The 288,358-nt window shown below is 38.5% G+C and overlaps 2 protein-coding genes and 1 long non-coding RNA gene across 3 annotated transcripts; 1 reads left to right on the top strand and 2 right to left on the bottom strand.

The window, feature by feature from the left end:
• Nucleotides 1-19,141: 19,141 nt before the first annotated feature.
• Nucleotides 19,142-21,897, bottom strand: LOC121904524. Its single transcript, XR_006098248.1, has 3 exons — nt 21,731-21,897; nt 21,363-21,505; nt 19,142-19,385 (listed from the first exon to the last, which is right to left on the bottom strand). It is a non-coding gene; the product is annotated as an uncharacterized LOC121904524 (long non-coding RNA).
• A 41,298-nt stretch (nt 21,898-63,195) lies between these two features.
• On the top strand, nt 63,196-215,656 carry adamts3 (ADAM metallopeptidase with thrombospondin type 1 motif, 3). Its single transcript, XM_042422035.1, has 22 exons — nt 63,196-63,605; nt 64,035-64,059; nt 73,346-73,785; nt 95,600-95,756; nt 129,599-129,792; nt 141,705-141,788; nt 145,795-145,951; nt 150,844-150,949; nt 160,740-160,883; nt 163,707-163,839; nt 169,240-169,353; nt 170,847-170,992; nt 172,938-173,113; nt 174,421-174,554; nt 175,608-175,731; nt 181,984-182,064; nt 186,828-186,991; nt 190,103-190,259; nt 192,331-192,463; nt 205,719-205,926; nt 209,232-209,349; nt 211,615-215,656. The coding sequence occupies exons 1-22, from the start codon at nt 63,546-63,548 to the stop codon at nt 212,097-212,099; spliced, it is 3,540 nt and encodes a 1,179-aa protein (XP_042277969.1). The 5' UTR covers nt 63,196-63,545; the 3' UTR covers nt 212,100-215,656.
• Nucleotides 215,657-245,511: 29,855 nt separating this feature from the next.
• Nucleotides 245,512-260,341, bottom strand: npffr2a (neuropeptide FF receptor 2a). The gene is made up of 3 exons (XM_042421848.1): nt 259,910-260,341; nt 251,480-251,579; nt 245,512-246,409 (listed from the first exon to the last, which is right to left on the bottom strand). The coding sequence occupies exons 1-3, from the start codon at nt 260,235-260,237 to the stop codon at nt 245,557-245,559; spliced, it is 1,281 nt and encodes a 426-aa protein (XP_042277782.1). The 5' UTR covers nt 260,238-260,341; the 3' UTR covers nt 245,512-245,556.
• Nucleotides 260,342-288,358: the final 28,017 nt, after the last annotated feature.

The raw sequence follows: 288,358 nt of genomic DNA, 5'->3' as shown, positions 1-288,358 counted from the left end.
AACCAGCAAAAGTTTAAATATACAGCGGCTATTTATCGACAGTAATGAGAAATATAGCAAAATCAACTGAGCTGAGAGCAGCAAAAATGCTATCAGTAAACACAGTCGGCAACCGGAAACAACACAATACGCTTACCGTAGCCCGTCAGCACATCCCTTCATAATATACTAACAATGTAAATGATGTGGGACAATATCCACAGTCCCCAAATTGAACAAAAATTACAAAAGCTTTTGTCAGAAAAGGATTTGGATTGGAGAACACACAATGACTGTGAACCCTTTTGTGCTAACAAGTACTACATACCTATGGTACTGCAGTTGAAAATATGTCTTTTCATTTTTGCCTAGCCTGCTCAGATTTGAAGTTAAAAAACAATTTGCCTGAACAGATTCACTGATAGCAGCAGACATCCTACTGCACTGATGAGGATTCTGAACCCAAAGTGACTCGTCCAGCTGCGTCTTTTACACTTGTGGACACGTTCTCCGGGAAGTCACAGAGAAAGCTCACTTTTCAGCTGGGCTTCATCTCTGTTGACTTTCACAGAAAGAGAGAGGAAGGTTTAACTGGACAAACAGGTGTGATGGAGTAGGATTCATGAGGTGGAATGCAAACAGCTTTTGACACTTTTAAAAAGCTAATTGTTTCATTCACTATGTTAGGGTTTTTGTAGAGAGTTTGCTTTTAAAAGTACAGCAAAAGTGATTATAGCAGTGCAAATGGTCTATGCGCTGTAGTATAACTTTTAGAAGTTAGTCAAATGCTCCCAAATACAAATCTGATGCTCATTTCAAAATTCTGGCATGAGGAAGTAGAAAAACCAAATAGGTGTTTAAACATGGGTGCAGGAGTGGTGTTACAAAAAAGCAACATAGACTGCAATGACAGCAGAAGACAGAGCGGGTAAGGTGATTTAAATATCCTTCAGGTAAGATGATCATTGGATGATAGGAAAGCTCACGGACAGATCCAGGAGTGATCATTGGAATAACTGACAGGTGGAACTCTACAGTGATGGATGAAGAAAAAAGTGAATTGTTTCCTGGCTGACGCTCAAAACTTCATTACTTTGTGATCCATGAGTGAAACTAGAAAAAAGAACCAGCACTGTGTTTCTCATCCTTGTGAGTCAGAGCCAGGTAAGATTCTCCTGGTGTTGGTGAATACATAATAAGTCTACCAAAGACCAGATTACTGGAGTAGATGTTTCTCTACTCCACAGTTGAAATCTGTGTGTAATACAACTTGGAACAGCTGGGATACATGTAGCACATGTAAACGGATTTACAAGAGTGAATTGTCTACTATCTATTTTTTAAAAAATAACCATGACATATTGGGTGTGCTTGTGAATAAGAGAAAGTGATCTGATTGGTCAGTGGTCGCAGTGTCAACAGGTTGTGATCAGATCCTCCGAAGTTGACCTGCTCCGGAGCAGGTTAGCTGTTCAGCATCAGTTACCATGGTGATGAACCCCGGTAAGAAGTCAACCAGCGTCGTAGGACTGAAAACCCAGAGTTAAACCTGAAGTTACCTCGTTAACCCCAAATCCTGCTTCGTAGTACAGGAATCTGGTCAAAAGCTGTTCAACTTGTTTGATAACAGGATAAACAAATTAATTTATTTTTCATGTGAATTAAAAAACATAACCCACCTCCCGTTTTTTCCTGTTTTTCCCGTTCCCCTAACCAGTTTTCCTCTTCAAGTCGACAATTAGAATAGAAATTAAACCAAAACCAGAAACTAACTTGTTTTTCTGTATAAAAAAAATATTTCAGAAGCTAAACGTTGCTGGATAGTTTCTTCTTTCCTGTCAAGTTGATAACGACAGTTTTTAGTTTTGCTGCGCTGCTCGACATGATGAGCTCAGGATTTATCAGGACTGCTTCATTCCAAACAGTACGAACCTGGACTGTGTGTGTAACAGCTGACCTATTGGATGTGTAGAAGAAAACAGAGCTTCATTAACATCAGTTCCTGATCGACCCTGTCGGCTTGTCGTAGATTTAAATAATCAATGAAGTTATGCTGCTGTGTCTCGTGCGTAACACACAGCGTCTCTCAATGGAGAGACGCAGCTGCGGGGTGATCACTGCATAAAACTCTCTCTGTCTCTCGCCGGTTGATGATGAACGAATTTGGTCTTTGCGAACGGAATGATGTCAGTCTTTATTTGCATCCATATGCAAATCTCACTTCATTGCTCCATATGCAAATAAACACAGAGACCTAAAGTTAGCACCTTTTCCCTGCTGTAGTTTTGTTTTCTCCTCTCACAGGTATTTCTGCCTCCGGAGCTGTAGAATCTGGATCTGTGGTTGCGGGCCACCTGCTGCCTCCGTGGTCCCGCTCGACACCCACTGCTACTACTATTATTATTATTAGTCGTATTTTTATTATTAGTAAAGTTTTTATTGTTATCATTGTTGTTTCTGTGTTGCTCCGTGTCTCTCCCCCCTTTCTCCCCCTCCTTCTTTCTCTCTCAGCTCAACCGCTGAAGGCAGCTGGACGCCCACTTAGAGCCCGGTTCTGCTCGAGGTTTCCTCCCGTTAAAGGGGAGTTTTTCCTTGCTGCTGTTGCCAAGTGCTGCTCATTGGGGAATGTTGGGTCTCTGTATATTAAAGAGTACAGTCTAGACCTGCTCTATGTGAAAAGTGCCCTGAGATAACTTCTGTTGTGATTTGGTGCTATATAAATAAAACTGACTTGACTTGACTCTGTTACACTTCAGAATGAAATGTTTGAACTTTTTACTGCACAACATTTATTTGACAGATATAGTTACTGTGATAAATTACTTTGCGGATGAAGAATAAAAAATGTACAATAAATGGATGAAATATTTTGTACTGTTTTAGTGTTTTGAAATACCATAAAGTAGTTAATATTAGCAATGTCACTTAATGAGTACTTTTACTTGTGCTTAACTGCATTTAGCTGCTAGTACTTCTACGCTTTCAGCACAATTTTGAATGCAGGATTTGAAAAAAGTATTTTTGGAAGGAGACAAAGAAAAGACTCCAAAAAGACACTAACAAAGTGAATGTACAAATGATAATTTATTAAAAGCATTTTGTCAATTTGCATTCCACTCCATGAACACAGTTCGTCTCGCATGTCGTCTGTGCTCTAAAATAAATATGACACCTCTCCATTGAACAGTGACAAAAGTTAACTGTTGCTCTCTGTTTCTGTAAAAGTCAAAGTTGACAGTGAGTAGCCCACACATAATTGCACGGAGAATGCGTCCACAGATGTAAAAGACTCCACCACACCGCTGGACAAGTGACATCGGGTTCAAAATCCTTATCACTTGAGAGGGCATACTTATGTCGGTTAATTTCTGCGTATCTCAGCTGACAATGTGTACACAGTTATGATAGGTCGCCTAATGTAGTAGTTTCAGCTGAGAATATACAGGTATAATAGATCGCTTATTGTAGTAGTTTCTGTTGAGAATATACGTACAGGTATAATAGATCGCTTATTGCAGTAGTTTCAGCTGAGAATATATGTACAGGTATAATAGATCGCTTATTGTAGTAGTTTCTGTTGAGAATATACGTACAGGTGTAATAGATCGCTTATTGTAGTAGTTTCTGTTGAGAATATAGTACAGGTGTAATAGATCGCTTGTTGTAGTAGTTTCAGTTGAGAATATCCGTATAGGTATAGTAACATATATCACCTGTTGAAGTAGATACAGTTGAAAGAATACGTATTTAGGTATAGTCAATCAGCTGTTGAAGTAAATAAAGTTAAGAAAAATACATTTAGGCATAGTAGATGCCGTGTTGTAGTAATTTACCGCCTTGACTGTGCAGGTGGAGGAACTAATCTACGCATTTATAGGTACTTTAGTATTCGCCCTCTGTCACACGTATAGTTAATGGAAATCACTGATTGGATTGTTGTTGGTGTCATTTAACACATGTTTGAACCTGATTGGATGTTGCTCTGCCAATTGTTCCTCCCATTCAGACACAACAGCATTAGTGAGGTCCCTGATGTTGGGTGATGAGGTCTGGCTGGTGTTGGATGGGGCTGAGGTCAGGGCTCTGTGCAGGCCAGTTTCCACAGCAAACTAGGAAAAGCATTTCTGTATAGAGCTACTTTGTGCACGGGAGCATTGTTGTGTTGGAAGAACATTATTATCTATTGTCTGTCTGAGCATAAGCTTTACTTTCTCTAGAAAGCACAAACTGGGATGAAGTTAAGGATAGTGTTTGACCTGTGTGATATATGGATTATATATTCCTCCCTGCGTCTTAATAAATAATTTAATTCTTCTTGTTTTGAACTTTTCTTTTGTTATAGTGTATCTCCTTTTAAGAGTATTCTCCAAAATATTACATTGTTGTTGAAATCTTTTGAAGCTGGCTTTGTGGGAACTGAACCATATGGCGTTATTTCATATGAATCCCTGGATGGAGGCCCAAACCACTGCCATATCTGAGACACTATTTTTGTTTAAATTTATAAATTCAGTAAGTTTTGTTCTTAATTGTGTTAGAAATTTGTTTTTTAGAAGGGTGGAGTTAAATATCCCTCTAGTAGCCTTATTTTTGATATGACTGGGTTGTGATCAGATAGATGTCTGGGCAAAATTTTTGTTGAGCGTACCGAAGGCAACAAACCAGAGGATATAAGAATGTAATCTATTCGACAGAGAGTTTTATGTCTTATGGAGAGGAAGGTATAGCCTTCAGCAGATGGATTATGCACCCTCCACACATCAATTAAGTTTAAGTCTGTTATGAAGAGATTAAGTGCTTTGGACGCACGTTAGATAAGATTTATCAAGGTTATTATTTACAAAAGCATTCATGTCCGAACCAACATATAGTTGGTAGGAAAAATTTGGCCTCAAATATAGTTGGGACATATAGGCTAATGAATATAACTTTTTTGCCCTGAATGGATGTACAGCAAAAAGCCAGACATCCTTCATCGTCAATTGATACACTTATGCTACGTCTCAATATCATAAGTCCTTTTCTACCATCAGCTGATGCCACAACAGGTTTATAAAAATGGTTTTGAACCCTGGAAATGTCATTAGGTTTAAGATATATTTCCTGCAACGGCGCAATATCTATCTTCTTTCTGCATAAGAAATCTAAAATCTTTGAGCACTTGTAGGGAGAGTTAAGTGCCCTAAGATTGAATGATACGAAAGTGAAACTTTCCAATTTATCTGTGTTGCTAATATTCCCCTGGATCTGTTTAATGATTGATCAACCCCTTACCTTGTAGCAACTAACTGCCCCCCCTCTAACATCAAAAAATTAGAAATGCAAAGCGGTTTCCATAGACAGTCATATCAAAGAAACAAAAACACCTAGTGTTTAAGGATATGCTTGTGCAACTAGGAAAGTGATTGTGATAATGATGTGGGGGATTTTGATGTGTATGTGCAGGGGGTTCAAAGATTTTTATTCGAAAATAAAAATCATTTTGACAGAACCAGGCCTCGGTCTGCTCCTCTTCTTACTCACTACCTCTGCAGTTTTGGAGAGGTAGCCTTTCACATGGAGCCGATATTGCTAGCATGTGAAGGTACCTTTTAGCCAGTTTAAGAAGGTTTGGGTACACTGCTGTGCTTGTTGCCCAGTAGTTTAATGGGTCTTCTCCTCTGGAGAGGTAGAGCTCTGCCAACTACTGTTGGACTTCACCTACAGCATTAGCTGTGGCATTTTGAACTCTTTGGGTGGCACTTGGATTGGACAACAACAGAAAGAATAGAAATTATGATCTTTCTTCCAAGAATTCTTATTGTAGGCAAATGCAACCAACCAACTCTGGTGTCCAGAAGGTCCCACAGGCTGTGAGTCAGGGGCCAAGCTAATCTGAGTGTTGATCTTGTTGAAGACCCTTCTAAATTTTTTAGTGTGATTGTCTGATTGTTCTTTTAATGACTGGAGGATGTTGCCATCCTCTGCCATATGATTCTCTATGCGGTCAAGAGCTTTTTCAAGCAAGTCCTTTAGCATGTGGGTTACTGTTCCTTGCAGGGAACATCTCTCTTTGTTTGATAAAGTTAAAAGACTCATTTTAAAAAAGACAAGAGAAAACGAGAGGGAGGGGGCAAGCGAGCTGAGAGCACAAGTGAGCGACAGAGAGACAGTGCTGAGGAAGGGACGGCGCTGGAGAGGTTTCTCTGAGAGAGAGAAAGCCTGTAAATGACAGGAATACGTTATTTTCTGATTGTTTCATGGCAGTTACATTCTAAAGCACAAATGAACAACCATCAAACACTGAACAAATGATCTACTGTGAAGACAGCGGCACGTTTAATATTAATAAACTTTGAATGAACAAGTGAACAGCGAGTTGCGCTGGTGAAAAAACAGTCCTGTGTAGAACAATAAGGGGCTGCGTTGGTGCGGGCGTGTTGTTTAAAGTGTCAGTGAGACAATGAAATATGATCCAGCAGTCCGGTTGGAGTAACAGATTATTGCATTTAAAGGCTGATCAGAAAAACACTTCACAGCGGTAATATTCACAACTCTGGAAAGTTATCACACTGCAACCATAAAACAGAAACATTTGGCCCCCGCACTTCCGTAATGAATCAGGCGCCCCTGCTATGAACTGAAGGATGTCTCTTTAATGAAGATTCAGGCGTGTAGGCACAACAAAATGGAACAAAACAAAATCAGACGGAACAGAGGATCCAACAACACTAAACTAAGAATCAGGACATAAATGCAAACTAAACTGATAAGAGGATGAGGTGTAGGTGGAACAGGAGAACAGGAAAGGAACTGATAGGCTGGGGAGGACACAGGGAGCAGGGCAGGGCTAAAAAGACTGATGCAGGGCGGGTGTGGACGGAAAAACAGGCTGGGGACACAGGAGGAAAAACACACGGCAAACCAAAAACCCAGCACACACATGAATATAACTTAAATACACAAGTCACACTGAGCAGAAACAGCAAACACATCCCAACTTTACACTGCCCTCCTTAGGCTGTCTTTAAAAAACTCTAACATACACTGCTGTTGACATAAACATTAAACAATGTCATGTGGATTGACTTGCATATAAAGGCTGCATGTAACAAGACAATTTGTCATACTGTCATCCCAGCGTTACTTAGTTCCCACGAGGGTCAATGAGTAGCAAAACAGTATCTTAGCAGTAATCCCTTAATACAATCTACAACCTCTCTCATCTGTCCTTCTCTCACTCAGTCCAGTTCAACAAACAGGGAAAAAGTCTGAGAGCATCTAGTAGCATCTTTTTACTAATACTATTTTAATACTGTTATTCTGAAATATTACAGAAAAAGCCCACAACAACATAACGACATAACATAGCCTATTGAATAGAGCATGTCCCAAACTTGATAAAGACTACAAATTCTTTATTGAACAGTACCTGTTGGATTATGAAGTTAAGTGTTTTTGTCTTTTCTAGCCCTTATGTTAGCGAAGGTGCCGGGATAACGGCTGTTGATATTATCAATCTGTTAATTTTCTGTTTTGCAAATACAAAGTGTTGGCCTTATTTTTGATTAGGTCACTGTACTACAGACCGCAAACTCTTGTTACAGACACTTTTCCATGTTACTGCTGTTAGCTCCAGAGTCTGGATTGTAAGATAAAACCAGTAATGTATTAACTGCTAATGTTGCTCCTTTTCTCCCAAACATTGTATTGAAACACAGTCCCGAATGTCGTTGATGATGAGGTGATAGCGAGGGGGCGATGTCACAGGTCAATGAAGAAAAATGAAGAGGCTTTGTTACCTGCAGGTTTCTTGATGAATAATTCTCTAACTTTATGTTTAGAGAGTTAAGTTTTCTTTTTGTTGTGTTTTACTGCGGTTGCAGAGACTTTGCAGTATCCCACTGTTTCTCAGTCTGATGTCATGTCATTGTACACAACTTTAAAAACAAAAGTGAGCTGTTTGAGAGCAATAAAGACTGAGAAAGATTCTGTGTGATAAGTAAAAATAAAAATAATGTTCAAAGCTTATACACTTAATTCTGAGCTGTAATTCTTAATCATTACTTTTTGTAGATGTAATTTAATGTGCAGCAACAACACTCTTTTGTTTTGTCTCTATGAACAGGTTACACTTGATTCTGAAAAGGTTCCTGTGGTGCTGAAGTGCCACAGTCATGTTCCTGCTCTGCTAGAAAAGCACTATGCAATCACATAGTAGCACTTCTGTGCCTCACTGCTCACTACAGTACGGTGGGCTTCAAGATGGTGGGCTGTCATGCACCAGCTCACTGCAGACCTGGCACTGGACTAAGACACAGATCAGATATTAATATTTGTTACACTTGATGCTGTTGGACTAGCAGTTCGTATTGACTTTTGTCAATTAATTGTTTATCATTATTATATTACAGAGAATTGCACCAGAGGCTACAGATGACATGGTGGTGTGTAAACCAGTGGCAAGGACAAAAAATAATGTCAGAACTGGTGTGAAGTGCAAACTGTACAGATCATATGCTGGTAAGTCTGAATGACCCCCAACCTGTACAATTTGAATGCATTTCTAATAGAAAAACATAACAGTGAATAAAATTTGTTAGTTTTTATGTAGGGTTTCAGTAGATATTATTATCTTTGGCAATTTATAATGAATTCTTAGTATCAGGGTTTGGGGCAGCTTAAACACTTTTAAAGGGAGAGTTATTTCATGCATTATTTGCATTACAAATATGTACAGGACGGTGATAAATGTGGGTGTCTGCTATATTGTGAAAGGTTGGGTGACATTATAATGAAATCAAAATTAAGTCAGGGCCTTTTCTGGATCCTCATGTAATGGCCAGCAAGGAGAAACTGGAAGATATCCCTTCACAACCGAGGATATGCAAATTGCTGCGCAGGCTTGAGGATGTTAATTTGGTGGACTCTAAATTTGGAGTTGTGCCATTTGGATCTGTGGTCTCTTGCCAGTGCCCTCCTGAAGTAGAGAAATTATTAAACACCCTGGTGTCCCCTGAGTTTCCTCAGTTGCCTGTTGACAGTTACAACTTTAAATTTCCAATATATTTCAAGCCCAGCTAAAGCAACAATGCCACTTGGAGAGCCTAAAGGTGTTACGGGAGATCTCTGCTGCTATTGAAGCAGAAACCCGACAGCAGTCAGAATCCCAGCTGTGGACCCAGATACGCAAACCCCGGACTTACAGCCAGCAGATTATGTGAAATATGCCCTGGAGTCTTCCTCCAGCGCCTTGGCAGCCTGCATTCTGACAGGAACACCTCAGACAGGCACTATGAAAGAATAGGAAAGGAGGGTTGGATCTGAAATCTGAGATACTGAGGTAATCTTCAGATTTTTGTGATGTCTCTGTGACACAGTGTGGGATCATTATCCACCTTAATACATCTCACCTTGGAGCCAGCCCTGATGATAAAGTCTTCAACCCAATAGAGACACACAGTCATTTGGGCTGGCTGAGTTGCGATGTTGAAAGTGTTAATAACCTGATCACACTTAAAGGCCAAATCTGCCTTAAGAAGAGCCACAAGTACTGTTATCAGGTTCAAGGCCAACTGGCCTTAAATTGACTTCAGTGGTTTGAATTTATTACAGATACCAACACTGACTTCACATTTGAGAGAATCTTTAGGGATGAGGAGATTATCCAGTCAATGCAACAGGAAGTTGATAATTTCTATCATAATATCTACAAGGATGTCTTCTTAAGTTATGAACATTGAGGCAGAATTTTATAACATGTAAATAGTTTTAGGTAAATATGGAAGGAACAGTGAACAAGTGACAACATATAAACAATTTGTGTTGTAAATATTTTTTTCTTTCAGTGCACAATGGACTGAAATTGTAAACTGCGATGAAAATTGTATATTAAAAAAAATTATTGCTCTGTTAGTAAGGTTTGAAGACTTATAGCAGAAAAGATGAAAAGCAAAGATGGCACCAACCATAAGCTGCAACTCTGAGCTTTAAACCATGATGTCACACTTCACTACGTCCATCTTTATATACAGTCTATGGTCTGTACCCACATCTGTCTCTTCATTCCTTTGAGAGGAGGGGGGTTCACTCACTGTGGGTTTGTTTTCATGCACAAGAATCCCTCCAAACTGTGGAGAACTGGAGATGCTTCACTTTTCAAGCAGGTATAATCGATATTATTATATTAACAATGAATTAAAGGCTTTGTGTATCTGAAAATCTGTGATGAGTCTTTTGTGATGAGGAATCCACACTCACCTCATCTCAATGGCATCATTTCTGGAAGCAGAAAGCAGCTGTTTTCAGTCTAAAAACTCACTGTAGTTCAACTGCTCAACACCAAACAACAGACAGACAAAGTTAACAACTAGCTGGTGAAAACAGTGGAGCATCTAGCAGTTAAAGAGTCAGATATTTCCCTCAGGAGTTACGATGAGCAAAACACAGCCTGGTCGCCAGAATAAAACATTGGCAGTTTACATTTCTGCAAACCACAGAAACGTTGAATATCTACGTTACAACACATGAAATATGTAGCATATCATCAACATTTCTACAAAACGTACCATATCAACATTTCCAAAATACATATCATCTCAACATTTCTAAAGTGATGTAGTTAACATGCGATCTATATGAGCTGATCTTTCCTATTAGGAGGAGGAGGACCGGTGGATGGTGGGGATGTGCAGAGATCCCAGTATTTGTATTTGTATCTGTATTTGTTGAGGCAGCAAAATTGTTTGTATTTGTCTTCGACTTAAAGTGGAAAGAGGCTTAAAAATCCTGTTTTTGTATTTATTATGCTTTTAATTTTAGAAAATTAAAGTTTTACAATAAGTGTTCATGAATAAACTACCTTACGAAGGAGGTCCCCACACTGGGTCTCGAACTGAGGTCTCCCAGATCATGGATGACTGCACTGACTACTGAGCTAAAACTTTACTCATCACCTCATTGCAGGCAGACCTCTACCTATTTATACACCCATAACACAGAGACAGCACAGCATGTAACATGTAGTAGAACTTCAAAGGTGATTATTGCTTTGCATTTTTCATTTATTGCCTATTTTTTTACAACCTAACTTTGTGGAAAGGAGAAGGGGAACAACAGGTTATGGAGAGTCCCTTGGGACTTACCCCTGATAGATGTAACAGTGGAGCAGAGGAGATAGACTGAGACAACGATATAATTGACCTGTGAACTGGTATTTGACATGATTTTTTTTTCTTCTCTAAAACAAATAATTTTTAAAATATTTGTATGAAACAAATATTCGTATAAAACCCACTATTTGTGCTTTGCTGAATAATGTATTTGTATTCGGGCACACCCCTAGTGGATGGTTAGTAAGTTTGTTGGCAGCAAGTTGGCAGTCAGCAGAGAGTACGGTTCAAGACCACCTCGAAACCAATGTCCACTTCCCGTTTCAACCGACAAAAGCGGATGGGTGTTTTTAGTGAGATGTCAGGACGTTTTTCTGGCAAGAAAACCGGGTGTTTTTAGTGAAACATTAGCTGTTTTTATTTTATTTTTTATTTTTATTTTAACCCAAACCATGATCTTTCCCTAACCCTAACCAAGTGGTCTTTGTGCCTAAACCTAACCAGACCTTAACCACAGCGTTGTCACACCATAAAGCATCATTATTCAACAGGTAGAAATGTTGATATTATACGTATTTCATGTGTTGAGACGTATATATTCAACGTTTCTGTGATTTGCAGAAACTACCAGTGTATGGAGAAGTTTGGTGAAGACTCCATACGACCTGCATCAGAATTTGCGTCAAGCGAATCCTAGACTGATGATTTGACGGTTATCTGGACTGGACCTGAGTTTAATGACAACTTTTACACTTGTCCAAACAAACCAAACTCTCCAGAAAAACTCCTCAATCAGCCCAAGTGTGAAAACAGGCAGGCAATCACGCAGAGATGAAAGCTATTTAAACACATTCTCAGAAAAAACATTTTCGCAGGGAGGGATTTGTGAGGATGAAAGGGCAATCTTACTTGTCTATGTCGGAGGGTGTATTTCCCAAACAGGGGGAGGTACTCGAGCACGTTCGGCCACGGGGAAAAGTGGGATCTACAGAAAACTCTCATCAGGAAGATGAGAGGCTTTAAGCTTCTCATCCACATCAGCCCTGTAGAAAAAGACACCAACACAAGAGCAGCTGCTGAGACGCCACTGAAGTCTAGCAAAGCTCCACAAGATTAAACTGAAATGGCATAGATGGTAGCAGCAGGAGTGATTCAGTGATTGAAAGTGATTGAAAGTGACGTACATCAGGCAGCATGTGACAACCTTCAGGTGTCCAACAATGTGAAAGCTGCTCAAATCCATGTGATGGTTGGAGAATTACATTTGGAAGGATAGGATCTGAACATTGACATTTGGCCGGAGGAAATGTAATGATGTTTCAACAGGGGAAATTAGCAGATTGTTGATGAGTGTTTGTATGTATTCCAAAGTGTTTCATATAAAACATGAAATTACTGTTTCAGTATCAATATTATAATTCTTTTTACAGATATTTGTCTTGGTGACTGACACCGATAACATTCCTCTGTGACAGCGAGAGGTAACTGAGGTGATGATCGAACTACAGCATACCCGACAGAAGATCCTGAGTCACATATGTGGGTGAATAAACATGTCGATGACCAACCAGGTAATGTAATGCGACCCGTATTTCAAGATTGTCCTCTCAAGAAGAACATACACACACACACACACACACACACACACACACACACACTAGGTTGTAATGTCAGTTGTGCAAAAACAACATATTGTTACGACAGGTGCCATCTAGTGGCTGCAGTAATTATGACCTGGAGCAGTATCGCGTATATATATGTCAAAAAATGTCTTTATTCAGAGGAGGAGGGGTGGACATAGCGGTATGAACCCAACAGTGGACCACAGGAGACGCTATTCATTTCCCATTTCCAACTGTGAGTCAGAACAGTTTCTTTAAACACCATAACTACGATCGTCCCTTAACCCTAACCCTAACCCTGGCCTAACTTTAAGGACATAGTAACTTTAACCCAAAACACGTTTCTCTAACCTTAACAAAATGATCATTTTAAGCCAGACTATGATCTTTCCTTAAACCTAATCAAGTGGTTTTTGCGCACTAAATATAACCAGACTGAACCATAGTTTTGTCTCATCATAAAACATCATTATTTTTTAACAGTGATTTGTAACAGTTTTAGAAAGCACAGACAAATGATGTTGATTTACTGGTGTTAGGGCCGCTAGATTAGAAAACGCTCCTATGTGTTGTTCTAGAGTCACATGTTCAAATGACCGAATAGGTCATTTAATTTGGAGGACTTTTATCCATACTTTTCTATCAATCAATCAATCTTTATTTGTATAGCACATTTAATACAAGTTAATGCCATTCAAAGTGCCTTGAATTGACCGATCACATGACAGTTCAAATATAAACAGTAAAAACAACAGAACAAAAAACTAATAAACCAATAAAAGTGGGTTTTTTTAATAAAAGAACTAGATGAAACAGATAAAACATGTGACAAATAGAATAGATAAAAAGGAATAAAAAATTTAACAACATGAATAAAATAAATGATTCAATAAAATAATGTCCATAAAATATTAATCAAAAGCCAGGCTAAAGAGGTTTTGAGTTTAATGTTATCAGTGCTTTCAGCTGCTCGGAGTATAGAAGCTAAAAGCTGCCTCACCAAAAGTAGAAGAACTACATGGAAACATCTTTGGTTCAAACAGGTAATTGGTGTCAACAGTCTACAGCAGTGCTACCTGCAGTTTGATGCTGTAACTCTCATTAAACACCTGAAAAAATGGTTGGATGGATGAAAATGGACAGATAACTTTATGACTGAATTATCTGAAATAAAACTATTAGATGGATTTGGTGCAGACATTCACTTTCCCCTCAGGATGAATTTTAAAAGGGGACAAATTATGCACATTTCCAGGTCTATATTTATATTCTGGGGCTCTACTTGAATATTGTTGCATAATTTACAGTTAAAAAAACTGCTTAATCATCTTAAACTAGCTCTTTACACAGCCCCTCAGTTCAACCTCTTTCTGAAACAGTCTGTTTTAGATCCTAAGCGGCATTATGCACCTATTTTACCTTAAAATAACAGCTTCAGTATCATTTTGATGGTACACTGACTTGTAAAAGGGAGAATGGCGCTTCTTTCATTCTCTGCATGAATGCCTGTTCATGCACTATGTAACTTGGGTTGAGCAGATACGATCACCCATGAGAAATATTAGTTACCTGGATGTAACTCTAGTTCCTGCCTCTGCTGCTTTATATTAAAAACTTTCCACTGACAAACTAAGGGAGAGCTTTTATTGTGAAGAACTTACAGGAAATTATATGTGTTTGTAACAGAGTTAGTATCATTAGCGGCGCTATTCTTCAATAAAACCAAACAAGATTTGGAGATATTTGGAGCTATTTGTTCAACAGATCAGTTATAAAAAACTGCAGGGAGGAAGAGTACAAGCAGAAACAGCCACAGTGGGGCTCTTAGTGCGGTGCCCCGATCTTATTTCCATGATCGTCAACATCTGAACCCTCAGCATCTGTGTGCTTAAATGTAGTTGCTAACAGCTAATGTTATACTGACTGACTTATGTTACAATCCACATCATCTTCACATTCAGAGGAAAATACAGTCCGGTAGCTGCTAGTATGTATCTTAGCTCTGTTGATAACAATATAGTTACATATTGATTATTGTTACACAAAATAACAAGTGATTGACTTGTGGCAGCAGAGGCCGCTGTTGCTGCTGCTCAGCAGATGCTACATAGTCTTGCTTTAAGGCCCCTCCTGACGAGCCCATTTTGTTCTGATTGGTTAGCTTCCAATAGCTGCGTCATGGCCGACTTCCGGCCACTCAAGAGGCTACCTAAACGAACTAAGAAACAAACTGTAGCTAACATGTTCAAACTGGAATCTGATCCAAAATATGAGAGTAGACATCACAAACACAAGGAAAAACCTTAGCAACAACCTTAGCAACCAAGGCTACTGAACAGACAGCTGTTTAATGAGCATGTGCGACAATCTGACGTCAGCTTGGTCCGCAAGGTAGAAAAACTGTTGCAAATCAAAGCATTCAGAGCAGGCTCAATAAAAAAAAAGGGCTTTTGACTCACAGGGAGCATTTCTTCATACATTAACCTCAAGTTTTGGAACTTTGACCATGTTAAACGTAGATTTCCAACATCATAACAGTATATAAATAACAGAAAATATGTCCCCTTTAATCATTTTGATGCTTCCCTGACTTTTCATCTTCAATCAATAGTTGCTGAGATATTTAACTCTGAGAAGAAAGTTGAAACGACTTTGCAATCCCACTGCGTCCCGTCTGGCTGAAAACAAGCTTTCGTTATCATAACCATGATTGGCTGCGACAAACACACTACGTTTTTTAAAAAAATCGCACCATTATTACACCCGAAACAACCACCGTAGATTGCTGCTGGCAGCATATCATTGCTGATGTACAGCTCTCGGCTGTGTGTGATTATTTCTTTTTGATTTTGATGGTCATAATCAAGATGCAGTGTGATGCTTCTCCAGCTAGATAATATATAGTATCGCAAGCAATTTTCTCCAACGGGTGATTATGTGAGGTTATCTTGCACCTGGTTGATGGATGATTGTGATGATGATTTTCATCTTTTTCTTGCAACAGTATGTTGTGGAAACTTTCAAACGTCACAGGGATGTAAAGTAAAATGCAATCATAGGGGGAAATTAAACACACTGAATGCATTTGCTCAAGATTGTGTTTTGCATTATGCTGCAGGCTTTGATATCATTACATGCTGCTGTACCAGTCTTCAAATGACTTGCTAATGTTTGAATAAGCTGCACACTTGGTTGATTGGAGTGGTTAACAAAAACAAACCCTGAAACTGCAGAGAACGGTTAATATAGCTAGTAAAATTATAGGGAAGTCAAATTCAACCATGTGAAAAACATGAATGTAAAATAAAGCTTTCCAGATTGTATGTGATCCTTCTCAATCTTTTGCACTTTAACCTTTTATAATCAAAAATGTACACAGCAAGTTGTTCCTGCTAATTGTAATTGTATGTGGTATGTATGTCTGCAAGCCACTGTTCTTTCTAATATACCCGTATTCCTGCAAATCATGTCTGTCCTCAGTTAATTGTGTTGTTTTTAAGGCTGCATTGTTAAGTCAAAGAAAAAAAATCCACATTGCGGGCAACAAAGATCCTTTTTGATCCATGAAATCAGTATACTGCCCTTATTTATCTGGTATCAGCCAGATATGACTGATCCACATTAAAAAATACTGTTTTGTTTGTCAACGTCATGATAAAAGTCACTTTTTTTGCTATAATTTTCATTCATTCAGTCACAGCCTGGCGTGGCAGCTTGCCGCCATCACTGTGTGAGTGTGCATGAATGAGCAGCAGACACATTGTCAAGCACTTTGGATAAAAGCGTTACATAAATGCAGCAATTTACCATTTACCAAATATAAAATCCACTTCCATTCTGAAAATTGACCAATGTTTTATATCATTCATCAAGCGAAAACAACAAACATTTGGTTTACCAGTTTCTCGAATAGTGTTTGTGAACTGTTTTTTTTCTGTTTTATGTATTTTTTTTAGACTTTTGGTTAGTTAAAACAAGCAATTTGAAGACATTGGTTTTGACCTGGGAACTTGTGATGGGAATTTTTAGATTTTACAGACTAAAAGAATCAATTAAACAATAATGAAAAAACTCATTAGTTGAAGGGAAGTCAAAAATTTCCCATTAACCAAGGGTTCACTGTCCTCAAATAATACCTAAATATGCACTAAGCAGCAAAGTTACTCTTTTTTTCTCTCTTCAAAAGTTTTGGTTAAAAGTAATTTGTCTCATGCACCCTTTAAAGTGATAATGTTGCCATGGAAACGTGTTTTAACTTCTAGTGCTTAGGTTTGACCTGAGGATAAATTCATTTAAAGTGAGCACACACACACACACACACACACACACACACACACACAAATTTAAAGGACTGATGAAGAGTAATTTGCCTCTTGTCCTTGATACGAGAGCAAGAGATAAAGGAAGTCTATAGCTCGTTATTAATCATTCATAATGATAGCTCCAGCAATAGCTATAGGATCAAATCAGGGTCAATATGAATTTGAGCTTAGAAAGTGGTGTTCAAAAATTATTAAAAGTTTGTAGTTGTAAATCAACCTTTGTAAAAATCTGCATGAGAAATTCAAGTTTGTTGAATGTGTAGAAAATATTTGTAATAGTAAAAATATAAAAATGTGTGAATGAAAACAAAGTATATCGGTGGTGACGTTACACAAAGATACTGTGAAAAGTGCTTTAGTTTACACCTGCCTACAGGTGAAAAACTGCATGTGAAACTAAGCGCTCAAAGTTCCCACGCTGTGTGTGACACTGAAGTTATGAGTACAAATCTTGACCCTGTTTATGCAGCTGAATCTGATTGGTCAAACGTAGAGTAAAGCTGTCCAATCAGAGGGAAAATGTATCTGTTGTGTTCATCTCCCCTGCATTTTGAAGATTTCCCGTGACCCTGGTGGGTTTAATTGTACTTGATGATGCTAAACCTGTAATGTGTTGTATATCAGTTATTTAGCTGTTATTGTACAGCAACACAGTTGTCCAAATGCATATTTTCAAGTTCAGGAAGCTGCTTTATGTAGCCAGAACTGAACATTAATGTAGCTTCGGGATGTTAGCAGATGTCCTCCAAAAGGTTGATTTACAGCTACAATCTTTGGAATTATTTGTGAAAATCACTTTACAAGCTCAAATTCGTATTGACCTCAATTTGATCCCATAGAAGCGATGTCAGTCCACCATTTTGGTCCAGATGAAAATATCTCTGCAAATACTGGATAGACTGCCATAAAACTTGCACCTGCAGCGGTTCCAAATTTTCACTTATCCTGTGAAATATCTCAACATCTACAAGACAGACTGACATTCATTGTTCCCAGATAACGCCTAAGTTAACATTGAGCTCAAAGTAAAGCCTTTGAGAGCTGGTAGCATAGCTGTAGACTCTTGTTTTAAGGGTTTTTTTTGGCAGAGACATTTTAAATAATGGACAGATGACAGGAAACAAGGAGAAAAAGAAACAACGGTCCCCTATCCAGACCTGAATCAGGGCTGCCTGAGTTCATACGCCTCCATATTTTCACACTGACCTTTCGCAACCATGTGGGTAGTTTTGGTTTTTATTTGCTCAGGTTTGGAGGTTTCTGCCTCTGAAATTCCTTGTCTCCACCTCTGTACAACGGATGTGAATGGAATTTCATGTGTGATGTTTAATGCATTAAAAAAAAACAAAAAAAAACCTAGTGCTCAGTGAGTCGATTAATTGATAAATTGACCAGTTTCTACCAAAAAAAAAGTCTCCATGAAAACTGTTGTCATGTGAGATGAGATGTTGTTGTTGAATCTAAAGTTTTTAATACTGTGAGCACCACTAACCAGATTTCATTTCATTCCTGTAATTTGCCTCAACTAACCCTTTAAGGATATCTCTGCTGATGTGTACAGCATATATCTGCTAAGATGTTGCAACTTCATGCTCAGTCTCACACTTTCTAAAGATGGATATATGCTCAGTCAGAAAAAAAAAATGTTTTCATCTGTATATGTGGATATTATCTGGTCGTTATAGTGCGAGGGGAACAATAAAGCAGTAGCAGTCATTGGTACAATTAAGAGATTGGTCACATCTCGTTGCAGGTGGAGTGCTAAGTCGCCTTGGAGATGGATTATCAAATGAGTTCAGTTTTGTGATAACAGGTGGTCATATGAGTCTCTGTTCAAAGACACGGCCATGTCATAACAACAAAACCATTTCCATGACAACTGAGCCACTTTATCTGCTGATAGAGCCATGAGATTAGGCTAAAAGCTTCGGAAGAATAAGTCACAGAAAATAAAAACTGGTACTTACAGGCTGCAGACGGGCGTCTGCATCTCATTTCTTATGGGGCACATATGAGCTTTTTGATTGATGCATAGGGTTTTAAATGCTGGGACATCAGCCTGTGTTGAAATAATAGTAACAACAGAGGTCATTTTCTGCTTTATACATTTATGTCTTTGTGTGTGGATTCACAGAGTGATCATAGTAACACCAGTGTAACACCAGTGACACCGTCGTTCCTCCCTCAGAGTGTCTGGTGTCTGGTGGCTGAGGTATCACCTTTACGAGAGCAGTGGGTTCAAAGGGAGAACTGGTGGGAAAGGCTGCGGGAAAAGAGATGAGGAGCAGCAGAAGGCCTGGCGTGTTGACAGTGTTCAAGTCATCTCTTCATTCCATCATTTGACCCTGATGTGCTCAGGAGGAATTCAATGTCTGAAAAAGAAGTGGGATTAGAAACACCGACTAAAGCAGGTGGCTGGATTGTAAAAAGAGACGATCACAGCCCGTAGCCTGTTGGCTCAGCGCTTCAACCCTCTGATAACATTTTCTACACAGCTGCACCATCTGGGCTTTGATATAATAAACGCGACTTTTTTTTTTTTTTTCCTCATTACAGTTTGTTAACAGTGCTGCCACAAATGTCCCAGAAATATGAACAAATAATCCTCAACTCAAAGTTTCACGCTGCCGAGACAAAATGAACACATTTCGTGATTTTTTAGTGTTTCGTGTACTGAAATGTAATCAATAGATTGTTTTTCAGCACTTTCTACCAATACTTGTGGGAAATATACTTTGTTAAAAGTTATATTTATTGATTTATTTGACCATGCATATTCACTTACATTAAATGAGGCAGAATTAGCCAGAGGGTTATTCTTCATCGTTCATTTCTGGACAGATGTTACATGTCGAAGTGTTCTTGAGGAAGATGTTGAATCCGACATGTTCCCCATGGTTAGGGCAGTGGTGATGCACGACACAGAGTGGCTCGGCTATTGTGTGTGTGTGTTTGTGTATGAATGAGTGGATGAGTGTGCTATGTACAGTAAATGCAGTCTATATACAATTTGACCATTTATTCACCCTAAAGTGGTACAATTTAATTTAATTTAATAACTATTGAAACCAAATACAAGCATGTAGAGCAACTAAAAAAAAATAAGAGATTAAAGCTGCAATAATCAATAATATTTTTTATGTAAATAAAGTGAAACATGAAAGGGGTCATTTGTAGTGGTGAACGCGCAGAGAATTAATCACCCAACTCTGTGGCTCAGCGCTTCAGCTTATTATTTTGTTTTACAACCCACAGTTTTTTGGTTCAGTCTCACTGATCTCATCAACCTGTTTCTCGCCGCAGCACACAGCAAAAAAACCAACACACACACACACACACACACACACACACACAAAAACTACATTTACATCCACCCTCTCCAAAACTAAAATGAGAAGAGAATGACTCCTGTTTAAAGGGGCGATAAGTAATTTAGGACTTTGTCAGGAACCACTGAAGCTTAGAAGCAGGTGAGATCAAATGGTAAACCAGAAGTTTAAGTATCATTATGACAGAAAAGGTAAAGAGGTCATTTGTTCAGTAAAGTATGTACCGCTGTGTGATATGTTTTTTTTGCCTTTGATGTAAAATCTATGCAAAATGTTTCAGTATGAGCCAGAAAGAGTTTTGAGAAAAATAAATCACAGTCCAAGTTATTGCTGAAATGATTAATCAGTCAGACTTGAGGAAATAAACTGACATGTTTTCCCTTCCAAAAGCAAATTAGCAAACTGTTTTACTGCAGCATTTTTGTTGAAAGCCACATTGCTCTCTCAAAGAACATCTTTATTTCTCTCTTACAAAACAATTTGCTGCAGGCCGAATGACAGACAACATCATTTTCTAATAGAAATGCATTTAAAATCTTAATAACGGTTGAAAGGAAAATGATGAATTCACATTTTCTTCCTTTGTGTGTCATGAAAATGGAGATTAATGCAGGATTTGTGGTCCTAGTGACATTCCCAATCCAAACAAATAAATTAGAAGATCGTTTGTCTTTTTAGGTGAAGCTGCAGAGTGATAAATGGTCTGAATTAGACCAGACACGGCATCTGCCTGCTGCAAACTTGAGTTTTAGTCATACAGACATTTTTCTGAGTCAAAGCTGCCCGGGCGGTCAGACTTCAGTAGACAGAGGCAGAAATCAATTACCTGTGAGGGCAGAAGTTCATTTATAGACACTAAAATGAGAAGTTAAAGTTGAAAAAAGTTGTCAGAATATGAAAAAAAGCACCTCTCTTTTTCACTAGGATTCAGTCTAACTTCTCTTAAGGTGCACCAACAAATATTAAATCAAAAGCTTAATGTTTGTGATTACATATTACTGCAAACAAATGACAACTCACCTTTTCCGTACTCTACATCCAGACACCTCAGATCCTCCGGTCAGCTACTTCTCTCTGTTCCCGGTCTCCAGCTTTTTCCATCGCTGCTCCCAGACTGTGGAACAGTTCGCCCCTCAGCGTCAGATCTTCCCCATCTATCACCACTTTTAAATCCCAAAAATAAAGAGCCACATTTATAGAACCTATTTTTTTTATGTAGCATATTAAAATTGTTAATTTTGTCTTTTACAATTTACTTATATTTGCTTTAATTCTTCAACTGCATTTTTACATTTTTCTGTAAAGCACTCTGGTCAACTCCTGTTGTTTTTTAATGTGCTCTATAAATAAATTTGACTTGTCTTTGCAGCACAATTTGTTAAACCCACACAGGTGTTTTTAGTTGATTACATCTCTGCATGATGTGAAAGTTGGGTGAAGCTATGCTGGGAGTTACATGAGGTCATCTACAGTATGTTCATGTACCAGTAAGAATGATAAAAAGGTGTAATTTCTCCAAACCTATCAGGTGTTACAAAACTAACAGGACAGTGAAGAAAATGTCAAACAAACACTGCTGGTACGTGCCCACACGATCCTGAGAGGAGATGTAATTAGTCAAATAAGTGAAAACACCTGCATGAGGTTGTAAAGTTAAAAAAAAGTCAGTAGAAATAAAGTCATCATTTGCTCTCTTCTGTGTATTGAATGTATTCAGGTTTACATCCCTCAGTTCAGCTGTGCTCAGACGGATATTAGCACTGCATGAAAAAACACAATCCCCTTGTTCATTTTAAAGAGCCTCAACATAGAGGGCTCTGGCCAAAAAAACAACACAAGATCAGAGCATAAAACAGGTCACAAAGAACCGCATTTGCCGATCAAATACTATACTCGTGGGCAGAATAATGTGAATGTGTTTAACCTTTAAAGATGGAGGATAAAATAACTGCTGCTAGGATTGTTTTCTAGAGTTGGTGTCCTTTAAGCCTTCAAACTCATGGATACACAACTCAAACAAGCCTCCCTTGATTATATGTCATCATCTCACTGATACTTGAAGTAATTCACCTGCACCAATGCAGCTCCTTACTTTTTTATTCAGTGCAGTTTTTGTCTGAATGTTGAGTTACTCTAAACTTTCCTGCCACAATATATTGTTGGACTCACACTCCCTCTCCACTGGGATACTTTCCAACTATGACTGTGGTTGTATTCTTGCTGAAACGTGTATGTGATGTGCATCAGGTGTAGGTGTTTGTATGTAAATAGATGTGTGTGGACATGGAGACTTCTGGCTCCTGCAGGTGATTGACTTCCTTTGAGATTATAGCTAGATATGAAGCCAAGATGGGGTTACCGCTGTGCAGGAACAACTAATCCCCTTCCTCTCCCAAACGGCCACGTTTATATCCTCGCTTTGATGTAGCTTAACCTTTGCCATACTGATGGGTCTGTTCTCCTCTGCTGGAGTTAATAGGGGTGAGCTGCCTGTTTTTTTTAACCTTTTTTTTCTCTCCTGTTTATGTTAATCAGGGAGGTAAGGTATTACAATTTGGTTTCATTGGTTTCATTGGTTTTGCTGGGTTATATTTGCTTGTTTTTTTCCAGGCATCACATATACGTATCTAAAATGTAAATAAATCCAACCGTCCTTTCATTCAGCAATCTTTTTCTGTGGCTGTTAGGGACTTAGGGAAGATGAGGCTTTCTCATGTTGTGTCTTGGCCAGTCGTAGATGGAGAAAAACAGCATGGCTGCAGTGATCCACATGACATAAATGTCGTCATTTTTTCCATTACCATGCAGCCTAAAATTTATGACCAGGCGGACTGTGTGCACAAACTGAACACATGAATGCAGACACATCAGTTTCTGACTACAAGAAAGTATTATTTAAGAATGACAGAAGGAAAGAAATGAGTAAAAATGACAGAGGACAGAATTAAAAAAAGGATGAAAACATGAAAGGAATAGAGAAAATTAACATAAAATGTAGGACAGAAGCAAAGAAAATGAAATAATATTGGCTCCATATAATGGGCTTATTTAATATTTATTGTACAATCAAGTAAATACATTAACACAACACATGTAGTATAAAAGTACAGTACTCTCCACCTCTCCTCTCTGTTAGACAGCTTACCAACAGAAATAAAAATACTTTAAATATGACTGAATCACTTACTCATTCCCAGACAGGAAGCTGAGGAAAATGCCCTGTCATGCCTTCTTGAACCACTTCACACGTGCATTTTAAGAATAAGGAATCACTCAGCAGCCACATCCAGGACGTTTAGTGTTCACTGGAGCACGAAGAAGCAAAGAGTGACATAAATCATCTGCACCAAGTGTTCAAAATAAAATCACTGCTTCAACTTGTTAGTACTTATATAAATCAATGAACCCAGAGCCAGAGTGAAGGGTGTGTGTGGGTAAAGTTTACTTTATTTTCTGTTTTGTATAATTATTGATAAAAAAAGGTTTTTGAGATGTGACGAAAAACTATTTTTCAAAGCCGTTTATATTTGGACAGCAAAGTGTTTGTCAGACAAGTGCAGGATCTACGAGATGAAAGAACCGTCTTCATCCATTTTGCATGCCTTAATCAATATTTATTTGAATCGCAAAAAGGAATAAGTGGCAATTCTGTGCTTGATAACTGAGTCTGAGGAGTTTCTGTGAAGAAAAGCGTAAAAAAAATCCCTAAAATATCTCAATTTGAGTGTGAAAATTGAAAGGAGGCAACAAAGCGTTTGACAAGGTGTGTACCATGGTCACGATTCGTCATTTCACAAAATACAAATCTATTCAATGAGTCACCAGACGTGTATCTCTAAAAGTTGAAGCACAGCTTTTACTGTGCATCTCAATGTTTCAACACTGAACTTCAAAAAAGGACGAGTTACTTCAGGTAAAACCTGTCACATTTTTAAAAAACCGGGATGGTGCTGAAGTATCTCCATTCATGTTTCATCTAAATTTAAGTCTTTCACAGTCCTCTAACAGACACATACTTTATCACACTGACAGGACAATTTAGTGGGAAAAAAAAGGTAATCAGAGAAAGTGCTAAATGGACTCTGAATGGCTCAGAGGAGATGAACTGACTCCAAACAGGAGACAGAGGTTGATTTTGCAGCCCTCCCACACATACCCTCCTGACCAAATATTCACCAAGCATGTAGGCAAACCATCTATCTGCATTCCTGCAATCCTCTGGGGTCTGCAGAAATAAGAGTTTCATGGAGATCACATGAGGACTGTGAAAGAAGACTTATTGAAAGCAAGAAAAAAAAAATCACACTCAAGTCATACAACTAACCCTCAAATGGGTTTATTTTGAAAGACACACCAGCTATAAATAAATACATTCATCCCAATGCTCAAAACACTCTGCATGCAACTGTGAATTACTGTTTTTAAAAGAGGAAAAATTGTTATGTTTTTTAGCAGTGGGCTCAACTTGAAGATGACAGCTAGGCTGGAGGATATTCAGGGTAAAAAGTAAAGCTCTACACAAAATAGCTTTTCAGCCTCTTTTACATGTCATTCAGCAGTTTAACTCTCAGCTGTCTGAAAACAAGAGCGCCGCGCCCGAAGGCATTGTGTCAGTTTAAACGAGCCATGGGAACACCAGCTAGAAATAATTCCTCAACAATAGAATTAAGCTGTCAGACTGTCGAACGCTGACGGCATAAAGTGCAATGTTTTGTGACAGCCCAGTACTTATATTTCGCTTTAACGCTGGTGTTTTATAGTTGTGTTTTCTCCCTTATTTAGTTTCCTGAAAAGTTGTTTTTGTTAGTGTCTTCTTAATGATATTTGACTTAACTTGAAGTTGCTGTGTGTCAGCTACTTTTCCTCCTAAAGTGAAAACAGAAAAACTGTCCCGCATGCACATTCTTCGCCTGTACTTTTAAATCCAGCTGTCTCCCCGTGACAGTAGTGTTAAGTGTACTCTTGTCTCACCCCACTGACATTTTTATTACCTTTTGTTAGACAAAATTAACTTCTGGTAAATGCCTTGTGTGCGTTTTCCTCATTTGCTGTGACCACAACATGGTCAGGATGTGTTTATGTATCATGGCTCATCAGCTTCTTCTGTTTTATGCTCGTATGCGTAATTATTGTGTCTGGATTTGGTGGCAGATCAACATTTTTTAACAACCGGTCCATGCACTGACAACGCATCAGTTCAGCAGCCTTTATCCCATCATGTCTGCCGTGCATTAAAGTTGAGTATCCCCTCCGTCTATCAGACTCTGAAGCAGGTTTTGTCTCCTAAACACCATAATAACAACATTTCGGAGCAGAATGGATGTAAGAAACACCCTCCCATAGCGATTTTTCTGCAGTGACAAATTAGTCATTTTTCTCAGTTAGCGGTGAGTTTTTTCCTCTTTGTAATATTTGATATTAGAGTTGCCTGATAAAGTCTTTCTTTCTCTATCTGTCCCTCCTGAAGCTGTCAGAACCACCGACAGCTTCATTTTTTACTGATGTACCACCTTCAAAACACTGATCTAACCTGAAATAAGCAAACTTTTGCACTTTAGTTAAATGCTTTAGTTAAATGCCCTCCTCACAACCTGTCACCTTCAAGCCTCTCTCCAATCTGACTCAATCTCATGTTCCAAATATATAAGCGGCTTTGTTGTGCTTCCATCATGGAGGAAGGGGGCAGTCAGCCTGGGGGGACATATTCAGTGGGAGCCAGTTCATGACCTCTGACCTTATAGTGTACAAGAACAATACGATAAACCATTCCCACTTTAAATATATACAGCAGAAAAAAGAACATAAATAATTTCCATAATGACATACTGTCTATTTATATCTTAAACTGAAGTCATTGAAGCCCATTAGTTTAGTCAGTGCATGATGCTGAAAAGATATCAAAAAAATTAACATGCAACAGTGTAAATGACCTGCAACTCCAAAACCCAATCAATACAATATAAAGGTCCTTCATAGAACTCAAAACATCTCTGCTGTTTGGGATCCTAAGGTGATAATAAATACCTTCACTGTCCTCATGCAATAGATGATTATTTTCACACCTTCTGGCTCTGTTCACCTGTTCACTCCCTCTGGTTGGAGGTTCCTTGAGATCCTTGGCCTCTGCACCCCGCTGGGTGACCTCTCTGCACTTCATATCACACAATACTCTGAAGCATTGATTTTAACAGCAGTAAAAGTGGCTAAGAAAATCATATTTCCTCAACTGGAAAGATAGAACTAAAATATCCACCATGTTAGAAGAACAGGAGCTGATTCCTCAACGAACCCAATCACCAGCTTTGAGCTCAACATACGTATAAAACTTGCCAATCGTCTCTTCATAATACAGTGTGCGTGTAATTGTATACACTATGAACCAGTTGCTTTCTTCTGTGTGCAAAAGTCCTTCAGTTTCATGATTAGGTCCTTTAAACTTTACACCAACAAAGCTTCTGCTTATCAGCTTATTACCAACAGGTGGACCAAGTGGATACCTGTAATCAGAGGCAACCTGATACTTTCACTGTTGTTCACCACAGATATGTTCATTCATTATGTAGTTACTTAGTTTTTGTGGTATATGGTGGTTGGAAGTTGTTTTGGAATTTCCCCTATGACCCATATTGATATCTGATTCTGTGTATAAGTCTGTAACTGTATTTATGGTTTTGTTTTGGGGATCTAAAGGTTCCCTGTGGAGTTCTCTTCTTTATTTTAAATGCTCCACTGTTTACATCCATATTAACTAACTTGCAGTCTTCTTCTCTGCTTCTCAACACATTACAGCCACCTGTAGGTCTGAGGATGCCTCTGATTACAGGCAGCCACACCTGGTGGTAATAAGTTGACTGACACTTGTTGTTGGGGTAAAGTTACAAAAAAGTACCCAATCATGAAACTGTCTATTGCACACTGATGAAGCCCAAAAATCTGTGCTCAAGTTTGATAGAGTGAAAAAACTGAATAAAAAAGGAACAATCTTACTGATTTGCTGCAAACTGTCTTTTTTGTGCTTTGAACTTTGACTTTGTTTGCACACACCCAGTCCCCCTTCATTACTTCTACTATTGCTGTGTTACAAATGTGACTGAATTTCTTCTTGTGTCGTTTTCACATTAAAAAAAAAAGCATTTTAAGTTTATGCATTTATAAATTTGCTCCTATCCTTTCAATAACTTTTGATAAAAACACTCAAAAGACAGAAACAGGCCTACAATTAGCCTCAATAAACTTGTTTTCCTTTTTTTGAAAAGAACCTTTCATTCTTATTGTGATTAAATCTATAATTATAGCATCCATATCTCCATCCTCTCCCCACTCTTTCTTTGTCAACCTAACCGGTCGAGGCAGATGGCCGCCCACTGAGAGCCTGGTTCTGTTTGAGGTTTCTTCCTGTTGAAGGGGAGTTTTCCTCGCCGCTGTCGCCAAGTGCTGCTCGTGGGGGAATGTTAGGTCTCTGTAAATTAAAGAGTACAGTCTAGACCTGCTCTATGTGAAGAGTGCCCTGAGGTAACTTTTGTTGTGATTTGACGTTAAATAAAAAACTGAATAAACTGATGAAACCACAGTCATGTCATTCCTCCACGTTTTGATATCAGATATTTAAGTTTAGATATTTAAATAATATCTTATAATTAAATCATAGTTCATTTTTAAAAATTGTATTTATTCATTTTACAGGCTGGAAAGTAAATCCAAGCTTAATTGCAAATCATTCCAGGATTGTATGAGAAATCCCCAGAGACACTCAGATCCAGAGGGCGCTCAGTCTAATTTGAATGCATGAGTCATACTGTTGATTTTATTATGCATACTGTATTCATGCACTAATTTATCCAGAGTGTGCATGAGGAGAAAATGATCTTGAACTTTTTCGTTCAGTGCCCTGCTCTGTAAATTGGTTCCAACAACAGGGTGAATTGAATTCACTAGACTCAAATGTTCATATAGAATTGTTTTATAATATTTTATCTCTGGCAAGGGCAAGCGTCATAGCAGAAATCTCACACTTAAATTGCTATCAGCATAATAGAAAGAAATAATAACCCCTCCCAGCAATTTGGTGAAACGGGGTTTTCAAGTTATTCAGTTCTCCTGCAAAAAAGGAGATTTTCTCCTTAGAGATGAACTCTTATTGTCTCACTGAACTGATGTAAATGCAAATTATACAATGGACTGCATAACCCTTTGCTTTCAAGGGTGCACGGATTATAATACTCAACACTATGAATATTTATTTCCCCTTCTAAGTATGAGAAGAGAATGTTTCTTTCTCCATATTTTCAAAGCCTGGCTACAAATGAGTACTTCAAAAGAAAAGAAAATCTACACTTGAGGATTTTCTTGTTACAACTTTGTAACTCATGGTCACAAATTGGCAAACAATGACTACAGTGAAAGAATTAATCAAGTAGTAAAGTTAAAAAAAAAAAAAATTACAAAGGATTAATTCTAGAGAATTAATGATCATTTTGTTTACACAAATTATAATTGAGGAAACAAATTTGTGCACACATTTAATTTAAAAAAATAAAAGACAATATGTAACAGGCTCCCTCTGTTTCCTTGTTTCCACTAAAGAACCTCGCTTCTCAAAGAATGGAGGATATAAAAATGTTGCTCTTATGTCAGAGCTCATCTTTTCTCTCAGAAATCCCTTTTATCTCTCCATATATATATTCTCTCATATTCATTCATATTTCCTGGCTGATCCCATAACAAGCATTTGTTGGACGGCTATGTGCAGGAGGAGGCAGAGTTCAACGTCAATCTAAACAAGCAGGAAACCTTCTCAATATCATATCATGCCAAAGGGAAGATTCATAAAACATGCAGGAGCAGCTGCTATATGAAAATCAGACAACCATTTGCATTTTGACATTACATTTACAAAGGGTTTTCAAAGGCGTTGCGCCATTTAATCAACCTCTATTTATTGCATGATTCTGTAATTCTGACAAAAACAGATATCGTATAATTATGTCTTTGCAGGTCTAGCACCATGCAATATGTAATGACCATTTAAAGGACTGTTCCAAGATGTTGGGAAACATGTCTGAAAGCATCCAGATTTTATTGGTATTCCTCTGAGGTTCTTCAGTTATGTTGCTATTGGCTTCTCTGAAATGTGTATTCAAGACAAGTACTCTCATTTTTTATATTAAAGTGGATTGGGAGATTTTTTTTTTCTCAGAGGGGGAGAAAATTTTACAGTTCTCAATTTCTTTAACTGATTTTTTTGGCCACAGAAGTTGTGAACACATCATCGTCACCTCTTAAAAAGGACTTTTGTGTAATATTTAGTGGCATCTAGCAGAACAGACTTGGCAGAAATTGAACATAATATTCATGTCTGTTTTAATTGGTGTATAATCACCTGAAAATAAGAATGGTTGTGTTTTCATTACATTAGAATGAAAACACAACCATTGAGCCCGCAATGTTGCACCGCCATGTTTCTACAGTAGCCCAGAATGGACAAACCAAACACTGGCTCTAGAGAGGGTCTTTTGCGTTTTTTGAGTGTTTCGTGGCCACCGAAGGTTCTCCTACACACTTGAAAGGGGAGGGATATTCGAATGATTGCAATCTGTAACCTCACCGCTAGATGCCACTAAATCTTACACACTGGTCATTTGAGCCGATATGGTGAACAGTTATTATTTCGACATCCAGCAGTTATGGAGCAACATTATCATTCATTTGGAGTCGTGTTTCTGTCCACCTGGTGAATGTAAGTCTAATATTCACTCACTTTTAGCTCTGTTTTTGGTCTCTACCAACTCCTGAGGGAAATATCTGGCTCTTTAGCTGCTAAATGTTCCACTATGTTCACAAGCTAGTTGCTAACTGTCTGTTTGCCGTTTGGTGCTGAGCAGGTAGTGTACAGTGGGTTTTTAAGAGCTTTTTCTCTGAAAACAGCTGCCTGCTGTGGCCAAAAACCACACTGTGAGAACAGTGAGTGTGAACCAAAACAGTAAAGTTGCAGCCAGACAGCTAAACAATGAGCTGAAACTCACCATAAAGCTCCATAAAGCCAAGGGGAGCTGCAGAGTTGCTAATAATTCTCTGTAGGTTCATCACTACAAGTGACGCCTCTGACATCAAACACTCTGCAGAGAGAGAGAGAGAGAGAGATATCGAGATGACAGGCAACAAAGGTTTCTGCCACTGAACTGAGAAAATTATGATTCTTTGGTTTGTGTCTTATACACTTATGTACCAGATGCAACTTTTCTAAGCACTATAAATCTTTATCATCTTATAACCCCTCTCTATGAGATGTGTTTAAAATGAAGTAACTTTATAAACATAGCACAAAAAGTAAGGAAATTTGTGTTTGTCAGATTATTTCTTTGTTGTAACAATGCTTCTTGGCAATAAATCTTACCTATACTGCTGGGAAGCCTGTTTATTTCCCTTTTTAAATGGTGCCACATTTGTAAGGCACATGCATTTGTGGGATGAGCAGCAGAGCTGAGTATGTGGCTTGCACCAATGAAAAATTGCCAAATCTTCTCTGCCAATGCCAAACAGCTTATTTTGCTGTTGCTATTGACTCTTGTTTTGAGCTTCTTGCACCCCCAGGTGCTGCCAGGAGGCCTGCCATGACTGCCCTTCACCGTTAGGCTCGTTTGCACTGGTGTCAGCAACATGTGCACTGGAACCTGAACATGTGGAGGAACGTTATGTTCAGCAATGAGTCCAGATTCTGCCTACGGCAGTTGGATCATAGGGTCAAAGTGTGGAGAAGACGTGGAGAACGCTATACTGTTTTTCCCTCACTGGAAAAATGAGGCTTGTCATCATTAGAGGCAATCTCAATGCAGAGAGATATCGAGATGAGATTCTGCAACCAGTGGCAGAGTGGGGTTTATCAGAGACTACCTCCAGAGTGGAGAGGATGGAACGGCCTGCCAGCAGTCCTTACCTCAACCCCATTGAACACTTGTGGGATCAACTTGGGCGTGCTGTTCGTGCCAGAGTGACCAACACAACCACGTTGGCTGACTTGCGACAAATGCTGGTTGAAGAATGGGATGCCATCCCACAGCAGTGTGTGACTAAGCTGGTGACCAGCATGAGGAGGAGGTGCCAGGCTGTTGTGGCTGTGTATGGTTCTTCCACACGCTACTGAGGCTCCTGTTTGTTAAATGAATAAATTGTTAAATTGCCAATATGTCTTGTTTCTTCAAACTTCAATCATTCAATCCACCAAACACCAAACAAGAGTCAATGGCAGAATAAGCTGTTTGGCATTGGCAGAGAAGATTTGGCAGATTTTTCATGGGCACAACCCACTTACTCAGCTCTGCTCATCCCACAAATGCATGTTTCTTACAAATGTGGCACCATTTAAAAAGGGAAATAAACAGGCTTTCCAACAGTATAAGATTTATTGCCAAGAAGCATTGTTACAACAAAGAAATAATCTACCAAACACAAATTTCCTTTACTTTTGTGTGTGTGTGTATATATCTGCTTACTTTTGTTTTATATTGAGCTTTGACTATTTTTTAAACTGATACATAAGATATGCTATTATTATTATTATTATTATTATTATTATTATTATTATTATTAAATGTCTATGGCTCTTTTTATCAGTTGTCTTAATGAGAGTAATTCATGAAGTATGAGTTTCTTCTCCACAATCTGTAAATGCCTCTGGAAAAGAGAGCTAGCCAAACACTTGAAAAACTTGAGATGAAAGACCTGTGAAAGCCTGTTCCCATATATCTGCATGCAGCATGAATAGTAATTGTTCTAACCTGGACTTCTTCATACAGACAATATTTGATATTCTGGGGGTACTCCTACAGTTCAAATGTATTCATGAATCTATATTCTCTTCAGACAGGCACTGTGTATATATTTGTGTTTAATTGTCTCAGACTAAAAGTCAATTTTATTCATGCTATAGGGTTTGTTGAAATAAAGGGATGTGAAGTGTCTGCTGTTTTCACATGGGCACACTGCAGATAAAATTTCATTCACATTCACATCTAGTCTTCCATTAAAATGAGATCTAAAACAGACACTCCGCCGTTGCCTTGAAGACAGAGCTGCTGTTCATAGTTTCATTTTAGTGACTTGTTTTGATCAGACAGAATGATCAGAATAATGACATCTCCACAGCATCTGCAGAGCCAGGCCAGCTATAAGAAAAGAAAAGGTTTGCTAGGACTCATCACTCACCAATCAAAGGTAAGAATTGACAGGCTTGTGCATAATATTCATCCGAGATATGTAGGGAAAACTGGCAAGATGCTAGAAAAGTCTTCAAAGCCATATTGTTGTTTCAAAATCATTTGCTGAACACTCATAATCCAGATTTTGGCAGAAAAACACGGTTGACTTGTTAATTTGTAAACACAACATGCCACCCAGGTGAATGTTGTATTGTGATAAATAAATGTGCTCAGAGTTTGGAGCAGTGACTGGGGACAGTAACACAACAAGACGGTAGACAAGAAAGTAGTTATTAAAGCTGCGATGATCAATTAATCGATTAGACAGAAAAATGAATTGGCAACTATTTTGAAAATCGAAATCATTTTAGTCATTGTTGAAGGAAAAATGCCAAAAATTTGCAGGATGCAGCTTCTAAAGCTGAATTTGCTTTATCATGAAGTTTGAAATCCGTCCCAGTGGTTTGCAGTATTTGTAAATATCTCATCACATGCAGGACAGCACTCTAATTAAATAATTCATTCATGCACAGATGTTTCTGGCAGACACTTCACAGCGTGCACGCTGGCAGGCAACAGTGCTATAACCAAGCAGAAGAAGGCTGTATAACATAATGAAGCACAGCAATGTAGGAAATCGGAGGCATCTCAATTATCCAAAGAAGGAGACGATGATGAGAAATCTTTATTCATGCCAGACTGCATTAAGTGCCAAGATAACAAATACAACAACAATCCCTGAAGTAACTTTTTTTAATTAAGTGCCTCGTCTGTAGGGAATAATATCTGTTATCCAGTCCATTGTAAGGATACATGTGGTCTACGTTGCATCCTTTAAGAGCACATATGTGATTCAAAAGTATAAATAAGTAAAAAACAAAACTGAATTAAAATTAAAAACAAAACAGAAAATTTCACAGTTTCATTCTCTCTGCACTGCTGTCACCATTGTTGTGACTATATTTAAACTCCTTCTGTTTTTGTACTGTGCTGCAGTTGACTCAGCACCAGACATCCTTTTGCAGCCAGAATAAAAATTTAGCAAACATCATCCAAAATCTGGTTAATTTTCCATTTCTACGACTACACAACCACACCACACCATGGCATCTGCCTCAACATTCAGTCTGAGCAGGAGAGATAATCATTGTGTGATCAAAATGGGTTGTCAGTGGGGAGCCGCTCCAAGCATGAATTAGTCTGATATGACAAGATGAGTCGTTTCGTAGCAGCAAGAAGAATGCTCTCGATGTTGAACTATAATTTAGAAATGAAATAAAAGCATGTAAATCAAAAAAAAGGTATTATTTTCTTATGTGCAGTTTCTCAAACATATTGTTCATTGTTGCATTATAAAGCTCAGCCAATGAGATGCATCCAAAGACGCTCTGTCTTGTAGACATTTTAAACTAAACCCCATATCTATGCATAATTTACTTTTGAGCATTAAGTATCATTGATTGAGTGAATTTTATAGAAGTTCCTAAATGACAGTGACAACTTTACATGCACAAAATATTCCCCTTTTTGTCCTTATTCCAAAAAGACAATATTCCGACTCAGCGGTTTACATGGCTAAAGAAAATGAATATTCCACTAATATTTAATATTCCTGTTTACATGCAGAGGGTTTTCAGGGTCTCCCTCTGCTCCAGTGGGAACAGGAATCACAAGATCTCTGCAGGCAGTGAAGTAAACCATCAAGGTGAAAAACATTAGTGAGCTACTACCTGATATTTATAAGTAATATTGATATGACTGATATTATATAAAAGTTTATAGTTACAGGCACATCCAGTACCTAGGTTGTCCTATGATGTTTACTACACTGCTGAGTTTTTTTGGTGCATCACACCAAGTCGTCACTGTCAGCCCATAGCTGCATGTGAGGATAATAACCAATCCCCTCCGTCCCCATGGTGGAGAAGGCGCGCTCAGTTTTTCCAGCCTGTCCTGAACAGTTCTCCACTCTCCACTCATTCCTCTCCGCTGTCTGCCTTCATGCTCCAGTATGTCATTTTGCCTGTGGATGGTACACATGCACAGGCCGTGTGTTGCAAACTGCAGTAAAAACCCCAATCGAGATGCATGTTCAGAATGTGCTGTATACATGTCCAAAGAATGCTTCTAAAACCCAAATAACATCGGTATATCCCACATGCCTTTATCGGAAAATGCTACATTCAGAGTAAGGCCTAATTCAGAATATCCAAACAGAATATGCTGTTTACATGACCCGTATCAAATTCAAAATATTGTCATAGTTGGAATAATAGTGGAATATTAGTGCACATGTAAATGTAGTTAGTGATGCTAGTCAAAGGCACACCTCAAAAAAATCTCCATCTTATCAATATTTGTTTACAATTTCTTTGAAGGAAAAGAATAGGAAGAAGGAATACACTTATTCACCTTTTTCGCAGAGTTAGATTTATATCATATATCATCTCACTCATGTCTGTACGTAAACTACGAAGCTGGAACCGGGAGAATTAGCCTAGCATAAAAACTGGAAGCAGGGGAAACAGCTAGCCTGCATCTCTCCAAAATTTAAAAATCAGCACCTTTAAAAGTTCACTAATTACCAAATTGTGTTGATTGTTAGTCCGTACACAAATGAAAATGTAAAAACTACAATAGCCTGTTTTGGTTTTGTGTTGCAGAGGGACTTCCTAGATTCTCATCACCGTGAGGTTGTTTGGACAGAGTCAGACCTGTTTCCCCTCACTTTCAGCTTTTAAGCTAAGCTAAGCTAATTGCCTCTTGCCTCCAGATCCATACTTAACACACAAGCTACGTTCTGTTCCACAGAGTACATAAATCCCTGCTCCCTGCTCCCTGTTGAGTGAATGTTGGTTAAGGGAACTTCCCTTGACAAAATTCTTCCATTCGGACAAAGTCACCAATGCAGACATTACTTCCTCTGTTCGTTATGGTGATGTTAACCAAACCGACTGCTACTGTGGAAATGTTACACTGCTGAAATAAAACATTGAATATATAGAAACAAAAAAATAATACCATTATAAAACATATGCTATTGAAATGTATGTAACTTGTGAATAAATGTGATTTGATTCATTTACAAGATGAACAGTGTCATTCCTAAAGAGATCAATATTATGCAGATTATTTACAGATTGTTATGTAACGTTATATGTCAATTATTTACAGATTATCATTATGTAATATTAATATTGTGTCATCCTTGTACTGTGAAAAGTGGAGCAGCACAGGTAGACACAAACGCAGGACAAAGCAGCCAGTAACAACTGAAGAATATCTCGAATCTAGATTCAAGACATGCAGGCACAGCAAAAAACCGAACTGAACTGAACATAACCACACAGAACAAATGATCCAGACTGAACTGAAAACCTTGACTTACATACAGACAGAACTAATGAGGACAAAGAACAGGCAAGAAGCTGATTGGCTGGGGTAAACACTGGCAGCAGGGCAGGGCTAACGAGGCTGATGCAGGGCAGGTGTGGAGGGAAAAGTAATGGGAACACAGGAGGAAAAACACAGCAAACAGAAAACCAAAAACCCCGAAAACACAATAAAGACAGTTCTCTGATTTCTCGCTGTACATGGTTACATTAACAAAAGGTAATACTCTCATACACAAAGCATTTTATTATGTACAACTGAAAGTAGCCTGAATAAACTCTTATAACATTTCCTTTATGTAAACACGTAGTCCTATTAACACACCAGTGAGAAAGGCAAAACAGTCTCTTAATAGTTTGTGTGTGGGGATCAGACACTTAAAGGGACTGTGTGAGGGAAAACATGATTGTCAGCACAGGACAGGTTTCTGAACCAGGATTCTCTTAAACTCAAGTCTCTTATTTGATCTTTCCTCACTCCTCACTCCTCTCTTGAACCAGCAGTTGTTCCGATCCGCCTCAAAGCTTGAAGGCCGTCTCAAAGCTCTTATTACTGCTCTGAGGAGCGAAGAAGGATCTCAGAGGAGCCATGAGTGAGGATACTTTCAGTTTTCAACACCATGATGTGTAAATACGCCGCCCCTACATCTGGCACATTTGAACAAGATGGTGGAGAAACAGTACAAGTGTAATTGGCCGTTTCAGTCATTCTTTGCAATGAATCGTTGTAATTCAGATGTGCCTACATTAAGCACTCCAAAGAGCAAAGATATTTAACGCAAGAAGATGGGGATCCTAAAGATTGCGATGTGTCAATTAAGTTTATTTCATCCACAACCCATTTTTTATGTCATAAATCTCACTAACACCCTCCTAACTCCCTCCTCTGCTATTTATTCGACCTCGTGTTAGAAACTGTAACGTCACAACAGTAACAAAATCACAAGCATTCACGTGGCTGCCACATTTTATGTTTAGCTTCTCATTTTAAGAACCAAACTGTCACTGATATAAACCACACACATTTGCTTATCATGAATTGTTTTGCATGCTATATGAGTGAAATAATGTGTTTCATGGCTTGTAGGTTGCCCTGTACTGACAGGTCTGAAATATGTCTCATATATTGCATACAAAGACACTGCCAAATTAATTAAATACAGGTCAGAAAATGACCACCTCTTCACAGGGAAGAGGCTTACAGCCAAGAATGCCTGGGCATGAGTTCACTGTTTTATTTCTGTTTTCCCAAAGCTATTTTTGCTCACCAGCACAAACACCTGCACTGTGTGATAATCGCTATCACCATTGTCCACATACCTGCTAAATAAAGTGTTTGCTGTAATTATTATGTATGTTGCTTATTGTAAGTGATCACACTTAGGCTTGTCTTCTCACTTTGCATGTGAGAGTCAAATGCCATATGTGAAAATAAACCTTGCCAATAACATTGACTTTGAATAATAAAGTTGCACAGGTAAATATGTTCTGCCATTGTCACTTTACTCTAATAATGAGAGATATCCTTTTACCAATCTTAAAACATAAATATCTTGTGTCTGAGATCATCACAGGGATGCAAAAAGTTGACATGGTTTGTACTCCACAGAGAAATCATAAGGATGATGGGCATGGAGGGAAAGTTAACCTCTACTCAAGTGTCAAAGAAATGGAACAACTTAAAGAGAAATATAAGGTGAGATTTTGTGCCTAGTATGAGCTCCGTTCACTTCCAAAGAAAGCATTTGTGACTGTTGTTTTACATAATGCATCACTGTCTAGTGGTTTCAGTGTGTCACTGATAAATCCCTTGTTTGATACCTTCCAGGAGCTCAAAAATCCCCCAACAGGGACAGGGACAGACGGGGGAGGGAGGGACATGGCAGCCACTTGGCCATGGTTTTCCCTGATGCATGAGGCCATTGGGAGGCAGCCTCTATTGAGCCCCCAGTCCTGATGGTCTAATGTGTAGGGGGAAACCATGAGCCTGTAGCTGACGTGGCCTCCAGCGGTAGTGGCTCATCATTTCCTGGAGCTGGAGTCTGCATAGCTTGGCACAAGTAGCGGCACTACCACACAGGCAGATGATGAGCCATCCACCTCTGCCCGACCCCCACCCACCAAGAAACAACATGCCTCCAAGGGGCTTTTATGGCCTTTTTAAAGGAGGAGGCAGAAAAGGAGGAACAATGCTTCCATGTTGGGCAAGCCAACACTAAAAGATTTTTGGATCTGTTCAAAGAATTAGTCTGAAAGCAATAGGTTTATCATTTGTTTATAGTTATTTTAAGTTATAGCCTCTGACGGTAAACCAATTAAGTTTTTAAGTTGTAGAAAACATGTATTTTATGTTATATCCATACATCTGTTAGTACAACAAAGATGTTTTAAAGTTGTGGATCTGACAATGGTTTTAGCCACATAATTAACAATGACCTGTTTTCACAAATCCTTTTCCTGAAGACAACTTATGAATATACATAAGTGAAACAAAAAAGGGCTTCAAGGCACACAGCTTATCATAAAGGGTGGCAGTCCATGTCCCAGGCCTTCATGTCCCCAAGATCTACAAATAATCGTGGTCCTGCAACTCCACAGGGTGCACACATGGAGCAGAGAGCAGCCCTGCCAGTCGGTCTTGCTGGCCATGCCTGCTTCGTTCCCCTCTCACTGGATGTGGTGGAACCACACCAATGTCCCCGATATCCTTGACGGGCTCAAGGACGTCTCCTGCTGTGAGGCAGATGTTGTGCAGCACTGCACAGGCGGTAATGACTGATGGGACAAAGGTGTGGTCGACCTCAAGAGCCCTGAAGAACAGCAAACTTCAATGCATCGTCAACATGCCAAAGGCCCACTCTATGATGGCCTTAGCATGATGGTGGTTGAAGCAGCTCTGCACCCTCCCTTGCAGTGGTTCTCTATATGGGGTGATGATGGTCACAGGTCTTTCAATGCAGGGGTAGCCACCATCACCCATGATGGAGTACCCTGCAGAGAGTGGTAAACCACAAATTAATATATTTAATTATTCATGGATATTGATGTGTTAGGAAGTTACTGACTTCAGGATACCCCAAAAAGGCGTTGATGAAGAGGCCCTTCCCATCACATAGTGCCTGCCTATATGGATGGGAAGAGCCTTCTGTTGAGGTAATCCTGGCTATCGGGTTCTGGGGGGGTCTTGATGCGGATATGGCAGCCATCGATGGCACCCACACACCTGGAGAACACTGGGCTGTTGGCCAGCTGTGCAAATGCTTGACCAATCTCATCCAGTTCTCCAGCAGTGGGCAGTCTGATGACCTCTTGGCGACAGTCTACAGTCTAGACTGTAAGCTTGGGAACATGAAAGGCCTGGGACAACACACTGTATGATAAGCCGTGTGCCAACCAGTAGACGGAGATCAATACACGTCATGTGACCAGCCTTGTGTGTACTTTGATGGCAGAATCCTCAGTAAGGCTTCCATGAACTGTTGCCCCAGCCTGTAGTCAGCCACAAGGTCTCTCTGACCATCAAGGCCATTGCTGCTGTGTCCTTGCTGTGTCAATAGACACAGGGGATTGAGGTGTGCATATGTTGGTGAAGTGTCACTCTACAAAATAAAGAAAACTGTGTTACTTCTCACACTTATTTTCTTCATGGACAACATATTCTGAGGCTATGATATATGCCTTCTTTCGTCTACCTGGCTGAGATATATTCTACCTTTTATGTCAAGGCTTGTGTATGCACTGTAGCTATGTTTGGCAAAATGCCATGATGTCTGATTAGACAACCTACAGATATGTATTTAAATACTATTAAAGCATTATGTTTGTGTGATGATTACCTCTAGTAAGTGCAGGATTACATGCTGCAGTTGTGTTGGAGCATGTCCCATGTGGAAAGCACACAAACTGTTGTGTCAATAGACAAGTTTTCTACTCCTGATCCAGAATACAAGTGTGGTCAAGCATTATCTGACACTTACACTCAAGGCGCAATGATTGATGGGTAATCTTGCTTGTCAGCGTCCAGTGAACTGATGATCCATTGTTCAGTTCTTCCCTACACAGTTCACAGTTCCCTTTGAAGTGAGAATTTTTTGCTCCCTACGGTTTGGAATCTTACTTAACATGGCTGAATACCCTGTGCAGTCCACTTTGTAGGGAACTACTTGGCGATTGAAACGCACCTAAAGTCATGAGTATAATATCAATCTTCTAATTTAACTGAAAGCAAACAGTGAAGACTACGAGAGTACAGTCATGCTAGTGGGTCTGAAAGGTTGTACGTTGCCAAAGCAGTTCTTTGAGCAAAATGCTACCATCAGCATGCTAACAAGCTCACCATGACAATGCAATGCTAACATGCTGATGTCCAGCAGGTATAATGTTTTCCCTGTCTGCCATATTAGTTTAGCTAGTTAGCATGCTCATATTTGCTAACTAGCACAAAATGCAAAGTACAGCTGAAGCTGATGGGAATGTTGTGTAGTTATTTGGCCATAAACCAAAGTATTGGACAAAGTGAAATTTTGACCCAATGATGGCCGTATAGGAAAAGTCAGAGGATCGTGAAAGTCATTAAGATTCATCGTCTGGGATGCATGGATGTCTGTACAAAATTTGGTCGCAATCAATCCAGTAGGTGTTATTACTTATTAGATATTTTACTAGATAAATGAAAACTTTGACCTGCAGATAATGCTAGAGGAAGGTTCAGGGAATCACCAAAGTCATTAGGATTCATCTTCTGGCTACCATGAATCTTCAAACAAAAGTAAATACCACAGCTTGTTTCTCTAGAAGCTTTGTTATCTTCTGTAAATGTTTACCACTGCAGCAAAAAAGCAAGTATTCCTAAATGAGCTGATCCACCACGCAGAAAATTGGCCAGAAATCATTAAAGAGATGCATTAGATGGAAAGACTGAATTTTCTGCTTGGAATGAGAAATGTTTTATTCATTGGAAGATAGTGAAAAATGAATAATAAATTAGTTGTAATAATGAAAATGGCAGTTGGTTCACCTCTCTCACCTTCCTTTTGCCCTCTTTTTTGTGTATGTTTTACATTCATGGATAATCATATATGCAAATTATTTAGAGCTGCATAAAGACTTGTGGTCTATAATTTACAGTGTTTGTGATGGTGATATCTTTGTGCCTGGAAACAGTGCTGTTTTGATGCTTTGATATTAAAAAATATTTTTTTAATAACATTTATGTATCAAACAATAATATTTATTTGGATTGAAACAGATCAAAATATTTTTTTGCACAGGCATTTGTCAAGAAAATAAGACTGAGAACTGAACTACAGACAGAAATTGCTTAAGTAAGAGATTAGGGAATGATGAGGTGATAGGGGAAAGTCAATGTTTCCGTATTTTTCGCAACAATGCTGTTTTACTACTTTTTAATCTCCTGTTTCCCACAGCAGTACAAGCAGTGTTCGTGTGATACTCACAGTCTGGTCTCTGTATTTCTTCTGTCTGGTAGTCAGACACACTCCCAGCCAATCCACACTGCAGTGGAGTAAAAGTGAAAAGTTCAAATATTGGACTTTCCTGTGGAGCTGGTTTGGTGACGGCTGCCCTGTGCCAACATCAGCACAAAGGGATGAGGGCAGCGAGCAGCTCTGCCCAGTCTGTGGTGAGCGGTGTCTGAAATGTAGGAGCAACATCAGCATGAAGCTGTGATACTGTGTGTAGGCTCACAAATGTAAATTCATAATTCTCTGTCAGTGTTACTGTTATTATTGTAAGTGAGAGGATGTTTTTTGGCATCGCGGTTGTGATTCTGGCTCCACATGGGATTTGTTTCTTCATCTTCTTCTTCAAACAAACACATTCACACACATACATTTCCCCTCTTGCCAATACAAACCCTGAACAACTTGAGAAATTGGAGAACGTGAGAATTTAACCCCAGAGACCTGCTGATGCAGTCACCACTAATCACTTATGTTTTCACTTTTACACAAACTTGTTGGTTCCAATTAACAACTTACCTACCGGACATATAGCTTTTCATCACAGCAGATGGTTTTCGAACCACAGATGTGTTCAGCATAGAGCGAATTCACAGGCACTGTGTGACTTCTATAGGAAGTTAGTGATTTTCATCCCCTGGAGATCAGCAGCTCACCTGGGTCTGATAGGGACCACCATGTATCAGCTCCTTAAATTAGTAATGTTCTTGACTTCATGTGATTTTCTCTTCTTTCTACTGCTGCTGTTGCTGACACGATGTCTGGAGGCATAGATAAGCTCCTCCAAGGCATTCGTCACCCACGGTTATCTGCAGGGTTCACCAAATAGAAGCAGATTTTTAAATACCCTTTTAATACCCCATACAATGCAATTTAATACATTTTCCACTATCATACTGGTCAAAGAGTGAGGGAAAGCCATAGGGACAAAAGGCCTACAAAAATTCATTAAGTACATTTATATCACATTTTTGTCGGTGCATCCACCAGTAAACAGCTGGAAACAAAACAAAAAGTTATATTGCCTTCACGAGAGAAAAATGGAGAGAGGTCTTCAGGAATTTGTTTCAATTGGGCAAGTTGTAATTATTCTTTCATGTCAGCTAGTACTGGCCATGCTTCATGCTATCTGGAAACGGTGGAAGACGCCGAGAGCGGAAACAGCCGATCAGTCATGTGAATAAAACGTTCGCTATGTCATTATTTATTCGACAAATGCATTTCCATTACTCATTTTGCACATAAACTGTTTTTCAACATTTCCAAAATCAACCTCAAGCAAGCGTAAAAACTATTTTGCAAAATTGAGGAAGTTTTTTTTTTTTTAATTTTAGCGTTTCCATTAAGCTTTTTTACTTCAGAATGCACATAAAAATAGGTTCATGGAAATATTGGTATTGGCTTCATCCACTGATATGCTGCTCGGCTTTGGAAGTAACACTGTGCTAGCATTAGCATTAGCACCTGTTAGAGCACATAAATACACAGTTTTATCTATTTCTCATACTTTTGCTCTTGTGTTTTGGTTTTGGAAAGGCTTTTTTAAAAAAAACACCATCCGCCACACTCTTTACATGCAGAGTATCTCTCTTACTGTATGTTCAGACGGAACATGTAGGCAATTAAAGTCTATAGAAAGACATGATTAGACACACACTCACCCTGGGTGGTGTAGCGTTGCCAGATGTACAATAATTGTCGTATTTGTACTTTAATTTTGCCCTCTGTACGATGTACAATCAGTAATGCCAAAAGTCCATTAATGTACGATAATTTGATCATTTTTTGACACTTAGTATTAGTAATTGGAATCAGTCTAGGCTATCTCATTTTAATTAATTTCCCAACACGATCAGGATAGTAAAATATGTATCCTACGTCTGCGTTTTGCATCTATTCTCATGTCTTTCCAGCCAGTCATGCTTGTTGTGATGATGAATGTGACTGTTGTTGCTGTCATTCTCCTGCGAGAGTTTGCACAAAAGACACTTGCTGCTGCATCCATGCAGAAAAAAATGAGTGCTGAAAAGTTTTCAAAGTTCGCTCAACAGACTGATGGAGTTATGGACACATAAAGTAAAACTATTTGGAGATTGCACAACAGTAGGCTATGTGGAACTTGAGCTGATAATTTTATTTATTTAATTTCCATGTAAGTTAGATGCTGAACTTGCTACATCTTGTGTTGTCATAGTTTACTATTATAGCCTTTAGTTTATTGAACAGCTATGCTTTTGTTTTCAATGTTGGGACATTTTTATCTGAGTGAGTCCTGAAAGACTGCCTCCACCCATGCATTATGTAACTATGTCAGATAGTTGTTTGTTTGTTTTTTAAACAATGTGGCTAGATTTTTAAGTGGTGTCAAAAAGTAGTTTGTCTCAGTAAATACATGTTTTCTGAAATTACACATTTACGCCTATTTGTTCTCTTAGTTATGACTCATGTATGATAGTTTTCCTCAAAATACGTTAATTTTAAGTCTATGGTTTGATACTTTAACATTTTGCATCTGGCAACGCTGGGGTGGTGTGAATTGAAGTGACGACGAGTCGACACAAATTGAAAGTGTTTCAACTTGGGTGAAAAATTCACACGTAGCTTTATCAATCTACTTCATAAACGTACAAAGATGAGACGAAAAAGGAGAGATACTGGAGGGAAATAACAGAAAGAACTGGAGTCTCTGGTGAGTCCTGAGTTCAGTCAAAGGTTGAACTGAACACACACACACTCCAATAGACACAGTCGTCAATCTGTTGCTAGCTACATTACTGCTAATGGACAGTTTGTATTTTGGCTGATTGGGTCAAATATGCAAGAATAAGACAAGGTGAAAATTAGCTTCACTTCTCTCTGAACACACCTTTATAGTGCCCCACATACACAGCTTCAACATGTGGATAAATCCAAAGCCTGACAGACTTGCTGTGTCCACAGCTATGATTGGACAATCACTTCAGGTGAGAGGTTAAGTGAACAGTTCGGACAGGTTCAAAATCACTGACAATGGGGATTTATTTACTTTCTTCAAATCTCATTGTCACCATCTGTGTTACAGCCCACTTTAGAGTGAAAACTAACAATTATTTTCATTATTTAATGTCATTATGTCAGAAAATGGTGAAATATGCCCATGTCAATTTCTAGTTTCAGAGCCCACAGTGAAGACTTCAAACTTTATTGTCTGACAAACAGTCCAAAACCTAAATATATTTAATTTACAATGATATAAAACAGAGAAAAACAAAAAATCTTCACATTTTAAAAGCTCCACAATTAAAGTTGAACTTAAATGAACCATCGGTTATCAAAATTGTCGTTGGTCATCAACCAAAGAAAATTAACCAATTTTCTGTTGATTGGGGGTCCTACTATGAACGAGGCTGCCTGAGGTTTCTTCCATTTGTCCTCTGCAGTGCAAACAGGGGAACTATTGCTCAGCTTCAGTCTGTTCAGCCATCTGTCTGTTTGTCTCCAAATCTCAATTAATCCAACTACTGGTGTCCAGGGTCTTGAACACCAGTAACTGGATTTAATGAGATTTAATGGATTGATGTGTTTCATTGTTCATTTGCAGCATTTCCAAAAAGGACACAGATGGAGACCTGCTTTGCATTTTTTTTTTTGTTTTGTTTTACTTGTTCCTAATTGTGTTTCATTGACTAGTGTCCCATTTCCAGCAGTGGTCCAGGATCAGGTGTGGTGGTCTGTTGTGTGGGCACATTTTCATGCAAATAAGTAATTAATGTAGAGTGAATATTCGGAATAAGATTGCATGCACGATTGACAATCGCATGACACGTCATAACTTGAGTTTGCATGAGTTATGAACCAAGCTGATCTGAATAGGTGTACATCATGCCTGTTTTAGGTACAGTCATTAAATTATATGCATCTACTTATCTGGACAACAATGGGGCATTGAGGAGATGATGTGTTTGGTGAAAATAAGGTATGTATGACTGGAATATTTTGTGTGAATATTATATTCACAACATTATTAGGCATGCCAGGATCCCAGTTCCTCCAAGGTCTTCATCACCATCGGTCTATTACCCAGTCAGAGAAGCTTGTGGCCAACCTGAGCCACATGCATCACCTTACGCTCCATGCATTCTGCATAATTATACCAGGGGGAGGTGGGTAATGAAATATTTGCTCTGTTCTTTGGTAAGTCATCATAACTCAGTGGCATTTGAGCCAAATTAAAAAGGGTGATTAATAATAGACAAGGATCTACCGTGCGAAAATCATTTGACCTTTGTCTGCAGCAGGATTACTGAATTATATGCATATAAATTAATATCACTATGAACAATAGTATTATTAAATTAATAATTTAATGCATTTAACCCCTTAAAGATCCCCCAGACATGTTTTAAGACATAGAAACACTGCTTTGAATAATAATTTGTGTCTGAGATGTTTTTCCCACAACAAACAGGTCAATTTCTGAATTAAAATCTTACAAACACTTCTTCCTTCTCCCTCACTGAAAAATCCAGAATCTATGAATATGCAAATATTGTTCATTTCAAAAGTTTTACTGCTGGATGAAGATGTCTCCTACTTCACTGCAAAGTCAATTCTCAGTGTATGTGCAGTGGACCTAACTGGCTCCAAACTAGTTGTGATGTCACAAATCCTGCTCGTAGGTATAGACCTTAAATTCAAATTTAAGGTGAGCACAGAAATCCTTTCCACTTTTGCCTTTCCATCTTTTTTTGAATGTGAAAACAGCCTGGTAGTGTCAAACTCCCAAGTGAATTTTGACTGGAGGGGATTTAAAAGGGGACATATCATGCTTTTTGTGACTTTCTGTTTTTTATATGCTGTTGTAATGTTGGATGTCTATGTTAAACATGGTCAAAGTTCCAAACTTGAGGTGAACGTAGGTATGTAAAATGCTCCCTGTAAGACAAAAGCCAGGGCTTCAGCCTGCTCTTACCGATTAGTTTGCAACTGAACTGAGGGGATGCATAAAGGGCCAAGTATAAGTTAAATAATGAGATTTTTGAACTGTAAATCATGCAAAGATATTCCAGTAGAGCCCCAGAATGTAAATAAAGACCTGGAAATAAGCATGATACATCCTCTTTAACATTCACTCTCGATTTGTTCCCCTTTAAGTAGCTTTGAAGTAGTTAATATCATCTTATTGCACACTGTCTGACAGTATCATATGTATTCTGGTTAACTCTTAATTAAGTAATGTTAACACTGAGTGAAGTAGTCGAATCAGTCTCCATGACTACATGATTTTTATGACTGCACTATTTCTCCAAATATATATAGTTATTTTTCACTGCTGTAGTATAATGCAGTCCACTAATGCAACACAAAAACTGCGGACAAAGAATTTGCCAGAGTTGAATCAGCACCTCGCTGACACACTCAGTAGAAACTAAGTATTAAAAGAGAGCTGTTGTACTGGATTTAATTAGATTGTCAAAGTGTTACTTTAAGTGTGTTTAACTGTCAGTAGAAATACACTTGACTAAGCACATTAAAAACCTAAAACTAAAATTAAACCTGCCTACTAAACCAGTACTGACTGGAACTGAAAACTCTATACAGGCAGTGGTGCCTTAATTACACGGGCTAACCAGGGCTTAAGCCCCAGGCCTCGAGCCTCGGGCCTCCAGGGGCCCCACAAGACAAGAGTTAAAAAAAATAGATAAACGGTGTAGGAGAGTAAGCTACCTGTGATGAGGAGTGAATCTTCTCGCTTCAATACTCTTTGTAAAAACATGATTTACGTCATTACGTTGTGTTTCCACGTGGCGGCACAGTGCAGCTAAATAGCTAGCTGCGTTTGCTTGTCAAAGTAAAGACATCAAAAAGGACAAAAATGACACATGAGGACTTTGAGGCAAAAGTGATTCTGTTTTGGGAGTTTGTGGGCACTGAGATGAACACATCGGCAGTGGTAACTGGTGACTTTCAGTTGAGTGTGTCGTGGTTGCTTGTAGTGACGGCAGCTGTTGAAAACACAAAGAGAACATGTAAGTGTCCTCGCAAATTCCTTATTAATTGTACTTTAATTACAAGTTAATTGTAATAAATTAAACGGTGTCACCAGCAAGAAGCATTCACCTTTCTTAAAGTTAGTTCGAGTGTGTTTCATAAAGAATTTGATATTACTGTCAGTCGAAAATGTGGCCCGACCACTAACCTGCTTTGATTATGGATGTATTATAAGATCTTATTATACATCCCTAGTCTATGTTTAATACACAATTTGTCAAACTGCGTTATTGTGTTATCAACGTCTCTTTTATATGTTGCATTAAGGCAATGTCACTTATTTTTTTCTGAAATTAATCTCTTTAAATGTTTGCTTGTTTGAGAGGAAACGCTGCATCTCGTTGCAGTATCCGATGGTCACAGGTTAAACAGACGAGACTGGTCAAATCTTTTGGCTACTGGGAGTGCAACCACCACACAGTTTGTACATAATATATTACTGCACTGTGTGAGTCCACAGTGACAGAGCAGCTTAGCTTTAATGTGAATATGGGTCACTTTTCCCACCGAAAATAATGGTATAAAATCTGCTGCACTTCATCTGCTGTTTTGTTTCCCACATTAAAAATAACGAGAGGTGAAGGCTTCTTACTCAGCACATAATTTCAGTTACGTTAATCATTAACTAAGAAAAACACAGATTAGTATGTATTAAAAACTCATTAAAGAAAAATTAAGGTATTCACGAAAACACTACATGTTTTCTTGGTGTTTTCAACAGCTGCTGTCGGTACAAGCAGCCACGACGCACTCAGCCAAAAGTTGCCAGTTAACAGGGTCACTAATAGATCCGAAAAAACATTGGCCTACTTGGCTGATAACCCAGCTTTGTCTTGACTTATTGTTGACGTATTGTCTTATTTTAGTGAGTTTCATATTCTGTTTACTGATTAGGAGGGCACTCCATTTATTATTTGTCGCTATCCATTGAAGCAGCATGCTGAATTAATGTTGCCTCGGCATATTGTGAAGTGAGGCGTGCACTTGGAATGGGAGAGGGGCTCCAAAACATCCGTAGCCCCAGGGCCTATAGTAATATTAAGGCGCCCCTGTGTACAGGTCAAAACATCTTTTAAATTATATACAAACTATAATAACCCAGGTTGTTGGCAGTCTCTCCTGCCCTTTTCCTCACACTGTTGGCCTGCATTTCCTGCCGTGTGTATGATTATGTGGTATGTTTATGTATTAAAGCTGTGGCCTTTACTCGTTTTAGCCTTTCATGACAGGAGCCTTGTTTTGCATTGCACTGTCTTCCAGTTAAGGAATGAATAATGTCCCTGTTTCTTGGACATTATTAATGTATGTATAAACATTGGTCTAAATACACTGCCCTGGGCTGGTTATATGTAAAAATGTTCCTTGCTTTTGGTAAATATGCTGTTTGAGGTGGAAGGTGGGAAGGCCTGCTCGAGGTGGTTGTTTCTGAAAGGTTAACTGTGTGGGAAGTCTGATGAGGGATAAATAAGGATGTCTAAGGCCACACAATGGATAATATAACAGAGCCTCAGATACTATATGCAGACACAGAGTGAATGAACAAAGACATGAAACAGTGAAGTGAATTATTAAGCAGATCCATCCTGACTCATGATGTTCTCAACATCACAGTGACGTCATTTATTTTTCACACGTCTGTTTGTTTGTTTGAGTAGCTAATATGAATTCTCTCTCTCTCCAACTCATGAACAGTATACTCTGTACAGTCTCTTTCACAGGTTTTCTTTTCTTTTCCCTCCCTCCTGTTTTTGGTTCTGTTTGTTTGTCTGTTTGTTAGTTGGCACACTACCTTAAAAACCTTTCAACAGATATCAATGAAATTTGGTGGAAAGTTAAGTCAAGGGCCACAGGAACAAGTGATTCATTTTGTTGTGTATAATAAGATTTTGAATTTTGAATCTACTTTTAGATCCATCTCTTCATCATAATACACACAGACATCTCCAGTGCTGGAGAAGCTACTTTGAAGCAGTGAAGATACAAACAACTCTTTATAAGAGGTGGTTGCTGTAGCTACAGCAACACTAAAGTAGCAAACTACACTAAAAGCTGCACAGAAAAAGTAAAGTACGGGTTGAAGCAATATCTCATTTTAAGTTTAATAGTTTAACAAAGGCTGTCATTATTTAGTGGTGTAATTTACTGTACAAACGGAAACAGTAATTATTGAGCATTAGTGAGTATGTAAAAACATCCATACACATGGGATTATTTTTATATTGCATTTGTAAAAATTATATTTTGGAGCATATTATGCCTTTAATAGATAGCCGACAGTAGATGACAGGAAACATGGTGCCCCAATATTGTATTTACTTAATGTTTTTTGATGCACTTGTATATTCTCAAAGTCCTGTCTGTAGAAATAGCGAGGCTGTTTGTGATGTGAGCAATGCAATGATTTCTGCAGTTTTCAAGAACTATTTTAAGAGACCAAGAAAAAACAAGGAGTCCTGCAACAGATGGTTTGGCTCCCACACAGCCCTGAAGAGACAGAATCAACTGAGACAGCTTAAATCCATAGATGAACTCCGAGATTGCAAGATTCTTGGAGCAACCTTGGAGAAAACTTGGAAATTTGATAATAATAATAAACAATAGTCATGTCTACAGCTTCTAATGCTTTGGCACTTCCCCATTTTGAATCAGACACACCAACAAATTACATCTTCCATTCAAGCGTTCATAAATGACAACCTGATTCTTCCCATGAATGTAGCACAGTCCACGTGTGCAGCAGGAACAGTCAGAAGGAACACCATTATAGTGGTACAGGATGAAAATAAACATTTTCACCCCCATCAGACTGTGTACACCTTCAAAGACTTTCTGCTATAACAAAGACTGGGTTTAAATGCCTTGTCGACATCATCTGTAAACGTGTTACTAGGAGAGAAAATGCACAACAAGGCAGTTTAAGGAGATGACTAATGCTTGGGTGGTAGTCTTTTTCATCTTCTGTACAAGGTGACGTGTAAAACGATCAGACACAGCAACATGACCCAGTTCCAACTCCGTATGGGGTCCACTAATTCACCTCCTTCACAATTTCAGCACAGTTTATGGCTGTTTCCACAGGGCTTCTGCTGTTCAAGTGAGACTCATGAAAACAGAGGAAGACAGGGGGTGAGAGTGCACCGCTCCACTCTCATTATTCACCATTGTTTCAGTGGTTTGTGTGACACAGTAGAGGAAGTGAGAGATGACTGTGCTTTGAGAAAGAAAACACCGATTGACAGCGGGAGGTATGTCTTTCGATGCGTGTGTCCAAAAACCAAAAAATCATCAGAAAAACGAATCTGACAAGAATTTACACACTGATAAAAAAAAAAAAAAAAAAGGACAAAGCCTTGAATGAATTCACAGACTGCTAAAATGTGCTAGAATTACTTTTTAAATGTAGTCAAAAAGATGAAAAAACATAAATAGTTGACAAATTCTGAGGTGAAAACAGATTAATGCAGTGAATGATGTACTTTATTGCCATTTTGCAGTTAATAAACAGATGTGAGGGAGGTTTTGTTGGGTTACTGTTCCCTATATATTCTATATATTTTCTCTCAAGCAGCAACAGTTTGATAAAACATGTTTTTCCACAGTGCTCAACCACATTTCATAGTATGCTATGTTTTTTCTTGTTCTTTCGCTTCTCTAAAACTATTGTATTTGCATTAAAGCTGCATTAATTGAATTTGGATACCAGGGAGCAGAATAACTCTACAACAAGCTTACAGATAAACTGCTCTGACATATTATTGTTTTATAAAGTTGCTGTGACAAATTTGCTAGCAAACAATTGTGTATTTACACATACAGCAGACATTAGCAGTTGTCTGTGTCCGCCTGATGAATGTAAGTCTGGTATTCTTTCTCCTTTTATGTTCTGGTTCCCACCCAACTCCAGAGTAAAACATCTGTCTCTTTAACTGCTAAATGTTGCTCTTTCTTCACCAGCTAGTTGATAACTTTGTCTGTCTGGTGCTGGGCAGATAGTGGGTTTATCGGATTTTTTTGGCTGCAAATAGCTGCCTGCTGCTGCTAGAAATAGGCTTGATGAGAGCTACGATACAAAATGCAGTAAATGTGCCCTAGCGCTCAAAAATATGAGCTAAAAAAGACCACAAAGCTATGCAGAAGCACAAATGGGTGATCTGTTTATGTGTTTGTGTTTACAATCAGCCCTTTCCACATTAACAAGGTTATCTGAAATATATTTTGATGATTAAGGATCTACTAGCTGTTGTCATTTTATTTATTTTTCTGACTCTCATGTGATCCCAGAATAGTACCAGTATAAAATTAAAGCTGCATTTGTTAACTGGAGGGCAAGTGTTAAGAAAAAGTAAAGATGTTGAAGCCAAAACAGGATTCAAATGCACCCACAATAGAATAGACCCACACGGTGACCATTTTCCTCTGATGTCACATTCAGGGTGGGAATCATACAGCTCCTGACTGCTGCTAATGCAACGCCACTAACACACTGTTAGCTTAGACTGTTAGCATCCGCTACTGCCAATGTTACTGAGAAAAATACATAAAACAGCTTGCAAGCTTATTAAATCTGTACTGTCTGGACCGTCTGGACTGCTGCTAATACAACGCCACTAACACACTGTTAGCTCAGACTGTTAGCATCCGCTACCGCCAGTGTTACTGAGAAAAATACATAAAACAGCTTGCAAGCTTATTAAATCTGTATCTACAGTGCTGTGTAAAAGTTAATCAGGGATCCTTTCTAAGACATGGAACAAAACTAGCTGATGCGTCATAGCAGACAGACTGGAAATAAACCTGTTAACGTTAGCTAGCCTGATTCACTCAACACTCAACTGTTCATATAAACTCTGATTTTAATGCCGCTGCTTTGGTTGTTAAAAAGTCACAGTCAGTCGGTCTTTCAGTCAAACTGTCATCATATTTTATGCGAGCAGCTTGCTTTCAGAAAAGGACAACAATATTAAATCTCAACATTTCTGAACACTGACACAGATGGTTAAAATTCAAATAAAGACATAAAAACAAGTATAAAATCCTGTGATTAAATGTTGAGTATTGTGGTGGTTATAGTTAAAAATGAAAGAAAAAACAATACAGCTTCTGTGCTCCCGAGTCCTGTCTGAGAGAAAAAGTGTGGTACAGGCATGAAACATACTTCCAATTGAAATACAGTTTGTCATGCTGAGAGTCACGAAAAAAATTGAAAATTTGTGTGCATGTACACGAATCTATAGCTTAAACTTTATGACTATTTCACAAACTGCTGTGAGACTGAGTTGGAAGTTTGCGTGAGATGACGTTGCCAAATTTGTCAGTTTTTCTGTGTTTCTTAGAGATTAAATTAATATTCAAAATCCTTTTGAAGGATTCTAATTTTCATGGTTCGGTCGGAAAGATTGAAAAGTTCAACCAATCCAAAGAGGCAATGTTAGTTAGCTAAATCTGATGAAATCTGCAGGCTGGACAGTTGTCAGTTTAGCTGACAAAATCAAAGGTCACAGACTAAAAATGAGAAGCCAGCTACTTCAATCGAGGATTCATTGTGTCACGAAATTACCACTAATTTCAAGTGTGCCACCGTTATTGTTAACTGTATACTCGGGGCTAGTTTAGAAAGCGTAACAGGTGTAGCAACAGTAGCTAAAGTTTTTACCAGCCCCTCATCTGGCCTCACACCAATTCTTGACGTCATAGTCTGTTTTTGGAGGTACTCTGATGTCACTAGTCTGGTATCAATTTGATAGGAATTTACTCCAAGAAAGCACAGAAACACCTTCCCAACTCCACTGCTGCCTCACTCACTGAACCCAACAAACATTTTTTTCATTTTTTCAGCAAACTATATTATTTTGTGGGTTTATAGGTGATGTTTTTAAAAAAGTAGTGTAAGTGTCTGTACTTTTTTCTGAGCTAAATGCAGTAATATATGAGGATCTTCCTGGTCAGCGAGTCTTTGTGGGGGCTGCTGCCTCTGCCAGGGTTGCATCAAATCCTCTGCTGCCGAGGGTCGTTGAAATTCACAGACTGTCAGAGGCTCTGCTGGTTCTGTTCCCTTAGAAACAGCAGAGGGATGGTGGAAATCAAGGAATGCAGGACACCAGTGTCTGCATTCCCACGTGCTAAGAGATTCATTCATTTCTTCTTTTAATGGAAAAAAGCAACAAAGTAATGTCAAGAAACATCACCTGCTGCGAGCCTGACTTAGTTCAAAAGTAGTTTTTTTTTTTTAGGAGGTTTGCTGTTGTCTGTCCCACACAGAAAGGACAAAGCAGCAGTTATTTTAGATAGTTCAAAAAGACAGAACAAAACAAACAAAAAAAAAGGAAATAGTATTGCATTTGAAAATAGGGGCATTGTGTTTGTGAGAAAATCCCAAATGGTTTTATGAAGGCATTTAACCCCCCCCCCAAAAAACACCAAATGTAATACTGACAAAAACAATAAAGGAAAGACGGGGAAAAATGTGACAAAATAAAAAAATACAAGATTCCAGTGAGCTGAAATGGAGATTTTTGGGTGACACAGTATACTTGCTGCAGTTCTGATTATGGCTGATTGGATGATTGGCTAATGGCTGCTATTAGAGATTCCCTCTCGCTACACAGTTGGTTTAAAGTGGGAGCACAGACAGAAAGTGATACATTTCTCCAATGGCACAAAATTTGGACATTTAGGGTTCTCTAAAAATAACTATAAATAGAGCGGGCACATGGATAGCCCACAGGTTTGCATTCTGAAGCATGACACAACATTTTCTGCAGTTTCCACATGGCGCAGGATTTTCAGTCGACTTTCTTAGATGATGAGGTAACTGTAAAGTGAAGGAACTGCGTGGGATCAATAAGCTGTTTATTCTTTGTTTTTGTTTCTCATTGTGAGAGTTTTCTCTTTCATCTTTGATGCTCAGCATTTATAATTATGTCCCCACAGATAAACCGTCAATCAAACTGTGACATTCTGTTTCTTCCATTTTTCTAAAAAAAATGATGAGGTTCCAGTCTCTGATTTTTCCCTTTATTATAGAACAAGTAAGTGCTAATGGTGTGTCACCAGATAACAATTGGTGGATGATAATAGTAAATATGTTTTTGACTATTGATTATAGGGCTTGCACCCAAGGTTTTATATTTTACAGCATGTAGACTTCTTTATGTGGGCTCATGTTGTAGGTTTTACACATATTATACTGTATGTTTTCAGTATCCCGTGTTTAGTCTCTGTGCACTATATTTCATCTGGCTGCAAGACAAATTTCGCTTTACAGATAAGCTGAGAGTTTGCCCCACAAGGTCCATTTAGCAGCTGTACGGAAGCTTTCACCATATCACATGATCTTCATTAACAGCTGGAGTTTGCTCAGTGTTCACGGAGGTGTAGATGTACAAATTTCCTTTTTTTTTTTTTTTTTTGTGAGCACTTCAGTGAGTATCAAATTTCCTGACTTTATAAACACACCAAAAAGATGCATTATAGCTGCTCTGGAGCTTTCAATCATATTACATTGTCTTCATCAGCAGATGAGAGAGTTTGGCCAGTTTTTTATAGAATTGTAAATGTTCAAATTTCCTTTTTTTTACTTTAAACCTTATCAATAAAGTTAAAATTTGAAATGTGAAAAGTAACCAGCGCAGGACAAATATGACAGAACAATATATAATACAATATAATAATATCTACAGTATGTTTAAATATACAAAACATATGGAGGCACAGAAAAGAAAACTAGTAGTATTAAAGATGCAAATGAAGAGAATAATTGTAACATTTTGACACAATGATTTATTGCAGGTCATGTGATGACAACTGATGAAGACCATGAGATGCTGTTAAGGGTTCACAGCTAGTAAATTGACCTTGAGTTGAGATTATTTTGAAGTATAGTTACTTCAGTTCCTTGCATCCATCACTTCTTGTTCACCCATAGATTCCTTTCTTCAGGTGAAACCTACCTGCACATGTAAAATTTCTCATGAACTTTTAACAGATTGAATAACTGTTGTGTTCTCACCAAAGGGATCCTTAAAGAATCTTTACCACTGAATTACATAAAAGTTGATCTGTTTAAAGCAACAATTACTGCAATTAGTTTATACTCTTTATAACACAAGACTTTGCATTTCCAACGGCCTTTGAAAGATTGTTACTGTGCACAACAAACCTGGAATTGCATGCAATGCAAGATGAACCCTAATGTACGAGAGAATGTAATGATTTTTGATTAATATTTTGTATATTTCCTATAACTCTGCCTCAGCCTGACTGCATCGAAAAAATAAAGATCAAATAGAGAGTGTATTGAAAAATATAATATCTTCTAAGCCTGTATTTGTTTCAGGCTGCTGCCCAACCGAGATGAGTTTGATTGTTTTTGAAGTTTAAAGTTTTGCTGAAATCTTCTCCTCACCATAAACCTGGTTCTCTTGGATAGATAAGTACTTTTGATCCTTGCAGATATAATCTCTAATCACTTCCCCTCCATTCATATGCATATCGTAACAGTCACCCCTGTGCCCTCAATTTAATTGTTATTCTCCTGTTCCCAAACAAACCTATTTAGCAGCGCTCATGCTTACGTAAGAGCCACAGAACACAAAACAGCAAAAAAATAAATGGTTTCCACTCAGGAGGAGGGAGTGGGGGGGCTCCCATTCAGAATATGACAACCATGTTTTAAATTATGTCAAATCCCTGCGCTCCCCTCCCTCTGCTGGAATGTCTCCTTTAGCACCGAGGAATTTTATTGCCCTACCTTCCCCTCTGTTGTGGTGACACTGAGGGACAAAAAACCAGCGCTGACCCCATGGGGGCATGAGCTCGGCTCACCACCTAGATGCACATTGTGACTCCGGCATAACTTCGTTGTTAGACGTCACAAGTCATTGTGTCGGGCCCTTTTTTTTGTCTCAGGACAAAGCGTGAAAGAGAGAAAAGAAAACAATCCAGATGCCTTCTCTGAAATGGCTCAGCTTGCCCCCTTTTATAATGCAAGTGGGGGTCAGCTTTGTTCGAACGCGGCGATCGTTGTCGTTTTAGAGAAACCAACTTTCAAAGCGCATACCTACGTCTTGTAATTAGGTTAGCTGCTCCCCTCAGTCTGGGCTGGCTGATGGCTCTGTCCACTCATGGGGATTATTTTCACTTGGCGAAATTATACAAATTAGAATCACGTGTATGAGCTATGTATTCATTTTCTTTGACTGAGTACTAGTTGCCCAAACGCAAGGCAGGCGTAGGCTGTAATTAAGGGCTTTTGAAACAATGGGTTTTAACCACAAATATAATTTTTGTTTTTGTTGTCTGCTTTTTGTAAATATCTGGCAAAATCTTTTGCTTCAGAGTACAAAAAAAAACTGCTGAAGAATACAAGCGCCCAAGAAGGACAGATTGTCTTTCCAAGAAATGCCTTTTGTGTCTTTGTTTTACACTTTTAAAACTTGGAGCACAAATGACAAATCAAGAAGATCGGGAGAATAAGAGTTTTATAGGAACAGCATGAAAAACTGAGGAGGTCCCGCTGGTTGTTTTTACACTCATATAAAATTTAATGACATAGTGATGTTGTGAGACGTTTTTTTTTTTTTTACAGTGAGTGAGTAATTTCATTTGTCCAACCCAGAGGAATCAGAAAAGTGTAGGTTTTGCTTGAGTGATTGACGGTTAAGTAAAAAGGGGACTTGTTAACACACCTGTGTAAGCGGAAAAAACATGTTTTCTCAGGTGATACATCCACAAATGTCTTCCGAAAAAAAAAAAACCTACACACACACACAAAAAAAAAGAAACAATAAAACCTTACCCTGTAACCTCTGGAGTAAAATGTTTGTATCACATGATCTGCATAGAAATCCAATTTTGCCACACAGGCCTGCTTTCAATTTACTCCATGTGATTCACTGCCAATTGTAACAGCAACTTATTTGTCTGGATCTGTGGTTGCAAGGAAGACCAGATGTTGTACTCCGAGGCCAGATGAGGGAAGTCAGAGGGTCTCTGTCTCTGCAGCGGGTCAAAGATGAACAGGATGTTGATAAACTAACAAACCAGAAAACCTTGACTCCTTAAAAAAAAAAAAAAAATCCGTCTTGCTCTTCTCGCAGCTGCCCTCATCTCTTCATTATTCCTTGCCGAACCTTTCCCCCCCCCCTCCTTAATTCCTTACCTCTTAGTTTAGACCTCATGGCCCCTCATTTATTCTCCCCGCATCTTGCCTCCACCCAACCCCGTCACCTACTTTCTCTCACCTTTTCCCCTGCCTGTCTGTCTGTTCATCTCTCACGGTGGTGAAGCCATGAGGCGTGCAGATGTGCCAGTTAATCAGGTTTCCTTATCTGCAGGCAGCTCACCTACAGCCCAGTCGAGTCAGGTCTGAGAGCCCAGAAAGCACAAGTAAGTCACAGACACAATCACGAGCACACAAGGATGACAGGCCTGTTCTTTTTCCTCCTTCTTATCAGGCCATTTAATGAATCCTGCCGCAGAATGAGAAAGCAGCTTCCTGTCATCGCAGCGCAGACAGCTAGAGAAGGAGGGGGGGAAAAAAAAAAAAAAAAAAGGAAAGAGAGAGAGCACGCGCGAGAGAGGAAAATGAACAGAATGTCTTGACACAGCCCTCTAACGACCCTTTCGTTGTGCCCAATAAAAGCAGTGATATATGATCATGTGTCTTCCATGTGCGACGCAACCAAAGCGCAGCCTCACACGGCGTCTAGGGGCTCCATCACTCTGACAGTTCATTCTCCTCTGCACAAACCACAATGGGAAAACCTGAAACTTGAAAATGACTTTGTTGCATTTTCTTGTTACGGTTTTTTTTTTTTTTTTTTGGGTCTCTGAACTCTCGGCCATCACTTCTATTTTCTCTCACATAACTACTGTCTTTAAAAAGGTGCTATATAAAGTTTACTTTACTCTGAAATACAGGTGTATAACGAGGTGATTAGAAGATAAAAATCCAATAATTTTCATTCTCTTTCCTCGTCAGAAGCAGAAAATGCGATCATCAGATAGTCGTGATGATGTGAGGCATTTTTCTGACATTTCTCCTTTTATGTGCTAAAGTGCCTTTGAACGAGGCTTCTAATCTAACAAGAGATCTTCTCTGTTCTAAAATACCAAAGTCAGCGAAATGCGACCCAATCTGTCTTTCAGTGTTAAGAAATCAAAGAGATTTCTTCAGAGAGAAGGTCATACGGCAGACTCTCTCCAGGAAGTGCAAATACTGTAGATGCTGCAACAATTTGAGCCGATGGCCCAGAGTTATTGATAGAAAGTGAAAAAATTCAGCTTTAGATAAGAGTCAAGCATCAACGCTGGCTGCCAGCAGCACCGAGAGCAAAAGGTCAAAGGCCAAAAGGCCCAATAACATTATAATGTACTTTACTCACCTCCATGAAAGGTTAATACTACTTTTTATCCTCTGGAGGGGTTAGCCAGTCAGGTGGTCAGTCCAATACCTGCTGCTGGGAAATCAAACCCCCATCCCGACTAACTTCTGCCCTTTCCTGCTGCCATTTGTATTCCGATTTGCAGGTCTGGAGATGTTTTAATCTCACATGTCTTCTTCATGCAAAGTCATCATTATTTATGAATGTCATTACTACTCAGAAAGTGTCGCCCGAACCAATTACCTGCCTGTTAAGTCAACATTCAATGGAGACATTCACGGTAATGTATTCTCCCCCAAAGTTTTACAGATCTGCCGCCGCTCTGGCTGGAGGCTCATGCTGACTTTCTGTATTAATATTCAAACACCCCACTGGTCCCTTGTTAAATCCAAAGTCATGGCATCTGTACCTTAGAGACAGCTCTAACATGGAAAAAGACAGAGACAGACAGAGAGAGAAAGAGGAGACGAGGTGCAGTCGGTAATGAGGCAGACTATACAGCTCATATTATTGCAAATGATCGCTACGCCCCCTAACCTGATGTTACATGCAGCTCTCACCCTCTGGAGCTTTTCAGCCAACTGAGAGAGGAACTCTGCTGCTCTCACAAAATGGTTTTGAGTGAAATGTATTCAGTCGTTGGAATATTTTAAGACGGCAACTTTATATAGTCAGATACATGATAAATGTGGGTGTTGAACAGTGAAAAGCATCTGTCATGAAACAAGAGCAACTTTTGTCAAACAAAAACAGAAACTTCTTCCAAAAGTAAAAGTAATTTCAGATATTATTACTATATATTGTGTATTTTGTCTTGTATATGTATTGGCTAATATTTTCCCCTCTTTTAGTTTTCTTTATCAGCTTTGGTTGTAGGAGTCGGCTGCCTCTTCTTGTTCTCCTGTTCCACCATGTGTTCAGATGAGGAAGGGTAGGCATTTTAATTATAATTGCTTGTAATGCTGCTATCAGTATTTGCAATTAAAGCGGTGGTTTCTAGTTCTGATCTCACCGGAGGGGGGTGGGGGGGGGGGGGGCACAAGATGATTAAAAAGAGGAGAAAAAAAATCTGTTAAACAAAGTGATTTCTGTTCTATTACTTGTATCTCTTCAGGCGTCTAAAAATCATTCATATTAAATGATGTGAGACAGAAAAGTCATCACTTGGTTGAACTGCTCATGTCTACTTGTGACGAGGGGTCGGCCATCACAACATCCTGGAGTCCGAGTTTATTTGTTTGCACAATTAAAATCTTAGTACACATAGGTCAGATTTATGATTTATTAGCCGATATTTATATGTTTTTGCTAAAGTTTTCATCATCAACTATGTATTATTTCATTTTTTCTTTGTAAATTTGTAATGATTTGTCTTTTGTTTATCATAGTAAATTATACTATGTATTATACCAATGTAGTTGTTTACTGTATCATTGTACACTGTATCTTTTTTTACTCTCATATTCAGAATTATTATACTTGCATTGTAATCCTTGTTTATGAAGCAAATTTGAATTTAGATAGTTAACAATGAAAAATTAATTAAGTAAATATAAAATAAATTAAATATAATGAATATTATATATAATATAAATATTAACAAAATAAAATAATACTAATAATAATGATAATAATAATAATTGGTTAGGTAATATACAAATAAATTAGATTAGAGAAAATATTTACAAAAAAGAAAATATATTGATAAATTCATCCTAGTTCAGCATGTGCTAAATGAGAAAAGGACAATGTGACGTCAGGACGCGGCTGTGATTATTGATGTTATCACTGAATTAATTAATAAATTGATTGTCATGTATATAACTATATAACTATGCACAGATGCCCAAATGCATACAAGCCAGAACCAGAGTGTTGCGTATTTCCAGCAGAGAAATCTTCAGACCATCACTGTCTACAACAAAATTCATAAATCACGGACAAAAACAAATAGTATATTATAGTTATAGTTAAATCACAACAAACTGTCTTATTTTTCAGGCTTTTGAGACAAAGTTAACAAACTTAAACATGTCAAAATTAAACAGCCAAGACAGTTTTTGATCACCTGTGCACCAGAATATTTCAGGGCTTTTGTCAAGACATTTCATGGACAATTAACTCTCTTAAATCATCCTAATTTGAACAGTACAAAAGAAAAATGGGACTCACTTTCCACTTTGCCCAAATCACACCAGTTTTCCTCCTGAATAGTTTTGAATCGACCGACCTTACACAACCAGGGGAAAAATACCAGCTCTCATCTGTGCAACAGAACATCTGTGGCTGCTAGATAAATGAGATATAACATACTTCAGGGCTTAATTTTTGTTTTGTACAGACATTTTGATATGATTTGAAAGGAATTTGCATGTTAAAAAAAGCTAATTGTGAGGACTAATGTAAAAAAAACAAAAACATTGTATGTCGACTAAAGGGCTGACTTTATGCATAGCTGTAGAAACACTTAACAAACCAAACATTTAAGATAGTTTACTGAACAAATATACAAATATATGATCAGAAATTAACACTGGCATTAGTATGAGAGGGTGTAGGATATTGTAAATGTGTTTCTTGATGTTAGATCTTGATGTCAAATATGATTTGTATTGTAAAAAGAGTTGGCACTATAAGATGTAGCTTCAGCCTACAGCTTTCTTTGGACTGCAGAAATGTTGTGTTATTGTGTTATATGGTTTCCAACTGTGACATCTGAGTAACTTCCTTTTTATATCGATGGCCGAAGAGCAAAACCTCCTATCTGAAAAATCAGAAGACTAAAAAAAAACTTGTTGTTTTCTTGCAGAATGCTATTTGTTAAGGATACCCAATATATAATACACTGTGTTTGGACTATATTACTATATTATGTGTTAACAATACTGTAATAACCATACAAACATACTGTAAACAATACCACATAATATCATAATATAGTCCAAACACAGTGTGTTATGTATTGGGTATCCTTAACAAATAGCATTCTGCAAGAAAACAAGTTTTTTTTTACACAAGTTTTCTCAACAAAGTGCATTTTTCAGATGGGAGGTTTTGCTCTTTGGCCATCGTTATGCAGTTAATTCTAGATATGAAATTTGTTTTAGACATATATTTATGTCCAGCAGTTGGGTTCATATACTATATATAGCATTCTAACTTTGATCTTTTTTGTTAGTACTATATAAAAGTTCAAGGCACTTTAGATGTTTAGATTCTTATCCATAATGTATTACCATCAGGGAGGCGTTTGATCTGTAACAACTTAATTCTGCATGACAGCGACCGCAAACATACAACCAGAGTCATAAAGAATCTCCATCGACAAGAAGAACAAGGAGTCCTGCAACAGATGGTTTGGCTCCCACAGAGCCCCCGATCTCAACATCATGGAGTCGTTCTGGGATTAACACGAAGAGACAGAAGCAGCTGCGATGCTTAAATCCACAGAAGAACTGTGGCAACTTCTCTGAGATGCAGGAACAAACCGACCTGCCGAGTACCTGAAACACTGTGTGCAGGTGAACCGAGGAGAACTGCTGCTGTTTGAAAGGCGAGGATGCTCGCAACAAATACTGATTTAAGTTTAACTGAACTTTGTAGGAGGTTGATTAATAAATAAAAACTATTCATGGCATTAGTTTTGAAAGCATCCTCACTTTACTTTTAGTGCCTAAAACGTTTAATTAACAATCAATTTTTATGTTTATATTATTATAATATTATTGTTATCACCCTTTTTCTATTTATCTGTATCATGTTACTATCAATCTCTCTCTTTTGCTGTCGTAATGCTAAATTTTCCTCCTGGGATCAATAAAGTTCAACTTAACTTAACTTAACTTAACTTAACTTAACTTAACTTAACTTAACTTAACTTAACTTATAGGCCTATGATCTTAATTTTGGCTTTGACAAGATATGTTCAAAACCATGTTTATTATACTACATATTGTAATAATATAATAAGTATTAAGTTCTTTAAACTTAAATAAAAGCTTACCTTTAATGAAATCAAAACTCACAGCATCTCCACCTCCTCAAAACCTCCATATTTATTATTTCCGATAGTCCACAGGTGTGTTGACATTTTATACACATATATATAAATTTATCATAAAAGTTGAGCTGCTGACTGTGTATGTCATCTTGTGCTGGGATGGGGAGGGGAGGAGAGGGGGGTGATTCTTCTTCTTCTTCTTCTTCCTCCTCCTCCTCCTCCTCCTCCTCCTTCTCCTCCTCCTCCTCCTCTGTCCCACCATGTGTTCAGGCTCGCGGAAAGGGCAGTGTGACGTCACGCAGGGCTGGTCTTGCCGTTTATTAGCCAGGGGAGCCAAGTGCCAGGTTGCAAGAGCTTCACACTGCAGCTCTGTCCGGCCAGCGGCAGAGGGGATGTTTCTACTAACCCAAACTTTCTAGAAACTCAGTCAACAGAAACACTGACTGACAAAGTGTCGCAACTCGCCTCACGCCTGCTTTAATGAAACTTTAACTACTTTATGTCTTTGTTTTGTTTTTGTTTTTTTCTTTTTGTTATTGTTGTTGGGGTTTTTTAAATTTTTTTTTTTTAAATAACAGAGGCAACAGTCTGCACATCCACTTTGATAACTTTTGAATGAGCCGGGTCCCGCTTGCGTAGAGTTTTTTCCCCCCGATTTTTTTCTTTATTTTTAATTTCACGTTGGGATAAAGTTTTGAAAAAAGAGCTTAAATAAGACTCGTGATGGCTGTCCTGTCACTAGCGTTGCTTCTTGTAGGATTTATAGTGACTTCAGCTGACAAGGTAAGTGTATGTATCGATTCCCTGTTGCCTCTTTTTTTTTTAACACTTCAAGTGTGCGAATTTTCTTGTCTCAGAAACTGAAATAAATCCAGCTGTAAAGCGGAAAAGTGGGCCGACACAGCAACAGGTTTTCTCACTGTCTGAAAACTTTTCACATTTGGCTCTGTAAATGCGCACACTGTTTCCACTGTGAAATATGTTGACACTGCACACGCATGAGTTTAGCCTGTTACATAAGACATGTGTAAAATAGAGGCATTTTTGTTAAATTTTTACAAGCAGCTCAAGCCTACAGTAAACTGCTGCAGGGGCGGTAGTGTTGTTGCTGCTGGACATCTCAGACTCAGATTATTATTTCCTTCTGGCTTGTACCGCATTTAACGAGCTTCCCCCCCCACCTCCCCACCCACCCCCTCCTCTCTTTTGCAGGCTGGCGAAAAAGACAGAAAGGAGGGTAAGTGTTGTTTAATTTTTGATTCATCTTGTAAATAATTAGATGTAAGTTGTGGGAGTTTTTTTTTTCCTTCCTCTGCTCACTGGAGAGACTCAGGAGGACAACTTGGGTGCACTGAGATCAAAGTGGGAGGGGAGTTTGTGTGTGTGTGAGTGAGGAGCTCTGTAATACACCCCTCCTACCCTCTCCTCCTCTGCCACCCCACCATTCCCCCTAAACACACACACTCACACACACACACACACACACTTATATTACATGAGTGAACTGCTTCAAGGGCTTTGTTATACAGGAAAGAAAATTCCACTTCTAAATCCCGCACATCTGTTACCCATTCTGAGGTTAAGAAACAAGTGAGCTGCAACATTGTCCACGTAGGATCCTTTTACACCCGCCGTTATCTTCTGAACACCTCCAGCACCATCACACCATCAAGCTTGACAATTGCCAGTAGGGTACTATTGCCCCGTGGGTTGAGCGTTTGTGGTTGAGTGCCGCCTGTAGTTCGCCATCGCCGACTCTTATCAGCCTTGTAAAGCAGTTATTTCACCCACTTGTGTGTGGTTTCTCTCAGTTTCTCGCTTCTGTCTTTTTGTCCTTCCGCAAGTTAAAGACATCTGGCCTCATGCGAGAACCGCTACTACTGTATTTGCTCTTCAGTAGTGTGCACAAGTGATTTAAGAGAGCTTGAGGCATTCACCAATTTCCTCATATTTAGAGTTTAATGAGTTGACCAGAGATGTTGTTAGAGTCATTTACAGATAGAGTCAGCCTGTCTCCACAGTGGGGGAAAAAAAAACACGTGTTTGACTTAAGAATTGTTCTGCTTTTATCCAAATTAAGTTATGAACATGATTTTATGGAATATTTGGCACGACAGCTTGTTCCAAAATAGTTATAAGTGCTTACGAGAAACATTCTGTCACTCTGACAGCTTTGACGTCTTTAAAGAAGTCACAGTCCAGGGGAACATCCTCTGTTACACCCACCAGTTTAACATCATCGATGTGAAATATCCTCTTGTCCATCTCCCTTTGTCTCTGATTATGATGATCCTTGGCAGCTGTATTAATATTTTCTAGTTGTTTTGGGTCAGTTAATACAGCTACTGACACTGCTGTTACAGTATGTGCTTTAGTTTAGTATGTATTTTGTTTGCTGATGTGTGAAATTACTGTTTTCCCCTCTTTTTGTGAATGAAATTTGCCCAAAATTGGAGTGGAACAGCTTTTATTATTGTTCGGGGGCACTGATTGTGTCAAATCTCATGAACTTGTACTTCCTCGTTAACAGGCGGTAGTCAAACAAGTTACAGTGAGCTTGTGCAGTTAAGAAAGTTTGCTAAATCCGACTTGAAACGCTTGTACGAGCAAAGCTCATTGAAAAAAGTAAGACAGGTTTAAGGCGTTGGAAGTGGTTGTTGGACGGTCGAACGGCGTCTGAGACCATCTCCATTTGTAATTTTCCGAAACCGACAATCCAACGATCACGACCACTTCATGCAGCAGTCAGTCTTTTGTGTGACGGTTTGAAAAAGGTTTGAACTTCTCTCAAAACCTCTCTCAGTTTTTGGCACTTTTTGAATGTACAACAGTAAGAATGCCTTTGATGAGAGACCGAAAATGTCCGACGTTATCCCCGTTTGTACAGTTCATTGCAACTCGCCTCTCTCTCTCTGTGACGGCTTTTCGCCCTGCCTTCAAATATGGCCGTTCAGAACAGCGAACTTGCCTGGAAAACACTTTATATCAACTAGTACTGACACCATAAGCATACGACAATCCTGTGTAATCATATTAACGGCGGCGGTGAAACGGTTGTCTAGTTTATTTGGTCTTTCTGTCTGTTTTTAGGGCTGAAATCACAGACTTAAATTAATCTTCTCTCACACAAGGGCAGCATCTATATACACGTTGGTCTGGCGAAAGTCTCTGTGGTGTGTTCAAGTTCACAGGTTCATAAGCCAGTCTTTGTTGGCACTAGTTTGATGTGTGTACAAGCGCACACGCCGATATGTGACAGATTAAAGGAAAAGTCAACATGAAGTATGTCATTAAGGTGTCGGGCTACCACGAGCCTCCAGAACAGCTTCAGTTCTCCTCGTCGTGATTCAAGATGATTGTCTTAAAGTTTCTGGAACTCCAATGGAGGGATGAACTCCATTTTTTACAAGTTAAGTTATCATTTGGTGTTTTGATGATAGTGGTGGACGTTGCTCCAAAAGCTCCCATAACTGTCTGAGAGGAGATCTGCTGACTGTGAAGGTCAAAGCATTTGATTCACATCATTTTTATACCCATCACCTCAACATTTGTTATGTTTCTCGACTCATTTTCTAGGTTTTTCATTTAATTTGTCATCTGTGTGTATCTTGAAGCACCAGGTTATCATTGTGAGTTTGCTCCTGATGTTGCTTGCTAAGTGTTCTCTTTACTGCAGATTCAACTTTTATCGGAAAAGTCCGTCCGTCAGTACATCTTTCCATTCATTAATTAAACTTTAAGTCAGCCAGTGGTGATGTGCTTTGCGTTTCTGGGCTCCTTTCCTTTCCAAAAGGCCAAAGAGATGTGGCGATGACATTTTTTTATTTTCCTGATTTGATAACATAAGCTGTTCAGCCCAGTTTAAAGAACGGGTTCACAATTTTTCAAGTCTGTCTTAAAACAACAGTCAAGTATCCAAATGAACACTGAAAAAAAAGGTTTTCCTCACTGTAATCATTCCTCTTGTTCATACTGGCTATTAAAAGATCCCCTTCAAATGTGCTTTCAATGTAAGTGATGGAGGCCAAAATCCACAGTGTGTCCACACAGTCATTTAGTGCAAAAATCCATTTAAAAGTTGATCTAAAGCTTATATGAGGCTTCAGCAGTCTGGGTTAGTCATATCAAGTGGGTATCTGGCATATTTACAATCTTTTTTAGCATCAAATTCCCTCTTTGTGTTTTCTCAGACAGTGTTTCCCTGTCGAGCTGCGGTAGAAGTATAGTAACAAAAAGAGGGACTTTGGCACTAAAAAGACTGTAACATTGAAAGATATCTACTTTGACTCATTTGGATGGCTGAAGCTTCATAATAGCTTAAGATAAACTTTTAATTTTTTATTTTTGTGCTGAAGGAGGACTGTGGATTTTGGCCTCCATCACTTACATTGTAAGTGCATTATGAAGGGATCTTCTAATAAGAGCAATGGTTACGGCAAGAAAAACCTATTTAAATGTTCATTTGGGCACCTGTCTGTTGTTTTAAGGCAGACTTGAAAAAGCCATCCTTTAAAACCTCCACAATAAATGTCAGGATTTGGTGTCAGACCCTGACAATTAAAGACTAAGGGCGTCTTTAGAGAGCTGCAATTTTACACCAGTGTTCAACAATCATGCACATGGAGAAATCTATCATAGCAGAGCCAGAGAGACCAATTTCTCCACTCTCAGTTGCAGAAAATAGACAGCAGTGCTGTACTTGTGGAAGGGGATGCCACTCTCACTCTTCCTCTCCTGTTGCTACCACAACATTTCTTTGTCCACTAACAATCTCTGCACAATCAGTCTATAAACAGCGGCTTTCTCAGAGCTGTCTGAAAAGGCTCAGTGGGCATTTCCTGAGAACTGCAGTGCTGTAGATCAGATATGAAATGAGAGGCAAGGAGTTGTTAGTCAGCCCTATCATTTAACACAAACAGTTTAATGACTCACCTCACTTTCCTTTGACCTTAAAGTCCAAATTTTGACAAAATCAAACAATCCTGATCCAAATCTGCATCTAAATCCTTATAGGGTTAGACTGTCGCACTAATTGGCTGATGATGGCCGTGATTCCTGAGAGAATTTTTTAACTACATCCATATTAGGAATTTGTACAACATTATTGTGCCAAATTTTATGCGAGTCAGACTAATGACCACTGAGTTATGGCCGTTTAAATTCATGTTGTTGCTCCATCTATTGGTAAGGTGCCTCCAAATATGCAGAGGATTGCTTGGACTTGAGGTGTGTGAAAATTCGGTTGCAGTTGCACACTGCATTCGAGAGTTATGACAGTTTAGGTCACACAGGCTACACTTAGGAGAATTTGATAATAGGGAAAATGGTATAGCATACACTATCAGATGGCGTGGCGTATTTACTGTATATTTGGGCTCCTCCTAATATTTCATGCACCAAATTTGGTGAAGTTGGATGAAATTATTTGGAGAAGAGGTAGATAGATAGCGATAGATTTGTCTTGAACCAAAGACTTCAGGGAAAGATTTAGCTTCTTTAGCTTCATGCTCGCATTATCAACACCAAAAACTAATCAGATGTTCTGTGGCTGAGCTTTCCACCAAATTTAATTGAAATCTCTTAAACATTTTTTTAAATATCCTGCTGATTAACAAACAGGCAAACACCGAAACAAAGAAATATGAAGCTAATAACCTTGGCGGAGATGAATATAATGGACACCACTTGTGTTATCTGTATCTGATACCGTTGTCTCTTCTGAGGACGGTAGAGTCATTATGGCTGCTCTGTCAAAGCTGTAACAATGAACTGGGCGCCTCATTAAGAAAAATTGCAAATGTTCCTCTCCCTCTGCACTTTTTTGGAACATTTTCACTATTTAATACCCAAGGGTCAAGACATACACATAAATTAAACAAACAAAATCCATTTGTAAAAAGAATTTAGTTTTATTAGAACTGTTCTCAGTTATTCTCAAGGTAAGAACCCAAAAACACCTGATATTATCATAATCTGTATATATATTTCCCTCAGTGCTCCTTTAGTGTTTCTTATTTAGTTAATATTGGTGTTAGATTGTATTTCATTAACTGCAGTCTGCGATTTGAGCGACTCCTGTAACGACGGATGTCAATGAAGAAAGTGAAAAATCTTCTGTATAAACTTTTCTAGCCTTGTTTGTTTTTCTCTTTGAATAGTCAGAGAAAACGAGAGTTGCTGTTAATGCATATTGAAATAACTTTGTAGCATTGAAGTGCAGACACTTCTCTGGTGAAATGAAGGATGTGTGCCCGGCAAACCTTGGAGTGGTTGACCTTTCAATCTAACAGGTAGACTTAAAGTGCTGTCTGGTTTTCACTCAAACATGTGGGCAATTGTGCCCCTTTTAAGAAGTTAAAGTTAAAATGTAACCTTGTAAAAAATAAAAAAAAGCCACAGAGACCAACAGTACAACATGGAAAATAAGCTTTTATTCCTTTTTTTTAAAATTATTTTTACAAAATAAATTGATTCCAATCTATGTTCATTATCTGCAGGTCCTTTTTCTGTAAAGAGCAAATCCACATGGCCTGCAAACCCATGCTTTTAAGGTCTATTCAAAGCAAATGTTCCTTTTGAATGTCACGCTCTCTGAAAAATCTCCGGTGTAATTCGTTCAATAGTTAAGTCAACGGCACTGCAAATGAATATAAGGTTGAAATTTTTCACTAAATTTGCATTCACCCTTTTTCATTTGCAAGGGCTGGCTTAAACCTTCATAGATTAGTAGGTTGTAAAAGAATTTCAAGGCTCTGAAAACATATTCTTTCAACCATTTTCCGACAAAAACACACTATTCTCTGCCAAGGTTAGAAAAGTGTTGGTTTTTTCACATGAGAAATTTAAGGATTTGTGTCGTCTGTGAGCTTCTCACTGATTTGAAATGAGTGAAAAAAGGTGAAGTCACATACATCCGTCAGGATTCAGAAGTAGTTTTCGGGTTATTAGCATGTGGATGCTGCTGCTGTCAGTCCAATTTAATCAAACCACACCCAAACTGTCCTGATGAGCTGAGTTATTGAGTGTTAAATTTCTAATAAATGATAGCTAAGGATGTTTTTTTCAGAACTCTAACTTTTCTTGTTGCCTATTTAGTCCTACATATTTAATATTATAGGAAAATAGTTAAAGGATATGGCGATTTTTTAAATCTTTTTCTTATTGTTAACAAATCTCATGTGCAGAGCCAAACCAACAATGAACTGATCTACTTACAAGTATTGTGTGTGTATCCAAAATCTGATATATCTTATTCCTCTGTTGTTGTCACAAACAATTAAAAACACATCACTGAGCCACGCTGCTGCACTGGGTGACACGTTCCTTCACTGCAAAGAGTTTTGGGTACAGTAGTTTGTTTAGAAATGGCTCCAAAGACCAATAAGATTCTGTCATATAAGGCAGGAACACAGGTCCATTTACAGAGCTTTGCTAGCTTGTTTTGTTCCATATCACATCCTCTTTACTTTGTACTAAAGTTCTTTATAATGTGCTGTGTAGTACAAAGTCAAGAGGTTGTGAGCACAACAAACTAGTGAACTAACCAAGTGAACTAACGTGACTGAAACAGTGTATCAGTGTGTAGCTTTTGTATAACAACAAAGGACTACCGCACAGAGAAATACGATATATCAGACTTTGGACACACACACCACAATACTTGTAAGTAGATCAATTAACTGTTTGTTTGGCTCTGCACATGAAAAAAACATAGAAATTGCCAACCATATAATATATATATACCTTCATACCTATAAGATTTGAGTCCAAGCTTTCAGTGGCTTTAAGAAAAGATCAATATGCACCTGTGTTGTAGGTCTGCTGGTTGAATGTACAGAAATCTTCTCTTTCCCTTCTTCTAAGTAGGAGAAATGGCTCTTAAGATTAGACCGGGGGCCTCCTGGGGATTAAGCAGTGAAGCTCCACTCCTCCATATACACACTAAAAGAACTGAGCTAATTCTTGACTTCTTTTTGACCCGAAGGCATTCATCCTTTTAAAAGTTTTGTCACACCAGCTTTTCTTTGAGAAAGTAAACTCGGGCTAATATGTAATAATTTATCTTAGATGACATCAGTCCTACACATGGCGCAAAAGCCTTTTATGTATGAATGTCACACAAGCTAACTGTGTGTCATGCATGTTTGCGGAAAGAGTAAAGTTGATGTAACTGTAAGGTATTTGCCCCATAAAAAAGGCCTTTGATGTTTCGCATGTTCAAAACCAGACACATGCCTGCAGTTTGCTTTGGTTATATGAGTTAAAGACCAACATGCACTATATCCTTATCTGTGTTTTAACCTTATAAGATCACTGTTATCAAGCTGCTTCTAACACCATCCATCTCAGTTCAATTTGTGTCATTTTATCAGTATCATATCCGCATGTCTTTTCTTCAAAGGCTGGTCAGATGTATGTTTTTCACGTGTCCAGAGCATGCACACTATGATTTGTAAAGAATGCCATATCCTCAGACGTGTAATTTTAGTTTTCACCATCGACACCTGTTTGAATGTCTTTGAGTCAAAACCTACAAGATAATTTGAAGGTTTTGATATTCATGTTACATTTTTTTTTTTTTCCAACCAAAACCAACCAAAATGTTTTGAATGTGTCTGCCACTGCACACATTTTGAAAAGCAAACCGAGCGTGGATGGAAATTTTGTTAGACCGAGTGTGTTTCAAGGCCCACACATTTCCTTGAACAATTGAGTTGACCACAAATGAGTCAATGAACAAGGAGCTGCGAGTAAAGAAAAAACAACAGGAAAAAAAAAAGCGTAGGAAGAACTTCTGAAAGAACAGTGTGAAAGTGGGTGAGACCACACCGTTTGTCCCTGTTATAATCTAATATATTTCTTAACACGCCTGTCATTTGTTTGTTTTAGCTAGTTTAACATCTATATTTTGTAGCATTGCTTTTACATACTATCACAGGTTTTTGTTTGTGTTTAGCGTTGTTGTGTTACATTTATTTACATCTGTATTTCACTTATTGTCTATCGATTTAAGTCCAGAGTTTCTTGAGTTATATATTATACCTACCATGCTTTCCAAAAGACAAAGGGGGACTTCCTGCTTTTAATCTCTCACTGTCATCACCATTGATGTCATGTGTCAGACCAAGTATGGGTGGACTTATTTTTTTTAGTTAAATGTTTGGTTTAGTAATTTATTTGACTCTTACTTATCTTGGCTCACGCTGAGGACCATGCGGTGGATGATGTAGTTGTGTAAACAATGTTAACTGATATAAGTGGATTGTTGTTTACGTATTATAGGTGGGAGACTGAAACAACCCTCCAAGAAAGATGGTTCTGCGTAGATAGCATGGAGGGCCTATTTAAGGGGAGAGCAGGAATGAGAGGATGTCCGTGTAGATGTGTGCACATGAGCATGCCTAAGTTTGAGTTATCCTGAGTTAAGCCAATTAAGATAAGTTTGATTTGCCTGCGTTCATTTAATTCTTTTAATAGACTTGTTATGGTTACAGGGGTCAGAATAAATCACCATCCTAGCGACTCTGGTCAGCTTTTCTCACAAACAGGATCTTTTTCTTTGCTCTGTAACTGAAATGCTTCAGCCTGCAGTTGTGTTCCCGGATCTACCAGAACCAGAATGACTCAGAAGAGACACTGCCATCAGTCTTAATGACATTTGGGTTGAGGCCATTTGTATCGGAGAATAAGGCTGTATTCAGGCTGCCTCAGAAATGCAGCATCCTCATTCATTTCAATGAGACATAAAAGTTGAGCCTGTATTGTTAAATCAAATATGTATAAGCAAACCCTTCATATAGAATGCCTGATAGCGTGTACCATGCAGCGTTGATGATGATTTACCTCTCAAGCATCAAGACAACAAGTGATTGCTGCTGTAATAACTTCCAAAAGTCATTGTGAGTTTTTGTAGTGCAGTGTCTCGGCATCTGATAAATGTTACTTGTTATGCCAGTTATAATGTACCAACTCAACTGTATCAGTCTCAGTACTTGTCTAGTGCTAAATCGATTATCAATTAGTCAAAGGTAAAAATGTAATCAACAAATTATTTAACTGATGAATCATTTATAATTTACGATGCAAAAATCCCAAACATTCAATGGATTCAGCTTCTTCTCCAATGTGAGGGTTTGCTTTACTCTGTTGTTTTTTTTCTCTGCATTCCTCAGTTTTGTATCGGTTTTAATTAAATGTCTTTGGGACATCTTGAATCAAACAAAACAACCAATTTGAAGACATCACCTTGGGAACTTTTGAAGTCTATTTTTCACTGCTTTTGAATTGTTTTTGACAACAACAAAAGACGGCTTAAGCGCCCGCTGGGCTTTGCTGCATTGAGCAATAGAGTTCAGAGCATCCTGTTTTCTGCACATGACATGAATATTTGAACTGAAAAAAATGAAAGTTATTGTATTTATATTGCATTTCTGTTACAAACAAGCAGTGGTGTCTTGTTGATTTTGTACTTCCTGCTTCCTTTAACTGAAAAACATCTCTTCTTCTTTGTCATTGTGTCACAGACCAGCTAACCAGCAGGCTGAAGGAATACGGCCTGGTCACTCCCTTCAGCACCGACTCTCACGGACATTACCTGTCACATCTGCTGTCTGCCACTCACAAGCAGCGTGTAAAGAGGGAGATTTTTTCTACCAGTGAATCTGAACAAAAACTTTTCTTCAATATCACCGCCTTCGGTAAAGAGTTCCACCTCCGCCTGCAGCCAAACAACAAGCTGGTGGCGCCGGGTGCTATGGTGGAGTGGCACGACGAGGTCCAAGGCTTTGGCAATGTCAGCGACAGCATGGGTGACGACACCGGTTTGGACGCCAACCAGACTGAACCAATCGGCATGACGGAGAGGATACTGCGCCGTGAGCTGTTAAAGACGGACTGCACCTTTATCGGTGACATCACAGACGTCCCTGGGGCCTCGGTTGCCATTAACAACTGTGACGGATTGGTAAGTCCTTCTCAGCCATAAAGCTCCTAACTTCCCCACCCCCTCAAACCCTATCTTTTCATTACAAAAGTGCCATGACCTTATCAACTGACACTAAGGGATTTTAGATGTCCATGACTCCTTGAGTTTAGCCTTTTTTTTACGTCAGCACTCAGCATTTTTACAGCACATTGTTCTTGGAGATATTCTTCAGGCTGACGGATGGTATAGCTTTTTGTACAGAAGTTTGTCACGGGTGAGTGGCCATCCATTGCACCCACAAACCAAATGGATTCTCCCCCAACCTCTTCCCAACATAAAACACGAGTCCCCTTTGTGCGCCACAAAAGTCTGCAGTCCTATTCTCCCCATCACCCATCCTCATAAAACACTTGAACAGTAATTGGGGAATGACCAGGGCCAAAATCTCCTCGAGTAGACTGACGAAACATCTCTGCATTCAAAGAAAGACTCAGTAAGCCGAATCCAAAGAACTTCAAATGAAGTTGTCTGCTGAGGTGCTGCAGACTTTTGAAAAGCAACACAAAGGATATACTGTAACTCATGATTCCTGATAAGGAGTTCAGAATCAACATGCAAAGCCTGCTATATCTAATCTTTTCATTACTAAAAGCAATTCAACAGAAGAGATTAAACTAACAATGAATTTAAGTAGTTAACAAGTATCGTCTGCGTAGCTGCGGTCAGATATTGCTGAAGTACAGTTTGGTCCTGAAGAGGAAACAGGTGAAATTCTGGTAAACTGAGTTTGTTTCCTCCTGAACAGATTCAGGAAAGAGGACAGGAATCGGTAATTAAGGATAAGAGTCACCTCATGTCTTACTACTTACTTAGGTTTTAGTTTCTTAAGGGGATTTTTTGATTAGAATAAGAAGATAACACCAGTCTTACCAGTCAGGTAAGAGTTTAAGATTGCAGTTTTGTAAAAGTATATATGCTTAAACAAGCAAAATCAAGTACAGTCATCCCAGCTGCATATCAAGAGGCACAGCAGTCCCTTCAGGACCACTTAAAAGTGTGACACATGGATATGATGATATTGAGCAAGAGAGCCTTGGGGACTTAAATCACTGTGAAACCTGAATGCAGAGCCTGACGATCTGCAAGACGTGCATGCGTGTCCTCAGGATTTGATTCTTGGAGAATGGCCAAAAGGTGTGATGCAGGGGTTCACTTTATTCTTTCCATATTACAACACTTGTAACAAGGCAGCACATGTAGAGAGAGACTCTTAACAGGCAGGTGTGAGAGATAGTGAGTGTGTGATGTTGACCTGTGTTTCCGGAAGGCGTGGGAGGAGATCAAAAGCGGGATGACTTCCCAGCCAAATTTAAACAGGTTGATTTGGTTTTACTTTAAACTCAAGTCAACCATCAGATGATGTCAGATGTAGAACAAACAGTGTTTCTTCCCAAACTCTTGCAGTGTGTGGACTGAAATAAAACAAATAGACCTCTTGAAAATAGAGAACATCAACCTTTTAAATGCAATTTAGGGAAAACCAACCCTTGAATCTAATGTTCCTACAACTGCAGCACAGTCTCTTAAACATTGGTTTTGCTCTGGGTGATCATTTTATCATTCCAGGCAGATAGCAGAAGCACTACTGGAGTAATGTACAGAGTGCTACCGTTAGCTGTCTTTCTTTAATGGATCCAGATATGGTTATGGCTTATTAACAGAGGACTAATTTCCAAAATGACCTCCAGCACACTTATTAGAGTTTCTGAATTTAGCAATAGAGACCATAATGACTCGTTGAAGAAAAAGTATTGAGTTTCTAGAGAGAAGTTGACGATTTTTGAATGGGAGTCCATTGGAGCATCTAGCGGCCGTCAGTGGCATTGCACTTTAAGTCACTTCCGTGTTGGCTTCAGCCTCAAGCTGTGGTAGTTGTTGTTTGATTAAAAGTCACACCTGCTGGAAAACACTAATGGATTTCTGTCAGTGTAGCACATTAAATACAATTAAAAGGTCTTATTTTTGGTACATACTGTTTCACGCCAAATAAGTACAAAATAATGTCAAAACAAACACCAAGGAGATTTTTTTCAAAAAGCACATTATAAGTGTCCATGGCTCTATTCTGAGGTTTTCCTGCTGTGGTTAAACAAAATTATGTGTCCTCTTTGTCACTCTGTTGTGCCACATAAATTATGTTTTATTAAAACCACTGACATACTGGTCAGACCAGTTTGCTTTATTCTTTTTTATGGGAGCAACTGTGGCATCTCTATGTGTAATTCTAAATAATATAACCACTGACAATATTACCAAATCAGTGGTAATCAAATGTCCTCAGCCAAAATAACGCCAGTCTGATGTTTTAGTCAGTCCTCTGCACTGCAGTATTCGGCTGTTTCCTTTGATTGGAGCAGGAGGAAGCAGTTCATCACTTGGGCAGATTCAGTCTTTTTTTTCTGAAAGTCATTTATAGTTGAAGCTCGCAGGAGATTCAGGCCTGAGAGGGGGCCACACAGGATGTGAGAGTTTTGCTTTGTAAATACTGTTGTGGCAGGATGTCACTTTGAAGACGCTAAGAGCCATCAACGATAAGTCGCTTTGCCCGGCGGAAGACTGCTGCCGCTGTACAACACTGTACCACACCGTATAAATCACACCGTACTAGACAATACTGTCACTGGTTATTGATCACTAAAAATGATCCAAATCTGATTTGAAAAAAACAATAATAAAATTATTTTTAAAAATAACTGTTAAAACAGTGCAGCTATTACTTGCTTTTTGACTTACTTAGAGGAACTTTGGCACACAATCAGAAGCTCATTTGTGTTTTCTCCCCATTTTTCTCTTTACTTTATATCTTTTTATACGTACCAAGCCGTCAACATTATGAAACAACTTTAAACTGTTGTGATTTGAATTCTTTAACAGCAGAAAATAAAACATTTTGGATTTATCGGGATATAAAATCTGGGTAAAAATCAATTCAACCTGATCTGCTTTTAAAAAGTTATTTGGAGGTGAAAATGACTGAAAAACAAAAATACTATAGGCCTATTATACTCCACTCTGAAGTCAACATCACAAGAAGACTTCATTAACTTTAAACTTTGGTGATCAATGTTCTGTAATAGCAGGATACAACATGCTGAGTCATAAAACTGAAACTGAAAACCAGTTTTAACTGACATGCCCGTCATATTTACCATACTATACTATACTATACTATACTATACTATACTACACTCTGCACCTTTACTATTTGTTCTGCTAACTGGTTTAATGTAGATCATTTTTCTCTCCTCACATTGTTTGCAGCCTAAATGCAAAGCATGCAGGACTGCATAACTTGAGATCAAACACTCACCAAACCAGTGGTTGCTGATGAAAAAGCCTGTCGTTGAGGGCCAGTGGTCTTTGATCTCAAGTGGTAGCCCTAGCCCTCACTAGGTGTGTGTTTTACTGTTTGTTAATTATAGCCAGCCTGCTGTCTGGAAGTCTTTACTGCAGCAGGCAGGCAGGCAGGCAGGCAGGCAAGCTGCCTCACTTCTAAATGCTTATGAAGCAGATACTTCCTCTGCTTCAGCAGCAGGAGCAGCAGCAGCAGTGTGTGGGGGGGTGAAGCGAGGGTGTCCTTCACTGGCTTTCATGTTGCATGCTTGTCAGAGAAACCGGGGAGAGGGCTTTCTTGATAAAGTGGGTGCAACATATCAGCGATGAGCCCTGTTTTCTGCCTCTCTCGGATTTATATGCAGAAGCCGAAACAAGTCTGTCAGGATCACGGAAGAGGTCACATTCACATATGGTGCTGAGTCGGATCTTCACATTAGTCCATTTATTTCTCATGTTCACGCCAATAATGATAAGATTTACTGTGTGTTACAAACCTTGTTTGACCTCATTATCAGAGTTTTAAAGCCTGACTTCTCTAGCAGCTGTTTGTACAGTGAGAGACTTTGCAGCTTTCAGAGAGAGTCTTATTAATGTTTATTTAATTTCACAAATTGATATGTCCTATTAACCCTTTAACATCCACAATCCCTTTTGTGTGATCTGCCTACATTAAGACAAGTCAACCATCTTTTATCTTGAATGTTAGACATTTCAACATTAAGTTTTCAAGGACTGATTACACTGATAGACTGCCTTTAGGGTAGTGAAACCACATTTTTAAGGTTCTAGTCATATATTGTGCCTTGCATTGTACCTGGATTCCTTTAAGGATATGGCTTTTTATTTTTTAAATGACCACAATGTTTTTAAAGAGGATAATATAATATATCAACATGTCATATATCAAATCATATTCATGTAACGTTTTGTAGTAATAGCTATGGATCAGGTATCAGCTGTGACTGGTAGATACCCTGAGTTCAGGTATCAGAATCAGTATCTGAAGAGAAAAAGTTTGAATGGTGCATCTTCTGCGTAGTGAAACAGTGAGTCAAAATAAGCAAAGCTTTTCCTAAAAGTGATGTCATTGCTCTGAAATGACTGATTAAAAGATTGTGTTACCAACTTTGTGGATGTTGCGATTACACATATAATTGAGATGCATGTTCTTCTTCATGGTTCAGTTTGAATGATCTCAGATATTTGCATAGAAAGAAAGAATGCCGGTTGTTACTGCAGGTCTTTTGCAGTTTGGCTAAAATGAACACGACGGTGATTGTGCTCAGCAGCAGACTGTCTTGTTTGTGAAACCTCTCCTCCACTGAGAAACACTGCAGCCTTGTGTGGTGCAGAAACTGCAGCCGACTCTCTTAGATACTCCTCAGGTCAATGTGTGGCCCTTTTTGAGAATCAATTAGACATATCCTTAAACTTGAGCTTGTTCCAAACTTCTGTCACTCATGCATGTGGATACACACTGTTATATCCATTTGAAATCTTAGATTGTCTTTTTCAACTGTTTTTTGGATATATGGACTTCAAGAAGGCATTTGCTTCCGTTTACGGGATATACAGTAATAACAGTGTTTGATCCTTGAAACACACCTGGTCTGTATGGCTTTTTTTTTTTTAGTTTTTTGTGAAGGGATGGTAGTTTTACAAGTACAGGATGTCCATCGTAAACAGCCAGGAGGAGGAAAGCGGGCTTAGCAGAGGATTGTTGGTTATGTCAGTCTTATTTCTTTTTCTTTTTTTTTGGTCACGTGGACTCGGTTCCTAAGAAAAATGATGAGAGCAAACAAAGGAATGTAACTGACCTCGAGATGTCATAAGTGGGTGTATAGCGTATCGTTCCCGTCCTCCTCCTCCCCTGACATGACTCTGAGTTCATGTTTGGTCTCTCCTCATGTGTACGCTCACAGGGTTCCCTTGTCACAGCGCTGATGGTTCACATACTGCAGATATTTTATTGTGGAGATGTTCCCCAGAAAAGGCAAAGAGAGGATGCTTCTCATGTCTGATGTATTTTTGGTTCTTAAGTACTCTGATCATTATCTCGGGCTCTGTCTTTTGTCCAGCTATGCAGAGCACGAAAGATGATTGGGCAGGATAAATTAATGACGTGTCTTTAAAACACACACACACACACACACACTAACACACTCATGCACGTTCATAAATGACATGATGGTTAATGGAGCCCGAGGCCTCAAAAGCATTCAGACTTTCAATTTTCCCTTCAGCCTTCAGAGACATTCAACAGATGTTAAGCCACGAACAAGCTTGATTTTACTTTTCACACTGATGTGAAAGTAGTGTGCAGTGCTGAATTATATTATTTTGGATTACTCCTGTTGTATCCTCTAGGATGTAACCCGCAGTCTCTTTCCAGGTCTTTGGGAGCACTACTGCAAGAAACTTGTATAAAGAAAGTTGTATAAAGCCTTTTGTAGCTCCAGAGGGAGCTGCGTGAAATCTAAATTGCCTCAAGTAGTGTCATTTGAGTCAGCTTCGTTCGGAGATGAAGAGTACGAGTTTGAAAATGAAAAAGATCTGGAGGTGTGGAGCTAGAAAGAGGTGACGGTAGCAGATCTCTGTAGGCTGCTCTCTGTTTGAGACTAGTAGCTTAACGAATACAGATACAAAGTAGTCGTCGGTCTCTGGTCTCTCATGAATCTGCAGTTCTATGTGTTGAGTAATTTACATACTCCGCTCCGACTCGACACTTGTTTTTAGCTGCTGTATTGATGAACCAACAACGTCAGAGATTTGACATTGTTTCATGTCATTCTTTTAACGGTCGAGGCAATTTGTTAAATATACGTCATAGAGAAACTGGAGATCACGACCAAACACTTAGAGTGGTAAACAACTCTGTGCTTCCATTTCCACATTAATCAAAACAAGTGTGACTGGCTCTCACTGGTTGTTGCTCGCACTGCGTCAGAGGACAGGCGCCAGGTTTTGATGAGGAAGAAGAATGCATGAATAAAAAAAAGACCAGGTGTGTCCTTGGGTAGCATTTAAATCATCTGCTGCTCTGTTTCTATCTTTTGATAATGCTTATTTAGCTTTACTAATATAGTTAGGATAAGAAGGTGAAGGATGCAGTTTGCTTTATACTCATTATTCGGTGCAGACTGAGCCTCGATTGGTTGGTATCAACTGTATAAACCCTGACGCAAGTCCACGTTCTTGTGTTTTTTTTCTTTTTCTTATATCTAGATATTATTGTTCATATTATTAACACTAAGTTTATTCTTCAATACACCTATAATGCAATATACCTACAATTATGAAAAACATATTATTAACAACTTTCACCCAGTTACAGTACAGTCCAGGGCCGGACGATATGACCAAAATCTCATATCCCAATATAGGTCATTTTATATCCTGATAACGATACCTATCCTGATATAGCACATGTTAATTCAATGAATAAATAGTTGGTCCATGTCAACCTCCCCTCCCCAGCAATATCAACGATAGAGTATAATATGGAACAATAGACATTTTTACATATATATCGTCATATCGGACAGCCCTAGTACAATCTTGCTCCAGAGCAGCTGTCCCACACTTAACTCTTATAACAGTCAACATGTCAAGTCTCATGTTTTACCTGTTAGATCACATCTTAATGCCATCATCTGTAATGTACACGTATGGGACACGTTGTTTTATGCAAATACGCAAAAGAGCCTAAAATGTTAAGATTTTTAACTTACTGTTATATACGACAAGGAAAGACAGCAAACGCCAAAGAACATTTGGCATTTTTGCTTGAAAAATGACCAAAAATGATTAATAGATTATCAAATCAAACACGCTACAGCTATGTAATGTAGGAAAATACACTGTAAATGTCGGACTTGTCTGTAGCAACAGATATAATAGGCTCAGGTTGGGACGACAGACAAAAAAAATGGACAGTGACATCCTTTCTTATTATCATTGCATCGCTGACAGATTCTGATTTTAGCATTAAAACAGAAACAATTGATCAGCATTAATTACATCTATCAACCTTTTTGTACCAGCCTTTTATTTTAGCATGACAAACAAACTGTAAGCTGCCTGGAAAGGCCTTAAAGCAACCATGAAATACTGGTTTAGCCTCACTCATTTGTTTCCATGAAGCATGACAGCTGGAACAAAAACCTCCTCTTACCCTGTGTTGCATGAAGGAGAATGTACTTTTTTTCAGTGGGCCTTGGCAGACAGACTGACCGATCGACTGACAGATACAGACAGACAGAGGGGAGAGCTGACCTGAAAGCGGCACCGACTGCATTTCTGACTGTTGATGTTAACCTTTACCTTGCCAGCAGCTCTGTAAAACTTGGCCACCACTTAATGTGTGTCATGTTGCATAATCGGCTCTGCCAGCCAAAAGGGTGAGGCACTGCTGTGTCTGTGGTGTGAGACTCGCAAGTGTAAACACACTGCAAGCCTGATGGGTAATGCATCAGTTAGAGTATCCTTTCAGAGCATAAGCCTGCCCGTTGGAGGACATTTTAACTGAAACCTTTCTCCCGATCCTTCGCTGTCAGTCCGACCAGGCAGTTTTAACGCCTCCTTTCTCAAACTCCTCCGGCAAAACTCGCCTCGGAAGAAACGTTTACAACGCTGAGATTCATGAAGAGTGACAAAATGAGCAAATAAGATATGCTAATGTTTTGCTAAGAGCTACGTGTGTTCAGTGGCCTAAACTTTTGGCCTCGGAGACATAAAAGAGCATTCTGGACGGGCACAGCTCCTGACATATCTGGAGCTGCCGTAGAGGAAAAAAAAAAAAAAAAGCAAAGAAAATATCCTTTTTGATTAGAAAAAGAAAGTGAGCCAGTTCCTCTTTGCAGTGAACTGTAGTCGGGCACAAGAGTTTTATTCACTAATAGTTCTTAATGTTCCTTGTTGACTTAGCCAAGGCTTGTTGCAGAGTCTTGACCCCAGAGCTGTTTGGGTATATGGTTTGAGGTACAGGAGGGGAGGCACACCAAGATATGCAAAGCCAAGCTATTTCTTCCAAGTTTTCTCCTCTCGCAGTTGAGGGTTCAGTTCAGTGTGTACTGCAGGGGTGCTTTTTATTGATATTTATGTATTTAAACATTTTTAATCATGACCTATATAAACTTGAGAGGAGCCCACATTTTCTGTTGTTGTTACAGACAGACATTGAGAGCCATTCACCAGCAGTGAGGTTTTATTTTAGGTCAAGCGTGGACTCCTCATCGCCTCCTCAAAGACTGTCTGTAAATGTTTGCTCCGTTTGGTGGAGCAGCACAAAAAGAACCAGAGTTAATTCTCACTTCTTTAATTCTCACAAAATCCTCACAGATATGCTAGAAAACTGACTTGTATCGAGGATATAGATAAGAGGATTTACTATCATATTCATTTTCTTCGTAAATACACGTCTGGCATATATTTTAAAATCTCTGTTTATTATCATTAAGCATTCTCAAATATAGTCTCTACCTTTCCTGCAAGAGATGAGAGGTTTTCAGTGCCCCCCCCCCCTGCAAATCCTAAGAAATTACCTTGTGTATTTTTTCCCCTTAAAGTTCCTTTAAAGGCCGGGGATGAAAATGGCAGGTAATGATGACGAAGGTTTGCTCACATTTTTTGAAAGCAAACACACCTTTGAACAACACCAAGGGTGAAAGGTGGCAGTGTCCGGGGCTGAATCCACCTTTTTTTTTTTTTTCTCAACGTTGCAGTACCTCAACTTTTTTCTCTCTCTCTCCCTCTCTCTCTCTCTCTCTCTCTCTCTCTCTTTAAACGAAAGCACGTTCATACCGACCTCCTTAAGAAGTTTAGACTGAAAGAGACTGTTTTTGAAAAACTGGAGCCCTTCAGCTGAATCCCATATGTTTTCTTTGGCAGACAAGTGCTGTCTGCTTGGCCGGGGCTGATGTTGGGGATATTAAACTGATGGAACACAGGACTCTTGATCCCTTTTTTGAGGGTTGTATTTAGGTACCAACTGGCTGAGCCTCCGTCAGACACCTGCCATTGTCTTCTCTGATATTGGATAACACTGAATACTGGGTGGCAAAAAATGTGCCATCGTAAACCTTTCCTGCTGTAGCGCCAGACTCGAGATGGTAGAGTTGTTTTTTAAGGATTTCAAGTCTTGCGTAATGTTAAAGAGTGGCTTTGAAGTCAGTTGTTGCTTTATGTTTTTTACACCGCTTATGGGATGGTCGCCAAATAATCATCCACCAGGCATTTTATCTTTCAGACCTGCCCTCGCAGAGACATAATTTCCAACTGGAGATGCATTTTCCTGAAGCCTTTTGTTTGTGAAAGAGATTTTTTTGGATGATAATTTTTAAGTAGTTTGGATGAGGGTGAAGCGATGCATGAATACAGTTCCTGCGGGTCCGCTCAGATAATCTCATGCATGCTTTCGTCCACACATGATTTCACCTTGAGTTAACCTCGCTGACATCGAGCAGATTCAATTAAAACAGGAAAAACAGACTTGTTTGAGGAAAGGTTGTCAAATCAACAGTATCAATACTGGTACCACATGTGTAAAACGATACAATCGACATTAATTATACGTTTGATTGTATTGAAAAGTCCTGAAGCTATTAAAAAAAAAAGATCAGATCCACAATCAGATTTTCAACCTGAGGCTGCACAGATGAAACAACAGAGGACAAACAGCAAATCCTCATATATGATAACTAGAAAATATAAATAAAAATATATATGGAGCTAGCAAATATTTAGCATGTCTGTCTGTCCAGAGGATGAAGCCTGCTGACTTTGGTGACACCCTGATATTTCCTCTAGTGTCACCATGAGGACTATTTGAAGGATTTCCATGAAATGTGGTAAAGATATTCATGGTCCCCTCAGAATGAATTGTTAGCGCTTTCATGATCCCTTATACCTGCATTAACTGATTTCTTTGGCCACTTGGGGGCAGCTGAAACAAGTTGTGAACACATCATTGACGCATCATCACCTTTCAAGGTATATTTACATATCTACCAGCTACAGAGCAACATTATCATTCATTCGGAGTTGTGTTTTGTCCATCTGGTGAATGTAAGTCCATTATTTTCGCTCTCTATCAACTCCTGAAGGAAATATCTGGCTCTTTAGCTGCTAAATGCTCCACTATGTTCACTAGCTAGTTGCTAATTGTGTCTGTTTGGTGCTGAGCAGGTAGCGTACAGTGGCTTTTTATAGCTTTTACTCTATGTACAGTGTTTTGTCAATTGATTAATTGACTAATGGGTTCAGTGGTAATGAGGATGTTTACGTCTTTTGCTAGCTGCTGTGCTTCATTAGCTTGGACTTCTCTTCCTGATAAAGTCGTATTTTTTAACCACTGATTGATAAAAGAGAGTGAAAAAGCATAATAAATTTACACTTTTGGACAGTGATTTGTTACATTTGCAATAGATATTTTTTTCTTTTCTATTCATATATCGAGCTGCTCTCTCTTGTGTAGTGTGTCTTCATCAATAATGTCCATTACAGGCCACTGTAGGCTGTGCAAGAGGTCAGATTATAAAAGGTCAGTCAGCAATTGACCAGCAATCTATCCAAGTACTGCCTATCAAGCACCTCACAGCCTGCTTAAAATGTTCCTACAGCCAGTCGATAAAAGGTGCTGAAGCCTTTCAGTGTAGTGAACTAACTGAGCTGTATGATTCATTAAGCAACAGCAGGCACACATCGGAAAAGAGAAAGCAGCGCTTAGTGAGCAGCTGCGCTGGGAAACTGCTCGACGGCCAACCAGCAGCAGCAGATGATGGTGTGTAAGGAAAACATGTAATAGTGAGTCAGTAAACTGCACACCAAATGTTTTTGCATCTGTTACGGGCAGAGTCGCGGCTTCAACTGAGGACACGGAGGTCATGTTGTTGTTTTTTTTTTTCTCTTCTTTTGGAGATAAATAAATAAAGATAAATATGTCTGAAAATGATCAAAAAAGTGTTTCATTATTCTAATCTTGACTTTAATTGAAATGATTTCCTGTTGTGGTTTCCAGCCACCTGACTCAACAGATCCAGAGTCTGATCACTGGATTCAATGAGCCCCAGAGCCGCTCTAAGTGATGATATTTTTAAAGAGCTCGTCTGGGGATCATATGGTAGAAAACTAACTTTGGAATGGAAATATATGTTAATGGATTAATAAACTAAGAACAGACAGTTTAGAGGAAGTAAAGCTTTAAAAGCATGGAGTTCATACCAGCTATATGACAGCAGAGAATACACCATAAACAAGAAAACAAGTCTCAGCATGTTAGGCGTTGTACAATAATAAAATACAACTTAAATCCTTGCCTGCACTTTATCCTCATACGCAAATTATGCATTAACAATACAGTTAGACTCTGTGTCTAAATTATACACAGCTTGAGTGGCTAATCGGTCTATTACTGTATGTGCTGCATACAGAAGAGGACATGTTTTTCTGATACTAATAAGTAACCCCTCCATTCATTCAGTAGGTAAAAATAACAAATTACATCATCTTAACAATATCTAACAAGTAATCGTTACAGACGTTTTTTTATGGAGAAATACTGAGCATTTGGTGGTTACAGCTTCTTGAATGTGAGGAAACTTCGTGTAACTTGAATAGTAGTAAATAGTGTCTTTGGATTTTGTAGGATTGATCAAACAAAACAAGACATTTAAAGACGTCCCCATGGGCTTTATAACATTGTAATGGGCATTTTTCTGACATTTTATAGACAAAATGATTAGTCGATAATGAAAATAATTGTTAGTTGCATCCCTAGTTGGCTGGACCGGCCACAGACCGGCCCTACAACTGTAGCTGTGAGTGAGTGAGTGTTTGAGTGAGTGATGAAGTTATTGAGTGTTGGAGTTTCCCCATTGGCTGTTGCTGTTTCAAAATGAATCAGCATGAGATGATAGAAGCGGAGGACAGCAGCGTGACGCAGAGTGACTGTGTTTCCTGCTCCGAGCTCTGACGCTCTCAGCTCCGGTTTTAAATGCACCGAAGTCGGATAAACTCCTGTTAAAAAGACACGTACCAGTGTCTGTACCGTCTCCTCTTCTACCATCCAGTGTGATCAACTCTCTGGCTGGCGGCGCTGTCAGCAGCCAGCAGGAGAGACGCTCTACGGTGCGTTTGGATTTTATAACTGCAAGCTTTTTATTTCTCTGATGTTTTCACATCAAAAATGATGAACAGCAGCATTAAAACACGAGTCTTGCAGGTAAAAGACTCACGTAGCTGTTGTATCAGTTTTAGTGTGGGTCGGCTACTCTGCAGGTGCGCTTGATTTGATTGTAACTGCGGTAACTGGGTGGAGATAAGCCTCCTTAATTTGCAAAATGCTGTCAAAACTTTCATTTACAGTTTCTGCCGCAGCCTCCATGATCATCAACCAGGAACAATTAAAGCACCCCAAATAACCATCACTCTGCCAAAACACTAAGTAATTAGAATAGTTATAAATAACTCAAGTGTAGCTTAACCATGTCATGTGATATGCTACTTCAGTACACTTTACCACCAAATATTACTGCACGAATTCACATTATAGACACTACCACTGACTATCCCTATAACACACTGGCCACAGTTTCACACATTGACCATACACAGTCCAGCCATATACTAGGTTTTGACTTGTTTATTTATCTGTGTGCACAGTATATCAATCGAAATGCTAATTTGATAAATCTATTTGCTTGGTTTAGTAATCTGTTCACACAGATTTCCACATTAATATTCTTTTTCTATCATGTGAGCGATGTATATCTGCCCTCACAATGGATTAAAATGTCTTGACTCATACTATAGTCCTAAATGTTTTCCGTGATGGTTGGATTTGATGCTCACAACCTCCTCAGTACTTCTTAAATCCTTCCTCCGGCCCTGCTGGTGAAGAGGAGGTTCATCATATTTTAATCTGGATGGATTGTTTACTTGATTTGTCACTTCCTGCGAGCCACAGAGGCCTTCTCACAGTGAAGCCACAGCGCTTACCGCTGTCCTCAAACAGTCACGCTGTACAATTCTCTAATTGACAGAAATTACATTATGTTACACCAGGTAAAATAATCACCCAAGTATGTCCTTCAATTATTCATCAAGCATTTGCTCAGATGTTCCTCTGTTAGTGAGAGAAAGTCGCTATGCACTAAGACTCACTGATCCTGTTTTCTGTTTAATCTTTCTTATTTATTTTCTTTATTTCTGTAATTTTGAGGTAAAGATTTATTTGGACTATATTGATGCTACTCTTGACCTACAGTATGATTGAATAGCACTGATAATTTGAATATTATTGCTTTATGGTAACATTTAAATTGGACATGACATTTCTGACGTGGCATTTCTAATTGATTACCAGTACTGTGGTAAATCCTGTCTTTAAAATCCTTCTGTGTTTTTGCATTTCAAGTGTAGTATCATCAATATTATATAGATAGGAAAAAAAGCAAAAAAAAATCATATAAAATTATCTTGACAAGTACTTGAAATGACCTCAAAATGAACTCGCCAGCAGCAGACAGTATGAGCTCACGTGCTTTTAGCTCATGTGTTGTGTATCCTCCTTAAAGGCCACAGCGGTCCAGAACAAACACTGTTGTTAACTACTAACTTTATCATGGTGGCAAGATCGCTGCGAGAGTCGGCTGTGATCCTCCTGCTAGAGATGATGATGTAACAAAATAAGGGCTGTAATGAAATTTTCTTCAAATATGTGCTCGGTATTATTCGTCTCCAAGGTCTCAATTTCTGTTTAGAGCAACAATGCGGTCAGTCTCGCTGTTCATCTGTTTCTCCAATGCGCTCTGCATATCACTCATCATACTGCTCAGCTGATTGTCGAAGTTGTCCCGCATATACAGCTGTGAAATGTCTTTGTTCTTCCCAGACATCTCCAATCCAGGTTCTTTCTTGTCTAATCTACGGAGATGTCTTGTATCTTCCGTTCAGATATTTCAGGTAGGCAATGAGTGCTAGATAATCCCAGTAACGGGACAAATGACTCGTCCCTTCGTCCACTGTGGGTCCAATCAAAAATACCAAGGTGTGCTGGTGTGCTGGTGTGGAAACACACCAGGAGAGATGTATGTGCAAAGTTTCACATTCATCTGCTGAAAGTTTCTCTGCGCTTACTGAAAACTTAAGTTTAAAAGGGTCGGCCTACAAGCATTATTAGTGACATCACAACTATTTTAGAAGCCGATCCTGGTCCAGTATGTAACTCACACAAGTGTGATGTGGAAACTTGAAGCCTCCAGCGCATAAACACTGAGGACGGACTTTTCAGTGAAGGACGAGACATCTTGTGTCCAGCTGTTTAACTTTTGAAAATGAAAATATTCATAGATTCTGGATTTTTAATGAGGTAGAAGGAGTAGATTTAGATTTTAAGAATTTCTAACTTGGTAATTGAACTTTTTTGTGGAAAAAAAACATATCAGACATAAATTATTAATCAAAGCAGTATATCGTTACATGTCTATATATGTAAAACATGTCTGAAGGGTATCTTTAACTTGTTTTCTCAACTGTAATTTTGATTTTTTGCATTTCAGCAAGAATAGTTTTCACTTTAGTTATTTTTTTCTGTTTGATGTGCTACCTTATTAAGTTTACTAGTTGCATTTGGTCTCAGCATTGTGTTTTAAGCCCTGAAGTCCTGCAATTCATCTAAATATATTCACCCCATATTTGTTGCTCTAAAAGAATACAATTTATTAAAAATGTGAAGCAAAAATTCTGCGCGTATCTTAAACTAGCTTGCTAGCTGTTGAATAAATTGCCACTGACTGTATTTGGTGTAGACTAGAAGATTAAATGGGTGTTCAGACAGAAAACAGTGCTGCTTTAAAAAAAAAAAAAAACACAAGAGGCAGCATGGGTGAGGGCGTGTTGCTTCAAGTACGAGAAGATGATGATGACCAGGAAGTTGGATTCATCATAAATCCATTTATCTGAAGCCTCATCAGACACCCAAACACACAAGACAGGATTTCACCACTCTGGAAAGTTGTCACAACAGCAATCATGTACACTTGCACATATTTGATTAACCAACAAAGCGTTGCGCCTGCAAGTTGAGCCAGGTTAAGTTTGTTTACTGAACAACTCTGCGTTTTTTTTTTTTTGCCTGAGCTCATTGAAATGAATGAGTGGGCTCCATTTCTTCACACAGTGCTAACGTGTGTATGAACACGTCCTTAAAAGTAATGTGAGTAGTACAGGATGAGTCATTATAAGAGATTCATGCAACAACAACGCATGCTAACGCTCTCAAAGTTTAAGTAAACATGTGCGCTTTTATCCGATGCCACCCTCAGGGCAAAATATACTTTCCCTCTACTAGTAGTAAGGATCTCTCTCTTGTGTAATGAGCATTACAGCCTCACTGGTCCACTTGACTGGCTTTTGACTTTTAGGCTTGTCAGGGTGTTTAACTGTAACTGTTGACAAAATGACCAGTATTGTTTTTCTTTATCTGAGACCAGTAATAAATCGATGTTTATTACTCAAAACATATTTTTTGGTGTAGTTACCCTTTAAGTCGTGTGTTGAAGGAGCATGAAAAGAGTCAGTAAATGTAAGGGAACGCAGGCAGACCGCTGCTTAATATCTATATAATATTGATATATGTGGAACACCCTACCGACTGAAACTGTATCACCTACCACACCTTCACACAAAGTCTCAAGGCCTGGCTTTTAAAAAGTCAGATATGTACATTTCTAATCAACATAGTACATTGCTCATTTTATTATTATTATTGTTATTACTGGATAACCTGCTGCTAACTTGTCCTTTGCCTGTTGCCTTGTGTAGCTTTGGTATGCATGGAGTATCTACTGATATTTTATTAACAATCTTATGTTCTTCTATAGATGCATCTTATAACTCTGTGTTGGCTTGTGTGTTAGGTGTATATCACCATTTTATTAACCCCTAACTGCATCTTTTAGCATTTTATCAAGATCAACATAATGTTTATTGTATTTTATTTATTTAGTCTACTGTTTATTGCTGCTTTGAATGTCTGCATGTACCAAAAGATGGTTGTGGTCAGTATTGCTCGGCTGTGTTTTGTTGCTTCATGTTGCTTGCACGGCTATATGTGCAGAAATGATGTCTGTTGTTGCTGTGTTATTGTACTGATGTTTTTCTGTTTCCTGTTGCTCTGCTTGGCTTGTGTTCTGTCTTTATAGTTCTTGTTTCGTTGCCATTGCTGTCTTTATGGCATCCTGTTGTAAATTTTTATCACTTTAAAGGTTTCAAAACATATCGCCAAAAGACTGCAGTTGAAAATTATCCAGCTGGCTAACACTGGCACATTTACAGAAATGTTGATTAATGTGTATTGTCTTTATAAATAAATAAAATGAAATCTCTTTGATTAATTTAATCATATTGCTAATTTAACACATTTTTGATTAGATTTGACTTTAATCAGACATGGTAAGATGAAAACAAAGAAATTGAAACCTTAACTAACAACAAAATCATTTGTCACAATTTAATACCCTCAGTCTTGACATTGGTGTGGTCACCTTCAACCTGCAGATTCTTCTTTACCTCACCTGAATGCGTAACCAGTTTCAGCTCATCTCGGCCTGGAAGATGAGATTTGAAATAAACTGAAATTTGTTTCTGAACTATTTCTTCCCCTGCGTGTTTGAGAGTTTTAATCAAAACAAAACGAGGAAGAACATGCCTTATTATGCATTTTCTCTGAAAAATAAATTTCAGGACAGCTGTATCCAATTGTTTACAGTATGTATCCATTCAGCCAAATTGGTAAAAGCTCAGCACTTCCTTTGGTTGACACAGATTAATGAAACGCCTCATTGAGACAGTGGAGGATTTTTTTTTGCTTTGCTAACACACAGCGAGCACATTTCTGTTAGATATTCCAACTGAATAACACATTGGTGTCTTTTTTTTATGGGTTTACATAAAGCAAAAGTCTGGAATTAATGAACTGTTCTCTATTCTATACTTGGACAAGCTTAGATAAAAAGGTTTAAAAACTATGGAAGCAAGCAGTATTGGCTGTATTGATCAGAGCTTGGCTGTGATGGCCCAGTTGTGTTTTTATCTCCAAGAGTTGAGTGAAAAACTTATTCAATGAAAGTGCTGACAACGTTCAGCAAAGCCTCTAGTTGTTGAAAGATTCATCCAATCTCTGCATCATGCCATGAAGCAGCTTTGATCAATATTTAAATGCCAGCTCTCAGTTTCATTATGTACATTCCTGGATGACGTTGGTTTTTCAGAGTTAGATCTGGACCCTCACCCTTTTTTTAACAAGAAAGTGGCACTTTAAGGTCCTCGGATAGTTCATAAGTTGGTCAGAATTAGACGCCACAACCAGGCAGTATCACGACTTTCTTTCCAATTATCCGTTTGTTTGCACAGCCCCAGAGTCCCTAAGAGGCGCTTCAGTAGGTCTGCACCCTAATTTATAATGTGCGAGAGGAGAGATTCGGATCTAGACTGTGCTCAGCATTTCAGCACAGTATTTCATCGGCATCCGAGCCCATTAATTTCTGAGACCTTCCTATTTCTCCACCGCAAAAATGGGATCGGTAAATAAGAGAAGGCCACACTGACTTCATTTCAGTTTAATTCCCAATATGTCTCTGAGCTCGCTGTCAACATGCCAGTCTTAAGGTGAATTTGTGTAGCTGCAAGCAGAGGAGACAATCAAGGTGGAAGATGAGCTCAGAGTAAATAATAATAATAATAATAAAGTCTACTACAAGATGTGGTAGTGGGTGTAATGCTGGGAATAATTCAGGCTGGATAATCTGCTGAGTTTGTCTCTGAATACTAGTGCATGTGACGAATCGGTAATTGGTACATTCCTTGGCAAACTGCATTACAGCCTGACAATGTATGCTGACATAAAGATTATTTATAATCCGTATCTGCAACCGATGCCTGCAGGTGTAAGATAAATGTACACAATAAACCGAACAGGAAATCCGTGCCGCAAATATACGGAAAGGCAACAACGAGACAAATGTAAATTTTTAAAATGTTCTCTCACATGAACTTATTTGACATTTAATTTGGTTAGTTTGGTTTTTTTGATAGCTAGAAATTGGGCTGATGCAGCTACTAATCCTTTAAAATCAATAATGTCTTATTTAAAATCTGTTTCCGACAGCACCATTTTCATGTTGCTCTGCACAAGATGCTGTTCTCTTTGATGAGGAAGATGTGCATAAGATCATCTTATTCTCATCACAGTACTCTCCTCATCCGATTTTCTTTCAGTATGTGTCTATATGCTCTACTGTAAGTTGGCTGGCGACATACTACATACATTTAAGGCTTTGTTGTATAAGCATTGTGTGGCTGATAGCCTCTAACAGTCAAGGTATCTGAGTGTATGTCTCTGTCAATGGAGCCATGTTCTATTTCTACATTTTCTTTCTTGATTTGATTTAAAAAAATGTCAGCTCCTTAGAATTTATGTGCAATAGTCAGAGTGTTGCTTGTGATCTAAGTGAGCTCTGTGCCGAGCTCTCATATCACCTGGCGATATGCAAGCATTTCTAATAAATGGGTTGGTGATTTTAATTCCAAACAAGAATTTGTTTTGGCTCACACCTTCATTTTTTTCTCTTATCTAGATGTGTGATTTCAGATTATTAATTTGGAGGCAGCAGTGGAATTCATGCCCATACAAACTTCACAAAACTTCAGGCATAATTAGAAAGCAAATTGTAACATTTTTGCCTTCAAGGTACCTTGTAGAGTTTTTAACAAAGACTAGTACCAGGCAGCGGTTTTTTGATGAATGAGATCAGTTTATTTTTTTTATCTCATGCTCGATTAGCACACTCACGAGTGTGTGAATTACACATTCCTTCCATCATACGCATTCCTGCAGAGGGTAGTAATGGAAATTTGTAGTGCATGCAAGCCATAAAACAGGAATAATAAAGAAACAAACAACTCAGATGCATCAGTTGTTAGTTGGACCAGTTTGATGGTAAATGAAACTGCCAATGTCTATAAAATGAAATGAGACTTTACTGTATGACGTTCCTTATATTATAATATATATTATATATTAATATATTAATATATATTATATTATATATTATAACTATTCCGCTTATTGTCAGTAGGTGGTGGTAATGCGCCGAGAAACGTAGCAGTGCGTCAGAAAAAGGTGGGCAAGGTGAAGATGCTAGCTGCTGTAAACAATTCATGTTTCAAAATATTTAAAAAAATCTGCTTTGCAAATGTTTTCTGAGGAAGGAAATACATTCAACAGGCCTCAAGGTGATTTTCTTAGAAGTACCTGAGTGTAAACAGAGTTGTGTTTGTTTACAAGACAACATATACACAGGTATATCCTGAACGCTGGTGGTTTCAACCGTCTATCTGAGCATGTCGAAGTGTTTTGTAAAAAGTTTGATGATTAAGTCAACAAGGACTTTGAGTACATGTTGCATCATTTTAATCCCAATCAAATATATATTAATTGTATTTTATGTTTGTGGCTCCTCATGTCAGCTCCCATGATGAGAAATGATCCCAACCGAAAGGGGCCGTGCAGCTGGAAGCTCAAATAATCTGATTTCCATGTGACACATGTCAGCATCATAACCTGGTTAGAACACTTTGGCAAATGAATACTATGATCATGGGAAACCTTGCTGTGTTGCCAAGGGAAACCTGGTCCTCTTATAAACTGCACATACTCAGACGAACACAGCATTATGGGTACATTTTGATGTCAGAAAAATGGCAGCAAGTACTGTATTACTCATGTTTTGGGAGCATCATGTCTTCTCCCTCTGCTGCAGAACTAAAGAGGTCATCTGAATGCTAAAGCTTTAAATATCTTTCACTGGGAGACTGTTCATGTATGTGGAGCATACCCAGGGACATGAATATCCTATTAATGTGTTCATTAGTGGCAGCGGGGGCGACTCAGTAGCACAGTATTAAAGTTACATGTAAACTTGAATATGAACTTAAATTGGAGTCCAGCCAGTAGTGCATGTAAAAGGGAGGAGAGAGAGAGGGGGAGTGTGGGTTGATCAGAGACTATGGGAGTTGGAAATTAGTTCAGTGTGCATGTTGGTTGCAAGGCACCATATGTGCTCAGTCCAACAGAGTGTTAGTGAAGAGGCCAGAGCGAGGTAAGGCCTTCGAGATGCAGCGTTGGAGCTGGACCGGCCGACCAATCGACCGAGAGCTGGAACAAATTCCACTGGAGCTCTGTGAGAGACGGCTCTGTGTGCGTACAGGTGCACGGTTACAGCACTTTTTCTGCCAAGGCAACCTGGTCTCTAATGGATGAACTCTACTGCTAAACATTAAATCATTAGTGTTCCTCCTGTTTCAGTGGATGCCTCTGGTGCTCACAGGAAAATGATGCTCGTTCTGCACGGCCCAGACGAGCTGAGCATACATATTTTCATTTTTACATTTATCTTCTCGAAACATTACACAGGTCAGAGGCTTTATTGGCATTCTGAATTGCATTTGTGACAGCTCTGAAGGGCACATTTTAAATATTTGTTTAGATGAGATGCACTGTAATTATAGAAAATGCCTATAGATGGTTTAGCAGAATGGATTGCTAGGTCAAGGTTGTGTACATTCTCCTCAATGGCGGCTTATGCTAATGTATCAACCATATGGTGTGTTTGGATGCAGCTTTACTAAACCTTCACGCATGCAACACCTGCTTTAGAACATCATTTGGATCTGATGAGCTGCGCGTTCAGCTGGTTTGTGTGTTATTGCGTTAGCTGGACAGTAAAAGCCTTTATATCAGCCCTAAACCGCGGGCATGACTCGCTTCTTATTGCAGAAAATCTGGGGGTAGCAGGTATCCATCACAAAGCAATTTCGTTCCAATGTGTCTCTAATGATGTGAAGCTTTCTGATCACCGCCTGCAGCTGCTTATAATTGCAAACAACAATCGCAGCAACATATAAGAATGTCACATGGAGAGTCCCAAATACATTAAAGCAGGCAGTCAGTACTTAGAAAGACACATTTTCTGACTTATTGCATTTATACCCGTCTTCTCATTTCCATGCATTTTATATTTTTTTCTCACTAGGACATTATGGTGGAGTCTGTGTACTTATACATCAAGAAAAATAAATTGCATAGATTTCATTTTCTCCAGAGGTTCCCCCATAAAGTAAATGATCTTATTAGATTTAGGAGAACCTTGCTGCATAAATTTACATATTAATCAAGAAAAAAAGATTTTCCTGAAAATACTGTTATAGCTTAATGCAGTAATTGTCTTGACTTATGACCATATTAGCATAATTGTTGGTATTTTATTGGTGATGATGGTAAGGAATCAAGATCTAATCTTAAAATCTAATCTAATCCCTCTATGTGGCAATGTCAGAGCCTTAATGCTGTATGAGTTGCATTATTCTACACACTGATTGACCTGGTATTGTTTTGCAGGCTGGGATGATCCGCACTGACTCGGACGAGTATTTCATTGAGCCGCTGGAGAGAGGCACCCAGGAGCTGGAGGACCAGGGCAGAGTCCATGTGGTTTACCGCAGGTCGGCTGTGCTTAAGGCCCCCTCCGATATCTCTGTGGACTACCAGCAACTAGGTAGGATTCATCACCTGAAGAATTACTGCTAAAGGAGCCGACAGCAGTCCAGAGGGTGTTACTAGAGCTGGTACTGCTGCAGTAGTAATATTTCTAACAAAGGGACTTTCTTTTGTGGTTTAATCTTGCAGATGAAGTGAGGAGTTGCATTTAGGCTTCTATAATCAAGTCATCCATCAATCTTCTATATATAATCAATGCTTCATTCAACTCTGAACTATGCTTGACAGCTAACTGCTATCTGTAAGCGGAAAAACTAGTCCAGAGATGAAATAAAACCACTCGACAATGTGCCTTCACCAACTCAAAGTTCATTAGCTATATTATACTTTAACACCTCCTAATATCCTCCTCAAAAAGCTGATGAAAGTTTAGCTGCCCACGTCTGAAGGGAGCGCCACCGCCCATTAAGGCCACACATGTCAGAATAACAACAAGCGCTCCTTTTCTTCGACTTTCATAGGAGGGGGGTTGTCACAGGGTTGGCCACAGTCAGCCCTGTAAGCAAACAGGACCGCTGCAGCACCGCTCGCCACAGCTACCCCGTGCTGTGAGGCTGTAGTGGAAATGCATTTCATTGTGGGCTGACTTAGCAAGGTGTGGCTAAAGCGGACCGAACCAAGCTAATGGAAACACCCTAATGGTTGGGTCAAGAAGGAAAAAAAAAAAAGAGAGCTAGACGGAGAGGTTGAAACCTTGGCTCCTTTCTCACCTCCGCACAGCTGACCAACTGGTGTGAAGTGGGTGTGAATGTAAGATTGTCAGTTTGGAAGCTTACAGAAATGGTCTAAAAGGTGTTAGTGGGAGGAGGTGTCTGAAGCTATTCAAGCGTCCAACAAGCAGTTCTGTTGAAACCTGCTGCTACAAATAAAGTCAGTACTCTTTTACATAAATGATTATTCTTGACCTGAGGAGCAGAATGTAAATAGATTTTAACGGCATCTCACGGTCTTCATTGATGACTCAGGTGTTGCAGTGTTTTACGGAACATGTGGAACGTCTGTCACATGATAACAACAGGATGAGTCTCCTCCATTCGCAGATAAAAATCTTGAAAAAGACAGTGAGCAGACCTTTAAGTTTATATTTGTGTGTCACACAAATGACTGCTTCTAAAGCTGCTGCTGCTGCTGCTACTTCTACCAAGGCTGTTACTGCTTCTTCTGAATACCCATTTTGCCCTCTGTTTAGTCTAAACAAATGTCACTGTTTCTACTGACGGAAACAAGTAATGCGTCATATCCACTGTGAAGCAGAGCTGTGCCCAGAAATGACTATGAATCCTGTCAACCACTGTGTATTTAGGAATAACAAATGTTGAAGCGTCAAAGAAGAGGCAATGGTTGAGTCACTTTTATCGGCTATAAGGAGAAGAAAAACTTATTGTAGATTAAAATGTCACTCAGTTTGAATGTAAAAGAACACATTTAAACTTTTATAGAGCCTGTCAAAATGTAGAAGAAACATTCTGTTGGGATTCGCAATCAATGTGCTCGGTTCAGTCATGGTCCATCTGGATGTGACTGTGGTGTAAACAGAGCTGAAATACTGGTTTTGAGCCAGAAAGGCTGCATCATCATGGGAATGATGTGCATATGTATGCTCTCTTAATGAATGCACAGTAATGTCAAGTGTGTCACAGGACTCTGTCACAGCAGCTTCTGACAGACTCGCTAAGTGTTGCATTTCCTTTGACATATCTAAACAAAATCATCTGCCAGAGGAGATATTTGCTCTGATCGCTGTTGTGGAAACCACTTTCCCTGTCATTATGCCATCACAAACTGAAAACTAAAGAAAAGTAAACCCAAAGACAGAGCCAAGATTGCTCAGGCAATCAGCTGCTCAGTTTCTAATTCCACTATATTTTAGCTTCTAAACCCGCCACCCTCCCTCCAAAGCAGGCTGGCACACAACCTGTGAAATTTTCTGTGTGAATATTTATTTGCCTTGGAGTTTTGAGCAGTGTAAAATCCCAAAGGGATTTTGGCATGATGCTGGCTGTATTTTTAATCACATGTTATTCATTTAATACCTTGTGGAGCATCTGAATTCATAAGAAAAAAAGGAAAAAAAGATTTTTGTTTATTAAAGTTTGTCTCAAAACAACTCCCAAAAACCTTGAGGAGCAGCTATTGGTGCTTATATTCAGTATTCCTTTGCTATATAAATATTTCACATTTGTACATTTCTCAACTATAAGCATTGGAAATGCCACACTAATTTAAGTTGTCCACGCTATTGGCTGTTTATGATCATCTCACCGGGGATGCAAGAACTGCACAGTTCTTAATTTGATCGCTAGGAGATAACAGGAATCCAACAGGGAGAAATACATAAAATCCTGGTGGATATAAACACAACAAGTCTGTCACAATCAATGAAACCTGCGCTGAGGTTTCATTGTATTTGAATTATTGATAGAGAAGAAAACAAGACTCAGTATGGAGCTACACTGATTGCAGTGATCACAGGAGGGTGTTGGTATGTGCAGTATTGTCATGAAATCCTGTGGATGTATGTAAATGAAAGTTATTCTTTCAGGTGCAATCAGTATGTTGTCATATGGAGAAGCTTTCCATCCCCCTAAATGACAGGCAGAAGATCAGCCAATTGTCTGAAATTAAATTTGAACATATTTTCACTTCCGAACACTGAGGAGATCAAATGAAACATGAGATGTCCATGTATTCACTCTGTTTAGAGAAAGCTGGACTCCCCCGCTGTTACACCTTTTTCTTCTTGTGCCTCTTTGAAATGAAGCATCACAGAAGAGCCATGTGTGGTAAACATGTTGTACACATGTTGTATACGACATGCTCATGTACTGATGTCATCCTTAAAGAGTCTCAACAATTCAACCCTCATCCTACTGTGTAACATACAAGGTCTACCGACTGGGGTCCCTGGGGACCCCAAGAATAAACTACTGTAAGAAACAACCAGCATAAAAAAATGTTAACTTATTTCTTCTCAAAATGTTATTAGTTATGTAATTAATGTCGTCTGAAAAAAAACAACAGATTATTAGTATCATTTTAGGAAATTTACAGTTCATTTCCATATTGTGTAAAACAAAAATATATACTTTTCTTTAATGGAAATTGCAGTTTTTATCCTAAGAAAAAACTTCCGACAAAGCCTTCAAAATGACTGACAGTGTGCCTCCACCCCCCCCAATAGTGTGTTATACTTTAAATTAGGACCCATGGCAAACATGAACTCAATAAATAGTTCCATCTATTAAAACTACATAGGTGGAATCGAGTTCTTTTGACTGGGGACCCCAATACATTGGTGTTTTTTTAAAAACCAATAATTAAAACAGAAAGCGAAAAGAATGATATGAAGTCAGTAGGAACAAATTGATTGACAAAGTCATGAAAAACTGGAATGGTAGAATAAAGCACCTCTGGTATCTGCGGGTATCTTAATTGGTAGGATTGAGGTTAACGCAGCCTGTTGTTGCCAACATGAGAAGTTAACAGGTGCAGCTTTCTTCATTTTTACCAGAATATTGTTTCATTGGATATGACAGTAATACAGAAGACACATAAAACTCAGTTGTAATTTCTTCTCTTGACTAATAAAGGGTTAAAAGTGATGCAGGTATAGGTGCTGTGGATGATTATTCAGCCTGTACAGCAGGGTGTTCTGGGCCTCGCTCCCTTCTAGTGATATTTTGGTGTTGATTGGATTTCATACCTTGAACCAATCTAGTCTCTGTCGTGTCCTTTGACTAGAGGATTGGAAGATTGATTTTCCAGGCTCACTCTGTGTGATGTCAGTGGATGAGACATTTCTCCCTTCTCTTAACAAGCACCGCTGTGATGCTTCTGGGCAAAGCACGTCTTGCCTTTAAGGAGCTGCTCTGTGGGTGAAATTAACCAAAGCTGCTGTACTCGGCAGCTTCGAGGTGTGACTGAGAAGATTTAAGGGCACTTTCCTAAAACTGTCTTTCATGTTGTATTTTGCTACCTATGTGTGTCTAATCTCTAAAAGCCCATGACTCTCCTCGGATCTCCATGTAAAGATTTATCATGACATTCCATGTATTTCGCTATAAGGAACTGAATACTTCAGTGACTTTCACATCTGAAAGGGTTGGATAAACACATTTGTACAGGCGTGACCTTTAGTGCTGATCATACTGTAGACAAGACACAGTGTGTGTGTCTGTTTACCATTCTAGGAACTGATGGTATGCAGCCTCACTGTTGTCAGTGATACTGAATAGTTTTCTGTGAGCTTACATGAGCCACAGTGCTGGTTTCCAGTGGAAGATAAGTCAACAGGCACAATGAACAGGCTTCCCAGGAACAGACGGGCAGAGCAGAAGCTTAGAAAGTGTTGCCACCTCTTACAATCTTCCTGATCTTGGTATTTTGGTGGTTAAAGTTGTTTCAGCACCTCTTAGTTCCTGTTGAGGGCTGAGAGTCAGACTGTGACGTGTGATGTTGTGGAAACTGCTCTTCTGTGGCAACTGGCCTCCCAGTGACGAGAAAGTTTGTCAGTTTTACTCAAACAGTTGCCATTTTTTAAAACTTGCTAGACTTGTGCATATTGTGGACACCTGAATAAAGTACATCATCTTTCGTAATCCTGCTATCCATTTTCCGCTGCTTATCTGGGACCGGGTCACAGTGGCAGCAGACTGAACAAAGTAACACAGACATCTTTTTCTGTGGCAAACCCTCCAGTTCCTCCAGGGGGATCCTGAAGCGTTCCCAAGCTGGATGAGATATTTAATCCCTCCTGTGTGTTGTGGGCCTGCCCCGGGGTCTCCTACTAGTTGGATGTGCATGGAACAGCTCAAAAGGGATGCAGCCAGGAGGCATCCCGATGAGAAGCCCAATCCACCAGACCTGGCGCCCTGAGCAGCTGCTGAACTCCGAGCCCCCCCCCCCGGATGTCTGAGCTCCTCACCCTATCTGTATGGTACTTTCTCAGGTGTCATCACATGATTTAAACCTTCATTAACTGATTTTTTTGTCCACTGCTTTTCAGTGAAACAACATTTACGTATCATCACCTTTTGAGTCGATATGTTGAACTTGTTAGCAAACAGTTGCTTATTTACACACCCAGGAGTTACGGAGCAACATGATCATTTACTGGATTCGTGTTTCTGTCCACCTGGTGAATGTTAGTCCAATATTCACTTTCCTTTAGCTCTGTTTTTACTCTCTACCAACTCCTCAGGGAAATATCTGGCTCTTTAGCTGCTAAATGCTCCACTATGTTCACCAGCTGGCTGCTAACTGTGTCTGTTTGCTGTTTGGAGCTGGTAGTAGTGTACAGTGGGTTTTTAGAGCTGCCTGCAGCGGCTGAAAACAACACTATGAGAGCGCTGAGAGTGAACCATCGACAGTAAAGTTGCATTGTCATTTGATACATTGTTTTGATTAAAAATGTCAATTATAGCCACTTTAAATACAGAACTTCAGTCATCTTATAAGAGTTGGTTGTATATGTGGGAGCATGGTGAATACCTTCTTTGGTCTTTCTCTATCCAGTGGCTCCTGGTGGACGACCTTTGACACCTTCTCAGCTGATGAAAGTGATGTCAAGTCTTTCTTTGTGGAAGATTAAAAGCCTTTTCTTCTGGTTTCAGGCTTCCCATAAGAACCTGTTAAAACCTGGCTGCAGGGATTTTCTCCCTTTCAGCCACAAGAGCATCATCGTGATAACACCGCGTGTTAGTTAATAAATGCTGCAGCTCCTCAACACCAAGAAAATACTCGTCTATTGAAGGCCCTGAAGTTAGCAACAATGCATTAGCCTAACCTGATCAGGCTAATTTAAGGTGTACCGACCTTTAAGGTGGACCAGCAATTCTCATTTCAGTGTCAATCTCAGCCGCTCTTTAACAGAGAACGGAGAAATGTCTGGCTGATGAATGTCTTGGAGTTTTTGATGACACACCCCCAAAACTATGTGAACAAGGGGCGTCCACATACTTTTATAGCATGCTTTATAACTGACTTTCCCTTGCAGCTTATGGTGAGGGAGTATCCTCAACCTCTGTTAAGGTCACATAGACTATGGGAATCGTAACTGTTTCGGCCTCGCCTATAACAAAAGATTATCCCGCCGCTTGTGGAACGAGATTCTGAGTAAATAAATCTTCACCTTTTTGCTTAATTTCTCAGTTTTAACAATTCGGCTTGTAGAAACGGGATTCTGCTGACACTCCTGAAAGTAAAACAGCCGTGAGCATTTTCTGTTTCCCCATAAAACAAATTTCTGTGATATGAGATGCCAAAGAAAGCAAATAAAAGCCAGAGGATTACACACAGAAAGGTGCTAATAATCATCCAGAACATTGTTTCTTTACAGAGCTCCACTGGATCAACACTTTGATTCATGGAAAAGATTTTTATCTGAGAAGAGCTCTTACAGATCATACTGTTGTCTATGTTTGAAGGTTCAGAAATTTAAGATCAAACTGTACTAGCCAACAGTGACAGATCATTTATTTATTCTGCTTTTTTTTTTTTTTGTAGTTGACAATTAAATTCAGATGAGACGGTGCTTACTTCACATTATCTTATACGGTTAATGTTCAAACTTAATTCTCGACCTTGGAAACAGCAGCTTACAGTGGATTAAAAGCTCCAGAACAGCTAATAAATGGACCTTGTCACAGACTGCGATTGTTTTCTCAACTGCAGAATCAAAGGTCAAGAATGAACTTTGAACCTCGGCTTTTTCACTCCCTTTATTTACGTATCTTAGCCAGGCATGCCACGTATTGCACATTATTTTCCAGATAAGACGGGATACTCGGAAATGCCGTCAGTTTGCATGTCGCGCACGCACATCTTTCATGTCCAGATGCTGAGTCCTAAAAATTGTAGATACTTTCTGTAAGATGCTCCCTCAAAAACAAAGAGCCAATCACTCTTTCTGAATGTAATAAAGAAGAATGTTTTTTAAAAAGAGCATTTTACAGTGTTGCAAGTCTACCACAGAAAAACTGTCCTAGAACATGAACAGTACAACTTGCAAATTGATGCCACTTCTGAGTAGCCCAATTTATCAGGAAAATGACGATATGTGGCATGCCTGCATGAAATGTAGCGCTAAAAGCCTGTAAATAAAGGGAGTGAAACCTGAGCAAGAGAGCCACAGGGTTAAAAGCTGAGGTTCAAAGGTCATTCTTGACCTCTGATGCTGCGAGAGATAACAATCATGGTCTGTGACAAGGTTCATTTAGTAGCTGTTCTGGAGCTTTCAATCTGCTGTTTCCAAGGTCCAGATTCAAGTTCAACATTAACTTACTTTACTTTCTGATTTTTTCATGGTGTGCAGGATCTATTGCTGTCCAAATTATATGAGATAATGTGAAGTAAGCACCTTTTCATAGAATTTAATTGTTTATCAACTACAAAAACCCCCCCAAAACAAACCCAGAATAAACAAACGAGTCACTATTGTCTAGTAGGTTTGATATAAACCTTCAAACATGGACAATATAATATGTCTCTCATCAGAAAGTGTTGATCCAGTAGAGCTCTGTTAAGGATGATTATTAGCACCCCTCAATGTGTCAGTTTGTGATAAGGTGAGTTTTTTTTCCCCAGTATGTCCAGTGGTTTTCAACACATCAAAATATCTGTATAAGAAAGGATAGAGGAGAGTGCCATTGTTCCAGGAATATAAGAATCATGTTGATAAGACAGTATGAGCCTTAATAATGTCAAAAAATGTATTGATAGTGTAAAACTAATAAAAGAAAATATTAACAGATTTTGTCACTCTGAGGTTATTTATTTATTTTGTCTTCTACTTGCAGGATAATCATGTTTTATTAGTCAATGTTTGTTTACATTTTGGCAAATTTGCACCACAAAAAGTCATGTTGAATTAGCTACTGGCAGTTTCTGTTAACACTGTAACCACAAATGTACAGATAAAAAAAACACAGGAAAGAAAACTTATAAACATGATGATTATCAGCGGAGACAGTCATGGCTGGAGGCGTTATGTTTTCAGGTTTTCTGTCTGTGAACGAGATATCTCAGGAACGTCTTGAGGGAATTTCTTCAAATTTGGCACAAATGTCCACTTGGACTCGAGGATGAACTGATTAGAATTTGGTGGTCAAAGGTCAAAGGTCACTGTGACCTCACAAAACAGCAAACACCAGTTTTGGCCATAACTCAAGAATTCATTTACTGATTATGACAAAGTTTCACACAAATGTCTAATAAGATAAAATGATGGAAGTGATGGCATTTTATTTCCAAAAGGGCAAAGGTCAACTTCACTGTGACATCATAATGTTCTGCAAAAACACTTTTCTGGCGATTATTCAACGCCATAATCAGGAACAGAGTAGATTGTGACCATATTTCACATTTTGTCGGATACTGAATCAATGACACTAATCTCGGTTCCCACCTTGAAACTGTGGTGATTGTAAAGATCTTCTGTGCTGCCGGGTTGAAGATGTGTGTGAAGCATCCACATTTTAGAGTTTGTAGCTTCTTTGCAGCAACACGTATCTAAAGCATCGTCTACTGTCATGGCTACAACTTTCTGCTCCATCAGAATCAGCTTTATCGGCCAAACATGTGAACACATACAAGGAAAATACACTTAATACCTTTTATTAAATTCCTTCAAAGTCTTCTCTATAAATATTATATGAGTCTGGACAGACATGGATGTAAACTGCAACTTGACTGGTTGTCGGAGGCATACAACCTTGAGGCGGTATTTCTACTTATTGACTTTTTTCTGTGATTGACATCAAAGACGTTGATATCCTTGAAAAGTGTTGCACTGAATTCACACTGAATATACAAAAAATATGTGTACTATGCGTGTTCAGATTTGACTCTGGGAATAAGGAGTGTAATTTTTTGTACAAATTGCATCAATCATCCTCGAAGGGTTAAGCTAAAAATGTATGAGGAGTTCTTAAAGTGCTTTGAAAAAATGGAAGGTTGAATATCTGCTATTCCAGGATATCAGGGCAACTTCATATGCCAAAATAGTTCCTGAACAACAACCACACCTCAGTCCTGTAGGCATGACGAAAGTAGAAGATTCCCATCCTAAGAGCACACTCCCCCCGGGTGGTAAATACTCCCTGGTTTTCCCCGAGGACTCAAACAGACACGCACACAAACACACACACAAAAAAAAAGCAGAGATGCTCACTGAGAGTAAAATAGTTTTCTGGAGCCAAACTGATTCAGGTACAAACAAATGAAAAACGTGACTGGAATCACAAAATAGAAGGGTTTTCGATATTGTGGTGATAAATTGACACGTCTGACTGGACAGTGTTGTCTCCATCTCCTTCTGTTCTCCTCCTCGGTGGATGAGAGGAAGTCTCCTGGGCGCACACACATGAAAGACTTCCTGTCAAAGTAAAGGTGTGGAGGAACATTTTCAATTCTCCTGCTTTCACCCAGCTTTCGGCCATATGCCGCTGTTTCTCCTATGGGAAACCTTTGTAATTTCCACAAACCCTCAGTGTGTTTGAAAAAGCCATTGTGAATAGATCAATCAATCTCTCTGGATGCTGAGAAGCTACTCGATACAAGAAAGCTAGATTTAGTTGTAAGTAGGCATCCAGTTGGGAATAAGACTTGACTTTTTTGTCATCTCATCTGAATGCTGATATTGACAGAAATTATAAAAACACATATTTGTACACCTTTTAAAATCATTGGGGTCTATATGGATTAAAGTGGAACAGATTTTTATAAATTGTTGCCAGATATTTACATACTATAGATGTTTGATAACTGTTTACTATACTGGCTTTAACTTTTCTGTGTAAATCTTCACACTTCTCGGAGAATTTATCCATTTCGGAGTTGAGACGGGACACTTGTTGTGGTGAACTTTGAATTAAGATGCTGACTGTTTCTAACTCTTTGATAGTATTTGTCCTGTGAAACTGAGGTATTTTCAAGCTTTCAAGTTGTGTTTTTTTTTTTGGTGACGTTTATTTCTTCTTTGAAGTCCGAATAAACCACCTGGATGCGAGTGTCAATCTCATTGCATGTCTGTTTTGGTGGTGACTTCTTGGTGCAATGGTCCAGGGTCTCATGTCCAGGCGAGTCCAGGGTCCGGGGTCTGGAGTTGGGCCTTGTTCTTGTACGTCTTTTTTTCGGTTTTGTTTTCCCCATCTCTCGACTTTTGTGTTGTTAACTAGTATTTTTGTCCCCTATGCTATACTTTGTACCTGTGAGTGCGTCAGTTAGTCAGAAATTTAGTTTTGTGTATTTAAAACATTTAAGCCGTCAAAGCTATTGGAAAACAGTGTGTCACTCCTGCGTCGCTCTTGGCATGTATGAGGGTAGAGTATAATATTTCTATAGCAGCAATAAAATACTGACAATAAACAACCAACTGCTGTAATACAAGCCTATAAAATTAAACAAAATGTAAAATGATTTTGGCATGACTCACAGTAAACTGTGTCTGGGATAGAAATCAACATTTGAAGAACCATCATGTTTGCACCAAATTTGAAAGAAAAACATGTAGCATTTTAACATAAAATAATCTTATTTAACATATAAATTTTGAGAGATTGATATAATTACCTTAACTAAGCCAGACCTGAAGAGATGATTTACAGCCTCTTATCCCATCATGATAAGTACGGGTTGTACATGTGAATTTGCTTTGTGTTCAGTCTGAAAATTACCTACAACATGATGATCTTCATCAACAAAGCCAAAGAGAAGCATCCCAGAAAAGACACAACCTAGACAGATTTGTTGTATGTTGCAACAGGAAGGTAGAAAGTGAAGAAAGGGTCGTGTCGTCTTAAGTTTGAGAAAGACTCGTCCAGACAATACCTCTGACACTTAAATATGTAAAAACAATTATACCAAGTTATCAATTAGATGTTAATATATAGGGCTGCAACTAATGGTTACTTCCATTATCAATTAATCTGTCAATTTTTTGATTAATCCATTCATAGTTTAGCTTATAAAATGGTGAAAAATCACAATTTCCCAGAACCTAAGAGTCCAAAACTTTTTATTACAATAACATAAAACACACAAAAACAGAAACCGAAACCAAATCTTTTCTTTGTGATAAAACTGATCGATTATTAAAATTGTTTGCAATTAATGTTCTGTTGATTAACTGATGTATTAAAAAACTAATAGTTTCAGCTCTAAAGACACATAGAGGTTTAAAATAATATCTGGAGCAGCATTGTTAGTCAAGTTATCGCACACGCATGTAAACAATCACATGATTTCTCATTCGAACATGCAGCCGGTATTGTATACACTCACATACAGTAATGTATATGTGAGTGTATATTTTTCAATATCCCCGCACATATACACTCACTCTGAGACAATCATGCTGACAGATGGGTGAGTGTGATTCCCGAGGAAATGAGAATTACAGTGAGAGCAAATGTCTGGACTCCTCAGTATGCCCCTGAGATCTGATCTCCTGTTATCTGGCCTGACGCCCAGGTGAGGGATTCACCCTTTGCAGCACTTGGATATTAGGTTTTATTTTCACATGGTAGTGAAAATAGAGGGAGAAACTCATGTCTGAGGGTGTATCAATGACTTTCACAAACTGGTGGAACTCGGGGAAAAAAATAAGCCGAGCTCTCTGAGAGAGACAGAGAGAACGGTGGGGAAAGAAAAAAAAAAAGATAGACTCGGAGAGAGAAAGGGTACGGTAAAGGAAAATAGTGATTTATATTTGTCACACAGATGTGTTAAGCAGAGTGGGGGCTGGCTGAGTGTGGAGGAATTTGGTGAGCTGGCAGGAATGAAAAACATTCAAAGAAGGAAGAGACAAAAAAAGCAAAATAGAATAGTCTTTTAGCACATAATCCTGCTAGAATTTGCCTGAAAATGTGATCTATTAGGGGGAGGGGAGTGAGTAAACTGAAGACTCATTCAGTCTATTTGGCAACAGAAGACAAGTTGGAGTAAAATGTTTTCATTGCTGCCAAGCCGCTTACTACTGTAATTATTAAGCTAATCACTATTACCGCAGGAAACTCACAAATTCAGTGGAAGTAGAGACAAATACGAGTACTGTTTAGTGTTGATTAAATGTAAAGCCTTCCTATTTCCCTCCTGTTGGATCTACACGTTATGGCGCAGTCCAGAGGCAGGTGAGAAAATGTATGCAGAACAGATTTCACTGGCCCATTGCAGCTGGCAGGAAATTGATTCTGAGGTTTGGTCGGGTAATTACTTCATATATTGTAGTTAGGTTCCTCTTGAATTGTGGCTAGCCCAGGCAGAGGGAAATGAATGACTTAAACTGCTCAGTGAATGTGTGCAGCGCAAAGTAGGGCACGTGTGCTCAGCAAACCTTCCCTGGATGAAAGGGTTTTTGCAAGGTGCCTGTGTGCTTAGCTTTCTCTTTATGCTTTTGTGTGTGTGTGTGGGGGGGGGGGGGGGGGGGGGGGGGGGTTGAAGATACGCTGCTTGGCCCCTTCTTTTTTCCCCCACTTCGAATGGAGATACTGTACTCGGTTGTGAGAGGATCAACAAAGCCGTTTCTCCGCTCCGGTCTCAGGATTCCTTTGATTTCCAGGAGGAAAAGCTCCACAAAGGCTTCCAAAGGTCTGCACCAATCCAGGGATGTCGCTGAAAGATGAATGATGTTTGACCATCTGTTTCCAGGTGTAGCAGACTGAAGAAGAGCTTCTTTCTCTCTGGAAGGGTTTTATTTCTGCCAGAGAGGGAATTAGAACGTTATGTCACTTGCTGGCTATTGTAAGATATGGTACTATTAAGTAATGCAACCTTAAGACATATCACAAAGTAGAGGATGACTGGACGAGGTTGCCAGCCAAGTGGTTAAGAGAACTTGTGAAGGTCAGTAGTTACATTCCTGAGACCAAGTGGCACAATCTGCAGGAAGAATGAACGGTCACTTTTCTTGTTGGAGGCATGGCACCTCCAACTGCTTAAGAGGAGCTCCTTGGTTGTCATTAGGAGACAGGTTGTTTACTGCAATTAACAAATTCAGAATTGTCAACAACATCCCAGTTGTCATGAACTGATAGTAAGCACCTCCAATCACAACATGAAACACAGATGATAAGTAGTTCCTCACAGGACCAGGTAATAATAAAAATAAAACTAGCGCTTTAGTCGTTGAGTGCCTGCATCAACATTCATATCACAAACTCCAAAGACACTCTGTCAAAAGATGTTTCATCTGGGATGCGTAACTGACACTTGGTTTCAACTTGCAGTTGAATAATAAAGAAGCACAAACAAGCATGCATGAATTTGTTGGTCAAGGCTATAGGGCTGCAACTAATGATTGTTTTCATTATCCATAAATCTGGTGATGGCAGAAAATTGTGAAAAGTGTGGATCACCATTTCCCAAAGCCCAAGGTGCAACCTAAAATGTCTTGTTTTGTTCCGACTGCCAGTCCACAACCTAAAGATATTCAGTTTACTATCATAGAGAACTAAAGAAACCAGAAAATATTCACATTTAAGAAGCTGGAATCTCTTTCCTATTGTTATCTCTGTCCCACATGACACGGATACAACATCAGCTGCACGCTGAGCTTAATGCTAACGTTAGCATGTTAACAAGTCTACAGTTAGCGTGCATGTTGTTAACACTAAACCTACTTTTTTTAGTGAGTAAATTATCTGCTCAGTCACTTTATAACACCGAGTCATCATCAGTTGTGTCTGGTTTTAGTCTTGAATGTTCAGTTCTTGCCATTTTGAAGTGAAAATTGATTAATTAAAGAATCGTAGCAAAAGCAAAGTCTGTGACGTTGCCTTCCACACGCTGAAAGTACACTTTGATTTCATATTACTTTCTGCCGTTGTTGGTCTTTCTATGACTCCCCTGCTCTGTGACCGTTAGCCTCAACTTTACAGCTTTCTGTAGAGTCCAGCTGTTTGGCCACACAGCCAGCAATGTACAGTATATGTATAAGTGTAAGATGTCTGACTGAGGACAACCCACAGTTTCTTGTTTAAAGATGTGATGCATCTCATAGTAATGGCATTATTTAGTTACAGCTTCTTGAACCTTATGGCTGTCACAGTTATTGATGTAAAGCCAACACTGGAGCTTGCCAGCTGTTTTCTGTCATTTGTTTTGGTTCATTTGTGCCCCGATGAACTTCAGTCCTGTTAACTGAATCACACCATCGACAGCAGCGTCTTTATTTTAAGATATATAACCACATCTGGGTGAATAAAAAAAGGTGTGTGTGTGATGCTGATATCTAACATATTCTGTATTTTGTTCATAACAGTCGGTTTACTTTCTGCACAGCTCAGTGCTGCAAAGAAAGAGCTTATGAACTAATTCGCTGCTCTGCCTGCTGGGCCGAGCTCTATTTAAGGAAGAGCTTGTGTTCTGTGACATCTTGTGATAAAGGCAAATTAATCTTCTGAAGAATCTAATAGCTTTTCTTATTTCCCTCAGTCTCGCTGTAATTTCACTTCCTTGTACCTGCTCTTAGAAACATAAAAACATATCACTCTGCCCTTTTTCCTCCTCCTTCAAACATGATTGAGCTAGACCAGGAATTCATAGAGAAGGAACATCACCATCTGATTTCTATTGTCAGGACGAAAGGCATGTGTTTTAAATGTCATATGTGGATGTGAGAGGTGTGTTTAGTGGAAGGGAAAGCAATTAACCTTTTGCAATTCATGTTTTTTCTTTTTTTGTGATCCAATTTTCTCTTTTATTGACATTTTTTTTATAGAATGAAAAAAAGACATTCTCGAAATGAGTAACAAGAATGCAGACAATCAGTATCCAAAAGAAAAACTAGTAGTAATAAGAAGGAAGGACAAGCGTTGAGCAGGTCCAGCAGGACGACTCACATCACAGTCATCTTACCGTCTTTACATTGGCTTCCCATCAAGTTTAGGATTCATTTTAAAGTTCTTGTTTTCACATATAGAGCTCTGCACAGTCAAGTCACTCGTGTACATCTCTGACCTGCTCCATCTTTATATCACCATTAGGTCTTCTGACCAGAGCTTACTGGTTTTCCTTCATGCGTGGAACGCTCTTCCTATAGACACACGATCTTCGGTCTCTGTTGACACTTCTCATTTGTTTAAACTGGCCTTTGTCTTGCCTCATGATGTTTAGTGTGTGCTCAGGTATGTCGTTGCTTATGTTTTATTGTTTGTTTATGTTATTTTGTCTTATATTGTACTGTTCGTATGGTCTTATTCTTTAACAGTTTTACCCTTGTGCAGCACTTTGTGACCTTGCTCTATGAAAGGTGCCATATTATATAAACTTTACTTACTTACTTACTCTAATGTGTTGTAAACAGTAGTAATTTTAGCAGTGTGCAACCCGTCAGGAGGTGTGTGTGTGATGCCTGAATAAAAATTTAACCACAGAGACTTTGAAGTCTTCTGCAGACTCTCAAGGCTCAAAATCAATGCAGTGTCCAGAGATAAAACACAAGTTTAATGCAACACCAGACACTCCTCCTCTCCGCAGTGTCATTAGCAAAGTAAATAACTTTAATGAAGCTGATTGTGCTCCGTCTGATATTTCTGCATACCTCTTTGCACGATGAACCAGCAGATCCGGAAGATATTTTCCACATTGCCTCGTGTCTTAAGAAGTATGAACCCTGAATGCGTCTGATGAGTTCTTTCCATTTGAAACCTGGTGATAATTAGTAACTCCGGCCTAAGCCAAGGATCTGGAGGATGGAAAAGACCTTGGGAGCATTGAGCAATATTTTGAATTAAGAAAAAAAAAAAAAAGCTCAGTTGTGTTCTCTCACTGTGAATCATCTAGTTGCTTTCCAAAAGTCACATGGCAGCTGGAAGGAGCTCGTGAGCATCTCTTTCTGCTTTCTTCGTCTTTCCATCCAGTCTGCCTGCTAGCTAGAGCCAAATACTTTAAATTCCTGTTGCTTGTTGTGATACTACATCCACTATGTCCTCTAGATGCTCATCAGCAGTGTCTTTCCGGAGAAATAATGATCCATAGCAAAAAAAAGAGAATAAATGGGATTGCAGCTGTTAGTGTGTGTTTTACATTCCCGTTGCTACATTTGAGGCGTTTTCACACCTATAGTTTGTTCGCTTCGGTCCGAATCAGTTGATGAGTTGCTGTTTTGTTGCATTTGCCCTTTTGGTTCGGTTTGGTTTAACAAAATTTCAAGCGAACCAAAATGTATCAACGAGAGCTTGGTCTAGAGAAGAATGTGTTGGGTTTAATTTGTCAGCGCTACAGTTTCATGTCGGCATCCTTCCACATACAACTGATACTTGCAACACACACACACACACACACACACACCAATGTACAGTATAACCAACAATTGACGTTTACAGACACACACATGATCTCATTCTGTGGGAAACACATGTTACGCGAAAGGGAGCACATACACATAAGTGACCGATGCTTCCTGTAGTTGGGTCGGATGACGTTCATACCACAAACGAACCGTACCAGAGTTCGTTTGTAAGCAGACCAAGACCACCTCTTCAACAATGTCTGGTTGTTTTGGTCCACACCTGAGTGCGATTACTGTGTTCACACCTGCCCAAACGCACCTCACCAAAGGGGGTAAACGCTCCAGGATTCGATTCAACCGATCTAAACAAGGCAGGTGTGAAAACGCCCCAAGTTTTTTTTCTATTGCCTGACTGAAATGTCTTTGCATTGTGTAAGAATCTGACAGCTGCAACAACACTGCCCATATGTCTGGAAATTACAACATGCACATCAAAGAAATAGCCCAGTTCTAGTCATGTGATTAAGGGTTGCTGTTGAAAGTGCTGTTTGAGGTGGTTGCATTTAATCTCAAAAGCTGCTGTCTCGGTTGTAGTGATCAGTAGGAGGATTTGTAGGGTTTGTAATTCAGATCCTTGTGGTAAGTGACTGTCAGATGAAGAAAGAAGAAATCTGTTGTTGTATATACCACTTCTAGTTACATGAAACATTAATTTATTGAGGTTTATAATCAAAAGTCTTTTGTTTGACAACATAATTTAAACACAGGATACTCTCACTAGCTATTTCTGGAGCTTTCAACTGCATCTCAAAGTCTAACATCACAGGATTTGCTAAGTTTTCATCTATCACTGATGAAAACACTGTTGAAAGCTCAGGAAAAAACAAACATGGACCTTCTGTTAATATAATTATGTCAAACTATTTCCAAGGTCAAAGATGAACTTTCACACTCTAATATTGCGATATTCATCGATGAAACGTGACATACATGTGCATATATACATACATGATATCATTGCTTGCACAGAGCATGATGGGAAAGGGAAAGTAGCAGCATGCGATCCAACACCTGAGATCTGTCATGAGTTTAATCAAAGGTGTTATTTCCAAGGAGGATGGGAAAGACATGCCCCCCCCCCCGCCTCCGCTTTCACAGTTTCATTATATTTCATCTCTCTGAACAGGGTCCTCTGACTGTCCAGCTGTCATAATCTTGATGAGAGGAGAGAGGAGGTGATAAAAACAATGATATGCTCATTTATGTTGCCTTCAAATATTACCTGGTGCTCGTGGAAATAGAGGTGTAAAGTGGGCGGAAAAAAATAAATCACATACATTTTTCCCCATAGACGACTTTCTTCTACGACTTGGATCAGCGTGAAACTCTCGAGGTTTAATCATCAGTACAAACAATGAACAACTATATTAGGAAATATTCGCTTCTTTGATAAAAGGTCAAAGATATAAGTGTACATGTGTACATAAAAAAACTGCAGAGTACAAGTTAACTACGAATCTGATGGTTTGCAATTTAACTTCTGACTGGCTTTTCCAAGTCAGCAACTGAAACCGAGGCGCGTACATATTGTGGTATTTAGAGTATTATAGATCAATGTATGACTCTTATAAAATACATCAATCAAAGAAAAGGTTGTAAAGGACAGTGCTCTTTGTGATAAAGATGGAAATACAACATTATCATAGTATCAAGTCTCTGTCAAGGAAACTACATGTGATTTAAAGTAGTTTTGGTGTGTTAATGATAGAGATTTCCACAGAATTTCAATTTTTAAAAATCATTTTTATGGAAAGCACCATAACTAGTTTCATCAAATGTTATTTGCTACATTGATATGAATGTATATAAGATATGGGGGGAGTTGATTTTTTTAATTTTAATAAATGTAAATTGTTATATTTATTGCTGAAGTAAAGTTGAACTCAGAGGAAGCTCCTGCCTGTTTGACTATTAAACCCAGTGACACATGCGAGCAAACAGACAAAATTTGGATTGAGAAGATGAAGCGTTGGTGGTGCTTGGCTCCCTCATCGCTTTTTGTCTGGCTGGACTGTAACTCTGTCAGCCTGACAGGATGAACTCATCGGGGAAATTATCATCAGTGAAACCAGCTGCAGTGGTGATGAGCTGGAAAAACCAGCAGACTCTCAATCCTCTGAGAAACTGTATGCCAATATGAAAATATCTTGTTTCACATTTTATCTCTTCAGTGAGTTGGTCTTTTTTTTTTTTTTTTTGAAGATGGGCATATATATATTATAAGCTGCAAAATGCTTTTGAAATAAAGATGACCTAGAAATGTGCGAGGGAGTGCACACCTCTGCAAAGCCTCCACAGTCCTCTAAATGTGTTAATTAGAAGAAGCTGCATTGCAGCCCCCCCGGGGACCAGCTCCAGTTCTTTGCCAGTGCCGTGGTCAGGGGCACTGACAGGAGTATTAACCCTAACATACATGTCTTTGATGGAGGGAGGCAGAAACCCACAGAAACACAGGGAGAACATGCAAAGTACACCCATAAAGGATTTGAACCCAGGTCCTTCTTGCTGTGAGGCAATAGTACTAACCACTGAGCCACACCGTGCTGCTCAAATAACCTTTTAATCTGCATCTGGATCCGAATCTGCATTAAAAGCTTCAAACAAGTGCAGTTGTCCCATGACTTAATGTTTCACAACATTTTATTGTAATTTGTTCAGTAGCTTTTCAGATATCCTGCCAACTAAGAAGCAAACAGGACCAAAAACATCCTTGGCGGAGGTAGAAATAGGCTCCATTCATATACTTCCATCACCCCTAACTTTTTAGTAATGTTTAGTAATGTAGCAGTGTTTTAGGTCCTTGAACTTCTGTATTGGATCATTTGTGTTGGGGTTGGGGAGAGAGTGGAAAACAGTTTGTCACTTGGCCTTTCGACGGTGACATTAGCTTGTTTGTTCTCTGAGAGAAAGAGAGTAACTCAGGAAAAAAATAAAACAGATGCAGGTCACCAAAATATATTGAACTCCCTGAAAGGAAATACAGTGAGCATTTCTTCCAAAAAGGCAGTTCTCACCCTACCATGAATGAAGTCTAAGTTTTGCTGCATGTTGTAACTGACCGACCCCAACAAGGCCTACCGTTGTCTGAATCAGGACTCTCTCTCTCTCTCTCCCTCCCTCAGCTCACACACAAACACACTCCACACAAGTTTGTTACTCAACAGCTACTGCACAAGATAAGCAATTTTGCAACACAGAAACTCATAGAATTGGTATGAGAGTAAAGATCAAGTAGGTTCAAGTTGAAGAAATTGTTTGAATTCTGAGATTTCCGAGAGTGAGATAAGAAGGTTGATGCCCACTCTTGTTTGTGCATTAAGTAAAGACCTCAAAACAGGAAGTGGTTAGCTTAAAGACTGGAAGCAGGGGAAAAACGGCTAGCCTGGCTCTGTTCAAAAAGTTCAAAAACTCCCTCTCACATGTGTTTAAACTGTACTTGGACAAAAATGTAAACAGCCAATTTGTGATTTTGTATTGCAGCGATTTCTCAATGAACAACGGTTTATCTATCAACACAGTACTTTTGTGCAGCATTTCAAGCTATAGTACGGGTTGTCAGATGCGTTGGATAAGCGCAGGTCATAAATCTGGTACCAATATGAGGGTTGTTGCCAAGTGCTCAATCATTTGAATTGAACAATAAATAGAGGGAGCTCGTGAAACTGAGAAAACTGGTTAACGAAAAGAAAATGTTTCTCAGAAAAAGGAGAAAAGTTTGTAATGGTTTAAAGCACTGAAACTGGTTGCCATTTTTATGTTATCTAAATAAAGCCTTTAAGGGGGATGTATCATGCACATTTCCAGGTCTATATTTGTATACTGGGGCTCTACTGAATATATTTGCATTATTTACAGGTAAAAAAAACTCCTTATTCATCTTAAACTAGCTCTTCATGCAGCCCCTCAGTTCAGCGTCTGTCTGAAACAGGCCGTTTTAGCTCCTGTCCCTTTAAGGCCCCCCTCCCCTCCAGATGAGCCCACTCTGATTGTTCTGATTAGTTAGCTTCAATAAACAAACAGTAGTAGGATTTCACTTCTTTTTCTCGTTCTTTATTCAAAATGGAAACTTCTCAAATACATCTGCACATGTTCGAGCCAGAATCCGATTGAAAATATGCGAGTGGACGACGTGAACAATCCTTGGAACAACCTTAGAAGCGAAGGCTACAGAAGGAACGGACATTTGTTTGCATGTGCGAACAATCTGATGTTATCGTGAGGAGGAAGTAAAGGTAACGTTGCAAACAAAGCGTTTAGAGCAGTCTGAAGCCCTGGCTTTTGACTTTTAGGAAGCGTTTTGACATACATTCACCTCAAGTTTTGGAACTTTGGACCATATTTAACACACATATCCGACATCATAACAGTGTAAAAATTACAGAAAATTATAAAAAGCATATTATATCCCCTTTAATTTGCACACCTTTTCTTCTTGATCTGCCTATGAGTCCCTGAAAAACGTTTTAATTTTTGTGATCAGTGTGCATCACTGTTTATTGTTGCCTTAAAACAAAGAGCTGTGTGAGTTTTGCCTGCATAAAATAAAGCATAAAGAACATCAACAAAACGACGAACATCTGATCAAACAGAATGTTAGCCTGACTAGGAATTTGACCAAACATTTTGTACTAGCTTTCAGTATTTGACAGAATTCAATCTTTTCTTGAAATTCGCTGCAGAACCTTAATGACAGCAAAATGAGAAGGGAGATTAACTGCTTAAAAACCTGCCTTAATGTGATCAGAGTTTGGCGTGTGTTCAGAGATTTGCGAGAAATAAATACAGTTTGACACTTCCAGAGGTCTGGCACGAGTCTCCTTCTTTATTTACATAAATGATTGACCTAAACACGAAAAGATTAAAACGTCAAATTAAAATCAAGCTGTCAGCTGTCATCAGCAGCCTAATGAGGTTTTAATCAGATCAAGCATCCAGAGATGGCTTTCACATTAATCACCGATTATTGTTTGTCATAATTATTTGTAGGTGATTGTTACAGTTAATCCATAGTCAGATTAATGTGATCTACATTGATCTAGTATGCTAATGCTCTTGAAGTGTTGCTCAGTGTCTTGATGTGGAAACACCTCTGCTGGAGTAGCTATCGACCTGAGAGACTCTTTAAACTCAGACTCATCATAATCATTGCCCTTTTCAGATCCCAGGTCCTTGTGCCTGCAGGGAAAACATAAAATGCCAAGTCAATGAAGCAGAAAGGTTTTCAACATAATGATCTGAGCAAGTATTATATAAAAGACATTTGCAGCACTAAATACACCATTAATATTCATTGGATAACTGTGATACGGAGCCTCTGTCTTGTTCATCAAAGGGTCATTGTGACACTTAAATTTCCCTCGGGATACATAAAGTATCTCTTATTCTTATAGCAAAGCATAGCTCCTTTTTAATTTTAAACATCCACATCAAGAATGGCTTTCAGAAGCACAGTATGACATATCAAAGCTGACATATATTTCGGATGGACGGCCCTCATTGTGATATTTTACTTTGGTGAAATGGTTTTTCAAGCCTACGTACTTTCACAGGAAGCCAGAAACATCAAACCTTCAATTCTAGGTGCGCTGGCTCTCCACTGTGACAAGCAGCATCGTTCATTTTCCAGCTCTCAGTGTCCAACAGACACGCCAAATTACCTCTCTCACAGCAGGCACACGAGCTAACTGTCAGTTACCACCTCGGTGTGTTTGCTCCAATATGTATTTTATGTCAGAAGTGTTATTTTTTACCGTTTCATGTTATCAGCTTTGCCTGCTAACCATTAACTCCTGTGGATATGTTCACACTAAAATGTGACATTTTAACTACAGAAGTGGCATCATTACAAATATTTCATGTTCTGGAAGAATAATAGAGCAGCTCACAGGAATAGCTTTGAAAACTCAGTTTGATAAATCCTCCAGCAGGTGGTTAAATTGAAGTTTAACAAGGGAGTGAGATTTTATTTTAATGAGGTGCTGTTCCTTTTTAACTTGCACTTGCATTATTGCTTTGTGTGTGATTAGAGTCAAACATTTGACTAATGCAGAACTGCTCTGAGGAAGAATACTCTTGATGCTACATGGTAATAGTGTGGGCTGTAGGAGGAGATCTTGAAACATCGCCCACTTTTCACTATGTGCTCGCAACCTGACCTTGCATGTCACTTGTTTGACTTGAGGATGTTCCTGTGTGTCACCTATGACTGTGTTCTGTTTACCTGGTCTGGGGAGAACAGGATGAGCTCTGTTTCATCCAGACAATGTGACGTCTTCTTGGGGGCTGGTGATGATAGTAGCTGTCTGGCCGGTAGACCACTTCAGGCTTTGGCCGGTTCTGTGGATGTAAAAACGATCAGACAGTTTACCCATTTGGGACTGTCTTGTGACATCAGTGTTGACCCCAGTGTTGACCCTCCTATCTTATCTCCTTCTATTGATATAGAATAGACTCGTAAAACTTGAGATTTCTAAAACATAAAAATAAATTTGATTATGGTTTTCATGGTCTTGGAGCATCTTGAAGGCTGGCTAACTAGCTTTCCTGAGTGGTATAAATTACTCAGATCAGTATTGATTTGATTTTAGGTCACCTGCGGGAAGCAGAACAAACTGCAAACACAACACTGACATAATATTACTACCTCAAGTTGTTATGGCAATAGCGTTAGCAAGTTATTTGCATCCAGCAGATACAGAGCAACAATAGCATTCATTTTGAATCATTTACTTGAGGAATGTAAGTCAGCTCTCTGCTTTTTGGCTCTCTCTGAACTCTTGAGGGGAAATCCGGCTCCTCAGCTATTAAATGTTCCACTAACTTTGTCTGTCGTTTGGTGCTAGGCAGGTAGTGGTTTTTAACAGACCTTGTTTGCTAAAACTGCCGCTTGATGTTGCTGGAAACAATGTTGATGAGGTGAGAGTTGACAAAACAGTAAAATTACGAGTCGTAAAATCAAAACAATGAGCTGAAAGATGCTAAAAAGCTTCATATAGAAGCTGAGGGAAACAGCAGAATTGAGTGATAATTCTCTTTGAGGTTATCTGTATTAGTGACTCCTTTCACATCGGCATGAAGTCAATTTACCTATTAATGTAAAACGATTGACTAGAGCAGCTTAAGTGCCCTTTAAACAATCTTCTCTTGGACTTTTGTAGACTACTGTGCACAGCAAGACACTTTGATCCATTTTTAAACCTGGCATTAAAGGTGCAGTTTGTATAATTTAGTGGCATCTAGCGGAATGTACTTGGCAGAATCGGAATATAATATTCAGTATGTTTTAATTAGTGTATAATCCTCTGATAATAAGAATTGTTGTGTTTTCGTTACCTTAGAACGAGCCCTTTATATCTACATGGGGAGTGGGTCTTGTTCCACGGAGGCTGCCAACGATGCACCGCCATGTTTCTACAGTAGCCCAGAATGGACAAACCAATCGCTGGCTCTAGAGATAGCCTTTCACGTTTTTCGCGAGTTTCGCGGCCACCGTAGGTTCTCCTACAAGCTTGGAAGAGGAGGTGTGTTCAGTCGGTTGCAGTCTGCAACCTCAACACTAGATGTCACTAAATCCTGCACAGATACAAGATTTGTCTTGCGTTGGTACAATACACATTGTATACACATGAAAATCATTTTTTTATTGACATTTCCATGCTGTTATAGAGGCTCTGATGACAAGGTGTAGTTTTACATTTGCTGTTAATGTGGCCCGAAGAGTCAAACTTTCACGAGAATAATTATTTTTTAATGGTTCTTTTTTTGCAGTGAAAGACTGCATGAGTTTATTTTCGTAGGCGAAGCAGCCAAGACTTGACAAGAAATCATTAGTAATGCTTTAATATAAGGCCCAGTGGGAGCAGGAGTGTTGGCTTCAATTTTATGCCTAAAACTCCCCACGAGCCTGTTATTAGAGTTTCAGAAGCTTCGGGTGGGCCGCGGAGAATGCACATAGACACACACGCACCTTTTAAAATCTCCAGCACACTTCAACACAGAACCACAAACCTGCATGGCGTCCTCACCATGTGAAATGCCTCGGCCAGCATCTTTTCTCCTGTTGCAGTGCACTGCTTGTAATTAGGCTGCTGTTGTTGCTGCTGTCACCGCTCATTTTCAACTCGATTGAGGCAGAGGAAAGAGGAAGGCTAAAACGATATTGCCTCAGTCATAAAATCTAGTGTAATTATCCAGGTTTTATGGTCTCTAGGGAGTCAAAAATTCCCTTACATGACAAGAAGTAAATTGCCAGCGTTAAATCAAGTGCAGCTTCAGAACACTTTGGTACTGGAACCACTGCACTGCTAAAATGATAAAGATAGGATAGTCATTTTGTTTTCTATTCAATGTTTAAGGTGGAATTTGCAGTCTTGTGCACTTACTGAATCAGGGCATCTGATTTTAGGCTATTGTTCACTGACCCGTACCCCTATGAAGCTCCATATCCAGCTCCAAGCAGAAAGAAATTGTGCAGCAACAGAATAACAAACATTATTCATAGCTACTGTAAAATGAGATGTCAACCAAGAAAGATTTGTGGTATTTATGGCATTGGTCACAGATTGCTTTCTTCGTATAGACTAATAGAGGACATGCATCAGACCATTTGGTGTTTCATATATAGAAATATGGCTTATGCATTCAGCAGCCAGCCCGCCGTTGATAGTGTGTTTAAGTTGGGGTGCTCAGGTTATTACCTTCATTTCACCTGAATGTTTCTGAAAATATTCTTGGACAATTCTTTATATAACAGGAACATTATCATGTTACAGCCATGAATGGAGGAACCTGGTCCGCTCCGATGTTTCAGTATCAATTCAACGTCACATATTCTATGTACAAGTGTTAATGGAGCCCAGGTATGTCACTCAATTGCCTCCAAAGCATTACAGCTAAGACTCTGGCCAGTTGTAAACAGCCAGAAGGCATGGATTTGCTAGTGAAAAGACATTACTGAGTTAAAGTAGTAGTAGTAGTAGTTAAGTGGGATAAAATTTTAGATTTCTAGGTTACATATAACATTTAAGCATTTCAGTCACTACTTAGTGTAACGTGTAGCAGGTTCTAACTACACTTTGATTATGTTGAGATCATTATCTGCAATTAAGATATCTAAAGATCTCTAACTTACCAACCAAATTTAGCCCAGTTGAAACAGATGCTTGATTGTTTGACTTGCTGTTTACTCTGGCTACACACTTTATTTGAATTCAGACTTTTTAAGGCTCTTTTGATGTTTTTTTTTTATCCCTGATACCAAATTTTGATACATTTTCATTTCTGCTTTTTAATGGCTGTAATGACGATTAAACCTGAACTTAAATTTCAACAAAAGCTACAAATCCATGCTTACTGGCGTCATTATGATGACGTGGTGGGAAGTTATTTACAAGGTTATTTATCCTTTTTTGTTATATTGATAATATTCTTTAGGATTGGCCAATGGGGTGGGCCATTTATCACAACTGAAATAAACTTGATCTCCCCTGAGTCCTCCAAAGAAACTCACAAGCGACACTTGTTTTTGTTTTTTACTCACGCCAGGTATTTAGTAGTAACAGCAGTAGGAATGCAGCACATGCAGGTCCAGTAGCTGATGTGTAGAGTAGATGATGATGGACTGATGACTGAAAGGTTATGTGAAAGTAGACTGGGAGTGATGAGGAAAGATGCAACATAGACAGACAAGTTTAAGGTAATTCTGTTTAAATACTGTTGTGGGCACAACAGTAAATGCTATGTGGCTCAACACTGGTCCACAGCTCTGCAGTTGGAACCCACTGAGTTATATTCTTCATATATGGCAGTCCTTCTGTAATTCTGTAATTCTATTTTCTCCATACTGTAATTTTGCTGTCTTGGTCTTTTCTGTACACACGACATCTATTGCATGTCTGTCCATACAGGAAGAGGGTTTTTGGGGAATTTTTCCTTGTTTGAATTGAAGGTCTAAAGATAGACGGTGTTGTATTACTGTACAGATTGTAAAGTCCTTGAGCCAAATGGACGTGACTTGACGTATAATAGAGCGTCAAGTCAACCATATAATGGTGTTTTTCAGGGCAAGATTCACCCTCCAAGCAACCTTTCACCTCATCATCATCACCCCATACGGACAAGATTGCATTGAATTGTTTGCAGCCAAAGCCACCTGACATTTCCTGTTGGCCAGCCAAGAGACGTTTCCCAAGTGGCAAATGTTTTGACGAGGGGTTTTGTGCCCTGTTTCTTTGACTGAACACCTCTGAGATTGCAACCTTTGAACAACCGCAGCGGGGGGCGATGTAACCCACTCTCCTGGCAGCCGTGATCCCACCTTTTTTCACAGTTGGTTAGATCACACTTTCTGTGTTATCTGTTCACATGAGAAGCCAGTGTTGAAATGGAGCTGTGTGGCATGCACCTGTTTATATTGCAGACGAACAGGAAAGCTCCACTCCCTCTGCAGGAGAATTGTTCTCTGGTGTCTTAAGGGCACAGTATATGTTTGATTGATGTTTATCTTGTTGTGACAGAGTGATGATTCAGTGGTTCTGAGTCACGAGTCTGACATCATTCTTGACTTAAACCTGCACTAACCTCTCTGACTTAAAGGCAAGCAGTCTCTCTGTTCATTAATTTGTTATTTCTCATCTTTGATCCCTCTCCTATAAGAGCAGCATCAGCTCATCAAGCTCAAACTCGCTCTAAATCCAAAATCCCCAGTCATTAAAAATAATGTCTGGCATTATAGCTTGAACTCTGAAACTTCTCATCAAGTATGAACTGTCAGTGACATCATTGCCAACTAAAAAAAAAGAAATCCAGCTCCCTTAGTCTATTTTTCCTACTTTGTTTTACCCCTTACTAGTTTTGCCACACGAGACAAATTACTTTCAGCTCAGAAAGTAGGTTTTACGCAAAGTGCATTTCTGTATCATTTCATACAGAAGGTACAGTATGTAGGCCGATCCTGCTGCTCTGTTATAGCATAAACAGATATAAGGATTACGGCCCATATTTTTATAATGCAAAATTGCTGCTTATTGTCGCTGTAATGCCCTGGATACTTGTTGGGTGCTGCATGCTTTTCCTGTCAGAGGTACTTACATTTTTGATTAGAAACATGTAGATCTAGATCCTCAGAGGAGGCGTTTTGCCCTGTATGTTTATGCATCTGAATCTAAACAAACAAATGTGAATCTATTCCTCATTTTGTGTTCATCCTTTCTAGGGCTGCAGCTAACAATTATTTTCATTCATTAAAATCTGCCAATTATATTCTAGACTAATCGATTAATCATTTGTCTATAAAATCTCAGTAAATAGTTAAAAAAAAATGCCTGTTATAACTTTAACAGTCAAAGGTGATGTCTTCAAATGTCTTGTTTTGTCTGATCAACAGTCCAAAGCCCTAAAATATTCTGTTTACATGTGTGACAAAGAAAAGCATCAAATCTTCACAGTTGGAAACCAGCTTAAAAAATACTTTTTTTAAAATTTTCTGTTTATCGACTAATTGATTAATTGATTAATTGTTTGGTTTCTCCTCCTCTGCCTCTTGATGGGGTTGCTGGAGTGTGTGAGCGTCTGTGTGGATATTAATGGCGTCACAGCAGACACAGTAGATTTCCACTCTGGGCTGATGGCGAGTTGCCTGTCGCCTACCTCTGTGCCATTTTTAGCCTGCGGCAGCTCTGGCTGGCCTCGTTGCCACCTTGCCGCACAGTGCCACGTGTGGGCAGGCGCTGGCTGGGGGCCTCTCCCGTCTCCTGGGCTGCTGCTGCTGCTGCTGCTGCTGCTGCTGCTGCTGCATGGTGGGGCTCCCGTGGGACTGGGCTGTGGGCCGGGGTGGGGTGAGGAGGTGGGTGGGGGGGGGGGGGGGGGGGGGGGGGGAGTTTGCCGCTGACTGAAGCACACACTAGTGGTCTTAAGGAGCGCTGCTGAGGGGAAGTCCTGTGCGTTTGAAGTAGGGACCTCAGAAAGCCTGTTTACTCAGGAGGGGGAGGGGGGGAGCTGGCCCGCTGCACAAGAATGCCTGTGTCATGACGGGAGCGGCGGAGAGGAGGAATGCGCTCCACAATCCCAACACTGTAGGAGCCGGGCCACGACTGAGGTGGCAGCCATTTCTTCCTATTTATTTTAGCTCCCTCTCCACTCAATCACTGGCCCTGTCTGCGGCCCTAAGAATCCCTGGAAAAATGAAAAATTGCCTGCGCTTTTATTTATGGCTCGAGATTTCCAAGTGTTTGCCAGCGTAGTATCTTCACCCAATGTGGATGAAATATAAAAGCTGTGATTTTTCCTTTTTTTTTTTTTTGCTTTAATCATTTATTTACACAAGGGATGGATTAGCTTTTTCAGGAATGCTTCGCCTCACCTTTCTTCAGGTACAGACATCCATACTTAGGAGGCTCTCAAAGAAATCATAGTTCTGTCTTTTAGGGTGTGTTCACACCAAATATGTTCTGAGTGGTTTGCAAAAGAGTTTACTCTGTACATTGAGTTAATTTAACCAGATGGAAACACAGGGGCACCAAAAAGACATCTGAAAATGTCTTTATCTTCTTCCAAGAGTAATACTGTACAAATAGGTGAGCTTGAATTGTTATAAATAGATGCTTCTTCATGTGATCTTAACAGGTTTGAAGACCAAAGAAGGTTAATTCCAGTATAGAGCGCAGACACGTCCATCATGCTGGGCTAAATTCACAGCCACGAAATTGGAACGAGATTTGTTTTGACACCCCGCTGCCAAATTTTCTTACACGGCATGATGACGGGTCACCGAAACGTCTTTAATACACAAGCTACTTGTGAGTCCACGTGACTTCTGTTTACCAACCCTGGTTTGTTTGTAAATGGGCTGCGTGAACCTACATGAACTCAATTTTTAGCTCAAGGCCAGCGCTGTCTTGCTGGCAGACAGGCAGAAGTTTATGGACATGACCAAATGGAAGATGTCATCCCTCCCCTTCAGTTTATATTCAGTTTTTAGGATCAGATTGAAGATTTTCTCGTCTGAGACAAATGCACAAGGGCCCCTGGGGTACAATGGTGCCGCCAAGAAGTGCCCGCCCCTGCAAACCGCATATGCATAATATACTTCTAAGTATGCCTGGGGCGTAATTTCCACTGGGGACGAGGGCTTTTTAGAATCCCGGTTCCCCTTTCAAAATCTTTTTATGATTATTTTTTTAACCACAAAAATCGTTCTTAATACGCTACTGTTTGGCCACTGACAGATTCCGGCCGAGACTGTGAATTGAGCCGCTGTTTTCAGACATCAATTATAGATCTGTTCCGGTCAATAATGAGTTGGTTTTGTTTGTGTCTCGGCCTCTGGTGGTTGTTGGCTGGATGCAGGCGGGAGGCTGAGCCAATTGATGCCGGCGGGGATGTACCGGAGAAGCCTCCTACCACACAATAATAACAGCTATTATTTTAAACCTGTACGTGACACTTTGTTTTTAGCATTGCTCTTACTGGTTTTGTTAACAAACTTTATTTCTGCGTCCAGTTCAGCTGTCACTCAGCAGCAGGGACCGTCTGCATTTTGCAGTTCTGATAAAAAAGTGGAAGTGGTACCGAAAACAGAAGTTTTGCTGTGTGCTAATTCAATACTACACATAAAATACAGTAGGACTGTTACAGGTATAAGCAATACTCATAATAAAGATAACTACGCACTAGACTTACATAAAATGCTAACACATTCATTGACAGTAATCTTATATACAAGTATTGACAGTGTGACTTCTAAAAAAAAGTTTTGTATGTTTTGATACGTTTCGTATGTTTGTTGTAAACGACACTTTCTTTATTGATAGTGCCACAATAATGTACCATAGATCTGCCAGTCCTATTTGTCAAAATATATACTGTTTATATCCATAATTCAATAACTTTTATGCATATTTACTAGTATTCTGGCAGAATTCAGCTTGATCACCACCGTAGTTATTTCCCATTTTTGCATTGGTTACTCTAGTCCCTAAATGTATGTAGAAATGCAAGTAATGGGATTCAAATCGCAGCCTATTTGAAGAACAATGAATCGCCTAACACATGAATATACAGATACATAACACATTAAATTAAATTAAACATTGTTGTGGAACTGGAAATGTTAACTGTACTGGTATTAGTCTGTGCACGTCAGATAATTAGTAACATTAACTGTAAAAATAAGAAATCAAAGTATATCAGTATGCAACTCCTTAACTCTCGTATTGGCATAGTTTTGAACTAGCCTATATACTACAACAGGATAATAGAATTCCTGAAATTCAGTTATGGCTTTTGGTTTTGGTGTGCCACCACAACATTTTCAGTGGCCCCATCTGGCCACCCCTATGAAACATTTCTTGGGGCGTCGCGGCAGGGGGAACATCACACACAACCACGCGCAGCCAGGGGCTCTGCAATATAATTTATTCTGAAAAAGCTTGCAAGCTGTGCAGTAAAAAGAGCTTACTATTGTGTGCATTGTCATTACACTTCAGCTCTCAGCCTGTAGATATATGATGTCAACCTAACAACTTTATAAGTATAGCTCTCTTAGATGAGAGACCTGATGCTTTGTCTACATCTACATGTATGTTAGGGTTAATACTCAAATGCAGAGGATCTTAATCTTAATTTCATGACTGTTAGAGAAATTGTGTAAGCATTTTAATGAGACTGTATTTGACACCTGTAAAAGGATTACAGGCAAATATTCACTCCATATAGAAGCCGCCAAAGAAAATAGATCATATTCTTTGCTGGCAGAAACATTAACAGGATTGCAGTGTTTCTGTTAATGACGAGTTTCAGAGTATAAGGGATAGGTTCACAGTTTTTCAAGTCTGTCTTAAAATAACAATCAGGAGCCCAAATGAACATTGAAACAAGGTGTTTTTCTTTCTGTAATCATTCCTCCTGTTCATACTGACCATTAGAAGATCTCCCCGAAATGTGCTGCCAATGTAAGTGATGGGGGACAAAAAGATAATATGAGGCTTCAGCCATCTGAGTTAGTCAAGTTAAGTGGATATCTTCCACAGTTACAGTTCTTTTAAATTAAAAAAATCCTCATAGTGTCTCAAATGAAAGTGTTTTCCTCTTGAGCTGCAGTGGAAGGACTCTCTGAACTCTGAAAGATATTGACTTGATTTAACTAATTTGTGGGGCTACAGCCTCATAATCGCTTCAAATAAATGTTTAAATACATTTTTATACAGATTTTGCCCCCCATCATTTAAATTGAAAGTGCATCATGAAGGGATTTCTTAATGTTCAGTATGAACAGAAGGAATGATTACAGCAAGAAAAACGTGTCAGTGTTCATTTGGGTACCTGACTTTTGTGTCAGGACAGATGTGAACAACTGTGAACCTCTCCTTTAATAAACTGTAGCATGTGACAAATAGTAAACTTCTCCTCGAGTGATAATGATAAGTGTGGGCCTACAAAACAATCTCTCCTGCCTGAAAACATTTAAGAAACTTTGACAAAGTGCACTGAGGGGGCAGAATCTTAATTTCAATTTGAGATTATGTCAAACAAGATTAAAATGAACCAAATACAAAACTAACAAAAAAAAAGTACAATTTTCCACTGTGGTTGAGACCAAACAAAACAAACTGTATGCATAATCACTGCCTCACTGTTGGCCAGCAGCTCTGCTGAAGCACAACACTCTCGCTCAAAGACACCCTGATGATTCATTCACATGCCTGCCAAGATTTCCTCCACCAGGTTTTGAACCTGCAACTCTCCTGCTGGCGGCTTTTATTACCAACCAAGCGGTTGATACCACACAGGAGATCTTTTTCACTTGCTATAGTGTAAAATTTAATCTCCAGTGAGTCCCTATAAAGCAGCAAAGTATAAAATAAGGGATGTCTGCAGCCACTCAATCAGGAGACAAGGAGTTGTTTGCTCTAGTCAGGATTACTGAAGAGACCGAATGAAGGATTTCATATCAGCAGTGCACCCTGAGAGGTCTGACAGGGACGGCCTCAGCCTTCGGAGTGTAAAGCTAAGCAGTATTAAGGGGATGCAAAGTGCTGGCAGGCCATTCCATCAAAAAGGGAAGTATTAGCAATTTCATGATCCAGTACTAGCAAGTGCAGAGGGGACCAAATACTGTCAAGTCAGATAATTTCATTTTCATATCAAGTGGACGCAGAAACTCGCTTTGAAGTCAAATCAGATTTATCTGTTATGTAACGCACACGAGGACAATCTGTGAATTGTAATAATATTGCCTTAAAATAACTGTAGATTGTTTGCTTGTAGAGTGCTATTACTGCCAGCTGAAAACTGAACAGTGCTTTGCATGACCTGATAGTTGTTCAGCAGCTTATGAGCAACTTTTACTACAGTGTCACAGACCTGTTATCCTCAGAGATTCCCATTTCAGGTTCACAAGCTCAAGACTCCGCAAAATCTTCAGAGCGTTTACCCGACAAAAGGCCTGTAGCCTGAGGCTTCATTAACGTATGAGTAATGTCAGAAACATTAACCACGGTGTGTTAGGCGATAATTGAAATACACACTTGGTCATTCACCTCTGAGCACACAAAAGAGTGAAAGGCGGAAAAGTAAACTAATTTATGAGTGGTGGTGTGTCGTTCTGACTGAATGAAAAATACATTTAAAATGAGTCAACCACTTATTTAACAGACAAAATTAAAAAAAAAACCTTCTTTTCAGGTAAAAAGATGTAGTAAATGTAATAGTTACTACATTGTAGTATACTAGGGTCAGAATTCCTTATGTGGGAAATTCCTTAAATTTAGTGTATTTGCTTCCTCGTCCACTGGAAATGAATGTTCAGTGATTGTGTAACACACTTATGCTGTAGCCTCTCTACACATCCAGGGACTCTGTGTTGTGTTTTTGTTTTGTTGTGTGACTTTTCTGTCACAATGAAGGGCGAGATTATCTTGTAGACAGACTGAATATGAGCAGCCTTCCTTGTTCTCATCATCCAAAGTGAAAACCGCCAATCAGAAAATTCTGCAGATATGAGGTTTTGCGATTTGGCCATCAGAATGTGAAACCATCAATCGTCAGTCATCGTCATTTTTCCTTATAAAAATACCTAAATGATTCATTGATTATCACAATATCATACTGCTACAACTATACCAGACTGTTCTATGTGTTATGTAGCAATTTTGTTAGTGTTAAGTAGTGTTATTCATATGTATGATCATATTGTTTGGCTTATTCATGGTTAAAATTACCTGGTGGGTAATTATATCTGTTTGTGTTGTCGTTTGGTGCTTGTTGTCAGTGAGAGTCAAGTGACACAGTTTGGTTGTGCACTTCTGTGTGTGGTTTTAAATGACAGTATGTGTAACCTTCAACCTTGAAACTAGTGGATTAATTTTCTGTCGATCATTGTTGATTAGTGATGTTTGATATTTTTATTTTTCCTTGGTTTCCTAAAGTGTTGATATGCTGTAAATATACAGTATTTTTTAATGGGAGTAAAATATATTTTAGTACAATTTATGTATTTTTATTCTAACAATCTAAATACAACACTCATATCTTCTCTTTTCTTGATGCCCGTACAGATCCAGAGCTGGATTTTCCCGGGGTTCTCGACTCTGTAGCCAAGCAGGTCAACGAGACAGTCCGCCGCCGCCGTCGCCGTGATGCTGGGGAGGACGACTACAACATCGAAATCCTGCTGGGAGTTGATGACTCGGTGGTTCGATTTCACGGAAAGGAGCATGTGCAGAACTACCTCCTCACTCTCATGAATATCGTAAGTCACTTTCATAATTATGCACACTTAATTCTGCAATACAGAATCTGAGTTGTGTGTATGCATTGATATTTGTGCTGCAAAGAATTTAACAGGGATGGGCATTTAGTAGACAGTACTGTGATTTAATTAGGCATGTTAGACTGCATGGATTGATATCCATGTAAGAAGTTTGCTAAGGATAAATACTGCGGAAATCCAGCTATAGAAAACCTAAGTCCTCGCACCACTTCCTGTCTGGCGTCTGCTTCGCTAGCCTCTGTAACACAATGCAGTCTCTCCTCGAGGATTTCTTTCATCAATCTTTCCCAAAAAGTACAGTTTGTCTGAGGCTTAGTATTAATATCCTCAGATGAATGAGTATTACAGCACGTACTTTTGTAGAATCGAAACCTTTATATTCTTAACATCGTTAAACAACAATTATTTTGTTCGCATACCACAAAAAAAACAGCTCATGTGAAAATTGCACAACACATGCACAGCAGCACGTTTACATTCGTCATCATAACTTCACCTCTTCCTGATCCATCATATCCACCAGCGCTCTCGTCCAAAGTATTTTTTCTAACCAATACCTTCCTCGTTCGGTCTCTGTCCAGCTGTTACAGACACGTCTGAACTGACCACAGACACTCGATTCCGCCTCATATTGTCGAACTCACACAGTTTAACCTGCAATGGTGGGAAATGATGTTTGCTAAAGGTCGTTAAAACAAAGTCACATTGTTTTTGATAAGAAATACCATCCTTGTCTAAACATAGTCAATGAACTACATGACGTACTTTAATGTTCCAGGGCTGAATTTTTTTTGTAATTTACATTTTTATAATTGTCAACGTGGATTTGAATTATTTTCTTACTTTTGGAACAGAATCATGAAGCTTTAGCTTTACATCAGCTTTTTATATGTGTGCATGCAAAATTTAAAAACAATATGCTTGGTTTCCATCCATCAATTTAGTGCACATTTTAACCAAGAAAAACAATTAAATAATACATGTTTCCGTCCACTTTTTTTTTTTCACTGTTTTGCGAGTAGTATTTGGAGTTAGTTCATCAAGATAAACAGTTGGTGGCACTGTTTTTCCCAGTCAGGACCATTAAACCATTTTAGAAGAAGCGGGCGTAAAGAGATGACATAACGCCAGTCAAAACTCAAAAAGTGAAAAAATAACGTAGAAAACATGATGTTTGTTTCATGTATTAATTTGAGGAGTGTTAAAATCTCCTCATCACTCCACATTTGTCTACAGTTATTTGTTGTATCTTCAGTAGATGTTTAAATCACATGCTTCATGTACATCACGACTGAATCGCTAAATCGCTTCTATTGATGCACCAACCTTTCCACCACAGCCAAACATAAAACCTTTTTGGTGATATATCAAGGTTTTTTTTAACATTCCCATGGAAATATTCCTTACAGTATGTTATATTCCTTTAGGTTCCTGTTTTCTCCCTTTTAGATTTTACATTAAAGCACCACTAATCAGTTAAAAAGATCCTGCACGGTTGTAGTAACTGCCTATTGAGATTTTTTGAAATTGTATTGGATCAGACCAATGTCAGAGAAAGTCAGTATTAGTAAGGGCTTAGTTCTGTTTCACAGAGCCAAAAACAATACAGAAGAGGTCACACTACACCTTCTAATCTGCCATAACAATCACAAACCGTGTGTAACTTTTCATGATCTGATTATATGAGTCGTTAGCATTAACAACCACGTCTCTCCTGTGAGTCCTCTGCTGGAGTTCAGTGTTATATCAGCCATATCTTTGAATGATCATAGACAACACACAGCTGTCGGGAAGTCTGAAGCATCTGTGTGAAATTTGCACTGTTATCCGCACCAGGACGCCAGTAGTACCCTCTGTAGGAATGATCGCCTCTGTTGAAACACAAAGGAGTGAACCATCAAATCCCAAACAGGGATTATCCTACCTTCTGTTTACATCTGTTTTGGGTGTGTTTGTACCTCAGCAGGGTCATTTTAAACCTGCAGTGCAGAACTTTTACATATAAATGAACGTCTGTTACATTTAAGCCCTTGTCAAACTAGTTCATGCAATGCTGATTAAGCCTGTCGCCGCCACATAAATCTCTCTGTATTTCACAGTATACAGAGTTTTTTTATCTGGTGTCAGGTTTGACATTCCCACGCTGGCCGGATGAATGCATACTGCGCATGCTCTATGGGCACGGCATGCACACTAGAGTCTTCCACCAATGGACCAAATGGATCAAATTCTGATAGTGAAACGAGTCATTTTGCAAGAGTTGTGTGACACTTAAAACGATATATCCACCGTTTTACAGCTGCAACAGTAGCGCTTCAGTGTAACCTATGACATAAGCAGGTGTCGACTGTGTTTTTGTAGTTACTCTCACTGCCAGAAGGGGGAGACAAAAGTCCCGCACTCCAGCATTAATCAATATGCTCCTCTACGGCATTTGACAATCAATTCAAGTCATTTTTTGGGGGGGAGGCAGACTAGAATTGCAGTGTTTACTCATCAAGTTGTCACAGATGCCACAGAAAACCCTCGCTAGTGGTGGAAGAAATTGTGGCATATGTGGCACCACTTGTGGGTTGCATAGCGAGGCATTCCTTTAATGAGACAGTTTAATGCGGACGGAAAAGCGGGCGGAATACTTTTGCTCCACTGTTTTTAATGCTTTCTGCGGAGAGTGGCTTCACTTTGGAAGCTGCTGCTGCTGCTGCTGCTCCTCAGCAACATGTCTGCTGATGATCAAAGCTTCCCCGAGGGACTGGGGATGGGCTGAAGATAATTATCTACCCATACTTAAGGGTACATATGTACACACAAAATCTGATAGGCGTCAGATGCGTTTTTTTTCATACTGTTGATGAATGACATGTCGTAGGGGAAAATAATTAGATTTGAAACATGAAAGCAATTTGGCAGCATGCTGACAAAATCAAAGAAACAAACCGTATCATTGACAGGCAGCTTATTGTTTCGGATCAGTTGACGCATAAGATATATGAGCCAGACGTGCTTTCGTTGGTGATACTGAGTTTCTCACAGATTTAGCCTGCTTTCTGTTGAGGGCAGAGAGGACTGGCTGTATTCCCGATGACTTGTTATGCGTTTTCTACGAAGGCATTGTCCCGTAAATCTTTTAAAAAATCCCTTTCAGTTAGCACTGCAAAAGATAATCCTTTCAAATGCACATGTAAGCACCGATTACGGAATTTTGTTTACACTATTTCTCTGGAGTCATTTACCTTTTGTGTGTAATGTGAGAAAACACACAAGATTGTCTTCCTCGCCCTGACTGGATTTATTACATGTCATGATGCCTCATTATTTATGGTTAGATCAAAATTACAACCACACCATCACAAAGGCTGTTGTTATTGGACAAAATGGTCCCATATTGTGTGGATTGTGTTTCGGGAATGAATGTAGTTAAGTTTAGGTAAAAGCTGAAATGAATTAGTTAAATTGAATGCATTCATAGAGTGGAGTCCCCAGTTGAAAAACAGTCACAGTAATCGACTCTGACTGCACTGCCATTCAGATGGGGTACATCTGCTGAATAGATGGAGGCTTTCTGGTTCAAACGCTGCAAGCTGGACGGACTGGAAGCATTCCAGCAATGTGTTTGTCGATGGGAGCCAATCAGAGCCAAGTCTACCTGTTTCTATGTGTTTCCTGGAGAAATAATGGATCCATAAAGATGCAATAAATATAAATTGAACCACTGAAACAAATCCCAAAAATGATTTAAAAAATGAAATTAGAACATTTATTATATGAATCTAAATCAAAATTATGACTGATGGTGATTTTTGAGGCAATATAATATTGAGCTTTAAAATCTTGATTGATGACGATATGCAGACAGATATTGTTTTAAAAATTAACAAAAAAAATAAGAATTTGTGGCAAGAATCCCTTAAATTGTGAAGAGAAGTTCTGAGAGTGTTTGATATTTGATGTAATGGTGACTCTATCTATACATTTCATCATGTCGTTTTTGCTGACATAATACCTATATAATATATCTGCAATAAGCTAAGACCAGCTCATATATATTGGCCCGGCTGATTTATCAGTCTGGCTCTGCCTCAAGTCAAATATGACCTAATAAGTCAAAATCTTGATTTTTAACTTCATTAACTGATTTTTTTGGCCACTTGGAGGCAGTGAAAACAAGTTGTGAACCTTTTAAAGCTGATACAGCATGTTGAACTTGTTGGCAAACATTTGCTTATTTCCACATTCAGCAGTTAAGGAGCAACATTAATGTGTTGTGTTTCTGTCCACCTAGTGAATATAAGTTTGATCTTCACTCTGTTTTAGCTCTTTTTTTTGTCTCTACTGACTGCTGAGGGAAATATTTGGCTCTTTAGCTGCTAAATGTTCCAATATATTCACCTGCTAGTTGCTAATTGTGTCTGTTTGCTGTTTGGTGCTGAGCAGGTAGTGTACAGTGGGTTTTCAGAGCTTTTTCTCTGCTATGAGAGCGCTGAGAGTGAACCAAAACAGTAAAGTTGGAGCCGGACAAATAAACAATGAGCTGAAACTCGCTATAAAGCTCCGTCGCTGATAATTCTCATCACTACGAACCACGTTTGTTGTTTCAAACATTGTTATTATGGAAATATCAATTATAGCTTTATAGTTTCAAGTCAAAATAATACAAGTCAAAAAAGTTTGACTTTTGACTTATTGTTTACTTATCTCATAATTTGAGATAATTAACATATTAATTAATATAATATATTAACTTATCTCATCATTTTATTTCAGTAAAGCTCATAACTTTATGCTAAGTCACAATTGTCATAATTCTGACTTATGGTCTCATAATTTTGACCTGGTAAGTACAAATATTCACTTATGTCGTAGTTTTGACTGAAAAAGATCAGTTTCATAATCATAGTTTTTACTTATCTTTAATATGGTGTATGTCATCATTTTGACTTTATTTCGGTTCTGTTTTTGTTGTTTTCTCTCTTTGCCCTTTTATTTCTGGATGTGTACTATACGCTCGGTCGCCAGTTTAGTCGGTATACCAAGATAAAACTAATGCAAACTAATATTTTGTCCATCCCGGTTTTACATCTGTGGTGATACACTAAATATTATAAACACTTCTCAGTATAATGCAACGCAATTTAACATCAACACAAACTACAGCCTCCAAAATGACCATAAAGTTGAATTTACAGCGTGAATATACATAAGAGACGTTGCTGAGTGACCAGCTATTCAGAGAAAAAATGAGAAGTCATGTGTTAAATCTACCAAAGCGTCTCTCCCTCCCTCTCTCCCACTGGTTGCTATGGCTGTGTGGTGACGATATTATGAGGTTATTGATGGTGTTTTCCAGTAGAGGTCCCTGCTGGCTTCGACTGGAGGCAGCTCGGGTGCTGGCCTCTGAATGCTGATAGCTGTGATTGACAACAGTGTTCGCTTCCAGCCTGCCGTGTCTGTTTATCTGGACCTCTCTCCGGCTCTGTCTCGCTCTATATGGCTTTATTCTTATCTCTCTCGCCCTCTCTGTCTCTCTCAGATATGCTCAGATCTGCTCTCAGATTTACTCTTTTACTCCCTGGTCTTGTCTTCTCCTCTTCTTCTTGTCTTGTCTCCTCTTTTTTTTCCTCTACTATTATCTTTTCCCCCTATTCTCTTCTCTTCTTTACTTACTTCTCCTTTTTTTCTTTCTCCTCACCTCTCCTCTTTTCCTTGTTTCATTTCACATCTTCTGTCATCTCCTTTTGGCTTCTTTTTTGTCCTCTTTTCAGTCTTCTTCTCCTCTATCTCTCCTCTCATTTTTTCCTTTTCTTCCTCTCCTATCTCTACTTTTCTTCCTTTCTCTCCTCTAACCTCCTCTCCTCTTCTCTCCTCCCATCCTTTCTCCCCTCTCTTCTTCTCTTTTTTCATCTCTTGTTCATCTTTTCCTCCCCTCTCCTCTCATCTCTTCTCTTTACCTCTCCTCTTCTCATCTCAGCTCTTCTCTTCTCATCTCCTTACCTCTCTTTTCTTCTCTTCTTCTCTCCTCCCCTTACCTCTCCTCATCTCTTCTCTTCTCTTCTCTCTTCTCCTCTCTTTTCTTCTCCTCTCTTATTTTCTTCTCTTCTCTCCTCTCTTTACATCTCTTCCTTCCTTGTTTCCTCTCCTCTCCTCACTTCTCCTTCTTTCTCTTCTCATCTTCACTCCTTACTTCTTCTCTCTTCTCCTCTTCCCTCCTCTCCTCTTCCCTCCTCTCTTCTCCTTACATCTCCTCTCCACTCCTATCTTTCTTCTCTTTTCCTCTCTCCTCTTCTCCTCCCTTCTTCTTTCTCTTTTATCCTCTGCTCACCTCTCATCTCCTCTTTATGTTGTTCTCTTCATGTTTTTCTTTGTCCTCTCCTCCTCTTCTACCTTCTTTCTTCTCCTCTTATTCTTATTCTTCCCATCTTCCTCCTTCTCTTTGATTTATCGTGTTCATCAAGGCACAGAGCCTCCACTTCCCTGTTCTCACCATCCTCCAGAGAATTATATCTGATGGGAAAATGTAATGAGCTTGTATGCATGTATGTATTGTATGAGCTCTGCGTTCACAAGTGTGTGTTTGCATCTTCAGCAGTGACATCAACAACAATTAAGTGTTCAGGGACACGCACACAACCCTACACACACACCGCATGAATCTATTTACTACCGCTCCAACTTTACATTTGGTCTCCAATCTGCTACAGTAAATGAGAGAAGAATTAGATCCTTCCTTTTATTGTCACATCCATCCTCAATGAGACTCCATTAGCAAGCATAGCTCAGGCTTTCCTACTTATCTCCACTGGAAGACTGAGTCAGATAACTGATTTTTTTGGGATAGTTTGTCTCCTTATAATCAGCACCCATCACAGAACCGGTATTTTTTTGTATATCTGTCTGCAATCTAATTTAGTCAAATGTGTGCTTCATTCAGTTCTGTGTTGTTCACATATTATGCAAAATTAGTGGTATGAGATGAGACACTTAGATGTTAGAAATTACGTCTCTATAATCTTATTTTTTGCTACATTTTAAGGAGTGGTCCTGTCAGTTTTCAGGAGGGTGGGTGAAATGATGTGACATGACGTTTAGAGGCACCTTTTCTATTTTTGGATCTTTTTTTTCACAAAAGGCTTAAGTAAAGATTGTAGATGCTGCTGCTGCTGGTTGATCTGTTTCAGATTGTTGGTGCAGATGTAAAAAGTCACACTTGGGAATTACAGCGCTCCGGTAGCATCAGTTTTCCCTCTCAGGCTGTCAAAGATCAATAACAGCTTCATATTAACCTCACATCTCTCATCAAAAGTGCCGGGGTGCAAGCTATTACACATTGCATCAGTTGCCATAAAGGGGCTCCAATGAAATGTTAGTGCAATCACCTATCCCCAGAAATTACACATCTAACCAGGATTAGAGTGTCAACAGACCAGATATTAGAGGCAGAATTGAGTCTAAAGCTATTTGTCAAGATTTGAATAATTTTTTTCTGCTAAACTAAAGAAGAAAATGTTACAGAGCCTCAAATTTTGTACAAATCTGAGTTTAGTTCAGTGAAATGATGAGTTTTACATAAAGTATTGCATGACTTTTAAGGACCTCTGTTGGTGACATTTGGGCACTACAACAACATTTACAGTGAAATCTACCCTGAATTATCATTTTATTAGGTACACCTGTTACCTAATAACAGCTATCTAACAAATATTAGCTTTGTGAAGGTTCTAATGTCCAGTTTTTGTTGATAATATATAAGAGAAGTGTCTGTATTTCATACTGGACTTCATTAACTTCATTATACTGATTATTCTACCGTTATGCAGTTCAGTACAACACCCCACCAAAGCTTCAACTATTGCCACAGAACTGAATTACTCCCACTCTGACACTGAGTCACCATAAACGAAACATTAGATCACAAAGGTAGAATATGCTGTAGGGTGTAGATCAGGGACTCACCTAGAAGTGATATTTATCTCAGAAGGTAAATAAAGCACTGAGCTTGTGGTCATCACAAGATCTGGACATGAAACAGGCTTTAAAGTATGTTTGAAGATGGCGATGGATTCTGCAGTTCTGATCTCTTTTTTTTTTTTTTTTTTTTACATTTTTTGTACCAAAGTCTCTGAAGCATCCCTGATCCTGAAATATGTAATACTCTTATCATAAATTATTTATATTTATGCAGTTTCACTCATATTAGGCGCAGAACACTTGGGAAATGTTATCTTAGCATGACACCTGTGTTCAGCTATAGGCTGTAAATTAAAATTGGCAAATATATCCATCTATATTGACTAGTTAATCACATGAAAACTGTAGCATAAAACTGAAATCACATCATCAATCAAATGAATATCAGCACAAATGAAGTGCTTGTAAGAAAAGGCCAGTAAGTGAGTAATTTTATTTTTTCAAATACATGAAATGTCTCTGACCAAATATCTTCAGTTTGTTTCAGGCGCTGAAAGTAAAAGATAATGCCATGAATAGCTTTTTTAAAATTCACACAAAGTTCAGTAAACAGAAAAAATCTAAATCAAATCAATATTTGATGTGAGCAGCTTTGCAGCTTTAAAACAGCAGCAGTTCTCTTCGGTACATCTGCACACAGTTTTTCAGGTACTTGAAAGGTTGGTTGTTCCTGCATCTTAGAGGAGTTGCCACAGTTCTTCTGTGGATTTAGGCATCTCAGTTGTTTCTGTCTCTTTATGTAATCCCTGACTGATGTTGAAATCAGGGCTCTTTGGGGGCCAAACCATCTGTTACAGGACTCCATGTTCTTCCTGTCGCTGAAGTTCTTTATGAATGTGGCTGTATGTTTAGGGTCATTCGCATACTGCAGAATAAATCTGATCAGACACCTCCCTCATTGTATTGCATTATGGATGCAAATCTAAACATCTAAGCTGCCTAAAACTTTAGCTAATACTGTATAGTACATTGTTAACTGATCACTCATTTTCTCTGATTTGTTTCTCACCTTCATACGCTGTCTTTCATCCTTTTAAATCTCCCAAAGCTGGTGCAGTTTTTCAGCTGTTATTTTGATAAGTTCTTCTTAGGGTTTAACCTTCAGTCTCACTGCACTTCTGTAACTTCTGGAATGGAGGTCTATTAATTGATGCACATTTAGGGACACATCAGGAGTGACAGCTTTCAAACAGTATGATTGACAATCTCTCTGAGCCTCTCTCTGTTTCTCTGTACGCAACTTGTCGTTGCTGTGTGTGTCTCTTATGTGCCTCGTGGGCAAAGATGCAAGCAAGAGAAACCTTGATGCTTAGCTGTGATGAAATACTGGAATTATAAATTTAGTTTTCATCGTTACTTGCCATATGATACACCACAGATGACTCTGTGTTGGGGGAAATCTTGCCTGCATGTGCAATTGCGTTGATGTTCTATTAATGTGTTATAATCCACTCACACTGTATGGATAAGAAAATGAACGCATCAATTCAGACAGACGCAGAAAATTGTTTTCTAGATTCAATATAAAAGTTCCAACATGAAGGTAATATGTGAGAAGACTACGGACATGTTGTTTTTGAACAGATTACACACACAGAAAGTAAGTTTTAAGATAGACGTCTCACCTGGGGAAGCAATCAAGTCAGTGGTATTGATCGGAAACCTCATCAATCCCCAACTTCCCTCCTTAAGAGATGTATTGCGGCCTTTTTGAGCTACAGGCCAGCGGATGTGAGCTGGATAAATAAAACGTGACACTGAACACATACAGTGAGAAGAATCAGTGCTACTGTAAACATATGGATGAAGCTGTTAAGAAGTCGGAGTGACTTCTAGTACATCGTTATGACCAACCCTTGAAAGCGAGCGACTCGGTGTGTGGGAGAAAGATAACATATGGTGCAATTTTAACTTGCCCTGAAGGAGAGTCTCATGGTGGAGTGGAGCTGTTCTGCTAGTGGATGGGAGCTCAAGATCTGCAGCATTTATCTGTTGTCTTTTCAAAAGGTCACATTCAGCCAGATTGTTGCTTCACGCAGTCAGAAGCAGTGAGTAATGGAACCCGCTAGACCTCGAGTAACACGGCATATTTTAGAGTTTGTCGCCCTGCTCCTCCAGCGCCGAAACAAAAAGTCAATAAGGTGAAAGCGGCGCTCCGAGGACAATTTTACATTTGAATATATGCTGTTGAAATATATTTCTTTCCTCCTCTACCATGTGTGGAGAACACTGACATATTGTGCAACGAGGCAGATGAGCTCAGTGAGAAATCACTGGCCCAAAGAAAATGAGACCCACTGTGACACTGTCTGTCGCTTCAGTCCAAATGATCCTGGTTACTAATGAGGTCTTCTCATATACAGTGTCAGGAATCTGGACCAGGTTTTGATTTTTTCACTGATTCAATTGGCAATTACGGTACGGTCAGTCAGTTAGTGGCAAAACAACAGTGCTAAAGACGGGGTGATACTTAGCCTTTTTAAGGTCAACTGTCAATCAAATGGATGTTGTCCTTGTTTCCAGTTGTCATAAGACACATGCAGTCATTAAATCTCAACAATATGTTTAGTATAATATATAATATAATATTACTTTTAATTTAATATGAAACAAATTGAAAAATGTCTGACCATACACAGAATAAAATATGAAGATAATATCCAAATGTCCAAAAAATGATTCCCTCTAATAATAAACAGAATCATTGTAATAATTCCATTCACAGACATGTATACAGTACAAAAGCAGAATTTCAAAGTCAAAGTTCACTTACTGCCTTTTTACGGAGCTTTAAACCACAACTCACAGTCTATATTAGTGGATTTGGCTCAGTTGTTGTCATGGGGGATGGCAGTTGAAAGCTCCAGAAAAAGCTAGTAAGTGAACCTTGGGTGAGGATTTCTTTGTCAAACGACTGTTTCCAAGGAATCAACTTTAATCCTCAATATCAAACTTAGAGCTGCATGTTTCCACTTGGAGGCAGCTGAACAAGCTGTAAACACAACTCTGACGTATTGTGTTATCATCTTCCAAAGTTGCTAACAATTGCAAACAATTGCATATTTAGACACTCAGCAGACACAGAGCAACATTAGCATTCATTCTGAGTCGTGTGTCTGGCCACTTGACAAATATTTATTCTCCTTTTTAACTCTGTTTTTGGCTCTGTCAACACCTGAGGGAAACATCTGGTTCTTTTAGTTGTTAAATGCTACACTATGTTCATCAGCTGTATTCGGTAACTTTCAGATGTTTGGTGCTGGACAAGAGAGCACATACAGGGTTTTATGCTGAACAACAAAAACATAAAACAACTGTCTGCTAGTGCTTGAAACAAGGTTGATGATTGAGAAGTTGCAGATTGCAAAACAAAAGCAATAAATTTAAAGATCCTAAAAGGCTCCTAATAGAGCTGAAGGGAACTGCAGAGTTGGGTGATAATTGTCTGGATGGTTTGTCACAATTAGTGACCTCTTTCCCACACAATCATTTCATCCATTGTCATAAAATATTTGTAAGTGTAGCCTTAACTTTAACTAATTGTTTTTGGTTAAATTTATCTCTTGCACACAATATTATCTAATCTAATCTAATATGCATACGTAATCTAATCGATGTAGTCATCAATGTCTTGCAAGGAACAAGAACATGATGACAGGACGCTCCTCCTCGCTGTATTCGCCGGCTCTCAGAATGCCGCAGAATAGTGGTTGCACAAGTCTGTGATTACAAACATTCATGGAGTGATTTGGAAAGTATGGCTTGTTTCTCTTGCTCTCTTTCTCTGATGAGTGGAAAATAGATGTCCAGAATTAACAAGGTAGGGGGTGTAACGTGTTTGTGACTCAGATGCTTTAGAAGAAATGCTATTTGTGTGAGATGTTGAGAGTTCTCTGACTGATAACGTCTTTTCTTCTGCTTCTCAGGTGAATGAGATTTACCACGATGAGTCGCTGGGTGTCCACATCAACGTGGTCCTGGTGAGGATGATCATGCTGGGGTATGCCAAGGTGAGTTTCACAATCAGTTGTGACATGCTTAAAAATTTACAGAATATCATAGTGATTAAAACAGGAGAGCCTTTGCCCTCCCCCACAGTGCAAGATGATGTGTGTGTGGGAGACTTGGAGAGTAGCTGAGAGACAGAAAATGCTCCTCAACACTGAATACTGAGTTTTATCACATCATAAAGAAACTCAATACCAAAACAAACCTCATATTAGATAATAATAGACCATTTTCAATTCATCTAGAAATGATTGAATCCAGTAAATGTAAAAAAAAAAAAAAAAAGAAAATGAAAAATGGCCACCACAAGTTCTTCTGCCCTAAACACTAACTAAACACATTTCTAATAAAGATTAAAGACAGAATTTGGCTTTGAATGTTTTAAATTTAAAATGAGTTATTGTCCACTTAGTGACTAACGTTGCCACACTGTTACTAACTGTCAGTTGGTTTGTTGTGTATTGTGACTGACTAGCACCATGTTGGTGGTGGCTGGCTAGCATGTTAATGGTTAGCTCGCTAGCTGCAGCAATTTGCCAAATAGCCCTCCGAGTAGTCAGTAGATGACCAAGCCTCGAACCAGAACATAGTGGTTATTTCCAGAAAACACTCATATGAATTTCATTGATGTGATTGCGCCTTAATGGAAAAAGCCTGGAAGAAACTTTTTTTAACATTAGTGTAGTAGAAAGTACAATACAATTAACCTAGCAAACACAAAGGGTATGACCAGGATGGAAGTAACACTCTTCAAATAAACGTCATTTCAAAAGAACATTACTGTAAAAATAACACATTTAATTTGGTGTATAACAAACATAAATTCTCTTTTTTTATTCATTGTCACTGTGACAGATATAGTGCAGAGCGCTATATCTGTAAATGCCTCGTGGGACCAGTTTAGACAAAAGAGACACTGCACCCACACTTCCCCAGGCAAGGATGAGCTGAACGTCTCCGCACATACAAGACATTTCTCATCCTTGTCCTTGGAAACTGTGCAGTGGTTTAATCAGAGTAGAGCCTGCTGTAACACAAACTGTGTGACCGCATTAGCGGCGGGATGAAATAAACAGCTGTTACAATCGTCCCGACAAGGACTCCTGACAATTAAACCTGACTTGCTTCTATACTTAAAAACTCTGACATGACAAATTTCAGGATGTGTTAAAGTACTAAATAATCTGTCAAATGATCATGACTATGACAGATGAAGCACAGAACATCATTTTTCATTCAAAAAAATTACAGCTTGAGTGAATTTACTTACTGTGGTCAAAAACAGCTTTTTGGATAAAACTCTGTGGTAGTATGATTTATCCACAGGATTTTTAGAGGTTCTGGTAAGTGTTGTGTGCTGTATGTGCTGATGCAGTTAAACATATCAAACTTGTATGGACTCGGAGAAAATCACCTCGTTACTTTCATCCCGTGTTACTTTCATACCAGATTCCCTTACAATTCGTCCACAAGAATGGAAGAAAAGAAGAGTAAAATGCACAGCATCAGTAGCCCAATAGTTAACTTTACCTAGAATCAACATTAGCCTTAGACAGCTAGCATAACGGCTAATTTAACCTTTCAAATTATGGTCACAAAATAGCTAATAAATAGCTAATAAATGGAGTAAAAAGAGATAATGATTCAACAAAGGACTTTATTTAGAGAGTGAATTAAAGATTGGTCACAGATCTGACAAAATGGTGGATGTAACAACGTCTTTTGCTGAGAATCCACATAGCGAGTGAGATATAAGCGGCGTGTAAGCACGTTCTATCTGTTCAATCCACACCGACTCCGACTGTGTTCGGACGTTTCTGTCCACAGAACCAACCGTCTGTCAGTAGCAGCTCCTGGCGAGCTGAGAGAACAAACTGCCTTCACCAGGTTGACTGACAGCAGAAAATTACTGAACCAAAATAGTTTACATGTTGGCTCGGAATTGACAGTGTTTGTATTTATTGATTCATTGATTTTGTTTTTCCCTGCTCACCATGGTGGGTGAGGGGAATCTGCCTGTACAGGCAAGCTCGCAGGCAGACTGGGAGCCTTCATCAATCAATATAGAACCTGTTAATAAATTCAAAACACATATATACAGCGGTCATATGAGCAGCTGTCCGTGCAGATTACATGTCACTAAACGAACTGAGGAGAAAAAAATCGACTCCGAGTGTAAATCTCACAGATTCAGTGTGGATTGATGCATTTGATAAAATGGCAGCGTATCCGGTCCATGAGATGCACAAGCGTCAGCCATCAAAAACGCTTCCAAAAACACTTTCTATGTGGATTGGCTGTTATGGAAGTATGCAAGAAGTGGTTGCTATTAGCAACAGATTATTTAACTGTAACTATAACTTCTGGTGACGCCATCAAGTTGCTTGTTTTGCGTGACCAACAGTCCAAAACCAAATGATATCTAAATGACAATGATACATTTATTAATTTAACTGAAGAGAAAATCCCCTTAATTCAATTTTTTTAGTGACTAGTGAGATGACTTTTCCTGGATCAGGTTTTTAATTATTTTTTTTTTTACTTTTTCAAAAAGTTGTACACCATCAGGGTACAAACTATGCCCCAGCAAAACCTTATTAGAATGCAAATGCTAATAAGGATTTATTTAATTATAAAGCATAGTGAAGAACACACACACACACACACACACACACACAGACAGGTCCAAAGAATGCTATCCTATTAATAATAGGATGGCTAATTAACTGTTGAATGATTAATCCTTCAATCATTTCAGCGCCAATTAAGCAATATCACTTCAGGAGACTTTTCTTTATGTGCTGGAAATTGATGAAAAGAAGACACGGTTCAGTAACTATAAATTATATTAAGTTTATTCTCAATGGTTACCATCATTTCATACAGCTTTTCTATTTGATGTGCAGAATATTTTTCTCCTCTGCAGTGATGAGCCCAGATAACAGGGGCATTGGCTGGACACTAGCAGCACGTATCACCCTAAACATCAGCCAAAATGTTCAAAGAGCTCTAGCAAAGCAATGTCATGAATAAAACAGAACATTTATGGACAACATGCTGGAGATGTCACTGTAGCTGGGCAGCAGAAATCCTCCCGTGTCCCTTCACTACAATGAACATCTGTGCACAACAATTTGTGGTGTTTGTTGTGGAGAAACAAAAGGCTCTGACCCAGAGGCGAAGCATCAACCCATCATTACTGGCTGTAACAGCACGCATGAGAGAAAAGAAAGTCACAAACATTACTGCCTTGGTCAGATGAATATAAAAATAAAAAAAAATCACCCTGAAGTGTACCAACAGAACAAACTGAACCAAGACCAGCAGTCTACAGAGCAGTTTTTAATGCTTTTTTAAAATATAGAATGCAATGCAAACTCACAGTCTCATATCTGCTATTAATAATCTGCTCTCCATATGCACAATCACAATCATAGAAATTACAAACACAGAGAACTCAGTCCAAACGTGTCATAATTTTGTTAGCAGCATTGCTTTTTGTTCTCGTACTGTTATCTTAATAAGAAATGTGTGTTTAATTACTGCAGAGAAGTACTTATGTCAACCTCATGGAGCATGCTAGTGACACATGGCCATTAATAACGGAGTAGGGATGCTAAATAGGGAAGAAAATGTATGCAGATTACAGGGGTCAGCAACTCTCGCTCTCTTTCACACATGCCGTAAAAACGCATGCATGCACATTCACACTTGCACACAGACAATATGGAAAATAATCCGCGGGCTGCGGCAACAATTCATGATGTATGTTCGTCTGGAATTTTTCTTTTTACATTGTTAGGAGGAAATTCAGTTTGCTATCTGTTTATTATCATCCCAGAGGCCCCATGTTTAACTGTGTCTACTCATACCCGCTAGGATTAACAATCCGTGCAATATTAGGTTCCTGACAGAATACTAACATGTTCATTTACACAATCAAGGTTCAGTGGTAAACATTTCTCTCTCTCTCTCTCTCTCTCCCTCTGTTTCTCTCCTGCCTGTCAGTCCATCAGCCTCATTGAAAGGGGCAACCCATCACGGAGCCTGGAGAATGTGTGCCGCTGGGCATTTGTGCAGCAGAAAGGCGACCCTGATCATGCTGAACACCACGACCACGCAATTTTCCTCACTCGCCAAGGCTTTGGCCCCACAGGGATGCAGGGTAAGGCCCCCCAAGGACACGCCGGCATGGTTCAACTGTGAATGTTGCCTGCAGCATTTTGACCTGCCCTGTGTGGTTAATCTGAATACAGTTACAGGAGGCTCTCGATCCTAATACACATCAGTCAAAGCATCTTGTCTTGCAAAAATGTCCAACTTTTTAATCAGGACTGACTCTGTGGTTTATTTTTGGCATTAACGGACATAAGAGGCTCAGATTGCCCTCGATTCATTTTGAGGGATGGCACATCTTGTCTTGATGTTAAAGCCATCAAGCTATTATGCAAATTTCATTTTGCATGTTAAATGTGCAGTGAAGAAGAGGAAAGTTTCAAAGACATACGTAGCACTCATTTTCAAATCTGGTTCAGATTCTGTCTGATTTAAATGCAGCTATAACAATTTATTTTGTGCCCCAGTTGCTGTGGATGAAAGCACAGGGTGTGTGTCTGATCCAGAAAAACAACAAGCATATAAAAAGAATCCTGAACAATCAAAAAGTCCCTTTGTCGCCAATATCAAACGTAAATAGCATGAACAGTCCTCCCAAGGTAACACCTCCAAACCCCTGTGCACTTCATATTTGGCATCTTTCCTTAATTTCTATTCTTGTTGTAGAGGCCCTGGAAAAACTGGAAACCCAAGGCAATATACACTGTCTGTAAGATATTGACTGTTAGCCCCCGCTTCTTATTTTCTCCACAGCAGCCACACTGAAAGAATGAGAGGAAACTATCCAAAGTCAGTGCTATTGAAGGCATATTGAACTCTCTTTTAGCCTTTTTTATTTGCCCCTTTGATCAGCAGCTGCATTTACTTTTCACTTGGAGGCTAACATTGTGTGATTCAGCTTTGGCTAATCCGATAATTCCTTCCTTTTTGAGACAAAAGGGTAGGAATTGATAAAGTGCAGTATACAGGCATGTACCAGACATGTTTTACATTACCTGAAAAGACTGAGGCATTTGCAAACCTCATTGATGCAGTGGCATTTTGGCAGATTTATTGGGGTACATTCACAACAGTCATGTTTGAAGCTACTACTTTGTTTGGCCAGGTAAAAGCTCTGTCAATAATCATAACAATAATGTGTCTGTTTCTCTGGTCTGCAGTGCTTTTTACTCAAAATGACAACATAATCTGAGACATTCACAACCCTAAACAACACTAAAACACAAAATATCATGAGTAGAAGACGAACTTATATTTAAACTGAGCATCAAGGGGAAGTAAATCACTGCAGATAGTTTAGCTGAAGTTACAGGAATTGGAATCAGATTTGTTTTAACTCAACGAACAAAAGCAGCTAGTTTCACAGTGGTAAAGTGGTGCAATCAGCCAATAAACCTCCCAGTGCTGTTTTTACTCCAATTATAATGGTTACCACTGTTGTTGGTTACCTCTGCATAGCGGGAGGTGTTCTGATGCAATTATGCAATATTCCTCTGACAGTGTTCAACCAAATCTTTTTTCCTATATTTGGAGGAACTCTGGATAGGACACAAAGAGTTAGAAATATAAACTGCAATAACCAAGAGGTCTGGCATAATATTAGAAAATTCACTGTGGAGTAGTTTTGATATGTATAAATTCAATACTGAATGACAGAGAAACTCATGAGTTAATAAAAGATGCGCTATTCACTTACTTCATTAAGCATTAAGCAAATCTTAAGCTGGGGTCGTCAAAATAGCAGCTACCACAGTATCTAAACTTGCAAGATGGCTGGTTATTAAAACTTGGTCTAATAAACAAGCTACTTGTGAGTCCACAGCACTTTATTTACAAAGTGGGGGTCAGTTTTAATTTGGTAGTGTGGACACAAAATATTTGAAAATCCAACAAATGTAACTTTCTACATCCCTTCAGCTTGTTCAGGCATAAAGTGGAAATAGTATCAACATAGTGCACACGGTCAGCATGATGCAGCTGTGGCAAATGACCAGTGACCTGATATAAAGTGCATTATGTTGTACCTGATATGTGAGATACCTTTATCCACGACCGCATGAACAAATAGGAACTGAAACTAGAAGTGGAATCTGATATTTGGATTTTTGAAACTGAATTGTCCTCCAGTGGCACTAAAGTTTAGCAGACTTTCAGACATGGGAATAATCACCAAGCTATATGGTCAGAACATCTGAGTCTCTTGCCCATGGTCCAAGTTTTTCAGGATTTTTCATTGCGGGGGGAGGGGGGGGCGCTGGTAAAGACTAGAGATGTACTTAATTGGTTATCACACACAAAAAACAGTGCTCTGCTTCATCTAATTTGTTGTTGTTGCCTTAGAAAACCATGGCATTAACACACCAGTTCTGCTAGACTGCCACTTGTTTATGTTTGTGAGACACAAATCTGTTATGGTCCAACAGGCTTAAGTTATTGAATTAAAACTGTTAGAATTCACACATTAAGATTTAATTTTTGGTAGGTTTATTAGACTTAATTTCAGCACCATGCGCTGTTCAAATCACCCAGAGACAAGGAGTTTCTATGGGCATGACCCTTCTATCAGATGACCCTGTTTTAGGGTTGAACGATATACTGAGATATCTTGACTTATATACTGACTTATCTATTTTGAAGTTTCACTCTTGTTTATTTATAAATGGGTCATGTTTCATCCTCCATATGTCAAGAGATACAAAATTAACCCCCAAATTTATATAATTTATACCGACAATGTTGTAAATCAATGAGCAGGACTGTTTTATGGCAACATTGGATCTTCCAGGTATTTATTTAACTTGAAAACCAAAAAGAGACATGCCTGTCCTATTATTTTACTGTTTCTCTAAAGAATTTAAAAAAAAAAGAAGTCATTCATCTTGTGTCTCTGTATAAAAAGTTTCTGTAACTATGATAGAATTAAAAACAATCTTAAACCCCTGACCAAAATGTGCATTTCTTTTTACCAGCAGTGTGGATGGTATCAGGGGCATCGGGGATGGCGTGGTAGACTTGTGATTAGCGACAAGCTTAGGGCTTTGGTTTGATCCCATGAGCAACACACTGAACCGTTTCAGAGACACTTCACTACGCCAGCAGACCCAGAACACCTAATTAATAATCAAGGCATCTGCATCTACAGCAAGTGATGTACCTCAATCTTTGATCCTCCTCATCCTCCTTACAAAGAGGATACGAGACATTTTCATCTTGTTTTTATTCATTGATGAAAGTGTCAGTGGATTTCATCATAGTTTTTGTCATCATAAATTAGTTTTTATTTCATTATCGTCTCATTTTGTGAAGAAATGTTGACGAAAACTATGAGGAAAATGATTTGTCAACGAAATGAGCAAAAATGTCCGTTCATCCGAGAAATTCAATCATAGTGAGAAATGATTAAAAGACTGGTTTGATTTGTGGTTCGGATGTCTACATGATCAATGAATTTATTTTAGGACAGACCATAATTAGTGGCACTGTACCAAATGTGTTCTAGCGGCACTGTTCCAAAATCTATATTCCCTAATGTACTGTATGTCTTTGCCTGGCAGTGTGTGGGTCAGTTCTTGTTAAATCTATGAACATTTGTGGTTTGAGGTTATCAAACAAGGTTAATATCTGCTCATTCTGTGGCAGCTACAGTTGAAGTTTGTCATTTGTACCATACTGTCAGTTACTAATGTCAACATGTGGTCCCAGCGACTAATGGAACATCATGCCAATATCATATAACGTAGCAGGAAATAGATGGAAAATGAAAATATGAATTTCAATCACAACACTTCCTCCCCGCTGAATCGCCCGCTGAGTCTCCACCTCCTGCTATGTTTTTTAATTTAAGCGATATGACCCTTTATGTTGTGTGTTTGTCCTCTAAAAATTACATTCATTACAACTGATTTGCATACGTTTTCTAATTAAATGAATGATGAGAAAATGTTAATATTGAACTTTGTTTTCAGCAGCTAAAGCATAATTGACATTATAAGGATATATTAACTCAATTCAAAGCACTTTAGGTTATAGAAAAATCATACATTATATATATTATATTATTGAATATGTAAGTCACAGTCCTTGAATTGGAAAAAAACGATGAACATGATGGCAGCAAGCATGTTTCTCTTAAAATGTATTAGAAAAACAATGTTTTTCTTTTTTTCTAGGAGATAGATTTCCTGTAAAGCACATCAACAGAGACCATCCTTCCAAGAAAAAAAACAACTCATTGCTCATAATTGCCAGTGGTGACATTTAGCAGCCGTAGCAATTATGAGCCGGAGAAATGTAGGAAATCAGATGTCAGTACATAAAACACCAAAGTCTGCATTTAAAGGAGGTCGGGTGGATGGTTGGGTTAACAAAACACCGGAATTTGTCACAGGAGACCTCTGTTTGTTTCCCGTCTCCGACCGCGTGTTTCACATTTCCAACCACAAGTAGACTGTTTTTCCAAGCCATGACTACAATGTCCCCTAACCTTAACCACATGGTTATTATTGTAACCATGACGATGAAGGTTGCCTAACCTTAAGGACATAGTAACTTTAACCCAAAACATGTTTCTCTAACCTTAACAAAGTGATGATTTTAACCCAAACCATGATCTTTCCCTAAAGCTAACCAAGTGGTTTTGTGTGCCTAAACCTAACCAGACCTTAACCACAGTATTGTGACATTATAAAACATAATTGTTTTATTTGTTTTTGATTTGTAACAGTTTTGGAAAGTACTGATAAATTATGTCATCCTGCTCATTACTGCCGATAGGTGCGCCAGATTAGAAAATGCTCCTGTGTGTCGTTCTGGAGTGCAAAGGCAAACAACCTATTTGTTCGTTTATGGAAACTGGTTTTGTAAAAGGAAAAAAAAAACTTGACCTTTATGACTTTATAATCTGTTACAACACCCTTCATCCTCTCTCTTGATGTCCTGCAGGTTATGCTCCAGTCACAGGAATGTGCCACCCAGTCAGGAGCTGCACCCTCAACCACGAAGACGGCTTCTCCTCAGCCTTTGTTGTGGCTCACGAGACCGGACATGTGTAGGTTCCTGTTATTGTTGTTGTTCCCTCTCTGTCTGTGTAGGTGTTCAGTGTTCCTACATAAACACATACAATACATACTCCTCTTCTTAAGGTTACGCTGTGTTGTAGTGCAAGGGAAATGATTGTCCTTCTGCTTAATACCACAGCTGCACTCGTCCCACATGTGTGAACAACTTCCTAAGGCTTTTTTGTCCTGTGATCCCTATGTTATGTGACACGGGGGACCTTTTAGCAGATTGCCCTTGAGCGCTCTAACAGCGAACATGTTAGCCTTTATTGAATTTCATGGTTTGTTTATCAAGCACATGTCCAAAAACACAAGAACTCAGCCACCATTTGTTTCACTCAGCCACTTTTTCCCTTTCCAACTCTTCAATACACTCTACAAATAGTCTATACATCCTGCAACATTTTTCACTTCCAAGGTAAAGATCAAAAAATAACCACTCTCTCTCTCACAGACATACAGAAACACCAACTACACACATAAACACAGCTGGAAAATGTACTGAAGCCTGCAAAGACTGAACACCAGAAGTATCAGAAATAAGCACATATTGAACGACACACTGAATCGGCCGAGTCAGCCCCTTAATGCTGCGGATACGCAAATATCATAATCACCAAAATATGCAGGTTGGGTATTTCTTGCTCATTTGCATGCACAGAAAAGGAACAGAAGGAAAAAGGCTATTTTTGAGGGAATTATGGATAGAGTTTGGATGTAATACAGAGCTTGATCATACAGCCAACTCTGGTCAGGCAAAGAAAAAGTTCTGCACATAGTCAGTTTCATTTCAAAGACCTGAGCTGTGGATAAGTTTCATAAGATAGAAAAAGCATAGCAAAGGACTCTCCTTTCAGCAGATGAATGTGTCAGTCTTCACATACAGTACATCATTCTGCATGGTGAAGGTCAGACATCCGAGAGAAGTAATAATAAACACATTTTTGGGGTGGAGGTGGATTTTAACTTTAAAACTCACGCTTTTCTCTGCTTTTTTCTGTTCGTCAGGCAGTGACCTTCAAGACCATTTAGCTTAACCGCAAGTTATGTTTCATATTACAGTTCAGTGGACAAAGGAAATGAGTTAAAGGTTTGGAAAACATTGAACTGGAGAGTATGAATGAAATTTGAATTGAGAATCGATTCTGAATTGAGTCGAAGTGTGAGATTCTCAAAAGATTCCCACCCATACTTTTACTTTTCAGACTGTTCTTCTGAAAACAATCATTTCTCCTGCTCAGTGTGTGTAGTGGTGATGAAAAAGCAAGCAATATAAAAAAAACAAGCTTAGTGGAAACAACAAGCAGCAGAAGGCAAACAATTAGAATTGTTAAGAACTACAAACAGGACAAGCTTTATCGACCAATTGTCCACAGCAACTGGTCCAGACTGGAGTCGACTCTGTCCGATGAGATACAAGATGGAGTTAGGCCTGTAGATGCAAGGATTAAAGAGATCATGTCTCACAATTTGGAGACATAGACAACATCGATATCATATGGCCTCGAAAAAGTGGACTTTATATGTGAAGCAGACTGCAGATCTGAAGACCATCTGCAGGGTTGGACCTAAGTTTTGTTTGTTGCTTTTTATTGTTTGAGCTTGTTGAAAATTGACAGGACTGGCGGCGTAGAGAAAAAAGAGAAGATGTCCTTCCAACCAGCTGAAACAGCAAGGATCCATCCTTTTGAAATGTCCCCGAGCGGGACACAAAATCCTCCAACTTCACGGTTGTTGCTCTGCAGCTGACCATGGGGAGAAAATGAACAGAGGGTTTCATCTTCAGAGATCAATAGCCTTCCACAGGAAGAAAAAAAAAATCAATGTGGGAACCAGGAGTTGTACTGTACACATACAGCTTTGCAGTGCTGAGAGGAGATCCTAGAGGAGACATTCTGAGACAACTCTTCGCATTCAATTTCAAGATTAAAACCTAGTAAAGCAAAATACAGCTTCCAGAACCAACAACAGCTGCTAAACTGAAGAACAGCTAAGAGAAGGAAGGAGGGTGTTTGAAAGTGTTTTGTAAGCTGAGGAGATGAATGGCTGCATGAGGCAGAGACAGAAGAAAAGATCTTTAAATGCTCAATTAGTGAAGTGCTACAAATTAGATTGTGGGGATATATATTTGTGGATGATTATGTCACAGATATGTTTGCATATTTAAGCATTAATTTGACATTATGTCATCAGTGCAGCATCTGGGGACCACTGGCAAGACTGTTCACTGCTGGGGAGGACACTTGTAGCTTGATAATTAGAGTAAATTGCCATTATGTTTCTCTTTATTAATTCAAAATGACCTTGTGTTCATGCCAGCCAGTTTCAGTTTGGAGGGGAGGCGGTTATTTCGTTTTGTAAGATTTCAACAATGATTATCGAGCTGTTATTTCTGTAAGTTGGCTTAGAATGACACGTCTTTTGCATCATCCATATTCATCCAATTGCTATTTTTGTATCCCTGCTTGTGTCTCTTGTTTTTCATGGATACGTTAGGTAGCTATGTGTGAAGATGTCTATTCTTAATCACTGTTACAGTGTATAGCTTTGATTGGTCGATTGTTTCTCCAACCAGGAGAAATAGCTGTCATTTAGAAAAACACCAGACCTTCCTGAATTGCTAAACAACAAAACAGAGATTTGAGCATTAATACAGATGTCTGAAAACAGCCTACGATCCCTTAAGCAAAAAAAAAACCAACTCATAACTTTTAGCAATAAGTTTTCAATTGCATTTAAGCACATTTTGTACTTTTCAAAGTTTCAGTACTGTTACAGTACAGTTTCATGATTTTCTGGTTTTAGCTGTCAGCTCACTCGCCATAGCTGCCCTGACCATCACTTTCCTTTTTGCTAGCTGAAATTAATTTTGCTTCATGGACAGGCCTTACTGTGTTTCCAGCCTGCAGTAATGCAGCATGAGATCGAACAGTATACCAGGAAAACAACAACTTTCCCTCGCAGATGGAGACAATAAGCACATAAAATTACATTAAACTCCATGAAAAATAATCACTCTCATCATCTGTCTTCGTGTACTCCAGATCAGCCTTTCGTTAAGGTTTACAGAAAAACATATTGGTGCCAGGTTCACCTGTGGTGGCTGAGTAGATTTTCCTAAATCACGTTTTAGCTGGAGATACTTGATGCTTCATACTACCTTGCTTGCTTCTCTCAGAAGGAGTTGCAGACACCGTTCTCACAGGCCTGAATTATCCTACTTCCACCTTCCCTTTTGTAACATAAGTAAAACATCTGAACTGTGCATCTCTACACTTAAAGTGGGATTTTCGTTTGACGTAAAGCAACTTTGGTTCATAAAGGCTCTCTAGCAATGAAGTGGAAATGATCAACCAGGAATAATTGCTTCAGGATTTTCCATCTCCTCATTCGACTGCCGCACTGAAACTAAGGATTTGAAATCCAAGAGCAGGCATGTACCCTCTTTGTTTTAATTAACCAGTTGCCATGGTTTTATTTAACATGACTTCTCACAAATGTCAGGAAGGTAATGTTAGATCATTATTTCCTCACACATGCAGTGTTCCCATGGGGAGAATGAAGCAAGTTGAGTCTTTAATCAAGCCACCCCTTGTTTCTAAGTAATCATGTATCAAATTAATCATGTGACTATTGATTCAAGAATATTTAAGATGTGACCTTTGTGTTATCACAGCAAAGACCTTATTACTTTAAGTATGTATATACATTTAACAGTCTTTTGAAGGTGTCATAAAGCACTATATGAGGTTTCTGTAAATTTAGTTCATTTAAACACATGTGCAGTATGTCCTAATACTATTTAGGACAAATTAGTATGCCAAGTTTAAGCCAACAGAGGCTCAACAGAAGATCAGAGGATCTTTGTAGCGGCCAAAGAAGAGTCCGAGGGGTCGTTGATTTAATCAGCAGCAAAGAGAACAGAAGACAGACAGACAGGGTGACATTGAAGACTGTCTGGGTGCAAAGCTGATGCTTTTATTGTAAAGGACAATGTGTCACCACTATATGTAAGTGATTACACATGAGGAGGTGCCCTGATATATGGGAATAATAGACGAGAGTCCATTATCTTATGGATAAGAACTCCTGGGGGTGAACAAGTTCCTATGACACGTTGCCCGATAATGTCTGAAGGCTGAAGTGTTTATAGCTGTTCTGAATAGAGTTGTGAAGTTAGAGGGGCAGTTGGTTCTGGTATTGTTTTCCCCATTCTGTATTCCCATTTCAAATATTTCTTTAAACAATATCCTCAATATTACTCAACATAGAAACTCAGGACTATCTTTTATAATGTAATGATCCTATAGGTTAATATTATGACCACCAGTTTCAATTATTTCAACTTTGTTTCTGAGAAATCACTTTCTGTCTGTGATTTTGGCCACAACCGCCATTGCTATGGAGAAGAAGCCGGTCAGAAGTACGAATCAGAGCTGTTATGAATTCAAAACGCTTCTTTGTTGGAGCTGTAAAAAAAATGGCACTATAGTAGCTGAATTCACTCATAAATGACCCAGAAATTAAAACTGAACTGATTTACGCTGCAGATTATAAAATTTGTTTTCTCAACACTGTAATCTTTAGCTTCTGCCTGCCGTTAGCGGTGCAAGTGAGCAAATTTTAAGCTCTGTGATTGGCTGTTTCTTGCTGCAATGTACCTTAGGAGTCGTAGTTAACTTCTACCCCCAAATTTTTATGTTCCCATTCATATACTTTTTAATCAAGGAGCCAGATATTGTCTAACACAGTAGTTCATCTCTTGGACTAATGATTTAACCGGGAGAGTTTTATGCCGAGCGGAGCTGTAAAAGTGCTCAAACTGTGAGTCATGCAACATTGTCTACGGGAAAAATGAATGGCATTTTAACTTCCAACTGTCAAAGTAATTACTTTTACTTTAATTTATAAAGTAATGTGTGCGTTTAGAAGTGGGCGGACAACACATTGTACAAACTACTTCTTTCAAGCATTTTATGCCTTCATTAAATAGCAGACAGTTGAGAGATGACAGGAAAGGATGGAAGAGAAAGAAAGAGATGACAAGGATGTGAACCATCCACTGAATAACTTTTTATTTAAAAATTAATTATGACAAACGCAAAGCAAAAGAACTTAAAAGAATTTAATACAACTTGGATAGTGATTTAGAGCAGTAGTTGAACTTTTGATTCTAGCTCGAGGTTTCCTGATACATGTGTCATCTGCCAGCCAATCAGATTAGGAGTACTGTCTGTCTGTCTGCCGGTATATATTGAAGTAAACATCAGTGATATTAAAATGTGATTTTGTGAACTGAGAGAGGTTGTCTGCTCCCACATGCCTTAATGAAAAGACTCATAGTTAAAAGTTCAAAGTTAGTAACAAACCAAACTGTTGCGGTTCAACTAGCCCTCATTAGAGTCATACAGTTTGAGGGTTTATTTATTCTAAAAAATAAAATTTAATTTAATTATCAAACTAATTTAAGTATACTGGTAGGCTACATACAAGTATTGTTAAACATTATAGCAAATTGGGGCTTCAAGTAATGATTATTTTCATTATTGTAGTTGTTTGGTCTATAAAATGTCAGAAAATAGTGAAAAATGTCAGATCACTGTTTCCTAAGTTTTGTCCCTCCAGCAGTCCACAACCCAAAGATATTCAGTTTACTGTCACAGAGGACTATAGAAACCAGAAAATATTCAGATTTAAGAAGCTGGAACGAGAGAACTTCAGTATTATTTCTTAAAAAAACTACTCAAAACAATTAATTGATTATCAAAATAGTTGGTGATTCATTCTCTGTCAATTGTCTAATCTATTAATAATTAACTAATCGTTGCAGCTCTACAGCAAATTTGAGCCTGAAAGTTCATTCTTGACCTTGGAAATAGTAGAATGGCTAAAAGCACATTTGTTTTGCAGTAGATCTACAGCACATTAAGCACTACATTTCTCCCCTCTTAAACCAGTAACTGTTTATTTCAAAATGTGTGAGCAAAATCAAATGGCTTAATGCGCTACAGATACAGTGAAAGAGTTCACACGCCAAGTCAAAATATTTCTCCTTGCTCCTGACATGCGCTTTTTGTTTTTTATGCAAGGAATTTAAGAAAACATATGGATTCACTGTGCAAAACTTTCTGTTTTTAAACACTTCTTTTAGATGATGGATTCGAGAAAAAAAAAAAACTTTGTACAGTGAATCCATGTGTTTTTTGTTAAATTCCTTGCATGGATTTGCATTACAAAACAAACAAGCTGACACTGGAGCTGCAAAAGCCTCTTCAACATTTCATGCATTTCTAAAAATAACTGCAAATGCATTTGTGTGGTGACAGAACGTACAGTACAGTATCGACATCTCATCTGCTGACACAAGTATTTATTGATGATTCTTGTATGTTAGAAAAACATGAGCTTTGTTAGGAGAAAGCGCAGCACAGTATGCAGCGATTCACAATGAACGCATTGTCCTCTTTGCAAAAGTATGATGGGTTTTTTTTTTCAGCTCTCTCTCTCTCACACATCACATCACTCAGGCAGCATGATGTGTTGTAGGTTGAACAGCGACAGCACATCCTTAGTATCAGCTGAACGTGCAAATAATTGTTTTCCAATGATTAGAAAACGCATATGAATCTATAAATGACTCTCTGAACATTTTTTCTTACGACATCTAGCACTCAACTTTCAAATAATGCACTTCACTGTCATCATAGAGACATAGACAGAGGCGGCAGCTATTGGAAAATACAGGATATGCTGACAAATAATGCATAACGATAGCTTAAGCTCAAAAGGAGCCACGTTCTATAAAAAACACACTAAACAAAGAGAGGCACCCACCATCTGTCCTCTTTATAAGCCAATTCAGTATAGCTGTTTGAGGCAGAGTATTGTTTTTCATGCTTATGCGTCTGCTATTAATAACGATCACAATAATGACTGTATAAGTTCGCCTTACAAGCTAAATCTGCTGGGTCCAATTACGTTTTATAATGTTTTCTTCCTTCTCCCGCAGGCAGCAGATATCAGTACTTTATGTATCGGTACACAAACATTAAACTTAAAGCATATGACTCCCATTTTGGTTTAAAGTGTTGTTGCAGCAAAATCAGTTTAAAACAATTTTCTGTTGGACTCGTCATCTAAAAACTATGTGAAGCACCTTTTACATCAAAGCAGACCAGAACATCAAGAACTTTAGAGGAAATGTTCGTTCAATTTAAAGTCTAGTTGGAAAAGAATCTCACTGCACACTCATATAATATCTCACCTCAGCTATTATTCAGACTCAACCTCCATTATATAACAATATTTGAAGCATGAAAGTTCACTTTTGACATAAGGAACATTTTGACAAAACAATACCAACTTAAGGTCCACTTTCTGGAACTTTCAACCACATCACATTTTATTGATTGAAGTTTCATCTGTTCCATCCATGTTAAGCATGAAATTTTACCCTTGCCCTTAGAGATAATAGTACAGCATAGTAAAACAAGACCAAATCCACCTATGAAGACCCTGTTAAATAGTTTAAAGCTTCAGGAAAAGCCATTAAACTGACCGTGAGTTTAGATTCTTTTGTCAAACATATTGAATATTTTTTTCTTTGGCCCCATTTTTTTTTCTGCTTCTCAAATCAAGTACATCAGTTCTTCTTAAAACCATCTCATTAACACCGTGATAGGATTTAAGATGAAGCTGGAGCATAAGTTTAAATGCATGTTGTGATTCCAAAAGTTTTCTGCAGAGGCAAAAGATTTTCTCTGTCTGGTCAGGAAGTTCATTTAGGTTTATGTTTATTAGAAATGTAAAAAAAAAATCAGCCCACAGGTGGAAGGTTTTGTTAGAATGATTGACTCCTTTAAGGGTGCTTTCACACCTAACTTGTCTTGTTTGCTTCAAACTAACTGTGGTGTGTTTGTCTTGTTTGGTTTGGTTTGTTTGTGCTGGTGTGAAAACTGTCAACTGAATTCTGTCGTGACCTGTGTATCATTATTTATGACATATGGGAAGCCTGGACTAATAATCGTGAACTTTGTGACACCAGAGAATATAAACAAACCCATTAGCTGCAAAAAAAGTGCAGCATGACCCTCTTTCAGTCTCTAGAACTTGAATTTCCGACATACAGGTGGGTCTGTGTGACGCTGATAATGCAGAATGAGTCACCAGAAAAGTTCAGCGAACGAGTTAAAAATGTGAACACAAACTTGATCACAAATGAAAAGAAATACTGTAATGTATGTTTGTTTGTTTTTTTCCCCTCGGTTCTGAGCAACTGAACCAAACCGGGTGTGAAAGTGACCTAATTCAGACCAGGAGCTTTGTCTGCATTGAATTAATGGTAGCAAACAGATGTAGTGGTTGTTTACATCAGGGACACAGTAATTTTATTTCCCCCATCAAGAACAACATGTTGAAGAGTTTCTCCGCACATGCTCGCTAAACATTATGTTGAAAGTACCATCTGTATTATGAATGACATCTGTGCTGTTTCTGAGCTAAGAGAACACCTGGCGTTCCTATTACAGCTACTACACACATGGACTACAGCAGGCGCACACAAAGGCACACACTCTGCCAAAAACCTGAGAGAAAAGCAAAGTTTTAAGACTGCTTTTAAAAGAAGATAAAGTTGCAGCAAGTTTTGAGACATCCAGTGGTCGATGTCATCACTGCACCTAAGAAACTCATATCCAGGACTGAGGCCGTCCAAGGAAAGTGAGACGTACAGCTGTGTATCATCAGCATAGGAATAGTAGGATAGATTGTGATTCTGTATGATGGTATCAAGAGGGAGCATGTGTAGATTGAATAGCAGTGGACCAAGAGCAATATATTGTCACCACTGGAAGGTAGAGAACAATGAGACCAGCGGGTGGATAAGGTCACTTTGTGCAGATGCACACAGACAGCTGAGAATTTGTGTTTTTCTTTTCATTCCACTGGTAAACAATTTTCTTTTTTTATACAGAAGACTGAGTGAAATTGCCAGTGTGCATGGGTGAAAATCATATATCTGACCTACCATGGTAGTGCTGTATTGTATGGTGGGAATGTTTGATAGAGGATTTGAATGACTGCAAATGAATGAGTGTGTTTTCTGTTTAAATGTGACATTTACAGTCTTAGTTACTTCAGAACTGATGATGGTAATTGTATGTTTGCACTGCTAAAAATGTGTGACAGTTCCAATGTTGTTTTTCAAAAATGTACCCCAAACTAAAACTAACCGGTTTTCCAAATTTGAGTCAATCAGGACAGGTAATCATGAATCCAAGTTTTCTAAATATCTGCATGTGAAACAAGAATGACAGTTACACTGGTGGAAAATACATTCAAAAGGGTGCTATTTCAATAAAATGAAAAAATATCTGTATTGTTATCTGCCAAAATGAACATTATAGGCAAAATACCATGCATCCCAGAAAAACACAAAAGAAATTTTATATTTTCATTGTCATGAATTTTAAAATATATCAGAAGAAGGATGAAAATATAAAGGTAAAGAAAAAGGGAGATGATAATAGTGATATTATAGCTAATATAACTCATAGTACATAAGTAATAAATATTAGATAAATGTAGTGAAGTAAAATTAAATGTAAAAAGTGTCACAAAATAGAAAAAGCCTGCATTTGTACTTAAGTATATTTAGTTACTTTTCACCTCCAGCCACAGATACATGATACAAGCTTCTGTATAATAAGTCCTTGGGGAGGTATATCTTGATGTCCTACAGTTTTTTTTTAAATATTTGCGTGTGTGTGCCTGTGGGAGCAGGTTGGGCATGGAGCACGACGGTCAAGGCAACCGCTGCGGGGACGAAACAGCGATGGGAAGCGTGATGGCTCCTCTGGTGCAGGCGGCCTTCCACCGATACCACTGGTCCATGTGCAGCGGACAGGAGCTGAAGAGATACATCCAGTGAGTTCATGTTTGCAGTTCATGTTCACACACAGTGAGGTGGACGTAAACAAACATATACGATACTGTCTGAAAGATTTGAAATGCTGGTCTGTCTTGACCATATGATTTTACATTTGAAGACTTTGACTTCATAGCTGTCTTTACTGTTTTTGCATATATGTTATTGTGTCTTTTGACACTAGGGATTAGAACTACACAACCCTCCAAAATGGTTATTTCAATGTTAAAAATAATCAAGATTTTTGCCTCTGGATCTGAATCTGCTTAAAGATACACTCAATGACATGAATCATGCTTAATGTCTGATGTCTTTCATGATATTTGGAGAATACTTAAATCCTTTCCAGGAATATTGGAGCTTTGTTCAAAGATGAGCAATTGTGCAACTTTTCATTTGAGTCAGAGTCATGACCAACGAGTTATGTGTGTTTATATTTTTTATGTTCATGTAAAACCATCTCTAGATGAATAATCAACAAATTTTGATAGCTTTGATTTATAACTTTTGTCAAAATTTTCAGTTGCACAATTGTTTGTTTGTTTATTTATTTGGACAATATCAGAAATAGAGGATGACATGTAAAAAGTCAGATAAAAAAATTACAACAAGTTGAAACATTAGGGAAAAAAAGCTAAAACGTTTATCCTGTTGCTCCCCATCACAACAATATTTTATGTAATACATAGGAGCAAAATATCTACAATCAACATTCATTCACTCATCTGTTCAAACCAGAGTCAATAAATTGTTCAAAATAGAAAAGGTACTAAAAGTTAATTTTTTAACACTAATGCATTCACAAAATAACTGTATAAAAGCATTATAGTATATGAAAAATACACTTCTTCTGGCTTTATCAAATATAAAATCTGGTGACGAATAGAAGAAAATTAGTTGGAGTGTTGAAAAAGATTCAAAATGGTTTACAATTTGTTTACATAGGAATGAATGTGACCTATAGTTTACTGAAATGTTTCTACAACCAAGAGATAATTCACATTTTCTTCTACACTTTGGTGTAAAATGTAAAATTCTTAATAATCTAAATAAGTGGCACTAACTGCTCGATAACATGATCTGTTTTTTCTTTGCTCATAATTAAACTTTCTACCACGTACACACATTATAGGAAACTAACATAATTTCCTTGGTTGGGAAGTACTTCTTACTATATTACATAATGTTGTACGGTGAATAAGGTGAGATACAATAAGCTTCTAGCTTTTAATGTTTATCATCAAAGCACAGAAACAGTAGGATTAAACATTACATGATGTGAAATGTCTTCCTGCATTTGAAACGGCGTCATACCATCTACAAACAGGACACTGATGGAGCTTGTATCTTTCCAGCACATGCTTCCATGACATGTGTTCAGTTCACAGACATTGAGCTCTTCACTCAGCTAGAAAAGAATCAATTTGTGACAGGGACAAGTTCAGCAGAGCATGGACACCAAAGTACTGACTGTGCATTAAAGGAGATGACAATGGCAATCAATCGCCGTACAGTATACTGTGTTTTCAGAGAAGCCCGCGGCTGTGGATCCGTTGCTGAGAAAAATCAATATATTCTGTGATAATATAGGATCATAAACATGAAAGCTTTGGTTCTGAGGGAGAGAGAGAGAGAAAGCTCGGTGAGGGAGCTGCTGAGGTGAAATCTATTAGATGTTTAAAACCATTTTACACTACGAAAGGCACATATGCCCTGTCTGACTCTGAGCAGACTTTAGCTGTGCCCTTGCCTTTAAAAAAAAAAAAAGCAACCAAGCTGGGATTTACTGCAGCTGAGCCACTCCTCACCACCTGGTCATATGCAGCCAAATCTATCCATGAACTGAAACATAAATGCTTGACTCTTATTGAAAAACGAAACAAAAACAACTTACTGTTGACTGAATTTAAAGCCTTTGACATTCCTAACAGAATATTCACAGGGATCAAATGATGATGAATGATGCATGTTTACATAAGTAAGCAATTAGAGGCTGCAAAACAACAGACCACTAAACTGTTGGATGTTTTGGATTCAGAACACGACTTTCTTTCGGTTTATTGGCTAATTAATTATGTGGTAAATGAAACTGCGAGATGCCACCTAGAGGCCCAGGCAGGCTGAATACAGGGAACGGAGATGAAGATTGATTCGATTGCAGTGTATGAATAGCTCAATATACTCATTGTGTATTAGATTTGATTTATTAGTCTTAAATTACTCAGTCAGTGAAACTTAGGAAAGGAAGGTAATGTACTGTAGCTTTTGAGATGCTGGAAGATGTTTAATGTAACATGTGCAGGAAGTATTGACTCTAACTGACAGTAGCTTAACATCAGTCCAAAAAAATGCAAAAAAAAAGTTTTTCTGTTAAAAAGAGAAACTCAGCAGCAGAGTAGTGACTATGACAGGACTGTGTTGTTATATTTATGGATTTAACGCTGTGGATGTGCACATTATCCACAACAACAGGTAAATATGGGACAAGAGTTTAGTTTTGCATTAATAAATCTGCAGAGATTTAAAACTGGACTAGATCAGAAAACAATGAGACTTCAATATACTTATAAAACAAGGAAAATTAGGAGTAAAGATCTGTCATATATATAAGATATAAGATAAATATAATATAAGATAAATAAGATATAAAAAGATATAAGATATAAAAAGCCTGGTTCCCTTTTTGAGAAGTTACAGTACAAAAGAGGTTTGAAAAGCACCTTTTTGTCTTCATCAGGATGTACTGTCGATGTTGATTTCCTGCCCTGTGTCACCTTTTCTTTTTTCCTTTTTTTGTTTGTTTGTTTTTTATTCCCTGATAGCACATATGACTGTCTCCTGGATGACCCCTTCAAACACGACTGGCCGCAACTTCCTGAACTCCCTGGCATCAACTACTCGATGGACGAGCAGTGTCGATTTGACTTTGGAGTTGGTTATAAGATCTGCACTTCAGTGAGTACAGCCCTCAGGCTTCCATTTAGTGGATATGTGCCACCTGCACACTCTGTACCCTGTCCTGAGAAAATATGTCTTGAAGTGAAACTCAGCAGTGAAAAAGGGGAGGAAAAAAAAGAATCCAAACAAACTTAATTTTCTCTCAAGTAGCCAAGAAGAATAAGATGTCAACATCTGAAACTTTTTCAGGCTTTAAAAAAAAAATGGCACTTGAGCTGAGCAGAGCCTAGAAGTTCTGGTGAGCTTTTCACAGAAATACGTGCAGGAGATGCTGATGGCAACCATCTGGGAAAACTGACTTTTTAAATATCAGCAGACTCACACTAGCAAGAATCAGACACTAGATTAGTGAGCACTTCAAACAGACATCTGCTGATTTTACCACAGTCACACCTGCTATCTGGCTAGCTCTCTGCAGATGGCAGGATGATAAATATTCTGTCACTTTTCTCCTGTTACTGCTCACTCCACCTTGATCTACAGTATGATATCACATTATTCATTGCACAGATGAGCAGAGATCTTAATACGAGCAGACATCTAACAGAATTAAAGATTTGATTTATCGCCTTGCAAAATGCAGGAAAAAATAATGTTATTGCTTTTTTTTTTTGCATTTGGGGGAAGGTTTTTCTGCCTTGTTTGTTGAAATATTTTATGAGGAGGGTTCAATATTGAACACTTGAAAATGCAAACACAGCAGGTGGTGGTGGGAGTTCTTTATGTTTCACTTTTAATGAATGAGAAGTTTTTGTTCGGAATGAGTACGTGCAGCAAAAGTAAGTTTAGGAAGTGAGAAATGACAGCACCTGCTGAGTAATTGATATAATGAGGATGATGATCAGCATCGTGCAATGCAGAAAACATCACACCCTTTCTTCTAGACTTGTTCTGTCGTTTATTAAAGTTTAAAAATGCTCACATCATTTGCAAGAAATTAGTCATTTTTGGGGTTGGATTTTGGCAGAATGTAGACATAAAGGACTGGGCAGAGGCCTTAAGGGTTTTCACTAAAAATCTCCACTTGATGGCTAAGATCTTCACTTTTAATCAAGGTCAAAATGTTTTTGAAAGCATTTTGAATTTCAAAGGACTGTTGGTAATCCAGCTCCGCCAGGGATGAAGGCTGCATTGTTTGATTTTAACATATAAAAGAATCAGGTCAGCTGGCTCCATCTGAGGTTGAATACCCGTCCTGCTGTAACTTCAGTAGAGCGAGAAAATTATTGATGTTATTGTTGTAGTTTTCTCTTTGCAAATTACTCTGAAGGTTATTCTTTGGTCCAACCTGTTTCTTACCACATCATATTAGACTTTCCACTTTTTTGAGTGGTTTTTATTTGAGTGGAAAAAGAGGTTTCTGCCTTTTTATCTTCAGATATTATTTAATACGTCTTTATCTTCAGGGGTTATTCCTCCAATTTTTAAATTGGCTGTTCAACCTCTACTGAAAAAAATCAAACCTTGACATCGACAATCTTAATCATTTTAAGGCGCATATCTTTTATTTATGTTTCTATTTCTTGAAACTATTCTAATTTGTAATTGCACTGTATATTTTCAGTTTTTATATCTGTGAAGCACTTTGTAAACTTAAAGTCATATATAAATAAAGTTTATTATTATTATTAACATGTTACCTATTCACACATCCAGACTTGAGAGTGTTAGTCCAATATTCACTCTCATTTATCTCTGTTTGACTTTACACCAACTTCTGAGGGAAATATCTGGAGCTGCTAATTTCTCTACTGTTTTTGCTAGGTTGTCACTGACTTTGTCTGTCTGCTGTTTGGTGCTTGGCAGGTAGTTTACAAATAGTTTATCAGGAGCTTTTTTGCTGAAAACAGCTGCTGCTACTGGATATCACACTGATTAGAGCGGTGAGGGTGAACCAAAACGGTTAAGTTCAGCAGATAGTCACACTGAGCCTGATTGCATCCTGCTACACAACACAAGAGTCACAGACTCTGAACTATAACCCACGTTAGCTTTCCTGCTAAAGTCTCCAGCTTATCTAACTTTCAAACATGAACACATGTCTTGTCCTGCACCTTAGCTTGTTGAACAAGCCACCAAACAAATGTTTAATATAGGCATCTGACATAATAACAGTGTATAAATGTCAGAAAATCACAAAAAGCATATTTCCCCTTTAATATCCATCAATAAACTGAATCCTCATTTACATAAAAAAAACTCTCAGAGCATCTGCTTCTGTAAAAGCCAAACTAGTTTTTGAGTGGTTTTTTTAATCTCTGAGGTTTTAAACTTCCAGCGTTTCGTATGCAGATGCATCAATACATCAAACTCACAATTCAGTCCCTGCAGACCTTCATCAGAGTATACTCTGATGATACGTGATTTGAATACAGTGAAGAGCAGTGCAGGGAATTATCTTTCCTACTTTAAAATCCATTATGCCTGTTTCGTCTTCATATTTTGTGAATAACTGAAGAATTTGTCAAAGTTGTGAAATTGTTTTTTTTCTAGTCCAGTGTCAGTGATAAAAAACACTTCTCAAAAACAGATAAAACTGCATTGGAAACAAGCAAAATGATGAAAAATGTTCAATTTTTTTAATGGAAAAAAGATATGTATACCCAGAACAAGACTCACTGACTTGTTAAGGCAGTGTAGAGGCTTTAACTATACATGGATTTTAAATTTTAAATGTATAATTACTTTCTTTGATTTCACATTTAACCAACAATTGACTGTTCCTTTTTCCACTAGTTTAATTAAAGCCCCAAACTGTAATCACTGATCATTGGTCTGCAATGGTCAAGCAAATAATTACAGCCACACAATCTTTAAGTTGTTTGTTCCAAAGACACCCTTTGTGCCACCTTTGGAGGGCGTTCCTGTTGCACTGACATTTTTTGAACAATTGAGGTCAGCATCCCTGTTAGCCCAAACTGACCACCATACACAAGCAGACTTTGGTTCGCACCTCCATGTCAACAAAACAAAAACAGAGAGCCAGAGCTGCAAATGGAGTAATTGGGCCGCTGTGCAGCAATTTTGTATTTAACCCAATGGGTTCTTTTTGTGTAGCAAGCTAAAAAGGTTTTTGTTTGTTTGTTTTAAAAAGTAGTTATTCAGTCCAGCTTATCGGTGTGAATGCTTTCCAGCATACACATTCTACATTATTTATTATTATTATTCTGCCCACTCAAATTACTTCCACATTATCCAACATAGAAACTTCATTCAGACATCAAAACATTCAGCTCTATTAGGACATTTGCACTATTACTTTTCTCATTCATACCCTTCATAATTTCCGAAATATTCAACATTTTCCGGCAATTTTGTTCTATTCAAATGAATGGAAGGAATGTTCAAAATTGACACATTCACACTTTTTCGTGCATTCTCAACTTTTCTCTGCTCATTCATACTTTCAGCTACAAACTCCATTTCATACTTTTTAAAAATAATCAACACAGCTGAGATTTCCTAACTTGACCCACCCATTTCACACTTTTTCAACTCATTCACATTCTTTCAGCTGCTCCTTCATCCAAATTAAAGCTAGCAATCCAGTTTAGCATCAGCCTTTCATCAGCCAGCATTCACATCACAATTACCACAGGAATACTTTTCTAGTACGTTATGCTTATGTCGCTGTTCCTCTGCAAAGAAAAGCTACTGGCTCGATCTGTTGAACAAGATTGAAGATGTGGCTGTGGCAGACATGTTCAGAGAGTCATATTCATCTCTGCAGGATTCAAATATTCAAATTTAATTAGTTTGTCCTATCAAGTCCTAAGAAATGAGATTAACAGAGGAAATGGCTCTGAATCAGTGACCCCAATCTAGGTGAACTGAATACTAAAACGCCTCTAGTGTAAAGTTAGTATAAATGGTGTCATGCTAGTATTTTACTGCATAGATGGAAAGACATTTAATGGAATATTAACATGAAGTGGAGGGGAAACCTGGTTCTCACAGAAGTAACCAACAGAATATAGTCAGGAATTCAATAGATTACTAATAGCTTTAATTAAAGGTCTGTCCTCTTCTAATACAGAATTCTCAGTGTTAAAATCCTATCCATGAATTCTAGAGCATTACCCAAAGGTGAATTGTGCAAAAATTTAAGTGAGTCAGACTCATGAATCATTAAAGGATAAGGTTGGCGATTATCTATGTTTTTCTTATTGCCAACAAGTCTCATGTGCAGAGCCAAACCAACAGTGAATCGATCTTACTTACAAGTATGTTGTGTGTATCCAAAGCCTGATATATCTTATTTCTCTGTGCCATAGCCCTCCCTTGTTGTCCAAAAACTATTAAAAACACATCAGTGAGCCACACCGCAGCACCGGGTGACATGGTCCTTCATCATGGAGATTACGGTCACGTTAGGTTGAAACGGCTCCAAAGACTAATAACAGCGATCTTGTTTTTCAGTCTACAGAGGGTAGTATTCTAATCTGTGTTTTTCAGTCTACTGCAACAATAGCAATAGTTGTAGTAGAAATGTCCACAGCTTAGGTAGACATTAAGAGTCAGAAGTATGGAAGAATATCCCTTACTTAAATGTATGGATTTAGTAACAGTATTAATTTATTTTACACAGCAGGTGATGGTGATAACATAAGTTATTTGGTCTTATCTCTCGGTTCTACTTTGAAGAATAACAGCTGCAGTTGAGATAGAGCCTCATGACTTAAAGAGCAATGTCAGCCAGAAGAGGAAAGAGATTGACCAGTCTGAGAGATACAGTACATCAGCTGAAAGGAAAAAAGAAAGAAGTAATTTCTCCTAGTAAAAGGGATGCTCTGGGCAGCTATAAGGCCATTTTTTTGAGTTCACTCAGTCTGACAATCTCTTCTAATCCTTGAAAAAGAACATCTGACCACATTCCCTGGAGAGGAGGTTAACAATGAGCTGTTCCCAAAGAAAAGCTTTTCCACTCAGCTTTAGTGTCTCTGATAGCAGAGCCGATGACACTTGTAAACGATAATCTCTGCAAGGTGTCAGCTGTTTATTACAGTAGATATGGAGGACTGTAACTGTTAAGTGAATCTGCTTCTTCCATCAGACTTCATAACATCCTTTTTGTTTGTTTTATTTGTGCAAAGCATCATAATACCCAAAACATTAGTGAGTAATAATGTTCAGTTCTTGCATAATCCTCAGTATTGACATTTTTGAATCTCAGAGCTGGAATCAATGATGTTACATAACACCTCAGAATATAAGAAAATTTTCTAAGAACTGTTTTAAAAGACCAAGGTCCATTTCTGCTTTTCAGCCTTTGGCTTGTGCATTGTTATGTGAGCAGTGAAGCTGTTTTTCACATGCTGTACCTTTCATACAATACATTATGCCAGCTCTTTCAGTTACTCATCGTAGCACTTGACTTTCACCTTTTCTTTGTTTCAGTTTCGTACATTTGACCCGTGTAAACAGCTCTGGTGCAGTCACCCGGACAACCCTTACTTCTGCAAAACCAAGAAGGGTCCACCTCTCGACGGAACTGAATGTGCTCCCGGAAAAGTAAGTTTAGTTTAGTCTATTGCCTATGATGCTTCACGTCCAAAAGTATGTGGACAGGCAAATAAAACAATGGGCTTCATGCAAGAACATTTTCATATCCTAAAACTCTTTTCTATGAGGTTTGCTTGTATGAATGTTCCAAGTTGGATTCAACAAACTCTCATAACTGCCCGAACTTGTTATAAATTGCTTTCAGCCTGATGAATGTCACCTGTAATGAGGAGGTGCGCATTCATGAGATTTGATCATTAGCACAATCAAAGGCCCTAAAATTGCTATTTACGGGGACCTGTTCCGCTCCATTTGTTGGAAACTTTTTACCAAAAAAGGGGTAAAAACAAGAATTTCACACAAATTTAGGAGAATCAGTAGTAGGGGACCTGAGACAAATGGAAAATATTAATACAGCTGCCAAGGACATGACATAAGAGAATCACTGTATTGTGACAGAAATAAAGAGGGAAAAGAGAGAAAGAGAGAAAATTCTAAGTAGGAGAAAATAAATAACATTTCTTTAATCACTCGTACTGTACCTGCCTAAGGGACACATCTGTTTGTACAAGTGGCTTTTGCATGAAGCCTATTGATTTGATCAATGCTGTTAATAAGACTCTTAAAGCACTTTCATGGTGCATCTATAATATAATAAATGATATAAGTTTGATTACAAAACCTGTGTTTCATCACAAGTCAGCCTCAACATTACATCACATTCCATAATCATGAGGGTTAACGTGCTGCTATAACCGCCTCCACTCTTCTGGGAAGGTTTTTCACAAGGTTTTTGGAGCCTGGCCGCAGGGATTTGCTCCCATTCAGCTGTGAGCGCATTAATGAGGTCCAACACTGATGTTGGATGATAAGGCTCACAGCTGGTGTTCAGATTCATCCCAAAACTGTTGAATGAGATTGAGATCAGGGCTCTGTGCACACCTGTCAAGTTCTTCCACACTCGGCAGGCATGTCATTTTGTATCTTTCTAATCTTTTTAATGCTATTTTCTGACTGGTGACGCGTATGCTTTGTGTTAGTTCAAGGTGCTCATCAGTCAAACCCTTCCATATATATATATATATATATATATATGGAAGTGTTGTGATGCTACCCAAATGCCTGATGAAGGTTGGATAGACCAAAACATTGTGATCTAATAAACATTTCAGCAGTAAGCAAGACAATGTGCAGGAGTTCTTCTCATTGTTTTTAAGTTGCACCTTCCTCTGACACACCTGTCACATATTCGGGTGTCCAGAGATTTTTTTCAAAGAAGTACTACCACACCAAAATGGGAAAAACCATTTTCTTGATACATATGAACTTGTGCATGGGAGTATTACCATATTTAAGCAGAACATGACTGTGCACATACTGTAGCTATATAGTGTATTTCTCATTTACTGTATTGCCTGTATTATCATTTTAGCAGAGAGAAAAAAGCCCTTTTTTAGTTGGCTTACTTTCCTCTCTCCTCCAACCCTTGTCATTTCTTGTAGTGGTGCTACAAAGGTCACTGCATGTGGAAGAACCCAAATCAGGTCAAGCAAGACGGCTCGTGGGGCTCCTGGAGCAAATTTGGCTCCTGCTCTCGCTCTTGTGGAACTGGAGTTCGCTTCCGGACACGTCAGTGCAACAACCCGGCGTAAGTGGCCAACATTTGTTTCTGTGAGGCATCATGAATGATTGTCAAAACTGAAGGCAGAAATAATGGAGGTTGATTATTCTAATTGATAATGCTGCTGAAATATTAGGTACTAAATTTGCTGATTTTAGGTTTTTTGTTGTGTTCGTCCAAAATTATATGTTGGAGCACCACATTTGAAATTAGTGTTTTAGGCTTTATTGTGTTTTAATCCTTGATAGCTGAGTGTGCAGAGTTATTCTGTACTTTTAATCATCAGTCAATTATGGACTAAAAGATAAAGTGGATAATTTACTTTGTACATGCCCTTCTGTAAAACCTTGAATTGATCCTGCCCCATAATGAGTTAGCAATTCATTGTATGTAGTTTTAATTAGGCTGTCCACATCAGGAAAAAGAAAGCATAGGTTGTTTGTTCAAACACTTAAAAACTCATGTTTACATTCTTCTGGCAAGCAGCTTCTTGTGGTTGAGAGAGTAATGATTGTCCTCAGTGAGCAGCTGAGGTGGAAGTAGTGTGGAGTTTATATACTGTCACAAAATGTCTTGGAAAGAAGACCAGTTAAATGGTTGGTTCAACAAAGACTTTGACACAGGAAACTGTGGTTCACGTCCCATCTCATACCAACATTCAACTGTGGTTTGTTTTAACCATGACAGCAGTGTTGTCCTAACTTAACCCACGACTATGATGTTTCCCCATGCTTAACCAAGGAGTTTTTGTTTCCTAAACTCAAAAGGAATGGTTTGACATTTTGGGGAATATGCTTATTGGATTTCTTGCCCAGAGTTAAATGGAAAGATCAATACCAATCTCATATGTCCTTTCAAAATAATACTGGAGCCAGGAAACAGTTAGTGTAGCTTGACATAAAGACAGTCTTTAATCACACTGAAATCACTGCTCCAGGCTAAGAGATAGTCCGACACATAACCCCAAAGTGTTGCTTTTTAACTTCAGTTTTTGTACAAATGAGACAAATCAGTGCTGGAAGGCGGATTTTCTTTTACCTTTGGACAGTGCAGGCTAGATTGTTCCTCTGTTTCCAGTCACAGTAATTCACTGTTAATGGGTAACTACACACTAAATCATTTGTTATGCTGTACACATAATCTCATAGGTTTACGCTGGTATATGATGTTGATACTATTGATTTTCCTAACAATACACATATTGTGTGTAAAAACTTTCTTCTTGTTTTATTCTGCTCAAATTAACTTATATGTGTCTGCTTGGATAATAAATGACAATGAATAACAGGGTACTGGCTAACTGTAGCCTCAGTTTGTGCATCTCACACATAGCTGGTGGTAGCGTTAGCAAGCCTGATAAATGACAGCGAAGAGACAACGACGAACTACTGATTTATTCCTTTTCTGAGGCAGTAAACACAAGCACACCATTCCTCTGCTGCGTTTTTTTAAATATGCTGTGAGGGAGGGAGCTAGCAGAACCTTTTAAACAATTGTCTTAATGCTGCTCTTAATGGTCTTTCATTTGTCATCTAGAAAATATTTCAACAGTATGGGAGGAAAAGTGTACAAAGGTCAATCAGTAATTGCACATAAATACATGCAATGCATTAACACCTCATGGAAAAAGGTTCTGAAGTGAATTATCATCACAAAGGTGAGGTAATATTAATATAAGTCGGATGTGAATTAGAACCAGTGGTCAGCCGTGAGAGGTTTGACAATCAGCACCTTGATATGGCGAGTTTTTTTAAGCAACATGAGACGACTCTCACGCCGTAGCTCCAAAGAGGCTGAGTCATATTCGCCCAAACTGCAGGTGCATTGTTAAAAATAACCCTAATCTTTCATATAAGCTGCTTAGTGTTTTAGCATCCCTTTTAGAGCAGGATTTGTTTTCTCGTTCTTGGTTTCAAAGAAAGGCTCACTGTTTGATCAGCTCCTCTGCTGTTCATCCGTTTCCTTCCCTTAGGCCCTCCAACGGCGGCCAGGACTGCCCAGGAGTAAACTACGAGTATCAGCTGTGCAACACTGATGACTGCCCCAAGCACTTCGAGGATTTCCGAGCCCAGCAGTGCCAGCTCCGCAACTCACACTTTGAGTTTCAAAATGCCAAACACCACTGGCTGCCCTATGAGCATCCTGATGGTAAGCCAGAAAAATGTCAACAGATTGTTTTGTTCCAGCATGTGTCTGCTGTGTTTTTTTATGCCAAAGAGAAACAATTGAACTTGAAGGGGGTAGGGGATTGGGATTCTTCTTTTTTTGTGTGAAAAAGACACATTTTCAAGTGTGTTTTTGTCTTGTTTATAGTTTTTTGACCTTTCCTATTCTTTCTCAGTGGCCTATCAAAGTCACCATTACAGTACCAAGGGTCACAACTAACTTAACTTTTATTGTGGGGCTTAATATTTCCTCTTTAGATTGGCGTGTACACACAAATTAATTTACTCTTATGGGATTCATCAGTATTTTATTATTTGCAATATTCTCTTTTCTTGCATTTTTACTTTAATTTACAAACAGTTTGTTTCAGTGTAATACAAAAAATAATAGTATGTGATTTGGCCTGTGGTGCAAAATATGTTTCTATTTGTGGCACACTGAAATTTTCTGTAATCATCATGTTTTATAAGGATTTCCATGCAGGTGCAAACAATTGGTTTTGTGAATCTGATGTATGTATTTAAATGTTAAATAATGCATTTTGTAGGCAGAATATATAATAACTCATACAGGCTCAGGATGCTCTGGACAGTGTTCATCATACTGATGGTTTGCAGGAAGAAGCTTTTTCTGAGTCTCTCAGTGATGGACTGAGAATAGAAGCTGGAATAGTTTTTTGGGGGGGAGTGATGAAGCTCCTTCTTAATCCTACTAGTTCTGGTTCTGCACCCTCTGGTGTAGAAGTCCTGCTGAGTGGGGAGTGATGATCCTTACTATGTAGAGCTTTATGGTTCTGAGCAGAGCAATTCCCAGACCAGTCGGAGATGCCCACTGTCAGGATGCTTTCCACAGCTCCAGAGTGAAAAGTCTATAGGAGCTCCAGAGAGACTCTGGATTTCCTTAACTGTCTTAGGTGATAAAGCCATAGCTTTGCCTTTCTCACAGAGATGTCTGTATGTATATACCATGTCAGATTCTTGGTGATGTGGACTCCCAGGTGTCTGAAGGTTCTCACCATCTTAAGAGTGAAAATAAAAAAAACATTACGGGATGAGACCCAATGACTGAAAGCACTGTATAATCGCACGTCAGTACACATAAAAAAGATTGAAATTCTCCAATATTTCCACACATGTAGTTCAACTTTTAAAAGGATCAGCTGCATGATGGGTGATGCTGTATTTGAAATGATGAAATATGAAATAAAAAACAATCTTTCATAATATTCCTGTCATTCCATGTTGGATTTCTTACCTAAATATTTCATCTAATAATCTGTTTTCTTGTAGCCAACAAGAGATGCCATTTGTACTGCCAGTCAAAGGAGACAGGAGACGTGGCGTACATGAAGCAGCTGGTGCATGACGGGACACGTTGCTCCTATAAGAATGCCTACGATATCTGCGTGCGTGGAGAGTGTGTGGTAAGGACGTGTTTAAACTACATGATTCCTGACATATTAAAAAATCACATCAGGTAAACATGCACATTAGTGGCTGCAGGCTGTTTGAATCTTGAAAGCTTTGAAGGAATTCATTAAAATTACACTGTGGGATGTTAGTAAACTGCATCATCATTACTGTAGGTTCAACTTGTCACATACTGGCTTAACATTGAGTGCTCGCTCACTGCTCTTTAGAAGAAAGTTGTATGATTTTCCTGCTGATTTGATTCATCATTTCCAGTTTGTCCTGAGATTTTCCCCAGATAGCAGAAATTAATTAAAGTAAATCAAACCACTGCAACTTAAGCAGGTAAATGTCATTTCTGTCGCAGCCTTGTTTACATCTTAATTTTACTGTATATCACAATTCACAAATTTGCCTCAGGTGGCTTTACAATCTGTACAGCAATACAACATCCTCTATCCTTACACCCTTCACCCTATAAGAATTTGGAGAGCATTAAGAGGAAATTAGTTTAGATTATTCAAATATTTTAAATGAAGATCAGATGCATTTTGTAGGAAAAAAGTTTGAATCAAATGGATTTGATTTGGATGAAGGAATCCAAAAAATGTTGCTCTATGTCTCACAACACACAAGTTACGTATCAAAATATAAGTACCTTATAAATACCTTATAATCTAACACCAGAACAGCCACATACTGGTGCTATTGGTTCTGGATATGCACCTTGGTCATGGTCAAACTTTCCACCAAATCTGATGACAAATCATTTGAGATGTCCTGCTATGTAACAAACAAATTAAACCAGACACATAACCCTTCCTGGCAGAGGTCATAAAATGACTCCTCTGGTCCTTCTGTCCAAATGTGACACCTCATATGTGAACTTGTCCTCCAACTCCAGAGGCAGTCTGCTAACACCAGCTTTTGCCCAGTCAGCACTGATAATCCAGTACCTAATAATGCCTCACGTCAGCATCTTGTCAAGTTATGTAGTGAATTTCACAGTTCCTCCTGGCAAAAAGAGAGTATCAGCTCTTCTCTGTAATTATTTTCTTGGTCTTCAGAAAGTTGGCTGCGACAGAGAAATCGGCTCCAACAAAGTGGAGGACAAATGTGGCGTTTGTGGTGGGGACAACTCCCACTGCCGCACCGTTAAAGGAACCTTCACCCGAACACCAAAGAAAGCTGGTAAGGCAGCATGGAAATTACTAACACAACTGTCTTACCTTTCACATTCATTCCCTGATTTATTTTCTTGTTTGTTAATGTATGAGGTTTGGTATCATGCTGATAACTGAATGTTTGTAATTCATGACACACCTGAGCCATAGACATACTGTACGTACCATACTGTCGTTTTCCATTTATTTATCATTTCTTTAATGATTCAGTGAGGCCAATTGAAGAGGATATTAGAGAAGATGGAAGCAAAAATGTGATGCAATGCAGCGTGGCATCACCCGTCCATTATTTTCTATAATGGACACCTTGGAGTACATTATCATATTTACATCTCTCTATAACTGATAACCCATTCATTTATGGTCATAAGATAAGGCTGGCATTACTCTACATTTTTGTTATTGTCAACAAATCCTGTGAAAAGAACAAAAAACAACACTTTGCGTGCCTTCCTCTAAATACTTACCTACCATGTCAGTAGCAACCCAAGTACATCTGTTCCTACAGAAGATCATTTAAAAACTGGTCACAAATATATAATTTTGAAAAAGAATTTCCTGAAACAGCTGGTCCCTGTAGTTTTTTAGCAAAAGTTGCTGTGCTTAAACAAGAGTAAATGCTTTTTTTGTTTGTTATTTTGTTATTTCCAGCTGCAGATCAATACACATTACACATGCTCTAGTGAGTATTCACAGCAGCAGGGATGTGCATGTTCATGGTAATGAACAACCTCTTTTTCTGTCTCTGTGTGTTTGAAAACACCTCCAGTTACTCTTAGGTAGAATCCCTGAAGACTCCTCTAACCATCTGGATGAAAAAGTATCCAAGATTTTTAACCTGTTTTCAAAGTTGTGCCTCCATTTCCAAATCAAAACAAAGATAGTCGCCCACTGGGCCAGTTAGATAGACGACAATCGCAACTTGGGATACTGGTCAAAAATCTTTAAAATCATGTAGCAGATGGAATATTTTTTCATCCAGATGGTTGGAAGAGTCTTTGAGGACTGATTTATTAAATTAAATGAAACTGTCAGAACAACTGTGTGTTAAAATGAGCCTCTGGGTTTTTCAGACATCGTCGGTTAATTAACTTTTAGAGAAACCGAAGGTTACCTCTGTGACCCGGGTGTGTGCTGATACATGAGAGGCACAAACTGGGGTTATGTAATGAAGTGACATGTCACCCACTGTTGGAGCTCTGCTGGCACAGAGAGATAAGATATATCAGGCTGTTGTTAGTGGGAGGTTTTATTTATTATCGTTTAATGGGATTTAATGACAGTGAAAAATAAAAAGTAAAGCATATTCGAGCCTTATCCTGATTGATTCCTCACATAGCGACAGTTACTGTCAGTTAATTTCACCACTGTGAGTGATCTGGTAATTCAGGATGAAGCATCAGGGTCGTTGCTTTTAGACAGTAATTAAATTGTTGCCTTGAACTACTGTATGATTGAGGTGTCCTGGTTTATAATTTCGATGGCCACCTGCCAACCAATCAGAAATCCAAGCTCCTTCATCATGAGCCTTTATTATTACAGGAAGGTTCCACCGTACGACCTCTCCTCTGCATGAGGTGTACACTATAGATACAACCTGACCAATAAATGCAGCACATATCTTCTTTGCATGAAATATAGGCTTATGATTTATAAAGGTCGTAGTTTGAGGAAATTAAATGTGGAGTGCAGTTTTTCTCTTCTTCAATAACTTTAATGAGAGCATGCAATCATTTAAGCACTGATTAAAAAAGCAAAGTGTCTAGTGTTTAAAACTGATCTTGATTAGCCGACCAGATTCAACTCCATTATCAGCCGTAATTTAGTAAAGGCTCTGTTCATTTTTAGCTTTTCGCTGGCTCTCTTAATCATGTTTTTAGCTTTTTTTTACAAGCTCTCATTTGAATTCTTTTAACATCTCAAAATAAAAACTGCCAAACCTACTAACAAAGACTGATTCCTGGAGAAAAAAAGAAGAAAAAAGCTGTAGCTGTGATATAAAATCATCAAAGCTGAAGTGGCCAATAAAACATTCCCTGTCATGCGGAGTATTAATTTTGATTCAGTGAGAGACTGCTCTTAGTATAAAAAGGATAAGTGTTGAACAGCCATTGGGAAACATTTTCAGATCTCAGATTTGTGAGGTAAACCACCAAGCAGAATGCTCGCTGGAGTGCTGCTGGACTCAAATAAGACACATAACCACCTGTATTTTCCTGAAGTGAGAAATAGCGAGGAAAATAGTGAGGGAGTATGCACTCTGCAGTGCCTTAACACAGCCGGGAGCAGATATAATAACAACAGCATGAACACATTCATCCTGACCGCTGCAAATGTAGCAGCAATAGACTGTTATTTATGTTAAAAGGACAAATGGCAAATTCACATTTGTACATAAAAAGCGGTGAGCCAGACCTAATCGTCTCAGCCAGTAGACTTTCAAGAAGAAGCAGGCTATGATGCAGTAAATTTACATCCATCTTAGTTTCCGGGTGGTGAGTCTTGTCCTGTTTATGATCATAATGGGGATATGAGCGTCCAGATGGTGATACATCGCTCTGTGGCAAAAGTGGAGTCAGGATGAATGCTTTTTTTTTTCTCAGGAAATGAAGGAGGAAGCTTTCATGTGTCATTTCTTGCTGCAGAGCCGTAGATTAAACTTGTGTTCCAGTTACACACTGCCTAATTCAAACAGGGGTTTGAGTAGAGCTTGAAGATTTATTCTTAACCTAGAAAATAGCAGTCTAACAAACATCCACTCAAGGTCCACGTACTAGAGATTTAGCTATATCTCATGGCCTTTGTCAGCAGTTTGAGAAAGTTTGCTTGGTTGTCATGAAGATGATTCAGTTGTCATTACAGGGTAGTACTTTGGTCACATGATGACAGGTGGCCTTATATGGTATTTTGAGTATTGTAAATAAATATTATGAAAGTTACTGTGTTAAGATAACTATCAGACTTGGGTACACCATCTAAATCTGTATTAATCACGGAGTGGATAAGTAGCTCAAAAGTGTAGCATAGCAATGCTAATGCTAACCGTTTTATGTAAGTGAATGAAAGATGCTAAAACACTTAGCTTCGTAGTCTGGAAGGTATAGTTAAAAAAAAAACAGATATGTGTGGTCTACTCTAGTCTGCTAGTTAGCTGATGAGTCAAGATAACTAGTAGACCACTGGGGTAATTGATAATAAGTTCAAAAGTTTTGAATAGAAAAGCTAATGCTAACCGTTTCATGTAAGTGAATGGAAGATGCTAAAACGATTAGCGCCATACTCCAGGAGGTGTAGTTAAATAAAAACACAGTTTCAAGTGGTCTAACCTAGTTTGTAGGTTAGACCACTTGATGTATAGTAGTTTATTCCATATCAGCAAAATGTTTTAGTGAATAAATAGAAAATAAAGTGGTACTTGAGCTGAAAGTGAGCTGTCAATCAAACGTGATCTGGACACGCCCACACAGTCCTGAGAAATGGTTTGAGCAGCCAAATGAGCTGTTTTTGAGCTAAGTTTTCTAATAGTTATGAATGTTTATTTTCATTCAGATTTTTGTGGATGCTTAATTAGACACTCAACTTTGATATCATATATGCATTTTTATGATTTCAAGCCACGTTTTCAGAGGCTTTAAGAAGTCTTTGAAAAAAGATAGTTTTTCCTTTGTGAAGTTCAAAGAAAAGGTTCGCAATTTTTTCAAATCTGTCCTAAAACAATAATCAGGAGCCCAAATGAACAGTGACACATGTTTTTCTTGCTCTAATCATTCCTACTGGTCACACTACCATTAACAAATAAAGAAGCAGCTTCATGTTTCATGATTTGACTTGTAAAATCCCGACTCAGGTACAGCCCTAGCGGGAGGTCATATTGACTTTACATGAGATCATAGATGTGTTTATGAAATTGGTGTTCACCTCCTGTAGATCTTTACATTCGCAGCTAATAATTGAGCCTACGGGGAGGGCGCAGAATGACGCCGAGGTGCCGCCAGAGCTGTCACTCTGAACAGTAGGGTTCGTTCGGCTAAAGACCCTTATTAATAAGACTTAGCCGAGAAATAATTTAGCACCTGTTTTACTTATATATTTATTTAGAAGTTCATTAAAAACGTATGGTTTCCCTTTATACAGACTTTTTAATTAAAGCTGCATCCCTCAGGTTATCTCGCCTCTGCAGCCACAGGACACACACACACACACACACACAATTAAAGTGACCAATACTCAGTGCACTGATGTTGCCAATACAAAACTCACCCACTGTGCAGAGCTGAATTAGTGTGAATAAGTTGTTAATTTCTTTTTTGGAAAAATGTGTCTTCACATCAACTGCCAGCATGAAGAGAGTAACTTAATGAATGACCAGTGCTTTTAAACGGTTTCATGATGCCAGCCTCATCTGCCATGAATAATTTATCATCCAATTTTGATTCAAGTGAAATGATGTTGAAAAGTTAATAGAGAGCTCCAGGCAAAAATGAAAATGGACTTTCCAAAGACCCTTGACGTTTCGGCTTCATCAAACCGTTGCAGGATGTTTGTTTTCTTTTAAAAAACTGTGATCAATCTTCCTTTTTTCTTAACATCTCACTCTCTTACTCAACAACTCACATTTTTTAACAGGGAAACAGTTAAGCAAGAGAGCCCAAAAAGAAAACCCTTTGTTGGAAAACACAATATGCAAGTATCCAGTGTTACTGAGTCCTTCACAACCTCTTTTCTAGCATTTTCTGCCCAGCTTGTAGTGCAGATGGATGCCTAACGCTGTAGACACCTCCTGTAGATACATGAGTGATATAAACTGCTGTTTATTTCTGTTCCTTGTTACTAATTAATTGTCTATTTAGGTCTCAACTGTCATAACTGTCACAGGTATATTATCCAGTCAAGTCTCTAAAACTTTCTATTTTTTAAATGTTTATGGTCATTTTATGTATATGTCTCTGGAGCAGTTGCTTTCAACAGCCTAACAAACTAACTTTAAAGTGCAAATAAAAATGTCCCATAAACATACCTGCAGACCTTTAGAGGCAATCTGGGATATTGTTGGCCATTTATCAGCTGATTGATTTAACCTAAACTGGCACACTGATGCTCTGTTTACACCGAGCAACAGGTCTTTTTTAGAAAACTAGCTTATATGCTGTATTTTTTTTTAGTCTACAAAATATTCTCTTATCAAATTGTAATTTCTGTCGAGCGGCTGGTGGTTCTGAAATTGACTGCCCTCAGAGGATGTTCTCTGCAGAAGCGAGAGGGTATCTTGTGTCATTTTTCCAAAAGTTGGATTGCACTTATATCTTCAATATACTGTAGAGTGAGCTGCTACCTGTTGTAAACTTGTGTGAACCCGGCAACAGTGTGCCAGTTGCATTCATAATCACCTTAGTGACACCGCTGTGTTTGTGTCAGGAGAGTGTTGGTCCTGCCTGTCAAATCTAAGGGCGAGTAATTACACCGCTGCAGTTCAGTCCTGGTGATTGGCAAGTGCCACCCTGCCAGATAAAATAGTTAACCTACTCGTCCGTTGTGAATTCCTCTGCTACCTGCTATGCTAATTAAATGTGCCTCCACTGTAGGTGATGTTGTTGCAGAGGAAACACTTCGTAACTGACTAACTGATTCATTTCATTTTAAAGGGAAGACCAGAGGAGCCTTTTCTTTGCCCAAAGGAGCTCGAAATGTGCTTTTAAATGAAACGGAAGACTTTAGAAATGTACTTGGTGAGTCACAGTAGGTTTGTAAGTGGTGGACATTCCTGCCAGAAGCTTTGCTGCCTTATAGTCTGAAAAAAAAAAACTGTTTCTCATCACTTATTGAAACATGGCTGAAGGTTCTTTTCATTCACATCCTGTATGTACATACAGCAATCGATATGAACGCAAAGGAACATCCTGTCCTCATCATATGTTGTGTAGAAGTATTAGAGGATTAATTGATATTTCTAAAGAGTTCTCGGATGACACAACAGGTGTGAATGAAAAAACCTTTATGAGCTGTTTCAATAAAACTTCATTTTTTCCTGCAGGTCTCTACTGTGAAGAGGAAAACTGATGTAGACATTTAGTTGTTTTGTTTCCCCCCTCAAACTTTACATCTTTGTAGAGCAAAGTGAACAATACTTCTGAAACATGCGGGATGTCCACCACTGCAAACAGATAATTTCTGTATGTGCTTAACTTACCTGTCTCTGTCTTATCTTTCCTAACCCACCTTCCACCTTCTGCTGCTGCTGCTGCTACAAAACTTGGCAAAGGTTACCTTAAGATGTTTCTCATTCCTCCTGGAGCTAGACATGTGATCATCCAAGAACATGAGGCCTTCCCTCAAATTCTTGGTAAGTGTGACTCCATAACACGAACACATGTACAAAACCAGAGGATGCCTAAAAATAGATAATCACCATCCTCCGCATGTTTCCCTGGAAGACTAATGGGAACATGCACTGTAAAATCATAGATTATACTCTTTGCATAATTTATTCCTTGTCACCTCCTAGGCTTAGAAAATTAATCTTCATACTGTATTGCACATTCATTATTCATCAATCTTTTAAAAGAGAGGTTTCTGGGTTCTCTCTTTTTAAGTTTTGCATTTTTCTGGACTGCGCTGGGCTGAATTCACAGTCACAGTCGAGCACAGTGAGAAGGAATCAGCGTTATTCATGACCAGAATAACAGAGGACATGGAATAAATCAGTATGAAATATCGTCATACTCATATTTAAATATGTTCTCTGCAGGGTTTTGTCTGGATCATTTTTGAGTAGTGGCACAGAGTCAGAGGTGAGGGGCCGATGATCAGTATGTACAGAGGAGAAAAACAACAGCATCGGTCGTCTCAGTGAATGTCCGATAATATCATACAATATATATCAAATACATACAAAAGACCTCTAGTCCTTGTAAGAATTATGACTCTAATATGTCGGAAGCAAAGTAGGGAATACAGACAGGTGACAAATTAAATGAAAAACCAACATAAGATGCCACCAGAACAGCTTCAATGTGCCTTGTCATTGATTCTACAAGTCTCTGAACACTACTGAAGGGATGAACACCAAGATATTCCTTCATTTGGTGTTTTGATGATTGTGGTGGAGAGCGCTGTCTAACACGTCGGTCCAAAATCTCCGGTTGAGATTCACATCATTTTTATACTCATCAAACCATTCAGTGACCCCTCATGCCCTGTGAATTGGGGCATTGTCATCCTGGAAGAGACCGCTCCATCAGGATAGAAATGTTTCATCAATAGGGTAAAGGTGATGACTCAGAACAACTTTGTATTGATTTGCAGTGACCCGTCCCTCTAAGTGGACCCAAACCATGCCAGCAAAATGCCCCCCACAGCATAACAGAGCCACCAGATCCCCTTACTGTAGGGGTCAAGCATTCAGACCTGTACCGGCTTTTCCTTTAATTTGTCACCTGTCTGTAACAATGACTTTAACAATGACTTATTATTTATATTATGATATAATTTTAACTGTGACGGCATAGGTCCCCTAACCTTGATCCAGGAAATTAACCCAAACCATGATATTTCCCTACCCAAGCACTTTTTGTGCTTTAACTTAACCCATAAGAACCCCGACCCATTTCTCCTTAGAGGAAAATTATGGGAAATATAAAACAGACGAAATGGACTACAAGGAACACATTTCTGATATTTATTTTGAAATTTTACCTTCAGTGTATATATGTATATATGTCATAACAATATTTCCCTAACTTGTTTTATATCAATTTGTTCAAGAAATGTGTTCAGAACAGGTTAAATGTAATACAGGACTTAGTTATTATTAAAGCATCAGAATTGTTAAATGGGTTGAAACCTACCTTTAGTAACAAAAAACAAGATTTTTAAAATTAGCTAGTTCTGTCACATTTGCTGACCAGGCACACCGCCATTTTGGAAGTGATGTCATAGGTACACAGATTCACACATTGTCACATGACTGCACCAGGATGTTCAGTAGATGTCACTGAGGGACATCATGAGTAAAAATCAAGGATAAAGCTGTATAAGGAATTTTCCAGAACATTGAAAGGGTTGGTGACACCTTTGTCACAATGGGTTCTTATGGGTTAATGACTCCTTAACCATAGTGGTGTCAGAAAGGCACCGACAAATGATGTCCTGTTGATGGGGACATGAGATCAGATAACACTCATGTGTTGTTCTGAAGGGCATAGATAGAATATCTCCAGACTTATCTATGAAATAATACTTGTTTTGGTCAAAATAAATGCCAACATCAGGTTCATACACTGTGAAGAAGAGTGGGCAGTTCATCTTATGTAATCAGTCCAACGAGCCTTGGCCATGTAATAATAACATGAAATAATAACATGGCAAAATGTAATAACCATTAACATATGTTGTATATCTTATATAAAGATTGAGAAATGTCTTCTGATAGAGAGTCTCAAGTGTTTAGGACTGTTGCTCTTTAATAATAAAGCCCTTTTACTCTCAGAGAAAACCATCAACAGCATAAAAGCAAAAGCTAGAAGGAGGATCTGAAAAAATGTGCATGTACAGCAGAAATGTTTCATTTTCAGTTCTTTATCATCCCGTAATGGCCCCATTAGCAAGATGTTATTGATTCGATGAACATTCCTAAAGAGAATAAACATAATACACTCATAACACACTCTTTCTCGAGCCAGGTTTGATCCAATTATTCTGAATTGGCATGAGATGGAGCATTCTCCTCTGTTATCATGAAGCTGAAAGGCCCAATGAGAGGTCAATGTGAGTGTTAGAGACTACTATAGTGGTATATTGGCTCTGTGTGCTTCAGGAGAGGACTGTACTTTGCCAGCTGAAATAGCCTCCATCATCACAAAGCTTCAGTTACTGAGAAACATCTAAAATATGTGATCACGTTTATTTTGATTAAAATTCTGCAACCCAGAGAGAGAAAAAAAGAAACTCCCCTTTGCAGAAGCTGTCTTTAGCAAAGAAACAGAGGTGTTAAAAATACACAATGTAGTTTTGTAAAAGCAACTTTTTTTATGCTGCCAGTTTTAGCATTGAATTTATGCCTGTGCTGTAGTTTTTAGTAGCATCCATCCTTCTTGCCACTGTCATTATCTGTCAAATGACGTGCTGATGGATCACTATAAAGACTATTCTGACTTGTTTACATTTCAAGGACCAGTGTTATCCGAGTTTCCAGCTGTCAGTTCTGCATTACTGTCATTGTGTCAATAGTTGATATATAATGTAGCAGCGCTGAGACAGAATTTATTCATCATGACTTCAAAACTAGAAATGTATTAGAATCTAAAAACTTAAGTTAGAGGGCAAGTTTGAAAGAAATACAGCAGATTTCTGGGACTCATCTGTTCAGTTCTTTTTCTCTGGTGCTCCAGGCTAACATGTTAGCAATGTAAGTAATAATAAGCAACTGTTTAAGTAAACAGTCAGTTGTGTTAATCATTATTCAGTTGTAAATACAGTTTTATTACTGTATATCACAGTTTTTTACACTTAATTTGAAATTCTGTTTCATAACATTTCTATGACTTTGTACTAAACATTTACAACTAAACTTTTATAACTGCTTACATACTGTACAGCACTAAGATAGCTTTTATGAATTGGAGCAACAGTTGTGGACATTTGTAGGCAGTGGGGGCCAGTTAGGATATTTTCTGAACTGGTCTTTTGTTGTTAATGCCAAACTTGTGGCAACAATCTCCCAGGAACCAGATGTTGGAAAATAATACTGTAAATGAATAATGCAATTCATTAAAAATTCATTAAAAAAATATAGTGTGACAATAATGCACTGTTGTATAACAGAATAGACCGCTTTCCATGTTTCCATAGGAAGTTAATGTGGTGAGTGATGGGGCACTGTGCATAAATCACAGCATAGCTGATGAGTGCTTTATTTATTAAATGAAATAGTTATAAATTTATGGCTGTGGATACCATTTAATAAACGGAAAGGTTGTGGGAGTTTTGCTAACTGGTTTCTAAAGGTTAATAATACTTTTTAAACTTGATATCTTGACATGTGATTAATGTTAGGCCTTAAATAAAATCAGTATTATCAACACAAATTTATTAATAGCTACGTATCAGTCTAGAAACCTTCAACGGGTTCTTCACATAACAAAAGATACAAGCTTGTACATAATGTATGTATAAATACTCACAAAGAACAACGACCAACCCAAGGGACCAAGCAATGATCTAACCATAAAAAACAAATCCTTCAATATTTTCAAACAAACCAATAGGTAAAATCCCCATAGTTAATAGTAATCATTTTTACAGTAAATAAACAAATCTTAGAAATAAAATATTATGTATTTCACCACCAATTTTGTTACAGCATAGAGAAGTCTGTGTAAGCACATTTATACTATTCATTTAAGGAAGTAAAATTAGCAAATAATAAGGATCAAACAGTCAAAGAATAAATAAGTTGTAAAATCCAATTAGAATATTTTACAGAGTTTATTTTTTAGTGTTAAAATTGTCTAAAGAAGGTTTGGGATTGTGTTCAGTGAACTGAATGCGGCCCAGCTGTTACATGAGCTATATTAGTCAGTGATCATTTTTTAAAATGAACCCATGGGACATCAAATAAAAAACTGACTTTTTACTGCCTAAAGGGTATGCTGGTTCCTTAATATAATTCAGTATAACCCAGGCTTTTATGTTAGAGTTGAGCACCAGAGCAAATGATCTACAGTACAACAGAGCCATATGGGTTTTTTAAGCATCTCATTTGTACCATCTTATACAAGCTTTTGATTCTGCTCCAAAAGCAGATTGTGATTGAAATGAAATGCATCAGATGTTTGTTTTTTTTTTCAAAAAAACAGCTGACAAACTTTCCCATTTTCATTTCAGCCTCTCAGACAGCTTTTAAAGTTTAGCAGCTTGATTAGAGAAGTAATTAGATAATAACTTTCAAGCACAAGTGGTTGGAGGGGTTATAGAGTTTTCTATAAATAAACCTTTTAAGAGCGAGATTTAGGCTTTTTTTCTCAGTGAATAATTCAGAACTTTTGTAATGATAGAGTAAAGTCTTTTCAACTTTGTCAGCGGCTCATAACAAATGACTGATTACAGCGATCAAGAACCAGGCAACAGGGCATTACATTCTCAACGGGAAAGGAGAGGAAGTCAAGTCCAGAAGCTTCATCGACTTGGGCGTGGAGTGGCACTACATCATCGAGGACGACGTGGAGACTCTGCACACTGATGGGCCTCTGCATGACCCCGTGGTGGTCCTGGTAATATTACCTCTTTCTCTATGAAAAAGTGTATATTTGAATTAATCTGAAAATCCATTTGCTTGACAATGAACACTATATAAAAGAAATAGGTCAGCCATCCAGTTCAATCTAGCCGGCCACCATTATTCTCATTACTTTTCTATCACTATCTGTTAGATTTTAATGATGAAAAACTCATTAATTAACCGATGAAATGAAATTAGAAATTTTTAAAATAGCCAATTTTTAAAAAGAAACAGTAACAGATATGCTGTAAGAATATGTCAAATGATTAATGATTTCAAACACCGAACTAAAACATAAGTGCGTGCCAGAGTGACACGGCGAGATTTGAGAATGCCAAGAAGGGCTCTGACAGAGGATCTCAAGCGGCAGTCAGCTTTATAGGAGGTTATGAAAGCCAAAGCAGAAGTCTGAGCATGCAAAGTTTAAAATCCAGCAATAAAAATCTTTCAATGAAATCCAAAATTGAAAGGCAGCCAGTGAAGCGAAGCAAGGATTTGGGGTAATATGCTTACTTTTCATGGAGTGTGTTAGTAGTCTGGCAGCAGCACTCTGAACTTGGGAGGTATTTCTCCTGCTGAGACTCGATTGTAAGTTGCATTAATCAAACCTGGTAGAGATCAAAGCATGAAAAGATCTCCTGCAGATCTGCGAATGAAAGAAAAAGACCTGTATGTACTCATTATTCTTACTTAAATAAGATGTGATTGTTCCACTGAAGTTACTTGAGCATCTAATGACAGGTCTGAAACTACACCAAGATTACAGGCTTCAAGCATCACATTTGGTGATAGGCTATCAAGACTAGACATAAAGACAATTAAGGAGGTGTGTCACTTGAAATTGTTCAGTCGGAGGAAATAATTGGACATTTGGCGCTTACCACCGCAGAGATATGACATTTACACTACCAGTCAAAAGTTTTCAAACTCCTCAATTTTTCCATTTTTTATTTTAAATTGAATTTTACATAGTTTGATATTTCAATGTACTCTGAAATGAAAGCATAAAACAAATAGTTGGAGATAAAAAAAAAAAAAAGAAATCATGGAACTGTTCAAAAAAATACTCAAATTTTTCACTCATGAAAGTAGAGACCCTTTGCAGATATAACAGCTGAACACACTCGTAGCTTTCTTTAGAAATCAAATATTTTTCAGAAAATTCTCCCCGACACTGTTGCAGAAGTTCCCACACTTGTAGGTTGCTTTGCTTTCATCCCAATACCATCCAGTTCATCCTAAAAAAACAAGCTCAATGACTGCTGGTTCTATGATTTGAAGCCTATCATCTTGTTCTTTTCATCTAAAGGTAGTTCTGACAGCCTGGAGGTATGTTATGGATCATTATCTTGCTGTAGGATGAACTCCTGACTAACAAGGCGTAGACTAGAGGATACTGCATGGCTCTGCAAAATACTGTGGTAGCCCTTTTGGTCCAGAGTGCCAATCACTCGCCAATCACTCTGGATCCAGCAAAAGAGCCCCAGGCCTGCACACTTTCTCCTCCATGCTTTTATAGAGACAGAGAGTTTGTATGTAATCAACAAAAATTGGGACACTTGTAGGAATTATAACTTATATTCATTGCTGCAGAAAATCTGTAAACTGTTAACCCATCACTTAATCCCTGGAAAAGGCCTTTTCTACAACTCTGATATTTAGATAATTTTTATCTATGTACCACTTAAGGTTATTCACTGGACTTGAACTGCTTAAATTTCAATAAAAAAAACAGGGATGTTCTAAAACTTCTGACTGAAAACATCTGCTACACCAGGCTATATCTGGACATACATACAGCTGTGTGTCATCCGCATAACAGTTAAATTAAATTTTGTGTCTATGGATAATTAAGGGTCACAGTATAGCTCCCCTCTAGAGTTAGAGGCTTTTTCAACCATAACATAGAATAATTTTATTATAAGTATGAACTAAACTAATCTAGTTAACCCTGACCACATCGTTCATGCCAACATGCCTCTCCATATGAAGGCTGAGTGAAGGTCAAAGAGGATTTAAATCAAATTAAACCCTCATCATAAACACATTAAGTCATTCATGACTTTCACCACAGCCGTCTCAGTACAGTGAGGACAGAGAAAGTCATACTGAAACTCTTATTTTAATATCATTCATAAAAGATACCAATACAGACAAAGAAGAAATCTGGTATAGGCCTACGATTTGCAAATTGCAAATGAGTCAAAACTACACTAAATGGATCCAAAGACGGTTTCTTAAGGAGAGGTTTAAAGTTAGAGGGGGATATGCAGGTAGACAGAGAACAGTGAAATGTTTGGATCAATCATCTAAAATTCAAACAATTAGGAATATAAAGATTTGAATGTATGAAATTGAGAGAAATGAAGAGAATGTGATACCTTGTTTTAATACTGTATGTTGTCCCATTCATTCTAATGAAGACACGCTGAAATAAGAATGTTGAGTGGACTACTGGTGGCTTTAAAATATATATATTGGACAAAATGGTTCAAGTTTTTTATCTTTTATTTATATTTAGTATATTTAGTAGTATTTTGTTTTTAGTATTTATTTTATCCTTCACTACAAAGAGTACAAGCTAGTAAAGCTCTGTAAACAGAACATTTTGAAGTATGTCACACTCGACTGTGTGTGTGTGTGTGTGTTTGTTTATTAAATCACCCAACCTAAAACTTACCAACACCAGCTTTCAAGTTTCTCTGTGTCCGTACTCCTACAGGGTGTTTTATGCTGCAAACACTTGTCATTTGGAATTGAATTTGCTCATCTACACAGCAACAAACCTGTAAAATAAACCTGAGTAGAATAGAGAAGAAAGAGTCATAGCGGGCTCAGTCTTATCTTGTGCATGAACTCTCCTATTGTCCAGTAATTGCTTGTCTTGTCTTCAACTAATTAGTGTCCTGTATTGACATCATGTAATGCTTTTTCCAAATGCAGTTTTTTGCTCCTGTCTCTTGAAATTAAATATAATGCATTTATTTGGACACATGTTCCCAATTTGAGTATGTTCATACAAATACGCAGCACAGAGGATGATGCTATAATGGTGCAATGTTTTTTTTTCCCCCTTTCCTTTTTTCTTCCCCTTGGCTTGCAGATTATACCCAAGGACAATGAGACACGATCTACTCTAATGTACAAGTACATCATCCATGAAGATTCAGTGCCTGTCAACAACAACAATGTCCTCCAGGAGGACACATATGAGTGGGCTCTGAAGAGCTGGTCTCCATGTTCCAAGCCTTGTGCCGGAGGTAATGGATACATTACCGTCAAATTAGAAAAGAATAGAGGGGAATAATGCCATTCTACTTATACAGATATGATTATCTGAATTTCATACTCACCTGCTCTTGTTGTGTGTAAGAAAGGTTTAGTGTCACAGTCTTATTTCTTATTATCATGCAGGAAGTGCTGTGCTATAAGCCTCATCTTGTATCAGCATTCATATGTCTTTATCCACTTTTAGTTCTGACTTTCTAGAGCTAAACTTAACAAGGAACACTACAGTTTACTAAACAGCTGAGTAAGTGTGCTAGCAGCTTTTTACTAGCACTGCATGTGTCCTATTACTGTATGTTTACATGCAGACATAATGATGATATATGATAGGATGCAAACATAATGAGGCATATATGCAGACCCTAGTTGTGTATGGATGTCTTGGTGGGTGGGTAAGTTATGCCTTGCTGCACAATCTGCTATCAACTGCTGTTTTAATTATGCTCACCCATATTATGGCCTGAAATGACACTAAGGGAAGGGATTTCTCTTCCCTAAGTTTATCCTTGAGACAGTGAACCTCCCCAGGTTTGGTGCAGATTAAACGGGTATAAAGACTAAAAACACAACAGGTTGTGTTAGGCTGCATTTGATCACAAGTTAAATAGAAGACATACAGCATTCATGTTAAAAAGTAATCCAAGTAATCCGTTGGGAATGTACGCTTCATGTATGTGATTGGCTGATGCAGCGCCTTGCCAGATAACGTTGTGCAAATGACCCTGCGTTTATTTGCTGGAGGTCTCTATGTTAACTATAAATTTGAACACTTGTCAGACGCCCAGTGATTTATAATACCATGGGATGGGAATCATTTTATCTTTCATTGCAACAGTACAGTAAACAGTAGAAAGACAATGTTCGCAATACATAGTAATCTACAAGCAACCTTGTCTCCTAGAAAGTTTATATACACACACACTACAAAATTGTTTCCCCAATTACATTGTGTTGGCAAATGTAAACGCTGCCTGGTTTATGTTGACGACTTTTTTTGAATTAATGAAGCAAGACTCTGGTATCAGAGACCAAGGTTCACATCCTGAGTGCAGCATGTGGTTAGGTTTAGGCAACAAAAGCACTTTGATTAAGTTTAGTGAGATGGTGGTTTCACTTAAATGTTATTAAACTGGTTGTGCTTCAAGTCAGTGCAGACTTTTTTTTCCTGTATTAAACCAAGACCACAATCTTCTCCTAACCTTAGTCAAACTCTGCAAGTGCCTAAACATAACCATAAGAAGTTTAATGATGCTGTACTTTCTACTAGCAGATATTGTACTGCAGGATCAGATATTCTAGTGAAAGAAAATAATTATGTTGTCTCTGAACACGTTCAGTATCAACATTTTTGCAACTTGCCAAATACATTAATTAACAACATTTTCTCATTATGTGGAGAGAAAATGTAATTCAGCCAACATCGCATTTCTAGCAAAATGTTTCTGCTGCTGCAATTTAGTCATATATAAACTTAATTTCTAGGAGACTGTGTGGCTAGTAGAGATGTGTGGTTGAATGTATTTCTTTGGCTAATTTAGCAACTTGGATGATGTTGCATTACATAGCAGCAAAAGTTCAACCAAGTTCAACTGTTTTGCTTTTTTTTTTTGCCTTAGCTGCCTGTGTCAGTATCCCTGCTGGGTGAATGCAGCAGTCCCATTGAAATAAATGAGAGCGGCTGCATATTTTAACACAGTGTTGTTGTATGTCTGAACACAGGGTTAGGGCAAAGGATAAAGTCAAAAAAAACACATAGTACATGAAAGATTGGAACATATTTGGCTCCAGCTTTGCTCCACAAAATTTAAACTGATATATATCTGTTATTTTTCAGTATTTATACAGTAAATCCCCCTGCCTAGAGATGGGTACATGTATACCCCGTATATCTGCATGTACACACCACTGCACCTCTAACAGACACATGTAATATAATAATCTTTTTTCAGCATTATAATAATATCCTTTATTTTATACAAGTGGCTTTATTTTCTAGGTTTTACAAAAAGGTGTCATAATGACAAGCCATCACTTCTTTCTTAGGGTTTCAATACACCAAATACGGATGCCGAAAGAAGGGCGACACCAAGATGGTCCATCGAGGCTACTGCGACGCCAGCAAGAAACCAAAACCCATCCGCAGAATGTGTAACCTTCAAGACTGCACACAACCTCAGTGAGTACAGATTTCCTAACTTTCTACATTGAAAAGTACAGGACAGTTTTACAAGTGTTGATTAGATTCAAACTGGGACTTAGCTTGCAATCTGTTAAGATAAAATGTTAAAGTGGCGTCTTTCAGCCTGAGCTGAATTTAAATGAGCCACTCCTTAACTGTGGTGATTGTGGCTGAGTGGGAATAGAGTGAAAATGAACACTTAACACCCACAAATCTGCTTATGAAAACAGGTGCTTAACTGTCACCTCTGACATGGATGTTGTGTTTTCACTTCAAGTTGTTTATTTTTCTAAGCACTTCTCTATTTGATTTCTCTTGAGACATGGAGGTGTACAATCAAATATGTTTCGAGTTCCTTTGCTTTCTTGGCTCTTCACAGATATATCAGTGTAGGTGGCACCTAAACTGATTTTTCTGGCATTTAAAAAATGTTTTATGCTTCAAGTTTTTCACAAATGTCATATAATTGGTTGCCAAACTGTTGTAAGTTTTGTCTCCTTTACATGAACTGAAACACATTTTGAATGTATTTTGCAACTGCAACCAAATTTTAGATGACAGATGCATATATGGAGTTTTATTTGTATGGCACCTTTCAACAACAAGGCCATGCAAAGTGCTTCACATAAGACATACAGTAAAAGATATTAAGGAAAGATTAAAAAACACAAGACAATAAAAAAGACACATTTGAAAAGGATTTTAAAAAAGTATGATAAAGCAGAAGATAAAAGATAAGCTAACATTGATTAAAACTGATACAAAAAATAATAAATTAAATAGGAGAATAAATGATTATGCAGCTGGCCTGATTTTTGGCAGGACCGCAACAGTGGAGCCAGCTAAATAAATAATCCCAAATTAATTTAAGTAAAAAGGCAGACAGAAAAGTCCTCAGTCTTTTGTTGCAGCAGACCTGCAGTTTTCTGGGAGTTTGTTCCAGATATGGTGCGTAAACTGAACACTGCTTCTCCATGTTTAGTTTTGACTCTGCTGACAGAAAGCAGACAAGTCCCAGACAACCTGAGAGGTCCGGACGCTTCATAACAACAAATCAGTGCTTTGCTAACCAACAGTAGTATCTTCAAATCAATTTTTTTTTTTTTTTTTTTTTTTTTTTTTAAAAAAAAAAAAAAGGGCCATAACTTCGTTTTTGTGACTCCAACTCACTCATAATTTTGCAAATTTCATCCTCACACAAAGCTCTGTATATGCACTGTGTCTTTTTACACATTCAGATCCAGGTTAAAAATTGTTTAAAAAGGGATATGCCAACAATTTAGTATTGCACTTGTTAGACATATTTTAAAAAGAATGGTCAAATATGAAGCAGCAGAAGCAGAGATATTCTGACTTTTACTCCCTAGTATGAGTCAAGTTTAAAAATGCTGGATCCTGCGATCATCAGCTTTATTTTTTCAAAATTTAGAAAACTCCCTCCCTCCAGAGCCACAGGATAACAACAAGCAGAGGATTATGCAAATATATTGTTTACTGCAACTGCATATGTTGTTGCATATGTGGCCCTCAAGAGCTGCTAACCCTCAAAGTATTTCATTAGTTTGGATTTTAGTGGAAACTTTTAGTGTCCCATGATAGTTTAAATGCAGCATCAGGAGGTTTTTATAGCCTGATGAGAATATATTTTTGTGGAAATGTTGACAACCTGTTGTTTTTAGCTTGGAAATTTGGAGGAAAAAAAATTAGAATAACGTATATCAGCAGAAACAGAGGCATCATACCCATTCAACTTGAGGGAGCGCCCTCAAATATTTGAGATTGGTTTTGGTTTTAGAAATTGTTTAATTCTATTTTCACAATAAGGGCTAGATCCACAAAGATACACTAATAGCACAGTCAACTGAGTAGCATTTGCACCTGCAATCTGCCACGTTTTAAGGATCACGAAAGATTTTTGCGCTAATGATATGCCGGCGCAAACACGCCCATAAAGTTTTGCAGCTGAGTGCAATTTGCCCTCGTCTTGGGCCTGCTTTAGTGAGTGGAGCAGTTTGCAGTGTTTCAGGCTCTTCTCCACATTTCAGCACACAGATTGGTCCATAATGAAAACTGCAGAGAGCAAAAAAGCCTCAAATTCTGTGTCTTTAATTAGCAGAGGTGCGCACACACACACAAACCAACTTTCATGAATTTTGCATCTTTTTCTTCTTCTTAAGTATTTCACATCTTTAAAATCTACTGAAACGTCCATCAAAATAGCCTACAGCTATTAATGTGACTCAGGCAGGTCTGAAACATGTTAGATTAATGTCTGAATCTTACAATGATGTCGTTCAGGTGTCACTGAATGGTCTGGTGCCCACAGCTGGATGTGTGTCACAGCTGGCTGCAGCAACACACAGCAGCTGAAACGATAAGTGCGTCTCCCAGCTGAAAAAGAGGCACAGCAGTGGTAATTTCATTAACATGGGATTGGTCAGGATCTGATGGTAATTAATGTTCTGTCGTCTGCTAGACGTCTACACAGGTCAGCTGTTTCACACAGATTCAGGTTCGTACGGTAGAATTGTTTGTAATAAAGCAGCCCTTACGGATCAGCACCGTCAGGATATTTTTATTTTTAAAGTAGCTGAAAGTCCGAGATAAGCCCACCACCCCCATACCCACTTGAGGACCAAGGACCTGTAACATGATTAAATTAAAAGGTTAATGAATGTTAAGGAAGAGTAATGATAGATCAATAAGTAAACTGTGTCGAGGATTAATCCACAAATATGAAGAAAATTAAGTTACAGAAACTGTTAAATGACAAATTGAATTAATGATGTGAAAAAAGTCTTAATGGCCCTTAATGGTGTGGCGGTACGGATTCCCCTTGATGTTCTGTAAGAAGTCGGAAAACCAGCTCCCAGCCACATAAAGAAATAAAAAATAATAATAATAATATTCACTTGGAGAAACCTCAAGAGGTGTTGCACAATGGGAAACATCCTTTAATGAAATAATGAATCTTCAATAATACTAATGAAAAAATGCCTCTTTAATGTGTATAAAAATAAAGCCTGCAGGTGTTTAGGCTATTGTGAGGCAAGCACAACTTCTTGCATGATGGCCACTAAGAAACCAATGCAGGACACTTGGTTTATGTTATGGTATTCCCTCACATCCACAAGAAAAAGAGCAGAAAGAAGACACAAAAGGGCCTGAACAGGCCAGAGTTTCTGTCTGACAATCTTTTCAAATGAGACCAGTGGAGGAAAGAACAGAGTGACCACGATGTGCAGTTTCTCTCCTCTCTTAAGCCCTGGAAAAAGGGCGTCGTCACACCCTGACTGGCCGAGAGGGGAACGCACCCAGCTGCTCTCAATCACCACCTGGGAGCCAGTTCCCACACTCTGCACACAGGTGATCTGCATAACCCTCCAATCAACCCAGACATGCAACTATCCAAATTCGGAAACAGGGAGACAGGGAAATGATAGCGAGTCCCACAAATGGATGACTGCTCCAATGGATTTAGCAATTTAGTATTTGGTAGATCAGATATTAACATGTCGTCTTTGGCTGCCAAGTTTCACCTTTTTTTTAACATCCAAGCTTCAGATCTTCACCACACAATACAGCAGCTTTTCCCTTCTGCTGCACTGCATTCAAGCAGCAGTATTAATCTGAAGTTATTCTTGTGTCTTAATGAAGGTTTTACCGCTTTATTTAGCTCACAGATGAGCTCAGACCTTCAGAGACCGAGCCAGGATCGATAAATATCGACAAGGCTTTACACTAGGATGATGTTATGCTGTGTAGCCTTTAATCTCCTGTGCCAAGTGCCTGGACAGGTCTACTTTTTATCAATTTAATCTTGTCATGAGAGATCCATCGTAGCAGTTAATTTTGAAATTATTTTAAAATGATGTCAACTGAAAAACAGCCTCAGCTGCGTGTAGCTGCTACACCCGTAACAGTGACAGGAGTGTGAATGTTAAGGGAAAAATTGGAGGAGATTAATATGTTGGCTGAGCTGATGGAGTCTAAACGCAGGGTCATTACAGAAAAGGCCCTGCAGGTGAAAGAAATAGTTTGAAAGAGGAGAAGGATTGCATATAAGCTTATTAGCAGTGGAGGCTGTAAAAGATGAGAGGGAAGTTTTAACGGCAGCTGCCCATGGAAAAAAAAACTGCAGAGAGGCTCAGCGAGAATCGTTTATTTGAATCTCAAAGCCGCGTGAGGCAGCGTCTTTGGGTTATCAGCGAACTTCAGTACTCGGCGGTGATGCAACATAACACGCCGAAGACCTCACACGGTAAGCTGTTCTGTTCAGCTTTAAAAGCAACGAGAACGAGAGGCGACGAGAGATCTAAAGCTGGTGAGATTTGGCGCAGGATGAAACTTTCACTGTCTGCTGTTTGGGAAATTGTGTTTCTCTCTTATGTTCTGGTTGACTTCTCTTCAGGGTGGAGATTCTGTAGCTCACAGCAGAACAAATAAAGGAAATATACAAGAGATGGGATTCTTGCTATGTTTCAGCCTCTTTTTGTTTTTTAGGCAGATAGGAAAGCTTTTAAATAAAAAACAACCATGTCTGGTGAGTTTTCATGGACAAATTTGATTGAAAGTACTGCTGTCTGTACTGTCAGTTGGTCAGTCCGCCACTTTGATCTAAAATATCTCAATTATTTGATGGATTGCTATGAAATTTGGTACAGACATCCAACGTCCCTAGAGGATATATTCTAGTGTTTACTCAGTGAAATATTTCAACATCTACCAGAAAGATTGACACCAAATATAGCACAGACATTCATGGTTCCCTTCCGGATGAATTGTAATAACTTTGGTGACGCCTGGACTTTTCATTTAGCACCAATATCAGTTCAAATCTTTACAGATTGTCCAATATTTTGTACAATTCTATGACTTCATGGCCAAATACCTGAAAAAATCACCTACGTGCCTACGTGCAGCCTCTCAGAGCTGCTAGCACGACTTTAGACACTTGTTTAATTAAATTTTGAACTTTAAATAAACAATGTTATTATTCGAAGGTACATAAAATCAGTTTTTTTCATATAGTTAAACTGTACTGCAGTTTTTCAAATTTAAAGTTTTGAAACTTTTGCCTCTTCAACAGTTATATTTTCCATCTTCTCTGTTTGTTTTAGCAGTTGTTGATTCTTAAAGATCCCCTCCAGGCATTTTAAGAGATATATATAAAAAAAACAACTCTTGGTACTGCTTAGAATAATAAGTTGCGTCTGACATGTTTTCCCACAAACAAATGTTCAGTTACCTTGTTTAAAAAAATCTGTTAAAATGACATCTGCTCTGTCTTCCTCATTAAAAAAATCCAGAATCTATGAATATGCAAATATTTTTCATTTAAAAAGTTTAACTGCTGGATACAAGATGTTTCCTACTTCACTGTAAAGTCTATTTTCAGTGTTTGTGCAGCTGAGGCTTGAAGTTCACTTCAAACAGTCCAAATCGCAACACTGCAGCTGCTGAAGTCTCACTTCCTCCTTCTATCACAGCTGATCATCATCTGATTAATCACAATAAATCCAAAAATGTCTGCTCGAAAATATTAAGTTGACATCAATTCATAAGAAAAAAAGAAAAACATTAACATCACCTCAATAAATCAGCAAATTGTTAAAGTATAAATCCTGCTCACCTCTTAAACTCAGACTTTCAGTGAGCACAGAGAACAATTTCCACTTTCAGCAAATGATGGTGAAAACAGCCTTCTAGTGTCAAAATCTGCATACGCATCAATCTACACAGTGAAGCTCAAACAAATCATTTGTCCTTTTCTCATAAACTACTGCACTTACTTTAATAAATAACATGATTCCATTATTATCTATCGTTATCATCGTGTATTTTTATGCAGATTAAGATTCAGATGCACAAAACATTTTCTATTATTAAAAGAAAATAAAAAAAATGTAGAAAACTATGCAGCCTTGGTGGATGTATATGTTCTCTGTGAGCTTTCTAGTTTTTTCTTTGACTCTTTGTAATTGAGTTGGTCAGGGTGAGAAGACAAGACCTTTGAAAAGAAGAATTCCCTCAATAGCTGGCCTGATTTTTGGTTGGACTGCAACAGTGGAGCCAGCTCTACACATGGGAATGTCTGTCCATCACTGACTCGCTGAGTGGTGAAGTTACACCATTGGAGTTGGAGTTTCCCCCAATGGGCCATCGCTCTTTTCAAAATGAATCGGTGCAGATAGTTTTTTATTACAGCCTCAGGCGGCGTTTACAGCAGTTCCACTCACTGCAGCTCATTCCAAATTTATTGCACGCTGTGAGCGACCCGCAGCCGAGCCAGCAGATGCCCTACCTCGGTCTGCACCTGGACTCCCCACTCTGTGATTGCACTGCTGTCGGAGGAGCATGTGGAGGCATTGTTACAGCTGACCTGATGCGTGAGGTCTGGCAGGGTGCGTCAGGTCGCTCCTCAGGATGATGTCGGCAGCTCACCCGGTGGTTCACCTGGGCCTGTAGCACATGAGAAACTTCCGACGCTGATTCGTGCAGCTTCAGCTGCATCCGAGCCGAGACAAACAGGCCAAGCTTGCAGAGTAGGAGAGAAAACAGCTCTTCATGCCCTGGGAGGCATGAGGGAGAGTGCATGGTTAAAACACCCCAAATAACAATCACTCTGACAAAACACTCAATACAGAGTGAAAAACAAGATAGAAACAGGCGAAAGAGCAGGGAGAGTTAACAGATAATTAGAATAGTCATAATTAGAGGTAAAATAAGTTCTTATCAAATCAGACATCCCAAGATACGAGTGGAAAGTATTGTTCTTACAACTGCATTTATAACCTTTTTTTTTTTTTACTCAAAGGCAGCTTAACCATGTCATGTGATATGCTACTAAAGTAGATTTCAACAACAAATATTACTGGGACCACTACGGAAAATTGCAGATGAACATTTAATATCCAGGAATTCACATTATAGGCACTACCACTGATTCATCCCTGTAACAAACCTGCCACCATTTCACACATCGACCATAAACAGTCCAGACATATACAGTGCTTGGTTTTGAACTCCCTACCTTGCTTCATGACTTTACTTTTCTCCCCTTCCTTTAGTCATGAAGAGGTCTAAGATTTCAGCCAAACTTAAGCAAGGAAGATAAGAAATGTCAAAAAGGAAATGTGGAAATGTCTGCCTGAAAAGATAAGACTTCAATACTAATGATGTCGAGAAATAAGAAGGGAAAAGTTTTGAATATTTTCTCGTCCAGTTTCAGCAGTTTTAAATGTTAACTTATTCAAGAAACTTATATTCTTATATATACACTACATACATACATGTATATTAAATAATGTTTTACGTATGAAGCAGCTTAATCAGCTTCAAACAGTACCACTTGCTGTTCACAGAAACTGAAAAGGCGGTGAGGTAGGATGAAAGCTGGAGATACTGTATGCACCATAAATGTGTTAACCCTGTGGGTAAAAGGGTTTTAATTGCTGTCCTGTACATTAAAAGCTTGTCATAGTAATTAAAATGAATCAAAAACAAGGGTAAAAACATGTATGTGTAATCCTCAAACAACTAATGTATAGTTCAAAGATTTCCTCACAACATGCTCATGACTCCCGCAGTCTCTTTGACAGTTTTCTTAGAACTGTTTTCTTTTAAAAACACCTGCAGCACTGATGCAAAATGTACATGTGTTTGTCAGTCTTAAAGGGATGGTTTGTATTTTTTTGAAGTGGGATTGTATGAGGTAGTTATCCGTAGTCAGTGTATTACTGGCAGTAGATGGGTCAGCACCCCCCCCCCCCCCAGTTTGGAGAAGCAGACAAGAGTCTGCAAGGAAGCTAGTCCTTTGTGCAGCCACTCAGTTCAGCCTCCGTCTGAAACGGGCCATTTTAGCTCCTGTCTCTTTAAGGCCCTGCCTCCCAATGAGCCCACTCTGTTCTGATTGGCCAACTGCCCCTCAGTAGACTTCCTGCAGCTCGGGAGGTAAACAAATAGTACTAGTAGGATTTCACTTCTATTTCTCATTCTTTACTTGAAATGGAAACTACTTAAGTACATTGTACATGTTCGAGCCCCGATCCAGTACGAAACACGCGAGCGGCTAACACGGACAACGCATGGAACGACCTTAGCTACGGAATAACAATCTGACGTCATCACGAGGAGGAAGTAGAAGTAACATTGCAAACAGAGCTCTGACTTTTGACTTGTATTGAGCATTTTTACGTATGTTTTGTAACTTTGACGATGTTTAACATAGACATCAAACATCATAACAGTATATAAATAACAGAAAATCACACAAACCATGTCACCTTTAAATATGTATCCACTTACCCGATCAGGTTGCTTGTTAAAAGGATCTTATGGGTTGTTTTGAGTGCTTCCACTTTAATTGTATATTCAAATAATTCTGCATTACTTACACATCATCTCATTATCCTGTTTTAATGTATTAACACTGTCTCCCTCACACACACATAGTCCCTCTGAGCAAATTGACTGCATAGAGAGTAATACAGTTGCTCTCTGATGACATGGGCATATAAATTTATGTGATTTATGCCTTATCGAGATGAGCTGTCTTCATTTTTTTCATAGATGTATGAATTAAAAGACATCAATTCAGGACTTTGTTTTCATCCAATCCAATTTAAAGTTCAGATTTGCCCATTTTTGACAAAAAAAAAAAAGTAATTAAGTATTCAGAAAGTTTCGAATGGCAGGTTTCTGTATTGATGAGTCTTGTGGCATTTAAATGGTTTTATTGATTTAATGTATGTGGAGGAGGTCCCAGCAGGATTATAGTCTTCTACTATGCTGATGAGTGAGTCTCAACTTCTGTTGAAAGTTTTGAAAGTCTGCATTCAGAGTGCTCAGGCTTTGTGTCTAGTAAACATTTCACAGCTGCATGCTAATTCTCGTAATTCTCTTGTAAGTAATTTTCTATCCTAAGTCAATGCATGATGTGTTCAAAGCTATTCATGTCAGCTCCTCCCATACTCTATTCTTTGCTGCCCTGCAAAGAAACCTGAACTGCATCACTTTCGATTGTGTCTGCCTTTCTTTTTTCCTCCATTCAAAAGTAACATGTTATATACCGTCTCAAAGGCCTGGATGTGATTGCAAATCCACATGCATTGTGAGGGATTTTATCTCTAAATTAGCCGTTTGGGTGAGGGTTTGACTGTTGAAAAAGCCTTCAGAAACCATCAAATTAAATACAATGACGGTGAAGAAAAATACACCAAAACCCCAAAAATGTAGGTATCAACAACACTGAATGCTACATCTTCTGGGCCTGTATGGGTCTATATATAGATATATCATAAATTAGGTTTTAAAATCTCAATCTAATCTTAATCTAATTTCTGTAAATTGTTACTCTGACCACATCTACATTTCTTGTGTTCATCATGCTGTTTGCCAAAACATGCGTCAATTAAACCATTTATCCATCAAATCCCTCTGAAGCAACATGTGAAGTATGTAGGTAGTTGCATGCACGGTGCATTCTCCATATAGTCTGTTAGGGCAGCACTTATAGAGTTAAAACTCAGATCAGAGGGTTGATAGAAAAAATCAACTGGTAGTGTGATGGGTTTACAGATTTAGAGCGCGATCAGTCAGCTCGCAGACTGATCAGAGGCCTGTTATCACAGAGCGAGATTGCTGGGTTAGCGAGATACGTTTGGGTTTAATCTTTAGGTTTGTGTGGCACATCAGAGCTGTCTTTAAACTAGAGGATATCATGTTCTCAAATTTACTAAAACGAGAAACTTATCAAAAAGAGTAGATTGGTTTAAGCTTTATTTTCAAGGAGCAAAGAGTTGTTTCTTGCTGCCAGAGCTGCAACGATTGACTGATTAATTGATGAGTTGATTAATAAATTGGCAGCCCAATAGCCCGCTGGATAAGATACATATCACATAACTGCAACATTAACTTGATTCATGCTGTGGATCTTTGCTGCATATCATAACCTACTCTCTACCCCTGTTTCCTGTCTCTCTGCACTTTCAACTGTCAAACTAAGGCAAAAAAACGCCAAAAAAAGAAACTACACCCCCCTCCCCTCCACCCACCTTTTTTTAAAGTCCATTCTCAGTATATAATAATCTTTCTTTCTTTCCACATCACACTTGTAAGTTGAATACCGGACCACGATTTGCTCCGAACTAGTTGCGATGTCACAAATCTTGCTTGTCGGTACACATCTCTAACTGAGATTTAAGATGTGCACAGAGAGCAGATGAATGTGGAAAAAAAAACACATCAAAACTTAACATCGTTCTGCACAGTGAAGCTCAAACATCCACCTGAGGGAACAAGAGGAAAAACACATTTTTGAGTGGAGGACTTTCAAAATCTCAGAACTGCTGTGCTCCTCAGACTTCAAGACATTTTTCTTGTCCAGGTCGTGTTGACATGTCTAGCGTGCGTGCAGTTGCACACGCTAGACAACTGATCTCAGACGAGGTGTACTGACAAAATGAAAAAATACATAAATATAGATAGCCCTGCTTAAGTCACATGTTTTTTATATAGTATGACGTATTTACAATTTGACCTATGACATATTTATTTGGCATTTAGAAACCTGCATGTTCATGGAAGACAAAATACACAAACATTTTATATTTAAAGGACAAGGCCGGCACTTTTCTGTACATTTCTTATTGTCAACAAATCTCATGTGCAGAGTCAAACCAACAATTAACTTAACCTACAAGTATTGTGTGTGTATCCAAAGCCTGATATATATTATTTCTCTGTGCCGTAGACCTCCGTTATCGTTCAAAAACCATAAAAGACACATCAGTGCAGGCATGTTAGTTTTTCTTAGAAATGGCTCCAAAGACTGATAACAGCGATCACATTTTCAGTCTCCGGAGACTAGTTCTGTGTGAGGCAGACTGCAGAAGCATTAACAGTGCTTCACTGTACAGTTTACATAGTACAGTGGTCACCTCTTGACTCTGTACATTACTTTACTACTTTAGCTTTTTGCTGTTAATAGTCTTTGGAGCTGTTTCTAGACAAAGTACCCAAAGTACCAAAGCACTCAAACTCTTCGTGGTGAAGGAACATGTCACCCAGTGCAACAGTGCGGCTTATTGAAGTGTTTTTAATAGTTTTTGGACGACAACAGAGGAATAAGATATATGAGGCTTTAGATACACACACAATACTTGTTGGCAGATCAATTAATTTTCATACATGTTGTCAACCATATGGGATGTGCAAATCATTGTATTGATTCTGAGTGTGTAGGCTGTGTGTTGTGCTCCACTTGATGCTACAACTTGTTTCCTGTCTTTGAGCTTTTCTTTTATTGATATGACGGTACTGCATTTATCGTCACAGGGGTCTGTAAAGTTCTCAATTTGATGTCTGTAAGAGGCATTATAATACAAATCTGCTGCTGCTGAGCCATCTGATCATTTCAAAAAAAGAGAAAAACACAGTGAAATACAATGAAGATTAATTTTTCATCACAGCACTGGCTTCTGTCCCTGCAGTAGCCAGAGTGCCAAAGTGATTCACCAAAGAGTGAATAACAATAATTATAAAAATGTCACCGTCAGCGTCACAAGTCATTTGGTGTGACATACAGCAATGCAGGCTGAAGCCCATCATATTTTTTGGCTGTTGGAAGGGTTCAGGTGTATTCATTTAAAACATATGAATGTTATTATGAAGCACTGAGTGGATACTGAATATCTGCCCCGCTGCTGTGGAGATTTTGAAAGGAACACAGTGACCAGATTGGGGCGGCTGTGGCTCAGGAGGTAGAGCGGGTCCACATGTCGAAGTGTCCTTGGCCAAGATACTGAACTCCAAATTGCCCCTGATGCCTGTGCCATTAGTGTGTGAATGTTTGTGTGTGTGTGTGAGTGAATGTGTGTGTGTGTGTCCTTGTGCACATGAATAAATTCAACCGCTTCACTCTGAGCTGCTGCTGCTGCTCCGTCTCCCTCTCTCCCCTAGTTCTGGTGCCTTGTGTATATTTTCTGCGTCTTCGATTTGCCTTATTATACCACATCATTTCCTTTTGGTTTCCCATGAATATGAAATGTATGAGCAATTAGACATATGCTATAAAAAGATCATAATATCCTAATTTTATGAGTAATATTTGATGTAATAGCCTCGCAGTTTTTCTCAGGGTTAGGGTTAAGCAAAGCAAATATTTCAGAATCAAGATCACTTTCTTATAATTTTATCTCTGAGCTTAGTGATCTAATTGAAATCCCACCTCTGAACTGCACCAATGAGCTTGCAGAATGTACCAGATGCAGTCCAGGAGCTGACTGCTGCTGTCTGAGCAAATCAGAGGCTGAATACACGCTCAGCCGCAATCTAAATGCAAACCTCAGCGCACATTTGCAAAACACTATTTTCTTAATAAATCTATTCCTGTGTTAGGAGTGATGCTCTCTCCTGTTTCTAACAACAGGAGAATCTTCACTGTCCTAAACTTAGCTGCATTATTTGGATCCTTTCGCCCAGGGCTCAGAATAATTTAAAAGACTAACTTCATTTGTAATCACTGCCTTCATATACCAGGCTTTCAATCCATGCCACAATCACAACATGTTTCATGAAGAATCAATCTGTTTCAAACTGTCACGCTCTCTCCCACCTATGCCTTTCAAGTCATATCTTACTGGTTTGTGTGGGAATGTTGTAAATCAATCCTGTATGTGCGAACTCTTGTAAAAGGAGATTTGCATTTCAACGGACTTCCTGGTTAAATAATAATAAATTAAGCCTATTTTGCTGCCAGATAGGTCAAAAAAATTATAAATGGAAGATTTATTACTGAGTATATTAATCCCTGTTTTCGGTAGTTGCATATAATGAACCCAACCCAAATTTGTTAGCAATGTAAACCCTGCTCTTTTCCATTCCATTAATTTATTGATTCTCTAATAACCAACAATATCAAGACATTTATATCGTCGCTGTCGGTTTGTTGCTAAGTTTTTAATGTTCAAAATAGGGTTATTAATCCTTTTAAGCAGCAAGTAGATGGCGGTGAAAGCAGAGCCTGTGAAATCCATGAAATTATTAAAAGTTAACAAATCTGTAAGTCTAGTCAAATAACAAATAGACAGACTGAGGCAAACTCACAACATCACTTTTATTGATTTTTATGATGTTAACATTGACTTTCTATCACAACAGCTTCCTCTTCAATGTGTATCTTTCTGTTATTACAACATCCAACCTAACCTTCTGTATATCCTCAGTAATCTCCTCATATTGTTTTGCCCAGATGGACCTCAGAGGAATGGGAGCATTGTACCAAAACCTGCGGCAGCCTGGGCTTTCAGATCCGGACGGTTCGTTGCGTGCAATTTCTCCACGACAGCACCAACCGCTCCGTCCACAGCAAATACTGCAGCGGAGAGAAGCCGGAGACCCGGAGGCCCTGTAACAGAGTCCCTTGTCCTTCTCAGTGGCGGACTGGAGCCTGGTCAGAGGTGAGATTTTGAGTTTAAAAGAGGAATTTTCGTGTGACTCTTAGATCAAAGGGTTCCAGTTTGTGCAGCTGATCACACGTTTTTTTTCTTCTTTGGTCTTGGTGTGGATCATTTAGCCACAGATCCATCTTATCGATTTTACTTTTGATATCATCTTGTTCCCAATTAACTGATGTCAGCTTTCTTGCTATCAGCTAATTGCTTTCCAACAGATCTGTGTTGATACAGCAGCGGCTTTAAAATGCATGATATATGACTGTGATTTCTAAACTGAGAAAGATCATGTAGAAAAACAAAACGTGAGGCATCTGTGACATTTAATTTAAATGAGTGTCACATCTCATCTGGAAACATGCCAGTGTACAAAATGAGACCATTGACCACAGAGCCATCGAATTAATCCATTAAGTCAGATGCCCAGCTGAGTGGTGGAGCCCAGATAAGAGCTAATAGGATGCAATTCTTCATGTCAGCAGCTAATTTATGTTAGTTTAGTTTATCTCCATGTTTGGAATATGCAAGTATAGGCGCATGTTCGAGCACTCAGTACATTACTCAGTAATAGTATTAGTGTAATAGTAAAAAAAACAGCAGTTTGATTTATTTTGGTAAATTGTCCTTTTATTCATTTTCAAGATGATAATAGATGCTTTGAGATATGTGTTCTGAATAATATACAAATAATATGTTGCTGTTTTTTATTCTAGTGTTTTTGCCTTGTTGATTTATCTTAGATAAGTCACGGAAACTGAGTTTATTCAACATTTTGCCATTTTTTTGTAAAACATCTAAGCTTGAGTGGGTGGGGCAGTTTTTAATGAGAACATTTTGGCTGCAGCTGCTCTCAATGTTGTCTCATTCAAGAGTAAACAAGTTTCAATTTTCTCCCTGACATTTTCATTCAGTCACAATCTGTCACATCTGCAGGAAATCTGCAGGAGAGCATGTCTAGGAGCAGTCAGGGCAGGGTCATACAAAAGGAAAGGTCAGCCAGAGATCAGTGGTTTGTTTGCTTCATAGGCTACATGCATTGATCACCTACTAAAATTGTCCAGGGTCACAATCCTTGACAACCCTGTTCCTTCACTAGTGCAATTATTCAGTCTGTTTTAGTATTACAGTTAAAAATGCCTGATTCGTTCACGATTTTGTGTCATCTTGTGGTAGTTATGTATCTAATAGGGGTGTGCCCAAATACAAATACATTATTTGGCAAAGCACAAATAGTGGGTTTTATACGAATATTTGTTTCATACATATATTTAAAAAATTATTTGTTGGGGGTGTTCCCCAGAGATAAAGCTGAGCTACTGACACAAGCAAAGTGCTCCCAAGGGACTCTCCATAACCTGTTGTTCCCCTACTCCTTTCCACAAAGTTAGGTTATGAAAAATAAACAATAAATGAAAAGTGCAAAGCAATAATTGCCTTTGAAGTTCCTCCCCACACGTTACACGCTGTGCTGTCTCTGCGTTATGGGTGTATAAATAGGCAGAGGTCTAAACTTTTAGCTCAGTAATCAGAGCAGTTGTCTATGATCTGGGAGACTCCAGTTCAAGATCCGATGTGGGGACCTCTTTCGTAAGGTAGTTTATTCATGAACACTCATTGTAACACTTTAATTTACTAAAATTAAAAGTGTCATAAAAACAAAAACAGGATTTTTAAGCCTCTTTCCACTTTTATTCGAATACAAATACAGATACAAATAATTTTGCTGCCTCAACAAATACAAATACAGATACAAATACAAATACTGGGATCTCTGCACATCCCTATTATCTAAGCTTTATTTTTTACATTTATTAACCCACGAACATTTCAACAACAACATACAATTATTGCATCTGTATAAAACACGCAAGAAATAATCAGAGCTGTAGAAACACAAATACAACAAAACAAAAAAAATAAAAATAAAATAAAACAAACACACATAAAGTGACAAAAATAAATAAATTAGTGTGGTTTACATAATATATCACATAATCTTAAGGCATTTTTATATTGTGGTTTTCTTATAGATTTAAAATAAAGTCATTTTCAAAGGCTGCAATAATCGTTTCAATGGAAAATTATGGCGCATGCTTTCAAACGGTCTCTACTCAGAGGTATTAAGGTTGTTGTACTTGTTTGCACACATGCAAAAAGTGGCAGAAAGAATCATGTGAGAAGTAAAAAAAGAAGAGCTTGAGGTGGTTTCCAAAAAATTCCAATTCCCCAGTTCTGATGTTGGAAAGGCGCTGGAGGAAGAGATTTCAGATGCTGTTTAACCATCCGACAATCACTTGGAAGTCCTGTTTTCAGTCCTGGTCATAAGTTTTTGTTTTTTAATTTTTATCCGTTAGTTTTCAAGATATCTTAATAAAAATACAAAGCAGGTTTTGTTGAAATTCATAGAAAAGTTCAATCATGAGCTAAGGAACATGCAATTAATTTTCAGTTCTGAATAGCATTAACATGTAGCCAGTTTTAAGAGCACTTTTCATCATCCTTCATGCAAATTTTATTCCATTATCACCATATTTTAGTATATAATATATTAAGATGATCTCAAAAAAATTTGTGTTTGGATATGCAATAACGTGTTCCTGTAGTTGGATACCAAATTATATTATGCCATAGTGGTGTGGGCAATCGGACATAATCTGACATAAAAACTTTGGATCTATTATGATAACACAGCCAAACTGAGTAGACATATACACAGATCTGCTCCAAGCAAGTCAGAATAATTTGCATTTGGGCAATAAAGGGCACTACAGCAAATGATAACTCTAAATGACCATGTGTCAGTGATCATGAGTCTGAGTCACTTGAAATTTGGCTTAGCTCATCCATTTACAAAGCTCTAATTCTCTCAGACAGGATTTGGATGTTCTTCAAAAGTCGTTGCCAGCAACTGGCTATTACTGAGTATTTTCAAGGAGAGACTGAGACTTTTTATGTCTTTTATCAATCATTTTGCTTCTATTTCTTAAAAAATATTTAGAGAATTGTGCAATGCATTTTAGCCTTGCACAAAAACCTATTCATGATCCTGAAACTTGATAGTCCCTGAGCTTTGCAAAAATATATTGGGGCTAATATTTGGGCCTCTGATACCAATATGTTCTTCTGTGCATATTTCAATTTCCACCTAGGTTTAGGTGGAGATTGAAACTTCATGTCTGCTCGTCTCCCACCCGGTTGTGCTGACATTTACTGTTCCATGTGTGACCTGTCTCCACTTGTTTCAGCTCTGCTCTCAAAAACAGTGTACTTTCACTGTCTGTGAGTGAGTCTCTGTTTTCTGTCCTTCATAGTGCTCTGTGACCTGTGGTGAGGGGATGGAGAGGCGTCTGGTCACTTGTCGGATCGGAGACCAGTGTAATGGAGAAAAACCTGAAACTGTGAGACCATGCAGACCAGGACCCTGTCATGGTAAGCATGTCATTTATTTATTCATTTAAGAACAGGAGACTGCGCACCAATTCTAGTGAGATATTGGCTCACAGGTAGACATCAAAGAAAGGAGGGAAAAAAATCCCATTTGACCTTTTTTTTTGTAGATTTTACCTCCTTGAAAACAAATCATCTATTGTTACTACCTTGCCACCAGGTATTGGCTCTATTCATTTCCAAATGGCATGAAAATCAATTTGGAGACCCTTGAAAGGTGATTTAGTTATATTAATTTGTCTTAAAGTTCCATTATTTTTGGGTGGAAGCATAGTTCATGTGTGCATTGACTGAAAAAGTCTGACCTTACAACAATTGTACAACTTTGACAACAAATAACGTAGACATGGTTTGCAAAGAGTTTAGCAGAAAAGCATACGTGACAAAACATAAGCAAAGCATATTCTACACATATAAGTGACACTAAGAAATGAAACGATGTAAGATACAGAAACTCAGTCATGTTGGAAAATGAGCTAACAATGTTTATTTTCATTTTACCTGCTAAAAACTTTCATTAAGGTTCAGTTGTGAAAATGGTGTTACCAACAAGCTAGCAGCAGTATCTAATATATGGTTAGGGTTAGGGTTAGGGTTAGGGTTATGGTTTTGTCTATTTATTTATGTTGTCTGCAAAGTCTGTGCTATGGCCCTTTAATAACCTACATCATTTTTCCACAATCTTTCCTAACATTAATAAAAAAAAGTGCATGTTCTATTTATAGTATCACTTATCATTATTTATCGCTGGTGCAATGCCAACAGCTTTTTTGAACTCTCCCAATAAAACATAAATGCCAAATGGATATATGCAGCCAAGACCCTGGGATAAACTAGGAAGAAGATGCAAATAACTCACATTCTCTCTAGAGTAGGTGAAAGCATAAAAGCACATACTGTATATCCGGTATTGATCTACAGTTACGTGTGGCTGCAGCACAATATTACTAAAAGGGTTCTTGATAGCTTCACAATCAACATGGTATTTTGAATACGTAGAAAATAATAATTAAAGCATATCAATGCATGACTATTGTAGATACTTACTCATTTCATTTAATATACTGAGGAGGTGAATTCAGGTAAAAGCTCCTCTCCATTATCGGTACCTCTAGTGCATTTATACCAATACAAAAAGGAGACATAGACAAATAGAAGGAGTATTTTGGATTAATGTGTGGATTAATTGGACAAAACTCAGGAAAATGTCCCCAATATTTTTAACTTTTAGGTCAGTTTCAGATTTTGTGGATGAATTTGGTTCCACAAGAAAAAGTCCCATTTATTTTTTCCAACATACAATGTTAAATGACTCTCAGTTGGAGCATTTCTATATTATGGATCGGCAGGAAACTCTCCTGGTTGAATAGAAAAGATGGAACAACTGCATAAGAAGATGTCTGGTTCTTTGATAAAAAGTCAAAGGTACCAGACTGTGTTCATTAAAACTTTGGGGGAGAAGTTAACTATGTCTCCCAAGGTGCAATTCAGTAAGAATCCTCCAATCACTACTACACTGCTATTAGTGTGTGGAAGCTAAAGATTATGCTATTGAGCACACTGACAATACAATCTGCACTTTAAATCTGTATAATTTTGGATTCTGGGTTAATTTTGGATTAATTCATCAACTATGATGCTGTGTTTTATTCAGAAACTCAACAACAGAGCTTTTTGAATTGACTACCTCATTTGCATGTCTGACTGTCCTTTTTTCCATAGCAACAGTGGCTGAGGTTTATGGGTAGTGTAGTATTTAGAGCACCATACCAAACTGACAGATAATACATAATTTCTCAGAAACAAAGCTAAAATGTTGGTGGTGATAACGTAAACCCGTAGGACATTTACATTATCCATAAGAGTTCAGAGTTTCTATGATAAGTAACATTGAGGATATCATTGAAAGAAAACTGGGAATACAAAATGGGGAAAAACATTTCTGGAACGAGGGGCTTTCCATACCTACATACATACTGCAATTCTACTGTACATACCAATTCTGCTCTTCAGCTCTTGTCTGAGCAGAGAATGAGCATCATTCTGCAGGATGTGCTGCGGCTGAAATGTACCTCAGTTTTCTTTTGTGGTACTTTCAGCTGTCACTATATGATTAAAAGCAGTTCTCAGAGATCTCTAATGCATTCACTTCTACTGAGCCTTTCTGATCTCATGCCAAGGCCACCTCTTGTCAGCGCTGTTGTGTGGTATGCACTGAGCTCACGCTGTATGCTCTTTGACTTTCAGATGAGCCATGTAATGGAGACAAGTCCATCTTCTGCCAAATGGAGGTCCTAGCACGTTACTGCTCTATTCCAGGCTACAACAAACTGTGCTGCGACTCCTGCCACAAGCGCAGCGGAGCGTTGTCTCTGTTCTCCGAGGCGGCAGAGACGGAGGAGCATGTCCGCTTTGGATCAGCCTCCCAGTTGCTAGAGACATTAACAGCCTCTGTAGCAGCCAATAGCACTCGCAGTGGTAAACAAGGCTCAGGCAAAGGATCTGCCCCATCAGGCAACGCTGCAAAACACATCACCACCCCTGCCCCACTGAAGAAAACCCCATCAAAGATCACAACGGCACCAAGGCGGGTTCCACGGCATATGGGACTCACTGGCAGGAAGCTGCCCATCATGGCACCATCTCCTCTGGCTGATTCTACTGATGGTCAAAGATCGAGCAGCTTCACAGATAGTCGGTGGCCCAGAGCACACTCTGAAGTGGAGCGATGAAAGTGATGCCTTCCTCTTCAGGACTCTAAATGTACAGTAGATATCCATCTTCATCCTGAGTCTTCTCATGCCAGAAACACCACAGAGAGAGAAACAGAGAGAAAGAAAGAAAGAAAAGTGCTGGTTCACTTTGTTTTTAACCCCCCCCCGCCTCTCCCAACACACTGATTTTAAATATGACTTCATCATCTCACAGTGAGTCCCAGAGTAATTGGATTGTATTAATTTACTTTCATACTTTATATTTAGAAGAGGTACAGGAGCACTCAGTCTGAAGGGAATTTTCATCCGTGTCAGATGAAAAGATAAAGGAAACACAGCTTTGTTAGTTCATAGTTAATCATTTCAGGGACACAAAATAGCCAAAAGACAGATAAATATTTAATAGACTTAGCATGAATCCAGAAACTGAAACAAAATTTTAACATCTCAAAGGATATTAGGAAGAAACGGTTGCCTGATCACGACCCTGAGTCATGAATCTTTAACCGTAAGAGTCTCAAAATGTTCTTTGATGTCGCCTACTATGTCACAACTTAGGTGACAGGTGCAGGAAGGTGTCTGCATTTTCGTTCTGATTGGTCTCGTTATTCAATGAATCAGGCCTCCGGTGTCTGCAAGAGTGTGCAGCAGATCCTCCGGCAAACGCTCGACAGACACCGAGAGGGAAATTGCTAACAGGTGCAGTCATTGCAGCTAATTCAGTTTGTAGAAATATATGCAGACTGCATGAATAGGACTCATGTCAAACAGATATAAATACCAGCACTTGTCATATAAAAAAAAGCATGAAGTTTGCTTTTATAAAGATCCAAAAACGGATCATCTGATACAGCTGAAAATCCCCTTTTACAGTTCAGTTTTACAAGCTACCAATTTTCTTGGAAAATTTAACTATGGAGCATGATGTATAGAAAATACAACTGCCTCAATCACCTCACTTTAAGTGCATATGGAAAGTGACCAGAGATATAACAGTGAAAACTATTGGCAAAATGGTGCTAGTTGTATAGATTTGTTTTTATATTCAGCAATGTCTGTTTAGTGGCACTCTACAATTTCTATGGAAATGGGTATTTATAAAAGGTTCATGTAAATACTGTACATGAAAATATCAGTATTATTTTAAGAAGCTGAGGATACTTTCAAACACCCTTTTTAATCAATTCGCAGAACATTCATTCAAATGTTTACCTTTCCAGTAGCTGTGTTGTTAATATCACTATGAATATTATTCCGCTCTAAATGATGCTGCAAACTTCTCTTGAGCAGTTTATCTTACTGTCGATTGGATATTTAAAAGGAATAGTTCAACATTTTTGGGAAATGTGTTTATTTGCTACAGTAAATATGAAGCTACGTTTAGCTTAGCTTTGCAAAAAAAAGACTGCTAATAGGAGGAACAGCTAGCCTGGCTCTATCCAAGGGTAAAACAAGTCTACCTACCGGCACCTCTTAAGCTCACTAATTAAGACATTACACTCTTAGACAGAGCCAGACTTTCATATAAGAAATCAAATAAGCCTTTTTCCCAGAATATTGAACTATCGCTTTACTTCATCCCAGCCTTTACCTTTTTCTAAATCATAAGTTTGAATGGTGCTACCCCTCGATCTTTTCGATTCACTGTGTCGCCCTCCTTGTGAACGTTTTTTGCTTAGAAAGGTTGAAGTTGTTGTTTGGTCAAAGAAGGGAACTTAAGTAGGGAACATATTATTTGTCAAGTGTTCTCATTGCTGTATGTTGTACACAGCAGACTCTTGTTCAGCTTTTAACGGACTAAAAAAGGAAGTGAAATTTTTACAATGCAACTGAAATATGCCATGAAATTTCTACATTGATGTGACTGTGAAAGACACAAACACTCATCCTGACATGCTGTTTGATGTTGGATTTGCAGGCATTTTTATGTAGTTACACCTAAAGCTGCATTAAGCGATTTTTTGACCACTACAGGGGCAGACTGACTCCAAGACACTCACAGAAACACAACCCTAATATAGCTATTCACATGTTAGGAGCTAGTGGCTAACCTGTATATAAGCTGACACAGAGCAACATGAACATCCCATTGCATCATGTTTCTGTCCATCTGATGAATTAAAGTTCAATATTTACTCTCCTTTTAGCTCTGGTTTGGTCTCCACCAACTCTGAGAAAAATACCTGGCTTTTTAGCTGCAAGATGTTCCACTTTCGTCAGCAGCTGGTCACTTGTTTCAGCTCTTAGCTAATGATGCTGGGCAGGTAGCGCACACACAGAGCTATATGATGTTTCACAAAAGTGAAACCAATGTGCTAAAATCTGTCCAGAGCTGCAGAGATGTGTGTTAATTCTGAGTGGGTACAGCACTGCGGGCAACCCTTTCACATTACAATGAGTCATTTGATTACATTTTAATGTCAAAAATCTCGCTTAATGGAGCTTTAATCTCATTACACCTCTTCACATTCAGTCTGAACAAGGTTCTAGTGTACATTTTGTGTTTGCAGGAACAAAGCCTTATTGTAAGCACAAGAAGTTGGACTTTCAAAAGAGTTTTACTGTATGTGGAACATATTGTTTTTTCCAAAGTATTTTCTACAGTAAATGGCTTTTTTAATGGCAGAAGAAGGTTCTGGAGAGAGAAAGCTATTTATTAAAAAAAAAAAGGATTTCCTCACAACCACAATGCATCTGACTGCAATAGCAAAGACACAGTTTTGTGTTTTCAGCAAAGAAATAGCTCGCAACTATTCACACTCACTCCTGTGTGCCAATGTATAGTACATGTATATAGCATTGAGTACAGAAATATTTATTGAAAGTTAAAGGGTTCTGCTTTGTTTTTACAGTATGTGCAGTGCCAGCTGGTCAATAAGCTGCAGCAGACAAACCATTGAAAACTGATAACATGACAACCTTTTTTTTTTCATCCACATTTTCAATTTCAAGTAGATTTCTACTTTTTAAAAAAAAACTTGATAGAATAGAAATGACATTGTTTTTTGCAAACAATTAGATGTAAATATACATGCTCAATTTTGAGATGTTTTACTTTTTGTCAGAAAGCTGTCTTTTCACAGCTGTTTAGTAGAAGTTGTTAACAGAGCTGTTACATCACAGCCACATTTACTGACCAGACAAATGCTTTATTTTAACCAATAAAACATAAATAGAGTAGTACCAGTAAACCAGTAAAGTTGTTTTTATGCTGTTCGTAGTTGTCAGTATTGTCTAACAATTTTACATTTTCCTCCCCAGTTCTTTTCACATCTTTTACTTGCTGCCTATAAAACATTGCTGCTAATGTTATACAGAGCTTGTAATGATAAATAGGATAGTTGTAGATGTTACATTGACAATCCCTGAGCCTCAGACAGATATACTGCATAGGATTCTCCATGTACTGTATTAATACCCCTGTGCTAACCGTGCATTGAAGTATTACGATTGTCATGACTTGTCAGTCACTCGCTCTATTTGCTTTTCTATGTATTTGTGTAGATTGAAGTGTACACTACTGATGCTGTTTGTTGTAATGGGGAGCACATAGTAATAAATGATATGATTAACGACACTAATGTCTTGTTTTCAAGCCTTTTCCACCGTCATTTCTGTGTCTGTGAGTTTCAGTATTATAGTCTGAAAACTCAGGAATATCATAATCATATCTCTTACACGTGTCACTTATAATAAGTTAAGTCAATCTGAGTCATACATCCCAAAAACAGAATCTGTATAACATGAGACATTCTCTATTCTTTGACCTTCAATTCACAAAAGGAAAACAACATTTTTAACATTTTATTCACCATTTATTGATGCAGGGAGGCAAACAACCCCAAAAATAAAACTGGATTTTACTTTATGGCATTTAGATGGTGTTTTTTTCTGATGTGCCATTTCAGAGTTCCAACAACAGCAACATTAAATTCCTATAAAGAATATTTATTTTTTCCAAACATCAAGTTCATGGAGGAACCTCAAACGTTTTGACATGTTGTGCATTAAGGATTTACTGTGTCAGGCTTGCAGAGTGCAATTTCTCACAGTTTTTATTCAGAGCACACTGTGTTTTATCCATCTTGTGTGTACTCTGTATTATGCAAGCATCACAGTTAAGGGAATAATTTTTGGAAATGCGTTTATTAAGATCATTACTACTCTGATGTATGTGTTAAGAATGGAGTTATAGCTAGGAAGCACTAGATTAGCATAAACTGCAAGCAAGGGGAAACAGCTAGTCTGGCTCTTTCCAAAGTTCAAAAATAACATCTACCAGCAACTTTAAAGCTCACTAATTAACACATTTCTCAAGAGCTGGTTTTACAGGCTGATACATACTGTAACTATTTCTTGGTGAATAGCAGCAGTGCACATTGACTTCCTGGAGTTTCCCCTGGTTGCAATCTCACAATGACAAGGAGACTGCAGAAACATTCAGCGTTTTCTGTTTTAAACAAACAAGATCAATGTGTTAATTAGTGAGCATTAGAGGTGCTGGTTGCTGGATTTATGCACCTTGGAGAGAGCCGGGCTTGTTGTTTCCCCCCTGTCCTTATGGTAAGCTAGGATAATTCCTCCTGGTCAAGCTCCATAGTTCACGTACAGACATGAGAGTGGTATAAACTTTCAGCAGGATGAATAAGCATATTTTCCAAAACTATTTCTTTAAAGTTATGAAAAAAAAACCTTTTGTCAAGAGACAGAATGATGAAGTCCTCCGTCGTTGTCCCTGGTGTTTTCACAGACTATAAACCGATCAGCCAGATGGGGACAGGAGTTCATTGTCTGACTTGCAGAAATATCACAACACAAATAGCAATGACACCTGAATCCCCAAGAACAAACAATGGACAAAATCGTATAAGGACATTGCATTATAAGAGACAACAACTGTTCAAAAAAGTGAATCAAAGGTTAGACACACACACACATACAAAAAAAACACCATATCGAAATGTCACCATTGTATTCAGGATCTCTATAGTAGCTTATTGTGTACAGCAGGTTATGATTAAACCAGGAGAGACCTGTAGATTAGACTTACTGATTAGCTATAAAACACTTAAGGCTCATTAGTTCAGTATTTTCTGACTTCTCTACCTGTCTTTATTACTGAAGATGTAAATCTTACAAATTTTTTAAAAGGTATATCAGAGTTTGGCTACTTTGACAATGTTACAAGGATCAACTTATCCATGCTTTTGGTCTTTTTTGTAACACCAGATTTATCCTTTAAATAGAAAGGAGAACTTTAGAATGACAGATGTGCAAAATAAACTAAGGTAATAATCTATATTAATCATTGTTGTGAAGATCACCTGTCAATCAAAACGTCTTCCTTGGACTTGTTCAGAAACGGTGGCTTATGATGTTCAGATCTATTTATTTATCTATTAATTTATTCCCAGTAAAGTGCTTCTGCTGGAAATAAAACACCACCATCACTTCCTGTACATAAAGAGAATATAAGAGTGTTTGTTCTAGTAAAATCTAATCAATTTAATCAAGTCACTACTAGGCCTACACTGTGGCTTTAATCACTATTTTGTTATGTACATCAGCAGTGTTTAGTGGTAAAACAGTGATCTATGTGAAAATGTCATACGTAATTACTGAAGTGCTGTGTTTACTTGAAGATTGAATGAAGCGTGGGAGACACCTGTGTGGTGACAGAGTTACTGTGCCCTTCTATCTGAATTGATGCTTGGCTCATTACATCTTCACTTCCAGCACCAGCAGGAGGTTACCCGTTCTCTGTGAATCTTAATCATTCTTTTCATTTAATGTTTTAACCATAAAGACTTGAGCCGTTATGATTGATCGCTAAGAAAATGAATGAGAATAGGATCCTGTCATACATCACAACAGCACTGCAGGCAGGGCTCTTTATTTCTATTTGCGTGGAGCAGATATTTTTTTTCTTCTAAGTGCTTGATGCATCGTTGGCAATGCTTTTAACATACTTGTGGAAATGCAGTTTCCTTTGAGGACAACATACTGGTTAAATGTGGCATTTAAACAAATGTGGTTTCTAAATTAAGCAGTTGTGCAGTTCCAGCAAGACATTGAGTCAAATGTCAGAATGAATTACTGATGCTATTTTGTGCAACAACAACAACAACAAAAAAGAAAGAAATCATCATGTTTGGTAGTTTGCACCAACATCTTGACAAATGTTTGTATGAATGTGAATAGTTAAATTCAATTAAATCATTGTATAGAATATTACATATGATTACAACCATTACATGCCTTTCTTTACTCTCCTCCTCCTCTGAATGAGGTTGACATTTGCTGCAGTAATCATGTCTCTGTCTAAGTTCATTGATCTACAACTGCCAATTAGGATAGTAAGCCTCATTAACATTTAGACTCTCAAACATGTGTTGAACTTTCATCGGCTCTCAGATGCACATTTTATTAGCCTGATTTATTGTTTAAAGTGAAAGGTTTTAATTGTCTGATACACTATCAGCACCTTGTTCCAGTAAAGGGGAACTGTAATGCTACAGCACACAATGATATCTTAATTTAGACAACAGGGTGCTTCCAACTTTGTGGCAACAGATTGTTCTTCAGTGTGTCAACATGATGGTGTGGCACAAAACCTGATCCGTAAAGAAATGGTTCTCCCAGTTTGGGGTGGAAGATCATTAGTCATGGCTCAGTCAATCCACTACTTTGACCCAGAATGAAACGTCTCAACAGCTTTGGGATGGATTGCCACTGTACTGACCTTGGTGATCCCCCTGACTTTTCCTGTAGCATAAGAGTCAAACTCACTGCAGCAGAACCAGAGACACTGGACCTCATTCACAAACAGTGCATACTCACAGATCTGTGCTTACACTGTGTGTACGAGCATTTTTAGCACAAATCCAAGACTCATCAGTATGTTTTTACCTGATCTTGTTTTTACTCTGCAAACAAATCATCAATATGCACAAATCCTGGCCTTAAAAAATGATATAGTCAGTATTTATTTAATGTAAACAGAACCACAATTATTTAAAAAAGATTTCACCTAAATATAGTTACAACATTTAAAAGTGTGAAATAGCTAATAATACACTATTTAGTCATTATAAAATGAATAGCTAAGACTTTGTAATCTATAAATCATCATCATAAATGTAATGAAATTATTAATATGTTAAAATTGTCCCACTTTTAGATGACAATAGCTTATATATTGGAATTTCCATATTAGAATGTGACAGCGATTCATTTCCACCATCAGATGTGGCCGTGATATACGCAGCTGGTTAACCAGCAGCCTGTCCAGTGTCCTCACAGCCTGACAGTTCAGTAGTGACACAGGAAGGAGCGCTCTGCGTTCGCTGCATCACGGCCTGTTGTGAACAAAGACAAAAGACGATGCAAACTTTTTTATTTCGTTATGGACGTTTACCAGCCAGATCTGCCTTTTCTGGCTTCTACTTCTACTCAGACCATTGTTTGCATTTCACTAGCAGTAAAGTTTTTCTGTGTTTTTACCATCATGGCCCTCTTTGCAATGCGTGACAGCTCTCTCCACTGCTGCACTGCTCCAACAGAGCGTTCCTTATATAGAGAAATGGGGGTGTGGTAGAGTGCTAATTACCAATAGCGGGCACACACTTGTCAATTTAGAATGATTCTGATTCACTAACATGTTGGTAAGAACAAAATTGACTAGGGCACATGTGTTATGAATCCGACGGTAATTTTGCGTGCCAAAGTAAGAACATTTCTACGTACGTATTAGTGAATGAGGCTCATTGTCTTTTTTATTCCATACATTCTTCTTCCTTGTCAAACTCTGGCATCTACATTACCCACAATGCTACGAGACTCAGTAACTCAATTATACCATTATGGGAACTGGAAACCGGACGCAAAGTCCTTTGAGTCCAGCTGATTCATTGAAATTGCTTGCCTGACACAAGAGCTAAAAAGGCTTTCTAGCTTCTGGGTTTTCTTCTGCACTGTGTGGCCCACTGAATATATGCAGTAGTGTTTTTCTCTTTGGCCTTGCTCATTCATTCCCAATCAGGATCCTTTTTATAGGCGCACAATACGAGCAATTTCATTGAGTGTAAAAGGATATTAATACCAGTGAGATATTCGCGATAAACATTTTCCCGGTCTATTGGGGAAAATGTTTTTTGGGGCCGCAGGGGATTTTCACACTGTAATATTACAAGTCGCAACTAATTGGCAGCAAGGCTGAGTGGCAGGGCCATATCCATCTCTCTTAATACATCCATGGGCTATACAGTTTCAGCTGTGTTATGTTAGTAGCGGCTAATATAGCCTGGAGCTGCTAACCTCAAGCAGAGATGAGCAGAGAGGGCTACAGAGGTCTGATAACCTCACGTCTTTCCTCCAGATTTTTTTTTTTTCATTTTCAAACTTGTAGTATTCAGCCCCAATAACTCAAGTAGCACCACTTGAGGCAGTTAATCAAATTTCACACAGCTCCCTCTGGAGCTATAAAAGGTTTTATATAACTTTTAGATTAATGCACATGGTTTTGGAATGAGATATTCACATCACATATTGGCCGTGTATTGTATGACTACTTTATTTATTATATACAAAATGGTTTTCATTTGAAATATATGTTTAATTTAGGAATTAAAATATTAAGTGATATTGCATAATTTCTTATTTTAGACATTTTTATTGAAGCTCCTTCACTTTTTAAGCCTTTCTGCAATATAGATTGTCTGCGCAGCGTCATTCAGAGGTTATTATAATTCTGACAGCAGCAACAAAAGCTCAGTGTGCCTGTACACTTCAGAGCAGTGAATATCTCACTGGTATTAATATCCTTTTACACTTCATGAAATTGCTTATATTGTGCACCTATAAAAAAAGGATACAACTAATATGAACAACAATAAATAATACTGGATTAGTCTGGTTGGCCTTTTCAATCTATTAATAGGGATCTTCTTCAAATACAAACACTTCACTGGTTAGTTGTACTACTTCAGATGGCTATTCTATTTCAACTCAGCTCAAAGGGATTAGCTGTAAGAATGGATTTCTATAAGACATGATTATGAAAGAAGAACCTGAAAGTGTCAGGGAAGTATGTTTCATCATCAAATTTGAATTCCAGTTATCATTCTCATTTTGCTCAGCGCTGCAGTGCATCTTTTTCTCGAGACACTGAGGAGACAGGAGCATCACTTCAAAAAGATCTCCATAGATAATAATAAAATCCCAGAAAAAGTAAAGTACCATGGCTAGAGATATCAGCGTGTGTAAGCATCTGAGATTTCTTGAGAAATAGGATGAGACAGAGCCGCCACAAATCCAGGAGCTGAAAGAATGGAGGATGACACGCTGCCGGTGCAGTCAATTACTGCTCCTGCCAGAGTTGCCGTGCTGTGTGACAAAATCAGACAAAAAAAAACAGGCAACCTGGGGGTGCAGATTATCTGTGAAAAACCTGAGAACACAATGTCCAGTCTTATTAAAGCCACATAAAAGTTAATTAGTCTGACAGGGGAGATGACTGAGCAAAATAACACATTAAGTCTACAAAAACCACCTCTTTATCCCCTCTAGTTAACTTGTTTCATGAAAAGCAGTGCATAGAACGAAGTATTTTTGATAAGCAACCAGCAAAGCAACATATCAGTTACTTTCATTGGGTTGCTTTTCCTACAGCACTCTGATCTCAGACATGGAGACAGTAGTCACTGTGCATGACTGATGAGGGCTTATCCTCTGAGCTGCTTTTGACAATGTGGCAGAAATGTAACCTAAGTCTACTGTAGAAAAGCCACAACCCCGCACCTATGTTGGACTCACTCTCTCTGACATCTGGACACAATAGTACCAGATGTTTTTTAGATTTTATTGGCTAGATGATCTCTGTGCTCCAGTTTTCCCCTTAACAGTATTACAGCTACAGACCAAACCGTTGTTTATAGTTGCAAATGTATGCTAACACATGTAGCGTGAACAAACATCGACATGTTTGTCACGAGGACATTGGTGACAAATGACTCAGTGACTCTTTTTACGCCAATCGATGCAATGACAACCTTGTTCACATACTTTTTTGTATTTTTGGTCTTTCTTTGACTTTTTTGAACACATTTTTTCCAATTAGTGGAAATCTGAATGACACAGCATAGAATGATATTTTAGAGCAATTGTTCTTAAGCTTTTTAACTTGTTAATCCTTAAAACAAAAGGATTTCTACTCATTATCAGCTCCATATGTCCACCTGTAACGACTCAGAACCTCGGAACCCAAAAGCACGACCTCAGAGACAGGAGCAGAGTCCAATATTCTTTAATCAGTCCAAAAAAACAAGCAGGGGTCACAAACCAGGCAGACAACTTCAAGGGACTAGTTAAATCTCAAGACCGGGAAACAGGCAGGATCTCAGGTAACAGGCATGTTATTCACAAGGAGTAACTGATGAGCCTAATGGGATCCAGGTGAGGAGATGGGTGGGGAAACTCAGGTGAGGGGAATGAGGTGATTGCAGGGCAGATGGGTGTGACAGGATCTACAATGACAGGAGAGTTAGAGATTAGGCAGGTGAACAACATGAAAAATAGTCACTAAGACGGTGAACACCACCAGTTTTAACAGGTTTTCTTTTCTTGTTATACTGTAATATTTTGTCATGTTTTGAAATTCCCACATTAAAAGAAGAGATTAGAGGAAAGTCTAAAAAAAATTAACATGTTTGTACTACTTTCCTTGTCTGATGATCATCTTGCAACCTCTTAGATTTGTCTCGCAACCCCTTGTGAACACTGTTTTTGAGCTGTCTGAGACAAAAGTTGACAGTTGTGAGAGAAACGTGGTGAAATCTTTGGTCGTCAATCCAAAACCGTGATCGTAGATCTCAGTGTGACACACATGACCGATGTGGAGCTAAATGGGTTGCTGAGTGAGCAGGTTCTGTGTAGTTCATGACCTGAAAACGAAAATGTTTGTGTGTTGTTGAGCGTGTTGTCTGGTAGTAAATGAAAACAAATGTGTATGTAACTGAGATTCATAGCAATAATAAAATAATAATAATCATCAAATTATAATACTAATATAATGTAATATAAAAAACATTATCATAATAATAAATATCATCGTACTATTAGAAATAACCAGTGTAAGGAAGGTTGAGGAAGCTTCTTTCCTGTTTCAACATGACAACGTGACCAAAGCAGATCCAAAAAAACAGTCTAATATGCAAAAACTTTACCTCAACCATCCAAAATCTGGTGGAAAACCAGATGTCAACATACATTTCGTAGTCTATCATTGTGGTTTTTAAGCTCTTATGCAGTTGCTGATGTTAAAATGTTCTTTAAATAATATTTATATTAAATGTGTAGTATACTACAGAGGTAGATTTTTTCTTTTGATTGTCACTGTAAGTAATTGAGTTGATACCTAACAAGAAATATATTGGAAATAGATAACTTTCTTTCATTTAAGCTTCACATTCAGGATATTAAAAGCATGTTTGGCCTGTTTTCAGATGTTAATGTACAGACACAGAGAGCAGCATCTTGAAGTCTGCTCTAAAACATATCGCAGGCTATGCGTCACAGGTCTGGAACCAAGAATATGTGCAAGAGCTGTGCCATTACAAAGAAAAAAACACATTTATGGGTGATTTCATTGTTGCTGTGGTAACTGTATGCATCCAGCCAGTGAGCAGATGAATGTTTTTGAAATGACTAGCTTTTGCAGCATGCGCAGCCAAAGCTGCAGTCCATCATAGTGGCAGGCAGTAAAGTGGGCTCAGCCTGTGTAAACATTTGCGTGACAGTGTCTCCAACTGTGTGCACACACCTGAGTGATTACCTTGCGAGGCAGCTGGATTAGCGAGATCACGTGAGAATCCATCTTTTCATGCTTCAAGTTATGCGCTTGTGGCCAAACCAATCGGCGTCCTAGAACTACTAGCAGCTACAGGTGTAGTTTAGGTGTGATGACAGCAAGAAGCGATGTGATAGGTGATAGACAGGTTCATCCAATCAGAGGCTAAGTATTTTTTGAAAGTGGCTGCCCTTTTCCAAATAGTTTCTAAGGACGGCTTCTCAGATGATTCTGTGTAACAAAGCATCTGGCACTTCAGGTTACCTGAATGAGGGGTGAGCTCACCAAAATGTTTCGACAAGATGGCTCCGCTTGGAAGGGATGCAAGGGTATTTGACAAACTCAGCAGAACACTGACCGGTTGATTTGATGGATCCATTTTGACAGTCCTTCGTTCACTGAAAAAGGAGACTGACGGGTCCTTTTCACTCTGCAAGGGGTATTCTCAATTGACGTGGGAGAGGGGCCCATTTCCCTAAAGCAATAATTCACTCAAATCCTTAAATGTCATTATCTGCTTATGTAAGTTGAAAGACCTAAAAACGTAGGTGTGTTACACATTCATTTCATTGAAAGAACCTGCTCAACAGGAAAATTTCATAAAACTTTCAAAACACTGCATGCAGCATAAATTAGTGTTCCAAATCCCAATGCAATGCGTGGACGTCTAAAAGAGGAACTTTGACAATCTACCATGACAAAATAAAAGAAGCACAGTCAGATTCAGCTCACTTCACTTCACTGCGCTCTAAAAATCAGCTTTCACTCCTGGTATTAATCTGTGATCCGCCCCACTCAATGCAGGATGTATCTGGGACTCTGCAGGTGTTGGTTATTAATAAAAAAAAACACAAAAAAAAACGTATTTCATACAAGCTCGAGTGCTTTTCTTCATTTTCAGACATCCAGCAGTCAGAGAGGGGAAAATCCTTCATGCAAGTGGCAGAGAGATTTCTCCACACATAGTTTTCTCAGCAGAACATAATGCAAAACAAACGGTGTTGCAGCAACTACAGAGGCCCCAGTGTTCATATGGCCATGCATAAACATTTTATTGTAATAGGCAAGTTCATTTACATTCTGTGGGACTTGTCGAATTTCATTCTGGGATATGTGTGGGAATTCACTAACTGATGTAGAAGTAGTCATTTACATAGTAGTAGCCGTAGGCAGGGTGAGGAGAAATGATTACACCTATAAAAATAAATTACAACATTTCATTACGAACCAAATCTTCAGCAAGCTCTGAGCATCACAAACTGATGATATGCAGGCACCTGGATATGAATTTTCAGCTCTGAAAGCAAAGTTACAAAGTTGTCTTCTGTTGCCTCTCAGTGCTGTTGAGGTTTTGATTTGTCTCTCATGTTAATCTGTGTAATGTCTCCCATTGTTCACCTCCCAAGGGTCAATTTGAAGAGTTACAATCTGCTGCATGCAGGTTTCTTCACTGCACCAATTTCTCTACTCAGCCATGTTGTTCCAGGGTTGAATTTTCCTAATTTGGTGTTTGTTGCTGTGTCTCACCTCATCCTTTCTGTCTCTATAATGGTAGAAATACTCACACAAAGTACAAATGAGAATCCAATTTTATAATACAAACACTACAGGCTTCAGCATGTCTAAAACACACAAGGTCAAATGACTTGTGGTCCAACCACCTGCAAGAACAATATCCCAATCTCGCCCTAGGAATTTTGTATCTTTGTAGTTTTGACACACCAAATCATACACGTGAGAATAACATTGCACATTTTGGGCATTCTTTCCTTGGAGGCATTCATGATGCACTTGATAGAACCAAGTGGCAACTACCACAACTTGAGTCTGAAGTCGGTGCTGAAGTACCTTAAAGTGCAATGTCACCATGGCCACTAGATGCTCCAAAAAATTCTTCATTCTAATTGACTCCAATTCAGAAGGCGTCAACTTCTCTCTAGAAATACTAAGTCAATCATTTTTTTCAGTGAGTCATTATGGTCTAAATCACTACATTCAGGCCCTCTTATAAGTGTGCTGGTGCTCATTTTGGAAATTATAGCGCCGTTAAGATTTGAAGAGGTGTAGTAGCTTTGATGTCTACCTAGTCGGTGTTGATTGACAGGTGTGATTGACAGTCAATTGGCTCACCTGATGTTCTCCCCGGCTCACATACTTCCATGTAGTACACTGTGTACACTATGTACTTACTTTCGTAGTCCGTGAATTTCGACAGGGTAGAGTTGTCTCAAATCAAACACGGCTGTTGTGCATTTACCAGAAATGACAATCGCAAATTAGCATTAGCTAGTGTTAGCAATTGCATTATTGTTTGTGCTTCCAAATCATTACAGACTGCTAAATTGACCCAATAAACATACCGATGGCTTATATCTGACAACAGTATAGTGGTGCTTAATGCTAAAAAACACATGTATGACTTACATTTGTATAATGCGGCGATGTTCACCGTAGTTACAATGTCCTCGGCCGCCATTTCCAGTTTGAGATGTGGTCCCTCCCCTTCCGCAACGTAGCCAAGATGGCAACCATTGAGGGCGAGAAGTGTCCATAGTTCCACACTCAACTTTTTGACCATTTTGAGTGCACCATCCGTGTACTGACAGTTCACTGAATTTTTCCATACTTCTCAGTGTTTCTGGTAAGCTAGCATTCACTTCGGTCTGAGGTAGCGGGGCTTGTTTCCAGAGTGTGAAAGGTAAAACCCCGCACTCCTTATTTGGAAGCTCCAGGCTGCAAACAGAAAAGATGGTGCTGACCATAAGCTGCAACTCTGGACTTCAAACCAGCTCCAGTGTAAACCAATGGATGACATCACACCTCTATGGGTTGAGAACATGAAAACTGACTTAAGTAGAGGCGTTCAGTACATGTATGAACAAAACCTTAACATAAAATCCTCACTGACTGAACTGAATCAGCATTGTCACTGACCGAATCAGTATTTTTTGGCAGCGGAGCTCCCTTCACTGGAAAATGAGGCCACCATTGTCAGTTCAGCTGTGATTGCTTGATTACTTGGCTGCTGAGCTTATTAATATTATAAAGAATGCTTGTACAGGCCTTGATTTGTATTGGACTGAATGTTTTCATCAGCTTGAACCAGCAACAGACTGAATTTACTACTGAACCGAAGAATGAATGAATGTTGCAGTGGTATTAACTGTAATGCATTTGCTTACTGATAAAGTAGGTAGTAGGTAGTAAGAAGTGCAGCTGAGCAGTGATGTGTGAACTTAGCTTAAAAAAAAGTGAATGTAGTAAATAGTGACTACAAATCTTTGAAATTAATAATATAATTTGAATCAGCAAACTGATTCATAATTTCTACCTCCAGATGGAAGTAGTTGTATGACAAATAAAAAGGAGAGTTTGAGAGAGAAGTTTAAAAAAATACCTACATTTTCACCTCTGCACACCTAACAGATCACTGTGTTGAGTGGGTGTGATTGTTTGTTTTGAATAGATTCAAAAAGGGGCTTTCAGACAGTGTTAGACAAGCAGACAAGTGCTCTATTCAAAGTATACTAAGCCCTTATAAATGTAGTGGTCCTTGTGCACTGATCGCTCTTGTTGATGGTCTGTCACCTCTGTAAAACTGTTTCTACTCTTTTCTACAATGAAACTGGTGAGTGAAACTGTCTAAAACTATGGAAATAAGGTATTAAATTAAAAAAAAGTGAACCTTTCTTTCTTTTGCCCATTTTTTCAACAAGCACTCATAACTAAATCACTAAATATTGATTTGCAGGATGAAATTTTAGGTTAAAACTGGGCTCAATTTGGTTGGAGAGTGAAAAATATTTTAGACATCTTTGTTACATATGACCATTGTTTATACAGCATTTGAATAATTACACATCAGTATGAAGCAGCACATTGAAATGCAAACCCAGACTTCTAAAAAAAAATGTTTTTCAACTATATTAAGTCAAATTTTAACCTGAATATGGTGCCTTTTGACCTGAGCAATCAGCAAAACCATAGGCATGTGAAAGTTTTCATTGCAAGCTGGATGGTGACTGCGTGGATGTAAACTCCACTGCATCTGAATGACATAGTCTATACTAGAGTATCAGCTGTGTTGTGAATTATGTGCGCATGGCTGCTTAGACTCAACACCACTAGAGCTGGTGCTTATCCACCCAGTTTATTAAGTCAGCCTCATTGCATCCTTCACTGTCCCCTGCAGCATATAGCTTCTCTTTCTGCGTTATCAGACAAACTGTGGTGAGCCATGCCACTGTATCTAAGTGTGTTATGAAGCTCTACTTACTCTTAATGCTTTAACGGGTTTTGCAATAATGTAGGAGTTCCATAGAAATAGTGATAATCCTGTGATGCTTTGAACCAACATGTGCAACGTGGGTCAAAATCCGAATATCTGAATATCTCAAGCATATCTTTTATTTAACGAGGGCTGGTAAGAAGAGAGGAAAAGGTAAATAAGAAGAGAGGAAGTGGCATTAAATGCAAAAGTGTCATGTTTAATTCAGTATGGTTGTGAATACTGAATTATCTAAATACAATACAAGCAATGGACAAAATAACATGACCATGATAGAATATAGTACAATCTAATAAAACAGCCTTTCAATTTGGTGGCCATAAATCAATTATGGTTCATGGTTCAATATTTAGAACTAAATCAGCAACATGAATTTCCCAGGTTGGACATGTAATGAGTTTAAAATTAGTAGGATTAAAATGACATTCGTTATGCACACCAGGGTTTGATAGGTGGAGTTGGCTGGTAAAAAAAACAGAACATAAAGCCTGGTGGTGGCGGATCAAATGCTCAACAATGACCTGAGGCATCCAGAAAATCATACAGCCAATATAGATCATGTCCATTAATAACATAAACTGCCGATTACCACATCCTATAAAGAATATATTGGACATCTGATCTCTTATTTAGGTAAAATATATGTGCAGCTATCTGGTTGTGACTTATTTCCAACATTTAATTGCTTTCTCTTTTTTTTCTTGGAATATCTTAATAACAAATCCTCTATGGTAAAATAAATCACTCTGATGGAGAAAACATTGATCCTTCCCTCTCCTTTCTAATGAATGGATTTAGAGTCTATGTCTTCTCACAAAAATCAAATTATGCAGGTTTTAATCTGAACAATATTTAGGCTGTGAGTCACTGCTTTTTTTGTCATAGATTTGCCTTTCTGCACCACTTCAATATGAACAAGTTTGGTGTTCAATAAAGACAAAATCGATTACACAGCAGTTGAGTAATGTCAGATTGCTTGTATGTTTTGTTTTGTTTGTACAGTACTGAGACGATTATGTGCCTTTATTTTGTTTATGTTTATGTGTTCATGCGTCACTGGCAGGGAGCTGAAACGGGCTGCGATGTAATCCTTCAGGGAAATTGAGCCTGTCAATGTATATACACTAAAAATGCTTGTTTCTGCCACTGACAGGCTCAGATTGTTATTACAACATTATGGAAAGACCATGCACAATCTCACTCAATACTGGACCAATTTCAAAATTTGTTGTCCCCATTAGTCACGTAGACACAAAAGTTTCCCTTTAAGCTGTTGTGCTGATTGCCTCTAAAACTACATAGCTTGATCTCATCTAATATAAAGGAGCTTTTAAATACTTTTAAATACTTCCAAAGCATCTGATTTTATAAAATTACTTGTCAATAACTTGTCAATGTCTGCTATGGAAAAACTGAACACTGGGATCCCAGTGAACATGTGCTTTATCTGTGGTTTTATACATCAAGGTTTGTGTTCAGACAAATCTGATATATGAACTAAATGTATTTGACAGAAACAAGTAAATTAATCAATCAAAACTGAAGAAAGGGTGTAAGGGACCGAGCTGGCAGACAAAGGAGACTCAGGTGTTTTCAAAAAAGAGGGTTTTTATTTTACCCAAAAAATGCAAAAAAGGTACAAATGACAAAATATGTAAATAAAGTTCAGGGCCCATAAAAGAGGTCAAATAAACAGAACTCAACTAAAGTGAACTTAACCCTAAACCCAAAACAGGTTAACTCAACTAAATCAACTAAACCAAAAATACCCAACTAAACATTCAATAAAGAGAAACAAACAATATGACTAAACTTGAAATAAACAGTTCCCCCCTATGAGGTGGCAGGACTTGGTATGACCCAATTGGCCACTTCCTGTATTTAACCATTCCATGTCCTGGTGCACATCCTTTGCCCAGGCCTGGCCAGATGTCCTCCAGGAGCAGCACCCCAACACTGGTAACTCAAAAATGAAAATTAGAACAACTTAAACTAATGACTGTACAAAAGTTAACCAAACGTGTGCGCTACAAATAGAAACTAATGTACTGCCAAACTGTAAAATGAAATGAGTATGATGTATGAAACAAAACCCAGTGTGTTGTTATTTATTTGTATGCAATGTGAAATGTAATTGAAATTAGCTAACTGAGGAAAAAATGAACTACAAATGTAAAAGAAACCAAAGTGTGAGTGCCAGCTGGGATACAAACTTCAGTGCAGCTGTGTGGCTGCAAGTGCAGCCATCACAAAGGGCTTGCTCCAAAAAAGTTTATTTACACATTTGTCAAAGCAAACAAGCAATGCAAGCCTGATGAAGCATGTATAAAACACTTGCAGAAAATGTTAAAACTAAAGCCAAAAAGCTTTTGATGGCAGCAGGTAGGGGTGCGTCATATCGTATCATTCATTATAATACTGGTATAAATCTTAATGTGATTAAAATATGTTATTCACATGTTTCTGCCATGTATGATGCATTTCATTATGACTACATTATGACATCACAGATGGCAGAAAACAAATGTAACATCGCTTCTGGCTCCACTGTGGCGGAGTTTCAAAAATAGAACAACGTCAGTTGTGTGGAAGTGGTTTGATAACATGAATGTACGGAGACAAAGAGCAGCAAACATTGCGAGTTTTTACAAGTTTTGAAGAGCAGGTGCTTCCGGTGCAATCAGTCAAAGTCGGACGGGGAATGTGTGAGGGAAAAGTCGTCATACAAGCAGAGGAGAGCAGATACTGCTGCCAATTAAAAAGTAGGCTGAAGTTAGTTTAACTGAGCCACAGTTCTGTCTCTTCCTTAAAAACATCCTGTGAATCTACCATCCACCACACAGACTGGCTGTTCAAATCTAACCACACCAGCAGAGATTATATGATTACAATTATATCGTGATAATATTTGTTATCTTGTAATTGTATTGTCATCATATCTTTATTGTAGTTCTGTATACTATAATCTACAAAAAAAATATTTTAAAAAATGTACTGTTCAGACAATTTCATCAATTCTCAAAGGGTTCCTTACTGCTATTGGTCCTATCTCTATTTCATATGGTGCTAAAATTTCTTTATTTCTTCAATCATTCTAATATGTTACAAGCCTGTGAGAAAAACAATTTCACCCACTGAACTACCAAAGAAAGATCTATTTTGATAATCCATTAATTGTTGTAATCGTCTTTTTTTTTTTGTTTTTTAGGGAAAAAAAGTCCATATCCCAGATTCCAGCTTCTCAAATATGAAAACATTCTGATTTCTTTAGACTTCTATGATGGTAAACTTTATACCTTTGGTTGGGACCAGAGAAGACACTTTGAGCTTTGAGAAACAGAGCGACATTTTTCACCATTTTCTGACATTTTATAGACCATGTGATTTATCAAGAAAATAATCAGCAGATTAATTAATAATGAAAACAATTGTTAGTTGCACTCAAGACACACCAGGAGCACATTAAACTACTGTACATCTAAGGCACACTGGGTCACGTAAGACACGCTGTATGCCAGCTGGGAGAGTAATTTCACCCCCTGATTGATGTTCACAGTGACTTGATGTCTACAGTATATAATCCCACAGTTAAGTAATAAGTGTGCCTCCCCGCTTGTGATTGACTGAAAGAAAGCCACTAATCTAAGCCTAAAGAAAATGTATTCAGAGTTAATTGTTTGGATACATGTTGGAAGAGATAGTTACACAGCAGCTGAAAATAAAGCTGTCACTGAATTTATCCCCTTATAGACTTAAAGTCATAGCTTGTGGGATGAAACACAGCTAACTATCTAGATGACTGGCTCATATCCAATGATCCAGTGATTATTTATGATTATATTCTTATATTATATTATTAGTGATTATATTCTTAATGTATTTCTCCTGCAGGATAATCCACATCTCCGCTGTCCAGTAGACCTTGTTTTCCCAAAATGAAAAGATGGTCTCGGATTATGACTAATGTCATTCTTTTGATTGGATAATGAAGTTTGAATGATGATGAAAGACTGATCCAGTTCATTGTGGTCTAGCCACCTGGGTTCTGATTGAGCTCTTATTTTTGCTAGTCTCTTACACAATGTAAAGAAAAATTATCAGAAACTATACCAAAGTCCAGATCATTTCTTGCAGGTAATGTTTATAGTAAGTTGTGTATATTTTTCTAGTTAGGATATTCTTCCAGAGTTATGAAAGGGTTGCCTCAATTTCCATATTTGCCTCAAAGCCAGCTGTAGGGATGAGCTTGTTTGTCATTTGCCATCATGTCAGGTCGTCTCCTCAGCTAATTTATACCACTGGTTCTGCTGCAAAATGCTTCCGAAACGCTTATGTTGAGTACAACACTAATCTCAGTTATTCTGTGCACGATCTCATTTGTCGTGTTGTGTCTCAGTGTAATATCTGTGGGCCCAGCTGGGCAATATCTGCACATCGAGCATGGTTAGCTGCTGCCTCTCCAAGCTCCTCCAACTGTGCTGGTACTCCTCCCCCAGGGAATCTGTTGGAGCTTTTTTTTCCCCCAGCAGTGTGGTTTGGTTGATCCAGCATTGAGGAATGACTGACTCTAATGAACTGTGGTTATAGTTGTATTTTAGACAGTGTGGGTTCATGCAGCCATATTTGCTTCAGCTGCTTTCGTGCCTGGTTAACTAATTGGATGTGGTAGCCTGCCAAGTAAAGAGCAGTCCCATAACAAGGCAGAGGGATTTGGTGATGTAGTGCCAACAAAGAGACATCCCTCCGCGGTTTTCAATTTCCATTGGAAAGCACAGCCACTCCAAGATCAGCCTGAGCAACTGGCAATTAGATGTATGTTGCTTTGCTGCATTGCCTCAACCAAATCATGCTCAGTCATCGGCTCTATTAGTAATGCTGTTGTTATTTAGGTTGTTTTTTATGTGGGCCAACAGTAAAGAAAAATCTACTGATGAGAAGAAATTCAAGTATATATCATCTTGTTGAAGAAAAGATTATCAAAAGGTTTATTTACGCATCCATACATTTTCCACTGTACTTGTGCTTCAGGGTCTCGGGGGGGGCTGGAACCTATCTCAGCATGCATTTGCCAAGAAGCAGAGTACTCGGGGCAGTTTACCAGTCTGTCATGCTTACCCTCAAACATATGGACAATATAGAGACAGTTCTAACTTGTATGTCCTTTTGACCGTGGCCTGACAGAAAACCTATGCAGAGAAAATGTAACCTTCACAAAGTTTATCAAGGGAAAAAAAAAATCCAATTAGACTTCATATTCCTGCTCCTGACAAATGTCAGCTGTCCTTGTTACTGAGGCACCAGGTGGTCAAAGGACACACCACTGGATCCTCAGTGTCATGGGATTTTAAATCCACCTAAGCAGAATGACGTTATTCCAGTCAGACAATTATGGTAATTAGAGTGTAATGGTTCTCAGTTCGTCACAAAGTCCCAAACCCCCAAAATATGCAATTTAAGGCAAATTTGTACTCTGTGTCTGCAAAGTCACAGGAGTCTGCAGGCGTGCTAATGGATGTCTGTGTAGACATCAGCTTGCTACTCAAAATGTACAACCTCACATGGTGTAAAAGCATTGCCAACTGCACATATGCACTAGACTATACACTAGAAAAGCAATTTGGATACTAATTTTGTGGATGGGTTGTTCAAGGAGATCTTCCAAAATATGCATGTGTTGAATAAATCCATGTATGAAGACATCCAGAGTAGCATGTATAGATTCTATCAGCATCCATTTTGCAGTATACTGTTTCAGGGCTTGTACAGTGATAGAACACAGAGAAAAGCTGCAAATCCTCACATTTAAGAAGTGTGAAGTTTTATATTCTTGCTTGATAAATGACAAGTGATAATTGTCAATTACTTACTTATTATCCACTAATTGATTTTGTACGTCTGATTCTCTGAGATTATGTAGTATATCTAATGATATACTAGATAGCTGAAAAATGGACAATACCTAGATGATGCCTTTTTATAGGGTTAATCGATAGGACGAGAAATCAAATAATTATATCGGTGGGTGTGTGTAGTAGGTCCTTGAAGAGATCAGCTGTTTTTGGTGACAGTGGTATGTACAGTAATCTAGATAATCTAGTTTACCCAGTGAGTAAAAGTATTTCCTGTGGTTGAAACAGCCTGTCAGTAATGAACAGTTTTATCTAAGAAAAATGTCACTTTAGTCTTTGCTTTTCATAAATTGTAATTAGTGAAACCGGAAGGTCCAAAATATTTTAGTTTTTCTTTTAAGGCTTATAAATTAGCCAAAATAGATGGAAAAATATTATCTTTTCATTGACTGGTGTTAATCATTGCTTCTTTCTGTGGTGCCATGGTGAATGAAGAAAATTCATTATAATCATCATTATATTTCTCTGAATTGGATATTATACAGATGCTTCGTCCTTCATGTTCCAGTGTAAAGATGGAAGTACGTTTTCTGTGCAGGCTTACTGGTGGTTCCTACAGTCTTTAAAAGTAGAATGGGCGGCAGAGCCTTCAGCTATCAGGCTCCTCTCCTGTGGAACCATCTTCCAGACTCGGTCCGGGGGGGCAGACACCCTCTCTACGTTTAATAGTAGGCTTAAAACTTATAAGCTTATAGTTAGGGCCGACCAGGCTCACCTTGGATCAGCCTTTTGTTATGCTGCTATAGGCCTAGACTGCTGGGGGACTTCCCATGATGCACTGAGCTCCTCTCTCCTCTTCCTCCTCTCCATCTGTATGCATTCATGTAACATCAATGCATATTACTAACTTGGCTTCTTCCCCGGAGTTTTTTGTGCTTTCTCATCTCGCAGGAAACCCTGGTTTGCAGGCCGAGCCTTCGTGGTCCTTCGCAGTCCTGTTGGCATCCTTCCCCGGCTATTGCTACAGCTATTGCTGCTGTTATTGTTATTGTTATGATTGTTGTTATTCCCCCCCCCCCCCCCCCCCCCCTTTCTTTCTCTCTCTCTCAACCCAACCAAGGCAAGGCAGATGGCTGCCCACCAAGAGCCGGGTTCTGCTTGAGACTTCTACCCATTAAAGGGAAGTTTTTCCTTACCGCTGTCGCCAAGAGCTTGCTCACGGGGGAATTGTTGGGTCTCTGTAAATTAAAGAGTCTTGACCTGCTCTATGTGAAAAGTGCCCTGAGACGACTTTTGTTGTGATTTGGTGCTATATATAAATAAAAATTGATTGAAATTGATTGATTGTGGCTGCTCTTACTCTGACTGCATCCTCTTGACACACCATTAACAAAAGCTTTATTGGCATTATAATAACTATATTGAACGCACTGAGTGAGAGACTATGATACAGCAGTAGAGCAACTCCTGTAAATCAAAGATATGTGGAGGTTTCTGCCAAACATGAAATGCAGATTTTAACATAAAGAGCAGCAGTTTTTATACCTCCAAGCTTAGCCTTTTTTTTTTTTTTTTTTTTGCTGAAACCTGCAAGAGATATTGAAGCATCCTTGGCTGTGATTAGACAGTCAGTGACCCATTTATTTACTTACTTCTTACACATGTTAGGCCTGTTCCTCTGCCTGTATTTTATATCTACTCTTGGACGTTATCAAGCATAACACTTTAACTTAGCTGTTGGTGACAATAAAAAGTCTCAATAATTCTGCAAAATCCAAATCTTTTGGACAGTGGCAAGCAGAACAATGTTAGCCTTGAGAAAAAAAAAACACTTATAATTTTTTCTTTTGAAATGATGGGATAGAAATGGCTGCAGCATTGCGTTTGTTTTTCAGACTGTTTAAAGTGTCGTTACATGACCTTTCATTTTTAGCACCATGTGTTTGAACAAAAAAAATAGTTATTGGAAGTTTTGAGTGACCTTGTACATTGAAATGAATAACAAAAAGTACACTGTGAAGAAGGTAATTAATCTGTACAAGACTCACAAGATCATTCACTATAGATGACAACTCTTTCACAGACACTCCTCGGTTTTTTGTTTGCACCATCTGTATTTTGCTTGCGTTGACCTCCATGCAGCAGCTGCCTTATTCTCTGAAACCCCTCTCCAGTGAAGCCTTTTCTCTCATAAAGCTGTGCCAACCATTCATTCCTTTCTCCTCTTTCTCTTTATATGATCCATATGGACTTACTCCTTGGACAGTTAACAACAAATTATTCAAGAACTTCTCTGATACTTTTGAGCACTACTTTTGAGCACGGTGGCAACAAAGTTCATTGTCTTCTGTATGTCTGTGCTCTCACAAAAGGCCCCAGGAGTTAAAAAAGCTCAACAGTCATTAAAAGTTGTTCTATAGATTTTAGCTGTTGCTGAAGGTTTATTGCCAATGAATAAGTCGAATTACTGTGAACTGAAATGTGTTGTATAGTTTCTTTGGATTGTTCTTTTCTTTCCACACTGAATCAATGACCGTGCCAGAGAGAGATTTTAGTACTTTATTGTTAATGAGTTAAGACAAATATCTTTATTAATGACCATTTGGACATTTTGCTGTTCACAAGAACATTGATGCACCCTCTCACAGTCTGTGCACATTAGATTATCTCTTGATACAAAGGCAAGACAAGAAAATTAGCTTGACAATTTTAAAAAGCATAAACACAACCACAACCATTGATTCAATACTCTCTCTACATATTATCAAAACAAAAAAAAAAAGATCTTTTTAAGGAAATATATAAAACACAGTGAGACAGAAGGCAAGCATCAAGCGTTTCAGCTCGGTAGACTGTGAAGAAAGCAGAAGAGAACTCAAAGAATAGGAAGATTATGTCAGAAATTGCTCACTATTCCCTATTCGCAACATGGGCTGTATAGTGTGAATTGGTAAATTCATGAAACTATGTTGGTCACAGGTCTGTGCCAAAAGCCGTGCATGTTTTGGCAGTTAGTGCTTGGATAGTAACCATCCCTTGGTCTCCAATTTTCAGGTTACACTGTGGGATAGTTTGAAGACACTTTAATAAGGTAATTCTCACTACACAACAGGACACTGAAGTCACAACACACAAACACAAATAAGTAAGACTATGTAGTGAATAGTGAACTATTTCAGACACAGCCTTGGTGTTAGCCTTGTTCATCTGGAAAAAAGTGTCACATTTGCATTTTTTCTTTTAGACAAAACAATAAAAAAAAACAGTTAATAACCCTGTATTTTTTTTTTTAAACAACTACTGTCTGAATTGTATGATGGAGCAGTGTTCACTGGTTCACAGATCTTGAAAGAAACTCTTTCAAGGAAGGAAAGCACCAAGCAAGGATGGTTTCAACACAGATATTGTTCTCGTCAGTTCTCATCATTCTGATCATCACAGCAACAGAACAAAAATGTTTGCCCATACGTCTTAACAAGACTTCTGTAATTTAGAACAAACATTTATTTTAGTTTTGCCAAAGGGTTGCAGATTATTCGAGAGCGCAAATTAGTGGTTTCTATGTAGTCGAAAGAGGGTCTCAAAGAATAAGCCATGTAAATTTGTACGCTCTTAGTCATCCTCAAAATAGCCTCTAGCTATTCATAAATGCTTGTTTCCAGACTTGTCTCCCTACTGGGTTGACAAAGAGAATTTGGCTTGAATGAGTCAATATGAGGCATGGCGGTGGGGTGGTGATGTTTTTATTCTACTCCGCTTCCAAATAACCCGGGTGAATCATTTTCTGACATCTACATGGACCCTGATTATCCCGAGCACTGACCTTATTCTGAATAAAACGGTATTTTTTTATTAAACTGTTAAACTACTATCATGTAAACATTCCAGTTTTAACAAGTGAAAATAGAAAATACATACATCTGATTAGTTAGTGTCTATTAAAATTGTATATCAGGATAGTGGTTATCAGTTTAGCCACTGTTACATAACAGTGTGCGAGGAATGTTAAACTGCAGGTAACTCTCACTCGAACTAACATTAAACCCACTACAAACACACTTAAATAAATGGATGGCAATTTAAAAACAGCCTACTTTCTTCTTTGGTAAGTGGCCATGGTATAGGTGTGATGAGCTGTTAGGAAATATGAACATGATAGCCTTGTGAAGCAAATGCCATCCTGCTTTGCATCACCGGTGCTATCGGCTTTCACCTTTTCTGTTAATTTCATATGAATCCGAACGCCTCATTGTGCATCGCTTAAGCAATTGCCTCTCTACATTCCATCGCAAAGTCACAGTTGCCTGCCAGCATTCAATCTCAAATGCTCTTTCATTAATGCTGTTTGTATGTTGAAGTTAGTTTTCCAGGACGTCTCTGTTTTAAGTTTGTAGCCACTGTAAGGCAGAGCGTGTTGTGTTTATGTGATTTCATATTCCATATATTATATTGTAGTCCATGTATGTAAATGTTGTCTCTGAGCCAACATTGTTTTTCACAGCGTATCAGAGATGTGGGACAAAATATGTTTGCTTTTTTCCCAGAGGCACAGCAGTTTTCATTATTTTAAATCTTCTACTAATTCAATTCTCAATCCTCTTCATAAATGGCAAATTACATCAGATCATGTGCAAAGAAAATAGTCATCATATCATAAATGCCACATTGGCATTATCAAGCCTTTGTTAAAACTCAGAAATTCGACTATAAACTTTGCAGTTATATTTTGCGCAGACAATCAAAGAGGTAATAGATAATGTGATGAATAGCCCTTCACAAATAAATAGGACACCATTTACTTCATTACTTTCTATATTAAAAAAAAAACTTCTTTCTCTCTTCCTTTAAAAACTATCAACATTTGTGTCCCAACAAATAGATGTTTATAATTTTTTTGAAAATTTACATTATTTAAGAACGTGTAGTTGCAGACACAAAAACCACACATGCTAGTACACAAGATATTCACATGCAGAAATACAAAGATACTAAGACTCTTTATATCCCAAGAAAAGTATTCACAGTAATTCATCCATACTTGTTTGAAAAAAAAATTGAAGCAGAAAGAAAAGTTTTTTTTTCACCACAGGCACCAAAAAGTATAAATTCATTACATTCAATACTAGAGTGTCACACTTAACATCTTGTTTGTGCCGAATGTTTCTGTGGAATCATGTGGTGTTCAAAATTATCGTGGATACCCCTGACGTCTTCTTTGACAGGAATAAATTAATGTACAGCAGCTTAAAACCCAGAAAAATATGACAGCTGTTATAAAACAACTGAAAATTGCAACAAAATGTTTTTATAATTTTATGACTCTGCTTTTGCTTATACTGTATAAGAGGAAATGCTGAATTGGAAGCAGAACTACTTAATGAATGCTGACTGACCAACATGTCTGTGTGTCCATTAAGTATCAAAAATTGTACTGAAAGTATTGAAAGTTTGCATCAAATGCTTGGTCTGATTCTTGAGCTTGTTTTTTTATTTGATCGTTTTTTTCTTGATCTAAATCAGGAAATTTTAGACTATATTTTTTATTTAGGCAAAGTTCTTTTTTTAAAGGCTGCATTAAGCAGTTTGGTGTATGTTTTTAAATGGGTAAAAACAGGCTAAACGTGTCCCCATACTAAAGTATTTTAAAAGTAAAAATCCAGGTATCATATTTGCATTTATACATTTATATCCAACATTTTTGAGACAATACCCAGCAAAAGTTGTGATGCTAAAAGGGCAACAAACTGACATGACCTTTTGATATTTTTATGTTGTGGCTCATTCCCAACTAGGCTTATATATAAGGTTGGATTTCTAATTGCTGGTCCCATTTTGGTTCTAGGTTCTGAGTTAATAAAATCTCCAGTTTAGCTTCTAAAGATTTAGAAAGCTACACCAAAATACACCCAAGAGATATAAAAGGATTCAGGTTCACTACTGATATAGATCAAGTAAAATGCATTCAAACCTCAACCATAACATAGTTGCCTACATAACACTCATAGATGCACGCAATGTGTTCTGTAGCCTATAATTGCATCTAATTATAAACCGGGTGTGTGAACAAGGTTTCCAGATGGTCATTCAGCCAGAAAATCACAGGAACATTAATTCTGTCAGACTGTATAATAGATCATAGCATTTAGCCCAAGTGTGTGTTGCAGTATCCAATGAGGAGATGTGACATGGCTCTACAAAACGGGGTTAAATCAGGGTTACCAAGGGCCTCAAAGCTGCGTGTGTTAGCCGATCACACAGCCATACCCAAGAGGGAGACAATGAACCCTTTTCACCGGAGAGGTCAAGGTCTGGATGCAGTAACATTGCACAAAGAACGTAGTGTGAGTACAACATAGAGGCAAATGAGTGCTGGAAACCTCTCAGAAACCATTTTCGGCGCCATCTTGAAGGTCCCCTATAGAATTGGCAGTGTATGTGATGGCTGTGATGTAAATGTGTGGTAATTTTAATTCACAAATATTTATAAGCATGGAGACTAACTGGGTCTTGGTCTAACAACTCACAACCAAATTCTTATGACTTGGATGACTCTTGTATGACAGTATTTGACCTCAGCAAATCTCATGTCACACCAACAAGTCACACAGCGGCGAAAAAGGCTCGGGGCTCTCGACCAGTCAACAGAAGGGATGCAGCCACTTCGGTGAGTGGCAAAAACACAAAGTCCAGTTGCTTTTGACATATTACTTGTACATATCCAATGACCTGGATAATTGAGAATCTTAGTGGACGACTTGTCAAGTGTAAAGGCGCCTGCTTGTGACAAGTGTCAAAATCTTTTAGCGGTAGCTAAACCAAAGTTTTTCCCCCTTATGACAGCAGCAGTCTCAGCGACCTCAGTGCAAGAACCCCTCCCCCATGATTCATACAACTGAAACATGCTGTTGAATTGCTCCAGTAACAGTTCAATTAATCTGGCCCTACTTTGCTACCACACAAGCAGACTTAAAGACTGAGATACTTATTAATCTTATTTGATGCATCTTAGTTCCCACTCAACAATACAACTTTTGAATATTGCCTCAGACCTCTAAACAAATATTAAGATACTATACGGCAAATTGTCAGTATTCAAATAAGGCTGCCAGGTTTTTACAGACTCAAGAGTCTAAATTAATCTATCACTCGCTGTCTTGACAAATTTTAGAATGCAAGTAGTGTGAACAAATAATATTCACTGAAGAAGAGGTAAATGCTGTTGCTTAATTTGTATTGACTAGTCAAAAAATAGCCAGTAAAATGTGCATGTGTTGATTCATATATTGAGACTAGAAGTGCACTGCTGTACCGGTTTTACTATACACTATGGAGAAACAAACTTATTTACAGTATAAACACTATTACAGTCATTACCAAACTACAATTTTGTTCAGAGTACAACATAAACAGCACAGCGCTCCTTCCTTCATTAGCAGTTTTCTTTTGTTTAGTCACAAGTGAACGCCTTTCTACTGGTCAAACAGCAGCAGAGGAGCTTCACCAGGGCAGGTCTGTCTTGCTAACATTAGTGTGCAGTCAGCAACACAGTCAGTTTATCTTGTCTGAATTTTTAATCTGGCACTGCAGAGGACATTTGCATCACGTTAAACTTTTAACCTTTGTTGCATGTATTGTAAGTTTCCATTGAAAACAACATCCTGTTGTTTCTTGTCTCTTTGTAGCTGTATGTCTATTCTGAATAAATATGCATAATTTATTTCCTTGTTTCCTTGAATTTATGTTAATTAAGTTTAAAGTGTCTGTTAAGTGGCACTTCTTTTCAGTCTGCTTATACCGTGTGATTATCACTGCTTGCTAAGTGCCCAGCTCTTCTTCTGTGTTGTTGTAACAAGCTGCTGTTATTGCTCTGACAAATATAAAACTCATCTCTTCCAATGCACCAGAGAGTTTTCCCCAGAAAAGATCTGTCAGAACCTGGAGGTAAAGGTTCTTGTGAACAGGACGGGATCACTAGTATACTGCCACGAGGACCTCCAATATGGCCGCCACAAAGTGCGTCATGTCACTGATGGCATTCTGTAACCTTCACCCTCAGGTTATTATATGAATATGTGGTATAAGAAACAGTTTATAACAGTTTTAAACAGTTTTACATCTTTGCTATACAAACTGTCAAAATAAGCCCCTTTGAACCAAAGTTAAAACATCTTTTAACCACAAGTTTTTTTTTGAGTTCACTCCCCTGCAAGATTTTTCCTAATAGTCAGTTCACAGAGACAAACATTTCACATAATCACTTATAATCTCAGCTTTAGACTCAGTAACATATACAGCAGACAATACATGTTTTGGGGCCGATGCTGGCCATCTGTTTTTTTTTTTCCCATTTACTGTACAGGTTAACTGCACAAGACTGTTCATAGAGAGATAAAAAATAACAGCAAAACACTTTATCTGAGATTTACATGGCACATTCATAACAGGCTCATGGTATATTCATGAATAAATAAATAATATTTGATCCAGCATCATTAAAGTTACTACAAGGAATTTTCATTTTGTGTTGATTTTAGTGCCCCCTGTGGACAAAAGCGGTAGTGTTTTCCCAGAATGAAGACTGCATTTCCCATGAGCACCATCGCCTCGTGTCATAAAGATCTTGGCTAGCGGGTGCATTTGTTTTGGAAGTGAGTGAAAAAAAGACACTACTTTATTTTAAATACTATTTTTCTTTTTTAAAGACAGCTGTTTGTGGCTATGTAAGATTAATAATTGTAATATGACGATGGTGAAGCAAAATAAACTTTGTTTTAGTACCATTCACACACATCTTGGTTACATGTAAGGCTGCATTCACATCAAATCAGGGTTGTGCGGAGATGTATGTGTGTTTATTTGTGCTTTAGAATGTAAATGCTGTGAAATAATCAGAAAATAATGTTTTATTTCTCAAATTCACTCCTTCGTTCTCGCTACATTGCCGCTCTCTCTCGTCACTCACTCTCTAGTTCGCTCCATCACCGCTGCTCTCTCTCTCTCTCTCTCTCTCTCACATGCTCTCAACTTGCTCACACTCTCTCTGTGTTTCTCTCATCTTTTTTAAAATGAGTCAGGAAGTCTAACTTTACTTTTAACATTATCAAACAAGGGAGTAACGTCTTAGTACTCCCTCATGCTACAATGCTACATGTAATGTAAATATAGGCTCTCCTGGTCTGCGTGCCGTAAATCCAACCCAGAGACAGGTGTTTAGAATAACTATATAGAAATAGCCGATCTTCTCGCTGATGGTCTCGGTTGCTTATGTACCGAGGCATCATGAGACTGTTTCATAACCAGTTAAAAGTTGCTTGTAGTAACTTTAAAATTTTATGTACATGTTTGCAAAACAGATTTTAGAATGAAAGCCAGGATAAATATTCCCAGTTTCAAAACATTATGGAAGTAGATGATTCAATAGTTTAATATGTTTTTCAAGCCTGATAAGTAGACTGATAAAACAGTGTTAATGTGACCTGCACTCTCTTCATTCATGCAAATTTTTGTCAGGTTCCCTGTTAAATACACACATCTGTTCTGTTCTGAACTTTAATCACTAAAGTGGGATATTTTAACTAAGACAATCTCTTATACACTCAATTACTCTGTTACTCTATTTCAAGTAACACCTTTTGTAATTAAAGATTGTAGCATTTTAACACCAACAAATCATTACCACGTTAATCGTTAAACATTGGCATAATTACCAGAAACAAATAAGACCAGTGGTGAGAAATTTAGCAGCTTCCATCAGCCTCTACACATTTTATATACAATAGAGGGCTGCTGGTTTCAAATCAGATTTGATGGATTGCTTATGCTTGGTTCCAGAGCGGTTTTCCCCAGTCGGAAACGCAACCACACCAATTGGTTTTGTCAGTGGAAATTACTATAGGGATGTTCCCTTTCTGTGCCAAAGCCACACAAGACCAAAAATTGACCACCGAAATGGTTACAAGTCTGTATGAGATCGATACAGCTGTACAGATTGTTGTACGTCAAGTTACAGAAATACTGTAACTAAATAATGAAAAGAAAGTGTTTTTCTTTCCACTGCAGATTCAGCTAAAGGCTTCAGAAGCTCTATAACTGATGCAGGAAGAAGTGAAAAGTAGATTCCTTTTTCAATTTATTCAGTTTCTCGTTTAGTAAACTAAGAAAAGAGAAAACCTTTTATTTCTTTGACATAGGAAGCTGATTTTATGGGAGATGTGGCCTGAATTTTGAGAAACACCAGCAGCAACAGTCCTACTGGCAACAGAGGCTATCAGTTGTCTCCAACATTACAGTAATTAAGGCATAATTGACTCATTAACCTATATAATGAGTCTAACCATTGGCAAGCTTGCAAAGCCTCATGGGTTGTTGTTAGTGAACACTAATGAATATTTTTTGTTAAAATGACTAGGTATTCACATTGTACTAGCCAGTAAGGTAATAGATTTTTGTTTTAATCTTGTAATACTGTCAGAAAACTACAGAGACATGTTTCAACTTTTCTGAAGTGATAAAACCCACGAAGTCATTAAGCTGATTTTTGAAAGATACATGAAATTATCAAGTCACTCCAAATATTCAATTATTTAATAGTAAATTTAAAAAATAGCTGTACAATAATGTACTTTGCAAGCTTCACTAAAGAATGAGTAACATCACAATGGGTTCTTTCTACTGTAATTATCCTGCGTGTTCAAAAAAGCCGTAGGATCAGGTTTTAAAAGTCTAATTTCAAAATGGGATTTCAGTGCTGAAGTTCCTTTGTTAGTCAAATGACATTTGGCTCGTTCTCTGAAATGTGAGACGTGCTACTGTGATGAGGCTCTAACAAGGTAAAAGCCTTGATTGGCGGCAAGTTTTTAGCAAGAAGGTGCTTCTAGTGACTGTCAAAGCTCCAGCGCAGTGTCAGTCAGTAGAAGCACCTTCATGGCCCTTTGTAAAAGTTTCTGTTTGGTACCTGCTAGCTTAGCTAGCGGCTTTACGAGAGGCTCTCTGGTGTGTGTATGTGTATCTGTGGGGGAGTCAGTACATAGCTGTTAACCTTTAGCCTACCGTCGTCACTTGTCGGCTCTGAATATAGCAGTTAGTTATCGTCGGGTCATGTGTTGTGTTTACTGCCGCAGGAAAGGAATAAATCTTTGGGTTATTAGCACAACGTCGCCTATTAGACTTGCTAACTCTACCAGCAGCTCCGTGAGAGGCACAAACTGAGGCTACAGTTAGCAGTGTCGTGCTTTTTATACTTGGCAGCATTTCTTTTCTGTTAATAAACATTGTACATTTTCAGACTATTTCCTGCCCTTTTAAATGATTTTTTTCTTTCTTCTTCAGTTACAGATATCGTGATATATCGTACATTATTTCTTCGTGATATATCGTGTATCGCAGAATCACCTTTGTTGTGATATATCGTTATTGTGGGAAGAATATTGTGATAATATCATATCGTGAGTTCATCTGTGATTCCCACCCCTGGAAGAATGTCTCTGTGTCTCCTCAAATAGACACGGCAGTCACGCCCCCACTGCTGCAAGATGCTTTCTCCAGGTCTTCCATGACCAAGTCCTGTTCAGTGACATTGTTGAGTCGCCTGGAAGTGTTCTTATCCAGGCTGTTGAGAGAAATAGGCTCCAGGGAGGTTTGTGCATTATTAGCCGGTAGCACAGAGTTTCCCTGCAGCCTGTGAGAGTAGGTTTTCCTCCGCTGTCCGTCCGCCGTGCACAGGCTAAACTTGAACACAGCCTGGAATCCTCTGCGGAAATTCTCATTGAAGAAACCATAGATGATGGGGTTGACGCTGCTATTGAAGAAGGCTAGCCAGTGGGCAAAGGGGTAAATGTAAATGTTGATGATTCTGTACTGTTGCTCAGTCAGGCTGGCATAGTCGCTCAGCATCATGAGGGTCCACAGAGGCAGCCAGGAAAGGATGAAAAGCAAAGCAACTATTATAAGCATTTTAATCACCCTTTGCTTTTTCTTTGACACACTGTGGCGGTTGTCGTGGCCTGGCTTTCCTCCTGTTGGAACTGCTGTTTTGAAAAGCGTAATGCCAATCCGGGCGTACATGATCACGATGAGGGACAGAGGAGCAAGGTAGATATTTGCAAACAGGACAGTGGTGTAAATCTTCCGCATCTCCTGGTTTGGCCAGTTCTCTCTGCACCAATAAAAAGGGCTTGTTTTGTTGTCATACCCCAGTAATACCCGAATGGTTTGCTCCTTGGTCACTTGTAGCATCACACCGGAGGGACACATGATGGATATGGCCAGAACCCAGATAATAACTATTATCAAGGTGGCTGTGGATATGGTCAGCTTTTGCTTGAATGGGTAGACGATGCATCTGAATCTGCAAAAGGGATAAAAAAAAAAAAAAAAATCACTGAATAAGGGAGATGCATGTAGAGATTTAACTTTCCACAGAATATACAACTTTTTTTTCAATGGAACAACATAATTATGGTTACTTTCAATAATAAACTCTAAATCCAACAAAAATAAAAATAAATACAGAAACGAAATTTGATTTGACTTCATTATAAATACCGTATGCCTGCTGTGTGGTAGACTAATGTTCAGTTTGAATAAAGGACACTGGTGTTACTGTTTATTCTTAATTCCCCATTTTTTCAGCACATCCACTGAATTGTGAAAAAAGTTTGCAACCTCACTGCAACCTATGGTCAATTCAGAATATGCAAAATCAATTAATTATCTACATATATCACCACAAGTCTTCATTCATATGTGACCAAAAATGACATTCTTTGGATACTAGATAGTGTTTCAAATGGTGTTCAGATCGGTCAAACAGTCCACAGTGATATTCAATATCTTGCTGTAATTTGTACTGTATGCATATTTTTCTATTTCATCTCATTTTTAAACAAATTTCACCAAAATATTTGACAATACACCTGAAACCAGCAGAATGATGTTAATTTTTTTCAGAATTTTATCACCAATATTTTGACTGTTTAAGTGTTTTAAGTTTAAACCGACAAAAATACTCCAGCTTTGCACATCTGATGTCATTGCCTCAACCTGTGAGAAGGTGTGTGGAAAATCACGTCCCCAGTGCCACAGTCAGTAAGTCACCTTCTCTGCGGATACAAAGGTCCAGGATTTGAATCCCCAGGTGGTCGAGTCCTCCTTGCCAACAATGCAGCAATTCAAGCATGTGGTATGTTTCCAAGTGCTTATTGAGGTCATATTAAGACGAATGCTCACAATCTGCTTGGACCCCTATCATTGCTGCTTGAGGCTGTATTTTATTTCTGTCTCTGTGCAGTGCTGAAAACATGTATGACTAATCACATCAGTGACCCTTTGGCTAATCTTCTTTTCTTGTTTGTTTTTTTTAAAATGCCATCGCTGAAACCATCACAAAATGCTTTCTTTGACAAAGGTTTGAATTTCTATGAAATCACTCTTCTCCTTCAGGCTCTTTCTCTCACCAGTCACGTCTGAGATATCTAATCTGTGAACTTGCAATGTACCTTATTTGTACTGTACTGGTAAATATGGAGTTTAGACTTGCATGCATAAGATGAACACAAATATAAGCTAGTGTACATACTGAATTTATTAAACAAATCTGGGGGGAATGTCCTTGTGCAGAAAGACAAATCTATATGGTGTTCATTCTGCACAAACATTTGTACATACAGATTTGTTTGAAAATGAAGGATAGAATTGCTATTATGGAAGCTTCCTGCATGATACTGAACTCCCTGCATCCCTGAACCAGTCTTCACTTTCAAACAGTATGCATTTATCTATTTATGGGCTGAATGAATAATAATTAATAGACATAATTCCAAGAATTCATTCAAGAATATACACAGTACTGTGCAAAAGTTTTAAGCACTTTAGATGTTTAGATTCTTATCCATAATGCAATACCGCCAGGGATGCGTCTGATTCATCCCAAATTTAATGTATTCTGCAGCATGACAATGACCCCGAACATACAGCTAAAATCATAAAGAACTATCTTCAGCAACAATGAGAACAAAAAGAACAAGGAGTCTTGCAACAGATGGTATGGCCCCAATAGAGCCCCAATCTCAACATCGTCAAGTCAGTGTGGGATTACATGAAAAGACAGAAGCAACTGAGACAAACTAAATTCACAAAAGAACTGTGACAACTTCAAGATGCTTTGAACAACCTTCTTGCCAAATACCTTGAAAAACCTTTGCACAGTATTGTATTTGTGAACTGTGGGTATTTTTTACCGTTACAGTAGCATATAATGCAAACAGATTCAGAAATATGGTGGTGGAAGAAGTATTCAGGTCCTTTTCAAATATACTACTATTAACATACTACTAATATTTTTTTAATAGTTATAGTATTATTTGTATTACTAGGATATCACTGATATAATAAGAACTTATTTTTAACCAGTTTATGCACCTTTGGGCAGTTAAATCTGCAATACAATTAATCATATTTTATAAGATGATCAAGTTTTGTAAAGAAAATCTTAATCTGCAAAGTAACTAACAGTCAAATAAATGTAGTGGAGTAAAAAGAACAATGTTTCTCTATTAAGTAAAACAGCAGAATTTTTCAGGAAATGGAAAAAGCTCAAGTAAAGAACAATTTACAATTTTAGTTGACTTACATTCAACCACTGGAAGGAAGGAAGATCATGTAGGACACAAGTTTTCAAATATAGATATTGCCCCTGCTTAAAAATCTATGCAATTGTAAAACTCAGTCAAAAATGTCCAAAGTCTAATTATTAGCAGAGCTGGAAGCTTGTACTGTAAAGGAGCTGCAGTCGTGTGAATGTACACAGACGAGTTGAGACACCACTCGTTAAAAGTCGATTTGAATCTAGACATGTGCATTTGGCACTTTTCACTGGGGATCAGTTGGAAACCAGGGGATGAATGGAAATCATTACAGCTCAGGCAAAACTGGCATCTCCAATGTTAGGCAGGAGGTGGATTGACTGGAGTTCTCACTGAGAAAGAATCTGAATTAGCGCAGAGGCATGCAGAGACTTCCAGTCCCAAATGATCACTGATTTCTTGGGGGAGGAAAGGATTTTGTTGACCACTATTAGGTATCAAGTTTCTGTCATCCCAACATAGTATTTGGTTGGAATATGGGATAATGATGTAATAGTATTATGGTCTTATTAGGATAGATACAGTAGTTAAGCCTGCAAAGTGATCTGACTCCTCTGTGCATGAATAAACTAGCCAAAAGGGCAGACAAGAGAGCTCTTTATGCTCCTGACCCATTCAAATCAAATTCTAATCATGCAGCTGATAGATATGTAAGGTGACTTTGACTTTTGAATGTCAAAGCATCGCAAACCCCGTCTGTCCTGTCTAGAGGCACAGACACCCTCCAGTGATTTCAAATAGTGACAGAGTGACTTCACTACACATCTAGTGTCTGAGGACCGGGTGATGGAAAAATACCAGCACTGTCATTTTAACAGCTTGGAGAGCTGTTCTCAACCTTTCGTCCTCCATAACACCCTCTAATTCCACTGGATGTGAGTGTGCTTGTTGTCAACAACAAAGTTTATTTCTCCCACTGTGAGATTTTGCAGCCTCCTCAAATGGTTTATCAAGTGATTAAGCAGGATTAACTTCTGACTGCTGTTATCTCGATGAACAGCAATGAGGCAATTGGGCATGATCGTTCAAAAGAGGACAAGTACAGACAGATAAACACAGTAAAGCTGTACAATCCTGCTCGCGTGCCTTTCTTAATAAGCAGTGGAAAATAAGATAAAAGGCCAAAGAACAAGTGACTTGATTTTGGTGCAGATCAGGGAATTTGATATTCAAGATTTCTTAACATTGTGAGATGGGACATTTAAGTTGCTCTTAACTTAGCAACTATAGATACTGCATTACCTTTATAACTGAATAAATTCACTGACTACAGCCGTCATTTTGTATTAAAAAATTAAACAACCATTCAAATGTGGTAAAAAAAAAAGCTGAGAATTCTGTTAGTGTCCTAAAATGCACTGTCTGTCTTACCCATTGCATGCTTTTTGCCATCAGTAAACTAGGCCATTGTTCTCTTTGCTAACGCAAAGTGGAGAAAACTAGCGAGACGTGCTAAATGGATAATCATGACACCAAACCATTGCTTCATATTACCAAGAATTAAACCTGCAGTGCGGAACTTCTGTCTCCCTCTTCTGGCAGTGAGAGTAAATAGTAGTTGCTTGGATGTAACGCCATTTCTATGAGTACATGCGTGAGCCGGTTCCCGTTGCTACTGTTGCGGCTGTAAAATGGTAGATAAATTGTTTTGAGCATCACAACCCTCACAAAATGACTCGTTTCACTGTCAGAATTTGATCCATTCAGTCCTATAACATTTGGAAAGTCTAGAAGAGCTGCACGATTAAATCATTTTATCCCTTAAGTTAGCAGAGGGCTAAGCCAGCAAACATACATATATCTTTGATATAGAGAGATTTACCTGGTGGTAATAGACTTAATCAGCATTGTGTGAACTCATTTGTCAGCGGCTTGAATGTGACAGATGTTCTTATATATGTAAAAGTCCCACGGCACAATGAAACAAAACATGAGAACAGTGAGGGGGGTCTATAGAAAGGTTTGCAGATATAAATGGGTTTTTAGGTACCGTTTAAAACAGTCCAAAGATTCAGCAGATCTTATATATTGTGGAACATGATTCCACAGAGTTGGGGCTAAGACTGCAAATGCTCGGTCACCTTTTGTTTTGCATTTAGTGCGAGCGATAGATAAAAGGTCAAGTTTTGAGGATCATAGTGGTCGAGAAGTGGAATGAGAAACAAGGAGGTCAGAAATGTAGCTAGGGGAAAGGTCATGGAGTGCCTTATACATAATCAGCAGGATCTTATAGTTGATTCTGAATTTTACAGGAAGCCAGAGGAGGGAAGCAAGAACAGGGGTGATGTGGGACCTACAGCTGGTTCTGGTTAGAAGTCTGGCTGACTGAGGCACGTGAGAGGGAGTTACAGTAGTCTAGCTAGGAGAAAATGAACGTGTTGATTATCATTGTGGATAAAAGAAAGACTGTTTACTGACTTACAGTTACTTTAGAGTTTACTTTACAGTTTACTTACAAGTAAGGCAGCTGTAATTTTTAAGATTAGGCTAGTGGGTTGCATTCAGCTTTTGATCGTATCTTGCATTCACTGAAGAAGACCATTACATACTGTTGAAAGCTTCAGAAGAGGCAACACTGAACCTGAACCTTGAGTTAAGTTAATATTTTTTAACATAATTTCGGAGGATTGTGTAGCCTTTGTGGTGGTTTGTGCGCTTGAAAGTGCTTTCTAGATTCATGTTCACTTTTTCGAGGTGCAATTTATTTAAGTGTGAAAGATGAAATGCGTTGTTATATTTTATGTTGCAATAGTAGTAATATACAACCACTGTACCTGTCGACAGCAATAGCAACCAGAGTGAAGACAGATGCTGACACGGAGATCCCTTGAACCATTCCGCTCATTTTGCAGACCAGGCTTCCGAAAGGCCATCCTGTTGACGGAAAAAATGCATTCAGCTGATTTACTGTTACAGTAACAAGTTCAGACAGGACAGCATATAAGCTGGATTTAATGTACCTTCACAGCTGAATGAATTCGGTCTACTCCATACACATTCACACACACACACATCAGAGTTCAGGAGGAGTTGAATGAAGTGTCATATCTGAGCATCTCGAGGGGAAACAATCCCTTCCTTAGTGGTGTTTAATCAGGGCTGCTGGTTACCAGTAGGGGTGTGTCCGAATACAAATATGTTATTCGGCAAAGCACAAATAGTGGGATTTTATGAATATTTGTTTCATACAAATATTTTAAAAATGATTTGTTTTCGGGAGAAAAAAAACACGTCAAATACCAGCGCGCAGGTTGGTTACATCGCTACCTGAGTGTCTTTCCTCTGTTCCGCTGTTACGTCTATAAGCAGGCCTCAATGAGGGAAGTCACATTCACCTGCCAAATGATGCACATTTCCTAATTTGGACATCACTTCCAGAGTTGGGGTTGTTCCCCAGAGATAAAGCTGAGCTACTGAGACACGCGAAGTGCTTCCAAGGGACTCTCCATGACCTGTTGTTCCCCTTCTCCTTTCCACAAAGTTAGGTTGCAAAAAATAGGGAATAAATGAAAACTGCAAAGCAATAATCACCTTTGAAGTTCTTCCCTACATGTTACATGCGTCTGTCGTCTGTGATCTGGGAGACTCCAGTTTCGAGACCCGGTGTGAGGACCTCCTTCGTAAGGTAGTTTATTCATGAACACTTATTGTAACACTTTAATTTTCTAAAATTAAAAGCGTAATAAAAGCAAAACCAAAAACAGGATTTTTAAGTCTCTTTCCACTTTTATTAGAATACAAATACAAATAATTTTGCTGCCTCAACAAATACAGATACAAATACCAGGGCCTCTGCACATCCCTAGTTACTAGTAGCAGAAGTACTGACAGTGTAGGTGTCATATTGTCGCTGTCTCAAAATAATCACAGACTGCAGACTGTGATCAGTATAACCTCTGGCTTCTGTAACCTGTAGTTGTGCTTAATTGTCACACTTCTTTAATCAAGGTAGACTGGGGATATGAAGCTTTCTCAAGTTTGTTGCAGTATGCGTGAGGTTGAAACTGAATCAGAGAATTAAGAGGTTGTTGCAGCAAGGGAGATAAAATTTGAAGAGGAATGAAATTCAGGGAATTTAAGAGGAAGGATTTGGTGGGGAACAGATGCTAAGGGATACTGAGTGAAGATGGGGATGGAAGATTTTTTTTATTTTCTGTCATTCTTTTAGTCAAGAAGTTTCAGAGAGATTAAAATCCACCACGTTATACCATCTGGTTTGTCACCATGAAGCAACAAAAAAGAAGAAATATGTTTTCTGCTTGTTTGATTTCACTGAGATTATTAAACTAGATTGAACATGGAATAAGATAGAAGCCATATGGTTTTCGTCAGTAAGGTCTGGTCACAGCTTGGTTGAGAAAATTTGCAAATATGTGTCTGAATTTTCATTAAAACTTTTGGCCCCTAGAGAAGAAACACATTTAACTACAAATTAGGGCTGTCACATTTTATTTGAAATTAAAAATTAATGGAATATATTTGCAACACATCGTAAAACATGTTGTCCATCTCATCCATTGCATGCCCTGTTTCCCTGTCAGTAAACTACATTATTAATGTTGCTAGTGAGCTGTGCTGAACAGATCATGACACAGGAATTTCTTTCATCATCAGATTAAGATCCTTATTAGAAATATAATAAAACTGGTTGTCAGTGTGTTATGTTGCCTACAGATGATCAGTGGCAGAATCATTTTTCATCAGCCATTGTTTTCAGTGCCACCTTGGCTATGTGCACTGCTCTGATTATCGCCACATATCGCTGCTGTGCTCAAATGTTCCATTAACGTTTATCCTGTTCACCACAGACCATTCAACACACATTCAATCAGATACACCAGTAGACCATTATCAGTTCATCTGCCGATTATATTCTCTATTAATTGACTGATCCTATTATCTACAAAATGTAAAAAAAAAAAGAAAATGTGGAAAAAATGCCCATCACTGTTTCTCAAAGCCCAAGATGAAATTCAAAAAATACTAATTACTGTAACATATATATTTATTTATATATATATATATATATATATATATATATATATATGTATATATCTCACTAGCTATAAAAGTTATGCAGTGTGATATGCAGTCTCATTACCAACAATAGTGTGTTTAAAAGCTATTTGATAAATGTATAGTAGATACAGAGAACACTTTTGGGTTTCATGTCCTCCTTGTGATGCTGCTTTCATGTAGTTCACAAATTGCAAGGAGAGTGCGCATTGATGCAAATGACAAAACCTTCATTATTCTCAGTTAAAGCATTATGAACTGTAAACATCTTAATGGTGCATTAGATGAAAGATTTCTTTAAGAGACCATGGTAGATTGTTCGTTGTCCAGTCTTAACAGAATACTCGGAGGACAAACAAGAGACTCACAAAGTGACCGAAAGCTGCTTTTAATGTTCAGTGTAACCTATCGCTCATCTCAGGTTTTCATTAATCATATAAGCTACAGACACACACATACACATCATATTTCTTACATTTTTTCCTAACCATTTCTACATCCTCATTGAAATTGTTTTTGTAAAGGCACAGTATAAAAACCAAGACTTCAGTAATGACTGGTGTCCAGTATTCACCTGTATGCTCAGCATCACTGTCCAGTTGGACTGTGATTCATTGCCCAGTCAAATGTCATTGTCTTTCCCAGTCCCTGCTGCTGAAAAGCACCACTTCGCATGAGGCTGTCACCACATTGCTTCCCAGTAGGGATGCTGGTAGACTGGTGATGAGCTCTGCCCAGTTTGACAGTGCTTTACGTTACAGCTGAGTGAGTTCAGTTTTCATCTCTGAGACACCAGCAAGTCTTTCAATCCCTGCTCTGATTCTTTCATGTGTTTTTTTTTTTTTTTTTTTTTTTTGCAAGCTGCAACCTGACTTGACCCTTTTTTTACAGCCATCACTTTCTCTGTTACTCCAACTCTGCTCAGATTTGAGACAAGCGCACTCTGACTGTTGTGCTTGCAGCAGGATCTATGTCGTTTTTTTGTCTACGATCTGTGGATTCTTGGTCTTCTCCCTCAGGATGGTCCTTCTTTCCTTGTTGTTCAGTTTGGTCGGATGATCAGCTATAGGACAAATTACAGTATTTCCGTATTTGTTGAACGTCAGTCAACTGTAATGACCGCTGGTGCTCCCCCTCCCCCTCCTGTAACCTCTGCCTCTTGCCAAAGCCTGCATCCCACTGGGAAATGTCACAATAACATACTAGGGTGGACAAAATGGCAAAAACATCCCACAATACAATGGACTGCAAACAATTTGGTGAAGCTCTTCATGTTTTTAGCACCATGGCTCTAGGGATGGAAATGTCGGTCTGTTGGTCAGTCCACCATTTTGGTCCAGACTGAAATATCTCAACTATAGTCTTTTTCACAGCAGGCATTTTGACTTGTCATAGTAGGAAAAGCACAAGTGTCACTAATTCCACTAACAATGGCTCAGGTCTGTAAGTAAACCATGACAATGTGACAGTGACAGCATGCACAATACCAGGACCCTGAAACTGGAGCAGCTAAATGGAATTCAGCCATCATTTATTTGATAATTTACACCTGTGCTTTTCCAACTGTGACATGTCACAATGTCTTCTGTGAAAAAGGTCTAATGGATGGACTGTCATGAAATTATGTACATGCATCCATTGTCCTTAAAAAGTAAGAAGACTTTGAATTTGTTGATCCTCTGACTTTTCCTCTAGCGCTACCATGAGGTTGACATTTTTGTTTTTTAATGACATGTTTTGACAACTGTTGGATGGAATACCATCAGATTTGGTACAGATATCCATGATGCCAAGACTTTTGTGATCCCCTAGCTGATTCCCTCTAGCTCCATCACCAGGCCAAGATTTTGTCCAGTAGTTTTGTTTATGGCCAAAAAAAAAAAGATATTCCCATGAGCCTCACCTGTACTTTGTGTTGGATGCTAATTAGCAAATGTTATCATGCTAACATGTTCAGCTAAGGTATGGAAAACATGGCAAATATTACCTTCAAAACATCAACATGTTAACATTGTCATTGTGAGCGTGTTAGCATGCTGACGTTAGCATTTAGCTCAAAGCTTTGCTGTGTCCTAGCACAACTTTACAGAGCCACTAGCATGGCTGAAAACACTTCTTACCTTGTTTTAAAGACTCCTCCAAACATGTTTAAGACATATAAAATACTTTTTGAATAGTAATTTATCTTATATGGTTTTTACACAAAAAAAATTAATTAAGTTGTTAAAAGCACCTAGCTACATCTTTTCTCTACACTTTTCTCCCTCACACAGTTATTACTTGATTTAAAAATTCAGCTACTTGATGCAAATGTTTCCCACCTCACCTAAAGGTCAATTCTCAGTGTTGCATAAAGGACCACGATCGGGTCCAAACTAGTTGTGATGTCACAAATCGTGCTCATATGTACACGTCTTAAACTCAGATTTAAGTTGAGCACAGAGAAACTTTCCACTTTCAGCAGATGGATGTGAAAATAGCCTTCTTGTATCAAACTCTGCACATACATCATTCTGCACAGTGAAGCTTAAAATTCAAGAAAAATCACATTAACAAAAACATGTTTTTGAGAGGAGGGGGACTTCAGATTTTCCTTTGTTTGCCCTGGTTTGCTGAGTGCTTTTCTTGTCATACTGTGCATTAAAGTACATTATTTTACATCCCTCTCAGATAAGCAACTAAAAGCATCTGCAGTGCTACAGTACGAGTGTTTTGGTTTTTCTGAGTACTTTGATAGTTGTTATTAGAGAAAGTAAATATTTTAATCCTGAAAGTTTCTCTTTTGTTGAGTATCCATTTTTAAAAAGATGTAGCGACAACTCAAATATAACCTTGCCAGTCTTTAAAATCTTATATCGGATAAACCCTAATGGAATATTTTAAATTTTCTTCCTAATGAAACCTACTGTGCTGTTATCAAATCCCAGCACTTCTGAAAATCCTCTCCAGATCGATGCCTTTCTGATTTATGTTGACAGTTTCTGCACTGTCAAGCTCTGACACCTGTGGGACTTGAAACAGACACATGTTGTGTTTTGATGTGAGTCATAACCATCAGCTGAACTGGCCAAAACTGAGAGTCAATTAACAAAGAAAAAAAAAACATTTTCATGCCATTTAGAAGAATTAGAATTTCAGTAGATTGCTAAAAAGGCAAAGAGGTAAATAGTTCCTGGCTCAAAACTCAATACTTAAAATCTATTACTCACTTAACAAATAGTGGTTCAATTAATTAGTGATTGCATACAGTGTCAACATTTATAATTTGATCCATTTTGTATTCAGGCTGCAACAGGAAAAAATAGAAAAAGCCCAACTGACTAAAAAATGCCAAATGCATTATAAACATTTTCTGGTAATTGTTGTTCATAATGTGAAGATCATGGCCAACCTACCGACAAGTCTATTTTCTAACCCACTTCACCTCTGACCTCTTGTTCACTTAACTGTCTGTTAAGTATTTTGTTGCCTGAGTTGTTGGTATTTTTGATTTTTTTTGTTGTTGTTGTTTTGCTAGGGGTGCAGCCTCTGAGCATGGCAATGTAACTCCATTCAACACTGGTTGACAGTCGCACTAAAACAAAATTAATTAGCCAGTAGACTGGACAATCGATGACAATTAAACATTTAACCTAATCATCAAATGGGTATCCCAGCTTCTCTGAGGATTTGCTGCTTTGCTCTGTTTCATTACATTTTAAGTTCTAATACTTTTGGAGTTTTTTTATTAGTATTGTTTAGAAAAAATACAGTAAGCCATTGTAAGACTTCTATTTTGGCTTTGCTAACATGTGATGGGCATTTGTTGAAAAAAAGAAAAAAGGATAATGATGTAAGTTGCAGCCATAGTTCAGAGCAAGATATCTTGTTGATTGCTGGCCACAGTACCAATCATAGTCCCTGGAGGTCTTTTATAAGCGTCATTGTCAAGTAAACATGACATATTTTGGTTGCTCAGCAGATGGTGATTTCACACCTCACACCTTCCTCTGCTGCTGAAGGAATCACATATGAACAAACTTGATGAGACATTTTCATTTTTGCAATTCTTCACCATTAACGGTTCACAGCTCACATCAGTCTCTTTTTTTTCCTGACTGTTATTTACTGATAGAAAAAGGAAAAGGTGACAACACTGTTCACAGCGGAGCAGATGTTGTTTTTATAGAATTTTGCATATTTTTGTATATGTGATATAAATGTGATAATCTACTGCAAAGCTAATAAGCTTTTATTCTTGTTTACTTCTGGTAGCAGTGAGCTGTCCATAATATTTCAGGGTTTAATTCTGATTAATATCATTGCAGCAGGGATTTAATCATACAAAGCATTTTGCCAGCTGGATTTTACCAAACTCCATGTTGGGGTTTGACGTGTTCTTGATTCAGACAATAATAATTGATTACACAGTTCTTGGATGCTTAATATCTACTCTTATGAAGAGGCAATAGGTGGATAATTGGTGTGTATTTATCTATTTAATCATTATACTCAATCCAAATTGATTTCACTGCAATCAAATTCGTTTGTCATTCAATTGATATTCTCATGTGTAACAAAAGAGACGTGCTCACAGGCTTTATTTTGTTATTATTTTCAAGTTGAAAATATCCATACTGGGTTGGATCCAAATCAAACACATCTCAAAAAGCCTGAGAATGAGTGTGAATACATTTTTGTCCAAGTTTACTATCTTCTGAGAATTGATTTTTTTGTTTCATGATATTACTCAGTTGAGAGGCAACTTACATTATCCTGAATTATGATTTTCTTTGTCTTTTGCTTTAAACCTGAAAAGATCAAGTCATCCCTTAAGAAAGCACCACACGCTACTGTAAACATGTCAGGCTATATGAAGAGCATGAACTCTCAGCCACTATCACTTGCCTTGAGAATCACTCATGTGAGATTTGTGTCATCGAGAGCCAGCTGCCAAGTCAAATCAGCGCAGTGCATAAAAAGCCCCGATCATATTCATTCATGCAGGAAAGACTATTGCCTCCATGACAATTCACAATTCCAGCTCCTCTAAGCCTCCTTTATTTTGATCACCACAGGCTGTTAAGGAAACAGTAGGTCAATTCATGGTGTTCACAAGGTTTATGTTGGTGTATGCCCTACAGAAAATTACATTGTATCAATGATTCAATAAATGCAGCATTTTGGATCAAGGTTAATCAAAGGATTGACAAAGCTAGCAGCCCTGTGAAGCTGTAATGCTTCATTAAACACCAGAAAACATCATTGTTGGATGGTGGAAAAATGGAGACACAACTTAAACTTACAGATCTTTATCAAAACATGAAAAGGGTGGCACCAGAAGAGAATATAATGGCTTTATATTCTGTACAGAGGCCATTTTTGGACATTTCAGAGTCAGTTTATCAGGCTTCTTCAGTGTCAAACTTTTCATTAGTCTAAGCAGAAGTTCATCATGTTTATCTTACATTCACCAGCTTTAATTATACTTTGTCAGACTAAGCTGTCCTTACACTTAGCCATGCTTTAAGTGTAATGCTAAAATGTTTATAGGTTAATGTTTAGGATGTCATATACAGTAATGCCTGGCTCAGATTGTAAGATTTGAGCTATTTTGTCCCTGGTTTGCCCGTCCAGAGAACCAGTGGGGGAGTTTTGGTTCAAGTTTGGTTCTGGTTTTCAATATTTGGCACAGAATATGTGCTAATTACAAATTTTGTAGATGCTATCTTGTAGAATGTGGGGCTCTCTGTTAGCTTACTTGTAAAGACGCATACCACATTCTTCTATTCTTTTATGAACTAAAATGTTGGACAAGTGTATATTTTGACCTGATGGTGACACATGATTAAAAGTCACTATATCAACAAAGTCAATGGGATTCATTCCTCTGGGTACCATGAATGTCTGGACCAAATTTCATGGCAATTCACCTCATAGTTGTTGAGATTAGCTCATCATTTTTCAGGTATCATGTCTTCAGCCAAAATGTTAAACATATGGACACTGACATGTTAGATAAAATGTCATAGGTCCACCATATTAATTAGGATTCATCCTCTGGATACCAGGAATACCAAATTTCATGACTATCCATCCAATAAAACGCAGCCAGCATGACCAGATTTTCCTTGTTTTGACACAAGCCACAGTTACAATCAAACAACACAATGAACACATCACTATAAAGCAATCACTGTCCTGCTCACCTGTAATTATGTTGTCAAGAAGTGTTGTGGGCATGCAGAAAATCCCAACCAGGAGATCACTCACAGCAAGGTTTAGTATGAACAAGTTGGTGACAGTCCGCATGTTTTTGCTCCTCAGCACAATGAAACACACCACTCCATTCCCCACCATGCACACCAAGAAGATCAGCAGGTAGGACACGATGAAGATGGCTGCTGTGGACGGCTGATGCAGGTAAAATCCAACATAAGTGATGTTGTTCCTGGGTATGATGGACTCCACGGAGGAGTTGTTAAATGTCCAGCTGTCATACAGTTGAGTCAAGTTGTTTTCAGGTCCTTCATTCATTTTAATCCTGGAAAAAGAAAGATGAGAGCATGTGACTTAATGGTGAATCAGTGCACTTTCTAGTGTAATTTCAAAGAATGTAGAGGAATAGAAGGCATGACAAGGATGTGACAATTTTTGAGATGTTTAGTTTTTCATATTCTTACTTAGACTGAAATCTCATTTCTTTTAATATTTATGATTAAAAAAGGAAGAAAAAGATTTTTGAGGCAAAGAATGAAACTGTTAAAAGTGAAACCAATAGCAACATGGAACAACGATGCATTTTTCTGGATCCACACTAAAGAAAATTGGTGCATTTTCAGACTTATGTCCAAATTTATACCTGTTCATATTATGCATACAGAGGTTTCAAGTTATTTATTACTTCCTCTCAGTGTCACATCTTTCACAAATATCTTGTTTCAACCAAAAACTTATCAAATAATGGAAACACCATTGACAAAATTCATAGAATGTGTTCTATGTGTAGCCTTGTTTCATTAATTACATAATTAATTTTGGAACATATAAACGAGGAGGGAATGGAACATTAAAGCTTAAGCTGGAAGTAATATTTAGTTGCTGTATGACGTAGTCCCTCCGTCTCCATTTATATCTAGTGAGTGTATAATTCATCATGATGACACTATTCGCCAGCACTTATATGAAAAACATCAGAGCCTTAAAGCTCTTTGCACTGTAAAAGTGAATATTTGAGAACACTGACAAGTTGGCACCAAAAGTTAAGTGATCAAACCATCAACCATCAAGATCTTTGAAAATATAACATCTTCTTAATGAGTGTGTCAGGAAAAAGAAGAGCAAGCCATTCGGTAGAACAAACAGGACTTTAAAACCGAATCAGTCTGTCAGACTATGGTGGCTGCCTTACTTGAGAGGGGGAGGTAATAGAACTGAAGCCATAAAGTTTAATGTCTATAAGAAGTGACATTGCAGTGAATTGGGTTCAGCTAAGAGATAACTGAAAAGGGCTCAAACTTTGTACCATAATGAGGTTCAGAAAAGACCAACGAAGATGAAGCATCACTTTTCCCGCTCTAACATCCATCTGTGATGTTCAGTGCATTTCAGAGGTTACTGTATTTCATGATGAAGTGCTACCTACTTACCCTCAGCTGCCCTCATCCACTTCTACCGAAGTTAGTGGTTTTCTAAATTTTCCAAAAATGACTTTCAGCTAGCGAAGCTTTCCCACCGTGTTTGTGTGGGTGAACAGAGAGCAATAACAATAGCAGAGTTCAGTAAGTTTTTTTCCCTTGAGAGAAAACTAGACGCAGATAGAAAACAAAGTTGAAGTCGACCACAGATCCTCAAACAAACAGAGGCTGTGATGGTCAACTAAAGCTGTCTGAAGGTCTGTAGAGAATTCAGTCTAATTGCCATTTTTTTGATGGATTTTTTTACTGTTTGAACATTGATTCAAAATGCTGAGTTTAGACAGAAGTCCGTGTTCTTTGATTATAATGGTTTTCTGTGCAGTCTGATAGTTCTAAGTCTGAATTTATTAAATAATATATTAGTCAAGCCACACATAATGAAATTTTGTGTGGCTTTAATGATTTTATAATCTTTTAAGTCATTTATTAAGCAAAAATGCCAAACATTTGCATGTTTTCATCTTTAGAAATGTGAGGTTTTGCTGCTTTCCATGGTTTATTGTAAATCATTGTACATTTTTAATCAAATACCATTGGGTTTTGGATTCCTTTCAAATCATCCAATGTCACAATGTCACCTTCTGGAAATGTTTTACTGTGCTGGACTTTTCATAGATGAATTGATTAATCAAAAATTGTTCATGATCACCAATTGCCCCTCTGGGGACAAATAAAGTTCTACTTGTCTTGACTATTTTATGATAATTGATACATGAATCTGTTTCAGTCCTAAGTCCGACTATTTATTCTGTTCATTCACTATTTTCAGACACAATTTCTTTCATTTTTACTGTTTCCGTGCTATGGAGCAGAACCCATTAAATAACAGAAGACAGACCTTCTTCATTCGGTCTGCCACAAAGTTGGTTCTTTTGTTAAAGTTAGTTTTAATTGGGTTTCTGTTTATCACTGGAAAATTTAGTGTGTACCATCAAGATGCCAAATCGCCATGTGTCAAAAAATCCAACATAACCTCAAAAACTGCTTTCAGTAATGTGACTACAATTAAAATAGTCAACATTAAGTCTTATGCAGATATCTAGAAATGCTATTTACATGACTGTTGTCTATTTGTAGTATTATCTGTTGTACTTGTCTGCTGTCTAGCTCCACTGGAAACTGTCATATCCAGAGAACAACAAAATGCATCTCTGCCACTAACAGCTGTTTCTGAGGTGCACAAGTGTTTTAAGTGGATCTTCAATCCAACAGCATAAACAGCTGTGACAGTATCTATCCGCGAAATTATACAGTAGAAATTTGCATCAGTTAAGTGTAGCTGATGATGTTGTGTTGATGAATCCTGCTCATTATATCTGATTATAACTGTGTATAATCATGATTGGATATTACTTACAGGGCAATACTTGAGGAGAATTGCAAAATTCCTATAGACGAAATCTTATTACCTGTCACCTTCTGGGCTTTACTGATGTTTGTACTTTAAATATTTCTTTCTAATAATCCCTCGTTCACGACTGATGCCAACAACAAAGCCTCAGAGTCAAGAGCCATTTCCTAGAGTTTGGCTCTTTGTCACTGACAGTGATAAACTTCATAGTTGGTAAGATTTCACTCTAAGCTTACCGTTGCTTTCTACATGTGGATGAGCAGAATAAAAAAAGTAAATGTGAATAAAACATGAATGGGCAAATAGAGGGCATGGGTGGCTAATTGAAAGAACTGAGGAAGTATAGACTTTGAAAGCCCTTTAATGTGCACCCAACTCTGCAGTTTCAATGATTTATTTATAGAAACGTAGATGTGTCCTGATGGCCTATGTGGGATGCTGTGTATCTGAGAACATGTAACAACTGGAGTAGGACTAAGGGGAAGGTAGGTAGACCTAATTATGTCTATAATGATACACCTTCTGACATTTCAATCACAGTCCCTTTGACACTACAAACAAGCCGGTTGCATCCTGTGGACACGAGTTCATGGGGGAGGTGGAAAACTTGGTGTATCGATAAAAGGTAAATGCCACCAAGTGCAATGGGAACAGATTCAGCGAATACATGATGGCGTACAGAAATCATGTGACTTAAATGTCACTCAAGCTTCTGCTCCACTGATGAGATGAAAAATGGCGGCAGACAAAAACATCAGGCTGAGGAAGAGACTGCAACGTTCTTTGAATTAATACTAGGGATGCACGATATTATCGGCACGTCATCGGTATCACTGATAAAAGCTCTAAAATGAAATATCGGCATCGGCCATTTCTGCCAATTATGAGAGGCCGATTTGCTGCCATCTCCTCCGCTGCCTGACTGTGCTTCCATCCACGGACTGTTTCACCCTGACGGTCCCGGTGCTTCCTCCGCAGGCTCCACTTCACTCAAGCTACCCGTCAGACCCGCTGCTTCTTCCCACTTTAACTTGAATAACAAACCGGGGCTCAGTGCTCTGGTTGGATCCACATGCAGAACCAGGGCTAACGTTAGCTGGGAGGCTAGCAGAGGCTAGCTGGCTGTGCTTCCCTCCAGCCATGCTGCGGCTAACGCTCCGCTAGCCTCTCCGCTAACGTTAGCCCCAGCTCTCCACGTGGATCCAACCAGAGCACCGAGCCCCGAGACCGTCAGGGTGATACAACGCATCTAAGAGCTGCTAAGTTTGACTGCACAGATAGGAAACCCCTCGGCTGACAGGATGTACCACTTTGTTTGGGGAAAAAAAATCTTTTTGGTTTATAACAGCAGTTGGCAACCAGCATATTAGGTGCATTCCCGCCACCCTCTGCTCCAGAGTGTGGACCAGAGATTAAATCCTACACATTTATCTTGTCTGTCTAATGAACTCAATAAAAACTCTACTGCTCCACCCACTTGGCAGGTTCATTAAAGTTTTAAGGCTTCCTAAATTCTTGTCTTGTCTTTCATCATATTTAGTACAATCTATGCTTGCATGCATAATAGCCTCCTCAGCCATCTGGAAAAAAATATGTGCATATGTCGATATCGGCATCGGCAATCGGCCACAGTGAGTTGGAAATATCAGCATATCGGATATCAGCAAAAAATCCAATATTGTGCATCCCTAATTAATACAAGAAACAAACATAAAAGCCATATTAGATGGGAAACAGCAACACGTTTTTCTTCGTTTGAGGTTTGACTGGCGCTCTGTTAATTTTTAATCTTGTTGCACCCTTTTCTTCTTCACATGACTGGAGAATTAGCCTACTGCAACCGACTGCTTATCTCGATGAACCAACTCCTAATACTCGCATAACACTAGTGGATGGAAACACACATAAATTTGCATTTTCTTTTGCTGATTTTCTGAAAATTCAGTTAAAATTTGTGATACATTAGGATGGAAACCCAACTAGTGTCTCACAGTCTCATAATATCAATTGTGCCAATCTCTTAAAAGTGCAACTACATTGACTTCAGTTATTGTGAGTTTTAATAGAAATCATAATGGTCTGGTAAAGGTCTGAAGGTTTTTTCAGAAGCTTTTTCCACCCTGAGAGGAATTCACTCTCGATAAAGACTCAGTAACTAATTTGTAGCCTTATTCATGCCAAAACTCACTATTTTGGAACATCAGCACAGATTTCAGCTACCAGCAGCTTGTTTGCACTGTGCTGTGCATTTATACCCTGCTGCCTCATAAACATATGGTCTATTGTGCAAATGAAATGATGATTACTTATTCTTTTCGGAGCATAATTTCATATGCAGCATAAGGCTGGAGGTGTAATGGTGGAGGAGCCATGTAAGCTCAATATTAAAGATCATATAACCCTGGTAATACTGAGGGGGAATATATTCAATAAGAACTGCATATAATCAGATATGATCTCAGTCAGGGTTTGGAAGTGTCAGTCTGAATCAGTGAATGAAAGATCCAGTGTCAGATTACTGCAATATGCAAATGTCCTCTGTGTGACTAGGCTAACTTAAAATGAACAGTAACAGACAAATCAATTGTCCACAGAGGGCATGTTCTGCACAAAAAGGCCATTTTATGTCCTTGAAATTTTCTTTTTACCAGGTTGAAATTTTAGTTTATAGCATAACATCTTACTGCATAACAATCTTAAGGCTGTCTTTATCCTGAGCAGGGCTCCAGGGCTCACAGACTCCCTGGTCGTCTGATTCATGTTGAAGTCTTAAGATCAGAAAACAGAAGAGAACAGCAGAGGTCCCCCCTCTGTCACTAAAACACTTCTCATTATGTCATATTTCCTTGATGTTACCACACTACTTCTACAACAGTGCTTAAGGCTACCAGTCCCAAATATGACAAAAATAATTTTCAGTTTATCACATAGGCTAAACTGCCCCCAAACACACTTAATAACATGAAACTCCCCTTCTGTGAATAAGGATGAATGGTTTGCAAACAGGCTGTTTCCAATAAATTTGAAAATAATCAGAACCCACAAAAAAAAAAAATGACATAAAATATTTCAGTCAATTTCCCTCTCTGCATGTAAAAATATGACATCTGTAATTACTGAATGCACAACTGGCTGTATTTTCAAGGCTACACTGAGTATGCTTATCCTCAGTATGAAATATGTTCCATGTCCAAGCTCAACACCCCGCAGACATGTAATGGAAATGGTCAGGGGAGGGCAGCTGATGTTAAGAGGCTAATTTCATGGCATGTAAGACACAATCTCATTCAATTTTGACATGTTTTAGTTGGTGAGTATTGCAGGGCTGCTTTTTGGAGAAAAAACTGTCCTATTTCCTCATCATTCCTACAGACTCCCCTCAGTCAAGTTTAGCCCCCAGCTCCCAAAGACCAACACTACGCCCGTCAGCTGCACCCACTGGAACACTGGCGACCATTAATCTGTTTGATCAACTGCAAACGAGACTTGTCCTGGCGGATCGAGGCAAAGTAAAGACAAGGTAAAAACATGGATATACATTTTGTGCCAACGTTGCGCGCAGCAGAAGCTGCACTTCTCGTGCGCTGATGGAAATGAACTGTTACCAAGGCTGTTTTTTGCTTCTGATTGTCCACCTTGGCTGGGAACTTTGCGCGTCAGTTTGCGCGCCTGTAAACTGGATTCAGACATGAGGAGCTGACTGTGCGCAAATGCACGCATGACTGACCACTCTTGGACAAAGAGGTTTCTGTGTTCAAGTGAAGATTAGTGCATCAAAGACTGGACGGACAAAGAGCAGGATGAAGAGCAGGCGACAGAGACGTGCGCGCAATGCAACGCTTCACAGTGAAAAGATTACAAGGACTTGATGAGCTGTAACTGCCAGTGAGTCCTACTCAAACTTTAAAAACTCAAACAAAAAAGAAAATTAGTTTAAAAAGATAATTTCACAGATAAATATCCACCTTAAGCCACACCTGCGCCCGCAGCACCTTGCATTGCATATCTGTACAGATTTTGCCAGCCGGCAACGCACTAATAAACTCTTCTTACCTTGTTTTATTTCAAATCAAGCTGACGACGGGCTGTGTGCTCTGAGGAAAAGAAAAGTAAAAAAAATGTCCACTTTCCTCTGGATAAGACATACGTGGATTTAAACAGAAGAACTGGTAGTCTTGTAAAAAAAAAAAAAATAGTGAAGCTCAGTCTCTCCCTGTGTGTACAGTATCAGTCCGGTTTCATGTGCGTCGCTGGAAAGCGCTTCATGTGGCACAGGATGCGCTCAGCCTGCCGCCCAGAGCGCAAGTGGAGGATTTACAGCCGCATCCGTCTGTAGTTGATGCGGTGACGCAAGTGGAGGATTTACAGCCGGATCCGTCTGTATTTGATGCGAATGACCCCCATCCTCCCCCCCACCCCACCCTCCCGGTCTCTTCCAGCTGCTGTCTCTGAAATGTGAAGAGTCGACTATTAAAAAAGAGGGGAAAAAAGTCTAATATGACACAGTGTGGCTGTATTTTGCACTAAAAAAAAAGAGTCTAATGTGATGCTGATAGTGAGAGGGCAGGTCACAGATGGTCTGAGCCGCGTGTCTGCACATCCTCCTGCAGGACTGTAAACACAACCAGAATTAACGTCAACTGTAACCACACACACACACACACACACACACACACATTAAAGTCTTGTTAATTCTTTCTGAAATGCACAATAAATCCTATTTTATGAACCAGCTGTGTGTGTGTGTGCGTCAAGATGCCATTTAATAGAACAATTACATATGAATTTCAGTCAGTTTCAAAATGAGCAATTAATATTTAGCCAGTAGGCTATCATTCTAGTATTAGCCTATTGATAATCAATCCAAATGATTTTAAACTATATTAATACATAGTATATCATACAGAAAGTGAAGATAATACATTGAATTTGCTTTTTGTCTAATTTAGAATACATCAATTAATAAAAGAAACTAGATATCACAATGACCTTGATTGATTAAACTTGATTGAATTATTGGCATTGGTATAATGCATCAAAGGCAGGATATAAATCATTAGGCTCAACTGCATCTACATCTGGTTGAGCTTTGTCAGCAGCTGCAGCTTACATCGTCTTTACATCAAACAACAACCACAGAGTGCTTTCATACCTGAACAAGAGATGTGGATGGGAGTGGTGAAGTTTAAAGATTGGAAATGTGCTGAAAGCTGATGATGAATGGCCACAGGCAGCAGCTAGTTGCATATACTGCACTTTGCTTAACTTTGCTTATCTCACTGTCAAGTCAGCTTCGGCTGCTTTGTAGAAGCTAAAACTTGCTGACTGTTGCTCCACAAAGGAGTATTCTTGATAAACCTGACCCCGTCCGACCCCATCTGATTACTCCCATAAACTGGGACAAATAAAACATTTAAAAAAGGATCCTGATTGTCGTATATTATTCTGTGGTAAGACATGGCGAAATGATCTCAAAAACTAGAGTGTAAAGTAAGTAAGTCAGTAAGTAAAACTTTATTTATACAGCACCTTTTTGAACACAGGTTACAAAGTGCTTTACAGTGACATTGGGACACAAAGAAAATAGGACAAAAAAACCATGAAAGACATTCAAGAACACATACAGTCATCACCCAGAGCACACACTTGAATTTATGAAATGTTATGAGAAAGCCATTCTAAAAAAGCAGGTTTTTAGGTGTTTTTTGAAACAGTCAACAGATTCAGCTGTTCTGATGGAAGTGGGGAGACTGTTCCAAAGTCTGGGTGCAACAAAAGCACAGTCGCCTTTGGTTTTTAGTTTGGCCAACAGGTTTTGGTTGGAAGACCTAAGTGACTGCATGGTAATATACAGGCTTAGTAGCTTGGATATATATGCAGGAGCTAAACCGTGTAAGGCCTTATAAGTGATTAATCTTGAAATCAATCCTGAACTTCACTGGCAGCCAATGCAGTGAGGCTAAAACAGGAGTGATGTGGGATCTGCGGCCAGTCCTAGTTAATAGCCTAGCTGCTGCATTTTGTACAAGCTGAAGACATGACAGGTCAGCTCGGCTAAGGCAAGTGAAAAGGGAGTTACAGTAATCGAGACGGGAGAAAATGAAGGCATGAATGATATGCTATAGGTCAGAGGCTGACAGAAATGGTCTGATTTTTGCAATGTTCCTAAGTTGAAAAAAGCAGGATTGAACCATTTTATTGAATAGTGCTGCAAATATTATTTGTGGTTTTGTGATGGTTTTGGGTTTTCAGATGTTGACGGTGGAATCAAAACATCAATGGTTCTAGTCTGGCTGAGGACCTTTTATTTCTTCCCCCTCATTTCCTGGCAATAAAAAGGCAAAAAAAATAAATAAATAAATAACAATAACAATAATAATAATAATAATAATAATAACAATTTATTTTCACCATCAATTTATTTTTCTCCGCTATAAAATGGCCGAAAGTTGTTCAAATACCACAAATCAATTTCCAACAGCCTAAGACCAGCATTTTTCCTTGATGATGCCTTTTGAACAATTAATTGATTATGAAAAATGTCAGTGAATTTATAATTGACTAAGAGCTGTAAGTGGTGGCAGTGAGTTGACCAAAGCAGGTGGCAACACAATACTTTCCTGCACAGACTGTTCCACTGTCTGACAGTCAGTGATGTTTCTAGGGCAGTGGTTCTCGAAATGGGTTCCAGGGACCCCCAGTTGTCCTCTGGGAGGCTCCAGGGCATCCCCAGTAAAAAGGAGAATAAATTATTTGACTATAATTCATCCATATGTAACACAACGTATGACTATTTTGGTCATGGGTTTCATACACTTTCTGTAATTAAACATCTAAAAGTAAAACTCTTATCAGATGGGGGACACTGGGACAAAATCTTTGCAAACAGGGGTCCATGGTCTAATTTGTGTGAGTTTAGGGGTCCTTGAAGACTTTGCAGTGTGCCAACAAAACACAGGGAGAAAGACTGCTAGCTAGCAAACATGGATGTAAACAATGCAGGTGTTGCAAGTGTTTTCTGAAGAAGGAAATGCATTCACCACATTAGTTCGGCCTTAAGGATACACGCAATTAATTTTGATAAGAAAAGAAGAACTAAAAGTTCACAAGAAATTGGTCCTGAATCCTGACCTGTGTTTGAATAGAATGACATGCAGGTTGCTTTTGACAAAAGCATCTTCTACGTGAATGTAATGTAATAATTACTGCCACAATATGAAGACATTTGTATGCTCTGAAAGGTATGAAAGTTACATTTTGGTTAAAGTAGTTAAATGAAAATCTCACACTAGAAAACTCATTCAGCTGAGAAATGAACCCTGAGTGCTAGAGTTTGACCTTCTTTGAGACCCTCTTTTCAGTTCAACCTGCAGTAGAGGAGAATGGCAGATAAATGGTTCATGTTTATTCAGCCCACATGGTTCCAGGCTTTTTAAGGAGAGTTTAAGCTGCCACTTTTCTCTTTCTATGGGGCATTTATCTTTTTATTCACAAAGCATTAGAAGCCATGTCTGAGCATCAAGGTCCCAGACCTTGAACGTCTGATGTGGGCGGCAGTGTTGAACCGGCAGATTGCGCAACAGTCAAGAGGTTTGGTGCTCCAGATTTACATACTACCTCAGCTGCACCCAAAATGAACACTGTTGCTGGGTTGACATTAATGCCACGTTCACAAATCCAATTGAACAGAACTTCTGCAGCTTGTGCTGATTGAAATGTCAATGAATTCTGATGAACTCGGGTACAGCATTAATAGACATTATTTGTAGGATTGTGGACTTTGTGCTCAGTTCCCAGCTTGCCAGCAGCTGCTCACTGAGTGGGATCAGAGAGAAATTGAAGTGTCAAGAAAAGAAACTCTATACCTACTTCTTGTGATGGATGGAAAGAAAAGAATCCAAGTCGTTCTCGGTGTAGGAGGAAGGTTTGATTCCTCAGGTGCTGAAAGTGTTGTGTTTAAGATTCACACTTAGCCTGAAGGAGTTACTGGAGGTGAAAATGGATGTAAGCTCCTCAACAAATCAGCATGTACAGTTTGGGGAAGTTTACAAAGAAGATGCTGGGAATATACAGAAGGATTATTGTCTTGTAGTGCTGGTAGATTAATAAATCTGTCAAAAGGTCAATGTATTGAAATATAATGCTTTCTTTGTGGTGCAATTACATACATTTTGAATCTTTTTCCTCCTTCACTGTCTCACAGCTTTGTCTTATTCGACAAACATCCGGCTTTATTATTCTCATCCATCTCTGCCAGCCTTCAGCTTTGCGCTGCTTAAGGAGCTTTGGCTGCAGAAGTCGGCGTCATGTCATTTATCTCTTCCTAAAGCATCTTTTTGGAAAGAGGCCTTTACAAAATTTGCTGTAATAAACTGTGTTCCCACAGGATCTTTCTGTTTTCCTTCCACCAAGCTTTGTTTCATGTCTAATTCATACATTTTATTCTTACTTACTTATGCAAGTACAGCAGCTACTGTTGATTATTTCTTGTTATCATTGAATCAATCTATTTTTTTCAATATCATTTAGTCAATAGGTGTTGAAAAAATAATGACAAATGCTACATGTTCTCAAAATCATGTCAAATTGTTTCTTTTCTCTAACTGGCAGTCTTTTCATTTGAGAAGCTGGAAGTAGAAAATATTTGGTTGTAATTGGTGATTTATTTTTTATCCGAAATAATTCAAACAATTAAGAAAGTATTAGTTGTCTGCATTTAATTCAGCAGCAGAAATAAGTTAAGCTGAACTAGCTGACGTAATACTGGTAACATGACCAAGCTTCCTCTTCTCATGATGCCAAACCGTGCACCGAGCTCTCTGTTGGTTTCACTTCATTTAGTTAACAAATAGACAGAGACAGTCCAGGATGAGGCTCATTATTCATTTTCCATTGAAGTGTCAACCGACCAACCTGTGACTGTGACGATACAAACTGTAAAGCTTACAGATACCATGTAAAAACCTTTTTTTAATTGATTTACATGTGTGAAATGAAAGTCTTAACATAGAAAACCAATCCGAGGAAGCTTGGCTTTCCTGCCAAAATGTTTATGAATGGAGAATTTATTCAAAATAACAATGAAATGGAAGAATTCATGCTGTGATCAATTAAACCAAAGAAAATAGTTGTAATGAGCATTGTTGATAGATATGATTGGCAATAAGCCATGAAAGTTTGCTCTCCAATACTTTGGTGTGCTGGCAGTTCCAAAATAAATGCATTATGTATTCCCCAAAGAAAGTGCAGTTTACTTTGGCATCTTAATTTCTGTGAATAATGATTTGTTGGATTAATTCTGTGGAGCATCTTATTATATACCTCTTTAACTTTATTGGTCATCACAAACACATCCTCTCATCTCAATAGTCTCAGTAAGATACAGCAGGAGGTCTCCTCACAGTATCACTGAAAACATTTTTCTTGAATTGTCTTGTTGTTATTTTTTTGTGTGTGTGTTTTTAGGAGAACATTTTTTGCCCACAGCTGTTTTAGCTGTATCCAATAATAGATATTCAGTATCTTTTGCTCTATAACTTTTAAAAAGTGAAACAACACCCGAGGGAACGGCATCAAAACCTCTGATAAAGCTGTCAAGGTAACAGGGATGTGCAAGTGCTGAATAGACTTTGATGTAGTTTGAAAGGTAACCTTCTCGGCTAAACAGTGGATTTATCAGGACAACATTGTTATCAAAGAAAATTCATTATTATTTCTAGAAGATATGATGCAACCACACTAAAAGTGTGAGCTCCAATAAACTATGAAAATTCAATAGGAATTTCATCAGTCATTGTTGTATAAAAGTATTAATCTGAGACCTTTTTGAAGGACTTAGAGGGCGTCATCACTCCCAAATGATGTAATAGAGTTTTAGTCTTCTCAGCGCTCTGAATTGCTTTGTTGACGCTGGCATCGAGAAGTAAACTGTAATGGACCCTTGGGGCTCAAGTGCAGATAGAGGTCCCTGTCCCGCCTCTATTATGTTTGCGTTATTTCACACTTGAGGAGTTTGAAAACTAATTCCAATGTCACAGTGACCCACAGAGAGCAGCTTATTAGACGTGTTCTTTAAAGGGCAAAAACCTCTCAAAACACCTGCACCTGAAGGAGTCGAGTCAAGTACACAGTTAAGGAATTGTTGTGCAAGGACTCAGACGTTACACGGTTAAATTAAATGTCAAAAAATATGATTGTTGTCTTGAAGTTCAGTCAGTATAGTGATATTTGTTATCAGCATTTGTCGAAAACATGATGCATTCAACATTTTCTGTTGTTTGAAGTAGAGAGAGAGAGATTTACAACTGTCTCTGTGGATTTGAATACATACAATACATATTTGAGTGCAGTGAAGTGGATGCACACACGTTTCATTTGCTCTCCTGCTCCTTTTGTCTTTAATGAACACTGGGTAACTGATAAGGCAGAACTCTGCTCTTCAGAACGTGAGAGAAAAGAAATGTGCAGTCACATTTAGGTTTAGCTGAGCTGCTCCACCTTCACACCTGGCTTCTCCCTCATTTGGAGAATCTGTTGATTAACTGTTTTCCACCGCTGTAATATCATCTTCAAACCTGCAAATTTATTCATTGTGCTTTGAAAGAATTTACAACCGACTGCGCACAACAAGATCATCCAAGCCCCGGGCATCTTCCCCACCTACGCATGGTTCGGTAGTCCCAGACACAGCAGCACGGAGGTAGTACAGCTTCAACAAATTTACATGACACAGCTGAGTAGCTTTTCTGCAGTCAGGAGTTGCAATATTCACAATAGAGTAAGTAAATTTTGCCTGAAACAGAGAACCAACAAGAGGGAGAAGAGCCTGATCTCCAGGATTAAACTCACGACCCTCCACTCTGCAGTCATGAAGTTTTTTTAATTTTTGACTGTGCACCTACCAATTTCTCTCGCGCTGCGTAAGGTGCTGTCTAAACCCGCTCACATAATCCAAAAGATTCATTGGTGGGTTAGCCTCTTTCCAATCTGCCTGTAAAACCACAACTGGGCCACGTACAAGGTGGTTTGGGCTGAACCCGGTGTTCTCCTGTATTACCTCTCTAGTGGACAGCATGACATGTTCTTTTATGCTCTATTGCTTTTGTACCATTCTCCTCTTATGTACATGTACACTTCTCTGCTGATTTTTCATGCTTAGCCTCCTTTTTCCTATTTTTAAATTACTCTCTTTTTTATAAAGATTTTAGTATGGATGGGTGCAACGCTGCCCCGATAGTCCAGCAATGTTGATATTCAAAATCCCACCAAGAGACTAATGTGTCAGTTAAAAGTGTCAATTTATAATTAAACACCAAAGCCCCCATGGAGATGAATCAAATAGTTGAACATCTACTGTATGTATTTTTCAAGAGACAGACTGACAGAGTTTCATGGTCACGGGGTGCTGGAGCGAATCAGGCTGTAGGAAAACACACGGGACAGGTTGCCACTCCATCAAAGAGCTAAAGCACAGGCACACTGACATCTACAGAGCAGTATACTATAGAGGTACTGCTGCACTTGATTTTCATGTTGTCTGATTGAAACCCAGGCAAACACAGAAAACACAGATCCAGAGCTTGTTTGTTCCTGGCTGTTGTTCTGTTGTTGTTAGCAACGGTACTCATGTGAAGTGTTATGACCTGGCTCAAGTGGCCACAACAAATGGAAGACACACCATGTTAAAGTTTAACAAAATAAGCTTTTTTTTTAACCAAATTAATCCAAATGAAGCCAAATTAAAGTAGTAAGTAAGGCGTGGGGTGTGGATATCAGTAGTGGTAGTGGTGTATAGTGTGCATGGATGTAAGATGTGTGTGTGAGTGTTGTAAGGTGCAAGAAATTAAAGCACAGCAAAACTAAAGCAACATAACTAAATCAAACGTTTGCCAGTTGGCAGAGGAGGAAGAGACCTGCAGCAGCAAAGCAGCCGAGTGTCAGAGAGAGAGCTGTCTGCTGCAGCCAAGCTTAAATAACCTGGAAACACTGTGGGCCCTCGGGTGTTCCAGGTTGCGCTAAGCATCACCTGCAGAGACAGAGCAGATAGGAAACCAAAGATGGGGTCCCAACGGTTATCCCCACAAAAACAAATCACATAATATATACAACAAGATGGTACATCTCAAGGGGTTTATCCTAATAAATAGAATTTGATATTTGATACTCAACATGAGGAAATCTCATCCCTGTCCCACCACCCTCTTCACACCTCAGCAATTGGATCCTGGAAGCAAATTAAGAGGGACAGAGAGAGAGAGCAAAACAGAAACAGGCACTCATGGAAACCCCAGAGTTAGCATAGAGAATTAACCCACTGGGGCACAGAACAAAGTGTCTGCCACAATATTATCTGTGCCCTTGATATGTCTGATATCCAACCTATATGACTAGAGCAACAGAGACCAGCGCATCAGCCTCTGGTTAGGACAGCACAACAAATTCAAGAAGGTCAAATCAGAGCCAGAGCCTACTTCTCAATCACTGAGTAGTTAAGCTGGTAGTAGCAGTGAGTAATAGCAAAAAGGTCTATCGATGCCATCCTCGCCCAACAAAACTGCACCCACATTACTGGCATCCACCTTGAGCTTGAAAGGATCATCCAGACGTGGTGCAGCCATTACAGGGGCCGAACACATCAAGGTTTTGACATTCTCAAATGCAATTTGACACTTGGGGGACCACACAAATTTCACTGTACTTTTAAGCAGGTTAGTTAACGGTGCAACCATGGTAGAAAAGTTCCTGCAAAAGCTACGGTAATAACCAACGAGGTCAAGAAACCGTATCAGATCTTTCTTAGCGGTGGGGGGAGCATACTCCTTCACTGCTTACATCTTCTCACACACAGGACGCACCTGACCCTGCCCAACCACTCTCCCAAGATGTGTCACTGTTGCTTTGGCAAACTCACACTTGACCAGACTGACGCATCTGATTGAACAGAGCCCTGATCCGCCGAACCCCACAAGTCGCTGTTAATCACCATGTCATCCAAATAGACTTCACACTCCTCCAACTGCGAGACAGCTATGTTCATCAGACGTAGCGCATTCCTGAGTCTGAAGCTCATGACTGTATACTCGTACAGCCCAGACGGAGTAATGAAAACCAAGATTTCACATGCAAGGACAGAGAGTGGGACCTGCCAATACCCTTTTAACAAATCAAATTTACCTACAACCTTCGCGGGATCCACTTGATCTATGCAGTCCTCCATGCCCAGCAGCAGAAAAGAATCAGGCTCAGTGATGTGATTTACTTTGCGGAAGTCATTGCAAAAATGAGTTTTATCTGATTTTTCCTCAAGCAGACTGGGAGATGTCCAACTGGAGGAGGAAGGAAATGTGCTGCTGAAATGGACTAGCATCCATCAGATTCCCCACATCAATACCATGTTCCAACAAATGAGTGTGAGACAATGTATCCCTAAACAAAAAGGGATATTGATTAATCAGGCCAACCAATTTGCTACGCCTGAACATGGGCAAATTCCCCAACAATGCAGCTAAATTACACAGAGATCCATCATTTTCTAATCCGACCGCACACAATAGGATCATCCAAGCCCCAGGCATCTTCCCCACCGTGCTCTTCTTATACATTATAAATAACAGTCAACAAAAGTTTTTTTTTTATTGTACTTGTATGAAGGAAATGTATATTAAATCAATGAGGCTGTCCTTGCCAGAAAAACAACAGCACTTGCCTTTTGTTCATATGCTTCATGCAATCTTTGTTTATGTTTTCCTGATAAGCGACTTCTTTTTCAACTCAAGGCGTTCACGGTGCCCCTGCCAAACACGAGGTGTATAGAGTGGAAAAACATGAGACACTCAGAAATGCAAAAAGCTTAATTCTCATTGAAAACAAAGCGGAAAAAAGCCGCCCTAGGCTGCTAAAAAGCACTCTGTCTGATCGGGGCCTAAAGGGCCATTCAGATGTTTTTTCCATGCACAAATTCATTATTTTCAATAGAGACACATGACAAGCACACTCAAGCGATGCCGTTGCAGCGCGCATTCATTGCAACATGCCTGGTTTTTTGGGCACATCTGCAGCACACCGAGATGGAAAAATCTCAACTTTTTCGAATGCAGCAAGCACACCACAGGCCATGTGACAAGATTTAACCAATGAGCTGCAGCTTGAGCTTGCTTCACCTTTTCCATCCAACGACATCACATCTGGTTGAAAGGCCATCCAACGCTGGTTACCAACCACTGTTAAACACCAGAAAGATACAGGCGGTTTTGGTTGCGTAGGTGTGACAGTATCGCAGCCTCCCAAGCACCTTGCACAATAGGATGAAAGCGGCATGGCTGGCGTTTTCCACGGTTTTAGATGCAACATCTGAACAGCCCATAAGAGACTTTAGATTTCTGCTCTCGCCTCCAAATTCTTGCCAGCCAGCTAGCTTTATGCAGTTTTCATGGATGATCTGTCTGAACTGGAACGTAAACCTGTCTGAACTCACTTTGTTCATCAGCAGTTCAATTTTGTTTGTGTTGTCTGCTTTCATATTTGTAACTTCTTTGAAACTACTTTTTATCATTTTCATTTCCTGGTTTTATCATTTGAATTTGGTGTTTTGAATGTCTTCAGCTGTATATCTCATTTGTGACTTTAAAAGGCTGATTTTCTTGATGTAATATTTTAAAGTATGAACAATTTTTAGACTCCTCTCCAATAGATTCTAGTATTCTTTTTTGCAGAAAAGAGAAGACTCTGAAACAGTATTCAGACCGTGCATGTGGGGCTGTAAATATGTGTCATTTACAGAAAACACCTGAATACCGGTAATAAGGCGAAAAAAGAAAACATTTCTGTGGAACCGCAGTCAACCTGTAAAGCCATTGATGAAATGGCCTGCCAGGATATAGCATGTGAAATACACCATATTAGCATGTATTTTGAAAAATGTCAGATTCTGTGGTGCATCTGGTTCTAAACATGCAGTATAGTGGCTGCTGTGGTTGAAATAAAATTGTCCAAATGCCATATTTAAACTTTAAAATGCAATTGATGATGTGCAGTGTATAGTTATCTCAATTTTAACGTGCTTGCCTTCTTTGCTTCCATGTATTTATTTTTTGACAGTACATTAAGTACATTAAGGGAAGAATTATCATCATCATCATCATCATCATCATCATCATGTGAAACCTAAATGAGAATATTTTGTTTTGTGTCAAGTATTGATGAACTAATCTTAAGCCCTCTAGTTTCTCATTTATTTAATCAAACCAGACAAAACTCCTTCCTTTAAAGCTGTAAGTGCCTGTTGTGCAAGCTCCTGGTTTGATACTGGAACCTTTTTCTTTTCCAATTGAAGCACTGATGAAAGTCACCATGGTAACAAGAAGGCAGGCTGCCGTTGTGGATGACAGACACCCTGCAGTGCCGACAGGTACGGCTTTAGCTTCTTTTTTTTTTTTCCACAGAGTGAACACAGGATGAGAATAGCAGTGATTTATATGCACACAACCTGCAGAGAGTGGAGATGCTCCAGTACCACTGAGACTGTTTGAAAAGTGTCAAAAACTTTACTGCTACTGGTGCTGTCTGTGTTTGTGTTTTGTTTGCAGATAAATTCCCAACACAATGCATAAATTATGGGTTTCCAAAGCAGTTTGTGACCAAGCTATCAAAGCAAAATACGGAGTTAATTAGAAGTTAACGAATTAGAAATTGACAGGCGAAGGGTGTGTTTTGTTGCAAATGTTTTGGTCGTCTGTTCCCTGTTGGCTGTTAATGTACCATGAAATGAACTACGACACTTTAATTTAGTCACTCCAGTACGACCTTTATATTTCCAACATGTCAGGAAACTGTGTGCTATCTTCATATTTTGTATTTTTCCTAACTAGGATTCAAATGGGATTCATAAACCCAGCGTGTTTATTTTGTTTATTTTCAGTTTAGGTCACTGATTATTTTAGCCGTACCATAAATTCTCAGTCCACAGACAATGGCCTGGTCTCAAATAATAGCTACGGTTGTAATCTGCTGGAACAAATACATGACCGACCTCAAATACATGACCAGAGGTAAACACAAAACTATAAATAGGCTTTACAAACAGAGGAAATTAGAAACACATGCCTGTCTCTAATAATAATCCATCTCAAACAAAGGCTTTTATAAATAGAATAAAAGCAAAATGGGACCTTGAGATACATCACATAGTGGCCTCAGTAAATTGTAACCTGGAAAATTAACATAGTCATGTTTTGTCCTGTCCCAGCATTCGCTTAACAGTTGGTCAAAGAGTCACAGTGCTAATGACTAATGAAGTCTCATCACGTAATCATTACCATCATTAAACACTTTCAAATTAAAGCTGTGAGTCAGCACTTTAATGTCATAGTCATTATTTCATGATCTACCCTTGAAACACAAAACCAACCCAACCTGGAAATCTAACTCTGTGAGGTCTGAGGGAAACCTGTCGTCTCACAGCTCATTTCCTTTTTAGACCATAAAAATTTTTTAGGAAGCACCACAGCGCTTAGTCTGATCTCCTAAATGACTTCATGTTACTTAAAGTCTTTTAGATTTCTCTGCTGCTTTTGGCACATTTGGATTCAGTGATTTGCTTCCTACTGAACCTGAAAGACAGATCAGTTTCAGTTGTGACTGACAACTTTACCTTCTTCTGTTTCTCGTGGTGTACCTCTATGTTCAATTTTAGCTACCCAGTTTTAGCTGCAACAACCCCCCTTTTACACATTCAGTTATCCCACAACCACTTCCTTTGCTGTTTTGTCAGATTGTGTCTTTCCTGCTGACTGGTTACTAGGGATGTGCAGAGATCCCAGTATTTGTATTTGTATCTGTATTTGTTGAGGCAGCAAAATTATTTGTATCTGTATTTGTATTCGAATAAAAGTGGAAAGAGGCTTAAAAATCCTGTTTTTGTTTTTATGACACTTTTAATTTTAGAAAATTCAAGTGTTACAATAAGTGTTCATAAATAAATTACCTCACAAAGGAGGTCCCCACACTGGGTCTTGAACTGGAGTCTCCCAGATCATAGACGACTGCGCTGATTACTGAGCTAAAACTTTACTCATCGCCTCATGCAGACAGACCTCTTCCTGTTTATACACCCATAACACAGAGACAGCACACCATGTAATGTGTAGGGAGGAACTTCAAAGGCGATTATTGCTTTGCACTTTTCATCATTGCCTATTTTTTACAGCCTAACTTTGTGGAAAGGAGAAGGAGAACAACAGGTTATGGAGAGTCCCTTGGGAGCACTTTGCTTGTGTCAGTAGCTGAGCTTTATCTCTGGGGAACACCCCCAACAAATAATTTTTTCAAATATTTGTATGAAACAAATATTCGTATAAAACCCACTATTTGCGCTTTGCCGAATAATGTATTTGTATTCGGGCACACTCCTACTGGTCACACCTGATGTGTTTTAGCCATGTGAATGCCTACATAATACATCTGATGGAGAACTTCAGTAACATACAGCACATAAGTCTTGTTTTAATGCCTGCATGTTGGAGTATCTGGAAAATGGCCTTAACTGTGGTTGTAATGAACACTGAAACTAGTAGCAGAATCAAGATCCCCTCATCTCTCTCTCTCTCTCTCTCTCTCTCTTTCTTTCTTTCTTTCTTCAGAATTTAGTTTCATTTCATCATTTTTGCTTTTACTCGCTTGCTGTCCTTGTGTTTTCCTCTGTTCTGTGTGTGTGTGTTTGCGTGTGTGTGTGTCCAGATCCCATATAGTACATCCAGTCCTCCCTACACCAACCCAAATCACCTGGGACCACATTTATAACCATTCGGTCCGCACATAATGGGACTTGAAAGAGGCCTATGCCACTTCACACGAAAACGTTGGGATTTATAAAAACAAACTTGACTGGAGAATGTTTGTACCTGCACAGAAACTCTGAACCAAGTGTACAAACATTTTGGAGACAGATGGTGAGGTGGTGAATTGAAGCCAGATTGTATTATGATTCCTCTCACACATTTAATATCACATGATCCGCTTTATCATAAACTTTCAAGCCAGCAGTGTTACTCGTACTTGTGCTAGTGAGTCATAACTATTTCATAAGCACCTTTCAATTTCAAAAGATATACGCCAATTCAAATCTCAAAATCAAATTTCGCTCAATATTTCATCAGCACTGTCTCACCATCACATTCCTCACCTCCGCATAGCAGAGCAGGGGGCCGGACTATCTGCTACTTCCAGTCTTGGTCAGTTGTGGAGCAGCACAGCAGCAGCTGCTGAAAGGCCAGGATGATGCCAGGATGTGGCAGGATTTACTGTTTCCATCTCACCTCTTTCACGTTATTGATGAAATTATCATCATCAGTTGTAGAAATAGAAGATTACTACATCATATAACTTAAAAGAATTGCAGAACACAGCGCTAATAGATTTTTAATAATATCCTCTAATACTGTGCATATATCGCCAGGTCCAGTTTTAGTTTTCATGTAGTTTTTGTGTGTAAAATCGCTGCAGTGAACACATGACTGTCACTGGAGACACGGCGGTGGCTGCCACACACACACTCTGCCTTCACCAGTCACATCACCAGCATATCTTCACCACCTGCTCTCATATGTGGACTGTGGAAATTAGAGAAACACCTGTATGCTGGATTTTGGAGTCATTGTAAATGAATACAGTGTTTATTGTGTTTTAGATATTGAGTATGTGATCTCATCAGTCATGCATACCAAGCGGTGAGCTCGTGCCTCCACTAGTTCACACACTGACAGTGTGCAGCAGTGCGCTGCTTGGTATCTACCTTCAAGTCTGACCACTTTGCTTAATTTCAGGAACTGTTTCGTTTGCATTAACAGCTGCTGCAGCCGTCCGCCTTTCATACTTTCTTCTGTTTTTAAAACTGCTGCCGTTCACCACGGGAGTAACATTTAAATCAATATTCAAGTGCGTTTGCATTGACCATTTAAGGGTTATTGTGGGAGTGAAAGGTATGGGATATGAGCTTCGTCCACATGTGCACATTTTCAAGTTGATTGTGATTCATAACAGGAAAAATACGTGCATTCGTGTGTCAGCACAGTTTTTATAAATCTGATTTTGTTTTTTGGTTTACGTGTGATTATCTGTGAGTCTGTAGCCTACCTGTTTCTCACACTTGCCTGCCCGTTTTTGTTGTTGTTTTTTTTTTTTAAACTTTCTGATTTTGTTCTTTTGGCTGGCTTTGGGATAACCTGATTTTGATCTGGACTGTCTATTGGATTTTTATGTTTGACTTTGTAAAGACTCCTGTCTCTGCCTTTTGTATTCTGCTCTTGTGTCTTCATTGTTATAGCGATGGTTCGGTTTTTAGTCTCTTTATTAGACTTGAACTCGGTTGCACAAAAGCACAGAAAAAATAATAAACACTACTGCCAAACAGGGGAAGAGACTGAACTAAACTGAAATTTATCATCAGACAGTGAGCAGGCTAAAAACTAAGAAATCTAACCCAAAACTCTCTCTAGCAAGGACTCTCCAGGCTTGACATGACTCGGAATGATGTGAAGCTGCGGAGCTTCAGCACCACGGACAGCGGCAGATCCAGAGCTCAGAGCAACAGTGGATGTGACAACATGAACAACAGCTCCTCAGATACTCCTGTCATGTCTTTCATGTTGGTTTACTGCTGCCTTTTCCTTAATATTAAGATGGCAAAGTCAAAACAAAAGCCCACTTAACTACAGTCTGTGTTTCATCTTTGTATGAAATTTTCCAGATCAAGTTAAGGTTCCCAGGTACTTCTGACATCGGTTTAATGTTGCTTCATTGCAGCAATTTCCTATAATGAGATATCTGAATCAATAAATAAATTAATAAAAAAACAAACAAACAAATTCTCCTTTATTCTCGAGTTTTCCAGGTGTTCCTGTGTAATACAATGTATTCTTTTTAAGATGTGGTTTTATGAGGTTGAATCGACCATATCTCTCCATTATTTATGTGTGATCCTTCAATTTTTATTTATTTTCACCATGTCTTCCCATGTTTAGTTTTCTCATCACTATGTTCCACACAATTTTCCAACTATTCAAGAAGTTTGAATTCATATGACACACAAACACACAGTCTATTCACACTGTTGATGTTCAAGATAGCCTACCCAGAGCCTTACAATATTGATAGTTTAGGCATAAGGTTATGCATTGCATATTTTTTTTAATTATTTGACAAAATGATTGGTATCTATCCATCTATTGCTATCTATTAATCTTATCCACCTAAAAACTCAAAGAAAACTCTACTGCTTGATCCACTTGGAAGGTTCATTTAAGTTTTAATGCTGAGCTCCTGAACTCCAGGCTTCTTAAATTCTTCCTTCATATATAGTCTTTCCTGATCATACTTAGTACAATCTGTGATTGCATGCGTAATAGTCTCCTCAGCCAGGTGGAAAAAAATATGCGTATATATCGGTATTGGCATCAGCAATCGGCCACAATGAGTTGGAAAATATCCGCATATCAGATATCAGCAGAAAATCCAATATTGTGCATCCCTAGTTGAAGCATCTTTTTTTTTTTTTTCCCTCAGGATGGCGAAAGCGTTGAAGCATCTGTCAGACATTTTTCCCTCTGAAGTATTGTACTAACAGCAGGGTGTTTGCCTCCAGTGACAGTGCAGACAGGATGCTAATCGCAGAGACAGTTTTACCCCCAGGGTCACTTTATGACTTCTGAGTTTTTCGAACTGGCTGGAGATTAACTGAAAAATCCCTCAGTCTCTGGCTGGATAGTGTTAGCACAAGTCCTTTGAGCTGATAGATTCCCAAACGTTTTAAGTATCAGGCAGCAGAAGTACACACAGGAAAGAGGAAACTACAGCTTTGAGAGGGATTTGAGGGAAGGGGGGGGTTGGATTACTTACTTTTGTCATTCACTTTAGTTTTCAGTTGCTCAGTGTTGCATTAGTTTGCCAGTAAGCCAGCTAAAAAAGCCTCATTCTTAGGTCCAAAAACCTACAAATTAATCACTATTATCATTCCAGCACTTTTTGTTCATAAGATGTTGGATTTCTGCTGTGAGAGTGTGACGTTACTATTTACACCATTACATACAAGCTGTGATTTGCAACATGAGATAATTTTCTCTTGCTCATTTTGTTTTAATAATCAAAATGTGATCTATGCATGAGCATGTTACAGTCCTGTAGGACTCAGATTCATCTGCAATTTGTGAGCAACAATAATTTGTGAAACATGACGTTGGCACTATTTGTGATCTGCATGTAAGTACGGCTTACAGTTTTCCATTTCTGAAATGAGCCCCAGAATAGAATAAAATAAAGTGCATATTTATTTTTCATGGGTAACTGTCTTTAGTTCAACACATAAAATAAATACATAGAAAATACCATATTCTATATGGTCAAATGTAGCCTTCATGGACATCCATTGCAAAACCATGAGCATTAATCTGCAAGTATAATAGCCTCCACTCTTCAGGTTTAAGGCTTTCAAAACCTTTTTGAAAACTGGCTGCACAAGAGCCACAAGAGAATCAGTGAGGTCAATCACTAACTCGCAGTCAGTGTTGCAGTTCATCCCAGAGGTGTTGGAGTGCTTTGAGGTCAGGGCTCTGTGCAGATCAGTCAAGTTCTTCGACACGCACCGGGAAACCTATTTCTTTACGGACCTGGAAAAGGGTCTTCATCAGACTGTTGATACACAGCTAGATTTATCCTAAAACTTCTTTCTTAACTGGCCAAACTTGACATAAATCGCTGGTTTCAGCTTGATGAAAGTCACCTGGTCATGAGGAGGTATGTGTTTGTGAGGTGAGATCATTAGCATAATCAATGCCTCTAAAATGTCCATATAAGCCTACATGTTCCACTCCGTTTGTGGGCAAGTTTCATTCCCAAAAATGTCATCAAAGAGTAAAAACAAGAATTTCACACCATAGAGTTTCAAGCCCTGCGGCCTGATGCATAAAACTTTATATCCTCATATACTCTTTATTCTGTCCTTATCATTAATTCATCACCTCGACCTGGCAGGAATATCTCAGAAATATAATCAATGATTAGCTTGTACCGCTCATATCTGAACCGACTTTAAAATGTTCACGACTAAAGATAAAATAAAAAAGTCTATTAACAGTAAAATAAAATATTGTCTGCTTTGTAAATTACAAGAATTAAATTAATCACACAATTAATCAATATTATGTTTATGTTTTACTAAAAGACTCTGTCTCTCACCTTATATTTCATCTCCACCTCATCACGTCACTCTCAGATCACTTTAGAAAAACATGTGTACATCTGGTCTGAAGTATCCTTGAAGTGCTCATATTCTCACTGCACATTCAGTTTTTATAAATATCAGTTTTTGTGCAGGAAATGGCATATGTATGGTTTTTGTGTGTATGCATCATTTATGCATCTAGGAGTGTCAATAGAGTGGGACCTGAAACAATTAGAAAAGATTAACACAGCTGCCAGCGAAAAAAATCTCTCAGTAAATTGGCAGCCATGATGATGATAATATGATAAATTGAATATTCATTTTGCATTAAGTTTGTTTTAGTTATATATTTTATTTTTGTTGATTTTTGTATCATATTTACAAGTGTTTTCTCCTTGTGAAGAAAGGCAGAGACTGTCTGTTCATGATTTGATCGACCAGTCTGGACCACTTATAAAGTTTGTTTGTACTGTGGAGAAAATTCGAAGGAAGAGAAAGTAGATCAATGCCAAAAATTTTGTTAAATCAGTCAAACAAATCTGTTCTGTACAAGTGGTTCTTGCAGGAGGCCGATTGTATGGTGTTGCGGTCAAATTTCTAACTACAAAGGACACCAAAAGAATATAACCAGGGGTGGCCACATCTTTTGACCATATTGTGTATATCAGAACAAATGATAGTAGCAAACCATCATCAATAAACATTACAGCAGGTCTTTTAAGGTCGGTTTTAGCAGCCTGTTCTCTTCAATCTGTGTACAAATAACAAGACTTTACGCTTTCAAATTGTGTGCAGTCTGTACACCAAAGTCCAATTTTGCATGCAGGTGATACACCAATCCTTCCCAGGGAGGTGACATCATATAATTCAACTTTCTTTCCTTTTATAAGGTGATTTTTGGCTTATTAGGAGGAGGTGGATGGATAGATAATCAGCCGGCAAAAAGCTGGAGAGCATTTTTACCACATTTTAGTGTTTTTAACCCAAACCATGATCTTTCCCTGACCCTAACCAAGTGGTTTTTGTGCCTAAACCAACAAATGACACACGAAAGGTTAAGAGTGCAGCATTAAATTGGTGTATCATGCATGCAAAATTGGAATTTGGTATACTGTATGCACTGCACGCAATTTGGAAAATGTAAAGTTGTGTTATTTGTATGCAGATTGTGAGACTAAGTTGGTTTTAGAGTTTAAAATGTTCATGTTCATTCTTGTGAAAAGCACCTTAAAGCCCCCTTAAGTTAATAAAGGATGAGAAAATGTCTGTAAGGATGTTCATGGCTATATTTCTTCTTCTACCCTCATACAAATCACCATTAGTGTCAATTATGATGTGGGGGATGAGTGTTTCCGGGGGAATTGGCATTTTTGCAGAAAAGTAGAGTGAACGCTTGTGGGATAAAATGCACAGTGGGGTTACCAAAAGTACACGGCAGGAACAAAGCTCGGATCCTGATTGGCACAGACATCAAGGTCGAGTTCAAACAATACTAACTGACACGTCTGCCTCTCACCACCTGAAAGGCTGTTAGCTTAGGGCCACGGGTTCATCAGCATCGCAAATTTTGGTTCTATCTATATCTGCTCACGCATGCATCCAGACACGTACACGCAAGCTCTAACCACATCTCACAAAGCTTTTAAAGTACATGTTGGAGGTAGATCAGTAGTCTTCTTTTATTAAATCAGCCAGTCGGTGCAACTTTTTTTTTTTGGCTTATTTGCTCTGTTTTTCTGTGTTAATTCTTCAGTAACAGTTTTTTGCCAGAGTCTCAGCAAACACTGTATCAGAGCACTGCAGTGTCTTTTGTGTCACATCTGGCAGAAATACAATTCCTTGAGACATTTTGATTATATTTTCTGGCATGGAAATGTTCAAATTATGAAATAGATGGACTACTGGCAGATTAAACCTACAACTATTTGAAGTCTAATACATATTCATGTTGTATTGTCCTCAGAATTTGTCTGTATTCCTGTTTTATTGTTAAAGGATAAGGCTGGAATTATTCCATATTTTTTTAAAGTTAACAAATTCCATGAAAAGACCAAAACCAACAATGTGTCTCAACACTTTCTAACTTCACTGTCCTTTTTAAAACTGCTCACAAATGAATGGTTTCATTTTTGAAAAAGACTCATAAAACAGCTGTGTACAGTAGTTTTATAGCAAAATTTTATTCAAGCAGTGCTGTGCAGTGCTGTGCATTAAGGGCATTTTCAAACCTGCGTTGTTTAGTCTGGTTAAATCAGACTCTTGGTACCCATTGGTGCAATTAGTTTGGGCAGATCTGAACAAAGCAATCGACCCTTTGAGGATCGAACAAACAGTTCAACCTTGCACATTATATTTTTCATTTTTATATGTTTTTTCAACCTCAATGATAAATTCCTCTAAAGTTGAAATACCTCTTTCTTTTACGCTACCTTTTTCACCAAGCCCAGGGCAACGCAATTTCATGTCTGAAAAGTATAAATGTAACAATGGTGAGATGACAAAAAAGGTCCTTGAATCCTTGAATCCATTGACATTTTTTAATAATTTCTGAACAACAGTTGAGCTCTATGGCACAGAGGAATAAGACATATCAGACTGGCTACACAGACAATATTTCAACACTTCAATTCAGTGTTAGTTTTGCTCTTTTCATGGGATTTGATGACAATAAGAAAAATACAGAATATTACCACACTTATTCTTTAAATACAGCAAGTCTTTACTTTTTGACAGTAACTTGAAGTTGTTTTAGGTTTTATGTTTTAGGCTTCATCCCTAAGAGGCTTGAGTGTGCTTTCAAGTTTAAAAAGACAAAACAGTAGATTCTGCCAAACGTTGTCATGTTGCCATTTGCCAGAAATATAATATTGCCTGCTAGGTGAAGCTTGCATTAACTTGCACACATAAATCCACATACCAAAAGGGAATTATACTGCGCTCAACATGTCAAACAGCATTGTGGCTATAAGGATAGTACAACATGAGAAATACTTTAATGTTCCTTTATTCTAAGAAGTTCAATGAAGTCAGTGAAATTCACTTTTCTCAGATCTGAGAGTGTCTTCAATGAAAAAGCAGGAGGAAACTCAAAATAACTCGAGGGTGTTGTTGATATAATTATAATTAAAGCCTCTTTGAAAACGGGTAAAACATGTGACTGGTGGGTAACTTACAGGTTGTTTGAAGTGCAGCTGCTATCTTTGCATCTCATAAAATAATAACAATACCACAGGCTCATTTTTCATCTGAAGCCAAACTGAAACAACAAAGGTGTGAAGTAGTGACAGCAGTACTTAGATTTAATGGCTGCTCCAGGGCCGTAGCCAGGATTTTAGAAATACTGAGGTCATGAGTGATAAATGAGGTATCACTGAGACATTTTGGAAATAATCACTGGACA

This window comes from Thunnus maccoyii, chromosome 9 (assembly GCF_910596095.1).
Source record: "Thunnus maccoyii chromosome 9, fThuMac1.1, whole genome shotgun sequence".
NCBI lineage: Eukaryota > Metazoa > Chordata > Actinopteri > Scombriformes > Scombridae > Thunnus > Thunnus maccoyii.
This window is presented reverse-complemented; position numbering and strand designations above follow the sequence as displayed.

Coding starts and splice junctions, on each gene's coding strand:
- adamts3 (XM_042422035.1), top strand. CDS start 63,546: ATGGCTGTCCTGTCACTAGCGTTGCTTCTTGTAGGATTTATAGTGACT. Junction 64,060..73,345: donor CGAAAAAGACAGAAAGGAGG/GTAAGTGTTGTT, acceptor ATTGTGTCACAG/ACCAGCTAACCAGCAGGCTG. Junction 160,884..163,706: donor GAGCTGAAGAGATACATCCA/GTGAGTTCATGT, acceptor ATTCCCTGATAG/CACATATGACTGTCTCCTGG.
- npffr2a (XM_042421848.1), bottom strand. CDS start 260,237: ATGAATGAAGGACCTGAAAACAACTTGACTCAACTGTATGACAGCTGG. Junction 251,580..259,909: donor TCTTGACAACATAATTACAG/GTGAGCAGGACA, acceptor TTCCGTCAACAG/GATGGCCTTTCGGAAGCCTG. Junction 246,410..251,479: donor GTTGCTATTGCTGTCGACAG/GTACAGTGGTTG, acceptor TCCCTTTTGCAG/ATTCAGATGCATCGTCTACC.